Source organism: Tiliqua scincoides, chromosome 3 (genome assembly GCF_035046505.1).
Source record: "Tiliqua scincoides isolate rTilSci1 chromosome 3, rTilSci1.hap2, whole genome shotgun sequence".
Lineage (NCBI taxonomy): Eukaryota > Metazoa > Chordata > Lepidosauria > Squamata > Scincidae > Tiliqua > Tiliqua scincoides.
The window spans coordinates 148684045-148907212 of NC_089823.1; the positions used below are offsets into that span (position 1 = coordinate 148684045).

The 223168-nt window shown below is 42.6% G+C and overlaps 2 protein-coding genes across 3 annotated transcripts in view; one reads left to right on the forward strand and one right to left on the reverse strand.

Moving 5' to 3' along the window:
- Positions 1 to 8413, forward strand: part of NRBF2 (nuclear receptor binding factor 2) — a 12542-nt gene extending 4129 nt beyond the window's left edge. The window contains exons 2-4 of the mRNA XM_066621594.1: positions 2266 to 2350; positions 4200 to 4240; positions 6170 to 8413. Coding sequence (XP_066477691.1) covers positions 2266 to 2350; positions 4200 to 4240; positions 6170 to 6889 — 846 coding nt within the window. The 3' untranslated portion in view covers positions 6890 to 8413. The remainder of the gene's footprint in view (positions 1 to 2265; positions 2351 to 4199; positions 4241 to 6169) is intronic.
- A 10552-nt stretch (positions 8414 to 18965) lies between these two features.
- On the reverse strand, positions 18966 to 198248 carry JMJD1C (jumonji domain containing 1C). 2 transcript variants are annotated; one of them, XM_066619792.1, is made up of 26 exons: positions 198012 to 198248; positions 149446 to 149610; positions 95752 to 95865; positions 55653 to 55758; positions 53999 to 54123; positions 52524 to 52667; positions 52247 to 52433; positions 50490 to 52171; positions 48192 to 48364; positions 45727 to 47906; positions 42625 to 42826; positions 40013 to 40227; positions 37107 to 37259; positions 36712 to 36801; positions 34599 to 34726; positions 34163 to 34376; positions 33324 to 33535; positions 30146 to 30424; positions 28483 to 28651; positions 26529 to 26619; positions 26196 to 26326; positions 25231 to 25353; positions 23141 to 23280; positions 21890 to 22066; positions 20230 to 20361; positions 18966 to 19707 (listed from the first exon to the last, which is right to left on the reverse strand). In XM_066619792.1, the coding sequence occupies exons 1-26, from the start codon at positions 198168 to 198170 to the stop codon at positions 19618 to 19620; spliced, it is 7581 nt and encodes a 2526-aa protein (XP_066475889.1). In that variant the 5' UTR covers positions 198171 to 198248; the 3' UTR covers positions 18966 to 19617. The 2 variants fall into 2 exon arrangements, with proteins under 2 accessions (XP_066475889.1, XP_066475890.1); XM_066619793.1 differs by lacking the exons at positions 52524 to 52667; positions 53999 to 54123; positions 55653 to 55758; ... (1 more) ...; positions 149446 to 149610; positions 198012 to 198248 and having other exon boundaries at positions 50490 to 52169; positions 52247 to 52377.
- Between the last annotated feature and the right edge of the window lie 24920 nt (positions 198249 to 223168).

The window sequence follows — 223168 nt, forward strand, 5'->3', positions numbered from 1 at the left end:
AAGTTTGTGGCTTTCCATTAAGGATAGGGAGTGTATTCCAGAAGAAATCAGTAGATAATTACTGATGTTCTTTATTTCTGCATCCATTTGTAGAGTTAGGGCCCAATCCTATCCAACTTTCCAACTCCGGTGTAGCCACAGTGCAATCTCATGGTAACAGAACACATGTCCCTGTACCTTGAGAAGGTCCCAGTGACTGCCCCTCCACCCCAGGATACAGGACACACTCCACTGACACAACACACCAACACAGGAAAATTGGATAAGATTGGGCCCTTAGTGAGTAGGAAATTCTTCTACTATATGAGTGGATGCTTTCTTCCAACACTTCAAGAGTGTTTGGTGAAACACTTGAATTGTACCACTTCCTAGCAGAAAACTATATTGGCATGAGATATACTGGACTGCTGGCATTTTTCAGGACACTGGAGTAGGGAAGGTGTTGGAGCCTAGGTATTTCTGAGTATGAACATTTGAACTTTACTTATGTAGCTGTCGAGGTTGGTGGTTTTTAGAAAGAAGTAATTATCTCCTTATTTAAGGCTAAGAATGGTAATGGATATTTAATCTCAAATGAACCCTGTATGTTGTCAGTGCACTCAACCAAGCGATATGCCCATGGTCTTTTAGTTGTGGGCATTTACTATCTGCATTTGCTTACTGCTGCTCAGCAGTGTCCAGTATGTCAGATTCAATCTCTCTGTCTGTATCAGCTTCTTCTGTGCACCACCACCAACTTCAAATCATTTAATTCTATGCAGTTCTTAACAAATACTTAATTTTAGAATCAATCTTTGACATTTACTTCTTATAACATACATGTGGTTACGCTAATAGTCTCTCTGTTAGCTCCTTTTGTTCCTGTTGTAGAACAGCTGTCAGTCTGTGTGTTTTCACTGGGATGGCTGGCTCAGCATTGGTAAGGCAGTTACTTTCTGCTCCTGGAATCTGCCAACAGCTAAGTCCTGTGTTCTCTGCCAGGAATTCCCAAATACCATGTGTTGCAAGGAGGAGAACAAAACAGGTGCACAAGTTTGAGCCAGGGCTTGTCTCTCCAGTGACACTTAAGAGAGACTCCCCTGCCTCTCTTCCTTCCAACAAAAGTTAAATTATGATCTTAACTGCTGCTCTTGTAATTGTCTATCTTGGGAGTCAAACTGATCTCTAGTGACTCTGGAATGAGGGAGGGAATAGCTAGTTGCAAAATGTCTTTGCATCAACCCATGTACAAAGCTGCCCAACTGTCTTGCATAATTTAATCCAACAGAACGATGATAGTGAAACACTGTAGAAACATGGTAGTTTTCTACAATCAAGCTGTGTACGTGTTTGGAAAAAGTACACGTTTTGTTTCTCTCCGGTCAGCATGGATGAAAACAATTTTAATAGTAAACCCACAAGTAGGAACAACTTGAAGAAATGTATTTCATGAACAAGTAGCTCACTACAAGTGCTTGTGAATTAATTGATTACATACTGTTGTCATTGACTGTTAGGAAGCCCCCCCTCTCCAGCACAGATGAAGTGTGAGATTTTTGACTGACAGTGACCAGAAGAGGAATGTTTTCTGTAATTCTCACAGGCAAGAAAGGATAGAGTGAGCAAATCTAACTTTGATTGGCTGTTGAAGATGCCAGTGGAAGGCACCTTTTCCCCCTTATTACTGCCCCATTTGCTGGTGGTGGTCAGAAAGCTGCATGCCTTATGGTTGGGCAAAGCACCTCTCCTTCCAGGGAATGTAGCCTCTTTGTTACCTGCTTCTTATCTCAAAACGCATTGATTCTTAGCTTGGACTGTGAAAAGAGGAAGAATCAAATGGAGGAAGAACAAACTGCAGCATCAGCTGGTTGCAGATAATCACTTCAGGACTGGAATTGCATATGGCAGTAGAATCCTAAATGGAACTGATCACAAAGCAGTTACTTCAGCTATCGGAAGCAAAAGGGACCCCATATTGTCATTTTAAAAAAAACAAAAACCCTTGACTTCAAAGTGTTTCTGTGTCTGCATGTTTTTGCAACACTGGGGCCCCGAGTTGCTGAATTATGAATATTCAAGTTACAGGTGGCAGCAATAGTGGTTTTGTGTCGGCCATCTGATATGCTGCTTTTGTGCAGGCTCAATAGCACTGAGCCACAGTGTGAGCTTGGAGGAAGCAGCAGTTCAGTTCCCATACTTTTTCATGTTGGTGTTACGAAAAGTTTGAAATAAGCTGAGATGTTTACAGTGACAAACCATTCCATTAATCAAAGTTTTTCTCTGAAGGCTCATCAGCAGAGCAGAAAAGCAGACCGCTTGTTGACCGCAGGAAAATACGAAGAAGCAATTTCTTGTCACAAGAAGGCAGCAGGTGAGTAGAAAACAGCCAGGCTAGCTATGATATGTGGAACATTGCCCTGACAGTATTCCTGAGAAGTCATCATTGGAGTTGTCCATAGTAGGCGCAGATGAGGTTTGTTAACTAGGCATCAGCACTGAACTTGGCAACTCAGAAGTTGGGTGATGACATGATGACATCATTGTGGAACGCCTGGAGGTGGTGTTGCAACGCCATGCAGCTGCTAAAGTGCTCCACACGTTTATATGGATCCATTACAGGGAACATTGCTGGGCATGTGGTATTTGTACCTGAAGCAAATGCCTATCATCCTGGGACCTGATATAAGGTATTTAGGAGAAAGAAGTCACAGTCTATATGGGGAAGTAAACTAGAAAGGCTGTCACTAAGGATAAACTCCTTGGTGAGCATATAGGCTAATGGGGTCTGAGCTGTCTGAGACAGATCAGATCTTGGGGTCCTTGTGGACAGCTCGATGAAAGCGTTGACCCAATGTGCGGCGGCAGTGAAGAGGGCTAATTCCATGCTTGGGATCATTAGGAAAGGCATTGAGAATAAGACAGCTAATATTGTAATGCTGTTGTACAAATTGATGGTAAGGCCACACCTGGAGTATTGAGTCCAGTTCTGGTCACCACATCTCAAAAAGGATATAGTGGAGATGGAAAAGGTGCGAAAGAGAGAAGTCAAAATGATTACTGGGCTGGGACACCTTCCCTATGAGGAAAGGCTGCAGTGTTTGGGCCTCTTTGGTCTAGAAAAGAGGCGCCTGAGGGGGGACATGATTGAGACATACAAAATCATGCAGGATATGGACAGAGTGGATAGAGAGACACTCTTTTCCCTCTCGCATAACACCAGATCCAGGGGACATCCACAGAAGTTTAGTGTTGGGAGTGTGACAGACAGAAGAAAATATTTATTTACCCAGCGTGTAATTAGTTTGTGGAACTCTTTGCCACAGGAAGTAGTGATGGCATCTTGCCTGGATGCCTTTAAGAGAAGATTGGACAAATTTCTGGAGGAAAAGTTCATTACGGGTTACAAGTCACAGTAGGTATGTGCAGGCTCTTGGTTTTAGAGGCAGGCTGCCTCTGATTGCCAGATGCGGGGGAGGGCACCGGGACGCAGATTGTGTCTGTTGTCTTGTGTGCTTCCTGGGCATTTGGTGGGCCACTGTGAGATACAGGAAGCTAGACTAGATGGGCCTTTGGCCTGATCCAGCAGGGCTCTTCTTATGTTCTTATATGTTGTGTGAGGCTATTATGTGGCGAATGTTACCTCTTGTGCTAGTAAGAGTAGTTTGTACGAGTGGAAGATGTTGCACAACTTGTAGTACATGGTTAATGCTCAACATTATGCAGAAAAGTTCCTGACTCGGCAACGTTGCGGAGCACGGTCACCTCTAAAACCCGTCCTGCGACCATCACTGTGGATGCCCATCATGGTCAAGCTGGCTGTAGTTACTCCAGATTCAAGGACCTAATGAAGTTAGTTCCCTTAAGACCATGCTTCAGAGCAAGAAGGCCCATTTACAAAGGTGGCTCAGTGAACCTTGGTTGCAGCATTTCAGCTTCAGAAGTTGTTATATAAGAAAGGTTTTTTAAGTCAGTTGGCAGCAATTGATGAGAAAAACTGCTGCCCCTTCCCCAAAAGTGGACAAAAGTCCTGTCTTGACTTTATGGCTATTTGTGTTCTTCTTTAGTATAGTTACAGGCTTCCAATTAGATGCACTTGTAGTGGGATTACATATGTGTATTGGGTCTTTGGATTTATCATTGTACAGATGAAGCTGCAACCAGACTTTTATTAGGATTCTCTATGACCGTCCTAAACATTTTCAATTTTGCATTTTACACAGCGTATCTTTCGGAGGCCATGAAGCTGACAGAATCTGATCAGGTGAAATTTTGCTGTTTAAATTGCAGTGATATTGCCTCTAGGAGTGAGTCAATACAACCATAACAGTCAACTAGGAACTCTGCCTGCAGGCTTACATTCTGAAAAGGCAAAACATTGTAGAAGAAGGATAAGCAAGGATATTAACGTGGCATATGATAGGATGGAGATATAGCTGTACTTACATAACCCTAACCAGCCTGAGTTCTAGAGTCTAGATCTGTTATAGGTGGCAATTGTTATCAGGTTGTAATAGTGTAGCATTCAATAAATATGCTGTACATAATGGGAAAATACAAGTTACTAAACGAACAGTATTTCGTTTAGTAAACTAAACGACTATTTTCAAAAGCCAGGTTCAGTGGAGTATCATAATAAACAGCCTTGTTCTGCCTGTGAGACTCTGTAGAACCTTGCCTTTGCAAGGACTGCACAAAATTTACCACCTCCTTCCTTTTAATCCATGTAGTGATTGGGTCAACAGAGGAAAGTAATCATGCACCAAAGCCTCCTTTACTTCCACAATGGAAGATCATGGGTGCATGCAAGTGCACTTGTGACATCAAAGGGACTTTTGCTGGAAGAGATAAGTAACTCCTTCCCTCACAGATAGCTTTTCTGAGCCTGGTCAGTGCCACTCACTCCTGCGTTGTCTGGGCAACTGCTGTTGTGTAAGTGCTGAAAGGCACTTCGCCGGTCGCAACACAGGGCAGATGGAGAGAGCAGCGCAGACAGAGAGGCCAGCGCCAGTTGGCACTAGGCCTCCATGCCACCTGGACGCTCAAGAGGAGCATGGAGTGGTAAGATTTTCCCACTGGGCAGAGGGAGACTTTATGGAGCAGGGGGAAGGCAGGGAGCAGGTACAACGGGACAGAAGGAGTATGGAACAAGGGGAGGATCAGGATGGAGCGGGGATGACAGCAGAGGCTATCGCTGCATCCTATACCCCCCTCCCAAGCCATTCTGCCCACACAGGTTTCCTCAGTTCTGCACCTGCTAAATAGTGCCCACTAAATAGTAGGCGCAGATCCAAGTAGATCCATTGGGGCCTTCAGGGCTTGACATGGGGTAAGGGAACATCTGTTCCCTTGCCCTGAGAAGACCTTGGGCTGCTTTTGTGGCCCCACAGGATACAGCGGTGGCCATTTTGGTGCCACTGCTCCTCTGGGCACTGGGGAAGCTTAGGGTTGGACCCTGAAGTATTACCAGCATTGTGTAAAACTAAGGTATAGTTTAGAATACTTTGCCAAAAACGTTAGACTTTCTATAGAATATCCAGGCATTTCTATTAAAATCCTTTGGGAAAGTATATCTAGTAAGACTGAAACAAGCTTGTTTTGTACATTGCCCGATACATGCTAGACATTGTATAGAATACTTGGGCATGCTATTAAAATCCCTAGGTAAAGTATATAAGGTCAGAACAAAATAAACTTATTTCATACTTTGCCAAAACACGGTAGGCATTCTATACAATACCCTAGTTTCACACAATGCTGACAACATGTATACAGCTTCCTTAAATGAGTCGAAGGCTTATTTTTAGGCAAGATTCAAACTTGGAAAACATCAGTCCAAAGAGAACTATAATGGTTTTGCTTCCTTAGCATCAAAGCCTAATTTCTGTTCGATATCTGTTACATAAGCAACACAAACGGCAATGGTAACAGTAGATTCAGTTTAAATTTCCAACATGCTGATTGTGGCAAAACGAAACTCAAGTACTGATGTTTTTCTTCTGTGTTTGTTTGGTTTTGTGCAAAACTAGAATCAGACGTGGTTGGGTGTGGTGAGAAGAATACTTGAAAGTATAACAGTGATAATTTTCCCATTTAGTCTAACAGACATTTTGCATCTAAGGCTTATAAACAGTACCTTTCAGGATTTGAACCATCGAAGAGGAGTTGAACCTCTATTTTCTTCTTTGCACAGGCCCAGTTATCATTAGCATTGCAGAGGGAGAGTCATCTGAAACAGCTACTACTGATACAAGAGCGATGGAAAAGAGCAAAGAGAGAAGAGAGGCTAAAAACCCATCAGGCTATGGACAAGGAGGGTGCTACACACCTGCAGGTTTCCTCCAAACCATTAGCTGAGGAATCTGATGACCAAAATCTGGCAGCTCCTGCTAGTCTGAGGTATAATCCCTCCCCAGAGAAGGACACGCAGGTAATCCATGGTGTCTTGGATCGGGACCCAGATACCTTACTGTTTCTGCTTCAGAAAAAAAAGGAACCACTACAAGCACGTGTTGGAAGCAAAACTCCAAAGGATGACAAAACAATAATGGAGGAGCAAGCCACCAAAATTGATGATTTAGAGCGACATGTAGAAGTTCTTTTAGCTGAAAATGAGAGATTGAGGCAAGAGAACAAACAACTAAAAGCTGAAAGGGCCAGACTCCTGAAGTCTCCTCTCGAAAAGGAGCTGGATGCAGACGCTGACTTTGTGGAGAAGTCAGAGTTGTGGGGCCTACCGCAGCATTCAGAAGCTGCTGCTTCATCTGCCTCAACTTGGCAGAAATTTACAACAAATGCAGGGAAGGCAAAGGACATTCCAATACCCAACCTTCCTCCACTGGACATTCCATCCCCTGAACTCCCTCTCTTGGAGCTCTCAGAAGATATACTGAAGGGACTCATGAACAGCTAAGTGGATACCACAATGTATGGTCTTCTGTAGTCCAACAAAATTGAAAAAGGGAAAGCCACCAGTACAGCTGTGGTTCAAGGGCAACAGCATCAACTACAATCCTAGTAAGGGAGAGCATCTTACTTCGTAATTGTGAAATATGCGCATGATATTGGATTGGTTGAACAGAGCTTAAATTTACCATCGTTGGTAAAGCTATGCTCTTGTGTCCTAATTTTTTTCCAAGCCAAATGACTGATGGGAAACTTTCAAGTAACACAATCTTACAGGGCTCTTAAGTATGCTATGTGTAATAAGTCTCTTTAATGCCATAAAATAATGCAAATCCTAAGTGGTAAGGATCTTAGGGTGATGATTTTGGCACTAGAGGACACTTTCTACCATGCATTAAACTGGTATTTAATTCTGCACAAAACCTCAATAGATGGATGTTGCCTCTTTTCCTCTGCAGGTTGAATCTATGTGCCACACTTCTGCACTCCTGACTTAAAATGTAATGTCAGCCAATCTGGAGAAACAGTAAATGTCCATATATTGGAAGGAACCAACTTAGTTAATTTTTTTATTTGTTTACATAATCAGGGTGCTTCATAATGTGTTTTTATCTATAAGAAACTACTAGACATCCTTTAAACAAATACACAAGGTTGAAAAATCCTTGGTGCATGAATGGAAGTAATGGTAGTTGCCAGAACTTGATTGAAAATAAAATGTTTCAGGTCTATTTTGAATCTTTTTACTTGTTCACTTGAACATATGAAGCTGCCCTCTGCTGTCAGATCATTGGTCCACTAACCCAGGGCTTTTCAAACTGGGGCGTCACAATGCCCCAGCCTGAGGGCCCTGGCCTCTGCCCCCTTAAGGGGTGGGGGCAGGGAGGAGGCAGCAGCACGATCCCCAGGAAAGTGATCCACTTTCACTTCTTAAGCTTCAGGAAGCCCTGCAGACAGTTGCGCAGGGCTCTCCGCACCCCCAGGAGGCTCTGGTAAGTACAGCCAAGCCCCTGCCAGCCCCCTGATGACACAATCCTGGGGATTGCATCACTGTCTCCCCCCCCCCGCTCCCACATGGACTTAGAGCAGCTCAAACTCTCCCAGAGAGTTTGAAAAATGCTACACTAATCTGCCTCAGTCTACTCTGACTGGGAGTGGTGCTTTGAGTCCCAAGGCAATGGTTTCTTTTAAGCCTGCTGTTAGAAAACCTTTTAATTGGAGATACAAGAGATTGAAGCTGGGATGCATACCTGTACACACACTAAACTGTGCCCCCAGAATAGTTCTGTCACCCCACTAAATACTTTGGGGGAAGTATTAAGTAGTGAGGTGACAGAACTATTCTGATTTCTAGCTAGTAACCATTACTGAATAAAGGAGGGGAGAGGGGGTATTGCTCTCACTCTTAAAGGTTTGGCATACTTAAGCAATATGACGTATTCAATATCAACCTACTTAAATGAGAACATAATTCTGCTACTCACCCAGAGAAAGTTCTTTCAGTTCAAGTATTAATGCCAAAGCAATGTGTTAAATTGCTCTTTTTTTGTTCAATAAATATCTCTGGTCTTGTCAGCTTCAGTAACTATGGTATAGTTCTCAGGCTGGTGATATTTTGGCCCAGTTGGTCAGTGAATGTGTACCCTTCCTGTGATGAAATATGAGAGGCTGTGTGATGGCCCAATGTGCATGATCTTGTCTTTTCTCCTTCTTACTTTTTTTTTGGAGGAGATAATCACTATACATAGCAGAGGCTTACATTTACCTCCAGTTGTGAGATGGAGGTAAGGGGTGCATACCTGCTTCTTCACCCCATAAATTTTACTACTACTCAAGTGTCTGCACCTAAGGAGGAAAGTGCAACTGTATGTAGGGCTTTATCTATACAGCTGCTTACATACAAACATAATTTTGTCGGTGCTGTTTTTATTAATTCTATCTCAATTGGCTGACTAAAGGTTTGGACCTACACACTATTCCCTTCTCTCAATAATTCTATTTTGTATGTGGGGGGGTGTCACTGGAATTCCTTGCTTTTTTTTGCGTGTAGATACCCTCTTTTCCCCCCTTCCACATGCAGACATGTCATTTTACTAATGATAAGCTAGCCTAGGCATGGTACAGAAGACTGAGGATAAGATTCTGGTATAGGTAGGTATTTGTATTCCATGCTGGAGGCCCTGAATTTGATACTGGTGGTTAATTAAGCCTTGTCAGTATACATCATTTATGTAGAAAGAGTGCCATCTGGTGGAAGACAAACATCTAGAACACATGGCTGTGCAGCAGCGATTTTAAACTGAAAATCACAATTTGCCATTTTGACACATTACAGGCATATAACATTATGTTCCCTGGATATACAGAAAAACATCAAGGAACATTACATCTATAATAGCCCACTATTATCTCTTTCATTGAATCTAAGTGTTCTGCCTGCATTAAGCCTTCAGTTTAACTGGAGGCAAGCCGTATTGTTGCTAAGGTTACAGTGTATAACAGGAGCAATTTACCTTAATGCAGTGGTCTTCAACTTACCAAGAGCTGAGATCCACCTCAGACTCCAACTTGCAATGAGGGCAACAGTACAAGTGGGAAGCCATGCTGCCACAGTTGTTTTCCCACCTGGTAGCAGCCAGTTAGTGTTGCTGTGTCATTCTGCCCCTCCTTTTCTTCCACGCCAACTGAAAGGAGAAGAGGGGCATAGCAACAGCATGTACTTGATTTTGAAAGGGAGAGGGAGAGGAAGGGAGATGGGACAAATTGGGGAGAACAGCTAGGTGCACGGGAGATCCAGAGGGCCTGCTGAAGAATGGGGAGCATGGGTCCACCAAAATCTTCCATGGAATTTACCTCATTTGGGAGCCCTCGCCATTGGTCTAACTGTGCCAACCTGAACCAAAAAACAAAACTGGTGGCAACACTCTTGCAACCCACCTGACCTCAGGTTGCTACCTACTTCTCTTTCTTGCCTCACCTGTGGAAGACTTTTCTGTATTAATGGACGTACCAGCTTGGTGCATGACTAAATAAAGCAAAGGACCGCCTTGCACTGCTATGAGTTGCCCCTTTACCCATGGAGTCAATTAAATGTTAGCTGAGTTCCCATTCTGGTTCATTGGTATTTTGCTGCTCCCCTTCAAACACTGTTAAAAATGGTGCTTAAATCTAGTAAAATAGCAACATTAATGTCAGGTATTTGCATATCTCCTTCCTCCACCTACCCTCAGGGTCTGTGTTGGCATGCGCTCTCCCTGGGGCCCTCTTTTCTCATTCTCTTTCCTACGTAAATGGCTTTGTAAACTTCTTGTTGAAAACTGGTACAGTAAAAGCTCCTTTTGCCAGCATTTTGTGAAGTAGAATCTCTACTCATCTGAGGCAGCAGACCTGTTTCCAGCTTAATGGTTTACTGAGCTGCCTGCTTACATGCTAGTCCCCTTACCAGGTGGGGGGCACCCTCTGCAGTGCTGCTCAGCCCACCTTCCTTCCTCCGTTTTCACAGAATACAGACATCTGCTTCCTAAACAGGGCCTTCATGAGGAAGGAAGTGGAAAATCTCCATTCCTAGAGGGCCTTGAGAGGAAGCTCACTGAAGCAGAAGCCTTGTCTGGTAAGGAGGGAGGGGGCTAGGATCCGAATGGTAGCTAGAGGAGGCAGGCTTGTAACTGCTCTGCTAACTGGCATATTTGGGTGACTGTCAACCCCCATTCCACATGGGTGCTGGTTAACAAAGCATTTACTGCCATCAGTAAATATTGATATTTGAAGCTATCTAGTCTGGGGGGAAAAGACTCCTTGACTAGTGGCCAGAGGGCAGAAGATGGAGGCCCAGCCACCCAGGGAGGCAAAATAAAGTGATTTTATTCAAGTCAAAACATATTCTCAAATGGAGCTTCCTTTTCCCTCTTGTTTTATGCCCCCTTCTTTCCCCTTTTCATATAATCTCCACCCACCCCCAAGCCCCCAGGGCTAGGATTGCTTTCTGCCTGTAGTCTCCAGGAATCTACATCAAGCTCCAAGAAAGTTGCTTTCTGTAGGTTCTAATAGAGCCTCCAGAGATTTGCAATATCACATTATGTTGAAAACAACAATCTTCAGGAATAGCTTCAGCTAGAGGTGGCAATACTACTCCAGGTTCTGACTTTGCTTTAAAAAAAGCCTTGCCGTGGTTAGCAAAACAGAAAAATGGCTTACCTTGTTCAGGACAAATAGCAAGGAGGATCTGAAGTGCCAAAAACATCAGAAGACATTTTATATCCCTGTTCAAGAAACTTCCGTGCTGAGGCCTAGTTGCTGGGCAACAGCATATGGGTGGGCAAGCCTCTACTTTTCAGATGGTTCACTATTCAGAAATAGAATTTCTCCAAATATTGCTGAAGCACACTGTAACCTCAACTTTCTGAACTGGTTTGTGGTTTGGGTCTCTGCCTTTACCAATAGTCCAGGTCCATAGGTTTCAAACTTTCTACCTTTCCATAGCAACATCTGCTGAGGGATCTCTGAATACCTGCCTTGGGCACCTCTGTTACAACATGGGGCTGCCCAGGGTAACAGAGGAACCACTGTCTCTCATGCCTCAATTACATAGGTAGAGGAGTGATTTTTTTTTGGTGATAAAACACATGATCACTTTCTGCACTTCCCATTTTTGTAAAAACACACCCACACCCCAAATTGTGTGGAAAAAATTAACTGGGAAACCTGTGAAAAAAGATAAATAATGGGCTGGGCTGGAGGGGTACCTAGGTAATGACTGGGGCTGCATCTATGAACACTATACCATCTATATCGCCTACCTAGTATATTTTTAAAGTGGTTATAATTTATAATAATTTATAAAAATGTCACCCCTGGGGGCTGGGGATAAGAATAGGCCCTCGGTTTGGCTGTACTTGTCGTAAGAGGCGACTAAACAGCTTCCGGGTAGATGGGACTCGTCAGCCTGGGAAGGCAGCTCATCTGAGAGAAGGAAAACTCTAATCCCAAACCTCCACTGCCTTGTGGCTACATCCAGTTATGGAAAAGGCTTCAGGAGTCAACCTCGAGGCAAAATCCGGAGCCGGAGTCCCTGAGGCAGTTCATGGCTGAACACAGTCACGTTCTGGCAACTCCTGCGACGCCGCTAGAACCAACCGTATTGGCCTCTGCCTTTCCATTGGACCATTTCAGCGACCTGGAGAGGGGGGATTTGCTGCATGGGTAACAGCCTATCCTCCATACCTACTTTACCCAGGCTTCGCGCTCTGGAGAGGACACTCTGTTCCAGAGCCACCATTCAGAACATGACACCATAGTCTTTCGAGACTGAAGGATCCCAACAACATAAAAATTCACCCTTGGAATAAAAATATGCTGCTTTCTGTACTTTTGTTGCTTTGGTAAAAAAAATCTGCAAAAAAATTAAAACATCTAAGAACACTTATAATCATAGGGCACTAACCAGACCTCTCATTCACCCTTGCATGAATGGAGCCAGGATCTCTAGAGTGCACCTATAGATGAACAAAGGCATTGGCCTTATTTTAGTAGCTAGTGAGCAAGCTGCCTTTCATGGAACCTGCTTAACTGAGGACCGAATCCTATCCAACTTTCCAGTGCCAATGCAGCCCCAAAGTATGGGAACAAATGTCCCCTTACTTTGAGGAGGCCTCCATGACTGCCCCACCATGACAGGATACAGCATGTGCCCCATTGGTGCCGATGCAACTGTATTGGATAGGATTAGGCCCTGAGTTAGTCAGTGGGTTGCTTCTGAGAAGCTTCAAAGGAACGTCAGAAAAGCACTACTCAAATCAGATCAAGTTCTTACCTGTTTCAGAAAACTTCAAAAACATGCATACTCAAACCAGGTGTAGTGTGGTGTGGCTATACTCTTCTTCTCAAATGTAAGATTCCCCACAGCCAAGACTTCTCATGTGGTTAACAATAAAATGCTGATACATTTTCAATGCAAGCCCAGGAATGTGTACTCAGAAGTAAGCTTGGTTGAATTCAATGGAACTTACTTCCTGGTAAATATGTATAGGATTAGAACAGCCTTTGTTGGTTTGTAACAAATCAATTGATAAAGTGAAAACAGTTGCAACAGCCACTAAAGCAGGGTGGACAATCTTTCAACTTTAGGGCTCCTGGACCTTTAATAGTGTAGAAGAGGGAATCTCAGCAGGTGGAGCTTGTCAACTGTGAGATGTTGAGCTGCACCTGCTGAAATTCCCTCTTCTACACTACTGTTAAAGGTCTAGGAGCCCTGAAGTTGAGTGGTTGGTCACTTCTGCACAAAAGTCTCCAGGTAGCAGGAAATTACCAGCTCTCCAGAGTAAAGCTATTTTTACCACTCTCCTGAAAATGTAAAGAAGTCTGGCTTACTGAAATTAAGTAAAAAAAATTAAATCAAATTATTTTATTTTTTGTGCACGGGCATGTACCAAGTACTGGCTACAATGGCTGAGAAGCTAGTATTAATATGCTAGAGAATTAAGTGGCAGCAAATCAATTTAGGCTGCAAGAGTGTTAAACAGGTTAAATGAGGGGTAAATACTGTTGAAACAATTTTGAGCTGTATATGTATGTGGAGGACTGTTGTATGAAAAGTGAAAGTCCCATTGACTCTAATGGGACTTACTTCTGAGTAGACATGCCTAGGATTGGGCTCTACCATATTAAAACATGGGATCAGACATTTATTTATCTTCTGAGCATTTGCTTACCACTTGTCTTGGAAAACAGAAGTAATTTCCCTGAATATAGCACTTTGCCAAAATATGAGTCATGCTACCGGAGGAGACAAGGAGCAACTGATGATATTTACTTCTTTGGGAATTGAACACACTCATCCAACCTTTTCATGGGAAGATGACAGTTCTGAATTTAATCTAATACAACAGAAGCCATGTGTCTATTTCTGTGTTATTCCAGAAGATGGTTAACCCATTTTTGCCCAGCCCACAGGTGTACACATTTTGTTGAGCATATGCACCGTTGAGCAGAAGTAGCTTAAGAGAGACATGCAGTATTTGGAAAGATAGATCCAAGTCTGATCTTTAAAGCTGAGAGGGTTATTGTTATTCAAGGATGGAGAAGAAAGAAGAAATCTCTTTGGCATGTCTTTATTGATGGGCTTGAAGCAGCAGATGCCTGGTATTATCCCTTGGTATTTCTTAGGTAAGGTTTTTTGCCACGTTTTGTTGTTTGTACTATTTTTATTTTCAATATTATAAATCACACTTTACTTGAAACCACTGAGAGACCAGCCAAAGATCTGAAGCTCTGCATCACCAACTGACCTGCAAGAAGAAGCCAGCAAGCCAAAGAACGATCTTTGCCACCTCTGCTTACTGGTATCCCTCTCTGCTCACAGTAGCCACATAAACACCAATTCCCTTGGGTGGGGTTGAAGACGGTGATTTTGATGTTTTTATCATTGTGTCATATACAGTACTTTATCTGGTGCAAGTTGCCTTAGGAGCCTCTTTGGAGGCCAAAAGGCAAGACATCTTTGGCATAAATAACCATGCACATGTAACTGAGCTTTCTGGTGCCAGAGAAACTGGTGAACCAGTGCCTGGAGGCAGTGAAGGTCTAGAAATGTGTGCCAATAAATTGAACTGAAGCTTACTCCAGAAAGGTCAGGCACTTCTGGTCAATAAAGACCTTGATGAAGGAATAGGGGTTGAACCTGGGTTGGGTGGGGTTACACCTCCTTTGAAAATCCAAGTATGCAGTTTGAGGGGGCTCCTCAACCTGATATCCCTCAGGTGATGGGTATCTCAGGTTACGATACTCAGGTGATAGCTGTGTGCAGTTGGCAGTGACATCACCCAGCATAGGGTGATCTGCCAACTGCACCCATCCCTTGAGAGAGCAGATCTGGCCAAGCTCTTGCCAGCTCAAGACTGGGACTACTAGTACATGCCCCCCAACTGTGGGGCTATAAAAACCATCCAGAAGCTGCAGCTTGACTGACACTGAATGCAGTAGTATATCTACTGAGGAGAGCTGGTCCCTTGGATCATATAACACCAATATTGGTCCAGCTACACTGACTGCCTATATATCAGGCCCAGTTCAAGGTTCTGGCTATGATCTTTAAAATTCAAAACTACATAGGTCTAAAGGACCATCTCCCCCCTCCCATATGAGTCTTCCTTATCTGTAAGATAATTTGTGAAGGCCATCTGGCATTTCCTGTCACCCTCTGAAGAGTGGTGGGCATGTACGTGGGAAAAGCCCTTATCCATGGCTGCACGCAGACTGTGGAACTCCCTATCTCAAGAGGCCCATTTTGCCCTCTGTACTTGTTTTCCATTGAAGACTGACTGTTGATCTTAAATTAGCCTTTAAACTTGAATCTGTTTTTGAACTCTCTCTGCGTTGGATAGTATTTTAATATTTTTTCAGACTTGTTATGTTTAATTGATTTGAGACTATGTGCCACTTTGTACAAGGAGGAAAAGCAAGATGGCTAAAAAAAAATGACAAAGCAGTTTATTACTAGGTCCTGCTCAGAAACCATCTGAACATGATGCAAGAGAACAGCACATCTCTCTTCTGCTGTGTAGGATACATCAAACAGAATAATGGCTGATTTATTCAGTCCTCCACCAATTTAGCAGGGAGAGAATATCGTATGTCTGCATGGTGCACCTACCGACTCCAGAAGAAGATTGCGGCCACTGGGTGACTGAAGTGGGCCTTAAAACAGATTTGGGATTTAATCCTGTATGTCTTTTTTAACCTACTAATATTGGTTGCTAACATGGTAACTTCTTAGGGCTGCAAATACATATGCAAAACCACAAATAAAGCTGCCACATCCCAGACTAATGAGGGAAAAAAGCTTTCTAGTACCTGATTTTATCATCTACAGTACTGTATTTGCTCTTCCAGATGAAATGCATTAGTTACTATGGAAACAATGTTACCATTGTTATAGGGCAAGCTTAGTGACATGCCTAATGCTTTGCTAAACCATTTTATGTAAGAACATGTAAAAGACATGAACTTGCCATAATCTCTCCATGTAGGTATAGTGATTCGAGTGCAGCATTCCAATAATTGTAACCATTGTACCCATTTTACAAAACATTCTGTAGTCCATTATTATACAAAGAACTTCTGCATGTAGCAAGAAAATACATTCCCAGTATCTTTAATAAGGTTTTATTCTGTCTGCTCACTCCATGGTGGGCATCTCTCCCCCATTAGTAAATTTGCTTCCTGTGTGTGGATATACTAGATATCGGTGCAGCAGGAGAGAAGGGGCTATAGATGATCCCCACTATTCAGAGTGATTCCTCACCTGCCCAGGAAAAATTGTGTGTGTGGGGGGGGGGGGGGAGGGAATGACTTCTGCCTACCCAAGCTGGCTGACCAGCAGGAGAATGACATATGCTTATTTGGCATCAGCCTCTGGAGAATATTCTCAGAAGAGTGCAGCACCATAACATCCCCTACTAAATGCAATTAACACGCCCAAAATTTAAAAAGTTTCAGCTTGTTTCCCCACATACTTATGAGTGAAGAGCAAGGAAGGATTCCATGGCAAGTGCCACCTTCCTTCCAAAAAGGAACCCAAGCCAGTCTAGTATTTATTGTGGACTGAAAAAGACACAGTGCTCAAAGAAGTGGACGGAACCTCCAGGATTAAGGGGCTGATCCAGAACAGTGAGTGCTGGCTCACCACTGGCATGCACTGTTGCAAATGTGCTGTAAGGCACATTTGCAGACATTCGCGCCAGCCCAGTGTTGGAGCTGGCCCAGCACAAGACCGTGCTGAGATAGTGGCTGTCAGAAGCTGGCAGTCTGCCGCCTGGTGCTCACTTGTAGTGCTGGGTGGCGGAGAGGTAAGTCGAGGTAGGGGGAGGCAGGAGAGGTGTTCTGGGGCAGACAGAGGGTAGAGGAAGATGCGGTGGGGGAGGGAGTGGGGTGGGAGGGGTCATGACTGGCAGAGCTCGGCTCCATTGGATCCGAAGCCTAACACGAGGTATCCTTACTCTGCGCCGGCTAAATAGCTGACGCAGAGTCAAGAAGCCCCATTGTGAAACTGCTTCCCTTACTCGAGGGAAGAGGATGAATGTCCCCTTCCTCTGAGGATCTCCCACTGGCTGCCCTGTTGTGCTCAGGATGCCACAGCAGTCCCGCTAGCTGGATTAGGCTGTAAGCCAGTCCCCCTCCACACACAGTCCAGAAACAACCTCCCTGCTTTGATTCAGTTCCAAGGAGAGTCAAATAACCTCATCCCCATGCTCCTAATGCTGATTGTCTTCCCCAGATACAATTTAATTTTTTAAAAGAACAAAAAACGCAGGGCCAAAGATCATGAACACAAGGTGTAGTTTTGCCAACACAATCTCCCTGATCTTTCCTTTCACTCTCACCCAGATGGATGCTCCCCCCTTCTGCTCTCCATGAGCCTCCAACATATTCTTAAGAGTCTGAAGTGATGTAAGGAGGGGGTAGAAGGTTCCTTCTTGACTCCCATCGTCCACACATCTAAAGATTACAATCTTCCCACATCCTTTAAAGGCTTGCAATGTGAAGTCAAGATTTTGCAAGGTAACGCGCAGAGCTATCCAGAGAGACCATGAAAATCCAGCTCAGTAACAGTAGCCTCACTAGTAATTGTCTGAATAAGTCGGTCATGTCATGATCATCTTACCAAACTCCACACTTTAATATACATCTTTATGAAAACTTTAGACTCACGGTGGCAGTTCTGGAGCCTTTAGCTGTTGATAGGCAGCCTAATCCTAACCAGAGTTGGAACAGGCAGACCAAGTATCCAGCAGTGGTTGGGAGGTGGCTGCTGTCCAACTTGGAATAAGGGGATATTTATCCCTTTACTCTGTGTCACGTCAGCCATCCTAGTGGTGCTACTCAGATCTGTGGTAGTGAAATTCCTGATGCAAATCCAAGCAGCCCAGTGTAATGCTGGGTTGGCTGGGAGGGGGCTTAGGATCCGGCCTAAGGTGCTGAAGGCTGGTTGCAACCCCCTCCGAGGCCGCCCAAGATTTGACCTCCAAGAGCCAGTGCATGTCCATATGCTGGCTCAGACTGCTCTAAAAGAGGCACAAATGTGCTTTACGGCACATTTGTGACACTCCTGGGCCCATCTCTCTCTGGACTGCACCCTAAATAACTGGTGCAGTTAAGTCAACTGATACCAGCATCTGAACATTAGGAAACATCTCTATCAGATAAATATAAAATGTAGCCAAAAATGTAATCAATTAAATGTAGGGTTGAGATTAAAGCACAATATCTTAAAGCAAGTATCTCAGTATATTAACATAGATCAGAATTATGATACATACATATTTTGTGTATAATTGGAATAAGGCCATTATTATTGATCTCCATATGCTACAGTATTATGAACCTTGTTTTAGAAAAATTCCATACAAGCCAAACCAACCAAACAGTTTGGACTTACCAGCTAAGAGGAAAAATGAAGTGAAAAATTAAGCTCTTATTTGTTTGTAATGTGTACTTCTACATAACTAATTTTTATGAAACTGTTAGAGGTCTACTGTTGTAATTTTTGAGCATCCACCCAAATGCAGTGTTCCTTTCTGAACGCTATATAGTAGTCAAGGTTTCTACATTCTATAGCTCATGTATTTAAAGAACTGTAAATTAAAGACAGTACATAGCAAGACAGGATTTAATTATTTTTATTCTTCATTAGATAAACTTTCTTTGGCTCAGCCAGTCGAACTGTGCTCTGGCACATGTGAGCAGTTTCGTATGAAACCTGGAGAGGGCAGAACGATCAGCACTAATTAAACACACAACAATCTAGTCTTTTACAATAGTCAACATTACAGAGACATCTGCAACCACTGTGAATGAATGAATGACTCAGACAAGTGCATCTTTAACAAAATGTGCCACAAACACGAAAAACACACACAATGAGACAACATTTGATAAAATCCTTTTAATGGAAAATGTAAAACCCCTTTCAACTTTCAATGTACAAAGCATGTGTAACACTTTCACTTTTAACAAATTAAAGCAAGCCAATGTTTTAAAAAAATACATCATTGAATGTATATATGTATATATTTACATAGCATATTAAGTTTAATATTAAGCTTTAAAAGTTCACATAAATTTTACCAAAATGAGACAAATTTTAAATAAATTACACCTTTTTGAAAATGTTTCATTGTACACTGAATAGCTTCAATAAAATACTGAAGTGTCTGTAATATCTATTTTATATACTTTATATTGTACAAAGTTTACAGTTATTTGGCAGTAATTTTCAAATCATGACATGACTGCTGTGCGGATTCAGCAATATCCCAAATGCAGGCAATAGCTGGTGTTTGTGTCCTACTCTCACAGTTAACTGTCTCAAATGTAGTGAAAAATATCCAAGTTATTTTAACCAAACTGTACAAATCACATTTACATTTGATCAACAATAGAGCATAGAATTCTTTTTTTTTTCCAAAAATAAATACATCTTATATCTTTGACATTTTGCAAATTTCCTTTACATTATAATACACAGCAGCAGAGAGCTGCTAAGGGTTTTCTAAAACCCTACAAGTTCAAATCACAACGGCTGTGATAAGAAGCTTTTCTGTTGTAGTGTCAGTAGCAAGTAAATACAATGAACATATTTTCTTGGCACTGATGGTTCGTGCAGCTTATATTAGTGAGCAGACTCTTCATTGTAGAAAAAAAATAATCTTTTAACCCCAAAAGAGGGGAGAGTGTATACAATTAGTTTTCTTCTATATCTTCTATTTCATGTTCATGTATCTTCAAGGCTCTCACCATTTCCTTAGCTGCATGATACAAGATATTTTTAATCTGTAAAAATAAATTTATTGAAATGAGTGACAACCACAGCACTTTGCAAAGTAGCAAAAGGCATATAGGGTGGTGGGGGTGGATAATGAAAGAAAAGACACTGGTCTGGTTCACATGAGCGTGTTTGTACTGTGCATGAAAGCCATACAGTTTTTCGGCTCATACATGCTGTTTAGAGAGAACAAGCACAATATTGGCTCTCTTGATACCCAGATTGAAAGAGGAAAAGCAGTTCAGCAGGAGACTCTACTGGGCTGGCTTATATGATGCTTACATTCTGGAAAGAGTGGCAATGGAAAAGGAGGGGAAAGCAGGGAGAACAACCAGAAGCCCAAGACATATCTATTTCTTACACTGGGTACAGAAATGCTCTGAACAAGTTGGTCACAGTGAAACTATCACACCTGAAATTCTTACTGGCACATATTCATTGAACACTCATTCCAACTCATTCCAACAATCACATAGGAACAAAATGCAGTTTAATAACGAATGGAATTATGACAAGGACTGATTTGTTACCTGCAGCTTATCATCATAATTTATTTCTTCCTTTGACAACCTCAATTCTTGTGTTAAGTGAAATGACTGCACAAGGTGCTCTGGGGACACGAAGTCTTCAGTTACTTGAACACAGCTATGAAAATTTTGTACCTGTGTATAAAAAAAGACACACATTCTGAATTCTTGACAGACAAGAAATGATGTACAACTTCCAGATCAATGAGAGTTTTCAGGTTACTGACACCTCCTGTTTACATGTAGCCAAGAGCCTGCAGAATGGCCTACAGCAGTGGTTCTCAAACTTTTAGAACCAGGACCCACTTTTTAGAATGAGAATCTGTCAGGACCTGCCAGAAGTGATGTCATCACTAGAAGTGACAACAACAAGCAGGAAATTTTTTAACAATCCTAGACTGCAATCCTACCCACACTTACACAGGATTATGTCCCATTTACTATCATTATTAAAAGCATTTACATAAGTAGCCTGTTAAAAATACAGATCTGTAACAATTTCCTCAGATGCAGACACATTCCATGGCAGCATCAAAGTCTAAGAGATTAAAAATAAAGTACTGAAATGAAGGGGGGCCCACCTGAAATTGGCTTGCAACCAATTGTATGTAGTGGGTTCTGACCCACAGTTTGAGAAACACTGGCCTACAGATTCTTACCATAAATGGTAAGGCAAATCTTGATGGGCAAGAACTAAATGTACTGTGATTATAAATTTCAAAATAGGAACCTTTTTATTGTACCAAGATTTTACTGTATTAATACCACATATTTTTTGGCTATGAAACCATTGTGAATCCATGTTATCCGCAGGTTCGGCATTTGTGAATGCAAGGTTCCCCTTTTAAAAAACAATTTTTAAAGTAAAAATCAGTAGCAAGAGATAGGCCAGTGCAAGCCCCTTGTTCCTGTAGGACACTCTGGGTCATGTGATGCAAGCAAGGGCCAAGGGAGTGAGGTTGCATAACCTGGAAATGGCTTACAGGAGTGCAGAAGACTGCCCAGCAGCTGGCACGATTTCACAGTGCAAAGACAGGGAAGGTTATTTTCTTTATTTTTTATTTTTTGAAAGGGACTCCAGTATCTGCTGATATTGGCATCCATGGGGGGGAATCAACCCCCCAACGGATACGAAAGGACTACTGTATGTAACTAGATGTATGTAACTTCTAGATCTAACACATTGAGAACGATGAGACGTCACCTTGGCAAACAGGAAGATAATATGTTTCCTAGCAATTTTAATCTTCTAGGACAGTATTTCTCAAGTTGTGGGTTGAGACCCACTAGATGGGTCGCGAGCCAATTTCAGGTGGGTCCCCATTCATTTCAATATTTTATTTTTAATATATTAGACTTGATGCTCCCATGGTATGTGACTGCATTTGGGGAAATGTTACACATATGTACTTTTAACAGACTACTATGTATATGCTTTTAACAATGATAGTAAATGGGACTTACTCCTAAGTAATTGTGGGTAGGAGTGCAGTCTAGGATTGTTAAAAATTTTCCTGCTTGAAGATGTCACTTTTGGCCATGACATCACTTCCATTGGGTCCTGACTGATTCTCATTCTAAAAAGTGGGTCCGGGTGCTAAAAGTGTGAGGACCACTGTTTTAGGGAGCTTAGAAAAGGGGTATCAAAAAGAAGCTTTTATACCTGGTGAAGTGCTCCAGCTGGTAAAACAATAGCATCGCCAAGGAACTGAATGAGAGTACAGGTTTTCACTCCATATTCTTCAAAAAGCCTTTGACGAAGTATTTTGTTCACATACCAGCTCTGGTCACGTATTGGATCATGCTCTGGTAAAACATCCAAGCCTTGTTCCTTTGCTATCTGTAATACAATCACAATAGTATTTTATATTCAAAAAGGAACCATGTATAGGTACCTTTATAGAAAGACATTGGTCGCCCTTTAAAATACTTTACTACTATAATTTAAAATTTACTACATACGAGTTCTAAAATTTAATGGTACTTGTATATTTCAAAACCTTTGGAAAAGTAATAAAAATACTTAATAGTGAGCTTATTTTGTGGAGTCAGACTGCTCTCAAAGGCACTTTATATCTTATTCACAATCATTTAAAATACATAGACAAAAAAAATTAAACCAAAAAGGCAAAAGCCACCTTGATAGTCCCTTCAAAGAGATGGGAATACTAAATATTTTTTATTACAATCAAATATATCAAGCAAACAAATAGAGCCAGAAAAATAGCCAAATAAGCTCCAGAGGTAACATGCCAATGTAAAAGAAATCTATAAAACTCAGCAGGAGTTCAAGTCAACCTAAAGACAGCTTCCTTTGCATACTGTTGAAACGTATCACTAGCAAGCAATTTTTTGATAAAATTTTGAAAATTTAGACTTAAATAGACTTAAATATATATTTTCTCCCCTGCGAGTTAAATTTTTTTTAAAAAATGCATTTCTTCAAAAACTACATAGGATCATTAAGTTTTATCAAAAATCTAAGAAAGTGAGGTAGAAAAATATTAAGTATGATAATTTGACATGGAATGACCCCACTCAATCTAAAAACAATGGAACTTTCTATAAACAAACCTGAAAACATTGAGGGCTGCTTCATATACGACTAGTTTCCAAACTGTATTTTCTGTATGTACAGCATCACATTTATCTCAGAGTATGAAAATGTTACATGAACCCACCATCCACTTGGTTTCTAGCCATATCTATCTGCACATATATCTTTTGCTGCAATGGTTCTATGTAGCAGGGTACAAGCTAATTTTTTTAACCAATTAAACCAATATTCACAGCTTCATTATATTTGAATTGGAGAGATTCACCTGGATCTTGTGCTCTGAGGTAAGGCACAACAGACATTAATTTTGAAAGTTCAATTCTACATAATTAATATACATCCAATTTTATAGCTAACCTTCCGGAGAAATTCTTTTATCTTGTCAGCATCCTTGTCAGAATAGATGTGCCACAAAGCACCAGGTAATTCACTTGAGTCTTTCAGTCTTTTTCTTAGAAGATCATCCAAATCCTCTTCTTCAAACTTCTTTAATACCCCTGAGAATTTACAAATATAATCATATTCCATAGCTGGAGAAGACATGATTTACATCGGGCACTGTGTTTCTCTGGCATAGCTCAGATTATTCAAAGCAAGCCACTGTCTTGATGGATCATAAAACAGGACTATGAATACCCCCTCCTTCCCTTAGGGGTCAGCTGCATTAGAAACAAGAAACTGTGGACAATAAAGCAGGAAGTGACATCCAAACTGGGACAATGTGAGATAAGCAATCCCAACACACCAGGCTATCAAGACACATCTTGGTCTTGGTATGCAGAGATTGCTAAAACAATGGATATTGTGGGAAACTGTATGTTAGGGGAGAGGAAAGGTGAGGTAGGCACATGCAGGCTTGTCAGCTTGTTTACAACCAACAAGACTATGATTGTTGGAATGTCCAAACCAGGCCTCCCTCACCTTAGGTATATCAGTTCTATCTGACAACAAAAGGGAGGGTTGGATGAGGGCGAGCAAATGTGTTTTCATTTGTTAAGATAATAAAACAGAGAGAACTGTTATAAATGTTACTTAAAATAAGTGTCAGTATTCCTGGCTCAAAACTAGTAAACATAAATATTAACTGTACCAAATTATGAAGCTTATCACACCAAAAATTGTCAAGTGAAACAGATATTACAGATAACCCTGGGAAAGGCAGCCCAGTCCTATCCTCCCTGGAGCCACCGGGTGCAGCAGCGGTGTGAAAATGGCTACCACTGAATCCAGCAGCCCCATGGAGGCCGCTGGAAGTCTTCTCGGGTGAAGGGGATATTCATCGTCTTCTCCAGATAAGGGCGCAGGCCCTGGAATGGGGCTACTCAAGTCTGCGCCAGCTATTTTGCCAGTGCAAACCTGAGAACCTTCGTGTTGGGCTTTTCAGCTCAACACAGAGGATAGGCTCTGGCAGAGGAGGCCTCTGTCGGTCCCACCCCATACCTGCCTCGGCCCCTCCCCCCACTCCAAAACAGCCACATCGCTGGCTGGCGGTGCCACTTACTGCCAGCTGGTTTCATTCCAGCACTGGCCTGGCGCCCCTCCTCCTGCGGTGCCATAAACATTCTTTACGACACCTAGCACTGGAGTTCAGTGCCGGTGCTACGGGCCCATAGGATTGGGCCCTAACATAGATTTATGGAATTGTGGATTCCTACATGAACCTATTCTTTATCATTGCTGTCCTGCATAACAGTCACCACCTACTAGGCTATGTAGTTACAATCACAATTATCCATGCAGAAAAACACCCTAGTTTGATGCTGATAGTTTAAATTAGCATTTCTCAGCATTTGTCCCCTGCTGCACTACTTCGCATGGTCCACATATTGGAAGTACCACCAGAAGTATTTGGCAATAATGTCATTGCTAATTACTTCTGGATTGGGAGGCCACACGCAACAAATACCAGTAAGAGGCTCAGCGCAGATGGGAGGACTTTTTTGAGTCCTATTGCTGCTTGTCATGTCGCATTGCTGGTCTCACTGCCAAGCGGCAGGAGTCTGGGAGTACTGCGAGTACCACTGGACACCATCTCAAGTATCACTGGTGGAGTACCACTGGTTGTGAGCACCACTGGTTTAGATATCAAAAGGCAAAACATAATTCATTATTTGTTTATAGTGAACACTCTAACATGAACATAATGAATATGTTCCAGTTCAAACACATGAGAGGTGAGGCAAGAGCCTTGGGCTTGCTCATTCAGACAGAATGAGGAACCGTGGTTTGTGGAAGACCTCAAATGGAAGCCTTAAAACTTTTCTTCCTCCTGAGGAGCAGAGAAGGGATGAGGAATACATAAACCCAAAGCTCATTGTAAGATGCTCTTATCATCAGAAGTAATTGGATGTTGTCTCATCTGAACCAGAACTGCACTGTGCTAGTTTTAAATGCACACAGTCTTACTTCTGGTTCAATTTCCCGTTTAATAAAGTTTTCTGATTTACCTGATTTTGAGAGAACTCCATTCCCTTTTGCTATGCCAACACTGACAAGGATGTTCACAACGTCAGACACTTCAATATGAAGATTTGTAGTTCCTATGTCATGGTCTCTAGCAGCAGCTACACCTTTTTCAAAATTAATATATAAAGTTTTTTGTTGTTGTTGAAAAGCAGTATGTGAATTCTGTGTGGCATCCAGTTAGCACTTCTGCTGTTCCATCTGCAAAGAGAAGCTTCCTCCATGAACGGGATGCTCTTATACATGGAGGAAGCCCCTGTTTGTGAAAGGAGTTCCTGTGTGCTAGTGCTAGTTTGAATGCCACCCATTTTTAACAATAATCATATTGAAAGACATTTAATGGCTTCATAAACAGATCTGTAAACTGTTTTCTTATGAATTCTTACTTGATTTAGATTAAAAGTTAGATTTAAAACATTAGATTAACGGGGGAAAAAGATTGAATTGGTCAATGAAAGTACAGACATCTACAATTAGATAAGATTTTTTAAAAACTGAATGTAAGAAAAATCCTGACACACACAGTCCTGCTGATTTGGCCAGATGTCAGCAAAAAGTGTAGATACTAGAGTATTATAAACAGGATCAATTTGTTTTCAGAATTAAACTGCAACTTAGAAACTAATGAAAAACCTGCCCTGTGAGATAATTGGTCTTTGCTGTTAAATCTACTTATGCAGTAATAACTGAGATAAAAAACTGAACTTCCAAGAGCACTGGTCTGATAAAATTCAAATTCAAGTACAGTACTTATTCAGGTATTTGGATATTTTGGTCACATGCTGGTCTTCCTTTGACATTATCCCATCTTTTTATTCTTCTTAATGCTTAACCTAACTTTTGTCTTAGGCAGTGGCTATCACAATTACTTAACAAAGGCTAAATAATGTTCTCTAACAAGGACATAATCCCCTAACCCGACACAAACATTACTGATTATTTCACTTACCATATGCACTGCATAATCTTGGCCCTAGATCTGGACGTACAAAAAAGCCTGGCAAGTATGAAGCCAAATTAAGTTTTCCATCTGGGTTACAATACTCAGGCAATGGTAAACTTTTTAGTAAATCTTCGTATCTGAGAAAATAAAGATTATAGTAGCAATGCAAATAATACTTGAGGGAACACACACACATCTGAGAAAATAAAGTTTTATAGTAGCAATGTAAATAATACTTGAGGGAACACACACACACACACACACACACACACACACACACACACACACACACACACACACACACACAAAAAGCCGAGGCAAAGAACGAAATAAAAATACCTGGCAGGCATCATGGTCTTGAAATCTTCACCTGAAGGCAAATCTTTCAACTTAAGTACTATTGTTTCCCCATTTTTAACTTTTTGTCTCTCTGCAAACACACAAATGAGTATATCTGCTAAGTAATTCATGTCAAAGGAAGAAAAATAGGTGCTTTGAACAACTACATATAGAGATACACCATCTTTTTGATCCTTCAAATACACAGGTTGCTATTTACAAAGCACCAGTAAAAAGTTAGTTACCTCACATTTATGGCTTTAACATTTTGTTTCAGTACTGTTCAATCAATTCATATTGCACTTAAATTTAAATTAGTTTCCTATTCAAATTGTCAGCCACAGAAACAGATTAAACTTTTTAGACTTATGTAAAAACCACAAAATGGAACAGAAAGGTTAATACATCTAGTTTAATTCTGGACTCTCAACATCTGAATGTCTGGTAATATCATTTTTTTCCCCTCTACAGGGGAAAAAAGTACAGGGGGGCCCCATATCCGCAGTTTCAGTTAACCACGGATTGGATCTGTGGGCCCTCCAGCGCACCACCTCTGCAGGTGAGGGGAGTTGTGCTTCCCTCACCTCTGCTGGGTCTTCTGAGCTCCGCAGAGGTCACGTGTGTCCACTCATAGTCTATGTGGGCCTCCGAATGACTGTTAGATTGATATTACCTTCGGTTTTAACATAACACCCACACCTTGACATGAACCTGTGTACATCTGTCTCAACAATGTGTGAACAAACATTTTAAAAAGTAACAATTGAAGTCAATGATGATTTCTGCTGAAAGCATAGGTGTTGAATCAAGTAATAGTAGTCTGAATTTTGCTATTAACACAAAATTCAGGCATGACCCCATATCCGCAGGGGTTCCGTTCTAGAACCACCACCCCCCCACAGCTGAATCTGCGGATACGGGGAACTATTTAAAACGCAATAAAACATCACTTCTGGTTTTACGAAACTTGAAGTAACGGTTTTTCAATCTAACTAACATTCTGAGATCCATTGAGGCTGTGGTCGGATGTGCACAGCCTCTGCGGGGCTCAGAAGACCCTACAAAGTCAAGGGAAGCTGCACCCCCCTTGCCTCCAGAAGGTGGGAGGGTGTCTCCCCCATATCCATGAATTCAGCTATTCACAGGGGGTTCTGTTCCAGAATGGAACCCTCTGTGGATGGGGGGCATACTTGTATCTTGTGATATTGCAAAATTCTGACTACTATTACTGATTCAGCACCCATGCTTTCAGCAGAATTCATCAGTGACTCCAATTGTTATTTATTTTTCAAAACGTTTGTTCATATGTTGAGACAAATGCACACGAGTGCAGTCAAGATACGAGTACGCGTCAATTTCAACATAAAGGAGTTCATACTGTTACAAAATTATTACTGGGTCATAGCCTAAGAACATCTTCCATTCTTGCAAGGGGAGGCATGATTCCATTTGCTGTTCCCCTCTTGCCTCTGCAGCTCTCTCTGCAATCTGTGCTGCGGAGGTAGAGGATTGAAGGGGGAGATTGACAAAAACAGCCTCCCTTTGAAGAAATGGAAAAAGTTCTTAGGATACAACCTACTGCCCTGAACACTAATTGAGGCCTATTTGCTTGATAGCACAACCTTATAGATATTTACTCAGAAGTCACCCCAATTATGTTCAATGGAGCTTACTCTCACATAAATGTGCTTAGGTTTGCAGCCTTATTATCTTATTTAGGGGCACAAATCAGTCCCCCAAAAAACATTTTAAGTCAAACAACTTTTAGTGGAATAGAATTAAGCACATACAAGTGTCCCACAGTGGCCTGCCCAAAATCAGATTTTCCAGGAAAGCTGCTAACTATAGCAAAATGCATGAAATATGAAGTCTATACACCACCTGATGGTTGTCTAATTTTCAGTTTGCAGCATATAGTTCAAACAGCTGAAATCTTATACAAGCTATGACCTACTTGAAACTTCTTCAAAACCATCCCAGAATTCCTTGATACTGCCGCTTGAAGTAATGCTGTCTTTGCAATTCAACAGATCAGCTTTGAGGTCACCAAAATCTGAACTAATAAAATCTGCCTTCCACAAACTGGAATTCAGTTTCTTGTGCATTCCAGATACTAATACAGGCTGCAAAGTAAAACAAAAAAGTGGCAATAAGCAAAAACACCACATTAGTTTTATGCTTCATTTCTATTATTTACTTTAATAAATATTATGCAAATTTAAATGTCTCCTGTACCCTTGCTTGGAAATGAGAAATAACTTTTAAAAAAAGAACTATACATAATTTTTACAGTTTAAACGGATTTTTGAACTAGAGGTGTTTGTTTCTGGTAAGATAGGATTACAGCCTACAACTTACTTATCACAATGGGCTTACGTCTGAGTAAAACACCACCATTTTCAAACACCTCTACTTATATAACTTGTTTGATTTCACAAGCACTCTCATATTGCTTATGATGTCATTCAAATGAGACAAATTTGAAAATAGTTATTTGGCCAAAACATCTGTAATAAGATGATCTCTCTGATTTCTAAAACATTCAAACTCACTCTCTAAACCACTAAGGAAAACAAAATGGGACATCTCTTAGTCTTCTAACTAAGAACTAAGGATTTTATTGACAAGCATTATCTGCATAATCAAAACTCACATAATAATTTACTATATTTTGGAAGCATAAATTGACTTCAACTAACATTAAGAACCAGTGCTCTCTCAAACTAGTAGCTCAAAAGTAAACTTACATAAATCTTGGCACGTTTTTGTTGAAAGGGTAACATTTGTTTTTTGCCATAAGTCATTGTGGTATATAAACATTCATAACAATAACAACAATAGCTTAACAAAGTATCTGAACAGCAATCATTTAACTTACCGATACCCCTGTTTATTCAACATTAAGTGCAGACCTATTAAAATGTTTATCAGTGTGCTTATCTCAAGCTCAAATCATATTTAAGATTTTATTAATAAAGTTGATTTGATCTTCTGCATCACCCTTTATTAATACACAGCATCTTAAAATGTAGCAATGGGTGGTCAATACTATCAATACAGAACAAGAGTCCTTCAATGGTTATTGTCTTGTGTGCTCCCTGGGGCATTTGGTCAGCCACTGTGAGATACAGGAAGCTGGACTAGATGGGTCTATGGCCTGATCCAGAGGCGCTGTTCTTATGTTCTAATGGTACTATCCAAGTGGAGGAGAAAGGAAGAGAAAGATTCTTCTCCCCACTTTCATCATAACTGCTACAAAGCTAAACAATATGAAGACTATTCCATGAAAAAGATCAATACACTGAGAGCAACTCCCCACTATTTGGGTTGCAGTGTATAATCTTGATCTTCCTTCCTCTCCCCTCACTTCACCTGAAATAGCTTTCATGCCAGTATAAGACTTTTAGGTTCCTTCCAAGGCATATGTTGTGATGTTGGAGAACTCTCAATTGTGTGTCAGGTAGTGGCAAGTCTCAGGCCAAACTGACCCATGGGATCCTGGATTGCTACCCACTAGAACACTGATTAAACTAATTTTATATCTTTCAAAACAGGAGATCTGAAATTTAAGTATATCAGATTTCCAACCTTTTTCTGAAGTGTGGTTAGATACATACCTTCCCTTGTTTCCAACAGTCTTTGAAAAGTTTCCAGTTGTTGCTGTTTTTATTATCTCTAAGCCACAAAACATGCTTATCACAGATCCAAGAATGTGGAACATCACTATACAATGTACTGCAATCATCTGTAATTGTTTTCCTATCATCCTTTGATTCATCCTTAACTTCAAGTTTTGTATTTATCTTAGATGTTCTGTTTGGTGGAATCTTGTTTTCTACAACTGAAGCAATTATGTCATCAAGAATGTTTGGCATAGTCCTTCCACCTTTGCTGCTCTATTGGAAAAATAAAATTAGGACTTAAGCAATCTTTTCAAGAGGAAACATTTCATTAACAGAAAAGGCATTACATTAGCAAACAGTGCAATCAAATAACACTGCACCTTCAATGCGGGAATATCCAGTTTTATTACCGTATTTTTCGCTCCATAAGACGCACTTTTTCCGCCACAAAAAGTGGGGGGAAAAGTGTGTGCGTCTTATGGAGCGAATACTGCAAAAAAACCAAACCAAACAAACAAACAAAAACTCCGCCCCGGCCCTGGCCCCGCCCCCTGCCCACTCGCTCTGCTCTGCTCTGCTCAGCTTCCCCGGGCAGTCAGAGGCTGAGCTGGCTGGGGGGCTCCTGTGTTCCCTCAGCGCCCGCGCAGACTGTGGCAGCGCTGGAGGGAGCCCAAGCCTACTCAGAAGTAAGTCTCAGAATCAGTGGGGCTCACTCCCAGGAAAGCGTGGGTGGGGTGGCAGTCTTGCTGCGCAAGCCCACGTTTCTACTCAGAAGTAAGAGTCACTGGGGCTCACTCCCAGGAAAGCGTGGGTGGTGTGGCAGTCTCGCTGCCCAATCCTGTGCATGCCTACTCTGAAGTAAGTCCCATTAGAGTCAGGGGGCTTACTCTCAGGAAAGCCTCTCTCCCCCCCCCCAAGCCTGGAGCATCACAGCTTCTCTCTTCTGCCCCACAAACCTGGAGCATCACAGCCTCTCTCTCCCCCCCCCCCCAAGCCTGGAGCATCACAGCTTCTCTCTTCCCCCCCCAACCCTGGAGCATCACAGACTCTTGCTCCCCCCCCAAGCCTAGAGCATCACAGACTCTTCTCCCCCCCAAGCCTGGAGCATCACAGCTTCTCTCTTCCCCCCCCCAGCCTGGAGCATCACAACTTCTCTGCAACACAAACACTTTCCCCCCTCTCTCACACACACAGGCTGCCCCCTTCTCTTACACACACAGATGCTCTGCCCCCCCCACACTCACACAGCAGGGGAGGGGCAGTTTCACTCACCTCATCCAGCATCTGAATGTAAGCCCCCCCCCCCCCAATCACAAAGGAAAAACTGTCTCCTTGGTCAGAATGCCAGTGTTTGCTTATTGCACAAGCCCCAGGTAAATCACCATAAATCCACAGGTTTGTTGTGTCTTGAGAATTCAAGTTGTGGTTGGACTTTCCACTTGTTCATTTGTATTGGAATCATGGAAGAACTAGCGAGGAGGTAGATGTGGTGTCAGCAGTGGCCCCTTTAAGGGTAAGGCCTGGGCATCCAGCAGAGTGTGCTGCACAGCTGCAGCCACTGGAAGGCAATAGGGCCCTCAGGGATATAAGGAGTACCTGAGGCAGAAAGGGTTTGTGGGTTTTGAAGGAGTGCAGGTTGGAGGTAGGAGAGGAGACTGACTGGGTTTATTGAATTTGGAATCTGACTGTGGATTGTGACTGGACTTGGATACCCTGACAGATTTGACTAACCTACCTGGAACCTGACCTTGGACTGTAATTTGGCTTACTGGCTCTGGACTCTGATTTGGCAACTCTGATTGATGGGACTGATTTACTTGGCATCTGTGGACTAGAACTGGACTCACTTTTGCTTGCTGCACTGGTGAGTTGCACAAGGGGGACTGATCAGCCTTAAGCAGGCACGAGGCCCAGTGGATTGTTATTTGGCAGAACATCATTGTAGCAGAAAGATAATGTGAGCCCCTATTTGTGTGCACCTGCTTTTGTGAGCTTCATAAATTCTGACTCTAGCGATGTTTTCTTGAGGTTTCCAGAAAACTAGAGTACTCAAACCTTTAAGTCTCTCCATTTGTTAATGACAGTGATAAAGGTTCTTAATGCCACTGTTGACTGCTGTTCACTTTACATGGTCCAAATGTTATTCTGTTATAATTTATTAAATATTTTATTACACTATTTGGTTCAGAATATTTTTTTCCTGTTTTCCTCCTCTAAAAACTGGGTGCATCTTATGGTCAGGTGCGTCTTATGGAGCGAAAAATACGGTAATTCAAAAAACAGTTATTCACTGATAACCTAGGGCACCTCCAGATGGATCTCTTTGTCATGTCAGGCAGTCATTACTTTAATGCTTACTGTGACATATAAAATTGCAACATTCCTTCTACACAGCAGTAGATCTGCTGCATTTTTGTGACACAGAAGACTGACACCACCCCCTTTAACTCTTCCTGTTACATGCACATACTCAGAATAGTAGTACTGTACTAACAATCACCTGCAGTTATAGCACTGCTTCTTTCATTAACATAATTCCCCTTAAATAAATGTGGGGATTTAACCACAGGGTAAATTCAGAAGGATGTCAGATGAACAAATAGCACATGAACAATGTGTGATAATCCTTTAAGACACACACTGAAAGATTTTTAACCTATTTCTGCCCAGCCACAGATGTACACATTTGATCCCTGTTGCATATATGCAACATTGGGCAGAAATGGCTTGAAGCAGCATAATCCTACTGAATTTGATACGTGCAACAACACTGAGATTACAATGGTGCAACACTTCAGTGAATTGCCCAGGAATGTTTTATTTACACACCCACACAGCTTCTCAAAATTCAATTAGATAGCTACTGTTCAAACTTATTAAACTAGTTAACTTCTTCCAGGAAAATGCATACAGTTCCCTGCTCCATATGTTTACATGTAGCCATGGACAGATGCTTCGAAAACAGAAACAGATAGCAAACATTTTCTAAAGCTAGAAGTTTTGAAACTAAGGGAGTTTCAAAACAGTTTATGATATGGCATGCCCAAGGTACATTTTAGGATTCTGGCCTGCGAAAATGTCAACCTGTGAATGCTGTTGCATTAAATTGCTAAGTAATGGAGCCTCTATCATTCAAGCACATTCAAAGCAAGACATCTGGTAACAAACTCACTGCAGTTCCTGAAGAATAAACTGGAGCAAAAGCAATGCCAGCATCTGTAGAGCCAAGGCGTAGTTTGCCAGCAGTAGTGGTCAGCAAGTCTCGTAATGTTGAACCCTGCTCATTATTTTGAGACAAAGTTGACATCTTGTAATTAAGAGATTCTGAACGGTCTTGGTCTTGCTCTTCCTTTGCATGCTTTCCAACAGGAGAGTCTTTGTTTTCTAAAACAAAATGGATTCATCTCCTTAACTGTGTCATGATACAAAAACACGAAGAAAACTGGCAGACTACATACCATATTGGTAGCAATACAGCACTGGTCTGCCTCAATAGACACCAAAGAATGAAATAGAGTGGGTGGTTTGTGCTCTGCAGCCATGTTCAGTAATTTGAGCCTGGGCAGCTAAAAGGGCACTCACTCAATCTCTGAAAAGCAGAGTAGAGCCTACTAGCACTTTACTTTCCTCCTTCCAAGTAAAACCGCTAGCCCTTGCTACAAGGGAAGACCAATGCATCTTATTATCCTGGAAGGACTCTCTGCTCCTTGCGGCTCATTGCTGCCAATGCCATACACACAGGAAGAATTGTTTATATTGGGAAGTCTGCATCATTATACATTTTTCTTCGATATTAATGATAAACATGGTCATTAGCCAGACACAAAGCAGATCTTGAGATTTACCGGCAAGGGAAGAAAGCTCTGATATTTCATGCTGGTTTCCTAAATGTTAAAAATTAACACTAAACATTACCACAATATGCAAACATTAACTGAGCTGGACATTTCTCATCACAGATAAACCTATACACAAAATCTACTTTTTAAATGGACATATCCCATTATTTACCTTTTTTTTCTTCTCTGGCCTTTTGTTCTGCTAGATCTGCCAACCAATGCAATGGTGACTGGGATTCAGGTGGAGTTAACTTGCTGTCCATGCTGACATCACTCCCTGGACTTGTACTGCCATTTGTCTCAGATTTCTGAGATGTTTTCTGTTGTTGGGACTCAGATATGCACAAGGAAATTTTATTACTGTGATTAAGAACATTCTGTAAAATCTGTAGGGAAAGAACAATTCAAATTAACCACTTCATATATTTTAAACAGTGATTATTCTGAAGGCACCAATATAGTGCTAGTGCACTATGTTTCAAACAGCACACTCAAGCACCACTTCAGTAGGGCATAAGCACACAGTTGTGGATTAGACTGTGCCTTGGAAAACTATGCAAACATTAACAAAGGTATATCTGAACACTAAGCTCCATAATTGGCCTTACCTGAGACACCCCATTCATTGAAGAAAATTTGCCAACTTGTAAATTTTGTTTGCTGACACATTGGCAATGAGATTTAATCTCATGCTTCTCTCTAAGAATATGCATTGCTTCAAGAAGTTCCATTAGAACTATAAGATATGAATAAAGAAAATAATGAATTGTTCTTCCATGTACAATGGAAACATACTGTATCTTGATGTGGATAACCTGAAATTAAATCCATTTTCATAAACTAAAGAAAACGGACAACTTTTTGAGACTGGGCTTGGGGAACAAGTTTACCTATATCAACACATATCTATAATACAGGGTTAAAAAAGATCTGTCTTCTCAGGACAAGGCGGCTGGATACAAATTTATAAATAAAATCCTGAAATGAGCTGTGCTTATTGTGAATTTATCAGATAATGATGTCAGTTTTCACTGACATTGTCTTCCACCAATATTCTACACAACTTCAATATTTGAGAACCTTATACATCAGCAGACCTTTTAATGGGGAAGGATGGAGAAGAGCAGGACATACTAACTGAGAGAAGGCATAAAGAATGCCTACTGGCAAAAAAAGTTTGTTCTACACTGCATCCAACATTTCAAAGCCATGGTGACCTGCTGCTTCATGTTTTCTCAGTACTCCTTTATCATTGCAATCCTATGCACACTTTCCCAAGAGTAAGTTCCATTAAATACAATGGGACTTCTGAATAAAATGCATAGGTCTGTGCTGTAGAAGGCATAGATATTGTGACAATGACAGCTGCATTTATGCAGCAAATATGACTGTATATAATCGATCGCCACTTAACAGGAATGTGGACTGGCATCCCTGTCATCAAGCGGGGTTTTACACTATGCGAAGCCTCCAAAGGCGAGGGGAGCTCTCCTCTCCTCGCCTCCAGAGGCTTTTGTGAACCTTTAGCAAGGCCTCAGAATGCCCAAATTGTGCAAGGGATGGAACTTCCAGTTTCCTCCAGGAAACTGGAAATCACGTTTCTCGTCCTATTGGGGCATTCTGAGCCTTGCAGAGGCTCAGAAAAGCTTCCAGTGACAAGGGGAGCAGTGCTCCCCTCAACTTAAGAGGCTTGGGGGTGTGTGACCTCTTGACCAGTGGTGGCCTTTGCATATGCGACCAGCTGCTGGCAGGAAGGTCGATAAGGGGTGCACATCTGTATTCACTTTCCCACAATGCACATGTAAATGTAAATCACACACGCTCACGTGTTTTAAAATATAAATACAGTATTTATTCTGTTTCTCCCACTTTTCAGCCAATGGGCTCCCAAAGAGGCTTATATGAACAATCCAATTCATATATAACAAAAATGTTATTAAAATACTACAAAATCAAACCATCACTTAATTTTAAAAATGTAGTCAAACACTTGAAGTTAAAATCATTAAAAACAGGAGTAGTCTAAGGGCCCAATCCTATCCAGTTTTCCAGTGCAGCCATGCCAGTGGGGCATGCACTGCATCCTGTGGTGGGCAGGCAGTCACAGAGGCCTCCTCAAGGTATGGGAGCTTACCTTTGGGCTGCATTGCAGTCACACCGGTGCTGAAAAGTTGGATAGGATTGGGCCCTAAGTCTAGACCAGCAGTTCCCAAAATTACTGTGTTCCTGGTGCTTTATTTTATAGCAGCCTCTTCTTCCCGGCAGTCCTGGGCACCACTATCTCATGAGAATTGAGAGAGATCCCACACAATCCAAGATGGTAGTGCCTGGGAGAGCTGAGAAGAAGAGGCTGCCAGGGACATTCCGTGACTCCCCTGTGAGTTAGCTGCGATGCTTTTAGGAAATGTGGAGCACAGTTTGGGATTTTAAGCAAATCACTCACACTCTACATATTTGCTATAGGAAACACTGAAGTATTATCTGCAGTAATAATTTTCCGTGGACAGTTGTGAAATACCTTGTTGTGAATACCTGGAGACATCACTGTCTCCAAACTTTGTCTATAGTTCTAGCTATGAATCCCCTAGTGTCAATTCTAAATTGATAATACCCTTGATGCAAAACTTAAAAAATGATGATCAAGCAAACCTCTATGGTGAGTTTTACACACAGAGGGAAAAGCTAAGTAAATTCCACCTTTGATGTTTCTTGTGATCTTACCAGATCCAGGAATAATCTGAGTTGGCATTAAATGTTTGTGATCATGTGGCTGTCCTTTCACACATTTCATCCAAGCATATAGTTCTTTATCTGTAAGGATGTTAATGGTTCAAATCACTCACAGTTTTATACATTTATACTATCACCGTTCTAAAAGTACAGCTTATAGACATACTTTTGAGGTTTTTGTTATTTAAGACACACTGTACAACATTTTCATAACAAAGAAAAACAAAATGGGTAATGAAGTTTGCTTAACGAGACAAAGATGAATAAACTTCAATGACAATTCAACTTTGCATGCTATTTCAACGGAATAGAAACCAAGCTAAAGCTTGAAACAAGCAATTCTAAAATTTCTAAGCATGCCTTCATTCTTACAACAGTACACTAACCTCTAGAGCTTTTTCTTTCCTTAGCTTTGTAGCAATCTAAGCAGACCACAAATCCACATTTTTGGCAGACCCAATGAATGTTAAACAGAGTTGCTTCACATGCATCACACATTTCTCGAACTCCTCTGACTGCTCTCTTCCAAGCAATTTTGGCTGAAATACAGAGTAAACAGAAAACCAAGTACTGAAATTTAAAGGCAAGCATCTGTAAAGTTATAGCACAAAAATGAAATTTCAGCCAAACAGGCCAGTCATTATTTCCTTTAAAGTAACTGGGAAAATTTTTTGACAACAAACATAAGCGTTTTTGGAGGGAATTGATGGATTGGGGAGGGGTTCTTAAATTGTCCAAATTTATAATCATCAAGTACCCAGGAAACACTCTGAAACCAGTCGGTGGTCACAAACAATCTTATTTCTAGGATTTACAATATCTCACTTTACTATACAATTGAACAAAAAACAAGTTTTATGCTTTTATGGAAGCTATTCTTGGTTCCAAGCTAATGGAAAGGGTATAAGATGTATTGAACTCTTGTTTTGAAAATATTTCTTTGTGAGCTATTCATAAAACCTTTATTTTCCAGTAATTGTCTCATAACAAGGAAATACAGGCATATAAAAAGGAGGAAAACAGATTATCGGCTAGATTGAGAACTTTAGGATAGATAGATTCATGGCTAGATTTCCCCTTGGTTGAGGATGTCTAGGGGCCCAATCCTATCCAAGTTTTTAGTGCTGATGCAATGCAGCTTCAAGGTAAAGGACCAAACCTCCCCTTAATTTGAGGGGGCCTGCATAACTGCTCCCCCACCACAGGATGCAGTGCACGCCATGTTGGCATAGCTGCACCAGCGCTAGAAAATTGGATACGATTGGGCCCTGAGTAGAGGTTTTTAATGTGATCAAACATATAACTGGCTTTACTTAGGAAAAAAAAGCTTTCTTCCAATCCTATTAGACAAGATGACTTCATCCAATAAAGAAAATACCCCTAGTATTGCCTAGTGACTGCAATATTAAATACTGCATCAAAATATTGAAGACTTCATGGACAAAACTTCTGAAGGAAGTAAGTGAGGAAGCATCCCGGTCATTTCATGCCAAAACACAATTTTGTCACATTGGTGTTGTATTTTAGTAATAGATTAAAACCATTACACAACAATATTAATTACACATGTTGAAATCTAACTATAGCCGCATCTCTACAAAAATTTAGTATCCCATTTCCCATAAAACAGTTTTGTATTTTATTTATTTAAATGACATATCTTCTCTTTCTCTCCAAAATAAATGGAGTGCTAAAGGCAATGTACAAAATGGAGAAAACACAATAAAATGGCAAATAGGAACAAAACATCAAGTGCAATAATCATAAAAATAAACATTAAAACAAAATGCAACCGCAAAACCCCGAAGCAACCAATTATGAAAGAAACGTCATGCAGAAAAGAGCCTTCAGCCTGTGTCAAAAGGCTAACAGGGAGAGGATAGATCTTAATCCTGTTGGGAGTGAGTTTCATAATAAAGGCATCACCATAAAGAAGATCCTGCTTCTTGTGGCTTTCCACCTAGCCTCCACCAGAGGCAGCATACATAAGTACATAAAGGAGAAGGCAATTCCCTAAATATCCTGGCCCTGGACTGTATAGGGCTTTAAAGGTTAAAACCAGCACCCTGAATTGGACCAAAAACAGATTAGCAGCCAATACAGAACAGCAGCCTAAACTGGGTAAACAACCCACAGCCACTGCTGCCACCTGAACATCAAAGAGCAGTGGAGAGTCTAGGATGACCAAATCTTCCCCCCCACAACTGCAGATCTGCTCCTGCAGAGGGAGTGCAACAGGCCAGTAATCCAATATTTGCATCATAGATTTCCAAATTAGGAGGACCTCTGTTCTGCTCGGATTTAATCTCAGATTGTTAGCTCACATCCAGAACCTCACTGTCTTGAGACAGTGCTCCAGGGTTTCAACCATCTCCCCAGCATTAGATGACAAAAATAGAGCTGGATATTCTTCACATATTGATGATACCACCTCCAATCCTCAGATGATTCCCCCAGCTGTTTCAAAAAGATATTAAAAAAATAAGATGGAACCCTGTGGTGCCCCAGGTGCCAAATGCCAGTGTTGTTCAGCACTGCCAGTGAGTCCGTCCCCTAGGAAACATTTTCTGGGACCCGTTGACCAGGAAGGAACGGAACCACTGCAAAACAGTGTCCCTTAGGAACAGCACAGCCAAAGAAGGACACCATGATTGATGATGTCAAATGCTGCTAAGATGTCAAACAAGACTTACAGGGACACAATCTCCTGCTGAGTCCCCAATGAATATAATCTATCAGAACAGTTTCAGTCCTGGAGCCAGATTGAAAAGGAGTCAGAGAATCTCAGAAATGAAAGGTTTGAGACTGACCTATAATTCCCCAACAGGATGAAATCCAGGGAGGTTGTTTGGAAGCTTTCTGTGCCATGGTCATTTCCTCATTCTAGAAGTTGACCAGAGCTTCAAATGAGTCACTTCAGATGAGTCATTTTAGTAGGAGGAAAATCCTCCAAAGCCCTCAGAAAACCTGTCAGGAAACTTTCCTGCCCTCAGTCCCCACAGTAGTCCCCCTAAATAAGTTGCATCTGAAAGCAGGAGGACTTATAAATGGAGATACAGCACGGAGAGTTACAAGTGAAAGGGGAATTGCCAAAAATCAAACAGAGACACCATCCACAAATGGATCTGCTTTCAACTTGAACAAGGTCTGGATCCAACTCAGTGAGATAATATTTCAGGACAAATTGGGGAGTTCAAGGAAGAACATGAAATTTGGACCATATAAAAAACTGAGTATACTAATATGTGAATGCAGTTGCAATATTCGCATAGAAAAAGCTGGATAGACTTACCATCTTTTTTGACCCAGGACATTGCTGTTTTCTCAGATGTCACTAACTGACAAAATTTGTCACCTATGTGCTCTAAAATATATTTACAAGTCTCCAAGTCAATTTCTTCATCATCATAATTTTCATGTGTCCATAAACTCATTGCTTCATCATCATATTGATCAGGAGAAGAGAAGCCATCAATCCTAACCACTCCATTCTTACTAAAAGAAAGCCTATAAAAAATAAACAAGTTTCTTAGATAAGGTCCACAATAATGAACAATTTAGCTACATGCCGGAGTCAAGCATGCCTCAAATATGTACCCATTGTTGTGGCTGTCTAATGTTCCAAATGCACACATTTGTTCACCTCATCCCCCACCTCCTGAATCACTCTCTTAAGTAAAAGAGGTACTACTGGAAACTAAGAGTGAAGAGTAGTCATATGACTATTTTCGGGGAATCCTTCATCTTTAACCAATTGAAATTTAGCACATATGCTGAGTTCATGTGACAGAGAAGGGTGCATACACTAAGGTTGTAATCCTGCCCTTGACTTGGCCGGCGCAAGTCCCTTGAGCTGGCCCAGGAGGGTTGCAAATGTGCTGTAAGGCACCTCCTCAGGAGGAAGCCTGCCTGCAGAGGCTGACGTAAGTCTCTGCGCTGGCTTCCTCTGCGTGGGTTATGTCGGCCTGGCTGGACGGACGCAAGGAGGAAAGGTAGGCGGGGGAGGTGGGAGGTAAGTGGGGCTGGGATCTGGCAGTTATGCCAGATCCCAACTCCTGTTCCCAGACAGAACGAAGCAACTTCAAGCCGCTCCGCTCTCCTTGAACTTCGCTCCGCTCCTTTAACTCCTCCGCTCTCCTTGAGCACCTCAAGAGGTGGCGCAAGTCTGAGGAGACCCATAGGGGCTAGGGGCCAGCGGCCCTTACCCGGAGGTAAGGGGAAATGTTTCCCCTTGGCTCTGGTTGAGCCGCTTATGGTTGCTATCTTGTGCTGGATACAGCGCAAGCTTCTTGGCTTGCCTGTTCCAGTGCAGGATAGGATTGCACCATAAGTATTCTTTCATGATGTAATGTTCTGGAGCAATCTGAGTCCTCATAATCAAAGTGGAATGATTGGTAAAAAGAGCACAAAGAAAACCTATTCAAACATACTAAGGCTTTCATGACTGGTTGAGTTTAAAACATAATTGTTTTAACATTAACAATGTTGCTTGAGTCTTTAAGCCACAGACTAAAACACATTATAGGACCTAGTCCAAATGTTTCACTTTCAACTGTGGAAAGCATCTTCAAATTTAGAATATATTTATTTGATAAATTTTTTCAGATACTTTCCCCAGAAGGTGCCTAAAATAAGAATATTTAATATACCACTTCTTAACCAAAAAAGAGTTCACAAAGCAGCTTTCATACAAAAAAAGAAAAATGATGGAGACTCATTCTAGAAAAAAACACAAGGGACATACTAGCAACAGCAACTGGAAAAGACACAATGCTTGGAAAAACAGAAACAGTTGCTGTCCTCTTGCTAAATATAAAAGAAACACACCACTTTAAAAAGTGCTTGTTCAGTTGGCAGGGAAAATTTCTACTATTTTTACTATGTAGGAGCTGACATACTCCTAACGCAAGACCAATCCTAGAATACTCCCAGTGAGATACCACTCAAAGCAGAATGTTCATGGAAGCATGGTCAGAGTTGGTTACAGCCCTTCCCAGTTGAATTAGGCCCACTTTGCTTTTCCTATTTTTCATTCCTTGGGACCCTTGTCTCTGACCACTACACTTCTTCTTCACGTTTACCTCAAATTGCTGCTTTTCTCATGACAGATGGGGAGAGTTTGTGAAATCAAGAGCAATCATAAACCTTACCCATACCTTGGATCCTTATGCTTTTTTCTTAGACATGCAATTTGCTGGACAAGCACAACTGATCAGGAAATTGGTATAATGGTTGCTAATGTCACAAAGATAAAGCAAGTTGCATTCCCCCCCCCCCCGGTAGTTTCTAGGGGGAAAGAGTAATTTGTTAAGTCTTCCCTGAAAGGCAGTAATAATTCCCCACAATCTATTATCTCCACTGGCAAAACTGTTCAGCACGGCAAGGAGATGCACAGAGTTACATACACATGAAGCATTATTATGCAGAGCATGGTATAGAACATTTTTATTAAAAATAAACCTCTGACAAATGAAGCTCCTTGAAGTTCAAGTAACAAACCAGTTAAGAAATTGAATTTAGCCCTGTTTAGCCCCAATGATCATCTCTGGGATTTCACTAAAATAAAAATTACTGCCTCCATCATAAATTTTCATATTTGTATGAGGGAAATTCCAAACTGGGTTAACATGAATTGGCTTTCATATAAAAGGGAAATCTGTACACAAATGTGCCAAAGTGCCAAAGGCGATGGTCTGAAAAAGTAACAGCTCTCCAACCTAATCAAAGTCTTAATCAAATTAGGGGGGAAACTGTCCCTAATTTCAAACACATTCCTAGGTTTTACACAGCTCCATTATAGTGGTGAACTGCTAACACAAATTGCATCTCTTTAAAAATAAGGGTGTCACTTGGAGAAAGGGTCAGGGATAAATCTGGGCACTTCATTCCCCCCACCCCACTTACCGGCGAAAATAGTAGAATCTACAAAATACTGGTGAATGAGCAGATTCTTCACCTTTCTTATTTCTAACGAGTCTACATTCTCTGCATTTTTGCAAGTTGGGCCCTATTTCATAGCAGGCATCATCCTGCAAAAAGGATTCTCCAGTTTGCTTCAACTTCTTTACTTTACGCCAGTCCTTTAATACTGAACGAGGTATGCCAGCTGAAAGAATGACAACTTTTTAGCAAAAGCAAAGGACATATCAACTCAGAGTATTTAGACCACAAGAGTCCATCATTTAGAAAGTCAACCCATTAATAATGTAAACATCTGAAAAACCAGGGAGGAATTCTCCATTTTGAATTTTCTAATAATTTTCATACTGCAGTCAATGTGCCCTATAAATTACAAGCTATAATGTGTGCCTGTAAGAAAGGATGATAACATTGGCAAAATGTACTAGGTTAACACTGAACTGAAAAAACTGAGCATTACTCTAAATATAATTTCAAGAACATCCTTCCCATGAGTCTGCATAAGGTCAACTGAAACAATTATATCATGTACCTGTAATGAGATAAATATACCAAGTATACACAGGAATATGGCTTGCTTTCAGATACTCAAAAAAGTGAATGCATTCCCAAAACAAGTTCAAAATAAAATTACTGATGATTCCTTTTTCGAAAACCTTCAACACAAAAGAAGCACATGCATTAAATGTGATTAAATGTCTCAACATATTACATGACCGTATTTCCTATAGGTTGCATGAGAACAGTAATGCACAATTCAAATGAAATAGTTAGTCCCTTGGAAAAGCACCCACAAAAGAATGCCACTTAACCATCCATTAAAATCACAAGGTCATGAACAGCCTGGCAGCAAGTACATTTTGAAGGATCCTGAGAAATAATTTACATTACATTAATTTACAGAAGAAGCACACACCTGTTCATCTCCTAACTCCTAACCAAATATGTGCTGAAAAAACCTCTCTAACACCTAGGCAGAAACATTCTGGACCATATTACACACCAAATTCTAGATCAGTGGTCTCCAAAGTGGAGACAGTTGCGTGTCTGCAAAGGCTTCCCAGGCATGGACAGAGCTTACAGTTCTGTGGGAGAGCCTTGATGAAGCACCTCCGTTCACCCCCAATCATCACTGCGTCCAGCCACTTCTGGTCTCCAATGCCCCAGCAGATTTTGTGCCTGGATTCCTGGGCAGAAGTGGCTAGACATGACAATGACTGGGGGTGAATGAAGGCACTTTGTCAAGGCTCCCCTGCGGAATGGTAAGCGCCGGTCATGCAGGGGAGGGTTTTCGAAGGGTACTGGATCTGACCCACAAGCTGTGGTCTAGAGGACCTAGATTCTTATGGATTCTGAAACTGACGATCAGTGTATAGGGTGCACAAGTCCACAAAGTTGCTCATGTTACTTCTGCCTGAAGGAAAATACATAGAACAATAGAAGGGACTTTAGCCGGGGAAGCAGCTGGTGGAAAAAGGGATTCAGGAAGGATAGTGAGGGTTATTAGCTATTGAAAGGGCATTATTGGGTATATGGAGACAGAAAGTGGATTCTAGGATTGGAATAGTGCCACTTACTATAGCAGAAACTGATCAGCCAAAAAAAGAATGCAAACATTTTATTAGAACAAATAAAAGCCTGGGATAATGTATGACAACAGATAATGAAAATCTGCATGGTCTGCTTGAAAGAAATGTCCAGTTATGACATTCAATAGATGACCAAGATTAGTAAACAAAAGGAAGATCAAATACAGCTGTAAAGCAATGCAGAAGCACACAAAAAACTAAAAGGTTGGTGTTCCCAACACATTTCAATGGTAGAGTCAAGAGAAATTGCATGCTTCATAAACCAACTCCTTCATAAACCAACATGATGCAGCTTTAGGTTGCCTGAGGTTACTGTAGCACTCAATTCTGTTGAGCAGGTTTATGAAGTAGTTACGTGTATAATTTCCCTTGATAAATGTGCCATAAAAGTATATGTGTGTTCAGAACACCAATCTTTGTCTAAGATCTCTGTGCACACAGGAAGAACAGCTGTAAACTAACACATCCTTTTCAAAAATAAAAAAACCCATTTGTACCATCTAATCGGTTGTGAATTACTGACCTCAATATTATTACTAGTGAATTAGGTGTAAGAGTACATCCTTCCATACTAAATCACAATTAAAATGGTAGGTCCAGACATAAATGTCAAACTATGGTACTACATCAAAAGCCTTTTGCTTAGACACCCCCTCCCCCCACATGCTCAGATTTCTTTCCTTCTGGCTTAGTGGCAAACCACAGTCTGCTATTATATCCAAACCTGGCCCGTTATCATTTATCTGAAACTGTTGTTTGCAATTCTAGTTTGCATAAACCATAGTCTGCCCAGTTCAGATGAAACAGTAGCTATGATTTGCCACTAACCCAGAAGGCAGGAAAGAGCAAGAGGGAGGAAGAAACACATGAACACAAAACATGTTTACAGCATCAGACCATGCTTAGGTGTTACATCTGAACCAAGCCTATGTCTTCCATGTTTTGTGCAGACACAGTCAAAAAAATGGTTTTACAGAATCTTCAATAAAGTTCAATCTTAAACTGTCAATCTTCTATTTAAAGCTGTTGGTTTTGATTGTGCCAAGACTATCAACAGCAAGCCAACTTTGAAACTACTCATTTCAAGCATAATATTTTCAGATACTAAAGAAACTACTAATAAAGAGGATATATTATCTTATTCCACAACTGTGCTATGCAAGAGCAGATCCAGCATACTGAAAAACTCTACTCTAATTTTTTTCAAAGGCAAGTTTCCATTCCTTGAGGCTGAAACAACAGGAAGGAAGGTTTGGTGGACACTCAAGTATCTGGCAGCAGTGAAGCTTTGGTGCTGTGCACAGCATCTTGTTCATCCCTATGACTAGCAGAAGCTGAATTGTGCACTACATATGCATATTTATGCCGGGTACAGAATTCAGGGTTTTTCTGCACAAAGTTTTGCAAGGTGTTTAAGGCACAGAATGCATGCAACCCTGACCATAATAAAACAACTATTTTCTTATCGGTTCCAATCTGTAACTCTGTATATACTTACTATTATTACTGTTGCTCTGTAACTTTAGTTTGCTCTTTTCTTTGGCACTCCTACTGAGAACACCATTTGGTTTTATTTCTTCTTCTGCATCCCCCTTTTTCTTTTGCAAGTCATTCTGTTTCTTTTTGTACGTTGGCTTAGGTTGCCGTTTAGTCCTTTGCTCCAACTTGCTCTCACTTTCATCAGAATCTCCACTGTCAGAGCCAGATTCATAAGCCCTTTTTGTTTTTCTCCTTGTGTGTTTCTCCTCTTTCACAAGCTTCTCCACCAGAATTTTACCATCTACATTATTTTGCAAATCATTTGAAGTTGAAGCTATTAAGTTAACAGTACATGGCTTAATAATTTCCGATACACTGTTCCCTGAATTCTCTTTTTTATTAGTGTTTTTATCTTCTTCCGAATGTCTTGTGAGCCAAGCTTTTTTCAGTTTTGTGTGATAGTTTGCTTGACTTTTCTGGGAAACCTGCCCATTGCCTACAGTATTAGCTTTGTTTATTGTACTAGAGATGACAGTACTGTCTAGGGAAACAGAGGCTGGATATATTGGATTTTTCACAGCATTAGATTCTGTATCGCTGGCACTACTACTTTTAAACTGAGCCGCAGCCAATGCTGCCTTGTGCTTTTTCAAGTGAATAAAATCAGATGGTCCAGAAAATCCAGAGTTGGCCTGAAGAGTATTTTCTGTTTTGCTGCAGGGTAGTGTAAGTGAGGCTGTGGTGCTGACACAGCATTCTTGTAAGTGTGCAACTTCCTGGTTTATGGTTCGAGAGACAGAACTCTCTACTGGTGTGCAGGTCACTGTTGCATTTGACAGACAGTAAGTCACTTCTGAACTGCCCATGCTCGGAATACCAGTAGCGGCCACAGATGTGATTCCATCTGTTTTGGTACTGCAGAGTATAGCTGTAGTAGTAGTTGTGACAGAACTGAGAGAACCGCCTTGGGAAGCAGCTGGAAAGTTCTTTTCATACTGGGCATGAATTACATCCGAGCTAATATTTGGCAAAATAATCCTTCCAGTCTCTCTGACTTCCAGAGGTTTCAGACAATCTGTTTGGTTAGTCCCCGATAGTGATCTTTCAGTAATCCGTTCTTTGGAAGCTGACTGCACTACAGACACAGTATCATACTTTGCACTTGAAGGTGGACGTACAATAACAGAAGCTGTGGCAGAAGGTGATTTTCTACTACTTCTCTCAACGTGCCATTCCATTTTATCATTTGAAATATTATTACATTTCCATATATCTGAAAATTTTTGCTCCAAAGCACTTTTGTAGATATTTTGTGCTTCCTTGGGCTCAGGTACTAACGTTGGTGGCTTTTGTAATTCATGGATTTTTCCACCAGAATTAACTGGCTGTACCGGAGTTAGGGTAGGTGGAGAAAGACTGTTGTAACTTCCTTCCTTTCTCTCCAGCCTATGATGAACTGGAGGATGAAACACTGGTGCTCTGTGTAACGCAGGCATGGTTCGGAGTGTATTCGAGGATGAAACTGATAATTGAGTAGGACTTCTGGAGTCATTTCTAAAAGAATTTACTGAATGAGAGGATACCTGCTGTGAAAGTTGTTCTGTTATCTTGCTTACTGAACTTTCACTCTCTGGCTGGTGCTTAATCAAAGGTGGTGGTTTTGAAAGAGATGAAGTGAAAGAAGTGTGTGACTGAGCAGTAGCTGTTGTTGAAGGACAACTACTCTGTTTATCAGCACCCATACCTGAAACTTCTTTGGATGAGTACGTTCTTGGTGGTTCATTCACTACACTGTTGGACAAGGTGGTAAAATAGTTACTTTGAGGCAAGCTCTGTGGCACTGAATGCTTCATTTTATAGAGTTCTGAATCTTTGTCATGTTTTACTCCATGGCTTTTTGGACTAGAAGAGGATAATGGCATTATTCTGGAATAAGTTTCCCTTTCACTCTCAAGTGCCTTGATTTTAGCTGTAAAAGGAGCAACCTCAATACTTTCCTGAAGTATCCGTCTGTGTTCTTCTTTATATTTGCTTAGCCTCTCCCCTGTCTCTTGAAGCGACCTTTGCAATGGGTCCCCAAAGTGTCTCTGCAAATGGCCCTCTTTTGCAGGCTGTGTTCTGTTGTGTTCTACATCAGACTTCGATGGAGTAGTTGCAACCGAAAGTAAAGGTTCAAATATTCCTTTCCTTTCCATCTCACTGTACAAAATATACAAAACAGCACTCAGTTAATTCTGTTTTGAATTTGTGAATTGCATACTAAACACAATTTAAAAGATCTTTCCTTCAGATGTTAAATGCAAAATATACAATGCCAGTATTTTCCTCATTAGTATACTTTTCAGTTTATTGCTCGTCACATTTTGTTGTAATGGGATGCATAACTAAAATTGATGAAGCAAAACAGGATACTTAGTTTCACATCCTTACACCTTCAGCATTTCCTTACCTTTGTGTTTACAGATTTAAACAATGCAAACTTACTCTTTATGATGATCCACTATACTTTTTGACAATGGAGGGCTAGAGTGTGTCGTCAATTTGAGTGGTCGATGTGGCTCTGCACTGGATGGTCTTACAGGTATGTGACTCAGTAACCCAAGACTGTCAGCTGAGGTCACAGGGGTGGGTTGGTGTAACCAAGGACTAGGAGTATTCTGTTAATAGTAACAAAATCAGACTTCATAGTTATGACTGGTACCCAAGCAACATCAACACGCCATTTTACTAAAAACCCTGAATAGCAAACAGAAAGTATGTTCTGTTTTAACAATGGCTGAGATGTAACTAATAGAATAAAGATTTTTAACGTAATTTTGAAATGCCACAGAATACAATTTATTGAAAGACAAAGTTTATTTTACAAGTGACTAGGAGAAAAAAAAACAACACTGCGCAGGCATCCCCCCGTATCCACCGGGGAAATGTTTCAGGTCCTTCTCCCCCACAGGAAACTGGAGATACAGGGGAACCCTGTCTTCACACCCATTACCTTCATTTTTCTTCTTACTGGTAGCATCAAGAATGAATGTGTCTTGCTTTTACAGGACACTATAAGCATAAGTTTATAGATGGCAAGCAGGCTGGCAGCCTGGACACTAGAGAGGATGACTCAGTGAACAGGAAGCTTGTAAGCTTCATGCTTATAGCATCCTGTAAAAGCAAGAAACACTCATTCTTGGTGCTACTGGTAAGAATAAAAATGAAGGTAATGGGCACAGATAAATCAAACCAAGGCTACCAGATCAGCGGATACTGGGGGATACCTCTATATGACTTTTTAAAAAGTAACCTGACATTTCAGCCTTGGCTAATACTACCCATCTGGCACATGAAAAAGAAATCTTGTGTGATTCACATTATAACACAAAATATGAGCTAGCATCAGAAATAATATATTCTTTGATAGGTTGGTTAAGCAGCCAATCAGGCTTGGTGCAAATGTAAAGGAAGCTATATCATGACCAATGTTAGGATAACGGGGATTTACTACATGCTTTCCACTAATCCCAACCCCTCCATCCCTTACCCTGGATAACTATGGTGCAGTCTGTGCTGGTGCTAGCCAGGAGGTTCAATAGAGTTAATCCTGGTTGAAAAGTCAACAGATAGCAGCACTAGTGCAGATTTAACACTGACCTTAGTAAACACTAAGTAAGGAAGGAGGGATGTTCCATAGGGAGATGCTGGTATTTTCAGGGCTGTGGAGTAGGTACAAGATCTCTGATGCTGACCCCACCCAAATTGCTTCCAATTCCATAGCCTTGAACAGGCTGTGGAGTCAGAGTTGGAAAATTTTTTTGGGTGGGGTAGGTTTCAGGGGTATTGTGTACCAAATTCACACCCCTGGCATTCTTTCATTTACTAACCATGGTAAGCATCAGTGGCGCCACTAGGGTTTGCGTCACCTAGTGCCAGCATGCCACCCTCATGATGGACCTCTTCCCATGCAGTGGGAGGTGGGCAGTGTGCGTGGTGATGAACCACTGTCTGTCCTGCCCCTGCTGGTCTTTTGGCTATAACTTTTGACAGAATAGAGATATTTCCAAGTGGTTTGTTTCATTCAATTCTGTGTGAAATTACACATTGAATGATAGAAAACATGATGGTATTATTTGAAAACACCAAGATTTACAAATTTTGGCCAGTAGTGGTATCACCCATTTGCACGTCACCCAGTGCGGCCCGTGTCTCTCTAGACATGCCACTGGTAAGCATGTTGCTAATATCGCATCTGCACTGGGTATCCACCACCCTAAAAATATTGCATTCTACTGCTACAAAACATCCGTAAAAGATGGAAAACCTCTTTCATAAAGTAAACTTTATGTCTGAACTTTGAAATTAAAAAATGTCTCAGCATATTATAAACTTTTATAACAATGGCAGAGCTAAAATTTCTGCATTAAAAAGTGAACACCCTACTCTTCACTGTTTTATTAAGAACCGATACATGTGCACACCCAAAGAACTGATTAAAAAAACTAAATCAAGGGCTCCCAAGCTGCCACCTTTAAAGCAAATTTAAATACTTAAAAATATATTGTATTTTTACATCAAAGCCATACCACTAGTAAATGTATAGAAAATACAACACTATTACATGCTATCAGCTTATCTCCAAAGCTTGATTAAATAGCAGCAATTATTTAGACTGCATCATCATGCATGAAAGTAATTTGCAGTTACAATGTATATAAGCACTATGAACTAATAATATAATAAGCTAATAATATAACATGATCTCTCTGTGTAATAATTTGAGAATTCATCATGACTTACTCTTCTCAGAGGAGTTTCAGTACTAACAGAGGGTTCAGGATGGACCCATTTAGATGACGGTATTCCAAGTCCTGAATAAGCATGTGTTCCATTTGGATACTGCCAAATAATTGGATAAAGTCCAAGATGATTATACGAAGCAGAGGGGTGAGCTTGCCCAAGAAGATGTGGTGACTGGTGCTGAAGCATCTGTTGCTGTTGCTGGTGTGCTAATGCCAAATGGCTTAAGCTGCTAGCATGAGCAGTCTCTAGTCGTGGATGGCCTCCCAACAAAGAGGCTGTAGGCACTCCAGGTAACACTGCAGGAAGTAGATGTGGATGATGAACAGAATGGTGAGATGCACCACTAAGAGGATGAGTATTAATAGCAGATAAAGGAGCTTGGTTTGAGGATCCAGCTAATAAATGGGATGCACCAGTTAATGCAGGATGATGAGTGTTTGGATTTAAACAAGTTCTATGGGAAGTGGAATGAGGAGGATAGTTATGCTGATGTATATATGGTGATATATGGTTAGTTCCCGTTTCTTGTCCAATAAGAGCGGGATCTCTGTAAACTGTGAAATGTTCATTCTTGTCAATGATAAGAGGACTTTTAGTAGCTTCTAACGAACTAACTCTAGCTGGAACTGGATGGAAGCTAGACCTAGGCAAATCATGCTCAGTTTTAATTGCTGACCTTGTTACTCCAGTAACATGATTGTTCTGGTTAAGAACCTTAGACTTCACAGTATCAGGAGACAGGGTGTGTTTATATTTAACTTCAGGAGAGGAATTTGACTTGACTTTAGGATTGTCAATCAAAGGAACATGTTTTGACTTCATCGCATCAGGGACTGGACTTTGTTTCTGCACCCTAACCTCTTCGGCTACTGAAATGACAGTTAAAGATGACACCGAGCCATACTGAACTTTTTCTTTTTCAGAGTTTAGATGTTCACTCGGTGATGCATTTTTCATAAGTTTTTGTTGCATCGAATCCATTTTGCTGACATTAGTAGTCCAGTTCTCATCAGGTTCCAATTTTTTTACTTCTAGAAAGTTTGTACTTGTAAACAGATGTTTTGTATCACTGCTATGAGGTTCCATTTTCTGACAGGTTTGCAAACTAAAAGCATTTAATATGTTTTCCTGGATTTCATTAGTTGAATTGTTTTCAATGTTTATATCCATACAACGTTTTGGTGTAGGGCAGTTGGGCACAAACTGTTCAACTGGCAGGAGCTCCCTGGGGTGTTGCTTTTCTATACTGCTCTCTTGAATGCGCACATCATTGGCATTTCGATCATAAATTGCCAGCTGTTCAGCTTGATGGAGTGAGATTTCCTGCAGCTCCAAGTCTGTTGACTCTGGTCTTTCTACCTCTTGATTTTTTTCTTCTTCCTGGATTTCATGCCAGGGAGGGTGGCTGTCTATTAACGTTTGTTCCTCTACCACACCACTGTTATGGGATTTTCCTTCTTTCCCATTTATCTTTGAAGTATTCTTGCTTTTCAATTCGTTCTCTGAATTTTGCTCTGACGAAGAGTCTGTCAATCTTTTATTTGAATTTTCTGAGTCACTGCTCTCAGAGTAGTCAGAGGTGTTGTCGGTACGCTGTCTCTTTAAACTCAGTTTCTTTTCATCGTCTTCGGGTTTTCTTCTTTTGGAAAGAAAGAGTCTGTTCTTATTCTTGGGATTCTCTGTAGAGAAAAAAAATTAGTTATGTACAGTTCTGAGAAACAATAATTTTCCTATCATCATCAAAAAGCTTTTACCTCCTTGAACCATGCAGTCATATTTTTCCTCTTTAGTCTTCTCTTCATCAGGCACACTACTATCAGAGCCTTTTCTTTTGTTTGGACGAGTGTTCCGTTGCTGATGGTGTGAATTTTGTTTCGGTGCTGCACTCTGGGAATTCATTGCTGGCCTGGGACTGTTTGCTTGTGCCCGGGTATAATGACCCTAGATGAAAACATTTAAATATTTCTCACTGTCTAATTAAACACAGATAAACAGTAGAAGTAATATAGTTTAAAATTAAAATGTATCTACATGGGCTGTGTTGCTGTTCTGGTTGGAACGAGACCTGCGCCGCGATGTAATGCCAGTATTTTCGCCTTTCAACAAAGAGTGAACGACATCATCTAGAAAGGTCATCTGAACCATAGAAGGATCAACATTTTGTGGTTCTAAGACCTGATTAATTAGGAAAAAAAAACTGCAATGAATTCCCATTCCATATTTTTCATATGAATGCAAGTCGTAAACAGAGAATGTATGTTCTAGTGCAGGGGTGTCAAACATAAGGCCCGGGGGCTAGATGCACCCCGCAGAAGCTTTTTATCCAGCCCTCAGGCTCTCAGTTGCTGAGCAGTGCTGAGGTGTTACTGCTACAAGGACAGCCCATGTGAAAATTGGGCTCTCCCATATCTTGAAATATGATCAAGATTTGTGTATTTTCTCTTCTGTCATTTGCAGCTAATGAGTTCCTAAGTGAGAAAAAGTGCTTTTATTTTTGGTTATGACCTGTTTAATGACATTTCCTGCCTAATGACATCACTCTGGCCTTCAGCAGGCACTATGAATGTTGTTCGGCCCTTGGTATGAAACGAGTTTGACACCCCTGTTCTAGTGTCTGAAAGGGCAGTTGAATACAGTGTGTAGAGAGTTACACAAGGAATGCAGAAGCAGCATTCTTTTCTTTTATGTTCAGTTTTTACCAGAACAGGGCTGATGTTCCCACTCCTTATTCTAAATTAAAAATCCTTGAATTCCTTAAAATTAAAAAAAATAACATAAGAATTAACTGTAAAGATAGAAGAGGGAGGTTATTTCAATCAGGGAGGAAAAAATGGATAAGAAAGTGATTCATGAAGTCTATAAACCAGTGTTTAATGGAAATAAGGATAAAAGGTTAGGTTGGCCTTCACTTCCATAGCAACATGTGATTTATTAGACTGGGGGTGGGGAAGTTGCTTCAGAAAAAAATAGATCTCAATACTGAGAAAGCAAACTGAAAATGTTGCTGCATTCTGTTCTTCATTATTGCCATGAGAACACCAAGACCGCTGTAATATGCATACAAGTTCTCTTTGCTCAAAAGAAGGCATTTATAACCACTTACAATAATCACTTGATGTGATTATACCTTAGTTAATCAGTAGCATGCTAAGAAAAACACAGAAAAAGATTATTCCAAATACACAGAATTTCTTGTGTTTTATCTCACTTGTCAATGACGGAAGAAGAAATTAAGTTTTTAAAATTGGAAGTTTAAATATATTATGCAGCCATTTAGCCACAAAAACTATAAGGAATAATAAAAAATAAGGAAAAATATATATTTTAAAAAAATATATATTTTATATATTTTAAAATATATATATATTCCTTGTTTCTTTTACAATGATATTTAACTCATTTGGTTAATAATTTATAGTGTTTAAGGCTAAGGGCTACAAGCCTCAGCACATAAGTCTCTTTAGAAAGACAAATACTGTATTTTCAGTAATGGAAGAAGCAGTTACCTGATCATTCATAACAATCATAGTGCGAGTAAATAGATCATGGTGAGTAATTATACCAGTGAACCACTGGGTGGCAGAGTCCTGTCTGTACACTCTCACCCTATAGCCATTTAAGGAATATGGACCTTGAAAAAGAAAATAAAAAGACAAAAGTGTTTTTGAGAATTATTGCATTAAAAATACAATTCCAGATTTTGTTAAGCAGTACAGGAAACACCTTTAAAGCTACAGCACATTATATTTTGAATTCACAGAGGCATTTTTATGAATGTCAATGTAAGAGTTAATAGACTGATACATTTATAAGTATCATCTTTTCAACAGACATTTCTTAATTTTGCAGCCTATAATGGCAAAGGGTTAGAAGATTCCAAATGCTACACTGAAGAGCAAGCCTTATTCATTGCATAGAAGTTGTACAGCAACTGTTTCCATGCCCAGATGTCTTTGCTGTAGGAACAATTTTGTTATTGAAGTTCTGGCTTTCACAGCTGTGCAGACTTCGCAAAAGTAACCATGGAACTTTTGCTTCCTCTGCAGTAGTTCCAGAAAATCAAAGTGGCTCAGCAGTCTTTTCTCCTTCTTATGGCTACTGTGTTGTTTAGAAAACACGCATTTGTTAAAAAAAAAAAAAAGCTGATAAAATTGTAAATCTGATATTGACCAGAAGCAAACAACTTCTAAAGGCTATTTCAAAAACAGGAAATATCAAAGTATTCAGAACAGTTAATTTGGTCTAGAAACAGACTTAAATTCATGCACTACATTAAAGGGTACAACGACTGGGCTATAGTCTACTAGTTTCACTTTTTTGTCATCCATAAGAGTTTGTTTCAATAGGATTTGCCTGTGTGAAACTGTATCAGACCAAATTATTCTTTAGGCTTTTTTTTTTTAAGCTTAAATGCTTCATATATAAATGGGTTACGAGAGTGAATGTGATGCACTGGTTTTTATGCTATCATATCTGCGGAAATTTTTTTCTCTTCTGTACTTTGTTTTACACAGGTGAGCAAGCTATCTCTGGTATGCCACTATCCATGAGGGCTTACAGATAATTTGCTGTTTTCAGTAACTGTAGTTACTTAGCCTAGGGTGCTGGGCTAGATGGGTCTTTGGTCTGTATCCAGGAAAGCTTTCATTCTCTTATTATGGAAAAGTGAATCTACTGAAAAAGCATTATCAACCCTTCCAAAATGCGCTACACCAACACACTCTGTTAACTTAGAAGTGTCTCATCTATAATATATAAAGCTATATTTCATTTACAGCATAAACTTGATCAGCAATTCAGAGAAAGTTTAGTACTCATGCATACTTGGTGTTTTTTTTGCAGCACATCAGCTCCCAGTGCTGGACTGCAGGTTACTTTTTAACACACAGTATACACAAAGAGAAAAAGAATTTCATGATTCTCATGACAGGGAATGATTTACATAATTACATCTGAAATTTATGTTTCTCCATTATAAACTGCAGAATTAATATATCAGATTGAATGGAAATTGCTGAACTGTTCTCTAAAACTAAAGATTCAAAAATATGAACATACACCAATGGAGTAAATTTAGAAAATGAAACATCTCTCTTTGCAATATACATTTTAATTAAAACATTTTAAATAATATAAATTTTAAATTTTTCTCAAAGTTACCTTGCATAAAAATCTCTTGCACCTTTTGTTCCTTCACCCAGATTTTAACTTCCTCCTGAAGCTGTGGGTTGTCCCTGAGAACTGGGTTTAAACTGTCTACATCATCCTAAAGCAGAAATTAAGAAGAATACATTGAACATTTTATGGAAAACAATTCTGAAATCCAATGATCTGATGAAAATACTGCATTTTGGGGGAAAAACAGTTTCAGTCAAGTTACATCTTCAAGTTGCCGTAACTATTTGGATTCCTTCTTCCTCCCAACCCCTCGGTCACCTCAGCAGGTTCTATGCCTGGATTTTTAGGCAAAAGAAGCTGGTTGAAGCGCTTTTCTGTGATGATTGGAGGGGAAGATAAGCAGCACTAGTGTGGAATGATAAGCGCTGCATGAAACAGGGAATGGTTTTTCTGAATGCAGTGGTCCTTCGGTTTGGAGACCACTGTTTGAATAAATTTACATAAATGAATATATTAGAGATGGAACTTGTATGAATGAAAGAAGGTCTTACAATAGCGCAAGGCCTATAAAAGGCCTTGCACAAGGCTGGCCTTTCCTTCGCTGCCGCATCACAGATGTGAAACAGCTAGTAGTGGAGGGAGCCCTCATCCCACAGCTCACGTGAGAGATCAAACAGTTGCCCTCGCAATGAGAGCGGTTGCGTCAGGCCAGCATGGGCTCCAGCAAGTATCCGGAGGGCCAGAGGCTCACTGGAAACTGGGGGCTCCATGAGGACCAGATTGGGAGTCCCCGAGCACCGCAAGTGGCTCCCTGGCCAGGGTTTGGGTACCCCTGGTCTAGATGAAAAGAAGGAACCCTCCCTAACTTTACTTTGTAGCAGCTAGCTGCATTGAACTAAAATGAAGGGTTTGCTCTCTTCCTCCATGTACTCTTTTTCACATAAAGAACAGATTCATGCTTTATATGTGAATGGGGTTGCCAAAGGTTGCCCGGTCACACACCCGGTCCTCTTCATCATTGTGATTTTTCAGGTGTAAAAATGCACACATGGGAAAAGCAATTTTGCCCTCCAGTGCATCCCAGTTCTGACCAGAATTGTCACCCTGCATGGTTGTTCTAAAAGCAAAAGTGCTGCTTCCATTTGGAAAATCAACTCTGAAGCATATTTCCATGCTTATGTAGTTTGTCACTTAATTTCGTTTGAGGTGGTTCTTCAATTCTGAACACAGTTACCATTCTCTCACTCCCTGTTACTCTCTGTTCAGCACTGAAACTATGCATGTGGATGTACATCTGAACTCATCACAGAAAGCAAATGGGATTATCTTGTTCTTTCAGAAATAGAGACTGCCGAAGCATTATAATATTAAAAGCAAAGTAATATTAAACAAATGCAAAAAAAGTGTTGAAAAATTATGCATGGGAGGAGGGAAGCAACATTTTTAATGGGACTACCTTCTGTTTTGAAAGTGAGTAACATTACCAGATGTGCTCTAGAACACATGTAGCAACACACACACTGAGGGAAAAACACACACATAGGCAGGGATGATATCCAAAAGCTAATTGCATACCATACCTGCATGGCGCTTGGCATTTATCAACAATGAGAGAGATGGAAAGAGATGGAGATATGGTGCACATACAGTAGTATTTATTGAGTGGATAAATGTATAGGGAAAATCAAGAGTAAAATGCCATAAAATAAATGAGCAGCCACTGAAATCGACTAATTTTCTCTCTCTCTCTCTCACTCACTCACTAACTCACTCACAAACACCCCAAGCAGCATTAGTTGCTAGGGAGAAACAGTGTAAGGAGAAACTTAACTTTCTAAAGGGGAATGGAAGAAGACGCTAATGAATGAAGAGAAAGAAAACAGGGGGAAAGAGTTGCTCTTAGTGAAAAATAGACGCGTGCACGCACACACAGAGAAGTAGCATAGACTCTAGAAATATGTAAGGCAGTGTTTCTCAAACTGTGGGTTGGGACCTACTACGTGGATCACGAGCCAATTTCAGGTGGGTCTCCATTTCAATATTATATTTTTAAGATATTAGACTTGATGTTACCCTGATATGTGACTGCATTTGTGGAAAGTTACAGACCTGTACTTTTAACAAGCTTCTATATATATCCTTCTAACAATGACAGTAATGGAACTTACTCCTGGGTAACTGTGGGTAGGCTTGCAGCCTAGAATTGTAAAAATTTTCCTGCTTGATGATGTCACTTCTGGTCATGACATCACTTCTGGCGGGTCCTGGACAGATTCTCATTCTAAAAAGTGGGTCCTGGTGCTAAACGTGAGGGAACCACTGGTGTAAGAAATTTAGCTAGGGCAGTGATTTTCAAACTTTTACCACTGGGACCCACTTTTTAGAATGAAAATCTGTCAGTACCCACTAGAAGTGATGTCATGGCAGGAAGTGACATTATCAAGCTGGAAAATTTTTAACAATTCTAGACTGCAATCCTACCCACACTTACACAGGAGAAGTCCCATTTACTATCATTGTTAAAAGCATATACAGAGTAGCCTGTTAAAAGTACAGATGTGTAACATTTCCCCAAATGTAGTCCCATATCATGGGAGCATCAAATCTATTAAAAATAAAATATTGAAAGGAATGGGGACCCAGTTGAAACTGGCTCGTGACCCACCTAGTGGGTCCCAACCCACAGTTGAGAGAAAGTATATGAGGGAGCAGGTGGGAAAAAGAAGCAAGGAAGACTGGTGGCATATTAGTATATGACCAAGTTCTGCACATAAATGGAAAGGACCTTTGACCAGAGTCAGAAGCCCAAACAGATGGTTTTCCTTAAGGGTATGATACTTCTAAGTTATACCCATATCCTATAAGGATAAATGACAGTGAACAATGTGCAGTTGGTTTTAAGAAAATGCCCAGAGCCCTTTTTCCAAGAATGGGATATGGAGGGGGACTAAATGGGAAAAAAGTTGTAATTTTGAATTCAGTTTGAAGTTGCACAGCTCATCCTATCCAGTGCTGGTGCAGCAGCGTCGCTGGGTTCATACTGAATCCAGTGATAAAGCAGATTGGAGGTCTTTGTTTGGTGCCTAGCCTGCTTAATGGGGCTACTTGAATGTGAACAAACTATTTAGCTGGTGTAGAATTGAGCATCCCCATATAATGGCGGCAGGCCTGGGATAGGGGTTTAGATGTGGCAGAAGCCTGCTCCGTCACCCTGCCTCCTCCTGGGCCTGAACCGCCCCCTCTGTGCCCTCCCCCATTCCAAACACACCCTCCCCACCTCCAGAATACCCTCCCACCACCCTTCCCTTGCCACTGGCCAGACGTTGGATGTGATGCAGCACCTGCAGGATACTGCAGGCCTTCCAATTGGTGTCGCTTATCTGGGTGTTGGAAAACACCTTACAGCACTTTTACAACACTCCACGCCAGTGCTGCAGCCGTAGCACCAGTGCTGCCTGACAACAGGATCTAAGTCTCTCAAACTTTGATCAGGAAGCGTATCGCATGGCACTTGATCTGTAATCCAGAATAATGCATCTGGATCCAAAATAATGGAGTGCCTGAGTCTGTCCTCAGCAAGACCTGTTAGAAGGTCTCTACAAAATGGGTGAAGTGTCAAGGAATAAGAGGCTTCATAATAATCCCAAATGATCCATAATAACTTTGTTGCCTTCACCGAGAATGAGAAACTGACCAATTCAAATTAGAGTGCAATCCTACCCTGCACTGAACCAGGCAAGCCAAGAGGCTAGCGCTGTATCCAGCGCAGGACAGGGGCCCAAAGCGGCTCAGCCAGAGGTAAGGCGTCATTGCCCCTATGGGTCTTCTCAGACTTGTGCAACCTCTTGAGGTGGCACAACTCCAAGGAAAGTTGAGCATCTTGAAGCCACTTTGAACTTCCCGAGAACGGGGGTTGGGATCCAGCATAACTGCAAGATCCCAGCCCTGCCTCCCACTCCCCACCCGCCCACCCACCTGCCCCCAGGGCTGCCCATGACGTGCCCTTCCCCCCTGCCCAAGAACGCCTCCCTGCCCACCCTAGAGCCTTGCATCAGCCCAGCTGGGCCAAAGCCGCCACGGAGGCTGGATTCAGTGACTTACTCCTGAGAAGGTGCAAAAGTGCTTTATGGCACGTTTGTGACCTTCCTGGGCTGGTGCAAGGGACTTGAGGCAGCCCAAATCCTCCTCTGGATTGTGCACTTCAGCACTTTGTCAGGTTCTGGGTGTGTTATCTGGGATGCAAGGCCAACACTTACTGATTCTAAGTTACAAAATACCATTCCTTGCTCAAGTTTTTAAGTAAAATACAAAAAAAAAATTTGTAGACAGATCCTGACATGGGGACCAGATAAAATATTCATGATTTGCTTAAGGTAAGCAGCATGCTGAGCATTTTTCTGTCTGGAAAGCAAATTACCATGCTATGTAAAGGTTCAAACAGAGGGACATATGTTTGCATTAATGAAGAGAAAGCTGGGATACATACAAAACGAAAGCTTAAGTTTGTGCCATAAAATACACCAAATGGCAGGAAACCATTTAAGGCTGTTAATGGCTAACTGAAGGTGCCATCTTAAACGGGGAAGTGGGAGGGAAATTAGTTTAAGTGATAAAATGCATGCTGAAAGCTACGTTTAAGAGAAATACCTCCAAATTTTAAAGCATCCCAGAGAGGGTAGAAGAGAAGAATTCTCCCCTTTTCAGCTTTAACAAAGTTTTAAAAGCTTTAACAAAAATGTTGGGAGATCAGATCACAGATCACTTGGTCATATGTAGCTTGACCTTCAATCTGCATGTTTTTGAAAGTTTGATACAGCTTCGCCAGTGCTGTTACCTGAAGTCAATTCTCCCCCCCCCCCCGGCTCCTGTTTTTAAGCTTTAAAAAATTTCTTTATAATCTTCCAAATTGCATGTAGTTTGGTCCCAACAAACCATTGCCCATTTCTTAATATATCAATGGTATGTGAGTAACTAAGGCTATGAAAATACTCCTCCTACATGCTCAAAAAACTCCCAGGACTAAAAAAACAGTGAAACTAATTCTTTGAACCTAAGGCGGCTTTAGATGTGTTTCTTGAACAGGCTCTCATACCACAGCCAAACTGCTTTTGAAACTAGGAGAATTTCAAAAGCAGTTTATGACACAAAAAGGGGATCAGCTTTCCAAAAACATCAACAAATTCACTGGGTTAATCAAGACCTGTGCATGAATACAAATGGTTTTTTGAATCCCAGTCAACATTGCTTTTGTAAAGTTTGCTCCTAAGTGGGTTAACAGTAATAGTATTCTTCAACTGATTTAATTCCTACAGAAATACTTGAGCATATGATTACACTCACCAAGGAGATGCTATGCCAGCAAAGAACTTAAAGCTTAGAATATGGGGCTCATTGTCCAAGAGCTTAAAATTCATATAAAGTTGTACAAATTATGAATGAATCACTGTAGACACATCACATTATCTTCCCTGATGGCCAATTAAATTCATTCATGTAAGACCTACTGAAAGACAAGTATTAAACTGATACGGTTATAATGGTCCCCTGAGCTCCATAAGATTGAGAAAGCAAAACAAGTTGTTCTTCAGTGAAGTTCTACACTACCTCCTAGTAAGTCATTTATTTCCAATATTTATACCCATCTTTCTAAATGAATAATTCAAAGTGGCTAACAAAACCAGATGATTAATATAACAGCAAAAGAATAAAAATAATATCAATAAAGTAATTTAAAAACAATAAATAACAGAAACCAGAAAAAGAAACAGTAAGATCATATTTAAAGACACAATCTGGAAAAAGATGACTGAAAGAAGACTGCCTTTGCTGATTGTCAAAAAGTAAGCAGTGTTTGAACTGGACATGGATGTTCTACGACCTCTTGACGTCTGAGGCTGCATGCCAAATGCTGGCACCCTAACCTGTTGATGTGCCAGCTGCTGTGACTTCCACTCCCCAATATTCTCACTCAGCACTCTCTTCCTCAAACTTTCCTCCTTTTTGTCCCCCTCTTCCTTTTCTAATCCAGGAGCGGAAGGAGAAGGAGGAGCACTGGAAACAAGGAAGTGGACAAAGATAGGTACCCTCACCCACCAATCTGGTGTCTGAGGCAACCACTTCAATTGGGCTGGCCCTGGAAGCAGGCAAACCTCCTCTAACATGTCACTCTATATCCTGAGTGCCACCACAAAAAAATCCTGTCTGTTGTGCCTACCTGCTATATGTCTAGTTACTGGGGGGCGGCAGCAGAGTGACTGTGAGAAGAGTTTCAGAATGTATCATAGTTCTTGGGCACGTACATATGGGAAGAGGTCATTCTTCATACATTCAGGTTCCAAGATCTTAAAAGTCATATTCCCCCACACTTTGAATTAATCCCAGAAACAAACTGTGTACATGGTAGGGGGTCAGAGTAATACAATTCAGCCTCCTGGCTCCAATCAAAACACTTGCAGCTTTATTTTGAACCAACTCCTGCTTCCGGGTTGTTTTCAAAAAGACTTACTAAGCTTTACATTGTAGAGAAGACATTAGCTGTTTTTATTGTTGTTTCTTTAAACTAGCGGAAAGGTATGAAAAAACCCAAACTGCAGCAGGAGGCATGGGGGTTTTAGCTATTAACCCTTGTTGAGGTTCCAACTCTGATCGTACACTCCCCTGCAGTGGTCATATTATTTTTAAAAACATTCCACTGGCTTTCAATTTAAGCTGCCTAAAAACTATAAAAAGCATTTGCATGTGCAAACAGGGTCAGAACTACAGAAAACTCTAAGTGGCTAATGCTCATGGTTTTAGGCTGTTTCAACCCTCACCCAATCAGTTTAAGGAAACAAAAATAAAAAATAGGAACAAGTTCATGCATATTCATGCATGCATGTTCATGCAGGAACAAGTTCATGCATAACATGGAGATTTGGTAGACTCTCCCTTTCAAGCAGCAATCTTCTGTGGCCTCCCAAAAAGTCCTCCAGCATCAGGGCATGTTCTGTTCTGGACTGTTTTGCAGCCCCATTTGTGCTGAGTATACAGAAAAATACACTTCCCCCTTTATAAGTGCTCTTGGTTTAAGGTTTTCACTTATACATACTGCACATATTAAGAACATTCCTCTTTATCCATACCAAGATTTTTGACAGAAGGTCCAGGAATCATGGGGGGGGGGGGGAGGACCAATTCTCTAGTGTCTACCTCCCATTTTACCCAATGGGTACACACCTCTATACCACTGTGAGCTCCAAAGACAGAAAGGGGACGAATTTGCCGCCCATGCCCAAAAAGGCACACCAGGAGGTCACATCGAATTTTGGATTTCTCTCCCTGGCAGGACAGAGGCCTAGAAGGGTCCCCTTTCTTGTGTGTGCTCCCGCAAGCTTCATGAGAAGCATTCTTCAGGGCCCTAAGCATGACTGGGGAAGAGGTGCCATCCATGTGAAATGCACTGCCTAATAGGTAGTACATCCTCACACTTTCAAGTCATGTGCAGTGCACACTCCATTTTATAGTGTCTCTGTTTTTGTGCTGTATTTCTACAAATTACTACAAATACAGGTCCTAATAAAACAGAAGATGAAAAAAGCATGGGAAAAGTGAAAAAAACAGGTGAAACGTAAGAGAGGTACTCATAGCTCACTACTAAATCTTGAGATGCTAAACTTTATTATATACGCTAGAACTTCTGAAATTTTCATCTTTGACTTTTTACATTTTATTGTTATGGTACAATTATGTTATTTACTCTATTTCAGGGGTGTCCAAACTTTTTGGCATGAGGGCCACATCATCTCTCTGACACTGTGTCGGGGGCCGGGGAAAAAAGAATTAATTTACATTTCAAATTTGAATAAATGTACATAAATGAATATATTAGAGATGGAACATAGGATTAAATAAAGGACTTGCAATAACTCAAGGCCTATGAAAGGCCTTGCACAAAGTAAGGTCAGCCTTTCCTTTGCTGCTGCATCGCAGACGTGAAACAACAAGCAGTGGCGGGAGCCCTCGTCCCATAGCTCATGCAAGAGGTTGAACAGTTGACCGTTACGGTGAGAGTAGTTGCATCAGGCCAGCGCAGGCTCCAGCAAGTCTCTGGAGGGCCAGAATCTCACTGGAGACTGCAGGCTTCCCGTGGGCCGGACTGGGAGTCCTTGAGGGCCACAAGTGGCTCCAGGGCCGAGATTTGGGCACCCCTGCTCTATTTCATCATGATACTCAATTTTTTCCTTATGGTATTACGCATTTATGCTGATTTTGGGGTGAACTTAAATAGCTTTGGAATGAGTTGAATTTTTCCCATTGAAATTTTTCCCATTACTCATTCAATTTCACTATAAGGGCTATTTTCAGGAAAAGATCAGGTATGCATGAAGAAGGAAAGGTGAATAATACTGTACAAGGGACAAATTCATGCAATGTTTATAACTTATACTTTGGCCTTCAAAGGTACCTGCATGCAAGCAGAGCTGCTACATATACTGATTGAGATAATAAAGAACCCCAAACACAAAATATTTAACACTATGAGATACAGCAACAGTTCAGTTTCACATTCATCAGTTATATTTACCTTTGTAAAAAAAGAATAGACATCACAAAGCTGTTATATCTCAATTTTTCTTGCCACAGATATATATGGGGTCATATCCTAACTTTCCACAGAACCTTCACCATCCTCGGCTCCTCTCAGGCATGGAAGACGTGTTGTGCTCATGCAAGTACCACATGGTGTGGGTACAACTCATTATATATTACATACACACTTTCAAGTTAGTGCTGCAATTCAACAAAGTAAAGAAATGGGAAATGTACAGTGAAACCCACTTGTAACCTACTAAGAGGAATAGCAGCACTGTTTGATAATACTTTACTGCTGCCCCAAAGAATTTAACAAGGGGACTATGGTATTACAAAACTGGTTGTGTGCAAGCTCAATGTATTAGCACCAGATCTAGAATCTGTCCTAAGAATCTCAGCTCTCTGATTAAACACACACATACAAACTTCCTGTTCTGAAGGTTGTGAGTGTAAAACTTTAAGGAACAGGGAGCGCTGAGAAATCAGTTTGGGGTTGGGTGAGTCTGCATTGTCTTTCAAAACAAACTATCTCTTGTTCAGTCTGTTCACTATACACTTTATATGACATATAATTTCATTCCCCTTCCCATTCTTTCTACCTCTGCTATTATCTTTGCACCATTCTCCTTGCTTCTAGCATTTAAATCCTTACCAATACATCCACTGTAAACTTAAATCCTGGAAGTAGAATTATGAACAAATAAATGAAAATTCAACTGGCATATTTTAGCACAGAATGTTGGTTTGTTCATTTTGTGCAGTGTGGTATGCAGCCCTTTCCTGAAATTCACTAACATAAAACAGAACCAAGATTTGGAATCCAAATAAAACATTAAAAATTTCAGAGTTACAGACCTGTCACAGATCTCTAATATACTTCATAAATCACCACCATTATCTGTAGGTCTTTGGTTACAGCTGTATTATTGCCTTTCATGCATATAGGAAATGCAGTTTTAAGCATTTATTTCAGCTGCAATCTTGCAAAAATACAACCCAAGAAGATTTTCCAGTCCTCGTGGAAGTCAGAGAAATATGTCCCTGCCATCTGTGCTTTAACCAACTACAGCTCCCACTAGCTGTTTAGAGATGGATAATTTAAGACAAGTAATGAAATGGGAATGAATACAAAACATGAAGAATTCCTTAAATGGTCTGACACAGAACAGCAATCAAATATACATCTTAATAGAGAATAGAGAATGTTTGTTGTATGGAAACTATCTGTAAATTTAGCAATTCAATCAGGATTTTAAAGGCAATATGTCAGATCATTTAAACCAGAGATGGTTTTGTGCCACTTAAGGTAACAGATCAGAAGTCTATCAAATACTATGCAATCAGATTTGTCTCCTTAGGTCATTGGAAAAGGACCTTGAGTGCCACTGCCCAGGGAGGTGTGAGAGACAGAATTAGAGGACAGGTCCTCTCATGGATTGAGAACTGGTTGGAGGCCAGGAAGCAGAGAGTGGGTGTCAATGGGCAATTTTCACAATGGAGAGAGGTGAAAAGCAGTGTGCCCCAAGGATCTGTCCTGGGACCGGTGCTTTTCAACCTCTTCATAAATGACCTGGAGACAGGGTTGAGCAGTGAAGTGGCTAAGTTTGCAGACGACACCAAACTTTTCCGAGTGGTGAAGACCAGAAGTGATTGTGAGGAGCTCCAGAAGGATCTCTCCAGACTGGCAGAATGGGCAGCAAAATGGCAGATGCGCTTCAATGTCAGTAAGTGTAAAGTCATGCACATTGGGGCAAAAAATCAAGACTTTAGATATAGGCTGATGGGTTCTGAGCTGTCTGTGACAGATCAGGAGAAAGATCTTGGGGTGGTGGTGGACAGCTCAATGAAAGTGTTGACCCAATGTGCGGCGGCAGTGAAGAAGGCCAATTCTATGCTTGGGATCATTAGGAAGGGTATTGAGAACAAAACGGCTAGTATTATAATGCCGTTGTACAAATCGATGGTAAGGCCACACCTGGAGTATTGTGTCCAGTTCTGGTCGCCGCATCTCAAAAAAGACATAGTGGAAATGGAAAAGGTGCAAAAGAGAGCGACTAAGATGATTTCGGGGTTGGGGCACCTTCCTTATGAGGAAAGGCTACGGCGTTTGGGCCTCTTCAGCCTAGAAAAGAGACGCCTGAGGGGGGACATGATTGAGACATACAAAATTATGCAGGGGATGGACAGAGTGGATAGGGAGATGCTCTTTACACTCTCACATAATACCAGAACCAGGGAACATCCACTAAAATTGAGTGTTGGGCGGGTTAGGACAGACAAAAGAAAATATTTCTTTACTCAGCATGTGGTCGGTCTGTGGAACTCCTTGCCACAGGATGTGGTGCTGGCATCTAGCCTAGACGCCTTTAAAAGGGGATTGGACAAGTTTCTGGAGGAAAAATCCATTATGGGGTACAAGCCATGATGTGTATGTGCAACCTCCTGATTTTAGAAATGGGTTATGTCAGAATGCCAGATGCAAGGAAGGGCACCAGGATGAGGTCTCTTGTTATCTGGTGTGCTCCCTGGGGCATTTGGTGGGCCGCTGTGAGATACAGGAAGCTGGACTAGATGGGCCTATGGCCTGATCCAGTGGGGTTGTTCTTATGTTCTTATGACGGCAGCAAGAAACTGGGCCTTCTAAGTAGTGGCCCCAACTATAGAATTCCCTCTCTTTTGATTTATGAACTGCTCCCTCCTTAGAGACTTTCTGGCGAGACCTGGGAACATTCCTTTTCAGATAAGACTTCTGAGCTCTTGGCCTTTTTAATGATAACTGACTTTTTACAGGTTTGGTGTTTTTTATAAGTTGGCGGCTGCTGCTATTATGCATTATTATATTAATTGTTTTATTTATGATGTTCTTAATTGTTACGAGTTCTAATGTATTCTGTGTTTTAATTGTAGTTTTATGCTCTTGTATTTTTACACTGAATTTCGTAAGCTGCCTTGAGTCCCTTTGGGGGGACAAGTGGAATAAAAATACTGTAAACAAACAAAACAACTTTTAGAACGCCAAGCTGCAGCCCGCAAACTATGGGATCTACAGTCATTATTGAAAAATTCCAGAGAAACCTACTGCAAAGTACTTTCACATAGCAGCATTATTTTCTACATAATCTTCTCAAGATTCTCTCTACATAATGTAATAAACATCTGATATTAGTACAACTAATCTCGCAAAAGTACACCCATCTTTCTTTTCTGCATCCCTAACTGAGGTGACTATGTTGACGTGAAATCTACGGATACAGTTTCCAAGCAAAAGTGTTCAGGATTATTCTTTTTTTGTTCATTTACAGCACAATCCTATGCATGTCTACTAAGAAGTAAGTCCCATTGTTTCCAATGGGCACAGCCCCAGGAAAGACTGCAGCCTTATTTCCTTTCTAAACACAATGGTTAATGGCTATGTCACAAATTTTGTTGGGAAAAAGAAAGGATGGAAGAGGAAAGGCCACACCAGCTTTATATTGTGCACAAGAATAAAGAATTGCTGCAATTCACCAGTTCTTGAGCAAGACTCTATGACAAATAAGTTTAAAAACAAAAAAGCACAAGCCAAAGCAGAAACTCCTGTGGAAATTAGATCAAGCAGTGGTAACGGAACACAAACATAACCAACTTCAATGTATTCAGAGAACTGGCAAGCTTTATCAGCCTCATTATAGCTATTCATATGGGGCAAGTAATTCTTTTGGAGAGAACTTCTCAAAAGCTTTTTTTCCCAAATCATTGCAACACAAATGGTTTATATTTCCAGTGGCGGTTGACGGTATCTCTTCTGCATCTCTTTTTAGATTGTGAACACTTCAGGACACGGAACCAATTACTGATTTATTTTGCTTTGTAAACTACTTTTTGTTGAAAAGTAGTATATAAATATTTGGGCCGTTTAGATTATAGTGGGTTACAAAACAGACACATGCAGGCAAGCAGGCTGACTACTAAAAACACCACCACAAACACACCTATCATTTTGACATCTTACTACTATACGCAGTATAGTCTCCCAACTCTCCTGGGGGCTGGGGATAAGAATAGGCCCTCAGTTTGGCTGTACTTGTTGTAAGAGGCAACTGAACAGCCACCAGGTAGATGGGACTCGTCAGCCTGGGAAGGCAGCTCATCTGAGAGAAGGAAAACTCTGATCCCAAACCTCCACTGCCTTGTGGCTACATCCAGTTATGGAAAAGGCTTCAGGAGACAACCTCGAGGCAAAATCCGGAGCTGGAGTCCCTGAGGCAGTTCATGGCTGAACACAGCCATGTTCTGGCAATTCCTGTGACGCCACTGGAACCAACCATATTGGCCTCTGCCTTTCCATTGGACCATTTCAGCGACGTGGAGAGGGGGGATTTGCTGCATGGGTAACAGTCTATCCTCCATACCTACTTTACCCAGGCTTTGCGCACTGGAGAGGACACTCTGTTCCAGAACCACCATTCAGAGCGTAACACCATAGTCTTCCGAGACTGAAGGATGCCAACACACAGTCTGCCAATAAATATTGTGGCAAACATATATTGCCACTATATGGTTTTTAATCTACCTATTTGTTTTCTAACACATCATATAGTTCAGAACAGTGTTTCTCAACCTGTGGGTTGGGGCTCACTAGGTGGGTTGCAAACCAATTTCAGGTGGATCCCAAATCATTTCAATATTTTATTTTTAATATATTTGACATGATGCTACCATAGTATGTGACTGTATTTGGGGAAATGTTACAGACCTGTACTTTTACTTTTTAAGTTACTATGTATATATTTTTAACAATGACAGTAAATGGGTCTTACTCCTGGGTAAGTGTGGATAGGATTGCAGCCTAAGATTGTTAAAAATTTTCCTGCTTGATGGTGTCACTTCTGGTCATGACATCACTTCTGGTGGGTCCTGACAGATTCTCATTCTAAAAAGTGGGTCTTGGTGCTAAATGTGTAGAACCACTGGTTAAGAAGAAAAGTGAAGTTCCCCCTGAATCTAAATTTTTTAGGACTTCTTGTACATGGGATTGCCACGGCAAGTTATCACCTGAATCCAACCCCAAATTTTGCTACCCACTGCCCTATCAGCCCCAGTGCACTATCAAAACCTTTCCACGTGTCCTATTTAACATCCCTACTGGTGGGTTCCATGGGAGGTGATAGTGGTGACAGATTGTCATGTAAATATACAAAGTTTACACACTCGCTACCATTTTCCATATACACATAACTGTTTGGTTTCTACTTCAACAACAACAAAAAGTTCTCTCAGAGTCTCAAAAATGCATTGGAAATTACTGTTGTAGCCTACCATTTTCCAACAGAAAAGAGGAATAGGGATCATAATAGAAAACAAGATGAGATTATCAGAAGAAGGAACAATTCTTCAAATAGTATCAAGCAACTCCATAAAGAGTGGAATAAACAGCAGTCATTTTGGAGAGAGGCAGGGCTATATGCATTTGCCATGTTATTTTATAACAATTTTGGAAAGAAATGTTTTGCTGTAAAAGAATAATCCAACAGAAATTCTGCACAACTCCTTGGAAAAGTGGCCATGGACCCACTGTAAACAATTTCTTTAGCTTTTAAGATAATGAATAAAAACGTTTGCCACCATATGCGAACCATATGCATTCTACTTGCACACTTTGTTCAGTTTTTCAAGTTACCTTCAAAACAAAAAAGAGAAAGGTTGAAGATCTCATGGACTTTGTGTTCCCTATACCCTTCTGGGACCCATTATATCTGGACCACACAATGTGATAATGATGATTATCATAGGGTTGGATGATGATGGTGATGATGATGGAATTAATATTTATACAGCATTTTCAGAGTTGCAAAGCTCTAACATATCTTGGAAATATAATCAAAATTTGCATATTTTCTTTTCTGTGTGTTTTTTAATGTGTTTTTATCTGTTTGTGAAATTATGTTTTAATCTGTTTTATATGTTGTTAGTCGCCCTAGGTCCCTTTGGGGAGAAGGGCGGGATAGAAATAAAGTTTTTATTATTTATTATTATTTATTTTATATTTTCTTTTCTGTCATTTGTAGCTAATGAGCTCCTACTTGAGAAAAAAGTGCTTATTTTTGCCCGTCATTTGCATAATGATGTCACTTCCTACTCAATGATGTCAAGTCTGCACTCAGCAGACACCATGAATGCTATCTGGCCTGCTGTATGAAACAGGTTTGGCACCCCTGTGCTAGAACAATCATCCAAATAAGTTTGAATATTTTTCACATTTAAGCGGGCATCAGCTCTATAAGTAGTAACTTAGTAGGATGATCAAAGTACAGTTGTGTGTTGCTTTGCAACAGGGATATGAACTGGCACCCCCATTGCCAAGCGAGGCTTGACGCTATACAAAGCCTCCGAAAGGCAAGGGAAGTTGGGCTCCCCTCACCTCCAGAGGCTTTTCTGAGCTTGGAAGGCGCAGAATGCCCACTTCAGGCAAAAAGACGTGACTTTCGGTTTCCCAGGAAACTGGAAATCATGTGTTTTTGGTTGAAATGGCCAATCTGAGCCTTGGAGAGGCAACACGCGGGTGCACACTGCCTCTGTGAGGCTCAGAAAAGCCTCCGGAGGTGAGGGGAGCCCGGCTTCCCTCACCTTTCAGAGGCTTTGTATAGCGTCAAGCCTCACTTGGCAATGGGGGTGCTGGTCTGTATCCCCTCGGCTTCAGAGGCTGGGGGGCTGGACCAGCAGCAGCCATCGCATATGCATGCCATCACTGGCCAAAGTGTCGCTAAGCGATGCTCACCTGTACAAACAAAAGAGTAAGATACTTATGCATCTCTTTGCAAGGTGTAGATAATGAAATCCTTTACAGTCTGTACACTAGCAGGGCCTCTGCAAATGACAGAAGCATTTAAATAAGATAATACTTTATATAGTGCTTTAGAGCAGTGGTTCTCAAAATGTTTTAGCACCCAGACCCACTTTCTACAATGACAATCTGTTGGGATTCACCAGAAGTGCCGTCCAGAAGTGACATCATCCATTTAGGAGTCAAACCTAAGGCACAACCAGCCGAAGGTTCCATTAGACAGCACATTCATGCTGTTATTTTGCATAGCTTGGAATTGTAACACTTCACTTTGGACGTCAAAACAGAATGCAAACTTGGATCCCTCTCCAATCACACAGCCCCCCTCCCCTTTCTAGAGTCCCATATTCCTACCTATTTGGGGCAAAGCACCATGCCTCTCTCCTGGCTTGCCCAGCAGCTCTGTACCCTGTATTTTCAGTTCTGTATTTTCAATGGTGGCTAAGTTAGGTGCTATGCAACCCGCATGAAATTGGCTCATGACTAACCTATTGGTCCCGACCCACAGTTTGCGAAATGCCACTTTAGAGTGTTGAACACACTATGCACATTCTCGGTAACTAACAGCCACCTTCTAAGACAGATCCCTCTGTCTTATTCCCCCTAATTGCAATGTTTGGGGTGAGAGTACTGAATGAGATTGGCTTAAGAAAGCTGCTTCCTGAGTTAATGACTAAGACAAGGTTTGAACTAGGAAACTCCTGGATCCTAGCCCACATTCTTAGTTACTATGCCACACCAGCTCATTAGCAATCTCTGCCAAGCTAAGCAGAAACTCTCCTCCTTTGCTTAAGGCAAAAGAACTGGGTTCTAATAGAAATTATACAATTCATAGCCCAACCTTTCAGGATTTTCGCCCTTACTAAATAAAGGATAGCACTAACAGCAGAGTGGGAGACCTAAGCTTTGGTAAGTCAATTTGACCCTCCAATCATGATGCATTTTTATATATCTCTGTAGCTGAAAAGTTGGCCATCCTGTTCTGAAGAGGCACCTTCCAATAGATTTTTCCATAATTGTAAATTACTCAGAATCTTAAAAAAAAAAAGCCTCACAAACGTACCTACATGGATCTCTGAAATTAGAATCTTATACTTATAATCTTATACTTATGAGAATACTTATAGAACAACATAATTCAGAAACTTCATTATTTTGTTAAGAAATTCCCAATACAAGTATTAAAGCTAAAGAAAAAGAACAGGCATGTACCGACCCTCCAGTCAAACTTTCTTCTCCTTCTCACTTTGCCACACATCCATAATGCAACTGTAAATGAATGCGGCAATTATATTATATAACTCTGAACGCCTGTTTTATTATGAGAAATTGTTTAATTCAGAACTACATACTCTACAGTCACGCTTATTTTGTCATATAAAACACATACAGTATTAAAGAATGTTAATCTCAGAGGGTACAGGAACATCTTGAGGACTCAGAAATTCAGTAAAAATTATGAAGGGGATTTGTTCTTAACCCCACCTACTCAACAGTCCTGCCTCCCTACTCTGACTTTATTACCTTAAAGGTATGTTATTTCAGGAAAAACAGATCTATAGTTTTGTCATGATTTTCTACTTTTATTACCACCATTCATTAACTCTACATAAGTATAAATGAAGATATGTAACACTATTAGGAATCAAGAGTGTTCAGCTGCTTATGCAACTTACTGTCATTTAAGATAGAAGTTCTCAAAGTATGGGTCATGACCCCACCAGAAGGGCCATGACCAGCTTGGTTACAAAGCTATGAAGAATCCATCTCTGGATTCTTTGGGTAGGGCTAGGGAAGAACCCATGCCTTAAACCTTGGAAAACTGCTGCCAGTGAAAATAGGCAATACTAAGCTAGATGGATCATCATCTTATCTTCAAGGGTTCTCAAAGCAAGGGGTGTTTCTGTTTCTGGAACTCCCACGGATGCCGAAACCCACAGATAACCGAATTCATGAGTCGGGGCCCTCATCTGACCTCCAGATGAGACTGGAAGCATGCGAAGGTGTGAGGCCCAGAGAGGCGTGCATGGCCTCTTCAGGTCTTGGAAACTCTCATGGAGGTGTCAGAAAGGCACTTCTGGTTTTTGAAAAAACTGGAAATGCCTTTTCTAACACCTCTGGAGGACTTTCTGAGGTCCGAGGAGGCCTCATAACACTTCCCAGATGCAGCTGGAAGGCACTTCCGGTCACATCTTGGAGGTCAGGTGGGGCCCTCCAGCCCACGGTGAGATTTGACCTATGATCAGTCAAATCTGTGGGTTCCAAACCTGTGGATAAAAAGGACCCACCTGTACATACTGTGGCTAATAGAGTATAATAGTATCCAGGATATGTCTATATCAGGGGTCTCCAAACCGCAGCCCAAGGGCTAGATCCGGCCCGCAGCCAGTCTCTGATTCCCTGAGAGCCTTTGGCCCAGTTGACCAAACACAACCAGAGTTGTGCTTGTGGTGTGAGGGAATGGGGGTCCATTTAAGTGTGTGTTTTATTTTTTGGGCTGTGTTGGTGCTTGGAGAAGTCCTGGACATTTGAGCCCATTCATTTATTCATTCATCTAAGTACCATCTCTAATGTATTTATTTAAATAATAAATAATTAACTAGGTATTTATATACCGCCTTTCTGGTCATCGGATTAGTATTGGCAACCTTCAGTCTCGAAAGACTATGGTATCGCGCTCTGAAAGGTGGTTCTGGAACAGCATCTAATGTGGCTGAAAAGGCCAATCCGGGAGTGACAATCCCTTCCACACCAGGAGCAATTGCAGTCTGTCCCTGGTCTGTCTCCCTGGCTATGGGCCTTCCTTCTTTGCCTCTTAGCCTCAGACTGTTGGCCAAGTGTCTCTTCAAACTGGGAAAGGCCATGCTGCACAGCCTGCCTCCAAGCGGGCTGCTCAGAGGCCAAGGTTTCCCACTTGTTGAGGTCCACTCCTAAGGCCTTCAGATCCCTCTTGCAGATGTCCTTGTACTGCAGCTGTGGTCTACCTGTAGGGCGCTTTCCTTGCACGAGTTCTCCATAGAGGAGATCCTTTGGGATCCGGCCATCATCCATTCTCACAACATGACCGAGCCAACGCAGGCGTCTCTGTTTCAGCAGTGCATACATGCTAGGGATTCCAGCACATTCCAGGACTGTGTTGTTAGGAACTTTGTCCTGCCAGGTGATGCCGAGAATGCGCCGGAGGCAGCGCATGTGGAAAGCGTTCAGCTTCCTCTCCTGTTACGAGCGGAGAGTCCATGACTCGCTGCAGTACAGAAGTGTACTCAGGACGCAAGCTCTGTAGAGCTGGATCTTGGTATGTTCCGTCAGCTTCTTGTTGGACCAGACTCTCTTTGTGAGTCTGGAAAACGTGGTAGCTGCTTTACCAACGCGTTTGTTTAGCTCAGTATCGAGAGAAAGAGTGTCGGAGATTGTTGAGCCAAGGTACACAAAGTCATGGACAACCTCCAGTTCATGCACAGAGATTGTAATGCTGGGAGCTGAGTCCACATCCTGAACCATGACCTGTGTTTTCTTTAGGCTGATCGTCAGTCCAAAATCTTGGCAGGCCTTGCTAAAACGATCCATGAGCTGCTGGAGATCTTTGGCAGAGTGGGTAGTGATAGCTGCATCGTCAGCAAAGAGGAAGTCACGCAGACATTTCAGCTGGACTTTGGACTTTGCTCTCAGTCTGGAGAGGTTGAAGAGCTTTCCGTCTGATCTGGTCCAGAGATAGATGCCTTCTGTTGCAGTTCCAAAGGCATGCTTCAGCATGACAGCGAAGAAAATCCCAAACAAGGTTGGTGCAAGAACACAGCCCTGCTTCACGCCACTTCGGATCTCAAAGGGCTCTGATGTGGAGCCATCGAAGACAACAGTGCCCTTCATGTCCTTGTGGAAGGGTCTGATGATGCTGAGGAGCCTGGGTGGACATCCAATCTTGGGGAGAATCTTGAAGAGGCCATCCCTGCTGACCAGGTCAAAAGCCTTCGTGAGATCTATGAAGGCTATAAAGAGTGGCTGTCGTTGTTTCCTGGATTTCTCCTGCGGTTGTCTAAGGGAGAATACCATATCAGTGGTGGACCTGTTGGCTCGCAATCCGCACTGCGATTCTGGATAGACGCTCTCTGCAAGTACCTGGAGTCTCTTTAGTGCAACTTGGGCAAACAACTTTCCTACAACGCTAAGGAGAGAGATGCCATGGTAGTTGTTGCAGTCACCCCTGTCACCTTTGTTCTTGTACAGCGTGATGATGTTTGCATCCCTCATGTCTTGAAGTACTCCACCTTCTCTCCAGCAGAGACAGAGGATTTCATTCAGCTCAGTGACGATGATCTCTTTGCAGCACTTTAGGACTTCAGTCATCGGATTACTCTCCTGACTTTATTCAAGGTAGTTTACATAGGCAGGCATTTCTAAATCCCTCAGGGGGATTTTTACAATCATAAAGGTTCTTTCTTTCAAGAACCAACAACATTTCAGAATGGATCTTCCTGGATCTTTAAAACCTTTAAATTTTATATTTAAATTTTTTTTCTGGTCCTTGACACTGTGCCAGATATTTGATGCGGCCCTTCAGCTGAAAAGTTTAGAGACCCCTGGTCTAGATGATTATTTGTTGCCTCTTCTGATTTTTACTATAAAATAAAAAAGAGTAACTTCACTTAGTACTATAAGAGTATTTAATACTGATATACTACTTTTAAACAAATAGGTATCAAAATGTAAGAAGGGAATAAAAGAATTCCCTGTCCCTAAAAGGATTGCAATCTAAAATTTACCTGAAAATTCCCATGTTCCCTTCGTACTAAGACTGAATGTGGAATAATATTCTTATAGTGCTCTAGCACAATGATTACAGGAAAAAATCCTATATGTTTAAGGGCACAAATATACATTGTTCCTCCTTCTGGCCTTAGATGTTAATAGAATGCTGTCCTTACTTTTATCACTCAAATTATTAAAAATGAGGTCCAAACATGCATTTCAATTTCAAGTTTGATTTTTTTTTTTAATTCTTTGGCTGCCATCTCATTGCTAACACCACAATGAAAGGCAATTGAAAGGCAATTCAGTTTTGTATAACCATGTGGGCATGATTCATCCAGTGTTAAGAATGTTAATGTCCTATTAAATTTCAAGGGTAGAGTTATGCACATGTCAGTTTCATGCACTGAAATCCAGGGCAGTTGAACAAGTTCAGCTTTGAAAGGACTGTGTGTGTCACCTTTCTACAGCCAATGTTTCCTGAATTTTTTACAGGGAATTCACAGAGCCTGCACAAAGCTGCACAATGACGATGTTATTGTCAAGCTCTGGAGCACTGTGACAAAAGCTATGCAGGTCAAAATACGCAACTTAGAAGAAACATTTTCTACAGCCCCAAATTATTTTTCCCAACTACTGTTCCATAAATAGTGGGGAAATGCAATATTGTTCCATGCCATATTAGAATAAGAAATGATATTTAAATAAATCGCAAGTACAATGAAATGTGCAGCCATACTCCTAAAAAGGTGCTAACACAGTCCTTGTTAAGAGAAATCTGATAACACTACAGTGATTACTGATGATGCAGAACTCAAATTCAAGGGAATATACAGCTGAAAAATCTTAGTCAAGATTTACCCCTGCTAACTGGATAAGAGGCACTTTTTCAAGTGGGTGCTCCTCTTTTATTTAGCAGGGGGAGAGTAACTGGCCCACCTCACCCCAGCACTGTCTTTTTCTAGTGGCTGTCTACTTGTCTTCTTTTGCATCCTTTGATTGTGAGCCCTTTTGGGGCAGGGAGCCATTAGTTATTTGATTTTTCTTTGTAAACCGCTTTTGTGAACTTTTGGCTGAAAAGCAGTATATAAACACTGTTGTTGTTGTTGTTGTTGTTGTTGTTGCTGTTGATAAGTAAAAGCAGACTGGGATCAGAAACCGGCATGCCAGAAGAAAATGACATAATATATATAATGCAAACCATCATATTTGGTTAGATTACTGGTCCTCTGTAACAGGCAGTAGTCTTTAGCAAGCCAATGAGCAGAACAGTATCTTCTGGTGAACATGAGGTTGCACAGACTTGTCAATATACATCTTTATTTGTTTAAAATATTTATATCCCATCTCTCAATTGCAAGGATTCTTGAGGTGGCTAACAGTATCATAAAAACCAGTAATGCAAGATAAAAAGGTAAAAGCCGTTGACAAATCTACTTCAAATCAAACTTCATTAAAAACGGAGACAAAAAAGCAACTTTTTAAACATAAAAGTCTTGTTACTAGTCTTCCTAAGAGCTCTTAGTAAAATGCTTTACATGTATGCTTTAAATCTTCCACTTTGCAGTTTTTGTTACATGCAATTTATTTAAAAAACCGATACCCCACCTTTCCACCCAAGGTCTCCAAGGCAGATGACTAAAACATACAAATTTGTATGCACACTAAGGTTAAAAGCGAAACAATAGTCTTAGAGAAAGAAACATGAATAGTATAGTAATTGTATTCTTCAAAAAGCATGGACAAATAGAAGTTATTTTCACCTTAGAAGTTATTTTCACCTGATGTCTAAAAGTTAGCATAATTGTTTCCATATGAATAGGTTTGGGGACAGTACTTTATAATTGGGGCATAACAACAAATAAGACCTGCCAGTAGTAAACATCCCTGAAACCACAAAGGTAGGAGTACTCAGAGCAAGGACTCAGTTGATGCTCTCAGTACTTAAACAGGTTCATACAGGAGAGTGGAAAGTGGCCCTTAAAGACACCCTGGTCCCAGGCTGTTCACAATTTTATAGATCAAAACCCAGGATTTGGAACAGTACCAGAAACCAACAGGAAGCCATCGCTGCTCTTTCAACACCAGTGAAATATGAAAAACACAACAAGTTTCTGAACACTTTTTATAAGCAGCCCTGTACACACACTGCAGTAATCTAAGGTCAATGCAATCAAGGCATGGGTTACTGTGGAAAGGTAACATTTTATAGGAACTATAGTGTCTCAGTGCTTCTCTACGTTCCCCCAGGTAGTATAAGCAATGTTATATGTTGCACAAGTTTAGCTGAAAAGAGGCTTAATAAACATTCAAATTACTGAGTTGGAGAGGTCACAGCTCTAGAGTCAATCCTGATGCAAACCTTCCAGTTAAAACAAGCAGAAATTGCTACACAACTTTTAAACTATGCAATGTAATAAAGAAAATTACCATGCTTGCCCATCCTCTCCCAACTACTTTAGACAGTGGAAATAGCATCACTATCATGAGTTAACATGAGTTAACTGCAGAGATGACAGTGGAGTTATAACTGGTGGTGTACTTCTCTGGTTAGTGCCTAGTTTTGCCAGAGAGTCGTTTTGAAAAAGGGGCAGCTAAGACTACCACCATCCCTCAATGAGGGTTGCAAGCAAATCCCATAGCCTTGCATTCTTTCCAAACTCTCTTTTAACCAACTACCTTGGGAGGACGAGGCGAAGCAGAATGACTATGATTCTATAACAAACAAGACCTTCTTTGAGATTACACATTCTTAAACTTTAAAACAAGGAAAACATCATGGGCAGTTTATTAGTATGTTTGTTTCAGAAGCCAGTACAGGCCAGGTTGCTGCAAGGAAAATATAACACAGAATAGGACGAAAGGACCCAACTTGCAAGGCTTGTTGGGGAGGGGGGCAAGCAGTGATCCAAAGAGCCAAAACTAAATATTATGCTAAATGTATGGTCCTGGATGCTTGTTTTTCTAATCAAAATAGCCATAGAAGAAACAAAGCAATCAGAATCAAGACTGTGGTGAAGGAACTGTAATGGTTTCCTTTGAAGTGGTCCTGATCTAGATATCTCCATGCAACTGCTATTTATCCTAAGAGAGCAATTCCCACTGGTCCAAATGCAAACTTCCCTTGTAGGGAAAAGAGCAGCTGGCAGGAGGCAATTCAGACCAGGTCCAAACTGAGGGAGGGTTAAATGCTCTTTCATGCCACAATCCCAATCCTGATGCCCCCAACAGCTATTTAAGTTCATTTGTTTTTTGTAATGTAGGACTATTGTGTGACTCTATTTGGGAAAATGTGCACCCCTTGAATAAACAGATGGAGTCAGTGCCAGAGAACAGTCAAAAAATTGCAGTGTTTCTGATTTGGCAATATAAAAAGACCCAGAATAAAACCTTCAAAAAGCTTCAGCTAAAACAGGGCCCTAGGGGAACCAGGTAAAGAAGAGAACATGCTGTGGATCACATCCCTTGTAATGCCTGCCCTTTACAGCCATTCAGGTGTTTCATAATAAACTGTAGATGTACCAATGACTATAGACAACGCTAAGTTCTTGTGAGACAAAGAAATAAGGGATTTCAGACACAAACTTATAATCAATATTTAGAAGTTTCACTTCCCTAATATTCCTATCATGCTCATTAACATGAATCAGAATAGCTTAGGTCAGTGTTTCTCAAACTGTGGGTTGGGATCCACTAGGGGGGTCGTGAGCCAATTTCAGGTGGATCCCCATTCATTTCAATATATCAGACTTGATGCTCCTATGGAATGTGAATGCATTTGAAGAAGTGTTACAGATCTATACTTTTACTAGGCCACTATGTTCTGTATATGTTTTGAACAATGATAGTAAATGGGAGTTATTCCTGGGTAAGTGTGGGTAGGATTGCAGCCTAGAATTGTTAAAACTCTTCTAGTCTGATGATGTAACTTCTAGTCATTATATCACTTCCAGTGGGTTCTGACAGATTCTCATTCTAAAAAATAGATCCAAGTGCTAAACGTTTGAGAACCACTGGCTTAGGTGAAAGGCTATTCCCCATTATCATCCCAGTTCTTTTACAAAACTGTTCACTACCAACTTAAATTCTAAATTTAAAAATCTAACAAATTTAAGCTATTGTGTTTTTGCCAAAAGTGCTGGAAAGCACTTGGAATGGTAGCAAAAGGGAGCTTCATGGCATGCAGCAGCTTGATAGCACTTTTAGAATGGGAAGGATTAAGCATCCCATTTCCCTCCACTACTTTTCTGCTCCCAGTCCACCCCCCCCATAAGAAACAGAATATTTCTATTCTAAGCAGGCCGCTGAGCTACTGTTACATGCATTGGAGCCGAAAGCTTCCATTTGCACATAAGAAAAAAGAACCAAACTAGCCCTTAAATTCTTAAAACTGAATTTATACCACACACCGCAATTTAACCCATTTTTGCCCAGCCCACAGGTGTACACATTTGGTCCCTGTTGAGTATATGAAACATTAGGCAGAAATGGCTTAAGCATGTATCAACTCTTCTTGAATCAATACTGCAATATTGGCTAAATACATTTGGCCCAATCACAAAAAATTATTAATGTATTACTAACCTATTTTAAATTATATGTGCTTGAAAAGCCAAGGAATCCTACCTCTCTCCATTAAAACTTTGCTAGCAGGCCTGGACTTCTGACATGGAATTGTCAGGTCAATCATTTATCTGGAATGTCCTTTTGTATGGCAATTACGTGTTTAAGCAAATCAAAGGTATCGCCAGGAAGGAAGCCAACAAGTATTGGCTTTTGCTGACAGACCTATGTCCTCAAGTATCTGCACATACTGTAGTTTAAAGAAGACTTCAGTTTTAAAACATAGCTGCAAATATCAGCTTGAACACACCTGGATAATGCTAGGGTTAGTAGAGTTTCTAGAAGGTTTTCACACAGCTCGTGACCACCAGAAACAGAATTATTCAAAAACAGGTCATAAAATCAGATGGCAAAATCCAGGGTATTTTTTTTTTAAAAACCACCAAAATTTTTTTGAAAGCATGCACAGGTGCACACGCACACACACACACTTCTTTACATATTTATCTGTTTTGTGTTCTGCAAATCTCTTAACTCAGTGTTATTCAAACTGTGCAGCGCGGCTCTTTAGGGAGGTGCCAGGAACTCAAAGGTGAGGCGTGGGATGTCCTCTCGCAGCGATACAGTCACACCCCTGCGCAGAATACGAGCCCATCTTCTGCCCATCGCCTGTGCTTTTTTTTAAAGCAGAAGAAACGGGAGTTGCTCAGCTGCAAGAGTGGCTGCTGCCGCCCCACCCTCTTCTCCCTCCTCTCCGAGGCTGCCGCCTTCTGTGTTCGCTGCATGTTGTTTCCAAAGCTCTTCAACTCCAACCCCCATCTGGCAAGTACCGAGCATGCTCAGCTTGCAGTCCTTAATCCTCGATGATCCTTGTCTGGTTGGTTCCTAGTTCGAAGCCTGGGATCGCTTCTCATCAAAGTGAAATCTCTCTTTTCAACCCCCTCCCTCTTCCACTCCCCCCTTTCAATCTCCAAACCTTCCCACTTTCCTCCCCCTCCCCAAATAAAACGCTTCCTATTTTACCAGTCATCAGGACTCTTAAAGTTGCTTCCATGCAGTTGGCAAAGGGGAGGGGAGAGACAACCACACACTTTACTTGGCCAGGAGCAGAAAAAGGGTACTGTTTTTAAAGTGATTTATTAATCTTGTTGTTTGACTGAAGAGGAAAGGCTGTATTTTTAAAGTGATGACTCTTGCTATTTGAAGGGAATACTTATTAGCCATTGATGAAGTGATTGCCAGCCCAATCCTATCCACACTTTCCTGGGAGTAAGTCCCTAATGGGACTTACTTCTGAGTAGACATGCATAGGCTTGAGCTGTGCATCTCCTAGTATAGGAGACAAATCAGCTTCCTAACCAAACCCTTATCAGCTCTGATTTATTTTCATGGTCTATTTGTTTTCCCCACCAGCTGCTGGAAAAATTTAATTTCATTAAATTAATAAAGGGCGCAATCCTATCATAAGAACATAAGAACAGCCCCACTGGATCAGACCATAGGCTCATCTAGTCCAGCTTCCTGTATCTCACAGTGACCCACCAAATGCCGCAGGGAGCACACCAGATAAACGAGAGACCTGCATCCTGGTGCCCTCCTTTGCATTGGCATTCTGACATAGCCCATTTCTAAAATCAGGAGGTTGCACATACACATCATGGCTTGTAACCCATAATGGATTTTTCCTCCAGAAACTTGTCCAATCCCCTTTTAAAGGCATCCAGGCCAGATGCCATCACCACATCCTGCGGCAAGGAGTTCCACAGACCGACCACATGCTGAGTAAAGCAATATTTTCTTTTGTCTGTCTTTGTCTATCCAAGGAGAATGGGAGAAATGACTAGTTGGATTGGGGTACACAGGGGTGTGTGTGTGTAATGTTGGTCAGGCTGGTTGTTCACAAAGTTCATTTGATTAAAAAATTATATTGGTATGCTTAAAAAGTTTTTAAAAATGTGTCCTCCTGGACCACACAAAATCTACCTACTCCAGCGTCCTGTCTCCAACAGTGATCAGCAGCTGATCATTTATAAAGCATGTATATTGCTGTATATTAATAATATATTTTTAAGATCTGCATTTAATTAATGATATGATTAATATAGTTAATATTAATATAAATATATATGTAATATTTAATATTATAATAAATATAATATTATATTATATCTAATATAGTTCATATTTCTGGCCACTTCCTGTTTAATGATGTCACTTCCAGCCCTCAGGAACATGATGGGGAGTCATGGCCAACAGCCACGGGGGTCAAGGGAGCCACTGGCTGCAAAAGTTTGAGTACCACTGTCTTAACAGTAGCTCTTGCCAACAGTACACTGCTCTTTCTGACCAACAGAAAGAATTCTAGGCACTGCTTTCGAGAGCTCTCTTTTTCTGTATTAACTCTCTCAAAAAAATATAACTCACAATGCACATCAGCTAGTTCTTTCACACAGAACACTTTCCACTACAATACATAATGGAAAATACGAATTTAAAAAACATCAAGAAAGCAGAAGCAGAAGTTTAAACTCAGCTTTCCTTTTCCCCATCTTATTGCCAGAGGACATTCCTGATAAATATAGTGATCAACAGTAAGTGCACCTTTAAGATTAGGAAAACTGACATATCAAAAAGCATGGAAGCACATGGTAGCTCTAGCTATCAGTATCCCTGTTTTAGGGACCTAGTGGACTAAATTATCTGCTGGAACATTTCAAACTCTATGGTTAAAATTACGCAAACACATTTCCTGAAACCACAGAGTTAAAAAAAATTCTGCTTGCACGTTATCGGTTTTGAGTGCAGGTTCAAGCCTTTTCACATGCAGTAACAATAATGCCTCCATTTAGATGGCCTTGTTTTTCAAATTTGCAGCAACAGTCTCTGTTAATGTCTTTCTACCAATTTCTACTTTTAGGTGAGGTTACAATCACAAACAACTGGAAAACAAACAAGCAAATCTTTAAAACTTCTCACAGTAAGTCCTGGAGCAGAGTTAAGTTGTTGCTTCCTCTTTGACAGATGATGTTTTACATGAAATCCCCAAAAGAAAAAATGGTTGGGTTCAGACATAATGTGAAAACATGGTTATAGCTTCCAGACGCACAACAAGTTTAGGGCTGCTTGTCTAATTTTGTTTCCCACCTGCTCAGATCTCAGCTTCATACAATCAATTGTTTCCAAGGGGAAGCAGTATTGAGGCCTCAGAGTGACTTGAAAAACAAGCTTCAAACAGTGGTTTCAAATCCTTGTTTGTCAATCTCCAAAACTAGTCATGGATGGGGGGGGGGGGAGCTTCAGGTGCAATGTGAAACCTGGGGCTAGCTGAACAAGCCACAGTATTATTAAGAATTATATACAGCTTTTCCAAAAAATGTTCACAAAGTAGTTTACATAGCAAGCTAAATAAATAAGCAGTCCCCTGACCCAAAAGAACACACAGTCTAAAAAGATGCAAAAGCAGGCAGCCAGTGCAAATACTCCTGCTAAATGTAAGATAAACACCCCTTTTTGTCCAGTTAGCAAGGATATCTGAACTCAGCAATATGTTCAACCTTACGACCGATGAAGGCCTTTTAGAATATATTTTTTATCTTCTTCAGCTATCCGGGCCCTCAGAATACCACAAAAAAACTATTTAGAATAAAATAATTTCAGAGATCAACTGGTCATTAATCCACACTACTCTATCCTTCAGGTGCACACAGGTGAGATTCAATTGACAAAGTAATTACCTCTGGTCTTTTTAAAATGATAACTGTATTAAAAGCAACATTCAAATTACTGCAGACACTCGTCTATAAGTTGATCCCACAGATAAGTCGAGGGCAGGTTTTGAGCCAACAATCATGGAATTTTCTGACCCTCGGATTAGTCCAGGGTTAAACTTAGGGGGGTGTCTGACTATGGTTTTGTCTGATTTTACTCGAGGCCAGATCCTGAAAAATAACCCACCACTAATTGTTACCTAAGAACTGTAGTCTCTAATTTATTAAAAACATAGTAAAGATCATAAGATATAGTTATTCTTTTTAAATTCTGGGCTTCATCACCTTTTTGTAAGCACTATCAGAGTAAGTGCACTGTAAACAACATACCAGTAAAACAGTGGTTCCCAACCTGGTATTCATGTACTCCCAGAGACACTCAACAGGACCTTTAGGGGTACTTGAAAAAGAATGGAATAATGGTAGAAAAAGGCAGGTCATGCTCCAGAATGCCTTGCAAGACAGGAACGCCTTGCAAGGACCAGCAAGGCAGGAAGGGAGGTAGCTAGTTGGCTGTGAAAGCCTCACCAATAGATAGTTTTTGGTCATCAATTCATGTTTGAAACAGTGATTGAAAACCAGCACAGTAAAAAAGCTGAAACATAATATGGAAAGTTATCAATCACTCAGAATTTCTCAGCACACTTCTGGTGCAAAACAGTGCAAAGGCAGAGTCTTCTGTTAAGAACATAAGAACAGCCCCACTGGATCAGGCCATAGGCCCATCTAGTCCAGCTTTCTGTATCTCACAACGGCCCACCAATTGCCCTAGGGAGCACACCAGATAACCTCATTCTGGTGCCCTCCTTTGCATCTGGCATTCTGACGTAGCCCATTTATAAAATCAGGAGGTTGTACATGCAAATCATGGCTTGTAACCCGTAATGGATTTTTCCTCCAGAAACTTGCCCAATCCCCTTTTAAAGGCCAGACCAGACGCCATCACCACATCCTGTGGCAAGGAGTTCCACAGACCAACCACATGCTGAGTAAAGAAATATTTTCTTTTGTCTGTCCTAACTCTCACAACACTCAATTTTAGTGGATGTTCCCTGGTTCTGGTGTTATGTGAGAGTGTAAAGAGCATCTCTCTATCCACTCTGTCCATCCCCTGCATAATTTTGTATATCTCAATCATGTCCCCCCTCAGGCGCCTCTTTTCTAGGCTGAAGAGGCCCAAACACTAGCCTTTCCTCATAAGGAAGGTGCCCCAGCCCCAAATCATCTTAGTCGCTCTCTTTTGCACCTTTCCATTTGCACTATGTCTTTTTTGAGATGTGGCAACCAGAACTGGACACAATACTCCAGGTGTGGCCTTACCATCGATTTGTACAACGGCAACAGATAAAAAGAGAAAACACTGTGATAATACATGAAGTCTGGGTTTTCATATAGAGGAGACGAGGGCTTGTATAATTACAAACATTTTGCTAATATGAAGGGTACAATTTATGGAAATGGGCTGCCAAGGGATATGCAAGTGAAAAGGTTGGGAACCACTGCAGGAGATCCAGGAATCAAATCCACCTTTAAGGTGTCTGGTGTGTTAAGCCAGAAGCTCTGTGTACAACATACAACGCATATAACATAACTGAGAGTGTGCAATTCAATTCACAGCAGAGAGATGCAGCTGCATATATTTGCAACCCTTTTTACTCAGAATTAGACCCACTGCTTTCCATGAGTGTTATTCTTAAGTAAGGGTGCATTGAATTGTAGCCTGCTTCAAATGGAAAGGAGGATTCCCATCCTGGTGTTTCAAAAAACAGACCTGCTTTGCAAGCATTTGCCAAGCAGAACCAGGCTGCAGCAGAAGGAAGGAGAATGAAATGTTAACAAATTGCTTCTAAGGAGCTGCCTGCTGCTTGAGAAACTTGGCGCCAGCGCTTGAGAAGCTTTTCAGTGTTGAAAGGCTTTGCCCTCTGATTGACCCAGAGATTAGGCGAAGTGAGAATTTGAGCTTGATTACTTGGCAAAAATTTCACGTACTATAGGCGAGTATCTACGGTATAACCTATCACATTCCAAATAGAATTGAAAAGCTTTTTCTGGTCATCAGAAACTTGAATTCTTTCCATCAGTATTTTTTGCAGTACGACTGTGCTACTGAACAGCAAGTTTTGGCACGCAAGGAGAACCAATCTGAGGGCAGAGAGAAGTGCAATCAATGAGCATTTTTCCTTAGTACTGTACAGTTCTCAGTTCACCAGCATCACTCACTGGCATATAAGGCACCATCTCTCTCCCAACTCTCTCATCTATGTACAATACTTTTGTAGAGGAGATGTGGTTTTATAGATTACCCAGCCTCTGCCCTGACCTTGCATGTTCTCAAGACAAGGAAGTTAGTTAGAAATAAATATTCTACTATGCTCTGAAATTATGAAATTTAACATAAAGGAACATAAAGGAGTAGTTTTATGCACAGTAATTCCTGGTCAACTTATGAAATAGTGTCATTAACTAATTACAAGGATGATTCCAGCAAAATTTGTAATGCAACATCATGAAGACAAAAAATAGCTACCTATCCTAGGTCCTTGGGAAAGACTCGATAGGTGGATACAAACAGAATCCAGTAAAAACAACATGACTGTGCGGAAATATAACAATAATAATGAGATGGAGAAAGAAGGAGAAATGATACAGTTGCAAAATTAATCCACTGGTCATTATGAAAAGTATAATTTGTCAGCATCAAAAACTGTCTGGGAACATCACGTTGAGAAGGTATTGGAGAATGAACAAGTCAAGATCCTGCGGGACTTTAAAATTCAAACAGACCGATACCTCGAACATAATACATATAACAATAGAAAATTGATACTGAATTCTGAATTGAATAGAATTGAAACATCTGGCTAGTTGACACTGCAATTCCTGGAGATGCTAGAGTCAATGAAAAAGAACTAGGAAAAAAGGCAAAATACTGAGACCTGGCCATTGAAATCACACGACTATGAACACACCAAAGTGATGTCATCAGGGGACTTGGAACTACCTGGAAAAGTTTTAAACAACTGCAGCTTACTGAAATAACACCATCAGATCTGCAAAAAGTGGCGCTTTGGGGAACATCATACATACTGAGTGATACCCAGTTGATACTTAGGTCTCAGGTTGACACTTGTATCAATTGCTCAACACCAGTTAACAACTGTGTCTCACGTAGTTTGGAATGACAATGACGATGGTTTATACCTTTTGTAGATTTGAATTCACATATATTAATTCCCTTCATGCTTTAGCAAATCTATTCTAACCTAATCACCACTATTTCAGGGGTCAGAGGCAACCTCTTTTTAATGCAAAAGAAGGAACATCATGGATTTCCAATGCAAAGGACTTTCCCCAAGTTTGTTTTCCTTTGCACCAGAATTTCACATTGTTTTCTGCATTGGAATAATAAAGTGCAACATAACATTTATAAAGCCAGGAATTTGTATGACAGGGACAGATCTTCATGCGCTACCACACTACTAGTTTACTTCCTCAAACTAAACCCCCCAAGTTTTCTTTAGGACAAGCAACTATCTTGGCAACAGTTCATGATACTGAGGAAACCAAACACATATGCAAGTGTCTGCCAAGGAAACTGCTGACAGATTGTTGCATAAAATACCATTTCCCTCACATTTCTGATTTCTAAAAACATTTTGCTCATATTTTTCTCTAAGAATGCAAATCGGCTAAGCAACAAGAAACTTATCTTCCTATGGAAAGATAAACGTTCAGATGGATATGGAACTGGAATGGCATGCATCTCACACAAAGCTTAAAATCTAGTTTGCATAAGCAAGTAACCATGACTGCTTGCCTGCAATATAGTTATGTGAAGGATATATCAGGTGGCAATTGGATATGCCATTTTACCATAATTACAAACCTATAAAAAGTTACAGTTTACACATACATAGTGAAAAATGCTAGAAATATGAGCAAAGTCACTTCATTTGAATGATATGCCATGTACAGCAACTCAATTAAGGGCACAATCCTAACCCCTTAAGTCAGTACTTTCCAGTACTGGCATACTTTCCCCAGCCAATGGGACGTGTGCTGCATCCTGCAGTTAGGTGTCACTCACAGAGGCCTGCTCAAAGTAAGGGAATGTTTGTTCCCTTACCTCAGAGCTGCATTGCCCTTATGCCAGTGTTGGAAAGCACTGACATAAGGGGTTAGGATTGTTCCTTAAGTTGCATTTCAACTGGTGAATTGTGTGACAACTAGCATATCTGAACCTGCCTCACGTGCTATAGGAATAAGCCACTTTAATTTTATTCTCTAATCTAAAACTCTAACTCTAACGGTGGTTGCAAGATATGCATGCGCTAATACATGCAAAAGTTTTGGAGGGCACAGTGGAATATGCAAGCTATTTTAGGTGCCAATGTCGCTTAGTTTGGGCCAAGACACAGTGCATGATCAAGGCTGATAAAGCTGGCCACACTGCAACTCTGCAGAACACCAGCAATGGAACACGTCTCAGGTTCATGGTAGAAAATGAAACCCTAACATTAACTCCAAGTTTCACAGATCAGAACACACTCTTTTCTTTCCTTTGCTCATATCTAGTTCATACTAGAGAGCAGGACTGGCATGACCAGTGGTTCACAAACTTTTTCGGGTCATCACTCCCATAAAATCATCCCCAGTGCTCCCTACTTTATATAAAACGCATTACAGGTGGCCCACCATTACCCATAAATATGGAACCTGTGGATTTGATTATCCGCAGGTTTCGAACCTGTGGGATGCATCCAACTGGGGAGGCCACACTGCGATTTTGGCATCCGCAGGGTTTCTCAAACGCTTGCAGATACTGAGGGCCCACCTATATTCAGAATAGCAGTTTACACAATCCACTTAGGAAGATAACAAAAAAAAATTCAAAACAGTTACAACTGCACATTTATTCAAAATCCAATTTTTTTAGTTTAATTTACTCAACAAAATTGGTGAACTTGATCCAGTGATACCTGATTTTCAAATTCTGATTGTCATCTAGGATTGTCATCAGTGTTAAACTGTAGGAAGAACCTCAGACATCACATATAGTAACTATTTTATTTTTCAGTAAATTCTTAATCTGATTGATGGGTTTGATGAAGTGACATCAGTTTCCCCATGTCTGGTTTTGAAGTCACTTCGCAGGAATCACAATGTTTAGTTATCTGGAGACAATTTCTTTGTTTGGAGATGTTAGATGACCACATTAAACCCACATTTCACCAAATATGATGTTGGATGTGCAACAAGGAGCTTCTTAACCACTGTCTGTGGTGATCAGAAATTTCCTTCTGTAACCAAAACTCTTGGTTGAACTTGTTAAACTTTGGCTTCAGTTCAATGCATTTTGTAGTTCAATTAGTTCTTCCTCCACTACTTCAACTTCCTCAGTATCTGAAGATAAATTTATCACTCAATCTGGAACTTCCATCAAAAGAAGATCCTCAAATATCTCAGACCTATCTTCATACAGAATACCCAAACAGTAACAAACAAAAAAAATAATTATCATTATCAAGAAATCACTGTAGATCATTCTCTTGTATCCCATCTTTCTCTTCCAGCTCAGACAGGATCAGAAATTGGTACAACTCAAGTCAGCCTATATTGTACTTGAATAGAAACAGACAACAGATTTAGCCTTAATAAGACTCAACTCATTTCCTTACAAATTCATTTCACTGAACTTTGCAAATAGTTCTGTTAAATAAGCATGTATGATCTCTTTGAGTTCATCACTGAGTAAAGCATTTGTATCTTTAAAAAAAACTCCACAAAAGTGCCAAAAGGGTCCTACAAGTGTATCATGCTGTTTCCTTTTGATAGCCAATGAACAGTATGAAGTAACAAAGTTTCAAAATAATTATTCTCAACACAGAGTTCCTGGAATAGTCTAGCACTGAGAGCATACACTTTAATTTTATTCACTGCGGTAATGATAGCATGTAATGACTTGTGCAAGTGATCACTGAGGTCTTTTGCAAGACATGGTGATGAAAGGACTCAGTGAATGGTTAAGACATTCGGCACTGCTTTTTTCAAGTAAGCAGCACAACTATGGTAGCAATCAGACATTGATAGTGCTCCATCAGTTACACAAGTAGGTATGTTAGTAAGCAGAATTCCCTCGTCTTTTATGAACTGCTCAACAACAACACAGTGACTACCCTTTAGTATCTTTTTTAGTTGCCTTGCAAATAACTCTGGAGCCAAACTTTCATCTTTTATAAAACACACACAAGTGAGAAACAAAGATTCATTGCCTGGCATGACTCATCCAGCTGTATTGCAACCTCCTTTGTCCTCAGTATGCTGCACAACGTGTCTTCCACATTTTCAGCCATTTCATCTGCATGTCTTTGCACTGAATGGTTGCTGAGAGGAACAGTCTTAATTATATCATGTGGTGAGTGATGCAAAACAGTATTTTTTACCTCAATAACTGCTGGTAGGATGAGTTCGTCACCTGTTGTATGTGGTTTTTCAGACTTAGCAATCAACAATGAAATGTTGCATGATGCACACTAACCATTAGTGTTTTTTCATGAAGCACACACTCAACAGTGAGCCCACTCCTGGGCTCAGCACCACGCTTCATGCCACCATGCACTGCTGCAAACAAGCCATAAGGCACATTTGCGAGCCTCACTGCTGGGATACCACCCGTGCTAGCCCAGCCTCCGCCACTTGGCGGTCTCACGGACCACCGAGCCGCAGCATGTTAAGTGGGGGTGGGGAGGGGGCGGGGAGGAGGCATTCCAGGGATACAATACTTCAGATATTCCAAACTATATTGTCTACATTTTTTCTTTGATTTTTCTGCTTCTGCCATTTCTATTCAATGACAAAGAGACAAAAACGCACACGGAGAGTTTCCCAAAATGCAGTATACTGGTCTGACTAGAACTCTGGTGTCATATTTACTAAAAATTCCAATAGTTTCCTCCAGAGTTCAGCACTAAGAATAGAAAACGTGGAGTGCCACTTGCCAGCAAAGTTCCATAATCCCAATGCCTCCAGTGCAACCCTTTGCATCTTAGCACCTACAGGTAATCCCCACCCCCTAGGGGTGGTATCACCCACTTTGGGAACCACTGTACATAGCTTCTGCCTCATGAACTCAGAACCTTAGGAAAGCCAACATGGTGTATGTTTAATTTAAGCAACCCAAGCTGGAGTCAAATGCATTTCAGCAAATTCAGAAGTATATCATATCATAAGACCTGAGGGAAAGTAACCCTGTCAGAAATAATGGTACACTTGCTGACAAGGGCCACAGGCCATAGGAGCAGTCCTATCCTTGAGGCCAAGTGCAACATGAGATCCATGCACACTTTTGCTGAACACTTCAGGATTGACAACCTGGAACCACTGGAGAATGGGAAAATTTTGTCTTATTTGTGAATTCTCCTTTGTAGAGGTTCCAGGGTAGCCCAGTCTACCCAACCTGGTCAATCCAAAGTGTGCATGATTTTTTTTGGGGGGGGGGGTGAGAACTGGAATTGGGAGAACCCACTACTTTGGCTACAGGTTTATGTACTAAGAGTATGGTGCGTCGTCCTCATTGGTGTATATTGGTGTATACACCAAGTTCCTAGTTATGCTGCTATGTGAAGAGGTTCCAGATGCTCAGTTCAGTCTGGGGATTGGGGAAGCCCCTTCCCTTGGCATTCTTCAAATCATGTGACCCTGCCTGCTACCAAGATGAGAGTCTTCTTACATGCAAAGACTGAGCTACCCTGGAATAATTGAGAAGTGGAATTCAGGTAAGACTAAAATTCCCCTTTCTCACTCTGAAGCTTGGTTTTGAAAAAATGTAGACAATGTCAAGACTGGACAGCTATGGAAAACTGAGACCATCTTAGTTAAAAAGATGGTGTCCAGTCTCAACAGCACTTTGTCTAAACGAAATCGGATGAATGGAGGGTTTGAACAAGCAAACAGATCACTAGCTCTCCAAGACAAGGTAATGGTTATAAAAAACACCGTCTTGATCTAGAGGAAGTATAGAAATATCTAGGTATAGATAAAGACATGCCCATCAATTGCAACAAGACCCAAGATAAACTCCATTACTGAATCCAAGGTTTAATCAGTGAATACAAGTTAAACAGAACTTCAAAGAACCTTATGATAAGGAGAAAACAGGTGCATTGTCTACTTACTGCTGGAAGACACAGTGGAAAAAATGAACTCTAAATAGAAGAGTTTGTCAGGTTCATAGATGTGGAGAGATTCTGTATTATACAATGTCCTGAACATATCCCTTAGCTGAAAGTAGCTAGTAAGCACTGAGGCATCTCCATTTTGCTGAACAAGTCTTATAGCTTGAAGATTTCCTCAAGTGGGCTAAGGTGCTAAGATTTTCTTTAGCGAGTTGTCAATGACAACTATGGCTGGATTCTTCACACTGTTACATTGTCAATATTTCTGTTTGACACAAGGCGTGCAGGAGGCACACGTTTAAACACGGTTAACCTTTGTGTTGGGCACCTGCCTGGAGAGCAAAGAGCCAGATTGATACTGTGACTTTTAGAAGAACTGTTTGCAAGAAGCCAGACGCTTTTTGATCTTAAATTGAACCAGGTAGTAAGCTTTGTTCCAGAGTTGGTTGGAGTTTCGTTATTAGTTGTGCGTCACTTGGCAACGTTCCAAACAGCGACAGCCCATATATGCAATGGCTGCCACTGGTCCCTGTTCACCCCCACCCCAAGCCTCCGAAGTGGAGGGCAGCTGTGCTCTCCTCACCTCTGGAGGCTTTTCTGAGCCTTGCAGAAGCAGCACACATCCACACACTGCCTCTCCTAGGCTCAGACTGACAATTTCAGCCAAAAACGCATGACTTTCAGTTTCCTGGGAAAGTGGAAATTACATTTTTTCACCCAGAGCAGGCATTCTGAGCCTTGTAGAGGCAGCACGCAGGTGCACACTGCCTCTGCAAGGCTCAGAAAAACCTCTGGAGGCAAGGTGAGTGTGGCTCCCCTTGCCTTTTGGAGGCTTTGCATAACATCCAGCCTTGCTTGACGATAGGGTGCTGGTCCACATCCTTGTCATTAAGCAACATATGACTGTATTTAAATGTTAATATGGTTTTCAGACATCCAAAATGGAAACTAAGCTTTCTAATTTTGCTGCAACAGCAGATCTGACAGTTTATGACCCTTAACCACTTGCTCTAACTCCCAGGCCCTCTAGAACAGGAGAAAGCCCTGTCTTCCTTGCTGTTGGTCTGTGGAACAATGACCCACTAGTGCTGTAACAAGTCATGCCCCATTCTAGCCTCTATCCAAGAACCACCATGCCAGACAGAACTCAGATGCTAAAACCCTGCATCCGCTCCTTTCCTGGCTTTTCTTTGCCTTTTTCCATGACTACTGCTGAACTGCTGAGGTCAGTGCAGGCTGGTTATTAAACCACCTCTTTCTCTCAGGAATTAAGGAAGCTTGACTCTCTTCAAGGCTACTGTCTCCCTTGCATATGAAGGGTTTGCATATGAAGGCAGAGAGGCAGCTATGGGACCCCTCTTGGTCTAGACCAGGGGTGTCCAAACTTTTTGGCAGGAGGGCCACATCATCTCTCTGACGCTGTGTCAGGAGCCAGGAAAAAAAAAAGAATCAATTTACATTTCAAATTTGAATAAATTTACATAAATGAATATATTAGAGATGGAACTTATATGAATTAATGAAGGTCTTGCAAGAGCGCAAGGCCTATAAAAGGCCTTGCACAAAGCAAAGCCAGTCTTTCCTTTTCTGCCACTGCTGCATCACAGATGTGAAACAGCAAGCAATGGAGGGAGCCCTTATCCCACAGCTCACTCGAGAGATCAAACAGTTGGCTGTCATGCTGAGAGCAATTGCATCAGGCCAGCACAGGCTTCAGCAAGTCTCCAGAGGGCCAGAGGCTCACTGGGGGCTCCCTGAGGGCCGGATTGGGAGTCCTTGAGGGCCATGAGTGGCCCCAAGGCCGGGGTTTGGGCACCCCTGGTCTAGACAGATTCATGTGGTTGCCTCCTTGCCACCACAGCCTCTGATAAGCCACACTCTCAGGCTTCACAGAACAGCTACCTTAGTTCATTGTGCAGCCTTGTGAAGGACCCACCAAATCCCAACTGTCTTTTCTTGTCTTTATCTTATGTGAAGACAGGTTAGGCTTCTGCTGCCAAAAATCCTGTTCTATGTCCCAATTGATCACTGTACTGTAGTAATTAATGCACCTAGAAGGACCACAGCTCTGTAACAGAGCACATGCTTCATAAATTCAACCCCTGGCATCACCAATGTAGGACTGGGAAATTATCAACTTAACACCCGAAGAGCCACTGCCAATCACTGTATTAGATACTGACCTAGAATGACCAAAGGTCTGACTCAGTTTAGACAGCTGCACCTATGCATTTCAAGTTCATATGGAATAATTCATATGTCCCAAAACCACAATTATTGGTTAAAACCTACAAGCCACCTCTTGCGAGGTATCTCTGTTGATCATAAATAGAATAAATGGTTTCCAGGTCTACTTTTAATTTCCTCCAAAGAATTGTATTTACATAGGTTCTCAAATTATCATAGCTGGAGGCAACAGCACTCATAGTTAAAATCTCTGGGTATGAAGGCCATAATAATCCAAAACAACAAGTTTTGTTTAATGAATTAAAAGCAACATTTTGCCCTACAATTGCTGTAGACATCATCAGGCATCCAAAGGCAAAACACCACCATTCACAGGTTAGGTTCACTGGTAAGGTTAAAGCAGATAGATAAGTCAGCCATTGCAGAGCATGTGGGAAAAGCAGGACATAATGTGAAGTTTGACTCCACAATTTTATTGAGAAATGCATCACATTAACTAGAGGCAATTGAGATATTTAAGCACAAAAATAACAGGAATGAAAAGGAGGAAACCTTACTTCTGAAATGTATTTGGATGCCAATTTTGGAGCACGCTGGGTCAGATCTGCTACCCAGAAGATAAAATCTCATGTCATCAAAGAAACTGATTATCTTTTAATATGATTGGAAGTGTTTAGTAAACTTGATAGTAAGAACTAAATTAAAGGAAACTGTCACCTTAAGTATTTCTTACAATTACATTAAGATGAAGTCCTATGTGAACTGTATGCCTCTAATTAACTCAATTTGGGTTTGGGAAGACCTTTGCTGCTAAATAGTGAACTGGAAGTTGACATACCTTGGAATGATGGAGTTTTGCCTTTGGATGCCTGATCTACAACGATGTCTACAGTGATTGTAGACGAAACGATGCTTTTAATTCATCAAGCAAAACTTGATTGGAATTTTATGGCCGGTATACCCATACATTTTAACTATGAGCGCAATTGTATTTACATTTGTAAAGTCAAATATATTTATAAAATTAAGTCTCAGTGACTAAAGATTAGCTTTAGAATGCTAAACTATAAATTATTTAAAATACATGTGCCCTTACAGCTGAATCCTTTATAGCACATCTCTGCTGTTCTCCCCGAACATCAGCTTCTAAGGGAAGATTCTAAGGGTAATTCTCACTGAATTACCATAAATTGGTGCTCAGCATCAATTAAGAATAAAAGAAATTGAATACTATCTTAAATAAAAACTATAAGCATTTCATTGTTAGAGTCAGATTCATTGTTAGAGTTAGCAACAACTGTATTTCTTACCTGATAGGGCTGAAAGGCACTATCTTCAGTTACAAAATTCAGCTGTTTGTCCACAAGAAATTCAACTGCAGTGATAGAATTATACACACTTTTCCCAACCAAAGGTTTGAAGGTCTGAGGACAAAATAGAACAAAAGATTTTAAAGATCAAATGTGAAATAAGCACACTATGACATCCTAGCATAGTATTTTTTAAAAAAAAAATATGTTCAATCATAGAGTAAAATTACTACTTACTACATCATATCATCCTCAGAGACACAGCAGTTTAACCACTGAAAAAAGCCATAAGTTTAAATAATATTTGGTTTATGTGGATCAATTAGCCCCATTAGAAAAAGCAATATACATCATAGATACTTAAAAGGAGCTCCATCTCGACTGACTAATACACTGCTACTGACATGCAAGAGGTATCGCTGAAGACAATTTTGATCTGCATATTTGATAATTTCCCTCCATATAATCTCTCCTCTTTTCCCTGCCACCAATTTGTTCTTCTATCATCTTCCCCACCCTGGCATATAATGCACAATATGTCTTCACTGCACCAACCAAGTGCAAGGTCTGATAGCTTCTGAGTTTTCAACACAAAGGAAACTGTAAAAAGGGAACACACATGCACCAGGGTGAAAATGTGACAATAGGCTTGCCCCACCATAAATTTCTTCATCTACTCTCAACAGCTGGGACAGGAACAATAATAAAATCAGTTCAAATAAGCAGGAAGTGATCATTCTAATTTCTAAACAATAAAACAGGAAGTATGTGGGGTCTCCTGATCTGAAGGGTATGGAAAGACAGCATGAACAACCAACAATTTTCACCAGGGATGGGCCACAACTCGGACTTGAGTCGTGAAAACACACATTTTTCATGACGCGTATAGACTTGAATCATGCATGTCAAAAACTTGGGCGCTGACTTAGGGGTTTTACCCTAAAAATGAAAAGACTCAAATAGACTAAAGTCAAGATTTGCTTTTGTGTGCGCTTGTGACTCTGTTTTGTATGTGTGTTTGCTTGCTTTTTTCTTTTCACCACTTCTGCAACTCAACTTATTTCTTGAAAAGACTCTGATTCAAGTCAAAATGACTTGAAAAGTGGATGCCATTATGTCTCGTGGGCAACTCAAATCAAGGGGCAGAGACTCAAAACTCAACTTGGGACTCAGGGGTATGACTTCGGCACATCCCTGATTTTCACTGACAGATATAAGAAATCTAAGACCTAGGCAACAGCTCTCTCAATACCTCCAAGGCTCCTCCCTTTAGCTTCCTGTCTTCTGGCTGTAAGTCAGATTTCTAATCAACATGATCTGCTGAGATAATTCTCCTAGGATGGCACATTGTGATAGCAGGGCCTTGGGAGCTGCTGCTCCTACAGAAAGCAAGCAAGCAGACCTTTTCCGTGGTGGTTTTATCTGTCTGAGGGGAAAAAATAGACAATTCCAGGGCTACATATGCATTTTCTTTTAGGTTCAAAAGGAATGGGAAAGGTATGATTCTGAAGACACTAACATATATAGCTCACAAACTTATTTTTAAAAAACAAAACAAGCCTCCAACCTCATGGATAAACTGCAACATGAAAATGTGATGTCAAAATATACAAAAATCAGAAACAAAATTAGCAAAAGTCATAACAAGACTAGAACAAGGGGATTAGGAGTTCTATCACATGGAAGGTAGTTAGATACAAATTATGCTAATTACATCCAACAAGAATATATAATTAGCTTCTGGCTCATGAAAGTGCAAATCTATCTACACTATTTACACCTCAATGCTGCCTACACTAGTGAACATTTTTATAATGTTAGAGAACCTTCTGTCCTAGAAAGAAGGGGGGGGGGCAGACAGCAACAGCTGGATGGTGGTGAAGAAAAAAAGGCAGAGACATAAGTGTAAGGGTCAAGTTAACAAGAAAAGTGAAATTAACCCAGGTTTGAGCAGCATCTTTGCTCCATCAGTCTACTTTCCAGACTTCTTACTCCAGTGTACAGAAACACCACACCAGAATTTGCATATGTTAAGAAACCTAAATGCAAGAATCTCTTGAAGGACAGGGGCTAAAAACATGACTGGACAAGGCACATGCAGCATGGCAGCAGTATATTGTGATTCCCAGACTAACAGTCCTTCAGCACTTTGTGTGTGCATCATGATAGCACTGGTCAATCCATGCACATGTCCATGAAGCGGACACAATTTATAAGACTGGTTTCTTCACATAAGTGTAACTTAGTAGCTGCTAATTTGCTTTCCCTAAACCCTTTAATTGGCAATCCCCTAGCAGACTCTTAAGGTCTGAACAAATAGAATACATTTTCTAACAAAGAAAGGATCTGAGCTTTGTCAATTTCTTAGCTGGCTGAGTGTACCCATTTGGGGATTCCACAATGAAAACAAGTAACTTTTAAAAACACAACTCTTATATAATCAACGAGGTACCAATTTAAGACAATTTAAGGACTGCTGGCTAGCAAATGAATTGTCAAAGAAGAGTAACTAGTGGTGCCAGCCTGGCAGGTAAAGAAAGAGGCTCCAAGGTTTGGTTTTTCAGCTCAGACTACACCCAGCTTCAGAGACACAGGATGAGTACAAAGAGTAACAATTTTGAACTGTTACCATGGAAACTCCACAAGGACACAAATCTGCAGGCAGCAAGCCAAATAAACTCCTTACACTGCTTTTGGTAAGGAGATTCTGTTCTCAGTAGACAGCCAAATAAAAAGTCAGACAACCTGATGAAAACACAGCAAGGAAGAACCAAAATCTCCAACTAAGAATTCCATGATACAATATTAAATAGTAGCTCACCCCAGCTGTTCCATTTGCTATTCTTAACATCCCAATTTGCCAAAACATTTAATTCTTTCCATAATTACAAATCTACACTTTTCTTTAACTGTTCTGATGAACAGGTATCCAAAACAGGAAAGAGAAGAATGCTGATGGAAAATAAAATTGGTATCATTAGCTATTATATTTTTTAACCCAGCACATTTTGTTGGGCAAAAATGCACACCAGATAGAGATTTTCTCCCCAAACTATAAACTCATATTTTGGGGGTATTCAAAAATTTGCAACTTTTAAATGTCAGATACAGTTTCCATTGGAAATAATCTCAGGACACACTGGTGCTGCACTGTATAAATAAAATCTATACTACCACTATTTTATCTTTCTTAAGTACACATTGAACTCAACTGCCTGAAGCCGATTTCATTTCAAATATATTGTCCTGATATGGTGTACTTGCTTTATTCATATGCTCTTTTGCCTGGAATAACTTGGCAATCATAATAAAAGAATTTTGTTAATGGAAAGCTTGTGTGCCAATTAAAGAACAACTAGAGAACTGTGACTAAAGAACTGACTGGTTTAATTCAACTCAGTACTGTATGTGAAACTCAAGCCACCTCCCATGACTGCAATTCTCACTGGCCTCTCTCCCTATTAATTCTATGGTTCATTGTCCCACAGTCTCTACAATCCTTCACCTGTCCATTCCCTTTCTGCCAATATCAGTCCTTCCTGTCTCAAGAGCTTCTGCAAGGTTCTCCTCGGGACTAAATTGCCTGCACAGAGTTACACTTTTTGAATATTCTATTCCTTTCCCCTCGGTCAGACTAAATCTTCATGGATATTCCATGACATCAAAATTGCTCAGCCAATCATGGAATGTGTATGTCAAGTAGGAGGAGTGTGATAATTTTCAAACTCCATTATTGGGTTAAAATTTAAACATGTACTTTCATCTGCTGTTTCCTAAAAAGAAAAGATATATAGTTTTCTAAGATGTTGAAATTCTTTTTTGATACAATTTAAAACATATTTCAGGTAAACTGCATCAACTATACCCACAAATACAATATTCTAGGACACCTAAGGTCAAATCCTATCAAATTTTCCTGTGCCAATGCAGCTGTGCCAATGAAGTGTGCACTGCATCCTGTGGTGAGGAGGCAGTCACAGAGGCCTCCTCAAGGAGGAACATTTGTTCCCTTATCTCGGGGCTCCATTGTGGCTGCACTATTGATGGAAAGTTGATTGGGCCCTTAACCATTAAACTTGGACACAGTTATTTCTTTTGAGAGATGTGTGCTGGGAATAGGGAATGGACAAGAAATAAATTTTTGAAAAGTAAACTTGTTCCTTTCATTTTAATATAACTATTCGAGAACTGAATCTGGTGATTTGCTATTTCCATGAGTTAAGCCATTTTCTAATGTGAAAAACACATCCTCTAAAAGACATGACCTCCTTCACCCTTTTTTCTCTGCAAAGGTCAAAGGGTTCTGAGAGTAATGTTAAACAACTGGTAGTACTGGTTAAAGCAGAATTTAAAGTTACTGGATTTTTAGACACAGTTAAGCAAGATCATTTGCCAAACATGCTCCCTGTTGCCTCAGTTTCCTTTTAGGTGTTCTCATAAATTATTTTTAACTGTAAGAATGAGCTACCAATGATCAGATTGTTAAATTATCATTATATAACTATCTACACTTGGGCAACTGTAGACTGGTTTAAATTCTAAATAAGAAAAAGTAACAAATTGTGCTTTAAGTTGAAAGCAGAGTGCTTATTAAAACATTTTAAAATACATAAACATAATTCATAGCACCAAATTATGCAATAGCGGCACCTCAGCAAACAAATATTCTACAATTTAAACATAACCATGAACTACATCAGAAATCAATGGTTTCAAGCAGCACTCTACATGTTCACTTTTCATTTACAGTGAATACTACACTAAGTGTAACAGACCCACTTCAATGCAAAACAAATTACGACATATTTTTCTTTGCACTGAGCAAGGCCTCCATCTCAGTACATTCCGCTAGATTTTCCTGGCCTTGGGAAATTCCAAAAAAGTATATCAATATACAGACACACAAATGAGGTTAAAAATCTTCAAGGTACTTCCACAGTCCCAGGAAATCATTTTCAAAGTCACTGGGCACCATGACTCTGATTACAATCTATTTTCAGCACTACTGTAAATAAGTCACTGTACAGCATTTTATTGCTGTAAATGCTGTGTTAAAACAAAAGAAAAGCAGACACAATTCCGGCTCAAACTTCTCTACAAAAGAGGGAATGTTACTGCATACAAATCATAGGATAAAATAAACTGCTGGTAGTATATGATGATGTCTACATTACTATTATGGCCTTCTTTTTATACCAAGACAAGCTCAGAACAACTGTGTCTTGTTTGGGTCTCCATGCAGCACTAAATTCCATTCACATGAGAAAAAACAGACCAGATGATCTTTCCCTGAAACGCATTTTTAAAATAAATCAGCCACAGTTCTTAACACAGAGTTCAGCTGCTCAATCCCTCTTCCCACTCCCAACCCCCACTAGCAACACACACACAGAATGCCAGTTGTACACCATTTCAATTTCCTGTCTATAACAGGAAATATACTTTATTGTGGAAAACACTCTATTATTCTGAATTGTATGACCCAATCATTACAGAAATATCCTTAGAATGTCACACTAATTTTATTATATACATTTGTAAGTCTCAGAAAAGATTCAGCTATTTACATTTTATAAATTGTTTTATTACTCAAAGCAAATTAAAATTCAAAACAAGCCTCACTAAGAACATGAGAAACAAGCAGAATGGAATTAAGAAATTACCCTAACAAACAAAAACAACGACAACCTTAATAAAAAGCACCAGTCAGCACAGTTATATCCAAGCAAAGGGGATAAGGGTTTGGCCTAATTTTGCTATATTCTATTTCAAATGTCTAATCAAAGGTATTTAAACAAAACTGAATCCATAGTGCTACATTAATTATAGGAGCTCCAAAATGGGGTTTTAAAAATGAAAGCTTTAGAAATACAACAAAAGAACAAACCTTATTTTACTTCAAAGTTCTTTCAGTCATTTTTAAATGTTTGCAAGTCACTAGTAACACAGACAGTAGACTTCCAGTCTTATTTTCTCCTGGTTCTCCTCTGTAGTTTTCAATCCACAGCATCAAATTCAAATAAATTCCCAAACAGTAAGATACGTTCAGAGAAAATGAAGTCCAGCCTGTAAGCTCACAATTACACAAATGAGAACCTTCCCCCTCAACCCAAGCTCGGCTGAGCAGATTACAACTCTCTTTGTCATCAGCAGTATGTGTTAAGGACGAAGAAATCCTGCAACTGAAGCACTTACAGCGTTCCCAGATCTGGGTCATGATATTTCTGCCAAGGTCGCTTACATAACAAAGCAGTCTTCAAACGCACAAAGAAGCCATCGGCCAGCAATCCATAGGAGAGAAAATGTCTGGAAGGATACTTTTTGCCTGCATACACACTGACTTACATACAGTGGAGCAGACACTGAAACGAGAAGCTAGCCCTCTGCTTACGACATGTTGAAAGAAGGGAAGAGGCGGTGCTCTGCGAACTGTAACTAATCCCCCGTCACAGGTGGTGATGGAGTCACTTCCAGCACGAGTCTCATTACTGATTACTCATTTGGCTGGGCTAGCCAGAGAGCATGGGTCATAATTTTAACTACAGACAAAGTCAGACTAGAGGAGAGACAGACAGCTCAAATTTAATACCCCTGTACAGAAAATGCCAATATCAGGTTTCCACTTTCCTGAATTACTTACAGATGATTCTATGAATCCTACACACGTTTACTCAAAAGTAAGTAAGGCTTGTTGATTTCAGGGAGCCTTACTCCTAGACAATCCTTTACAATAAGTTACAGTTTCCTTCCTCCTCCCAAATGAAAACAGAAACTTACATTAAAAGAAAACAAAACAACATAAACATTATTACAATATAATTTAGAGTTTCTACTACAGTCTCATTTTCTAAACTGTGCAATTACTTAAATCCTTCAAATTTCGTTTTGAACAGCAATATAATTTGGGGGTAGTCAGACTGTATTTTAAACTGAACTGCAGTCAAATAATACTCCAGGAAGGAACTCCTGGACCAGAACACTATTTATTTACTTGAGGAATATGGTTTATTGATTTGGGGCATTTTACACCATCTTTCTAATCAGGAATGAAATCAGGGGTTGGCCAGGTCAGTTACTTGATAAGGCTCCATGCCCAAAAGAGGGTCTATCTGGCCAAACCAAACCCCAATTTCTAAGTACTGTTCTGGTGATAGTGCCCAATGAGCCATAAGGAGTGGGCAGCCAGCACATGACACTGAATTGTTTTTATTCAGAGAAAGCTCAAGGTGGCTTACTTGAAAAAGATAACACACAATAATAAATTCAAATTAATCAGATTGGCAACTTTAAAATATTAGATAATAGTTATAAAAGCAACAAATCAGTTCACACACACACACCACCACGGAGAGCCTACAAATAACATCCAAAAACAGCTAATTAAAGAACTTACAAACATTCACAGAAGGGAGACACAACTATTCTGCCTTGGAACTGGAAACAAATCAGCTATGTATTGGTTTAATATAGCTTAGAACTATGGTTCCCAAACTGGTGGGTCATGACCCATCAGTCTGGGAAGCACTAAACAATGCCCTTTTAAGGGATGGGGACGTGAAAGGCAGCAACACCAACCCCAGGATCACGCTGCTGCTGGGTGGGGGAGAGAGTTTCTTACATTAGCCAGTGCTGCAGTCCTGTAGGGTCCCGAGGAGCCCTCCGCAGGGCTCCCCATACCTGCAAAACTGTGAAAAGAGGGCACTTCCAATTTTCACAGCGAAACTGGAAGTGCCCTTTCCTTTTTTTTTACAGTTTTGCAGGCACAGGGAGCCCTGTGGAGGGCTCCCCACATCCCCAAGGACTGCAGCACTATTTGCAGGTAAATAGAAAACCCCTCTCCTGTTCCAGGCAGCAGAACAATCCTGGGGATCATGTTGCTGCCTTCCCTCCTTCCTTGCAACAACTTACAGTGCTCCCTACTCCCTTGTAGGAGTTTGGGAAGCACTCACTTAGAAATTACTAGGTGGCACTGGAAAACAGAGGATGAGAAAAAACATTATTCAGCTTTGGGGTGAAGTCTTAAATGATACAAATCAAATTTAAAAGTAAGTCCTTTTAAATACAGCAATTTTTCTCTCTCTTATATTGCACACTGATACTGCAGGAGAAAATGTATAAGATTTAGCTGAGTTGCCAAATATGTTCCAAAGTTTTTTAAATTTATTATGCTTTAAATGAAGCAGTAAGGCAATCTTTGCCCCATGAAACAAAGTCTGTAGTGAGGTACTGATTCTGCATTATTTCCATGACAAGTGCTGGCTGTGCAGTCACCACATGGCTCCAAAGTACACGTGGAATAAAGTGCATTAGTACTACTCCAAATGCTGAGAACCAACATTATAAAAATAACATTTTTGTATGCTGGTTCTTATCTAACATGGCTTTTTAAAAATATATTGGGTTATTGTTACTCTCCTTTTTTATAACTGTGAATAAAATTTTGCGCTATATGCAGCTGCACGCGGCTATTATTAGAGCACAGGACTTTTAAAGTACTGTAATTAGTTTTTTGTATACAAAGACAAAAGGGGTATATAGTAACAAACAGGGCTAACTGGCTCTCTTGGCACACATTGTGGATTATATTTTAACTGGTAATACTGAGGCCTACTGGTAAGATGCACACAAATGGAACACATGCATCTAGAAAGATGCAGACTGCTCAGAACGAACAGGAAACAAGGGGGAAACAGAGGAGGTCCTCCCGGCTCCGTATATCAAAGGAATTTCCTTGTGCTTCAAAGCTAGGAAACATGAGAGAGATGCTTCTGTTGAATGTATTTGGGTACAGACTAAATAAATAGAAGAAAATTGAATAGTGGTTCTGTACCATTAACCTCCAATGGGAACAAGATAAGAAAGAAGATATATTAATAAAACCTTACTTCATCAACCTGAGGAAGCGCCCACAGAAAATTTGGTGGTTCTTCAAGTATTTCTTCTGAAAGCAATATGGCTTGTCACAAACCCTCTGGCACATTCTTAGAATGTCTTGGTGACCATTTGTGGAATCAAAATATAGCAAATAACTGGAAAGGACACAATTTTGGATGTGGTTCTCAAACAACAAAGAATTGACAATGTAAAAATGTAGCGTAGTACAGTACGCTACTCCCAATATTACAAAATAAACACACTCCCATGCATGTGCTGTATTATATTGTACCTAGACAACTCATCCATAATTTGCAGAGTCAGCAGGGTTAAATTTTGCTACAGCAATCTGGAAAGCAATGTAAAACAAAGAAACCATGCTCAGAGAACAAGATGGATGTTTAGAGTGGAAACATTGATGATCACTTAAGCAATCATTCCTTTTGTTACTTGAATCATTCTTCAAGTTTTGGGGTCAGTTTCAGTCCTGCCAATTTTATTTTGTTAGAAATGTGATTTCATGTGCCTTTAACACACACAAAATAGGAGCTTATAGCAGAGTGATTAGAAGCATGGCTTCTTATAAATGAAAAGTTCCAAGCTCAACCTCAATCTCACTGAGTGACTCTTGGCAAGTCACACTCTTGGTTCAGCCCCTTATCCATAATTCAGAAATTGTAATATTGACTTAATTTACAGGGCTAACTTGTTGGTTTTGGGGGGGAGGGGCAGGGATTCATTATTGAACTCATTTTTCTTTTACTGTGTTTTTTGAGTCACCTTAGTGCCTCCCTTAGAGAAGAGGGAAAGTAGGACACAAATATTTTAAATAAAATGTGCAAAGTACTTTGAGTGCTTAAGTACCATATAAGGAATAATATTTTAAAACAATCCTAATGCTTTTACTAGATATTTTGACTTATTTCCTTCTCCATCAACTCTCAAATAGCATCACTAATGCAGCATTTTTTAATCACCACTACAATGAGGTACAATAATAATTTTGCAATAGCATGTCAACTTCATTGTTGCACAAAACACCTGTTATATATTGGCAACCTTCAGTCTCGAAAGACTATGGTATCGCGCTCTGAAAGGTGGTTCTGGCACAGCGTCTAGTGTGGCTGAAAAGGCCAATCCGGGAGTGACAATCCCTTCCACACCAGGAGCAAGTGCAGTCTGTCCCTGGTCTGTCTCCCTGGCTATGGGCCTTCCTTCTTTGCCTCTTTGCCTCAGACTGTTGGCAAAGTGTCTCTTCAAACTGGGAACGGCCATGCTGCACAGCCTGCCTCCAAGCGGGCCGCTCAGAGGCCAAGGTTTCCCACTTGTTGAGGTCCATTCCTAAGGCCTTCAGATCCCTCTTGCAGATGTCCTTGTATCGCAGCTGTGGTCTACCTGTAGGGCGCTTTCCTTGCACGAGTTCTCCATAGAGGAGATCCTTTGGGATCCGGCCATCATCCATTCTCACAACATGACCGAGCCAACGCAGGCGTCTCTGTTTCAGCAGTGCATACATGCTAGAGATTCCAGCACGTTCCAGGACTGTGTTGTTAGGAACTTTGTCCTGCCAGGTGATGCCGAGAATGCGTCGGACGCAGCGCATGTGGAAAGCGTTCAGTTTCCTCTCCTGTTGTGAGCGGAGAGTCCATGACTCGCTGCAGTACAGAAGTGTACTCAGGACGCAAGCTCTGTAGACCTGGATCTTGGTATGTTCCGTCAGCTTCTTGTTGGACCAGACTCTCTTTGTGAGTCTGGAAAACGTGGTAGCTGCTTTACCAATGCGTTTGTTTAGCTCGGTATCGAGAGAAAGACTGTCGGAGATTGTTGAGCCAAGGTACACAAAGTCATGGACAACCTCCAGTTCAAGCGCAGAGATTGTAATGCTGGGAGCTGAGTCCACATCCTGAAAAATGACCTGTGTTTTCTTTAAGCTGATCGTCAGTCCAAAATCTTGGCAGGCCTTGCTAAAACGATCCATGAGCTGCTGGAGATCTTTGGCAGAGTGGGCAGTGACAGCTGCATCGTCGGCAAAGAGGAAGTCACGCAGACATTTCAGCTGGACTTTGGATTTTGCTCTCAGTCTGGAGAGGTTGAAGAGCTTTCCGTCTGATCTGGTCCAGAGATAGATGCCTTCTGTTGCAGTTCCAAAGGCATGCTTCAGCATGACAGCGAAGAAAATCCCAAACAAGGTTGGTGCAAGAACACAGCCCTGCTTCACGCCACTTCAGATGTCAAAGGGGTCTGATGTGGAGCCATCGAAGACAACAGTGCCCTTCATGTCCTTGTGGAAGGATCTGATGACGCTGAGGAGCCTGGGTGGACATCCAATCTTGGGGAGAATCTTGAAGAGGCCGTCCCTGCTGACCAGGTCAAAAGCCTTCGTGAGATCTATGAAGGCTATAAAGAGTGGCTGTCGTTGTTCCCTGGATTTTTCCAGCAGTTGTCTAAGGGAGAATACCATATCAGTGGTGGACCTGTTGGCTCGCAATCCGCACTACGATTCTGGATAGACGCTCTCTGCAAGTACCTGGAGCCTCTTTAGTGCAACTCGGGCAAACAACTTTCCTACAACGCTAAGGAGAGAGATGCCACGGTAGTTGTTGCAGTCACCCCTGTCACCTTTGTTCTTGTACAGCGTGATGATGTTTGCATCCCTCATGTCTTGAGGTACTCCACCTTCTCTCCAGCAGAGACAGAGGATTTTATGCAGCTCAGTGACGATGATCTCTTTGCAGCACTTTAGGACTTCAGCAGGGATGCTGTCTTTCCCAGGTGCCTTGCCAAAGGCAAGGGAGTCCAGGGCCACGTGAAGTTCTTCTAGGGTTGGTTCACTGTCAAGCTCCTCCAACACAGGCAGACACTCAATGTTGTTCAGCGCTTCTTCGGTGACTACATTATCTCTGGAATATAGCTCAGAGTAGTGCTGCACCCAGCGTTCCATCTGCTGCGCCCGATCCTGGATGACCTCGCCTGTTGCAGACTTCATAGGGGCAATTTTCTTCTGTGTTGGACCTAGGGCCTGCTTGATACCATCATACATCCCCTTGATGTTGTCCGTGTCAGCTGCTATCTGTATCTCGGAACAGAGCTGGAGCCAGTAGTCGTTAGCACATCTCCTGGCAGCCTGCTGGACTTTGCTGTGAGCAGCTCGGAGGACCTGCAGGTTTCACTCACTGGGACAGGCCTTGTATCCTGCTTGAGCTCTCCTCTTTTCCTCAATGACTGGTGTCAACTCCTCAGAGTGGGCTTCAAACCAGTCTGCCGTCTTGTTGGTCCTCTTGCCAAATATGGTCAAGGCGGTGTTGTAAATGGTATTCTTGAAATGTTCCCATCTGTTGGATGCGTTTGCATCGGCCGGGCCTGGAAAAGATTCCTCAGGTGCTTGTGCAAATTCCTCCACTTTTCTCTGATCCCGGATCTTGCTGGTATCAATGCAAGGTCTTCCTTCCTTTTTCGTGTGGTACAGTCGCTTTGCTTGCAGTTTCACTCTGCTGCACACCAGGAAGTGGTCAGTGACGCAGGCATTGGGATCAGAGTTTTCCTTCTCTCAGATGAGCTGCCTTCCCAGTCTGACCAGTCCCATCTATCCGGTGGCTGTTTAGTCTCCTCTTACGGCACGTACAGCCAAACTGAGGACCTGTTTTTATCCCCAGCCCCTGGGGGATGACGCAGGAGTGGAGGGGCAGAAAGGAAGATTGTGGAAGCAGGGATGGGGCTAATGGAGGATTGCAGAGAGAGAGGAAGCAGGGGTGGGGCTAATGGAGGATTGCAGAGAGAGAGGAAGCAGGGGTGGGGCTAATGGAGGATTGCAGAGAGAGAGGAAGCAGGGGTGGGGCTAATGGAGGACTGCAGAGAGAGAGGAAGCGGGGTGGGCCTAATGGAGGACTGCAGAGAGAGAGGAAGCAGAGGTGGGGCTAATGGAGGACTGCAGAGAGAGAGGAAGCAGAGGTGGGGCTAATGGAGGACTGCAGAGAGAGAGGAAGCAGGGGTGGGCCTAATGGAGGACTGCAGAGAGAGAGGAAGCAGAGGTGGGGCTAATGGAGAACTGCAGAGAGAGAGGAAGCAGGGGTGGGCCTAATGGAGGACTGCAGAGAGAGAGGAAGCAGAGGTGGGGCTGATGGAGGATTGCAGAGAGAGAGGAAGCAGGGGTGGGCCTAATGGACAATTGCAGAGAGAGGGAGCAGGGGTGGGGCTAATGGAGGATTGCAGAGAGAGAGGAAGCAGGGGTGGGGCTAATGGACAATTGCAGAGAGAGGGAGCAGGGGTGGGGCTAATGGAGGATTGCAGAGAGAGAGGAAGCAGGGGTGGGGTTAATGGAGGATTGCAGAGAGAGAGGAAGCAGGGGTGGGCCTAATGGACAATTGCAGAGAGAGGGAGCAGGGGTGGGGCTAATGGAGGATTGCAGAGAGAGAGGAAGCAGGGGTGGGGCTAATGGAGGATTGCAGAGAGAGAGGAAGCAGGGGTGGGGCTGATGGAGGATTGCAGAGAGAGGGAGGAGGGGTGGGGCTAATGGAGGATTGCAGAGAGAGAGGAAGCAGGGGTGGGGCTAATGGAGAATTGCAGAGAGAGAGGAAGCAGGGGTGGGGCTGATGGAGGATTGCAGAGAGAGAGGAAGCAGGGGTGGGGCTGATGGAGGACTGCAGAGAGAGAGGAAGCAGGGGTGGGCCTAATGGAGGACTGCAGAGAGAGAGGAAGCAGGGGTGGGCCTAATGGAGGACTGCAGAGAGAGAGGAAGCAGAGGTGGGGCTAATGGAGAACTGCAGAGAGAGAGGAAGCAGGGGTGGGCCTAATGGAGGACTGCAGAGAGAGAGGAAGCAGAGGTGGGGCTGATGGAGGATTGCAGAGAGAGAGGAAGCAGGGGTGGGCCTAATGGACAATTGCAGAGAGAGGGAGCAGGGGTGGGGCTAATGGAGGATTGCAGAGAGAGAGGAAGCAGGGGTGGGGCTAATGGACAATTGCAGAGAGAGGGAGCAGGGGTGGGGCTAATGGAGGATTGCAGAGAGAGAGGAAGCAGGGGTGGGGTTAATGGAGGATTGCAGAGAGAGAGGAAGCAGGGGTGGGCCTAATGGACAATTGCAGAGAGAGGGAGCAGGGGTGGGGCTAATGGAGGATTGCAGAGAGAGAGGAAGCAGGGGTGGGGCTAATGGAGGATTGCAGAGAGAGAGGAAGCAGGGGTGGGGCTGATGGAGGATTGCAGAGAGAGGGAGGAGGGGTGGGGCTAATGGAGGATTGCAGAGAGAGAGGAAGCAGGGGTGGGGCTAATGGAGAATTGCAGAGAGAGAGGAAGCAGGGGTGGGGCTAATGGAGGATTGCAGAGAGAGGGAGGAGGGGTGGGGCTAATGGAGGATTGCAGAGAGAGAGGAAGCAGGGGTGGGGCTAATGGAGGATTGCAGAGAGAGAGGAAGCAGGGGTGGGGCTGATGGAGGATTGCAGAGAGAGAGGAAGCAGAGGTGGGGCTGATGGAGGATTGCAGAAAGAGAGGAAGCAGAGGTGGGGCTGATGGAGGATTGTAGAGAGAGAGGAAGCAGGGGTGGGGCTGATGGAGGATTGCAGAGAGAGAGGAAGCAGGGGTGGGGCTGATGGAGGATTGCAGAAAGAGAGGAAGCAGAGGTGGGGCTGATGGAGGATTGCAGAGAGAGAGGAAGCAGGGGTGGGGCTGATGGAGGATTGCAGAGAGAGAGGAAGCAGGGGTGGGGCTGATCGAGGATTGCAGAGAGAGAGGAAGCAGGGGTGGGGCTGATGGAGGATTGCAGAGAGAGAGGAAGCAGGGGTGGGGCTAATGGAGGATTGCAGAGAGAGAGGAAGCAGAGGTGGGGCTGATGGAGGATTGCAGAGAGAGGGAGCAGGGTGGGTCTAATGGAGGATTGCAGAGAGAGAGGAAGCAGGGGTGGGGCTGATGGAGGATTGCAGAGAGAGGAAGCAGGGGTGGGGCTAATGGAGGATTGCAGAGAGAGAGAGGAAGCAGAGGTGGGGCTGATGGAGGATTGCAGAGAGAGAGGAAGCAGAGGTGGGGCTGATGGAGGATTGCAGAGAGAGAGGAAGCAGGGGTGGGGCTGATGGAGGATTGCAGAGAGAGAGGAAGCAGGGGTGGGGCTGATGGAGGATTGCCATCTGTTACATGGCAAACACCTGTTACATGGCAGTAAATTTCTCTATAATTCCAGACAAACACGTGTGCAAAACTAAATCAGCAAGACTGACCAGAGAGCAGGCAATGTCCTCACATCCAGACAACTCTATAAACAGTATTCAGCACAGAATATCAGTATCTGCTGTAATATTACTACTGATTGGTTTTGTTTGAAGTTCCAATGACTTTTTCATAATATCAGAGCTTCTGAGTCAGGGTTTTCTTCTGAATCAACCACCCAAATTTTATACAGCAGGAAATTCCAGGATGTTGTAGGCACACTCCCTTTCTCACTGTCAGAACAATTTCAACACTGTCTGCTAGAGTCAACTCTGAATTCTATCCACAGGCCCATGCCAGAATATTCCTATATTCAGAGAAAAAGCAGCAATGGTGAAGAACCCCTCATTATTCACAGTCTTCAGTTCCTTTCCATTTATTTTAGTTACTAATTAACTGCTTCATGCATAAATTGCAGAAATTTAAGGGGTTATAAGCAGAGTATCTAAATATAATCTATGGAGACCAAAGTATGTATCAGAAGGTTAAGCAGCAAATAATCTTCCAAGAGGACAATCCTATCAATGTTTACTCAGAAGTCCCATTCTGTTCTATCGAGCTTCTTGACCTAAGGCTCTAATCCTTTATGCACTTATCTGGGAGTAAATTCCAATAAACTCAATGGAGCTTTTCTGAGTAGATATATGTTGGATTGCACTGCCAGTATTTTAACTGTTTTGTCAGAGACAAGCTAGTCATGTGGCCAGTGCAGATGCAACACTGCCCACATGTTAACCAAACCTAGGAGATTGGGAAAAGGCCCCTGGATGATGCTCTCCCTCTCAGCTCTTCCCTTCTTGTGTACAAATTCCCAAGGGTTAAAGATTTGCAGCAGCACAAACCAGGATTTGAAACCAAGTTTATTTTTGCAAATCCTGGCTGTAAGTAAAATCTGGTTTGCATCAACAATTGTTAACAGTGGCATATACTTTATCAATGTTTAAGAGCCGGTAATGGACATGCTGAGAGAAGATTGTGCATTTAAGGAGAGGGAGCCAAGCCCTTAGCAGGAAGGATTACACCTGCACTGGCCAACACCAATGCCAGATCTGCACTGATATAAATATAAAGCTAGCTATGCTATTTTAAACCCATCAACATATGCGACCCAAACATAGAGTTGGGTTACGGCAATTCTATTCCAATAACTTACAGCAGTAGTTTTACAATAATCAACTGATTAAAGAAAGAAAATCTGAGCAAAACACTCTATTCTCTAGTAGAATAGAGAATGAGAGAAACACCAGTGATTTATTTCTGGAACCAACATTGCAACCCAAGTGCTAAGGCATACAAACTTTCACAATTGACAAACTTCATTTACAGTTACAGAATTCCGCTATGCTATTTCATTAAGCCACCATTTGCTTCATCTCACAGTCAGGCATTAACTGTCAAGCAATCCATACTATAACCTTTAAAAAAAAATAGAAACAGAGCTCTCTTTGTTTCTTGGCATTGCCTGTCCCCCTATGGACCAAAACAGCACAGAGAACTGCACTTAGCAAACAATCCATGACCTTCAATTACCGTCTTGGCTTCCTGCCACAGAACTGGTGTATTGCTGCTAACAGTGTGCCCTATTTTACAGAAAAGTTTTTCAATGCAGCTCAACACAAATAAAAAAATCCGGGTTTTCCTTTTTTTTAAAAAAATACTGGTCTTAATTTCAACTACTACTAAACATCTCTTGTTCATGTTCAGATTCTTCCATTTGGGAATGAACAGTAATGGTCACAGTTCTTTAAGAACAAGTTTAAAGCACAAAGCAAAACAATGAAATGCAGATTTAATTTGGTAGCTTTAATTGTTGCAAAGATTAAAGAAGGGCTGAGCCAGACAGAAACAATCTCTTCCTTTTCACGTTACTCTTTTGAACTTCTCTCAAAAAATGCTACTCGTATATTCTATCATTCATTTGTTCACCTCTACAGAAACTGTGAAAAAATATTTATATATAACTCTACTAGGGGAGCCGCTCTGTACTGCCACATCAATGCTTCACTGCAGCTCCTCTGCTGAAGTGTACAGCAAGAAAGATAGCCAGCTGGAGGGCTTTTATCTGCAAGCTGGCTGACAGCCAGCATTGAAAATGTGAGTCACTTCTGGAAGGCTAATAGCACAACGGGCCCAGAGAACATCAGGAGAAAAGGAAAATTGAAAATGCACACTGGTTTCCAAAACTTCTAGTTCAAGATGATTTTTAATATAGGATAACAATGTCTATCTATACACATTAAACCTTAGGCAAAATTTAGTCAACATTTGCTATAATGGAGGACTACAATATTAAAATGCTGCTAAATATGGTCACAGTTTAAGGTAATTTTACATAACATAACAGAGAAACAAACAAATGCAGTCTGGTAAGTTGGTCTTACGTGTAATTTGTTCACACAGTTACCATTACTAAGTGCAATCATTTATAGCAATTGAGATCAACCATTCTACAAGAAAAGGGAATTCTCTTCATGAATCAACACAACATACATGAATAGACAAGTTGTCTTAGGAAGCTACTAAGAAGCAGAACATACTACTGTAAAGTTCATTTGATTTAAGAAGTCTCTGCACATTTTTGCAGTAGACTGGAAATCTCTAGAAGCTAGTCACCATCTTTAAGAGTACCAGCAACTTGAATTCTAAAACAAATCCTCTTGGGTACCCAAGTTGCAGATGTCCAAGAATGGACCGCTGTACCAGCATTGTCGTGCAGGCACAGTTTGTACACTGGTTGTGCTTTCCATGCAGGTGCAAAAGTGCTAGGCCGGCAAAAACTAGCTATTTCAATTTATGTATGTTTGAACTTTTAGATGAACTGGTACATATTTGGGGACTTGATACTCTATCAATAATATTCTTCACTGCGTTAAGCTAGACATCTCACTGCAATATAATAATTGAACAGGTGGCCATGAGATTGGAAAATTAATTCTCAGTTCTGGCCAATTCATCTTGTTGGAGATATAACAGCCATTAGTGATATAGTCAACCCTTTTTATCCATGGGGGATCCATTCCAGGACCACCATCCCCTCGAATATGCAAATCTGTGACCACTTCTGGTTTGACAAAGCCTCCACAGGCCTCAGAAGGCCTCCTGGAAGTCTAAGAAAGCCACTTTCGATTTGGCAAGCAAACCAGCTTTCCCCTGGTATCCATGGCATCCACGGAAGCTGGGGAAACGGGGAGATTTGTACTTACCGTGAATCCCCCTTCTCAGTGGTCTCCATGTCTGTCTTAGTCCTAACAAGTGGGTAGCTCCTCCCTCTCAGGTAGGCAGGCCAGTGTCTTTTGTTCCTCCTGAGGGGAGGGGCTGCCTGGACTCCCCAGACTGTCCAAGCTTGCAGAGCCCCGCCCCCGACGCCAGGTGTCTCGTGTCCCTCTGGATGCACTGTAGTGGCGGTCGTCTGATGTCACATGCTGCATTGCGTGTTAGCTCAGGGGATGAGTGCAGAATGGGCCTAGGTGACGTGAGGCCTTACCCTAATTCTATTGCTACTCTGTGCTGTACTGCGCTCCCCTGACCTTACGGTTCTGGTGTTCAATATATATCTACTTCTCCTCTGTTTCTTTTCTCTCTCTCTTTTTTTTTTACGGCTGCAAGGGCAGGTGGACTAATCCGGACATGGAGACCACTGAGAAGGGGGATTCACGATAAGGACAAATCTCCCCGTTCTCCAGTGGGATCTCCATGTCCTTCTTAGTCCTAACAAGTGGGATGTGCCCAAGCAGTGCTCCTTAAGGGTGGGAGCTGCCATAAGCCTATAGTGCCACGCTCTGGAGGACACGCCTTGCGAAGGCTGCATCCCCAGAGGCGAAGGCGTAGATATTGTAGCACTTGATGAAGGTGTTAGGCGAGCTCCAGGTAGCTGCCCTGCACACTGCCCCCAGGGAGGGGTGAACCCTGAATGCAGCTGAGGTGGCGGCCCCCCTGAGGGAGTGGGCCACTATACCCCTAGGGAGGTCCTTGCCAGATGCCCTGTAGGCCTCGGCTATGGCCTCTCTAACCCATCTAGAAATGGTGGAGGGAGACACCTTCCTGCCTTGGTCACTGGGTCGGAATGAAATGAACAATGCCTCCGAACGCCGGAAGGCTGAGGTCCTGGAGAGACAGAAGCTCACCACCTGATGCACGTTGAACACATGCCATTCCCGCTCTCTGGGATGAGAAGGGTTGGGGCAGAAGGTGGGTAGCATCACCTCCTGCGAGAGGTGAAACAGGGAGTTCACCTTGGGTAGGAAGGTAGGGTCTGTGCGGAGGACGATCCTGTCCTCCTGGATCTGGCAAAGTTCCTTGGCTACAGAGAGAACTGCCAGCTCTGACACCCTTCTGGTGGAAATCACGCCCAACAGGAAGGCGGTCTTCATTGACAGTAGCTTTAGCGAGCACATGCCATCGGTTCAAAAGGAGGCCTCGTCAACGTCCTCAGTACCAGTGTCAGGTCCCACGTGGGAGCCCTGGTCACGGGTGGCGGGTTGAGGAGACTCACTCCCTTGAGGAATTTTCTAACGTGCAGGTGTGACGCGAGGGCCCTTCCCTTGGGGGACTCCAGAATGGAGGCAACTGCTGAAACCTGCCTCTTAAGGGTGGCCATGCTGAGTCTCTTGTCGAGGCCTGCCTGGAGGAAGCTCAGAAAATCCTTGACCCTGATCCTCTCTGGGTCAAGATTTAGGGATTGGCACCAATCGGTTAGGACCCTCCAGGTTCCGTTGTAGACCCGGTTGGTGGATCCTATCCGGTAGGAGAGGAGAGTAGCCAGTACGGCGGGGGAGTAGCCTGACCTGGCTAGTCTCTTCCGCTCAATTTCCAGGCAGCTAGATGGAGTTTGGCTATCTGTGGGTGAAGAACTGGGCCCTGTGACAGAAGGTCCGGACACTGGGGAAGGGGAATGGGTAGTGAGAAGGCCAACTCCCACAGCTCCGGGTACCAGGGCCGGCGGGCAAGTCTGGTGCTATGAGGAGGACCTCAGCCTGCTCTAGCCTGACCTTCATGAGGACCCTCTGAAGGAGCTTTGTGGGGGGGGGGGAAGGCATACATTACCCATCGGGGCCACCGTTGGTGGAGTGCATCCATCCTCTCTGCCTCCGGACAGTGTCCTCGGAAGAAGAACCTCAGCAGCAGGTGGCTGTGGCTGCTGGCGAACAGATCTATGGTCATCGGACTGAACTGACTGTTGATCCAAGCAAAGACCTACGGATGGAGCTTCCATTCGGAATGGTCAATGTCCTGGCAACTCAGCCAGTCCGCTGCTGTGTTTTCCAGTCCGGTGATGTCCTCGGCTCTGATGGAGTTGAGGTTCTTTTCCATCCGCAGCATCAGCCTGCGTGCCTCCATCTGCAGGGCGGCTGACCTGGTGCCCCCTTGCCAGTTTTCGTAGGCACTTGCTACGATGTTGTCAGTGTACACTAGAACGTCCTGACCTCTGAGTTGGGGGAGGGCCAGCAGTGCTAGTCGAATGATCTTCAGCTCTAGCAGTTTGATGGGATCCATCCTCTCGCTTGGGGACCAGTGACCCTGGACTACCTACTTGGGAATGTGGGCCCCCCATCCCTGGAGACTCGCGTCTGTGAAAAGGACGGCTCTGTGGTGTATCTGGATGGACGAGCCCTGGTCCAACCTGTGTCCACCATCAAAGGTCCTTGAGAGTGAGGGGGTCCAGTCTGACACGCTTGCTCCTTTGAGAGACGATGAAGTCCTACAAGGGCAGCAGCAGCTGCTGGAGGGACCGTGCCCTGTACCTGGCCCATGGGACGATGTCCTGACAGGTCAGCATGTCCAGGAGGCGGGCCAACATCAGTACATCCAGTCTGGGGGATCGAGGACAGCGTTGATCAGGTCTGCGGTCTTGGTCCGCCGCTCTGGGGACAAGAACACTTTGAACTGGGAGGTGTCAATGATTGCCCCTAGGTGTTCTATAGACTGTGAGGGAGTCAGGTGACTTTTCTCCAAGTTGATGAGGAACCCATGGTTCCGGAGGCATTGGATGGTCTGGTACAGATGTAGGGCGCCCTCTTCTGGTGTGGCTGATCTCAGGACATTGTCCAGGTACGGAAACGCGGCCACGCCCCTTGTGCGCAGGTGCGCAATCAGCACAATAAGGATCTTGGTGAAGACTCTTGGCGTTGAAGATAAGCCGAAAGGGAGTGCCTTGAATTGATGGTGCTGGTTCTGGCAGCAGAACCTGAGGTAGCTGCGGTGGGCGGGCAATATGGGTAAGTACAGGTACGCCTCCTGGAGGTCCAGCGAGGTCATGTAGCTGCACCTTCTGATGGACGTCAGGATGGAGCGTAGGGTCTCCATCTTGAATTTCTGATGTTGCATCCATCTGTTGAGCCACTTGAAGTCGAGGATGGCTCTGGTGCCGCTGGATGTCTTGGGCACAGTGAAGAGGTGGGAGTACACCCTGGACCCCCATTGCTCCCTTGGAACCGGCTCGATGGACCCAACCTGTAGGAGGTGTTGGATTGCCTGGAGCATCTTGCTGTGTTTTAGTGGGCATTTGGGTCTGTGGACCCGAAGGAACCTGTTGGGGGGAGACACACGGAGTTCCAAGGAATACCCCCAGCGGATGGTGTCCCACACCCACTGGTCAGTGGTCACCTCGTCCCACCTGTCTGCGAAGTGTTGCAGCCTTCCGCCGATGATGTGGGACGAGGATGGCAGGTCGTCATTGTGACTTTGGGCCCTTTGCGCCGAAGTGCTGGGGCTGCTGTCTTCTGGGCTTGTGGGCTGGCCGTCTAGGTGCCAGACGGGTCTTTGGCTTCTGAAAGGGGCCGGAGAGGTTGAGGTGCCAGGCTGAGAGCTTCTTGGGTAACGAAAGGGCAGGTGTTCGGGCCACTGGGCAGGCCTTGGGTTCCGCTCTCTGGTGGGTAGGACCCTCTTCTTGGCCCTGGATTCCACAAGGAGTGGATCCAGGGCATCCCCGAACAACTTGGCTCCCTAGAAGGGGAGGCTGGAGACCCTGGCGTGTGATGCTGCGTCCACATCCCAGTGGTTCAGCCAGGTGCTGCGGCGCATGGCGACTCTGGCGGCCCTGTCCTTGGCCGAGAACTGTATGGCATCTTTCTGATATCCAATCGGGCCCTGGCAAGTAGCTTGTGGGTCTTGCTGAACTGCTGAAGCCACAGTACCAATGCCCTGGGACAGAGGGAGGCGGAGGCTCGCAGAGCATTAGAGGAAGCCTCGAATTCCCTCCTGGTGGCCAGCTCGATCTTCTTGTCTGTGGCGTCCCTTGGTAGGCCGTCGCTGTCCGTGGGGTGGATGGCTGGGAATCCCATTGCTGCTACTGGAGCATCCACCAGGGGTGACTTGAGGTGGGCCATGACCTCTGGGGGCAGGTTATAGAACCTGGTGGAGGGTTTGCTGGAGTCCCTGGCCTTGGCCAGATTGTTCCACTCCTTGTCCACCAGTTGTTGGAAGAAGGGAGGGAAGGGAAACCATTGGGGGGGTTGCCTGATGGTTAGGGAAGACTGACGGGGACCCCCACTTGGTCTTGGGTGCCATGTCCTCAGGGCGCTCGGCCTGCAGGTCTAGCACCTGAACCACCCCTGAGAGCAGTTTGTTGAACTGTTCAGCGTAGAAGAGGTGGGGCTTGTGGGTCTCAACCTTGTTCTCCTGTATTTCCCCCTCCTCTGCAGACGAGGCATGGGAGCTGCCCTCGTCCTGGTCCTGATCCTGGAGATGGGTGTGTTCGGGGGTGGCAATGCCCGTGGAGGGTGTCCGGTGCCTCTTGGGGCAGGTGGGGGTCCTCCTCATATTCAACCTCCCCTGTCTCCTCTGGGGTGGGAGCTGGGAGCCCCATTGGGTGCTCTACGGTGCCCCCCTATGGCTGCTGGTTGGCCTCCATGGGGGCGGATACGCTGGCATGGACCATGTCCTGGATGGCCCTTGAGAGCTCCCCCCAGTTGAAGGCGCTGAGATCCATGCGGGGGTGGGCGCTTCGGGGGCCTTAACTGAGGTGGCCATGGGTGAAGGGCGGGCTTCCAACAGTTCTGGGGGCTCACTGCTACTCCAAGGATCGATTCGGACTCGGTCTGGTGCATGGCCAAGATGGCGCTGCGCACGTGGTCCTGTGCTCCGCTGCCTTCCTGCTGCTAATAGAGGCGGCATGAGTGGCTGGGCAGCCCTACTGCTGCTGCAAGCCTGCCTCTGTTGCCCCTGCCCCGCTGGGGGGGCTAGTCTTTGCACTCTTCAGGCGCTAGTCCAAGATGGTGTCCGCCGCGTGGCGCTCCGGATGAAGGAGGGGAGAGGAGCTCCGCGCCCCCGCAGCGGTTGGCAGAAAGTTGCTCTGGAGGCTGGCTGCGACTGGAGCGCTTGCAGGCAAGCCTGTTTTGCCCCTGCCAAGTGTGGGGGGGGGCGAGTGGCTGGAGGTGCAGCAGCGCTCCACTTGGCTGTGCGGCTGCCACCGCTAGAAGAGATCTGCCCTGGGTCAGGCAAGGCTCCACTTGCGGCGCGGCGCATGCGGAGGAGGGGCTGCCCTGGGGTTGGCTGAGGGCAGCCCGGTTGCGTGGGCTCTCCGCTGAGGAGGGCTGCCCTGGGGTCAGCTGAGGGCAGCCCTGGAGCCCGGGCTGCTAGGTGCGCATGGGCAGGCCCAGCAAGCTGGGCTCAGGCGCAGAAGGGCGCCAAATTTAAATCTAGATGTGGCTGCTCTGCTCTAAAGCAGGCAGCCACATGGGAGTCTCCGTGCAGGCAGTAGCATGCTGTAGGAACAGGTGAGGCAGGAAACAGCAGGCAAGATAGTCTGCTGAAACTGGGAGAGGGGGGAAGGGGGGAAAAGTAAGAAAAGGTCCTTCCCTGAGTTCTCCAATGGGGGGGTTCAACAGAGCTGAACAGACTCTGTTCTGCTTGGCCGAAAGGCTACGCCAGTCTGGGGAGTCCAGACAGCCCCTCCCCTCAGGAGGAACAAAAGACTCTGGCCTGCCTACCTGAGAGGGAGGAGCTACCCACTTGTTAGAACTAAGACGGACATGGAGATCCCACTGGAGAACACTATACTTGGGTTTTTTCCAAATGGCCTGCTATCCCCACCACAGATCAGTGTACTGGGAACAAAAAAGCTATCCATTTTGAAGGCCTCAGTTGCTTTGCTTCAAATTACATTCAAAAGAATGTTGTCTGATCAAGTATGAGGTCCTCTCCCTTTAAATGTTTGCACAATGCACAGGTACAAATGGGAACAGGACCATTCTAATCAGCCACTGCTAGTGGGTGGTCCTCTTATAATGTTTTGACATGAATATTTTCTCAAGTGAGTGGACCGTCACTTAAAGAAAAAAAAACAGATCCAGATGCAGCTCAAGCCTCTTTATGAACTCAATGATCAGTCTCATAAAATGTTCTTCAACTTTTGGAAAAATATTACGCAGATAAACAGTGAATTTTTTTTAAAATGTTTACAACTGCCCTATTAATTATAACAAACATTATCTACAGGCAGCTCTCCATTTACACAGTGGTAATTTCCTGGAAAATCAGAGGTATATCAAAAATGCATAAATGTAGGAGTCCCATAGGAAATAATGAGATTGGCATGGGTTAGAAGAACACTCTGAGAATACTCACTTTGATGAATGACAATTATGAAGAGAGGATACTGGGAGTCAGTGAGGCTGTTGATGGCTCACTATTCTAGGCAATCACGTTTAGTGCTGCGGGGGGTTGTGTACATTTTTAAACATAAAGAATGAGTCCCCCTCTCAATTCCTCCTCCCTCCATACCTCCTCAAACCTGTAAAGCCTCCCATGCTCCTACTTGAATCCTGGAGGGACTTGACTCAGCTCTTGGGATCTCTGGCTGTTAAGGCTGCAGCTGCATCTTCTCATTCTGCCTTTTTTGAGGCCCCCTCACTGCATCTTGTCTGGCCAGCTGGCTGGAATGGACTCTACCTGCTTGCAAATGTCTAGCCAATGTGATCCATTATAGCAGCAGTTCTCAAACTCCCTGGGAGAGTTTGAGCCGCAGTTAAGTCCTTGCAGGGGCGGGGGGAGGTAGCAACACAAGCCACAGGATCGTGTTGCTAAGGGGGCTGCAGGGACTGGCATTTACTTACCAGTCCCTGCAGCAGCCTCCTGGGGGTGCGGGGAGCCCTGCACGACCATCCGCAGGGCTCCCCGAAGCTTAGAAAGTGAAAGTGGAGCAATCACACTCCACCTCAGCAAAACTGGAAGTGAAGCACAATTGCTTCGCTTTCATTTTTTACACTTCAGGGAGCCCTGCAGAGAGTTGCACAGGGCTCCCCACACTCCCGGGAGGCTGCTGCAGGGACTGGTAAGTATGTGCCAGTCCCTGCACCACCCCATAGTGACATGCTCCTGGGGATTGTGTAGCTGCCTCCCCCTGCCCCCACCCTTTAAGGAGGCAGAGGCCAGAGCCTTCAGGCTGGGGCATCATAACGTCCTAGTTTGAGAAGCCCTGCATTACAGGCAGAGTTTTTCTTTCCGGTTTTGTCTGGCTGGGAAGCAGGCAGCAATGGACTCTGCCTGGAATGGATGACATCAGCCAGAAATCTGCAGGCAGACAGAGTCCATTCCATATTCCATTCCAGCCTATCTGCCACACAAACAAGTCTAGAAAGAAAAGGCTTTGCCTGGAATGGACTGTGTTGGTCAAAAGTTCACCTCTACTCTCTAACGCACTTTAAAGCATCTCTCCTTTGCACCTCAAGGCAAGTAACAGTTAAATCATCAAGCCATTTGCCATGATTCACAGGAAGCTGTTTATGTGATCCTTAAACTAATCCTAACCAAGCTTCAGACATTCCCCCCCCCCAACTGCAGGGGATCTGTTCCCGTCCCCCCCGCAGATACGGAAACCTGGGACCTAAATACAATAACCTGGGACGTAAATACAATACGCCATGCTCCCCCATGCCCATTATGTGCTGTTTTCATCACTAACAACCAGACAGCCTGTAAGCTACAGACACGCAAAATGTTATATTTAAACATTGGTAGTCTGATGATTCATGTGGTAGTCATGATCTGTCTTATTGGTACCATTTAATATTTTAGTAGGTTTACCATTAACAACACATACCGTAGATACTCACATATAGTACATGAAATTTTTGCCAAGTAATCAAGCTCCAGTTATCACTTTGCCTTATCTCCGGGTCAATCAGAGGGCAGAGACTTTCAACTCTGAAAAGTTTTGTTTCTCAAGCCGGCAAACAGACAGGCACAAAGTTTCTCAGGCACCAGGCAGGCAGGGTAGAGATCGTTTCTACGGCAACTGGGAAATTCCAGCCAAAGTTACCTTATATTCTCCTTCCTTCTGCTGCAGCCTGGTTCTCCTTTGCAAATGATTGGTAAATACTAATTGAAAGAATTCAAGTTTCTGATGGCCAGAGAAAGTCTTTCAATTCTATTTGGAATGTGATAGGTTATACCGTAGATACTCGCCTATAGTACGTGAAATTTTTGCCAAGTAATCAAGCTCAAATTCTCATTTCGCCTAATCTCTGGGTCAATCAGAGGGCAAAGCCTTTCAACACTGAAAAGTTTCTCAAGCGGCAGACAGGCACCAAGTTTCTCAAGCAGCAGGCAGCTCCTTAGAAGCAATTTGTTAACCTTTTATTCTCCTTCCTTCTGCTGCAGCCTGGTTCTGCTTGGCAAATGCTTGCAAAGCAGGTCTGTTTTTTGAAACACCAGGATGGGAATCCTCCTTTCCATTTGAAGCAGGCTACAATTCAATGCACCCTTACTTAAGAATAACACCCATGGAAAGCAGTGGGTCTACTTCTGAGTAAAAAGGGTTGCAAGCAGCTGCATCTCTCTGCTGTGAATTGAATTGCACACTCCCAGTTATGTATTATGGGTTGTATGTTGTATGTAGAGCTTCTGGCTTAACACACCAGATGCCTTAAAGGTGGATTTGATTCCTGGATCTCCTGCAGTGGTTCCCAAACTTTTTCACTTGCATATCCCTTGGCAGTCCATTTCCAAAAATTGTACCCTTCATATTAGCAAAATGTTTGTAATTAATAATACAAGCCCTCATCTCCTCTACATGAAAGCCCAGACTTCATGTATTATCACAGTGTTTTCTCTTTTTATCTGTTTGAAGAACAGAAGACTCTGCCTTTGCACTGTTTTGCACCAGAAGTGTGCTGAGAAATTCTGGGTGATTTATCACTTTCCATATTATGTTTCAGCTTTTTTACTGTGCTGGTTTTCAATCACTGGTTCATACATGAATTGATGACCAAAAACTAGCTATTGGTGGGCATTCACAGCCAACTAGCTACCTCCCTTCCAGGCCGCGCATTCTGGAGCATGGCCTGCCTTTTTCTGCCAATATTCCATTCTTTTCCAAATACCCCTAAAGATCCTGTTGAGTGTCCCTGGAAGTACATAAATACCAGGTTGGGAACCACTGGCATGTTGTTTAGAATGCACTTACTCTGATAGTGTTTATAAAAAGGTGGTGAAGACCAGAATTTAAAAAAGAATAAAAATGTATCTTATGATCGTTTACTGTGTTTTTAATAAATTACACTATAGTTCTTAGGTAACAATTAGTGGTAGGTTATTTTTCAGGATCTGGCCTCAGGTAAAATCAGACAAAACTGTAGTCAGACACCCCCCTAAGTTTAACCCCCGACTTATCCGAGGGTCATAGAAAATTCTGGTTGTTGGCTCAAAACTTGCTCATGGCTTATCTGTGGGGTTGACTTATAGATGGGCGTCTGCAGTATTTAGCTTTTCTGAAGAAGTTGGGAACTGGGATTTTCAAAACTGAGGAGTCAGAGCTGGATGTCTTGTGTACCAACTCCACAGCCCTGGTGGATCCATTCTACTGTTCAAATTAGGCACTTTTATCTGAGTCTCTTACTTGGAAAAATGCTCCCAGGTTTCCCTGATGCATAATCACCCAGAAGCAAGCCCTGAATCCTGCAATGAGGCACCAGCTCCCTCAAGGCAAGACCCAAGACATTGGACCTTTGTGTTTCAGGCAACTGTTTGAGTACGGTATGTAATACAGACAGTGAAGGCAGCAATACTGGCAGTATGATGGATAGTTGTCCCAGCTAGGCTAGAGTCAGTGGCGTAGCTAAGGGGGTGCAGGGGAGAGCAGTCACACCAGGCAACAAGCTTTAGGGGTGCAACAAGCTGAGCTTGACACCAGTGGCAAAAATTGTGAAAAAATTTATATGTACAAATAATACCATCATGTTATATATCATTGGAAAGGTAATTTAAAGTAGAATGCAATGAAACAAACCCCATTTGAATATCTGTATTCTACCAAAACCTATGGCCAATTAACCAGAAAACAAGAACGCAACTGCCTTATGGAACAAAAAGTGGATTTTCTTAACTCAAAACTGACCCATGAGACTGATTGTTCTTAGAGCCAATGAGATGTTGTTATGATACAGCATGGAACCAATAAGGAGTTAATATGTGTTGGCTCTCATTTCCATGTATCATAGCACAGCTATTCCTGCTAACTGGTAAAAAGGCACTTTTTCAAGTGGTGCTCCTCTTATATTTAGCAGGGGGAGAATAACCATCCATCTTCACCCCAGCACAGTGTCTCTAACCAATAAGGGGCACACTTTGTATTTATTTACTTAATTAAATTTGATTTTGTCATGGAGGGGGGCTACAAAATCTTATTTGATCCCAGGTAGCATATAGATGTTTCAGCTATGGCACTGGCTGGGCAGAGGTGGCAGATCAAGTGTGTGGTGAACTGCTCGGGCGAGGAGGCAGGTTTTCCCCCAATTTGCACTTTTTAAAAAGCCCAAAGTGTGATGTTACTTCTGGTTGTGACATCACTTTCAGGGCATCATTTTGAGCTCTGCACCAGGCTACATGTTCATTAGCTATGCCACTGGTTAGAGTATATGGCACCAGCATGGGGTGTGAGTGCATACGTGAGTATGTGCATACGTGTGCACTGCTTCTCCTCTTTACCTGTTCCCATGGTTCGAATAGTTTTTACACACAGAGCATATGGACATATTTGTTGTGAGAGACCTCACAGTACCACCAATAATCCCTCTAAGGCAGGTGCCAGCAACCTTCTGTTGCACAGGGGGCAGAGGTCATGATACCAGTTCCTGAGCTTGGAGGTGCACAGCTGTGTGGAGGGAACAGTGAGTGATCAGGCTAAGTGCACACACTGCACTCAGCACAGTGCCAAAAAGTCCACGAGGCTGCTGCCACTTCCTCCCACCTCACAATGCAATCAACTCATTACTCCCACCTAATTTGCTGCATACCTGCAAACCTCACAGAGTCCCAGTGCTGATGTCACTTCCTGGGGAAAAATACCACCCATCGCTCTGCAATGGAAAATCATGGCAGAAGATTGCAGGCTGGATTACTTCAAGTGGCTGGCTGGATCCGGCTTGCAGGCCATAGGTTGCCGACCTCTGCTCTAAGGGGTCCTTGCTGGTGCTGTGGACCCCTTCAGCTGCCACACCAGAGCCCTGCACTGTTTACAGTTGCACAGTGATGACATCATATATCACTGCTTAACTTCTTGGAATGCTGAGCTGCTCAGAGCTTGGCTTCCTAGGAGTTTGAGCTGCGCAGCCATTCAGGTTAAGGGAAACACTAAGTACCACCAAACAGAGGTAACAATCACCAATTCTCTGACCCTCACTCTGTGGCTGTAATTCAAGCTGCTACAAATGCCACTGTAATGGATGCTACTTATTAGAAGAAAGAGAAAAACCCACTTGAGATGGTCATTCTTTATGTTTGCTTTTTGTGACCATCATGACTGTCCACTGTCTCCTTTCAGAGACAGAGGAGGGGGAGAGAGAGAACACTGCACTGAGCACTCTCTCTCTCTCACTCCTTTTTTTAAAAAGGAACACATGTGACAAGCATTTTATTCTCCTCATAGTGACACCCTGGGCACCCAGCCAATAGTTGTCTCATATTCACAAAGTCACAGTCCATACTGCATTTATAATTCCTACCCGTGGCAGCTTTCTTGGGGAATGGGGGAATCTTGTTTTCCTGCAACTAAAGCATATCTTTTGAAAATATAGTGATTCTCCTGCAACTCAATATCCCAAATGCAATAGGAAAAACACACACATACATCTTTAGTAAGATCTTCATAGTTCATTGTTGAAAACTAGATATTCCATTCTAAAGACAACTGATTAGCTAGATATTTCATAACTAAAATGTAGGAAACTAGACTTGTAGTATTGAGCATTTTATGGAAATTGTAAAGTTCCTGAGGTATACAGCATTATACGTATATCATCATATCTGATAAATTTCTCATTTCATAGCCAATTTTTGTCTCCTTTCCTACTTTTCACAATGGTGAAACAGTAAATAGGATGTTAGCTTTAGAGTTCATTTGACAACCCTCTATCTCATTTGAGTTCCCCTAGATCTCAGTGTTTGCATGCTCCCTGACTACAAAATGACAGACTTCCAAGAGTTCTTAAAATCACAGTTTCTTCCTATTCTTCGCATTTTAAATCTTTAAAAATGTTTACAATTATCATACAAAAATATCTTTATTCCTTTCCCTCAGTTTTCATTACACAATAAACACTAACAAGGAGAAATGGACAACACTAACTAAATTCTGGCCTCCAGATGGATTTTAATGAAAAGCGGTCACAGGTTTTGCAAATGAATGTAAAGTGGGAACCTGCTGCTGTCCTGGCTCCTCTTAGTTGGGGGTCAGAATCAATACCTAGCAGGAGCTTGTTTGACATTTTCACAGTTCCTAGGATGAGTGCCTAGGGTGCTAAAAACCAAGTGGACTGTAACATGGTAGATGGTAGATCTCATCCACCTACCATCAAATGGTAGATAAGTATTTTAAACAGCTTTGGGGTAGACTAAATTGTAAAGAATGATAAAAATAGGCAACAATTTAGGACATAAATGTTTACGATAATTATTTACCTGCATTGAACCCTTAACAATTCTGTTTTGATCATTCACTACATTGTTAAGAGTGACCTAAAACAAGCTGCATACTTTTCCACAGTTTAACATTTATCTTTAATGGCTATTTTAATTACAGGTATTACATTTTTATATACCTTTTCTCCATAGAACTTAGAGTGGCATACTAGGTTATCTCCTCTCTCCATTTTGTCCTAATAATTCGAAGAGGCACATTATGTTGATCATCAGTGAACGGCCCAAGGCCACCCAATAGTGAGTTCCACTATTGAGCAGGGATTTGAACCTAGGACTCTTGTGTCTTAAACCGACAAATCTCTGTGCCACATTAGCCTAGAGTCTCCAGTAACCAGTGGTGGTCCTGGGCTTGTCTCCTCCTGGGGCCGTCTCCCAGTTTGCCGCTCCCCCACCCCGACCCAGAAGTGATTGTGGTGACATGGTGGCTGCCACTCCTGGTGCAATACTGTGCTGGGCTGCATCTTTCATCTCCTCCCAGACGAAAGTCCAAATCAGTGCAGAATTGTGCTGAAAGCGGCTGCCACTCTGGGCACTATGATGCTCTGGGCTGCTACAGGGCCACTCTGAAGCCTGCAGAGGCTGTGGGTGGATGCAGCTACTGGGGGCTTCAGAAAGCGCTCCAAAGGTGGCCAGAGCACAGCATTAACAACATACATATCACACATTTCGATCTACCAGGATCCATAAGGGAGTAAGATAAAAAATATATTTTTAGATTTATTTTAATCATACCTTTCCCTTTGCATTCAATTTAATGCTTACAATTTAATATTACAGTCAACACAAACAATGAAACTGACAACATAAAAACTACAATAAAGTAACAGCACAAAACCAACAATAAAGAATTAAGCAACAACTCAAGGGAGAAGGTATGGCAAAACAAAAAAGCCTTTAACCTCTGCTAGGTTAACAAGGAGGGTATAGTTTTTAACTTGAGTTGAGGGAGTCCCAAAGCTGCAGTACTGCAAACAGAGAAGGCCACCTCCCTCCTTGCCACCAAATTCACCTCAGTTAACAGGAGAGCCCTCCTATTGCCCTCAGAGACCAAACTATATCATACAGGAGGAGGAGATCCCTCAGATAACCCCGTCCCTAAGCTGTAACAGGGTTTTAAGGTAAATACCAACCAGCATCTAGAATTGCATCTGGAAACAAATCGAATCCAGAACAGTTGCAGGAACAGAAGCCTATTAGAGCCAAATCACTGTGCCCTCGTGACAACATGGATCACCATGTTCTGAACCAATTGCAGTTTTCAGATTGTCTTCAAGGGTAGCCCTGTGTACAGCATGATGTAGTAACAAGGATTTGATGTCACCACTGTGTGGACCACGTGGCCTAGTCAGGCTGACTCAGGAAAAGTGACAGTTAATGCACAAATCTAAGCTAGCTAGGCAAAAGCCTCCCTGAACACCACCACTACGTGATTATCCAAGAGTACTAAGGAATCCAGAAGATCTCCCAAACTACAAAACTGCTCCTGCAGAGGGAATACAACCTCATTCAGAACAGGTTGATTGTCCAACACCATAGCCTGTAGGACAAAGAGGACCTATGTTTTGTCTTGGCTGAAATTCAGCTTGTTGACTCTAATCCTGACAGTTCCAGTTCCTGACCCAGTCAATACTCTGGGCATAGGTTTTCAAACATAAGGCCCCAGGACAAATACAGTCCATGGAGGCTCTTCACCTGGCCCATGTGATCATTAAGCTTTTTCAGTAGCACCACTTTGGGAGGGAGAGACGGAAGGAGTCCTCAGAAGGCAAGGAATGCTATGGAGCAGGGGTCTCCAAACCCCGGCCCGGGGACCAGATGTGGCCCGTGGCAAGCCTCTATCCAGCCCACAGCCAGCCTCTTGTCCCCTGAAAGCCCCTGGCCCACTTTTCCAGACATGACTGAAACTATTTCTGGTTGCATATGGAGGGTGATCTAAGGGCCAGAAAGGTTGACTGAATGAGCCCATTCATTCATTTATTCACACATCTAAGTTCCATCTCTAATTTATTTATATAAATTTTATATTTAAATTTTTTTCTGGCCCTCAAAACCGTGCCAGACATTTGATGTGGCCCTCTGGCCAAAAAGTTTGGAGACCCCTGCTATGGAGGAAGGGGCAGACCAAGAGGGGTGAGAGATGCTGAGACGCTGCCAAGCCCCTGTGAGAGAACAATTATCATGCAGGTTGCCCTTTCAGCAGCATTGCTTTGCTGAGCTACAAAGTGACCCTTTGGTAAAAGTGGTGCTGCTGAAAGAGTGGCCCACATGATAACTAGGCTCTCCCAGCTTGATAATTGGACTCTCCAGTATCTTGAAAATGTGAAGATTTGCATATTTTCTCTTATGTCATTAGTAGCTCATGAGTCCCCTATGTGAGAACAAAGTGCTTATTTCAGGACTTCATCTGATTAATGACATCACTTCTGGCCCTTAGCAGGTGCCACAAATGCTATTTGGCCTACTCTATAAAACGGATTTGACACCCCTGCTCTAGGCTGTCCACAGCCTCCCAGCATTAGATCGAACAGAGAGAGCTGGACGTTATCCTCATAGCAGTGACACCTAAATTCAAAATTCCAGATTCTCTCTCCAACTGGTTTTAGGAAGATGTTAAACAACATAGGAGACAAAGATACAGAGAGAGCATAGACCAGCACAATTAATGTGGCAATCAAATAATGACAAACACAAGCAATTTTATCTGCAAACTGCCTAACAAACTGGTCACAGCGAGACATCAACCTGTTCTTATCCTCTCCCTGGGGAGCCAAATGAAGCAGGACCTGAACAATCTAGAATAGCTCAATTGGACAACTGGCAGAGGAAATGGTGGCAGACAAAAAAGCTCTCTTTGCTGCTGTCACCATTATGGAACAGGATGCAAAATGGGCTCTATCCTGTGTTCAGTTGGACTCATTATGAGTTTTCCGCCACCATCATTCTAAACTTCTGGCCAGTCATTTCTTTGCATTCAGTTACTCGGAAAAATAAAGAGCTGCTTTTGTTTTATGAGAAAGCAAAGGTCGTTTAGGACCTCACTTGCCTAGGACCTCACTCACAACCATGGCCATTTCCCTTTTCCAAAGGTCAACACTATGGCATCAGATGAGTTGCCAGCCCCGGCAGTACAAAATTCCCACAGAGTCGTCCAGAATCCTAATGGAACTATATTTGAACACTGAAGTCGTCCAAAACCAATATCAAGGGACATACCAACACCACACCACAGATTATCCCAGGCTGGGAGACTTCTGGACATCAAGGCAGGTAGTACACCAACAGACTTCCCAATCCTGACTCACTTGTTCAGCAGATATCAAATAAAATAAAACAAACATATATGAGTCCACAGCAGACAACAAAATTATCAAGGGCAATAACTGAAACAATCTAAAACTCAATTGCATATTAACTCATCAAGTGAAGCCAAATCAGTCAAAGGCCAAAAAAGCCCTACCCAGAAGTTCTACAGTCCGTGCCACTATCTAGAAAGTGCTGGGTTGCTTAGCCACTTTCTCATTCAGAAAGGCAGTCAGCACCTCTCCCCACAGGCACAACAACTGTCGCATAGGTGGAGTGTCACATGAAAAACAAGCCACAGCTCTGGCCACTGACAACTACATCTACACTCCAATGAGCTATTATCACATTTTATCAATGTAGCTGCAGGAAACTATCACACTTGTAGATCCCTTAAACCACGCAGAAGAGAAATATCACTTCTTCCAAGTGTGCCTTATCCTAACTTAATTAGCAATGTTTAACATTTAGCATTCGAAACATTATTGGACTTCTACTAATCATCTAGTTTTCAACAGGTGGGTCACGACTCTGGATCCAAGCAATCTAAAATAGGTTACAGCAGCGGCGCTGCCCTGATTTTAAAATAGAGTCCAAATGCAAATGGAAAGACTCATTTACTGTTAAGAGGGAAATTCAGCAGGACTTCTCATCACTGACCAACAAGCTACGTCTGCCAAAAGTCACCTTTTCTGTACAACTATTAAGGTAAAGCAATCTGCCATTATTTCCAGCTCTTAAAAATTAGAATACGTAGTAAAAAAAACCAAAAATAGGTTCCATATTGTAGGCTGGGTTCAAAAGTATTGAAGACTATTGTACTAATCAGCTAACATAGTCAATTACTTTTAAGGATACAGGTGAGCCCCGGTATCTACAGGGGATGCATTGCTCCCCCTCCACCACAGATACCAGAAACCATAGATATAGGGGGATGCTATATAAATAGCGACTCCCTGCAGCCCCCTCCCCCACAATCATTAAATTACCTAAGTTGTACATCAGAAGCACTTGCACAAATGTTCTTGTTTAATATTCTTCCTGAACTAAAGAGCTGAAAGTGCAGGTAAGTAGCCTGCACACTGCAGAGAGGCTAACAGGAAAGAAGGACTCCTGTTTCCTGTTAGTCACCCTCTAGTGTGCAGGCTGATTGCCTGCACTTTTGGCTATTTAGTTCAGCAATAATGTTATGCAAGATCACTTGTGCTGCAAGCACTTCTGATTTACAACTAAGGAAATTTAATGGGCACAGGGGGCAATCCATGGATAACTAAATCAGCAGACATGGAATCCGCAGATATGGGGGCCCACCTGTATTTCTCCTAGTCAGTTTGCAAATATTACACAGTATTTTATGTACTAAAAAGTGAAAACTCAGAGTCACAGCACCCTTATTTTACCTTCAATGTGTGCTACCACAATAGAGAGAGATCACAGAACACACAGGTTGTTTCTTCAAGTGTGTGAAGAACCTCACCCCATTTCTAGGAAGCAATATTTCTTTTGTATTATTGTATCTAGAACAAACCAAAGGAATATTCAGATCCAGATAAATCCTGTGTCTTATTTCTTGGCTACCAAAATCAAACAATTCTGTTTACAGAAACTTTATGTTCCACAGCACTGAAAATGATTTTCAGTGTTTCATTTACTTCCATAAATTGTGTTCTTTATGAAACGTGTAGCACAAGAACATTTGTCGACCATATGTTTCAAAGCAATTTTCAGATATCAAGATCAAATACTCTTGATATGGCAGTAAATATTTGGGTTTCTTTGTGGCACTGTATTTCACAAAAAACCTATAAAATTCAGGTATTTATTTTGTCCTTAAAGGAAAACAGGACAGCTACAGTATACCAATTCTAAAAGGAATGGTTAATACTTTGTAAGCTCTCTGACAGTAAAGCAATAATGCAATCTCAGTTTTGTTAATAAATTGAGTAACAGCACATACAGTACATTCATTTGATTATTACAACAGCAAACAGTGACACAGCACAGACTTAAAGCTCATGTTGACATGTTGTTAAGACGGTTGAATTCAGACAGTAAGGGTGCAATCCTGAGGTGCCCTTGAGCCAGCACAAGTTCCTTGCCCTGGAGGGTTGCAAACATGCCATAAGGCACATTTGCACCTCCTTGTGAGTCGGTTAGGCTGGTGTGCAGAGGCGCGCCAGCCTACAGAGGCTGAATTCAGCTAGGCCAACACAAGGCTCTGGGATGGGCAGGGAGGAGGCGGGAGGGAAGTGTTCCGAGGCGGGGGGATGGCGGGTGGTGGGACTGGGACCCAGCAGTTATGCTGGATCCCAACCCTATACTCTGAGCCACGCAGAGCGGCTTCAAGTTGCTCCGCTCTCCTTGGACTTGTGCTGCCTCCTGCCAAAATGTTTGGACACCCCTGCTTTAAAGGAAAAGGGCAGAATGACACAGGTCTTTTTAAGGGAAAGACCCTAAATGAAAATCATTTGCTCCTTTTATTACAGGAAACCAGAGATATCTGTCAAGATTAGGCAGTCAGATCAACAGGATGCTCCTTTTCGGAAGCTTAACTTTAAAAACACAACTTTGTTCTATTCAGAATACAAATACTCAATCTACACTTACTACAGTATTTTAACATTTTAACATATTACAAGATGGAGTTAAACATTCTGTAATAGGTATGGATAGGCTTCCTAACTCATACCAATGGGACAGAACACACCCCTTCAAGATTGCATTTCCAACCATTGCTACTTGAAACCCCACCCAAAGCAGCAATCTTCTTCATAACAGCAAACACCCACACCTTTTATTGCAGCTTAGTACAGTGGTTCTCAAACTGATGGATCACGACTGACTAGTTCGTGTTAATGCTTCTCCCATCCCTTTAAGAGGCTGGGGAAGGGGAGGGAGGCAGTGAAGTAATCCCCAGGATCATGTCGCTAAGGGGGGCAAAGGGAGTGCTTTGCACTTGCACTTTGAACCATGTAGAGCTGCAGCAGGCTGTAGGAGGTGAGGGGAGCCCTACACAGCCCTTCGCAGTGCTCCCCGAAGCTTGGAACGTTCACTAAAAGTGAGCACAAAGCACTTCTGTTTTGCAGGAGGTGCTTTGCACTCTCTTTTAGTGAACATTCCAAGCCTTGGGGAGTGCTACTGAGGGCTGCGCAAGGCTCCCCACACCTCCTGCAGCTGCACCCCCCTCGCCCCCCCTTAGTGACATGATCCTGGGGATCATGTCACTGCCCTAGTCCCTCCCTCGCAAGAACTTACTGAGGGAGTAAAGCTCCCTCAAAGTTTGAGAAACACATCTGCTTGATATGTAGAAGATCTCGTGTTCAATTCCAAGCATCTCAAGATAGGGTAGAGAAAAATTTCTGCCTGAAAACTTAGAGTCAGTGCCAGTCAGTGTCAACAATACTATGGTACATGGATCAATGGTCTGACTCGGTATACACTGCTGAATCACTTCTTCCATTTCTGAGACCCAAGACTGCTAGAGATGTCAGTTTCTCCTCTTCCCCTCATTTCTAGCCCACAACTAGGAACAAAAAAGATCCATGCATCCAAGAAGCTTTTAAAAAATTCTTTTTAAAAAAATTTTATCCACTTTTTCAAAATGCCTAGCAATTATAACTGAATTGCAACAGCAGTACTGATATAGGCAATGCATCACTACATGTCTATAAAGAAATATGTTTTTCATATTTGAAAAATCTTGCACGCATTAAGCAGAAAACAGTTCAGGGAGCAATAAAAAGTTAGCAATATGAATCTGAACATATATTATCATAAGACAGGGCACGGCAAGAAAATGCTAACAAAACAGCTCTAATTAAATCAAAGTTCTAGCAGTTTCCACCTGAGATCAAATTCTGACTGACTGTGAGAGAAAATTAGACACCACAGATCATAAAGAAAGTGAAAAAAATTTAATAGCCAATATCCATTGTCCTCATTTATCTTCTGATTTGTGAATACAGTCACATTCCAGCCTGAACTGAGAGAAAAATAATGTACTTTAAGTCCAAACTACACACACAACATATGACTTTTAAGAATAAGATGTAGTTTAACTTTGAAATTGCATTCTATGACAACCTTTGCTATCTTGACATGCCTCAGAAGCAAGTGTTCCCACTGCTATTCCAGTAATGAGCTCTCTGTGCAATCTTAGGCCCTCAGCTTCAGTTTTCTTCTTTATGCAGGAGGATTATTAGCAAACTGCCTCACAAGGTTATTGTAATAACGAATGAGCCAATTACTGGAAACCATTCTGCACACTAACATGTGCATGAAAAAAGATATGTATGCAAATGCATGCCACTGGATTTTGTGTCCATGTTTTCAATGCACACATTCTTGCAATTTAACATTTTTCTAAATATGTAATATTTTATTATCTCTTCATCAAAAAGAAGTGTCTGTTGGCTTTGAAATATTTCTTTCAGCAATTCTATAGCTTGAAAAGAAGAAAAATATCAGGCTATATACTAGGGTAGTACATGCAACACTATACTGAATCCAGTATGTTATGCAAAACAGTTCATATTTAGGTAACTAGAAAAGAATTATGCTTGATAATGTATGGGTCTGACCTATTACACAAACCACTAAGGCCAACACTGTGAGTTTCTTCACTTCCAAAGTATAAGCTATATTCATTACGTTGCAAATCCTGCAAATTCATTGCAGTGCCAGCTGGTGAGATTTGGAGTTGGTGGCCAGTGTATCTTTTGCTCATGGACAGTGTGTGCATCATTGCAACAGCTGTAGTGGTTCATTGTACATACAGTGCACATGTACCATTTTCTTATGTGTATGTATTCTTTTGAATAAGCACTGTATGCCAAACAAAAGCCCTTAATATCCCCCGGAATATATTTTTCAAAAACATTAATCTGCCACTCTAGCCAATAACAACTGACATCACTTCTTGCAGTATGAATCTGCAAGATCAAATATTAATTCTTTGTGCATTTACATTTCTGTAAATTAAGTTAGGCTCCCTGATGTTAATGAAGTCATACCAGTGAGTGAAATACTTTGAGTACATAAAAACATTATATAATAATTATTATTCTTGGTACTCAATACCAATTTCATTAAATTCATAGATGGCCTTTCTTGCAAAATAAATATATGAACATACAGACACATTGAATAATCTCCTGGAGATTAATACTAATTCCTGGAGACATTCAGACCAATCCTGGAAGGGTGGCAACTATAGAACCCAACTGCACAAATCTATACTTTAATTCTTTAGTAACAGATAAAAACAGATTAAGAACATTAATAAAAAGATTAAGAACATTAATGTGTTTTTATCTGAAACACACAGAACATTTCAGATGTAGTTAGATCATGTAGGCCAGTCACTTAGACAAATTTGAACATAAAAGCTGACTAGGCCAGACCTACCGTTATACACCAACTTCATTCGTCAGACTCCCTTTTGCATAGTGGGGGGGAGGAATCTGTTCTTTAGAATTGTGCCTTCTGGTAACTGATTTCTATGTTGTTTGTTGGCAACCTTCAGTCTCGAAAGACTATGGTATTGCGCTCTGAATGGTGATTCTGGCACAGTGTCTAATGTGGCTGAAAAGGCCGATTCGGGAGAGACAATCCCTTCCACACTGGGAGCAAGTGTACTGTGTCCCTGGTCTGTCTCCCTGGCTATAGGCCTTCCTTCTTTGCCTCTTTGCCTCAGACTGTTGGCAAAGTGTCTCTTCAAACTGGGAAAGGCCATGCTGCACAGCCTGCCTCCAAGCAGGCTGCTCACAGGCCAAGGTTTCCCATCTATTGAGGTTCATTCCTAAGGCTTTCAGATCCCTCTTGCAGATATCCTTGTAGCGCAGCTGTGGTCTACCCGTAGGGCGCTTTCCCTGCACAAGTTCTCCACAGAGGAGATCCTTTGGTATCCAAGTGGTATCTTGAGTAGGGTTGGCCTTACTCAACCCTACTTGTTATGTTCCCCAATAATAGGCTCACTGGATTTATGTGATTGGTTAAAAATTGCCTCAAAACTTCTGGAAGCTTCATCAGCAATTGGCTAAAAGTTTTGAAAAGGAATTATCAAAACATTCAGTCAATTATAGCTGAGAATAACCAAAACAATTGGAACAAGTAAATTGGCCTATCCAACACTGAGAAGACTGTCATCAAGGAATCTTGTCATGTGCATTTGTAGTCTACAGGCCTCTCTCTCTCTTGCCCCAAAAGCCTCAGAGACCTGAATAAAATCCAGCTTGAAGCTAGTCTCAGACACAAGAGAGAACCAATAGGATTGGACAACCAAAAGAAAACCAGGATTAATTAGCCAGTGACTTAGCAGAGATCACACAGAAATCTTTAATTGATTAATTAATGCAATTAAGGATGCAATCCTAACCCCTTATGTCAGTGCTTTCCAGCACTGACATAAGGGGTTAGGATTGCATCCTTAATTGCATTAATTAATCAATTAAAGATTTCCAGCACTGGCATAAGGGCAATGCAGCTCTGAGGTAAGCAAACAAATATTCCCTTACTTTGACACCCAACTGTAGGATGCAGCACATGTCCCACTGGCACCGCTATGCCAATGCTGGAAATTACTGACATAAAGGGTTAGGATTGCGCCCTAAGTCTAAATGCATTTTTTCTTTCCTTTCCTCTTGGAGGGGCTAAGCCCTATTTGCTCCTATGAAGGCACCCTCACTGATTCACTGCATGCTTGTTAAATGCAAGGAATGTGCTTCCAAACCACAGGAATACAAACTGCTGTATTAATTATTTTGTCTAAGATCCTAAAATACATTCTTTCCCAAAGTTACCAACACTCCCACTCAAAGTTACAAAGTAACTGATTACTTTAACCCTATGTTTAAACATGAAACCAGTTTTCTGTAGAATACCTACCAATATTATAGGCCAGGGGTGCCCAAACCCTGGCCCAGGGGCCATTTGCGGGCCTCAGAGACACCCAATCTGGCTCACAGGGAGCTCCCAGTCTTCAATGAGCCTCTGGCCCTCCAGAAGACTTGCTGGAGCCTGAGCTGGCTGACGCAACTACTCTCAGAGAGAGGGCCAACTGTTTGAACTCTCGCATGAGCTGTGGGTTGAGGGCTCCCTCGCTACTTGCTGTTTCATGTATGTGAAGCAATAGCAGTAGCAAAGGAAAGGCCAGTGTTGCTTTGCACAAGGTCTTTCATAGGCCTTGAGCTATCACAAGACCTTCATTCATTCATATAAGTTCCATCTCTAATATAGCCATTCATGTAAACTTATGTAAATTTATTCAAATTTTAAATGTAAATTAATTTTTTCCCCAGCCCCCAATAGTGTGTCAGAGAGATGATGTGGCCCTCTTGCCAAAAAGTTTTGACACCTCTATTATAGGCTAACATCTCATATTTTGAGGGCTTTAAAGCTATCATATAAAAGACTCACACCTGCTTAGAATTTTATGATGTTTATAAGCACTTGTAAAATCACTATATTCCCAACTCAGAATCCAGCTTCCTTTTCACTTTAATAAGTGGAATAGCTAACAAATAACACAGGCCAACAGGCATTTTGCTTCCTTAAACGTTACACCAATTCCTGGGTATATTTGGGGGTGCCGATTCCAAAAATGGCATCCATTTTGCCCTATCACATCTAGTTTTGGAGACATGGCATAGTCCAGGGGTGTCAAATATAAAGCCTGGGGGCCAGATGCGGCCCGTGGAAGCTTTTTATCTAGCCCTCAGGCTCTCAGCTGCAAAACAGTGCTGAGGTATTACTGCTGAAAGGGCAGCCCACATGAAAAATGGGCTTTCCCATATCTTGAAATATGATCAAGATTTGTGTATTTTTTCTTCTGTCATTTGTAGCTAATGAGTTCCTAAGTGAGAAAAAGTGCTTATTTTTGGTTATGACCTGTTTAATGACATCACTTCCTGCCGAATGACATCACTTCCGGCCCTCAGCAGGCATCATGAATGCTGTTCAGCCCTTGGTATGAAACAAGTTTGACACCCCTGGCATAGCCTCTTTAGTGAATGGTTCAAGCAGCTTCCTCATGAGGAAGCCTACACCATGGCTTCCTCATAAGGAAGTTGCTTGAACCATTCACTGAAGGGGCTATACTATATCTCCAAAACAAGATGTGATAGGGCAAAACGGATACCATTTTTGGAATCGGCACCCCAAATTCATATCAAACCACCATAAAGTTCACGGAAAACATTTCCGACCCTCAGTTTTATAGGCCTGTGTAATTTGTCCTGATAAATTCACCTGCAAAAATACTAGCAGTCATCTAAAACTAAGGAATTTGCAGAAAGATTCTAAATCATTTCAAAAGATCGTTCTCTGGTGTTATCTAAACGAACTAAACTACAGTTGCTTCAGCAAAATCTGGAAGAAAACATGCCAACTCACAGTATAAATCACCATTTTGCTCTAGAAGAAATATAATGCCTTCAATATAATATAAACAAACTGTGTAAAGAAGGAAGTATCTTTGTATTGACCCCCTTCTAGACAGATAACTTTACCTGCAGAAGGGCACTGCCTGAGAAGTTTCAATGGCTTGTTCACTGTGCTGGGGACTGTGCTAGTGGTTTCAGTTGTTGGACTGGGAAAAATTGCACTGCACCAAACAGATGGTTGGCACTGTCAATTCTTAGAAAGTCTACCACCTGTTGAGGGAGAGGAGAGAAAATTCTGCATGCACTCCCCTTTCACCATAACATGCGACAAACCATCAAACAAAACTGACAGCACCAACCATCTGCTAAGTGGGTGTATGGACACAGATCTTCACGTGTAACAGTATTCGGGATCTTTAGACTGGGAGTGAGTTCTATAACCCAGAATAAAACTGAAGTTTTGTTTCTTTCCAATGAGGCAGAAAATGCATTTAAAAACAAATACTGTATGTATCAATATAAGCTGTGAACAAGCACACAATTTTCTGACTAGGTCAATGAATTCTAATGTCAAGCGGAATCAGTCTTATCCAATGAATAACTTCTATTTTGAAGCAAAGATTGACTTAATAGATAGTACCTAAGAAAAGTTAGTCTGAATACAATTCAGGGTGTTACCTGTTACTTGAGAAGCCCCATTAAAACCAATAGGATAGTTCAAAATTTGCAGGTTGTAGATTGTAATCTTACTCCTTGTACTTATATAGAGCCCCATGGCTACTCTATTTTATTTATTTTTCACATTTTTATACCACCCTTCCTCCAAGGAAGCTCAGGGCAATATACATGGCTCCTCCCCTCCTTTTGTCCTCACAACAAATCCAAGTACTAACCAGGCCTAACCCTGCTTAACTTCAAGATAAGGCAAGATTAAGCGTATCCAGGGCAGAATGGCCATAGACGCTTAAGTTGCCTTTTCCTTGTATGCTTGCATGTTTGTCTCATCATTGGTTTTCTCTATTTTGTTTGTTAACACCTAACAAAGCTTTTTAAAATTGAAATTTAACCCTGTGAAGTAGGTGAAGCTGAGAGACAGTGATTGCCCCAAGGTCACCCAGGAAGCTTCAACTGGGGATTTGAGTCTGGATCTTCCAGCTCTAAGCCCAACTCCTGAACCACCATATCAATCAATGTGTAATTTCATGCAGAGTGCAGTGAAACAAACCACACTGAAATATCTGTGTTCTAGCAAAAGGTACTGCCAAAAAACCAGGGGGAGCGGGGCAATGGTACATCACCACACCCACCACCTGGGGTGTTGCCCCGCCTACTTCATGGGGTGACGCGCAGGCCTAGTAACGCCATTGAACTGCCCCTCTACTGCAGAATGCAGCATACAACCCATTGACATGGCTGCATTAGTGCTGAAAAGTTGGATAGAATTGTGCCCTGAGTATCTGCTCAAGATGCGGCTCTCTGAGAAGGCTGCTGGCCTTCAATTGACTGTTGCTGTTCTAGTGAGATTCTACCTTATGTTACTCTCTCCTGGTTTTCTTTCTTTTTTTTCGCAGATTTGGCTGCTATCATGAAAGTTATTTTCATGGAAGGGGCATAAGCATACAGAGATGATAAAAACTGTCATTGTGACACAAAACATAATGTGGGCATCAATATGGACTGAAGGATCTTTACTAATGTGATAGCAGGTAAGTAACTAGATGTTGGGTGAGGTAGCCACAGCAGGAAAAAGTTAGTACGGGGGAATTTCCCAAGGAATGTCATGGCAGCAAACAGGGATGTGTCATTTGCCTGCTTGCCCAAGAAGCATCAGCAATTACTTCCAAAATTACAGAAAAAGTGCCATGATTCTTACAGTGATATTTCCAGCTGGGGAAAAAAAATACTACAGAAGTAGCAGTGGTGTGAAAAAATGTAGAAAAAAGAAATGAGAAAATGTGGCTGACAGGCAAGCAATACGTGAGCATAAGGGTAGTTTATCAGTATTTAAAAGTCTAGGTTAGTATATTTGTTTATACAATTTTTTAAAATATCAAAATACAAATATATAACATTAATTCTTACAAAAACATTCATATTAATATTGGCATAAGTAGCCATATAATTAATGCAGGGGATCCTTCATCATCTGCAGGGGTTCTGTTCCAGGACCCCCTGCAGATAAGGAAACCTAAGGATAATGAAATCCACAGATTTTGGGGGCCCTGTAATCCTCCGGAAGCAGAGGGAGATGCACTCCAGTCGCCTCTAGAGGGTGTTCTGAGTGCCATCCCAGAGGCCTTAGAACAGTGATTTTCAACCTTTTTCATCTCGCGGCACACTGGCAAGGCACTAAAATGGTCAAGGCACACCATTAGCTTTTTGACAATTGACAAGGCACACTGTGCTGTCTATGGGGGCTCACATCCCCTAATGGTCCTATTGATAAATGACCCTCTCCCAAATTCCCGTGGCACACCTGGGGACCATTTGCGGCACACCATTGTGCCATGGCACAGTGGTTGAAAATGGCTGCCTTAGAAGGCCACTCCCTGTTTTTCGGAAAAATCAGAAGTGACATTTTAAGGCCTTAAAAGGCCTTCAGAGGGACAGGGATGGTTTTTCCAAGAAACAAGAAGTGACCATTTAAGGCTTCTGGGAGGCCTTAGAAGATGTTCCAAGGGCCTGGGAATTCACACGCATGCCCCTGGTGCTTAGAACACCCTTCATAGGTGACCAGAGCACAGGTTCGGGGAACACAGGTTCGGGCACCTGCGGATAATGAAATCCACGGATACAATAGGCCCAATGTATATGAATGCCAATTTCCCCAAAAGTTCTCAACCTTCTGTACTCATCTTAAGAACATATGTTCAGTGAGTTTGGTAAATTTTACAAGCAACCACATTTTATTGCACCATTATCTGACCATTCATCCAATTTGTATGTTCTTTTAAGGACAGGGGGCACTCTCATTGGAAGAATCCTGCCCTCCTATAATCATTCTAGTGGTGTCAAAAACGGTGACCTTATTAGACCTTATTACATAAACCTATATAGATAAACCTACTCAACAGGCACATGTTGTAGTCGGACAGGACTCCTTTCTGCATAGGAGATAAGCAGATACAATCTAAAAAAAAAACCAGTCATACAACTTTTTTCTGTAATTCAAACCCCTCATTTTGGATTGATGTTATCACAAAACCTGTTCAATAGCTTTTCTGTATGTGCATTCCAGTGTCATCATCAAGTCCTGAAGGGTCCTTGGACAAAGCCCTGCAGTGGGGTCCCCATGGTTCGCTGTGCCCTGAGTGTGTATGCACAAATACACAACTGAAAAGAGAGGATGCCTTCTTTTTTTCAGTGCTGTTGAGGAGTACAATCGTTCCTTCAACTACAACTGTCAAGGAAGAGAACAGATGAATGGATGATGCCTTTCCTTTGTAGCGCTAAGGAAAAAAGTCTTCTTTCTTTCAAACAGGACAGAGACGTACGTTGCACATCCACCCACTTCCCCAGAGAGATGATGACCAAATGACCTGTTCTCCTGTCATCTCCTTCTCCTGGCATTCACATTTGCGAACAGATTTCCTAGAAGTCCCTGCATCCTCACAGAGACCTCTGAGGGAGCCTGTTTGCTGAAGGTCAGGAGAAGGCAGTGATGAAGCTATATACTCAGCCATGAATGTAGCTCTATCACTGTCCTGCGTAATGGTGAGTTCTGGTGGGGCTTCAGGAGCTCATGGATCCCACTGCAGGTGCCTGGACTGGCAGACATCTGACACCACCTGCTATGCCTTCCTTTGCAGACTGTTTGGATGCATCATTCCTTTTCCTTGCAAAAGCAGAAAGTATTCTCCTGTTCTTATGATCAGTTATGTTATTTTTCTTCCCATGATGTAAGAGACAAAGTATTCAATAAAAACAAATTTAAATTAAGAAAAAAAATTCTAGACTTTCAACAAAACAACCGTTCAGCCTGCTACCCATTGCTGAGGCTGCGAAAGCAAGGGACCATCAGGTCTGCATATTCAGATCTAGCTGTATTCTATTTTCACCAAGATGGAGAATTTGTGGTAGTTTGGGACTGAAGCTAAGAGGTCAAGCAAACAATGTAGTGCTAAGAGAAAGGATATGCAAATGCGTGAGTTAACCCTGCTCTACAAATACACATAATCTGCTGACAAAAATTCACAAGACTTTTACAGCATGACATACATACACCAGTTCTTGTGTTCCATCTTCTAATGTGACCAAGAAAAGGAATTCAAGAACAGATGCTATATAGACAGGCAAATTTAATTCGCAATGTATTCTACAAATTTCTACAGAACACAATAAAATCTGGGAGACAAAACCTATCCTTTGGCCCCATACACCAAGTTACCAGTGTATAGGACCTTGGAAAGAATACTCCCTTACTACTCACTCCTATAAAGTGACATAAAGCATTGTACTTATTGATTTCATCTTGGTGCAGGGGCAAAACCTGCCCTCTGTCCTGAGCGGCCTTGCCTCCGCTAATATGGAACGTAATGGGACAAATACTATTACTATTTTTTTCCCCGATGTTATAACATTACGTTCAATCAAGAACTAGCAGGCTGTACCCTGAAGAACACATGTGGAATAAAGCTCACGCCAGTGAACTTCCCTGGGGCCTCCTCAGCGCAGCAACTCTCTATGCTCATCACAATTCTGCTCCACAATGTGCTCTTTAAAAGACATAAAGGCAAACATTACGCTTGTGAGAAGCACTTTCCATTCACTGAAGAATCCATTCATGCATTGCATTTGTAGAAGTCCAAACTTTTACAAATAGTGGAACACAAGATCCCACTGAATCCTGCTCAGGGGGGATTTGATCCTAGGTCTTTGCAGTCTAAGTTCAACACACTGACCACTACATCACATTGATTCTCACGTTAAAACCGTTTTTGAAAAAGTATCCTGTATTGATGTTTTTTAAAAAATCCTTGAAACCTGAAAATGGTTCCTTTTCTTTTTCTCTAAATTCTCATCATATTATAGGGGGAAAAGTACGACTATTTTCAAATATTGTTGGTATGCTTTATTACCCCAGAGAATTACTAATTGTAGCACCAAGGGGAAATGTCATTTATCAATACTTGTAATAAATGTTGTTTGTGCTGAGTCTCCAATTGAACAATCTGCAAAATATTCATTATTTACATGGGCAGAAAACGTATTTGAGGTCAAACATGTTTCTCTTGTGAAGCATTAAACAATAGTAAGGAAGAAGTGTGTTTTCCAAATGCAAGAACTGAATTTGTGTTCTGGTAAAGAACACACTAATTCAGATTAAATATGCAGCACAGTCAGCAGAATTTGACTTTAAGGTGTTCCTATTTTGTTCTCCACTTTATGAATGAACTGTTTGTACAAAAACATAATCACATTTCTATTTCCTTAAAGTTTTACTCCTTTTAAAAAGTGTTTTTTTAATCCTTTAAAAAAGTGTTTATAAATGTTCTGTGCAGAATCTGACCTCTATGTACAGATCAATGATTGTACACTAAACCAAACCAATGGTGCTTAACAGAGAAGCATGTTAGGGCTCAGGAGGCTCCAACAGACCCTCACCAGATCTCTTACCAGGTCAGATGGGAAGAGATGCTAAATGACCAGATAGATACTCTGGACCCCCTAGATCCAGTTGGCTCCTCCTGCCTCTAGACAAGCACAGAGGGCCTAATAAGAATCATAGCCAAACAGGTTGCTGATGTGGCACAACCTGCCACATCAGGTTGACCTCTTCTAGCTCACTGCCACAATTTGCAGGCTCCACCTGCATGTTACCTGAAAAGCCTGAAATCTGTCACTACACAATCCAGCTAGTAAAACTATGAAAGTCCCAAGTGTCTTTGGAGATTTGCACTCTAACCCATGAGAACTTGGGAGATTCTAGTTCCAACTAGTCAGAACATGAAAGCATGGGGTGGCTCAACACAGCACACAAATCAGAATGCAATCAGAACGCAAATCTCCAAAAAATATTTAGAGCAGGGGTGCTGAATAGGTGGATCGTGATCTACCGGTAGATCGCGAGGCAAAATGAGTAGATCGCGGAGCCCTGTCTCTCCAAACTGTTAATATGTCAGTTTCGTCTAGTGACTAGACGAAACTGACATATTTAGCTGACACTAAACTGACACTGAAACTGACACTTTAGCTGCTCTTCAGGCATGCAGCAACAAAACTGACGAAACTGACTAGACTCCAGCAGGGGCTCCATACATTAAAGGGGGTGTCTGTCAGACGATTCCTTCCCCCCTGGTAGATCTCCGGGCCTTGCTGGGTTTCAAAGTAGCTCTCGAGACAAAAAAGTGTGAGCACCCCGATTTAGAGCTTTGCATTTGGACTAGGTGGAACCAGAAATTCCCCAAATGCTTGGGAATTTCACGTTTTTACTAGCTGAAACTACTTCTGATGAATTTTGCGTTTTTGCTGCAACACAGGCACATGCCTTAAGGACTGGCTGTAGGTGACACATGTATCTAGGCCCCAATATTCATTCATGTAGATTTTCTGTGCACAGAATCAGTGAGTGGGATTGTGATCATAGACAGAAAGGGGCTCACATATCCACAGTTACACTTATTTGTGGATTGGGTCTGAGGGCCCTCACCCGCACATGCCCAGGCCCTCCAAATGCCTTTTAAAGGCATAAAAACATCACTTCTGGTTTTCAGTCAAAAACTGGAAGTTGAGTTTTTCATCCTCTGAGCCTGGCAGAGGCCACAGGCATATGTATCTGCGGTTTCACTTAACCACGGGGCGGTTCCTGAACAGAACGCCAGCAGATACAGGGGAACGCCTATAATTTACATGTAACTCACAAATACATACAAAACAACAAAAAGTATTCTAGATAAGATTTCCAGTTCAGAAACCAATGGTTTTCAACTGCTGTGACATGGCACACTGGTGTGCCGCAAGGCTGCCTCAGGTGTGCCGCAGGATCAGAGGAGGCAGGCAGCAGCTGCATGCCTGCGTGCAGGGGAAGCGGCTGCTTTGAGCCTCCTGTGGCAGGAAGCATAAGCAAGGGAGCAGCCAGGGAAGGGGCTGGTCGTGCCCGCTTTGCATCCCACGCAGCAGCTGAAGACTCAGCTTGGAGCTTGCTCCTGCTACTGAGCATGACTCAGGCTGCAACCTGATCCTTACTTTCCTGGGAGTAAGCCCCGTTGGCTACTATGGGGCTTACTTCGGAGTAGACATGCATAGGGTTGGGCACGAAGGAGGTTGTTGCCTGCCTGCATGCTGATTGGCCAACAAGAGAAGCCTGGAGGAGCCAGGAGGTGAGAGCTGTGGAGTGAGTGAGAAGAGATAGCCAGAAGCAGGCAAGCAGGTACATAGCGAGTGAGTCTGGCCCCCAACCTAAGGTTCCAGGGTTCCTGAAAGTCCCTTTTCCTTGCCAGTTTGCCTGCAACTCCCCAAAGCAACCCTCCCTGCACTTTGGGGCTTTTAGAGGAAGGGCGCTGGGCCACAATCCTATCCACACCTTCCTGGGAGTAAGCCCCATTCACTATAATGGGGCTTTCTTCTGAACAGGCCTGCATAGGATTGGGCTCTGGAGATGCTATCCCATCCACACTTTCCTGGAAGTAAGCCCCATTGACTATAATGGGGCTTACTTCTGAGCAGGCATGCATAGGATTGGGCTTTTGGTTGCACTCTTTTTTCTCAAATACACAAGCAGGCAATTGGCACTTCTCTCTCCTCTTCTCCCCCACCCCACCTCATTCCCCAGGAATATCTCCCCCCACCCAATCTCACAATCATAGTTAGCAACTCTCTTACTGTCCCTCCCCTCACTTGTCAGCACCTTCCAAAGATACAGAATCACTGCCTCACATTCTCTCTCTCTCTCCCCCACCCCCACTTGTTTCAATCATGTCTCCTCACTGCCCCTCACCCACATTCTGCACTATGTGATCAATCTGCCCTGTCTTTGCCAACACTTTCTGGCACTTTTGATAAGAACTTGAACACAGAATTTTTCCTCCTTTTCAGAAACTACATATACTTCCCACTCCATGCTTCTTGTCAATTTTTTTGTCATGTAATGATTCAATTGTATTAATTTTATTAATTCAAGATTAACTGTAATGTAGTAATTTAAAGTAAGTAAAAAACTGGTAGTGTGCCTTGACAATTTTAGTGCCTTGACAGTGTGCCGCGAGCTGAAAAAAGTTGAAAATGGCTGTCCTAAGCTTTTTCATATTGCTAGTAACAACGAAAAGCCCAATCCTGAGCTTGGCGCTCCAGCTTTATGCTGGATTGTACTGTCACAAACGTGTCGTAAGGCACGTCTGCGAGGTTTACTGCTGGGCCAGCGCTCGTGCTAGCCCAGTACTGGCCAGCACTGGGCTAGCACCAGGTGGGCACCCATCCTCCGCTGCTTGGCGGTCTCATGGACTGCCGAGTCGCGGAACGGTAAGCGGGGGTGGGGAGGGGGCGTTCTGGGGAGGGGGGAGGCAGGTGGAGGGTGGAGAGAGGGCAGGGAGGAGGGGTGATGGGGAGGCGGGAGGCAGAGAAAGGGCAGGCCGGGGTGAGGTGAGTCCCATGGAGCTCGGCCCCACCGGATCCAAGGTGTTTGTGTGGGGCTCGGTGCCCTACATGAACGGCTTTACCTTACTGCCGACCTTTTGGTCGGCGGTAAAGTGAGTAGCCCCATCACGGGGCTGCTTCCCTTACCTGGGAGAAGGGGATAAAAGTCCCCTCCTCCTGAGGCGCTGCCTGCAGCAGGCTGAGGTGTGCAGGATGCAGTGGGAGCCATTCTCAGCACAGCTGCAGTCACGTACCCCAGGGAGCTCAGGATTGCACTGCTTGTCCAGAAACTAAATTGTTAGCTCATTTCACATGCAACTTCAAAATGTGATTTTGCCATCCTCAGGTTCACATGCACTTTTTTCACCTCTCCCCTCCCCATTTCCAATTCTCTCCCTGATTTGCTCATGCAATTGTTTGCCATTTTGTCCAAATCAGCAAATAATGGTCTTGTCCTCCATAACAAAATTAGAAACCCACTTCAAATCAACATGTCCAGTTATGGGTTGCAGGGAAAATGAATACTGTACCATAATTTACCTATTTAAACAAAAAAGCAAACAATGATTTGCCTGAACCAGCAAGGCATGAAGAGAATCAGACTAAGCAAGAGAGCATGCAAGACTGAGATCAGCCAAACTATGGGTTGAAGATACATGCAAACCACCCTCCTGGAGTTTTAAGCACATTTATTAAGTGCACAAACTGCAAGTAAAAGGGATACAATAAGACCTGGCAGTATTCAGGAGAGAGAAACTGGATAAATGAGGATCTGGAAGTATAACTGAGATGATTTTTGAGAATTTGGAGGGGACATTTTTAAAACTGGAAAAGGCACAACAATATTATTTAGTTAAAAGGACAGTCTTTTATAAGAGAGACATCATACTCTGAAATATATGGGAAAGTGCTAGGTATTTTGAGTGGATGAATAAGAAATATTTAGTCTCTCTGCAACAGTAAAATGCTTCTTGCATAAAAGGATATAGGATTTAAAACAAGAGAATCTCATGAAACATTCTAAATCTCTGCGAGAAACAATCTGCCAACAGAATCTTATGGCAACTTATCCTCTTTTGGGATTGGAATCAGAACAGCTGCTAATCTAGAAAATGCTTTTCCTTTCAAAGTATGAAAGCAGCATTATTAAACATTCCAAAAATACATATGGTTTAATATTCTATTCTAATTCACCATTCACACTTTTCCACTAAAATCCTGCAAAGTACTTAGACCAGGGGTGTCAAACTCATTTCACACAGTGGGCCAAATAGATTGATGATGACAGCTGAGGGTCAGAAGTGATGTCACTAAGCAGGTGATGACCAGAAATAAGCACTTTTTTCTCACTTAGGAACTCATTAGCTGCATATGACAGAAGAGAAAATATGCAAATCGTGATCATGTTTTCAAGACCTGGGAGAGCCCAACTACCATGCAGACTACCCTTTCAGTACTGACACCTCAGCACACTTAAGATGCTTCTGATAACCCTGGGGGACACTTCAAATAGCAACAAAATAAAACATATTCTGTATACAGTATACAGCCACTCCATCTGCAGAGGAAGTACTGACCCCAGTTGCCAATACTAATTTACCACAAGATGCTGGCAAAATTGAAAGGTGAAAAGGTGACAGCCAGTTTTCAAGTACTATGACTCTGGACTACTTTAAGCCCTGTTTTTAGCACCTAACAATGCCAACAAAATTCTTGTGCTGTGCTGCCTACCATGCAGGCCAATACAGGTAGCTCTTGATTAACATGGCCTTAATTTACACATTTTCCAAATAGCAGCTAATTAGCAGCTATTAACTTGCAAATTGCGATATCAAGTAACCCCATTAGACTAGCAGGTTCCTGTGGGAGGGCGTTCTCTAAAGGTAAAAGATAAAAAAGAGAGGGAAAGAAAATACATTCACAGAGCTGCCACTTACCACTGTTTCCTTACTGGCATATTAATTTTCAGCATTGCTTTTCAGCATAATTAGCCACTCCCACTCTCAACAGCCTCCCTCCTCAACACCTCCCCCTTACCATCTTGGGCAAGCAAAAGTCACCAATGGTCAGCATGAGTGTTCAATTACTTTTCCCCTAACCCACACTATTTACACTGGTACCAAAGGGAAGAGTAGTTTTAATTTATGTTTTCAATATACACATATTTATGAGAACGCAACCCCCTCATAAAACAAGAGCTGCCTATATTAATTTTATAACTGAAGAGGAAAAGAAGGGAAGCTAGCTGCATACCATTTCTAACAAGTGAATCAAAACTACTACAATTATAGAGCCTCTAATTTAAACTTATTCCATTGCCAGAAGAATGAAACAAGAATGAGAACACACAAACTATAAGATGTAAAACTGTACAACTTACTTAAACTGTAAGTTGTAAAATCACATTATTCCACTTCCTGGAATTTTTTAATGGTATTCATAAAAGGAAATTACATATCTTACCAATGCAGGCCACTGAATATGCTTAATCTTTGATCCCTGAGTCTGGCTAGGATCCTTTCTCTTTGCCCAGACCAGCTGGTACTCCACCAAAAAGGCTGCAAAATCTTCATATACTTTAAGCCATTCACGTTTTTCCCATTCCAGGTCATCAAATTCCACATATACCTGGGGGAATAAATTAGTTGAGACATATTATTATGGTGATGCATAGAACAGAGACAGAAGTACACTATATCAGCAGAGAAAAAAGTACACTATATTTCCTTGATTTGATCCTCAAACTTTATCTTTCTATATTTACATATTCTTGCAAACTGCAGGCGCGGAGCTCTTTGCATGGTAATAAGCAGCTATGGTCTCTGATTTTTCAGTAGCTCAGGGCTTGAGACAATTATTTATCTGATCTTTCTATCACCCTTTGATGACCCAGGAAAAACCAGTGGTTTGCAACCCACCAGTAGTTCACAACCCACAGTTTGGGAACTACTGCCTTAGACTGAGACCCCTAAGGTAATGATAATTCCTTTGAAGACAATAATAGTATGTGTCTGGAGAACAGCATTATCTCAAACCATCACATATGTGATTTTTCCTTCTTTTTAATGAGCTACGAGTATATTTAAGACGCCAGCAAAGACATTTTTCTTGTTGCTCTCTGTGATGTGGTTTATCTAGTTTTTAAAGTTTTATTTATTTATGGTATTGTGATTTTTGTTTTTATTTTTTACTTTTACTATTCTGTGTGGTAAGTCCTCTGGATGGCCCCTTTGGAGTGAAAGAATGAGTTATAAGCATTTGAATAAAATAAATAAAAATATCAGCGGGGCGGGGGGGGAGAGAAAAGGAACTGGCAAAATCTGCAACTGAGTGGGTAGATTACAGTCAAAATTGGCAAATAAGAGTGAGGCATGTTTTTGGGAAACACAGAAGATTGGCAAATTCCCCCAACCCATTTCACAAACACTTTGTCCAGCATCAGATTGTTTCATCTAAGGATTTCAATGTTTCAGAACTAATGAATATATCTATAGTGGCTAGAACTAGAGAGCAGAGTTTCAGTTCACAGTTTTCATGCACCCAAACAGAAATAAACATGTCACTCAGCAGCATGGATCAGGTCAAAACCCATTCCCATGGACAGTATATTCTACAACTGATTCCATAAAACACCAACACAGAGAGAACTTAAATATGACTATTTAAGTGCAAGGATTTCAAAGGCAGGGAGCTCTACAGGAATTCTGAAGGGTGGTCAAATCTTGTGTAATCAGAACCTATGTAAAAAAGTACCAAGGTGTATTCTAAGGTCAAAAAATTTAAAAAAAAATCAGTAATCTTTTATTAACCAGTTAAACAAATACAAGAACAATTTGTACATTATCAAAATACAAATCGACATTGAAATATTCAAATGTTACAACTCACAATTTTAACAAAAGTTATCAGGGGATAAAAGTCTCTTTACAGAACTGTCTTTTAAATTCCCCACTATACTAATATACCATAACCAAAATAACCGTTAAAAAAACCAAGTGCAAAAACTATAAGCCTCATCAATCAAGTACTACTAACTGATTACATCAGGAATCGACAATCAGTTTTGGATCTAGGCGTTAGTCCAAAAATTTAGGAGCCAGATGAATTTTTCAGATTTCAGTATTTTATAACACTGCCCCCCCTCCCAGATCTCACATGCCACTACTGACTGGTAAATTAGATTTTCCATATAAACAAGCCTTAAAAAGGACACTTCCAACTCCTGTGGTGATAGAATGATCCAAAAATAAAGTTACATCAAGAAACCTTTTTAACTTCCAATGTAAAGACACCAAGGCAGCAACCCCACACACTTACCTGGGAGTTAAACCAACTGAATTAATGGATTTATGTCTGCGTAGATGTGCTCTACAACAATTTCTCCCTCTCTTTTTTTCCCTACTCCTCTTTGTTCCTCTCCTCTTTCTGGGCTGATGCAGGGACTGCAGCAGCAAAGGTGCAGAGAAAGAGAGGGCTGCACACAGCCCCGGAGAAAAAGCCTTTCTACATAAAAGAAGTCCAAGTCCCCCCCTCCCTCCTCCTCCCTATTCTTCTGGGTACAGCTCCTCTAGCTGCTCCCACTGCTACTGCTGCAGCTAGTCTTCCCCTTCAGGCACTCAGGCATGGAGGACAAACTACTCCCACAACTGAGATAGTGGGTACTGGGCTTTACAACAAGGCTGCCTCAGGCTTGCTGCCATTCTTAGGTGCCATGAAGCAATTTTGAGTTTCCATGGTGTTCTTTAGCTTGAATTTGTGGAGGCCTGGATTATACTACCAAGTATCATATCATAACTAGGTATGTGAAAATGAAACCACTACACAATCTTCCCCAATTCACTTTCCTTATTTTCCACTGTTGTCTCTTGTGTGTCAATTTTGGACTGCAAGCCCAGTGAGAGAGGGACCCACGTTCTTATTTCTAAAATGTCATATATGAGAATGGCACTAATATTATTTATAAATTTACCTGTAACTACTAAAGTTGATCCTTCCCTCAGCCCCAAAACTAGCAAGCTAAGAAAAACACTGAAAGAGGTCCGTTTCCCACCTGAGCCCAGAATCAGAATGATGTTTGCTCAAAACTTATAATTCCCCCAAAAGAAAAAGAGAACTGAGTTGACAGGAACAAGGAACAGCAATATGTATTAGGAGTTACTAATTCCTCCATTCTCGTTTTTATTCCTTCCCTATGACAAACTACAACCCCACTGTAGAAGTCTTATCTATTTCTTCACCCTTGCAATCCCAGAATCACTGGAAAACTATATTAAAATGACGGTCAGGCTTTAACTGTATTATGATTACCCCCTTAATACAGTATAAATCAGTAGTTGCCACCAAGTACAAATTCTTTTGTATCAGAGTCAAGGGGCCTCGAACTAGTTAGAAAAGTGATTTTCAACCTTTTTCATTTCACGGAACACTGAGAAGGCATTACAGCTGACAAGACACACTGTGCTGCCAGTTCAGGGCTCACATCCCCAAATGCCCCTACTAATAAAGGACCTTCCCCCAAACTCCCATGGCACACCTGCAGACCTTTTGCAGCACACCAATGCGCCACAGCAGTGGTTGAAAATCACTGAATTAGAGTAACAGACCTTTCTCCACCAGCTTTCAAATGATTCAATTAGAGTTGGCTTTTGGTAACCTGGACAAAACATTATAAGACACAAAAGTGTGATGAATTAACTGTTTCTTAAATCAGGCTCAGTTGATTATGAGTTCAGAAATCAGTTTCCTCTCTGCCTTCTTGGTTCAAGATGCAGCTTGGTCATAATGACTTCTACTTCCTGTTCCAATGTACAGGAGATTGTAGGCAAATATATTCATTTTTTTCTTCATAGAAAAGCTGAATTCAAAGTGATACAATCAAGTTAAAGAAGCTTGGAAAACCAAGACAGTACTCCCTGTGGTAAATGGTGTCTTTGGGTTACAATAAAGGTTAAAGTTTCCCCCAATCATAATCAGAGCCCCCTCAAATTTACAAATGATTCAAGAATTGTGTTCTGGCAAAGACACATTCCTAGACTTGTTCCAGCAGAGACATAGCACCTTGTAGTTGATTCACAGAAGCATTGAGATTGAAGACCAAATGGATTTTCCTTTGAAGTTTAATGACAGGAAATGGCAGTTAGGAGCAAAAAGTAGTTGTGTGTCACCTGGCCTCCTAAGGGAGTCAGTCAAGTTAGCAAGGGTCAGTTTAAGAAAAGTTTACATGATCCACATTAACACTTAAAGCTTCCTTTCCCATTTGCCTCTTTGAAGCCCACTCTGCTTTACTTCAGAATTTTTTGAAGTAGTAAAAAAAGTGTAGTACAATGTTTTGTGCACACTGGATATCTGTGATCAAAACACTATTCTTGTAAATCCATCTCAGTGCTAACCATTTTAAAATGTTAAATTCAGTACACTCAAAAGCACTGCTAAAGAACTTAGGCTACAGCACCTGCAAAATAATATCCAGCTTGGGAGCTGGTGATCTCACATTTTCCTGAAGCCTAACTGGTAGAATTCAAAATGAACAGTAGAAGCTCTGTTTTCTTAAACTTCCACAACTAAGCAGTTGAGTCTTCCCCTCAAAATGCTGCTAGAAAAGCAGCCCTTACAGAAAAATTCATGCAACATCCAGTTCTTAGCAAATAGTTCCAGATGGGCTGTTTCACTTTGTGTAACCCTCCTACACAAGCACACAGACCATCACCCACCCCCCAGGAAAAGAAGTTCATTTTTTCTGCTCCTTCTCCAAAATATAATTAATAACTTGTGCTAAAAAGTATATTTGGGACACATGCCTGCTTTGATACAAGTGTTACAACTTCTAAAAGCACATGAGAACTAAGCACCTTGTACTGTACTAGAAGCATTTTATAAAACCTTTAAAATTGCTGTGCTAAGTCACTAAATACAATGTTGGTTTCTCTGCCAACAAGAGGGAAAAAATGTCTAGTCTACTGCTCACATTGAGCGCTGGCAATTTCCCAAACATCTGCTAAAGGTCAGGTTTCATCTGCATGGAACCAATCAATGGAACTACACAACTGTTAGCACTGTAAGCAGCTCCAAAGAAAGATAGCTTTTTAAAATAACAACCTACATCACTGCATATTAAAACCACTGCTACAGGACATCTACATATTCGGCTATTTATTTCAGCTTCATTTTTATTGTGTTTCATTTTTGTTACAGGTGGTCAAACACAGCTTTAGTAGCTATTATCTGACTCAATTATAATACATTTAAAATTTATACTTGAGATTCTTTACTAACGGTAAATGTAAACTTGTATTAAAGATCGCAACATAAAAACAACCAATAATACATTCTATAAAACTTTAAAAATGTCCAACAGCAACAAACACTACAAATACTTCCTTAGCATGAAAAAAAAACAGGCAAAAATCAAAATCATATTAACGGTAACCAATGAATAGCAACATTATAGTCAAAGAGTTACCAGAATCAAGTTAGCCAGTCTTTTTGAGAAAGCCATGTTTTAGACCAGGGGTGTCCAAACCCCGGCCCGGGGGCCACTTGCGGCCCTCAAGGCCTCTCAATGCGGCCCTCAGGGAGTCCCCAGTCTCCAATGAGCCTCTGGCCCTCCAAAGATTTGTTGGAGCTCACACTGGCCCGATGCAACCACTCTCACTGTGAGGGTGACTGTTTGACCTCTTGCATGAGCTGTGGGATGAGGGCTCCCTCCACTGCTTGTTGTTTCACATCTGTGATGCAGTAGCAGCAGCAAAAGAAAGGCCAGCCTTGCTTTGTGCAAGGCCTTTTATAGGCCTTGAGCTATTGCAAGACCTTCATTCATTCATATAAGTTCATCTTTAATATATTTATTTATGTAAACTTATGTAAATTTACTCAAATTTTAAATGTAAATTAATTATTTTCTTCCCCAGCCCCTGACACAGTGTCAGAGAGACGATGTGGCCCTCCTGCCAAAAACTTTGGACACCCCTGTTTTAGACTAATGTCTAGAAGAGGGCAGTGTCTGACCCGACATACATCTCTGGGGAAAACATTTCATAATATAGGCAGTCTTACTGCTAGTCGCCACCTGCCAAGTTTCATTCAGCGACAGTACCAGGTCACAGATGCTGAATGACAATACATGGTAGAAGACATCCGAGTCCCAAGTCATTCAGACATTTGCCTTAAGTTAAATATGAAAACTAACAGCCAGTTCAAATCAAAAACATTTGTAATGATATGCTTTAATCAGTCAGCTCTAGCCCAGCCATGATGTCAGTAGAAAACCCAGTTAGCAGGCTGGGCCAGGTGGCAAACTTGGTGGGGGGTGCCCTCTCTCCCACACCTCCCAGACACTTTGCTGGTCTGTTTGTCTATCTGGCAGCTGGCCCCATCCTCTGCTAGTATGAGAAAGGAGAATGGGAGGATGGCTTACCAGTGATGACATTCAGCTCCATCTCTGCTTCTTCAAGCAGTCAACAAAGAGAATACAGGGCACATCCACTCCATGCATTCTCTCTACTAGCTAACTCTTCACTAGGCTAGATGCAGCAGTGGTAGCGCTGGACACTGGAGGAGGTAGTAAACACTCCTCATCCTGCTTGAACATAAGAGGATGAGGCTGCCAGGCAGACAGGTGGGCTATCCGGGATGCCAGGAAAGCTACCATTGATAGCACACGTGAACCTCTCCCAAGCATGCACCAACAGGGATAGCAGGATAGGCAGCAGAACTGAAGGTGGGTTCAGGTGGCAGCTTGATGTGGATCACACCAGCTACTACTCTGGTGGAAGTATTTTGCATTGCTGAAATTTCCAAACACACTTTAAGGACAAAACTACATAAAGTGCATTCTTGTATTCTAACCTCAGGCAATAATAGTGCATAAATCAGGAGTGCCCAATCCCCAGCCCGGGGGCCACTTGCTGCCCTCAAGAACTCCTAATCCGGCCTGCAGGGAGCCCTCAGTCTCAAATGAGATTCTGGCCCTCCAGAGACTTGCTGGAGCCCACGCTGGCCCCCAGTGTGAAGGTGACTGTTCAACCTTTCGCATGAGCTATGGGACGAGGGCTCCCTCCTCTGCTTGTTGTTTCATGTCTGTGATGCTGCAACAGTGAAGAAAAGGTTGGCCTTGCTATGTGCAAGGCCTTTTATAGGCCTTGAGCTATTGTAAAACCATTCATATGTTCCATCTCTAATGTATTCATTTGTGTAAATTTATGTAAATTTATTCACATTTGAAATGTAAATTAATTCTTTTTTTCCCTGGGCCCCGACACAGTGTCAGAGAGATAATGTGGCCCTCCTGCCAAAAAGTTTGGACACCCCTGGCATAAATGACTGCATTGAAGTCTGATTGGTAAAAAGCACTCTATTATTACCATCCACGCCTCCAAAAGCAGCACTGCATCCAGGAACACAAGTTACAAACCTGAATCTTTAGGGAGAATGCAATCCTGTCTAGAATAGATTATACTCCTACAGCTGATTTTAAAAGATACATCCACTGAGTACTTCCACCTTGTCTGAACTAAAATTTCAGTTTTTGTCTACCATCCAGCTCTGCTCAGTCAACAAGTATTGTTTTAGAGCAGGGGTGTCCAAACTTTTTGGCAGGAGGGCCACATCATCTCTCTGACACTGTGTCGGAGGCCAGGATAAAAAAGAATTCATTTACATTTCAAATTTGAATAAATTTACATAAATGAATATATTAGAGATGGAACTTGTATGAATGAATGAAGGTCTTGCAATTGCTCAAGGACTATAAAAGGCCTTGCACAAAGCAAGGCTGGCCACTCCAGCAAGCAGTGGAGGGAGCTCCCACCTACAGAGTCCTATCCTGCCGAAATCAGTGAAGTGTCTTCTACCCCCATCACCACAAGGAATCACATGATGACTGAAGGAATTTCATGACACTGAGGGGCTCATGGGAATCAATAGCATTGCATTCTTCCTGGCTATGTCCTGGTGCATGACATCTACTAAGGCAGTGGTTTCCAAACTTTTCAGTACCCACATTTAAAACAACATTCTAACAGGAACCACCTAGGTTTATGAGACTTAAAAAAGGAGACATAGACAGAAATAAAATTTATTTTACAAGTAATCAGTGCTTTTTTTGTAAAAAAAAAAAAAAAAAAAAAAAAAAAGTGCAGGAACTCACAACTTGTTAATCTTTTATTTATTTATTTATAAGCCATTTTTTATTAGAGAAATAAAATATTTTTATGTGCTTCCCCCTTAAAGATGAACTTACTTCTGAGTAGACATACATAGGATTGGACTGTCAATCTCCACATCCCCTTCCCCCTAGCTACTTTTTCTACACATGGGGAAAAATACTGTACAGGTGCTGTACAGGTGCACTTGCAGCGTGTAGCATGTAGTGTGGCACTACTTTGAGGCGAGGAAGCAGTGAATTGATTCCAAAAAATGGCTTACAGGAGTTCCATGTAGTAAAATTACTCTAAGCAACTGTGGGAGTAAGAACAAAAAAGGAATTCTTACAAGAGAGGGGTCCTTAGGTGCACATAGAAACAGCTAATTTGCAAACAAGCGATTAAATATGGTTTAATTCAGGTATCAGAATACTCTGTGGCTTTGGGAAGGTGCTTGGCATGCAATTGTATGTTCTCTGCTGCCCTGAGCAGCTGCTGTGCATTGCTGGAGAGGAGCTGCAAATGCTGGCTGGCGGAGGGCATGCTTGTGGGGGAAGGATGAGGAGGATCTCTGGCAAGGCTGGACAGCATGTTGTACACACGTAGAATCCCTTTTCACCTGCCCTTAGCAGCATATCTCTGCCAGGATTAAGAGCCCAATCCTAGGTATGTCTACCCTGAAGTAAGTCTCGTTCTAGTCAATGGAGCTTACTCCCAGGCAAGTGCCTAGGATTGCAGCCTAAGAGCCCAATCCTATGCATGTCTACTCAGAAGTCCACTTTAGTGAATGGGGCTTACTGTGGATAGGATGGCAGCCTTAGAGTCCAATCCTGTGCCTGTCTACCCAGAAGTAAGTTCCATTATAGTGAATGGGGCTTACTGTGGATAGGATGGCAGCCTCAGGGCCCAATCCTGTGCCTGTCTACTCAGAAGTCAGTCCCATTAGAGGCAGTGGGGCTTCCTCCCAGGAAGGTGTGGAGAGGACTGCAGCCTCAGAGCCCCTCCTCTGCCTGTCTCCTCAGAAGTCAGTCCCAGTAGAGGCAGTGGGGCCCTCTCCCAGGAAGGTGTGGAGAGGACTGCAGCCTCAGAGCCCCTCCTCTGCCTGTCTCCTCAGAAGACAGTCCCAGTAGAGGCAGTGGGGCCCTCTCCCAGGAAGGTGTGGAGAGGACTGCAGCCTCAGAGCCCCTCCTCTGCCTGTCTCCTCAGAAGACAGTCCCAGTAGAGGCAGTGGGGCTTCCTCCCAGGAAGGTGTGGAGAGGACTGCAGCCTCAGAGCCCCTCCTCAGCCTTTCTACTCAGGCTGCAAGGCTATGACACTTTCCCAGGAGTAAGCCCCATTGAACACAATGGAACTTACTTCTGAGTAGACATGCATAGGCTTGGGCTTTCAGGCTGCAAGGCTATGCACCCTTTCCCAGGAGCAAGCCCCATTGAGCACAATGAGACTTACTTCTGAGTAGACACGGCTAGGCTCGTGCTGCAGATTGGCACGAGGGCTGCACCAGCCAGCTTCCTTCCCCTCCTCCTCTGCCAAGCCAGTACCTGGGCATTCTGTGGGTGCCGCAGCCCGTTTCCCTGGCTGGCTGTCCGTCCTCCTCCTCGGCGTCCCCACGCCCTCCACCGGCTTGGAAGCTGTGCGGGGAAGCAGAGTGCGGGGGGGAGGGGAGGTGGGCTGGGCTCAGGCGAGAGCTTGGAGATGGGGGCAGGAGGGGGTTGTTGTGCGGTCAGGCAGGGGCCAGGTGCCCGCCCACCCTGCACCCCCCAGCACCCACCCAGCGAATGCTTCTGTTTTGCTCCCCCCTCCTGGAATGCCTCTGAAGGGGAGGGGCCCCTGCAAAAAGGTGCCGGAACTCCGTCCCCCCATTTTTTTTCCATTAGAAAAAAAGCCCTACAAGTAATAATATTGTATGTATGTCTTTACAAAAAACTCAAACCATTTCTCGTAATAAGGTAGCCCCAATGAACTTTAATGAATGCTCTCCTTCCTTTCCCATTTCTCCCCAGAAAAATAAAAAACATAGTGGCCTCTGGGACTACCACCAAACAACTGGTTGTACATCAGAAAAAATGAGAATGATTTTATATTATGCTTTGCATACTCATCTTAGTAGACTTCCAAGTGCTGAAGTCAAGTGAGTCACTGATGCAATGGTAATAAAAAACTAAAATCGTACTGCTTCCACCATGGCCAGAGAGTAGGACCTAAAATGCCTTCTATCTAGTCTACATTCAATTTTACTTTTTAATTGCAGCTTTCAATTGTAGTATATTGGTTTTACAATTCAATTGTAGTTTTCCTCTACCATCACTCAAGTTGTCTTCCACTGGAAAACCAAGAAGCCCAAAGCACTCTGCTGGGGGAGAGGAAGACAGCACTTAAGAGCGATTACGCCATCCACTCAAGATCATCTCTGTAATTCAGACCAAGACATTGACAGAATCAGTAGGATAATCCCCCCAAAGCCATAAGAAAATGAACCATAGGTCCACTACCACTGCAGAGCTGGGTAATCATCAATATTCTTCTAAATTTAAGCAGGTAGCTATCTGTGATGAGAAAAGTGTATCAATTCCTCCATTTCCTTGATCAGTGGTTCTCAATTTTTTTAGCACCAGGACCCACTTTATAGAATGACAATCTGTCAGGATCCACCAAAGTGATGTAATTAACCTGGAAGTGATGCCATGGCTGGAAGTGACATAATCAATTTAGAGTACAATCCTAACCAGGTCTATATAGAAGTAAGTCCTATTTTGTTCAATGGGGCTTACTCTCAGGAAAGTGTGGTTAAGATTGCGGCCTAAGGCTTCAAACCTAAGACACAATAAGCCAAAGGACCCATTACAATGCAAGTCTGCTCATGCTGTTATTTTGCATAGCTCAGAATTCAAACTTTCCAGCATCTCATCTTCCCACCTATTCAGGGAAGCACCATATCTCTTTACCACTGGGACCCTGCCTAGCTCAGCAACTCTGTACCCTGTAATTTCAGCTCTGTATTTTCAGTGATAACTGAGCTAGGTACTATGTAACCCACCTAAAATTGGCACGCAACCAACCTAGTGGGTCGTGACCCACAGTTTGAGAAACACTGCACTAGATCACTTTCAACCCCTCCAGCGCAAAGCACAAAACTATGCTATTTTGTGGGGCAGGAGGTCTGGTCTAGAGGGTTGAGCCTCCATTTGCCTGAAGATGACATCCGAAGGTCGTCAGTTCGAGTCCACCGGCACCATGCAACCTTGAAGCAGCTGACAAGCTGAGCCGAGCTATTCCATCTGCTCTGAGCGTGGGAGGATGGAGGCCAGAATGTGAGACCAGATCAAGAAACACCTGAATGTTGTGGTTTCTTGAAAGATAGAAACCTTCTTTCAAATTGTAAAAATCCCTACGGGGATTTAAATTTGCCTGCCTATGTAAACCGCCTTGAATAAAGTCTAAGGAGAAATCTGAGGACCAAGAAAGGCAGTATAGAAATACCTGTACTAGTACTGTACTATTATTTGCTTGGACCAGAGATAGAATCATAGAGTTGGAAAGGACCCACAAGGTAATCTAATCCAACCCCCTACCTGTAGCAGGAAATCCTCCCAGAGTATCTCCAGCAGGTGCCTGTCGATCCTCTGCTTGACGATCTCCAGTGAGGGGAAATCCACCACCTCCCTTGGCAATCTGTTCTACTGCTGAACAGCCGTAACCATCATGAATTTCTGATATTCAACTGGAATCTCTTGCAGTTTGTACCCACTTGATCTAGTTCTACTCTCAGAGGCAGCCGTGAACAAGTTTGTTCCTTCTCCCATATGATAGCCCTTCAGGTATTTAAAGAATGTTATCAAATCATATCCCCTCTCAGCCTTCTCTTCTCCAAGCTGAACGTACCAAGTTCCCTCAACCTTTCCTAGGGCTTGTTCTCCAGTCATCCTCACTGCTCTTCAATGAACCCGCCCAAGTTTGGCTGCATCTTTCCTACAGCGAGGTCACCAGAATTGGACACAGTATCCCTACTGAGGTCTGACTGGTGCAAAGTGGACCACTACTTCTTGAAACTTGGAAGCTACGGTTCCAAGCTAATGCAGGCTAATGCTTTGTTAGCCTTCTTTGCAGTTGCATATTAATTATGATAGGCCCATGGCTGATATGAGACAATTGAAATCCTGAGATGCACCTGACAAGAGCTCTAAAACACCTGCCAAAACACCTGAGTTTAGGCAGGGATACTGTAGATAGTGGTGTTGGGTAACACAATATTTGTTCTGAACTCCCACAGCTAGGTACAGACACTCAAATATGGAGGATTGCTGGACAGAACATCTGGAAAGGCCAATGGAATCACAATAGATTACTATGGTAACCTCACCCACTGGCTCTATGATGCAGCACCACTGAGAAACATGACATAACTGTGGAAAGCAGATGACACTACACTCATCTACTCAGGCCTCAGTCATACAAGCCAAGTCAGCATGTTCATCCAAGACCAAGTTGGCCAACAGACAAAACAAATTCTTAACAGTAAGGCTTTGGTGGATGATTCAGTGTCAAATCATCACAATATTTCTCTAGGTACTTAGATTTTGATAAAACTTGTCATACTTAATGATCCTATGCAGTTATTGAAGAAATACTTTTTAATTTTTAAATTCACAGAGGAAAAAATTATATTTAAGTCTAAATTTTCAAAATTTTATTTTAAAAATGTCATGCTAGTGATACTTTAGCTATAACTCAGACATTGGGTGGGAGTTATATTGCTGGGAGTAGTCTAATTTTAAAGCTCATTTAATAAGCTTTAATAATTAAACAACACAATGAATTTTTTTTAATGTTTTTAAATTCAATTTAAAATTTCAAAATTTGAGAAATAGGACCTTCTCAGCAGTGGCACCAACTCTTTGGAATTCCCTACCTCTTGAGCTACAAACTGCTCCCTCCTTGCATACCTTCCGGCAAGGCCTGAAGACTTTTTTATTCAGGCAAGCCTTCTGAGTCTTGGCCTTTTAAATTAATATTTGGTTTCTACAAGCTTGTCTTTTTATGTATTGCTGTTGCTCTGTAGATGTAAATTATGTTTTATGGTTGCTTTTAATGTGTTTTCATGTTTTAAAGTTTGATGGATTTTTATGGCAGAGTATGACTGTTTTAACAACGCCTTACTTTTTTGTACCTGCCTTTTTGTAAGCCGTCTTGAGTCCCCTTGGATAAAAAGGTGAGACATAAATGCTGTAAATAAATTTTCTCCAAAATGTACATTTTTTTAAATTTTGAAAAAATCTCTAAATTGGTTTATACTTGCTTGTAACTATCCACAAAAAATATTTTTGGGATGTTGATGGGATCATAAAATATGAGAAGTAACACATACTTATGATCAAGATAAATGTCACCCAGATTTGCTGTTCTGTGCTGCCACTTTTTCCTTTGTATTCACATTGCTTAGCTTTTCAATTTTGGTTTTTGGTTTCTCATATTATCCATAGGTAGTGAGCCTGGGAATCTCTTAATTTTAAAAAAATTAAGAAAATAAACCTGAATTCAGTGTCAGTTGCTATATGATGCTTAGGATTTTGTGGATGAATTTCTCCAGTGTTAGGCATTCTTCTCAATCTTTGCACTTTGTCTTCAGTTTCCTTAGAACAGTGGTGTGACTTTTCTTCCCTTGCAATCAAAGCAAGTCTGACTTGAACCTGGGTTTTCTGAAACACTTGCATTTAGCTTGGTGAAAGGAATAGCTTAACTGATGGCATAGCCTTTTTTCATAGCCCTTCACTGTAATGTGCTATATGGTTTTCAAGAATCATGTTATGAGTATGGTACAGCAGGTACGTGGGCAATGCCAACCATCTGAAACAGCAGCTCTGTGGCATGTGCTAGTCTTGCATTTATATCCCATTCCCCTACCATATGGGTCCACAGCAGCAGCTCCCATCATAGCTAACCAGCTGCTTTGACAAAAGGACACCTACCAATCCCACTTCTAAGCAGCACAAATGCCAAGGGGCGGTCAGTAGCTCCAGCAGGAGGGTGTTATATCTCTGTTTTTTTCTGTGGAGCTGCCCTTGACGTGCACCTCAACTTGTTTCTTGTAATGACTCACAACCCAAGTCAAAGTGACTCTATAAGTGGCTAAAGTTGAGTCAGCCACCTGTTATGACTCGTGAGTCGAGTCAGGGGGCCGGCAACTTGTGACTCAATTTGCAACTCGGGTGCGGAGACACCAGCATATCCCTTTAGTTAATTTTTTTTTGATAGACCACTTTAGAAATACTCTGCATTAGGTCAGCATTACATGTAGTCCCTGACTTAAGGACATCCCACTTACAGACATCCCAATGCAAGAATAGCAGCATCATGCTTTTGCACAGATGCAGTCTACCTGCTCCAACGTTTTCATTCAGGCACTATAGTGTGGGTTTGTGAGAAGGAGAGAGACATTGTATTTTTGAGATGCAGAAGTTGTGGGTAAAGGAGAGCCAATACAGTGCTTAAAAAAACTGTACTTGTGTTCTTCTCCAGCTAATACAAATGCATATGGTAACTTGTTGTTAACTGTAAGTTGCAAAATGCAACTAATGCAAATGCAGCCTCCACCTAAGCTGCTCTAAGACCCATTTTATACATTACACAACAACAACAACAACAACAACAACAACAACAACAACAAAAAGCATGGTTACCACATTCCAAAGAGATAATTACTGTATTTTATCGATTTATAGAAATATTTCTATGCTGTTTTTCAACCGCAACAAAAAGTAGTTCAGTTTTCTTTACATTGCATAAATAAAGTTGATCCTTACTATACCGGGTGTCCAATATAACTTGAGTACACTTCTGTACTGCAGCGAGTCATGGACTCTTCGCACACAACAGGAGAAGAAGTTCAACGCTTTCCACATGCACTGCCTCCGACGCATCCTCGGTATCTCCTGGCAGGACAAAGTTCCTAACAACACAGTCCTGGAACGAGCTGGAATCCCCAGCGTGTGTACACTGCTGAAACAGAGACGCCTGCGTTGGCTTGGTCATGTCGTGAGAACGGACGATGGTCAGATTCCAAAGGATCTCCTCTATGGAGAACTTGTGCAGGGAAAGCGCCCTACAGGTAGACCACAGCTGCGCTACAAGGATACCTGCAAGAGGGATCTGAAAGCCTTAGAACCTCAATAGATGGGAAACCTTGGCCTCTGAGCAGCCTGCTTGGAGGCAGGCTGTGCAGCATGGCCTTTCCCAGTTTGAAGAGACACTTTGCCAACAGTCTGAGGCAAAGAGGCAAAGAAGGAAGGCCCATAGCCATGGAGACAGACCAGGGACACAGTACACTTGCTCCCAATGTGGAAGGGATTGTCTCTCCCCAATCGGCCTTTTCAGCCACACTAGACACTGTGCCAGAATCACCATTCAGAGCGCAATACCATAGTCTTTCGAGACTGAAGGTTGCCAACAACAATACACCTATGTAATTTAGCTGCAACCCTGTGCAGTTGCAGCTAGGAGAGGTGATCTGAGGGTTGGAGCTGGGTGTCATCAATATGTGGACGACACTCAGCTCTCCCTCCTTTTACTATTTAATGTTGGAGGGTGTGTTGAAATCCTGGAGCACTGTCTGAAGATGGTGAGGGTCTGGATTTGGCTTAACAAGCTGAAATTAAATCCAGACAAACAGAAGTCCTCTTTGTTCAGAAATTCATGACAGCTGCTGGATCATCAACCTGATCTGAATGGAGTTGCACTCCCTCTGCAAAAAGCAGTCTTGCAGCCTGGAGGTCCTTTTGGATTTTTTGTTGCACCTGGATTGCCAGGTGGCAAGGGGGGTAGGGGGACCTTTGCCCAGTTTAGGCTTTTAAGCCAGTTGGAACCCTACTTGAGTCGATTGGACCTAACCTCGGTGGCCTATGCTTTGGCAGCATTAAGACATGATTACTGTAACACATGCTACATGTGGGTGACCCTGAAGACTGTCTGGAAATTGCAATTAGTGCAGATGGTGGAGACATGTGTGGTCTAGTGAGCTTGGTGGTTTGACTGAGTCTCACTGTTTCTGCAGCTACATGAGCTGCCTGTTTATTTCCAAGCACAATTCAAAATTCAAAGTGTTGCTTTAGATCTTTAAAGTACTAAAAGGTTTAGAACCAGGGATTTTGAGGGACTGTGCATGTGCCCCTCCTGGCAGAAGCAAGACTGGTGAGATGAGAAACAGGACCTTCACCATGATGGTGGCATTGTAGTGAACTCCCTCCTGATAAAATTAAGAACTATACCCTCCCTGTTAGTTTTCCGGTAAGGCCTCAAAACATTTCTTTTTCATTGGTCTTCTCCCTTTTGAATATTTATTTATTTAAAGGATTTTTATGCTGCTTTTCTAGAAACCTAAAGCAGTGTGCTACAAATTCATCAACATCAAAACATCAGAATAAAATATTAAAATAAAAACCATTACAACCATAAAAACAATTTTAAAAATTACAATAAAAGAGCAGATAGCAGATAAAATAATGTATAGCAGCATAAAAGTCAAGGGGTCCCTAGAGAGCACCCCCTTCCCCAAAAGCCAGGTGAAACAGATGGGTCTTCAAACCCCACCAGAAACCATATACCAGAAAAGTTGCTCTCAGATCTTCTGGCAGCTGGTTCCAGAGACATAGGCCCAAATCCTAACCCACTTTCCAGCACTGGCATAGCTGTGCCAATGGGATGTGTGCTGCATCCTGCAGTTGGGAGACACTCACAGAGGCCTCCTCAAAGTAAGGGAATGTTTGTTTCCTTACCTAGGAACTGCATTGCCCTTATGTCAGTGCTGGAAAATGTGTTAGGATTGTCCCCATAGTGCCACAACTGGGAAGGCCCTATACCTTACCACTGTCCCCTTGGCTTCAGATGGCAGCAGTATCCTGAAAAGAATGATGATCATCTCTGATGACCACAGGGGACACACAAGAATACATGGGGGAAGGCGGTCCTAGAGAAATCCATGTCCTATGCCATATAGGGCTTTAAAGGTAATTACCAACAACTTGGACTTGGAAAGGAATGGGCAACCAGTGTAGCTGCTGGAGCAAAGTAGATCTGCCACGCTCCAGTGACATAAGAACATAAGAAGAACCCCGTTGGATCAGGCCAAAGGCCCATCTAGCCCAGCTTCCTGTATCTCACAGTGGCCCACCAAATGCTTCAGGGAACACAGTAGACAACAGACACAACCTCTGTCTTGGTGCCCTCCCCTGCATCTGGCAATCAGAGGCAGCCTACCTCTGACCAACTGAGCTGCTGCATTCTGCACTAACTGCAACTTCCAAAGCGTTTTCAGGGGTAGCCCCATGTAGAGTCCAGGAGGATTCCTAGGCTGCGAACCTGCTCCTTCAGAGGGAGTGCTACTCCATCCAGAGCAGGTTGTGGGTCTAATACCTGCATATCTGCTTTCCAGATCAGAAGGACCTCTGTCTTATCCAGATTTAATTTCAGTTTATTAGCCCTCATCCAGGTCCTTACTTCCAGACAGTGCCTCAGAACTTCAAAAGCCCCCTTGGAACATGGTGGAAAAAAGAGATGGAGCTGCGTGTCATCTACATATTGGTGACACCCAAGTCCCCAGGTGACCTTTCCCAGAGGCTTCATGTAGATGTTAAACAACATGAGGGACAAGATAGATCTCTGAGGCACCCCACAAGTCAATGGCCAGGGATCCGAACAGATGTCCCCCAGTCTCACCATCTGGGTCTGATATGTCAGAAAGGAGCAGAACCACTGCAAGAAACTGCATTCAATCCCCAACTCAGCCAGTTGGTCCAGAAAGACACCATGGTCGATGGTGCCGAAGGCTGCTGAGAGGTCCAGCAGGACCAACAGGGACACACGTCCCCTGTCTGGTTCACAGAGCAGGTCATCAACCAAGGCTGTCTCCATTCCGTAGCCCAGCCTGAAACCAAACTGAAAGGGGTTCAGATAATCAGCTTCTTCCAGAATTCCCTGGAGCTGAAATGCCTCCACCTGCTAAATCACCTTACCCAAAAATCGGAGGTTGGATACAGGTCAAAAATTGTCCAAGATCACTGGGTCTAGGGAGGATTTTTCTTCAGAAGAGAGTGAACCACCACTGCCTTTAAGGTTTTTAGCAGCACTCCTTCCTTGAGAGATGAATTTACTATTCTCCCCTCCCAGTCTAACAAAACCACCCCAGGCAGAACATATTAACCATTATGGGCAAGGGTTAAGAGGACAAGCAGCACACTCCACAGAATCCTGTCCACATCCTCTGGCTGTATAAACTGAAAAGAATCCCAAATAACTGGACCAGACAATTGCCCGAGAGACATCTATAGACTCTGTCGAAATGAAGTTCAACTTGAGTCAAATCTCAGAGACCTTATTGGCAAAATGCTTTGCAAAAGCATCATAGCAGGTCTGAGGAGAATCTTCCCAATTCTCCTGTTGTGTTACATGTAACACAATATTTTGCCATAGCAATGACAGTAGAGAAGAAATCCCTCTTAGCTGCCATCACTGCTGCAGAATAGGCATTGTTGTAATTTTGCCTGGGTTCGGTCAGCTTCATCCAGAGTCTTCCTACAGATCTGCTCTAGACGTCTGTTGAACTATCTCATCACCCTAAACTCCTCAGTAAACCAAGGAGCCGACCAGGCTGTACAACCCAGCCCAGGTCCACTGGCCATTTCCTCATTCCAGAGGTCAACCCAAGCAGTGGATAAATTACTGGCCCTAGTAGCAGGGAAATCCCCCAAAGCCATCAGGAAACCATCCGGATCATCATTTTTGAGGGGCGGATCATACCACTTAGTCCTCCGACCTTACAAAGGTCAGGTTCCACATTAAGTCTATATTTTACTAGGTAATGATCCATTCAGGACAGGGGCAAAACCCTCATTTCCTCCACCACTAGGTCACCCTCCCAGGTAAATATGCATTGTATTGCAGCCTTAGAATTCTGCACATGAGACACTGGGGTCTATATGAGTAGAATAAATTTCTTGCAGGGGATTTGTCATGGCTATGTGGCATGCAAAGCCTACAGACAATTGTAGTGCAGCGAACTGCTGGCACCCAAAGTGATCCAAGATAGCTCGGAGAAGGAATGAAAACACAAGCCAGGCAGATGTCCACCACCAAGCTGTATTCACATATGATACAAATAGTCAGTCTCACCAGCAGCGAAATAGTAAGCACTGTTTTTCAGTAACACCGATTCACACTCTTCCAAAACTCCTCACCATGACCCACGAGGGTAGGCTCTAGCAGCCTTCCTTTTTTACCTCCTCTGACCAAGCGGGTAAGGGATGACCTCATCCCCATTACCTCACCTTCTCATGACTTCGTTGCATCATCCTCCCAAGATGCACCAGCCCCTCTCCCATAGACTTGTATTGGGGCTGCATAGTCACTGTGACTCAGCATTTTTATATAGTTGCCATTGCTCAGTCCAGGGTGACATGGTACACTTGCCTTTAGCCTTACTCTGGCCTTGGGCTTACATCCAGATACAGGCCCCAGGCTTTCAGGCCTTGCCATGCTCAGGCAGCAAATTTCCTCTGGTTGTACGAAGATATCCTGACAGAATTGAGACAGAGCTACAAGGCCAAAAAGAACGCACAGTACAAGAGAAATGCTGCAGGAGATAACACTATACTTGGCTCATGGCACAGTGGAGAAAAACTATGCAATGGAAAACTGGAGATGGGGGATCAAGTTCCATACTTAGACGGTATAAATATTGTCTCCACAAGGAAAAGACTATCTTCTAGGTAGGTGCCAACAATGATTTTGCATTGAAAATGGCAAGGCAATGGAACTAGATCTCAGCCCTTCAGCACACAGTACCTTTAATCACAGGAGTAGACATCGAAATGCATGTTGTGGGACCTTCTACAGGTTCTCAGCAGCTTAGCCTCTCCCCAGTCACATGCATAGGATCCAGGGCATCCTCACTAAAAGGAGTAGTATGTAAAGTCACAGCCCCATGAAACAGTACAGACTTTGCAGTAAAGTCTCAGATTTTATTTCTGGCTACAGAATCCAGAAGAAAAGGTTAGAATGAATGAAACAAATGTGCAATCAATTAGTCCGATTGATAGATAATTGTCAGAATCACTTGTGCTCTACATATCTTGTTATGTTCAGCATTCCATTTAGCAACACCTTCCTCATGTTAATTTGCTTGATTAAAAAGGAGGTCTGATGGGGGGGGAGAACAGTGCTGTTCTTCCAAGACAGGGGTGTCCAAAGTTTTGGCAGGAGGGCCACATCAGCTCTCTGACACTGTGTCGGGGGCCGGGGAAAAAAAAGAATTAATTTACATTTAAAATTTGAATAAATTTACATATGTTTACATAAATGAATATATTAAAGATGAACTTATATAAATGAATGAAGGTCTTGCAATAGCTCAAGGCCTATAAAAGGCCTTGCACAAAGCAAAGCTGGCCTTTCCTTTGCTGCTGCTACTGCATCACAGACGTGAAACAATAAGCAGTGGAGGGAGCCCTCATGCCACAGCTCACGCGAGTGGTCAAACAGTCACCCTCACGCTGAGAGCAGTTGGGCTCCAACAAATCTCTGGAGGGCCAGAGACTCATTGGAGACTGGGGGTTCCCTGGGGGCCGCATTGAGAGGCCTCAAGGGCCACAAGTGGCCCCAAGGCCGGGGTTTGGGCACCCCTGTTCCAAGATATCTGAGATGAGTTACTGGGGAATGAATGAATTTTCTAGTAATCAAACTCACAACACATACACATATGTAGACAATTGCAAACTAAGCTCTAAAACAGTGGTTCTCAACCAAAGGATGCTATGCCCTTAAGGAGGGTAGTGCCCCAACCAGGGACCCATAGGCACCATTACTAAGGCACTTCTGGATTTCGCCGCCGCCGCCGCCGCCACCACCAAATTATGAGTAAAAAAACAATTTTTACTCACATATTAACAGTGCCTACAGGTCCCCGGTTGGGTTACAACCCTCCTTAGGGGGGTAGCATCCCAACCAAAAACATGCACGCTTGCCCCAGGGGGGTTGCAGTCGCCAGGCTGGGAAACACTGCTCTAAGCGTATCACAGAGAAATGAAGGTTCCCATCTTTTTTATCTTGTGGAGTCCTTATGCCTTTGAAAGCTGCCTGACAGATAGCAACACATGCAATTCTCCCTTTCATTACATGTCTATGCTGGATAAAGCTGCACCTGTTATATTTCCATCTGTAAAGTAACTGCCGAAGACAGTCTTGCAAGGAAAATGGTGGCAATCCCAAAAACAAAACAAACAACAACTGGTCTCCCACTGGTCACTGCTGTAGCTATAGGTCTTGTTTGTAGAATGTGTGCCATGGTGTTGGGAAACATTCTTACATCTGTGCCTGGACGATGATTGCCCAGTTGCCTATGGAGACACATGGAGATTGTGAAGCATAATGAGTAGCAGCTGCTCCAGAAGTAGCTCCACTCCAGGTGGAGGTTTCTAATGGTATTTGAATCTAGAGTCCTATAACAAAGCATCTATAAGCAACATGCTTTTTTCCTACATTTGTTATTAGGATTGACTGCCTGTTTTTGGTGAAAAAATGGGCACAATTCCCTATCATTACTGTGCGCTCACAGTTCTATAAATCCAGGGGTAAAATGATTTAGCCCTATGCTGTGCATTTTTACATCTGAGCTATGCTTCTGTGCTGGACCTTATACATTCCCAATGGTTTCCCATGATTGGCTGCTGAGTTAGTCACAACTTTACCCTTCAATATGTCCGAGGGTGAGCAGGGGTCAGTTATGTAAGGTTTTTGATTCCAATAGATTGCTTTTACTTATGTTACCTCTTTTGCAGGTGTAACATTATGCCATCATTAAGGCAGAACTGACTTCTATCAACCATAGGATACCAAATTACATCTAATCCTTCCCTGTCATGACTCTAGCTCTACACATTTTCACCCCTTATGTTGGTGATATCCCACCAATGCAATAGTATTATTACACAAGTGTAGCTTAAGGACATGATTATGCTGTATGAACACAAACCTATAAAAAGGTAATAACTTCCAACGTCAAGGATGAATGATAGGACTACACATTGTCTTTCATCTCAGAGCCTGGTAGTTCCAGCTCCCTTTCATTCATTTTCCCAATTGTGTGTCACAGCTTGAGCCAATATTGTGCTTTGTAATCTAACTGCTGACTCCAAAACAAAAGGTTACAGAAGATAATTTACCATTTAAATTTCTGCTTTAATAAACCACTTTCTATACAAAGCTCTACTATAAGGTCAAAATGCTCAGTGCCCATAAGCCACTTAAATGTTTGTCAGTTTGCATTCACTCTGTCCTCATTTTGAAGAAGCACCATAGCATTTAAGCTGAATTTGCACATTCTGTATTTCAACTCATTTTACAGAGCCTCCCCAACCATTTCCATCTCTGTCAAATAATTTCTGACCCACCTCTTTCCATCTCACTTCTAACAACAGCACAAATTCATCAAGTTATCAAATGCAAGAAGCAAGTCATAAACTCTCTGATACTTTAAAAATGCTTTTGTTTAAGAACAGATAGAAAGCCTTTGAGACATCATTCAAAATGTATCATCAGAATGAATACATTTCTGAAATTCAGCACAGTCATTTAACTACATCAAAAAACAACCTAATGCTCTTAGCTAGGGGTGTAAAACATAAGGCCCATGGGGCCGAATTAGAAGGTTTATCCAGTCCACGTGATAATTTGCTGGATCAAGAAAATTGGGCCAGTTTTTCCACCTAACATGATGCAATGTCATGGAGCCAATTAGGCTCTGCTAATAACTCCAGAATTGTTTTCAGTAGTCTCATAAAGAATGACGACTATTCCTGGCAATTCCAGGCCAATCTTGGAGGATAGGCGAACCTATTTGTATAGATATTGCATTTTAGTGTTATGTATACATAACAAGCACACATGCTATGATCGAGGCACATCTACTCAGACAATTCTAGAGACACAAGGGAAGGAACTGAAATATGAATTATAACTCTAGAGCAGTGTTTCTCAAACTGTGGGTCAGAACCCACTAGGTGGGTCGCAAGCCCATTTCAGGTGGGTCCCCATTCATTTCAATATTTTATTTTTAATATATTAGACTGCTATGTGACTGCATTTAGGGAAATGTTACAGATCTGTACTTTTAACAGGTTACTATGTATATACTTTTAACAATGACAGTCACTCTTGGATAAGTGTGGGTAGGATTCCAGCCTAGGATTGTTAAAAATTTTCCTGCTCGATGATGTCACTTCTGGTCATGACATCACTTATGGTGGGTCCTGACAGATTCTCATTCTAAAAAGTGGGTCCCAACACTAAATGCTTGAGAACCACTGCAATAGAGCATTATTTTTTTTATTGTATTGGCAACCTTCAGTCTCGAAAGACTATGGTATTGCGCTCTGAAAGGTGGTTCTGGCACAGCGTCTAGTGTGGCTGAAAAGGCCAATCCGGGAGTGACAATCCCTTCCAAACCGGGAGCAAGTGCAACCCTGGTCTGTCTCCCTGGCTATGGGCCTTCCTTCTTTGCCTCTTTGCCTCAGACTGTTGGCAAAGTGTCTCTTCAAACTGGAAAAGGCCATGCTGCACAGCCTGCCTCCAAGCGGGCCACTCAGAGGCCAAGGTTTCCCACTTGTTGAGGTCCATCCCTAAGGCCTTCAGATCCCTCTTGCAGATGTCCTTGTATCGCAGCTGTGGTCTACCTGTAGGGCGCTTTCCTTGCACGAGTTCTCCATAGAGGAGATCCTTTGGGATCCGGCCATCATCCATTCTCACAACATGACCGAGCCAACGCAGGCGTCTCTGTTTCAGCAGTGCATATATGCTAGGGATTCCAGCACGTTCCAGGACTGTGTTGTTAGGAACTTTGTCCTGCCAGGTGATGCCGAGAATGCGCCGGAGGCAGTGCATGTGGAAAGCGTTCAGTTTCCTCTCCTGTTGTGAGCGGAGAGTCCATGACTCGCTGCAGTACAGAAGTGTACTCAGGACGCAAGCTCTGTAGACCTGGGTCTTGGTATGTTCTGTCAGCTTCTTGTTGGACCAGACTCTCTTTGTGAGTCTGGAAAACGTGGTAGCTGCTTTACCGATTCGTTTGTTTGAACCCCTGCTAACTGGTTAAGAGGCACTTTTTCAAGTGGGTGCTCCTCTTTTATTTAGCAGGGGGAGAGTAACTGGCCCACCTCACCCCAGCAGTGTCTTTTCTAGTGGCTGTCTGCTGGTGTTGCATCTCTTTAGATTGTGAGCCCTTTTGGGACAGGGAGCCATTAGATATTTGATTTTCTCTGTAAACCGCTTTGTGAACTTTTTGTTGAAAAGCGGTATATAAATACTGTTGTTGTTGTTGTTGTTAGCTCAGTATCGAGAGAAAGAGTGTCGGAGATCATTGAGCCAAGGTACACAAAGTCATGGACAACCTCCAGTTCATGCGCAGAGATTGTAATGCAGGGAGGTGAGTCCACATCCTGAACCATGACCTGTGTCATGATTATTTTTATATGTCATAATTAATTTTAGTAGCCATATTTTTATGACACTAACATGTCATACTTCGTGTCATACACATAACATGTGGCACTACTACCACCTAGTAAATACACATCCAAACTGCACATGTCTTTGCTCAAAGGTAAGAAAATCCCACGCGCACCTGCAAAATTCTTCACAGTGTGCAAAGTGTGAGTTATTTTCTGACTACATGGTTGTACTTGGGAAACCAAAACCATTCATAGTTCCCAACATACCCAAAACAGATACACTGAGAGAGAGAGAGAGAGAGAGAGAGAGAGAGAGAGAGAGAGAGCTCTTTTACATTACGGAGAACACCACTGGTACATGGGATATGCACACAATATTCAGGATTGATATGAAGCAAGCCTCAAAACTGTCATCATTTAAATATTCATAGCCATTCTGAAGCTACCTACGTAATATTGACTGAATCAGGTAAGAATCATGTATTCCAGGATAGTCTAAACACACCATACAAAAATAAATGCCTCAGGGCACCCTACTAGACAAAGGAGCAGTCTAAGGCAATTGCTATTCTTGAGTGAAAGTGGGGAGGCTACTACCACATGTGTCAATCTACCTCTATGAAACTTGTGGAGAAGGTTAGAGTGCAAATAACCTGTGAGTCTACCCTCACGAAGGTGATGATCACCCCTTCCCCCCAAAAAATGTCTGACCATCTTTAGTGTCAAATGCCAACTGCAGGACACTATCAGCAGTATACATGGTAGGCGTGTCCACAACATCCTCTACCTTTGCAGAAGTTCTGTGCACCACCACAGATACTCTGCTGGGGTTTGATTTCAGACTCAGTGACACACAATTAGTCATTGAAGGGTTTCACACCAAAGGCTTTGTGAACTGCATAGGTGCACTGAACAGAAACCACATTCCAATCCTGTGTCTGAGAGATGGATGACAGTTACCTCAGCTACAAGACATACCAATCCATAGTCAGAAGTGGGAGAAAATTGTTTTATTTTTTCACAGATTTTTTTCCCTAAAATTAGAAGTGCAGAAAATGGTGTTTTGCATTTTTATTCAAAATTTACATTGTAATTATAAAATCTAATAATTATAGTATTATATAATTATATAAAATATATTATATATTATCATTATATATTATAATTACTATAACTATAAATTATAATTGCTTTAAAGCTGTACTAGGTAGTGATATAGATGGTAAAGTGTTCACAGATGCACCACATGCACACACACCCAGTCTAGCTATTACTTTTTTTCCCCACAAATTTTGAAGGTTTTACAAAAATGAGAAGGGCAAGCGGTATTGTATGTTTTTATTTTGTTACTACAGTTTTCTCCCACCTCTATCCATAGTGTTTCAGGTGGTGGTTGATCACAGGACAATGTTCCTGGACATTTTTGCAGGGGTGCTCGGCAGATGCCATAGATCCAGGATTCTGTGGAGTCCCCTGTGTTCAAGAGAATGGAGGAGAGTGCTTGGATACCAATGTGGCAGAGGAGATCAGTGGTATCAACATCCCTCCCTGATCACTGGGGATGTCACAAACAAGCTGCAACCCGTGGCAGATTAAGCCCTTCCCATCATCCCCCATCCTAGAGTGGGAGTTGCTTCAACAACATTCTCAGCCAACAGAGGATGTTGGAGAAAGCCTTTGGTCAATTGAAGAGACAGAAGGATTCTTTTGAAACAAGTGGTCTGTGACTAATGGCTGCTTCTGGTGATGCAACACCTGCACAATATCTGCACAATTTCTGCCTCTCACTAGGCAAGGTTCTGTTGGACTAGGAACCATCCATAGTGGACAGGGACAACAATATATTTCTGCCCCTGCTCAGATGCTCAAGGTAGAGAGTGTAAGAGGAGGCTGCCATAAAGATCACTCTCTGTGGCTACTTCAGTAGTCAGGAATTAGAGTAGCTGGTGGTTCAAATAGAGACAAGGAGTTTTTTGGAACAAGCAAAACTTTATTTTTACAACAATGTAGTGCCTTGTAACCTGTCAATAAATAAGCATTCAGAAAACAGTCCAAAACATTGTGGTTTCTGCATCCCACACCAGCAACAAGTTATATACACGCATAAAACAGTTACTTACACACACACACAGAAGGAGGGGGGTTGCATAGCCCTTCAGTAATGCAATCTCCTTGGTTTTCTCCTCCCGCTTGGCTTGTGAAGGAGAGGCAGGCCTCCCTCATAGCAGCCTGACTCCCCATGAAGGCACTTGCCATCCACTGAGTATCCTCAGTGGCCCCAACCAGCATCCTAATGTCCTCAAATCTTTGCTGCACCAAAGCCTCAACCCTGGTGGTCATATGGTTGAGAGTCGCTCCTGGCTGACTGGTCTCTCCAAGCACATACTCCATTCCTAGGGCTTTCTGTCCTGGGACACCCTGGTTTAGGGAGTCAGTGAGCTTCTCACTCATTTCCTAGCTCAACTACAAGGGCTTCCAGGAAACCTGCTGCTCCTGTTAGTTCCTTAGATGTCACATCCTTTCCAATACAACCATCCAAGTTCTGTAGCTTGACTTCTGTGAAGGAGAACCCCTGTCCGAAGCGTTGGTTATATGTGGCATTCTTCCAATGTCCATCCATTCCTCACAGGTCTCCCCACTCCCGTTAATTCCCTTTCACTGTCCACAGTGTTGGCTTTAAGTGGCAGTTGCCAGATACCAAACTAGTGCTCCCCCCCACCCACAGTGCTGTCCCTGCTCTTGCCAACTGGCCATCTTTCTCATCTGCCCAAATTGTTTCCACAAAGGATAGAGAGCAATTACCTGTATCCTTGGACACATGTTGCAAAAGATCAACAAGGAGCTAAGGGCTGCAACACCCAGGGATTGGTAAAACAAAGCTGAGTGTTTTGGCTGAGGAGAGGAAGGCTCCTCTTCATTGACAGGAATGAGATTGAGCACCACCTCTCCCTCACTGTCTGCTCTTTCCCTATGTCCTTCAGTGTGGCAGCATACATCCTCTGCTGCACCATCCCAGAACCACTGAGGGCCCAATTGTATCCAATTTTCCAGTGCCGATGCAGCTGTGCCAATGGGGTGTGCACTGCATTCTGTGGTGAGGAGGCAGTCACAGAGGCCTCCTCAAGGTATGGGAACATTTGTTCCCTTACCCCAGGGCTGCATTGTGGCTGCGCTGGTGCTGGAAAGTTTGGACAGGATTGAGCCCTCAGGGAGGAAGCAACCACCCCATGGTCAACACAAAAGAACAAGTCGAGGACTTTTAAGAAGGGCATGGTTGTCCTAGAGCACCCAGGACAACAACTGCCCTCCTTGACCAGCTTGTAGTTCCTCCAAATCTTATTTGTTTTGCTCCTGCACACCACTAGGTTCCTGTAAGTAGCCCACGTTTTTCCGTTTCTGTGAAATGTAGCAGAACTGCTCCACATTTTTGTAATTTTTGGCAAGAGCTGCCTGAACTGCTTATTCCTGCCAAATGTTGATGAAGGCCACCAACTCCTCTCTCTCCGTGAAGGACTCCTCAGGCAGCAAGAAAGCACTCCGCTGCTGAAAGGAGTTGCTCGAGCCACAGGAATACTGACTCTCTACATCATGAGCCAAGGCAAGGTAGAGATTTTCAGAGCACAGTTCAAACAGATACAACATTTATGCTTTTCTCTCCTTCTCACCACAACTGAGGGGGAGAAGATGCCTCTTAAAGCCAAACACAAGCAGAGGAGTTGTGGCAAAGAAGGGCTCACCAGAGGAACAATCTGGGATGTTACCTACCAAACTCACATACGAAAAACCACATATGTTTTGCAACCAAATATTCAAAAACCCAGGTGGAAGACTACAAACCCACAGATTAAAACAGCATTTCTCAAACTGTGGGTTGGGACCCACTAGGTGGTTTGTGAGCCAATTTCAGGTGAGTCACGTAGCACATAGCTCAGACGCCATTGAAAATACAGGCCTGAAAATACAGGGTGCAAATCTTTGCCCTGAATAGGTGCAAAAAGGGGGGTGTTGCAAAGGGGGGGGCTGGGAAGTTAGCGAAGGATCCAACCTCGACTTCCCAGCTAGAATGTTTGAAATTCAAGCTATGCAAAATAAAAGCACATGCACAATGTGTAATGGGTAGGGGTTTTTTGTTGTTGTTAAAAACACATAAAAACACAAAACATTGCCTTTTTGGTGTTAAAATATCCAAATAAAGACACAAAACACCACATTTTGGTTTTTAAAATGTTTTCCAGAAATTAAAATTGATTATTTTTCCAGTTAGAAGTAATACTGCAGCTACATCTGCCAACACTATATCACCTATATCACATACCTAGTACATTTTTGTAGTAATTATAATTTATAGTAGTAGTAATTATAATTTAGTATAGTAATTTATAATTATAATTGTAGTAATTATAATTTATTAAAATGCAGTCTTGGAATAAAAACATATAACACCACAATTTGCTATTTTAATCTAATTTTGGGAAAATACTACCAAAAAAACCACCTAGTACAGTTTGTGCTTAGTCATCCACTGATTTGGCATCCACTGATTTGACTCACCACTGATACCAGTGTCTACCTTTAAATGTCTTGTAACAAGAAAAAAAGAGTGCCCAAATCCATTTTCCTACCTTCATGCTGTTAAACCGCACAGGTTGCAAGCTTCTCTGGGTTAAAGATAGCTTTAGAGACTCACTTTGGGGTTTCTTACTCCTCCACTGTCATCCCAGAATGCATCAGTATAGACCCTATACCTCTTTTAGCCACTAGATGGGGTGAATAATGGAATCTAATGGAATAATTCCATAATTTCATTCCATTAGATTCAATTATTCACCCCAACTAATGGATGAATGTGGTATAGTGTCTATACCAATGCATTCTGGAGCAACAAGAGGAGCAAGAAACCTGGAAGTGGGTCTTAAAAGTCATTTTTCCACAATTTGGTTTTGATTTGATTTTTTTTTAATACACAGAGAGTGCTGGATCAGAACCACAGTGGATAATGAGGCGCAACCTGTAATGGGACCTTGGGCTGACTGTGGCTTAGGTTTGAAGCCTAAATTGATGATGTCACTTCCAGTCATGATGTCACTTCCAGTGGGTCCTGATAAGATTGCAATTCTAAAAAGTGGGTCCTGGTGCTAAAAAGTTTGAGAATTACTGGGCTAAGAGATGAAAAAATGGGAAAGTGGTACCTGGATATTCCATGGCAAAAAACTCATGGGTGTCTCAGGGATAAAAAAAACACATCTGGGTTTGCATCCAAATGTGAACTTATTCCACGGAAAATACCCATTTTCAAATAGGTTTTTGCACATTTAGTATGAGCCTGAAGTTCAATTGCATGTTTAAACTGACCAAGGAGGTAAAGTTGTGCCAGTTTTAGGAGCTGAACCAGAGCCTGTGTGCGCCAGCTTACCGTTGGCACACATTGCCGTAGTGGGGAGGGAGTGGGGCAGGAGGAGAGCAGGACCAGTGGAGCTCAGCTGTACCAGATCCTGAGCCCCATTTCGGACCGCGCAGTCCTACAAAGGACTCTCTGATTCTATGCAAGTTCCTTTCCCCCGAGGAGGTGGTGGCGGCTGCCCAGGGTGTGCTGGGTGCCGTGGCAGCCTCACACACTGGGCAGCTCAGGATTGGGCTGCCTGATGGGATCACACTTCCATTTAAGAAACAGGTTTGCAGCCTGAAAGTGCTACTAGACCCCAAAGTGCTACTAGACCCAGTCTTCCCAAGTGGTTTCTATGGCACAAAACCTTGTATGAACTTTAATTGGTTTTCCATGTATGATCCTTCTAAGTAAAGATGATTTAGTTGAAGTTATCCATGGTTTAAAGACCATGTAAGAAAAGCACTGCTGGAACAGATCAAGGCATCCAGTAACCTGTTTCCTACTTTGACCTACCAGTTGTCTCTTGGTAGCCCATAAACTAGAGATGACAGCATACTACTCTCTTGTTACTGCTACCCTGCACCTAGGATTCAGAAGCACAATGCCTTTGATTCTGTAGATAGCATGACTAGTAACCAGAGACAGACTTGACTTCCGTCGACACATTCATTCTCTTTTAAAACCCTTCAAAGCTCAAGACTAACACTGCACACTGAGGTAGTGAATTTCACTCTAAGCTCAAGACTAACACTGCACGTTGAGGTAGTGAATTTCACAGATTAATAATGTGCTGTGTGAAGTACTTCCTTTTGTTTGTCTGGAATCTCTCACCAATCAGTTTCATTGGATGACCCCTGGTTACAGTGATGTGAGCAAGGGAGGAGAACCTCTCTTCATTTACTCTTTCCATACTATATCCAACCTTGACACTCTTTATTTCACAGATTAATAATGTGCTGTGTGAAGTACTTCCTTTTGTTTGTCTGGAATCTCTTTACAGGTGTCTTTTTTCTAAGCCAAAAAAAGCCCCAAACACTGATTTCTTTCCTCAAAGGGAAAGTGCTCCAGTACTGTGATTAATTTGATTGCCCTCTTTTGCCCTCTTTTGTGCTTTTTCTGGCTCTACAATATTCTTCTAAAGGTGTAGCAATCAGGTCCAGACACAGTATTCCAAACACAGCCTCATCACAGATTTGTGTAAGAGCAATATTACCAGTTTTATTTTCATTGCCTTTCTTAATGACCCACAGCTTAGAATTTTGCCTTTTTCACAGCTGTCACATGCTGGATTGTTTTCATTGAGTTATCCACCACAACACCAAGTTCTCCTTCCTAGTTTGCTCAGCCCCCCTCAGTGTATAAGTTGGAGATTTTTTTGCCCGAATATATATACTTATTGACACTGAATCATAATTGCCAGTTTGTTGTGCCCAATCACTCAGTCTATAGGGAACTATCCCATTTCACCTCACCATGGTATCTGCTCGAGTTGCTGTTGCCTCTTTGGTATCTCTTTTTAGTTTGTGAGCTCTTTGGGAACAAGGAACCATTAATTTATTTGCTGAGTTATGTAAACCACATCATGAACTACTTTTTTTTTTTAAGTGGTATATAAATATTCTTAATAATAATATTCACCATTTTGATTATTTTATCAATCAGTTTAAAGCAGATTTTAAAAAAAATCAATTTTTCAACCATTTTGACACTTTTCCTTAGGTCTTTCCCTGGGCAGCTGGCCTAAAAGCTTTTCCTTCTAGTCAAGAAGTTTTTCCTCCCAAAATCAAATTACATATTACTTGCATGATCCGTTATTAGGCTTGCAGTTTCATGATGCAGAAGCTGTTTGCTTTGCATACTGCATATACTGTAGTTCACAGTTCCTCCTTAATATCTTCCTTCAAAAGAATTACCACAATGGCACACTGCTGGCCTTCCAAGACTGACAAACTGGCCTTCTATGTCTTGGCCCTCCATTAGGGTACACCCCTACAGATTTACTTCAGGGTAACAACTGAGGGTGGAAGCTGCTACTGTTATTCTGCTGTGGCAGCCACAATGATGAAAACAGTACTACTCAGTACTGACACAGCTGGAGGTTCCATTTTAAGTCCCTCACAATGTCCAAAACCTTGATATAGCACTGCTTGCAGGCCCACCACTGTCAATACCTGTACTACTACTGGGTTCCCCTAAATTGTTCCTAGCGACGCTATGCTGGTGAAACCAAAATGCCACCCCCACATGTACCAATGCCAAGAGGAGTATTGCTCCTCATTATCACTGTTGCTGCCCCCACCATCTAGCAAGCCCACCAGGGCCCACTACATGGGGGGAGGGGGTCCTCTGCTAGTTACCAGGCATTGATGGAACTCCTCTCAGTACCAGCATGCCTGGAAGCATCATTTTAATTCACCCACAACATTTTGGCTCCTAACATAGTATCACTAGGATAGCATCATAGGACCCAATAGCAGGGCAGGCGTCAGAAATAGCAGGCTCTCCCAGCAGCAGAGATCCCAGTATTTGCCCAAGGGTGCCATATGATGAAGTTAGCCCCAAGTAGCATAAGAACAGCAACATTAATTTCAGTTACCTGAAACTTCAATTAGTTACCAAACATAAAGTTAGGTAGTATCTGAACGTACAGATAGAAAACTGAAAAACCTGATTTGGAACTGAACCCAAATATTTAATGGTGTGACCTGCAGAAACCTCTATTCATATTTTACATCATGACTTTGGTTCATATTATAGTCACACTGGCTGGAATACAATATAAGTAATACTTTCTGTTGGCAAAGGAAGAACTGATGCTATACTTTTTATTTAGCTGGCAAATTCAAGTGGGAGAGGGGAGCTGTTGCTTTAAGTTTAACATGCACCACCACGGAAATACCTGCAAGTGTCAGGAAGCCACACCATCTCTCAGCAATATATTCCAATAGTCCAGTGTTTCTCAAACTGTGGGTTGGGACCCACTAGGTGGGTCACAAGACAATTTCAGGTGAGTCCCCATTCAAGCCAATATTTTATTTTTAATATATTAGACTTGATGCTACCATGATATGTGACTGCATTTGGGGAAATGTTATAGACCTGTACTTTTAGCAAACTACTATGTATATCCTTTTAACAATGGTAGTAAAGGAAACTTACTCCTGGGTAAGTGTGGGTAGGATTACAGCCTAGGATAGTTAAAAATTTTCCTGCTTGATGATGTCACTTGCGGTCATGACATCACTTCTGGTGGGTCCTGACAGATTCTCATTCTGTCCTGGTGGGTCCTGGTGCTAAATGTGTGAGAACCACTGTAATAGTTAATAATCTTGTAAAAATGAATACCTTAGTACAAACTCTGGGAGAGTTTGAGAGCCACTAAGTTCTTGCATGGGTGGGTGGGGGAAGGCAGCAGGGGCGGGGGAAGGCAGTGGTGCGATCCCTGGGATCGTGCCGCTCAGTGGGGCTGCAGGGGCTTGGGTACACATACCCAAGCCCTTGCAGCCTCCCAGGGGTGCGGGGAGCCCGGCACGACCTGCAGCAGGGCTCCCCGCAGCAGTGAAAGTGAAAGTAGATGCAGTGAAAGTAGATGCGGATCTTAAGGGGGCAGGGTCCAGGGCCCACAAGCTGGGGCGTCACGATGCCCCAGTTTGAAAAGCCCTGCCTTAGTACAATGGTTCTCAAATTCCCCCGTCCCTTTAAGGGATGGGGGAAGGGAAGGGAGGCAGCAACATGATCATGGGGACATGATCCTAAGGTGGGCAAGGGGGAGTGCTTTGAACTTACTGTGAAAGTTGTAGGGGTGCAGCAGGCTGCAGGAGGTGTGGGGAGCCCTGCGCAGCCCTCCATAGCACTCCCCAACTCTTGGAATCTGCAATAAAAGTGGGCGCAAAGCACCTCCAGCAAAATGGAAGTGCTTTGCGCCTGCTTTTACTGAAGATTCCAAGAGTCGGGGAGCGCTGCGGAGGACTGCAAAGCACTCCCCCACCTCTCACAGCCTGCTGAAGCCCTACATCATTCACAGTAAGTCCGAAGCACCCCCCTTAGTGATGCGATCCTGGGGATTGTGTCACTGCCCTAGCCCCTCCCTCGCAAGAACTTACTGAAGGAGTAAAACTCCCTCAAAGTCTGAGAAACACTGCCTTAGTAAACAATAAATATAAATAAAACAATGTTTGAATGTCACTGACTTGCTAGTAGAGACAATGAAATACAGACACGCTGTGGTATCCATGGAGGTTCTGTTCCAGAACCCCCCACAGTTAAGTGAAACTTTGCATACCAGGAAACGCCCCGAACCCTCTGGAGGTGAGGGGAACTCTGCTCCTCTTGCCTCTGAAGGGTCTTCTGAGCCCAGGATATGGTGCACACCTCAGCCTGCGGCCGCTACCAAAATCAGATTAACTCCTAGAACGAAAAAAGCGACTTTTGGAAACGGGACGTGACGTTTTTAATGCCTTATAAGGGGCCTCCAGAGGGGAAGTGCAGGAGAGGGACACGGACCCGATCCACAGGTAAGTGAATCCGCAGATACGGGGGGGGGGGTCCTGTAGATTGTTTTCTGACAAGCTACAACCTTGAAATTCAATATACAAATGGCCCAAGGCACACCATTTACAGAAAGAGTCTGAACAGGGGTAGGGGTACTTGTATCTATCTTTTCAAAACACAAGAAGCAATTATTGCTAAATTTCAGATTTACTAGTTATTTTAAAAAATTTCACTCTCCTTAACAGTAAGTCAAAGCAGCTTTCAAAAAGCATCAAACACAAATACACACAAAATCAAAGGTAATAGAAACAGTCAATACAATAGAGAACTACACAGAAAGTAAAATTATAAAAACCATCTATGAAGCCCTGACAAAAACCAGGCCTTCAACCAGCAGTGAAAATAAATGAGGATCCCACCCTCACTTCCAGGGGAACGGAATTTCATAGTGCAGGTGCCACCACTCACAAAGTCATCCCACAAGCTGATGCTGTTGCTTATGACCTCTCCAACCCTTAGAATGCCTTCAGGGGGAGGCAAGGAGCATGAGTGGCTCTCAACGTGGCACCGCTGGGGTGGTGATATCGCCAAATCGCCTGGGGTCATGAGGACCCTTGGACCCTCCAAGGTATGCCACTGCCCAGAACAAGTCTTCACAGGGCACAAAGGGTTGCAGCATTAAAAGGAGATGGGCACAAATACTCCCCCCTTTCACAAACAGAATTGCCTTTTGTTTGTGAAGAGAATCTTTACAAACTTCTGGACACAAGTCATATAGGCAAACACAGCCCCAAATATTTTAAGGCACTTCCAGACCACATCTGGCACACATATTTAGACAGAAAAGTTTGAAAGTAAATTGGTAGGTTGCCCCGTAGAAATAAGGGATCAGAACTTAAGACAAGAAGTTCTGATAAAAAAGGCAAGCATGCCTGAAAAGAGCAAGCCAATCCAAGCCACATGGGATGGAATGTTGGATGGCCACATTTTTGAATTTGAGAAATGGGGCACTTCCATTATGTGGAGCTATGTTACAGAATGCAATCTCTCCATGGCATATAAACAAAACCTTTCTTTGCCTTAAAGTTACACTGGACAATTAAGTGGTTAGCAACTGTCAGTCATAGTGACAGTGCTTTTTACATTTCTACATCCTAAACAACAGGAAAAAGGACAATTCTTATCTGCACTGGACAATATAGATGGTTTATTTTAAAGAAGACCTATTTAGACTGCTCCAGACCAAAGGGGTTATAGTCTATAGTCACATGCATATACAATTCTCAAGCAAGAATGCACAATGTGATGTAAAAATTTAAGTATCAATATGAAATTGGGTTCTCCTTGTACCTTCTTCAATGCTCCTTTTCAAAAATAATCTTAATAGATTTTCAGTAATGTCACACCACTAAAACAAAACAAACACAGTTTAAAATAGTGTTTCTCAACCAGTGGTACAGGTACCACCAGTAGTACTTGAGGTTGTGTCTAGAGCAAGGGTGCCCAAACCCCAGCCCTGGGGCCACATGCGGCCCTCGAGGCCTCTCAATGCGGCCCTCAGGAAGCCCCCAGTCTCCAATGAGCCTCTGGCATGCCAGAGCTTTGTTGGAGCCCGCACTGGCCCAACGCAATGCAGCATGAGGGTGACTGTTTGACCTCTCACATGAGCTGTGGCATGAGGGCTCCCTCCACTTCTTTCTGTTTCACGTCTGTGATGCAGTAGCGGCAGCAAAGGAAAGGCCAGCCTTGCTTTGTGCAAGGCCTTTTATAGACCTTGAGCTATTGCAAGACCTTCATTCATTCATATAAGTTCGTCTTTAATATATTCATTTATGTAAACTTATGTAAATTTATTCAAATTTTAAATGTAAATTAATTCTTTTTCCCCCTGGCCCCTGACACAGTGTCAGAGAGCTGATGTGGCCCTCCTGCCAAAAACTTTGGACACCCCTGGTCTAGAGGTATTCACAGGACCCCTGGACACCTGCCGCCCAGCAGTAGACCAGGAACACAATGCAAAAAGAGGCTTGGCTTGGCAGGCAGAGCACCAAAGCACACATTTCCATGCTCGAAAAAGCCCTCCCATGCACCCTGAGCCTCTTACAGGTGTTTGTCACATCGCATCTTGCCTTCCAACCCAGAAGTAACGAATGATAATGTCACTGTCAGTTACATCCAGTTGTACTTTGAATAGGTGGACTATCTGAAGTGGTAGGACAGCGGACAAATTTTGAGAAACACTGGTTTAGAACTTCTAACTAAGGTTCTTTTCTAGATACAGTTGAGCACCTAATTGTTATTACTAGAAATGTTCTTAAATATTTTTAATTTTTTGCAGATTTCATTTTTCCCAAGAAGGAAAGTGCAGAAGGTGGTATTATGCATTTTATTCCAAGGGTACATGTTTATAAATTGATAAATTATAATTGCTTTAAAAGTATACTGGATAGGTGATATAGGTGGTATAGTGCCAGCAGATGCAGCCGCAGTCATTACCAATGCAACCCCAGTCCAGCCCATTATTTACTGTTTCAGTAGATTTGGGTTTTTTTTTTCTTAACAAAAATGAGAAATGCAGAATATGGTGTTATACGTTTTTATTTCATTATCACTGAAAAATCACATCTCTCATTATTACCTCTTCAGCACTCCTACCTAGTTATCCAACCCCCAAAGTTCTTTTGCTTGTCAATAGTATATAGCCCCTTCTATTCTTAAGATCTCTCTCTTGTCCTCCTCTCTCTTCGGCCTTCATTTTTCAGTTTGATGCTCTCCCCACTTGTCTTCCACTCAGGAATCTCCTTCCAGCATGCTTCTGTTTCTTAGGGCACAATCCCAACCCCTGACATAAGCACTGGCAATGAAGCTCCAAAGCAAGGGAACAAACATTCCCTTACTTTGAGGAGGCCTCCATGAGTGACACCCAACTGCAGGATGCAGCATGTGTCTCATTGGTACCGCTATGCCAGTGCTGGAAAGCACTGACATACGGGGTTAGGATTGCGCCCTTAGAGTCGCTTCAGATGTACAATCCCAATATGTCTACATACTATATATGCATTACATTCCCTGTAATGCCTTGAATAGCACATACACAAAATAAAGGCTAAAGACCAATTATGGCTCTCTATAACATGTATGTATATTAAACCTTCAGTCTCCCTGTCTGTACATAGTCACACATCCAGATTAAGTGCATATATTGTGCCCTGTGTGATCTTTTCACCCATCTCCCATCAGTTCCTCCTCAGATCTCCCTCCCCTAACTTCTTTCCCTCAGGCCTTTGTCATGTCCGTTTGGTTTATCGTCAAGAATATTCCATCTTCTGTATTTATACCTATCTGTTTTATAGATAAAATGATATGATCTGTTACCTATGTGAAACTGTAATGAGCAGACTCTCTAGGGTACCACAACTATCTTAAAATGCTATCTTTAATATAGAAGTTACAAACTCTACAAACACATCTTTTCACGAAAGCTTTGCTATAGGATAGACAGACTACTAAATCTGGCCTGTACCATTTCAAACCAGCAGGTTCCAACTCTTAAAGATGCAATTGTGAGCAACTATTCTAGAATCTCTGAGGTAACAGTAGTTGCTAGGGTTTCCTACCAAAAGCAGGAACAGTAGTAGTAGATTATAAATGTTTAACAATATGTTAGTTACATGCAATGGTACACTTTACTATCAAGAAGAGAAAAATTTTAAGAATTGTCTAGTTTTTGCACATTTATTGTGTTTGAAATTTGTTCCTCAATACTGACTCATAATATATTCCATAATGGAAGTTGCAATAATCAATTCAACAGCCAAATTGGGTAGCGGAAAGGTGTTTGGTTTACACACAGTTAGATGAAAGCAACCAGTCAGCCACCACCTGCTCCACTTTTAATACACACACAAGAATCTAGCTGTAGCCAAGAATCAATTTTTCCCCTCATCAACTTTATAATGAAACTACTTAAAACAAAAAGTAAGTGAGGACTTGCTGTACAATCAGCCCTCAGTATCTGCCGGGGTTTGGTTCTCTCTCCCTCCACAGATACTAAGATCTGCAGATACAGGGGTCTACTTTAAAAAGTGTTTTTAAAAAGCCAAAGAAAGTCAGAAAATAGCCTTTCCTAACATAGTGCTGCAAAACCATGTTATTTGCAGGGCTGCAGGGCACTCAATGGTGCTCCAGAAGCAATTTCTAGACCAGTGTCTTTTTCAGTGGCTGTTGTTGGTGTCTCTTCTGCATCTCCATTTTGATTGCAGGCCCTTTGGGGCAGGGAACCATTTCTGAATTTATTTTGCTGTATCATCCACTTTGAAAACTACTTTTGGTTGAAACATGTAGATAAATACTCTTAATACTGTAATAACAATAATTTCTGGTTCATATGACCTTCTCCCTTGGTGCCAGTTCACCCCAGTGCAAGTGGGGTGGAAGTGACTTCCATGGAAGACACAGAACGTCACTGAAAGTGGCTTCCATGGCACCATCGATTGCCCTGCAAATAGCACAGTTTTCCAGTACTATGGTAGAAAGGGCTATTTTCTGACTTATTTTGATTTTTAACACACTTTTAAAAGCAAACCCCAGCATCCACAGATGAGGTGGATCCACTGTATTAAGGCCATGGGAAAAAAAGTCATAATGAGACATAAAGGTACCATAGTATGAAGTAAAAATGAAAGGAAAAATGTGCTGCTAAAAATAGCAAACTTTCTCTACATCTGGTTTCTCCAGATGGGGACAGAAAATGTACAGAGATTAACTCTTTTCTACAGCCTGATCCACAGGGCCAAATCCACCTCTTTTTGAAATAAAACATATACAGGCAGGCCCCCTCTGTTCCATATCCACAGATCCAGTATCCATGGTTTAGAATACCTGCGAATCCAGGAGCCCCCATGCCCATTAATGTTATTTAAATGCTTACCGAAACAAAAATGTTCTTGCTTTACAGGTTGCTATAAGCATACAAGTTTATAGTGATCCATGCTGCTTCCTGGCAGCCTGAGCACTTGAAAAAGCTACATCAAGGTTAATAGGAAGCAGTTAACTTCCACTTCATGTTAACCTCGATCTAAGCTTTTTAAGAATTCAGGCTGCCAGCAAGCACTATAAGCTTGTGTGCTGATAGCAACCTGTAAAACAGGAACATTTTCAGTTTGATAAGCATTTAAATAAGTTTAATGGGAATTTGGGGGCCACAGAGACAGGGTTCCCTGTACTACGATTTCCATATCTGCAGAAGGATCCCTGCAATGGATCCCGCTGTAGATATGGGGGCACGTACAAAGAGCCCATGCCTATGCATGTTTACACAGAAGTAAATCCAATTATAGTCAATGGGGCTTACTCTCAGGTAAGTGTGGATAGGATTGCAGACACTGAAAGAAAAGTACAGCCTGGAAAATGGGAGGCCAGGTGAGGAGCTAACATTTGCCTCTTCACCTCACGAAAAGAGAAGGTAAGGAGAGAAATTATACCAGTGCAAGAGGTGGGGCATATCTGCCCCAATAGGCCAGTTCAGATATAGTTACAGACACCAGCCAACTCACACACAAGGGAATTAGATAAGGATTCCTTTCATAGTTGGTAACCAACTGTCATTTCCTATTTAATCTGAACTTGGGAAAGCGTGGTGAGTGGGCTCAAACCAAAGTTAGTTAAGCCAGGATCAGTTCCAGACCAAACCAAAAACAGAAGCTTCTAATCTCCGCTCTTTGTGCATGAAGGACATAAGAAGAGCCCTGCTGGATCAAATCAAACCCATCTTGTCCAGCTTCCTGTATCTCATAGTGAGCCACCAGATACCTCAGGGAGCGCACAAGACAACATGATACCTGTTGAAAGTTCTTGCATCTGGCCATTAGATAGGCTACCTCTAAAACCCTTTTCACTAAGGTTGCACAAAGTCATTAGAGCTTATAACCTATGATGAATGTTTCCCTCACAAAACTGTCCAACTCTCTTTTAAATACATCAAGGCCAGGTGCCATTTCAACATCCTGAGGCAAGGAGTTCCACAGATTAGTTATGCAATGAGTAACACTGCATAACTGATCTTTTGTCTAATCAAATTTTTCAGCCAGTCAATTTTAGTGGATGACCCCTGGTTCTGATACTGTGCAAGAGGGAAAAAGAACTTCCCTCTATCTACTTTATCCATCCTATGCACAATTTTATACATCTCATTCATGCCTCCCCCCCCAGGAGCCTTCTTTCTAGACTGAACAGCCCCAAATGCTGTAGCATTTCCCTGAAAAGGAGGAACTGCCCCAGTCCATTCATCATTTTGGTTGCTCTCTTCTGCATCTTCACCAGTTCCATTTATCCTTTTTGAGATATGGCAACCACAAGTGGAAATAATACTCCAGATGTGGCCACACCACTGATTTATATAACAGCATAATAATATGGGTCATTTTATTCTCAATACTTTTTTAAATTATCCTGAGGTGGTTTTCTTCATAGCCACTGCACACTGTGTTGGCACATCCATCAAGTTGTCCACCAGATCTCTCTCCTGATTCATCTCAGACAGCTCAGAACTTAACAGCATATATGTGAAATTATGATTTCTTGCTTCAGTATGCATCACCTTACAACAGCTGTTCCCAAACAATTTTGACTGGCAGCTCCCTTGACCTACTGGGCCATGGCTATGGCTCCCCATTAGGGCTACAATCCTATACACTGTATAAGATGGTGCATTATTTGCAAGGATTCCACTGCTCCTCAGGAAGCCACGGCTCACAATTTTGGGAACCACTCCCTTACACTTACTTCCATTGAAGTACATCTGCCATTTAGTTATTTGATTTTTCTCTGTAAACCACTTTGTGAACTTTTAGTTGAAAAGCGGTATATAAATACTGTTAATAATAATAATTTTGTTGGAAGACTGCCATTTTGTTGCCATTCCCCCAATTTGGAGAGATCCTTCAATAGCTCTTAACAATCCATTTTAGATTTCACCATCTGGAAAAGCTTGGTGTCATTCGCAGCCTTGGCTACCTTGTTGCTTATCCCATCTCCAAATTGTCTGAACAAGATGAAAAGCACCGGTTCAAAAATTGATCCCCTGGGGCTCACCATCTCTCTCCACTGGAAAAATTGCCCATGTACTCCCATTCTCTGCTTCTTGTTCTTCAATCAGTTTCTAACCTTAAGAGGACCTGCCTTCTTATTCCCTGACTGTTGAGTTTAGCAGGAGCCTTCAGTGAGGGACTGCACCAAACACCTTCGGAAAGTCGAGATATACCATATCAACAGGTTCACCCACATCCACAGCTCAAAGAACTCTAAAAGATTTGTGAGGCAAGACTTACCCCTACAGAAGACATGCTGATTCTCTCTCAACAAGGCTATACATTCCAAGATTTTATCTTTGATTATGCTTTCCACCATCTTATCTGGAACAGATGTTAGGCTAACTTACTTGTAGACTGTCCACATACCTCCTCCCTCCTTCTAAAAAGACTGGCGTTACAGACACTATCCTCCAGTCCTCTGGTATATTGACTGTTTTAAGCAACAAATTGCATATTGCAGTCAGGAGAGCAGTACAGGTATGTGGTAGTTAATGTTCCAAGCAGTGATGGACCGCATATACAATCATCCCTGGGTGGTCTGCCCGAGAGTGAGGGCACCCCAAAAAGCCCAATAACAGCACTCTAAAACTACCCCGCCACTGCTCACACAGCTAAAAGTATTGGCTGCTCTAGCAACCAGATATCACCCCAACAGGCATTGCACAGTGCCAGCTGATGGCCAGCATTCTGGTTTGTTCCTGGACCATCAGTTGGCCCCACAAGGTACTTGTTCATATATTGACAGTCCACTGGTTAATGACAGGCTTCAGGGAATGTATGTGCACTAAGATCCATGCTAAGGTAAGGTAAGATAAGATCCATACTAAGCAGTGTGGGGGTAGAATGGGGTGGGGGGGAGGGCAGGGAGCTAGAGGAAGAAATATCAAAATAGTCTCTACAAAAGAAATGAAATGAGGACAGCAAATCAAACTGAAACAACATATATGGGACAAGATGACCAATGGCAGTAATCTACAAGGTTTAATTTCTAGTGCTGATTTTGTTCTATGCATGCCAACAATTACCCCTAAGGATAGTTTGGGGTAAGGATATAGTTGTCCCTAACCAATGTAGTTTCCAGCTAGGGGAAAAGTTAGGGGGAAATCAATCAGTGGCCAAATTAACAAACAGGTGGAGAGGGAGGAAAACACTGAATGTGTATCAAAATACACATTCAAGTTCATATGCCTATCAGTACTGCTTTACTCTTGAGAGATGCATATTCCCATCCAAAACTAGCCACCTTGAGAGGAACTGAAGTACTGTATAGGCTTTGCCCATATAATGCACTATATAAATAAGTGAAACTTCTTGTACCTGGAACTGACACTGTGCAGAGCAGTTTGCATACACAAGCTTTTCTTTTTACACCTCCTGAAACTACATATATACTACTACATACATGTTTGCACATCTAGTTAAGGCTGCAAAATGGAATGGCAACTGTGGAACCACCAGTAATATTATACATTTGCACACATCAGCATGTACTCCAGTGCTATATAGTGTGTATCAGTTTACATAATTCTGTTTTGGGGGGCTCGAATCTTACATGAACCCAAATTGCACAGAAAAGCAAAGATATCCAAGCCATTTTCCAAGGACATATCCAAAATCATGGGGAAGCAAAATAAAAATTCTGCAGAAACGGGCCTTATAAACCCCTAAGCAAGATGGAATTGGCAAGAATAACAAGAAAGCAAGAGACACTACTCAGTAAAACAGCATATAACATCTGTAAACAGAAGGACTGAGTTCATCTAATCAAGCCTCTTGCATCAAACCATGATTTCTCTCATCCATTTGAGTAAATCATGATGTAACAATATAAATGGAAAGAGGCGTGGTACAGTTTTGTATTGCCTAATCTTTGACCCAGATCCAATGCTATCAGCCCAAGTGATATACAATACAGAACAACATGCATTACACCTCTCAAGTTCTCAGCCCATTCTCAATTGCTACTACCTTCAAGGAGCATTCTAAAAACTTAGGTTCTACCATACTATTTTCTGTCCTATTCCCTGGTCACCTGGCAAACCAGCCGGCCTACTCAGAAGAACGCAAAGCAGCCTCTTGAAAATTGCGAGACTCTCCCAAATTCATAAAAACTCTGCATTTAAATTTTATGTCAAGCAACACATACAATGGGAGCAATTTCAGAATGTATTGAGAAGAGCCTAGCAGTGCCAGATTTGTGAGAAACAGTTTCCATTATTGTTGAGAAGAGATGAAAGGTTAGACATTTCTTCACATGCTACCATATTGGCCAGCTAAATTTATCAGTGTATCACATTCCGCCATCACCATAAATATTCCAGATTGCCCTTATTCTAATTTCCTTTTGATAGTGAATACCAGATACACTCAAAAAATGGTTTCTTCTGATTATAGGGTAGCAAAAATTCACTGATTACCTGAACTGGTTAACAGGCTTTGGGTGTCCTCAGATATTCTTTTGATGAAAGCCAGAAGCAGATGATACCCACTTAGCACCACTTCAGACTCATTTTATCAATGTATATACAGTATTTAAAAAATCTGGATGCACATCATACGTGAAAAATTGTACATATGTCTGTTACTGCACATACACACTTTTGGAAGACTGGAAGCTGGTTCCCAAAGTTAGTGCACATGTTATCATGTACAATCTCCATATGACACTAAATATGGTTTTGGTTGCGTACGAGATGGACCCCCAAAGAGCTAAATATCAAATTCTTCACAAACTGCATTTGCAGCTATTGAGAAGCCAGTTAAGTGATGCAAAATTATTTCAGAGTTTTCTCAGACAAAACTATAAAGTTCATTACTAAAAGAATTATGTTTACTTGAAAGTTCTGACAGCTATCACATGCGTGTTTTAAGCAGAAACCTCTTGCCCCTAAAGCATATTATCTGGAGCCTAGCCCCTCTCTATAAGTAACAAAGGAGTTAAACAGGAATCACTCATTTGTTGACACTTGTGATGCTAATGTAATGTTCAGAGTTCAGATGCTAATGTATTAGTTCAGCACATTATGCAACGCATTTTGCTTAAGAAAAATCAAAATTTCATTTCTTGCATTGATATAACTAAAGGTATTCCTAGAGTTTGTCTAACATTAACAGCCTTCCCTTAAAACAATTTCGTAACTATAGGTAACACAAAAGATAACCCTGCAGAATTTTCATTTCCACCCCCCCCCTCCCAATTCCAAAGCAAACATGAATTTTCATTCTTCCCCCAGTCCCAATTCCAAAGCAAATGTACACCCTGACCAGATGTATGCCATATTAGTCCAGGCTTGTGAAAAGTCATTCACCTGTGACAGGGAAAGAAACACACAGAACAAGTCATTAGCTCTTAATCTGGGAAGGAGAAAGAACAGACACCATTTGCATGGCATAAGAAACTGGGTGTCCACTGTTTGTATTTGCAACAAGGTATTATGCTACAGTTTACACCAAGATAAACACTAGACAAGACGAGCCCTGCAAACTGCATATGGCCCACCAAGATTTATCCCTTGGTATGCTCTTCCATAATTCCAGTTTCTAGGCTCCAAGAGGGACCAGGGAGGACAAGAGGAAAATATTAAGTTAATCTGAAAGGCTCTGAATTGAACTTCTGGCACAAATTCCTCCTGTACTATGCCCTCCTGAAGCTCAAAGAGTACAGTATGTCTGGATTTAGCTAACTATCCATTATACATGCATACTATACTTTAATTGCAAAAAAATTTCAGGACAATTTATAATACAAACTGAACTACTACTACTTCAGTAATACTACTGAAGTACTACTACTTTAGTAATACTACTGAAGCTGACCAAAGCTTCCAAATCAGAGAAAGCTGTATGCAACGCAAAGACAACACACTCATTTTTCAGACAGCAGATGCCAGCAACAGAATAATTACTGCCAGCTGGTTTGGTCATCCACTTCAGAGTCCCACTGACACATACCAGAAAATGGAGGAAGTGAAAATCTTTCATTTTTCAGAGGGAATACTAACACTCAAACTCTAGATTGACAATGTTCCACAATACATTTGAAACGGTGTTTTGAAACTATAACACAGAAAATGTGGTGACCTATAAAGCAAATCAGAAGAATGGTCCACAGTAAATGCTTTAGAATAACTGTCCCAGATGGTTTTCATTATTTTGATTTGCTAGTAGCTTCAATGGAATAGAGTGAAATTGACAAGTTGAGACAGTTTCTCAACCGCTATCCATCTCCTACATAAAGGAACTACCAGTAAATATATACATATATATTTATTTGCAATAAAAAACTAATTTCACTCAACAGATTACCCACAGACGTTGAAACTATTCATAGAAACAACCTAAGAATGGAAGCCTAGAAGGATTATCAAAAATTCTCCACCCACAACAGCAGTCAGTAGAGAAGCCAACAATGACCAAGAAACTCCCTTCTACATTCCAGAAACTGAAATAGAGCTCTTTCAAGAACATTAACTGTGTCTACAAGATTCTTAACAGTAATCGCTGTTCCAATTACTTGGAAATGTAAAATCTAATCATTTTTCAGCCAGTTTACTCTTACTAAACTGCAGAACTTTGAATTATCTGCTTTTTTTAAACCTTGCACTTTATTGATTTGTGAACAGTCCCAATTTGGGCAGACAGGTCCTATGCATGTTTACTCAGAAACAAGTCCCGAAGGGTGTTTATTCCCAGATGAGCATACATAGAATTCCAACATTACAAGTATTTCCAGAGGGTACTTTTCCAAACAAATTAAGTTATTTGCTTGCTGCAAAGCAGCTAGACTGTTCCCCTCATGGTAATGCCATCTGTTACAAGGATATCGCATTTTCCAAACACATGAACTCCAGTATTTGTTTCCAAGAAAATAGGATTTTTTCCCCAGTTTAGCACATCCACTACAACCATAACTAATGTGAGGAATTTGACTGCATGAGTGTTATCAGTACCTATTCAACAGTATTTATAGTACACCATGCCTGTACGACTGTGTGCCTTTTATGGGTTATTTTTTCACATTTTTTTTTAAAGAGAGAGCACTTCCCCCAGCCCACATGGTACAAGTGTGGGAACACTCAAGTTTAACAGACTGAGGGCACAATCCTAACCTACATTCCAGCACTGACATAAGGGTAATGCAACTTTGAGGTAAGGGAACAAATACTGCCATACCTTGAGGAGGCCTCCGTGACTGCCCCCCAACTGCAGGATGCAGCACATGCCCCACTGGCACAGCTATGTCAGTGCAGAAAAGTTGGTTAGGATTGCGCCCTTAGGGCACAATCCTAACCCCTTATGTCAGTGCTTTCCAGCACTGGCATATCAATGCCAATGGGACATGTGCTGCATCCTGCAGTTGGGTGTCACTCACAGAGGCCTCCTCAAAGTAAGGGAATGTTTGTTCCCTTACCTCAGAGCTGCACTGCCCTTATGTCAGTGCTGGAAAGCACTGACATAAGGGGTTAGGATTGTGCCCTTAAATGATGAACAGCAGCAAAGTCCCATTTCCACAGCAACAGTCCAAGGTTTTAACTTTTTGCTTTTTATTTTTTTATTTCATTCTTTAAAGGTGGAGTTCTCAGCATTTCCAATACACACTACCTCAATTTTTGTTTTAAAATACTGCATTTGCAAATACATATTCCCTTACAACAAGCCTAACCTTCATCCATCCATCCCACAGGGAAAAGAGATTGTACTACTGAGAGACTGGAGCTATATGAGTTTACACTAAGAACAATACCTTCTAGAAGGAGCCTTGTAAAATTATGATAAAATCTCTGTCATCTATTTTTATTATATTTGTCCCCTGGACTTCAACTGCTGGATTAAGGGTTTGTAAATGTGGGGGGGGGGGGAGGGGAATAATTTTTTCCCCAGATCAATATGCTACTTTCTAATTAAAATAATTTATAAACATATATTACACACTTCTGCACTAAAGTGTAAATATTCTGCAGAATCTGAAGCCAACATGGAAAGGGAAAACATTACGATCTCATATGAAAGCATATACTTTTTTAAAGACAAAGAGGCACACATCATTAGGGCTGCAAAATCAAGAACTGAAGCAAATATGTAAAAGTCACTGTCAGTTTCTTTCTTTTTTAATTTAATTTGTTAAGGGGAAAAAATTGAACAGTTTGTCCCTAACAGTGCCTACGGCCTACACAGATCTATCAGAAAGTCAATTTAGAGACCATTGGATGGACTAAGAACAAGTTTCTATAAACACTGCAGTCCACAATGCAGATTGTACTAATAGTAACATAACCCACATAATTAGATTCTGAAAGGAATATTTAAAATAACAAAGGGGAGTAAAGTATTTAAGACACTAAAATGCCATTTAGAGATTATGTATTCATAACCAATGAAATCCAGGTCAGTATTTCCTGCTCTTCCCCCACCACAGAATATATTCTCTCTCTCTCTCTCTCTCTCTCTCTCTCTCTCCATGTACATTCCTACACCCATAAGGAAAACACTGGCAGCCAGACACAAGTTTTACAGAGAGCAATGACTTCAGAAATCATTTGCAAAAAAATTCCACAAGAGAAGACATATTGTAAATGTTCAACCTAGGACAAAAAAAAAAAAGCAAAGCACTGCCATCAGATTTGCCAGATGACAGCGCCTGTTTTACAATGGGGGAAAGGGGGGCCAAAAACAACCAACTCCTATTTCACAAGAGGAAAATGAATCGGTGTGTCAACGCCTTGTAGCCGCTTTCCTTATCACATATGCGAGGCACATACACAATTCCCCACATTAATATGAAGGGAGGCGAGTCAGCAGCAGTGGCTGGTGTGTGTCTGTGCTACAAACACACACACCTTTCCGCAAAACTCCCCTTCTGCAGATCGCCAACAGTTGGCGGTGGCTGTTGCTGTGCTGAGGATGGTTTTTACGTTCAGTGATCCACGTCGACCTGATTCCACACCAGACATTCCCTCCACCCCGTGTGTGTGTGTATCACTCTGTGTGTCTCTATTTGTGTGTGTCTCTATTTGTGTGTCTCTGTGTGTGTGTGTAAGTAACATGGAGAAAAAGGGACGGGAAATCAGCGCTTCCTTCTCCGCGAATGCGAACGGGTGAGAAGGAGAGAAAGAGAGAGATTTCCTCCCGCCGCTGCCCACCGTCAGCCCCTTGCGCGCTCTCCGGGGCCTCGAGAGGGGGAAATGGAGCGGATGTGTCATGTTCAGACTCCCCCACCGCCTTCCCCCTACCAGGAGCGGAGGGGGGAGTGTCCTGCTCCCACCTCCAGCCCTCCCGCCGTCTCCCCCACACAGCGAGCAGTCCCGCAGAGGGAGGGGGACGCCCGGTCCGGGCCCCCGGGAGCCGCATCCACTCCCCCGAGGGAGCTTCCCCTGCTGCCCACCGCGGGGCGCCCGGTCCCTCTCGCCGCCCAGGGAACGGCCTCAGCCCCTCTTACCGACAGCTCCGGGCTGCGCGAGTCCCGGTGGGAGACGGTGCGGATCACGCCGGCTCGCCAACGTCCGTTCTCCGGCGGCTCCTCGCCTCCCGCGCCCACCACGCACAGGAACCGCTTGCCCACCAGCTCCGGCCGCGACTCCACCGCCACCAGCGCCATGGCGGGCGCCGAGACACGCACCGACCCTCCGCCGCAGCAGCCGCGCCTCTCTACGGGTCGCCCATGCCCGGAGACCGGAGCCGGCGACGGCTGGGCGCCTCCCGTCTCTCCGCGCGGCTGAGGCGGTGAGCGCGAGGCTGCCTGTGCCTGGTCCTCCCCTCGCCCGCGCTCCGAGCCGGGCGCCCCGGGCAGCCGCCGCCGCCGCGCGACCAGCCTGACACAAACACACGGGAGGGAGGGGGAGGGGAGGGAGCGAGGGGCGGGGGAGGCGCTCGCGCTCCCTCAGAGCGAGCCGCGCCGCGCCGCAGCCCCGACCACTCCGCCCACACGAGCCCACTGCCATGGAGACCGGCACAACGCGCCGTCTCCCTCCGCCAGACCAGGCGCGCTGGGCGGGAGGGGCGCGGGGGGCTGCCTGGCCGGGGAAAGAGTCCGCAGCCCCCCCACAGGCCGCCGCCTGCGTGCGAGGGGGCTGGGAGATCTCAGCTGCCAGCATCGCGGCCGCGAGCCCGGCCTGCTCCCGCCCCAGCGCCGGGGGTCTGCAGGGGGAGCAGCGAGGAGGAGGAGGGAGCCCCTTATTTGTCTCTGGGAAGCAACAGAGTAGCGCTGGCGGTGGAGAGGCCGGCTGGGGGCTGCCGGTCACGACACCCCCGCCCTGCCTCTGGCTGCTGTGGCCGAGACCCCCTCTGCCCCTCCCCTTCCCCGCACGCCTTGAGCCCTCCTGGCGCCACTGGAAGCCGGCAGCTGGAATACCAGCGATCTGATATTCCAGGGTGCGGGGGCATTTACAGGGGGAACCCCCCCAAAGCAACCAATGACGATGTGTGCATTCACACGGTGGGTGGGTGGATAGAGCAGAAGCCATTCCGGAGCAGCAGCCTGTGCTTGTCTACTCAGAAGTAAGCCCCTTTGTCTCCCATGGAGCTTACCCTCAGGAAAGTGTGCCTGGGACTGCAGCCCCAGCAAACAGGCTATTCCTGAGCAAGGGCTCAGCAACAGTTCAGTGTGGTGATTGGTTGGGGGAAAGTTTATTCTCTCTTTTTGTGGGGTTTTGATTTGGGACTTGGGTTTTGTTGCAGCCTCTTAGGCTTTTGGGGATGGAGTAGCTCCCCCCCCACACTGCTGCCCATCTGCTGTCCCTCCCCTGGTTGCCATTCCAGACTCTGCCTGTTCCTCTGTTATCCGTAGAGGTCTGGGATTTTGTTTTGTCTTCAGTGCTTTCCCCCTCATCTCTGCAGGATGACTCACAGCGGCTGAGGTCACCCGTCTCTCTTGCTGAATGAAACACCCACCCAGGGAAAATTCTACCTATCCAGAGTAATGTTTTTGCACTGAGCAGAGTCTTCCCATGGTTACTGCACTGTGGTGATGCTGCTGTGTCTGCTTATCCTGCTGCAGTCAGAAGGACTGCATCAGCCTGGGGCAGGCACAGAGATGAACTGAGCTTTATCGTTCTGTTTTGGAAAGAACTGTGAGGCACAAATATTTCCTCCTGCCCTGACAGGTGATACTTTCTTTTCCAGGTACAGTGCAGTTCCCCTTTGCTAAATCTTAGCAACAAATCCATTGCTGGGGACACAGACAATCACTACTAGCACACTGTGTATGCAAAATGCCTCTTAATTAGCACTGGATGAGAGCTGTGCTATTACATTGTAAGCCTCAAAGTCCCAGCTTAGTCTGAAAAAGGAACAAATATTCCATACAGCTATCACTAAACAACCTGTGTGGGCTGGCAAGCCGAGTACTTGACAGGGCCTTTCCGGATGATCAAACAATGAGTGCTATACAGTACATTCTCCTTTGTATGTAAGCAGGATACTCTCACAGACTCCGTTCCAATTTGGTTAATGACATGGTAGGGTCAGGGTTGCCAGGTTGCAACCTGGAGATTTGCTCTATTCCTTTAAAGCTGGTGATTAAGCAGGAGATGCTGCAGCCACATCACCCATTGGTTCTTTCATAGATGCTTTTGTCTACCCTCTATCAGCTGCAGTAGTGAGCAGAACTCCACGTGTGCTGCACAGCAGGTAGGAGAAAGGAACAGAACACACAGAAGAAGCCATGCCTGTTGTCCTTCCCACTTTATCAAAAGATTTCAAGAAGCAGAACAAATCACTTATATGATCTCACCCATCTATGATCATTCCAGTAATGGATTTTACCATTCTGCGTAGACAGAGACCTTGGTGCATTTTGTTGATTTCAGAAACAGAAATGCACAATGGTGTAGGACACTGGGCAGGTAGAAGCCCTGCAACTTGTCACTTATGTCACATACCATATCTAATAAGCACAAAACTGAATTCCAAATGGCAATCATAATAGCAATGAATGGACTAATAAGGTAAAGCATTGCATTTTTCCAGGTGCAAAGTATTGCAATTTGAGTATTGGGAGGAAATGTGATAACCCTACAACAATGATGCAGTCTTGAGAGAAGACATGTGCAGTGTATGTTACAATAACGCACATACATATATTTCACACAGAAAAAAATGTGGAGAAGAAATGCTGAATATCTAGCAGACAGATTCAAAAATTCGGTTTAGCCCTAGATTTAATTAGGCAGTCTTGGACAAATCACTAAGCCATATTTGCGTATAATAACAAAGAAAATAATAATCTGCACTACAAGATTATTAGGAGAATGAAGGGAGATATAATTCAGTAAATTAATTGTGTTTGTAATTCCATCCTAGAATCTATTCAGTAGCGAATAGACAGACAGCTAGCAGACAGTTAAAACGATAAATTGATATATAATAATGTATAAAGTGATATATAATAACATATTATTTCTTCAGTGGCTGGTCTTATGACCGTAATAAAGTTCTACTACTACTATTTCTTCAGTGCCTAAGGACAGCAAGGTGTGGTAAAGTCTTAAAAACTGAATTAATAAGAACCAAAATCCTGCCTTCAGTCTTGCAGTCTAAATCTGTACACTGATGCTGCAAGTCTGTCCACATTTACTTGGGAGTAAGCCCCATTTAACACAATGAGACTTATTTCTGAGTAGATATGAAGAGGATTGGGCTGTAAAGTTGCAATCCTATGCACACTTTCCTGGGAGCAAGCCCCATAATGGGACTTACTTTCGAATAGACCCGCTTGTGATTGGGCAGTAAGTCCCCTACCTATGTACTGGTTCAATTGGTGCATAGCTCAAAACATTCAGCTCTTACCAGTCTAGCAGTATCATGTCTGTGAAACCACCACCAAAGGATGTACTGTACCTGCCTGAAAACTCTAATACAGCTGTCTGTAACTTGGACATTCGTAATGTGGGGAGCCAATGTATATCACTGTATGCTGAACTTGCACCAATGTTGCTACTAAACCTAAGCCCATCCAACACGAAGAGGAAGGGAGATACAAGAGCCCAAACAACTCCATGCTGGTGCAATCTTCCAAGTAACTCTGCCAGTGTCCATGGAAACCCAAGTCACTCTCTTAGTGTCCATGGAAGCCCACCAATCATAGGGTAGTCGCCTGATGTCAGACCAATGGTGGCCCAGCATTGGTTTGACAACATGCAGAGAACCAATCACTATGATCTATCCAGCTCCAATGCTAGTGGCCTAAGAAGCAACGCCAGGGTGAACCAAGCAGGGGGCGGGTCAGGCACAGTTCAATGAGCAATTGCTGCTGAGACAACACCCCTTCCCCCCAGCATGGCCCAGGAATGAATAAAAGGGCAACAGCTACCTCTGTCAATCATGGGGAGATGCCCTAGGACACAAGTATGTCACTGCACACCCCTCCTGCAGGAGCTACTGTAGCACAAACTGCAAGGAGGTAAAAGCAGAGAATTGCTAGGAATCCCAGCACGCAGAATTCAAGTCCTTTATGCCTCTTACACGAACACATGCTACCAAGAAATACCTTTTCAACTACAAGACATTAAGCCTGGAAAGACACTTCTCTTGGGAGAGGATATGAATCTCAGTGAGGGAGTTTACCAGCTGGAAGGAACTCTTTTTGCCAGGACTAGGTCACAAGGGGAGCCTCAGTAGCACTCAAACAAAGCAGGTGCTGATATCCTACTGCCCAGAGACCCAGCCTGGGAACTCAGAAAAGCAAGTTTGAACCCAGCCAAGGGGTTTACCATAACCAGAAGCATAGTCACCTTTGGCATGGTCAGCCAGAAATTCCCATGGCAGGGACAAGAGAGGTCTTGAACCCACAATGGCCAGTCCATGAAACTACATTACTTTCTAAGCACTTACAGTGCAATCTTATACATGTCTACTCAGAAGTAAGTCCCATTGAGTTCAATGAGGCTTACTCCCAGGAAAGTGTGCATAGGATTGCAGCCTTAGCCACAGTAAGAGACATGCAAAAAAAGACTTTCATGGAACAAGTAGAATCCCACAGCAACAAAAGCAGGTACACCTGGCTGGGAGACTATAGACATGCACCAGTCAGAGGGAGCACAGTATGGACCTGTCATTAGGCTTGCATGCAGCCTGCCCATTTTGCCACACATGCACCCTGTGCCCTTTACATCATTGCTGGCATCTACCACACAGTAGTCCGGACATAGCTGTCATCGTGCTGCCCTCCATCTTCCCCCCCCCCCCACTATCTGCCATATACAACATGACAGCAGAGAACAGGAGGCTTATGATCAACATTGTGTTTCTCCCTGACATGGTCCATCACTGAAATTGAAGCTACAATGGCAGAACTGTAGTTGGGCTGATATAGCTGGCATTGTGCTGGCATCCTAAGGTATTTGCATATCCTATGCTGCTCAGACTGATGTTTCAGAAGTATAGCATTGTACCAACAATGCTATACCAATTGTGCTATTCCCAAACCAAAAAAAATGCTTCTTGTGGTGAGGTTGAGAGTGGGATTTTATTTTAAAACCTCTTTTTATAATGATTCCATATCTTCCACATCTTCCCCTGGGGGCTGGGGATAAGAATAGGCCCTCCGTTTGGCTATACTTGTCGTAAGAGGCGACTAAACAGCCACCGGGTAGATGGGACTCGTTAGCCTGGGAAGGCAGCTTATCTGAGAGAAGGAAAACTCTGATCCCAAACCTCCACTGCCTTGTGGCTACATCCAGTTATGGAAAAGGCTTCAGGAGTCAATCTTGAGGCAAAATCTGGAGCCGGAGTCCCTGAGGCAGTTTATGGCTGAACACAGTCATGTTCTGGCAACTCCTGCGACGCCGCTGGAACCAACCGTATTGGCTTCTGCCTTTCCATTGGACCATTTCAGCGAGGGGGGATTTGCTGCATGGGAAACTGTCTATCCTCCATATCTACTTGACCCAGGCTTCGCGCACTGGAGAGGACACTGTTCCAGAACCACCATTCAGAGCGCGATACCATAGTCTTCCGACACTGAAGGATGCCAACAACATCTTCCACAGTGCATATCTAACATAATGACTCTTAATTCACTTTCAACTTATCATACCAAAGATATCCGTGCCAACCAAATCTTAAAACATATCATTCTATCTTCAACAATTTTTTATTTCGCAGCAATAGCCATTCTTTAAGTCACAGAAAACAACATGATGCATAATTGGTTGCATCATGCATACCCCTGCTAATTGGGTAAGAGGCACTTTTTCAAGTGGGTGCTCCTTTTTTTAGCAGGGGGAGAGTAAGTGGCCCACCTCACCCCAGCACTGTCTGTTCTAGTGACTGTCTGCTGGTATTCATTTGCATTTTTTAGATTGTGAGCCCTTTTGGGACAGGGAGCCATTTAGTTATTTGATTTTTCTTTGTAAACCACTTTGTGAACTTTTAGTTGAAAAGCGGTATATAAATACTGTTGTTAATAATAATAATAATAAGTCTACAGGTCTAGCAGTCCTAAACCTCCTCTTTCTTTTGCATCTTGCAAAATCCTAAATTTCACTCTCGGTTTTTTCTCTTGCCATATAAAACCTGTCACATCTTTCTGCCATTCTTTAAAATGTTTACCAGAGAGTAATACTGGTATATTATAGAAAAGAAAAAGTATTTTCAGTAATACATTCATTTTGATTACGGATATTCTTTCCAAAAAAGATAATTTCAACCTTTCCCATCTTGCAAAACCTTTTTTAATTTCACACCAAACTTTAACATAATTATTTTGAAATAACATACAATTCATATTTGTCAAAATAATACCTAAGTACTTAATCTTTTTTTCCACTTTGAACCCAGTTTTATTCATCAACTTCGATTGGTCTTGTATGGTCATATTTTTGGATAAAATTTTAGTTTTCTGTTTATCTTAAATCCTGCTAATAATTCAAATTTCTTCAACTTAACTATCAACAACTCAATGTCTTTTAAAGGTCTTTCTAAGATCAAAACCATATCATCTGCAAACGCTCTTAATTTAAAGCATTCATTTTTAATCTTTGCACCTTGTCTTTCATCTTGTCTGATATCTCTACACGACACTTCTAAGGCAAGTATAAATAAAAGTGGTGACAGTGGACATCCTTGTCGTGTTCCCTTTTGGATCTCAAACACTGTTGATAGTTCTCCATTTACCACTACCTGCACAGTTTGTGATGTGTAGCTTGATTTTATCCATTAAGAACATAAGAACAGCCCCACTGGATCAGGCCATTGGCCCATCTAGTCCAGCTTCCTGTATCTCACAGCGGCCCACCAAATGCCCCAGGGAGCACACCAGATAACAAGAGACCTCATCCTGGTGCCCTCCCTTGCATCTGGCATTCTGACATAACCCATTTCTAAAATCAGGAGGTTGCGCATACACATCATGGCTTGTACCCCATAATGGATTTTTCCTTCAGAAACTCGTCCAATCCCCTTTTAAAGGCATCTAGGCTAGACGCCAGCACCACATCCTGTGGCAAGGAGTTCCACAGACCACCACATGCTGAGTAAAGAAATATTTTCTTTTGTCTGTCCTAACCCGCCCAACACTAAATTTTAGTGGATGTCCCCTGGTTCTGGTGTTATGTGAGAGTGTAAAGAGCATCTCCCTATCCACTCTGTCCATCCCCTGCATAATTTTGTATGTCTCAATCATGTCCCCCCTCAGGCGTCTCTTTTCTAGGCTGAAGAGGCCCAAACGCCGTAGCCTTTCCTCATAAGGAAGGTGCCCCAGCCCCGTAATCATCTTAGTCGCTCTCTTTTGCACCTTTTACATTTCCACTATGTCTTTTTTGAGATGTGGCGACCGGAACTGGACACAATACTCCAGGTGTGGCCTTACCATAGATTTGTACAACGGCATTATAATATTAGCCGTTTTGTTCTCAATACCCTTCCTAATGATCCCAAGCATAGAATTGGCCTTCTTCACTGCCGCCGCACATTGGGTCGACACTTTCATCGACCTGTCCACCACCACCCCAAGATCTCTCTCCTGATCTGTCACAGACAGCTCAGAACCCATCAGCCTATATCTAAAGTTTTGATTTTTTGCCCCAATGTGCATGACGTTACACTTACGGACATTGAAGCGCATCTGCCATTTTGCTGCTCATTCTGGAGAGATCTTTCTGGAGCTCCTCACAATCACTTCTGGTCTTCACCACTCGGAAAAGTTTGGTGTCATCTGCAAACTTAGCCACCTCACTGCTCAACCCTGTCTCCAGGTCATTTATGAAGAGGTTGAAAAGCACCGGTCCCAGGACAGATCCTTGGGGCACACCGCTTTTCACCTCTCTCCATTGTGAGAATTGCCCATTGACACCCCCTCTCTGCTTCCTGGCCTCCAACCAGTTCTCAATCCACGAGAGGACCTGTCCTCTAATTCCCTGACTGTGGAGATTTTTCAGTAGCCTTTGGTGAGGGACCGTGTCAAATGCCTTCTGAAAGTCCAGATATATAATGTCCACGGGTTCTCCCACATCCACATGCCTGTTGACCTTTTCAAAGAATTCTATAAGGTTTGTGAGGCAAGACTTACCCTTACAGAAGCCATGCTGACTCTCCCTCAGCAAGGCCTGTTCGTCTATGTGTTTTGAGATTCTATCTTTGATGAGGCATTCCACCATCTCACGGTATGGATGTTAGGCTGACCGGTTTGAATAAAATTCCCTCTAAAATTCATCTTCTCTAAGACGGTAATCAAGAAAGTCCAGCTCAAATTGTCAAACGCCTTCTCAAAGTCTAAAAAAATCAATGCTAATTGTTTCTCTATTCTTTTATCATAGTACTCCAACAAATCCAATACTATTCTGATATTATCACTCATGTGTCTTTTCGGTAAAAAATCATATTGATCTTCATGAATAAGATTTTGTAATATCTTCTTCATTCTAGTTGGTAAAATTGCTGTAAATATTTAACAATCATTATTCAACAAGGAAATAGGTCTGTAATTTTTTATGTCCATCATATCCTGTCCTTCTTTAGGAATCAAAGTTATATTTGCCCCTTTGCATGAATCTGGCATTTTCCCAGTCTGCAAAATATCATTCATCGTGTTAAGCAATGGTAGACTTACTTATTCTTCTAAACATTTATAAAATCTACCTGTTAGGCCATTTGGACCCGGAGCTTTATCTGTATTAATCTTCTTTATTGCCTCTAGAACTTTACATGGAGTTATTATATTATTTAGAATTTTTCTTTGTCCTTCAGACGTTTTTGGTAAATTTTGTTTATCCAAATAGCTCTGTACTTCTACTTGATCTATTTTCTGACTTTTGTATAAATTAGCATAATAATTTGTGATTATTTTATTTATATCCTCCTGATCAGTATAAATTTTTCCTGCCTCCTGCAATTTTAAAATTACTCTTTTTTCTCTCTCCTTCCTCAATTTGTAAGCCAACCATTTTCCTGGTTTGTTAGCATGCTCAAAATATCTTTGTTTGACAAACTTTAATTTAATTTCCATTTGATTCACTGTCATCAAAGATAGTTGATGCTGTAAATCTTTTATTTGCTGTACTATTTTTTTTTTATCTCCTGGGACTTCTATTAGCTCATATTCTTTTTAATTTCCTCTTCCATTTTCTGAAACTTACTTTGTCTCTCTTTTTTCCATTCTATGCTTTTCTGAATATCCTCTCATAAAGGCTTTACTAGCGTCCCAAACTGTCCTCATTTCTGTTCCCTTATTTAAATTCAGATAAAAAATTCCCTTAATTTCTGCTTGGCATCCTTTATTATGATCTCTTTTTGTAACAACAATTCATTCAATCTCGATCTATATGTTGTAGGTTTCTTCGTAATAGTCATAGTTATTGGACTGTGATCTGAAAAAGTCTTGCATTGATGTCTTGATGTGTGCGAACGGACTGTTTTATAATTTATAATTTTTATAATTATACACTTGTGGCTTGACTCACTTTTCGGAAAGACGAACTAGAATCAAAATGACTCTAAAAATGCCTCAGGACAAGTTGCAACAGCCACCTGTTATGACTCATTTGCAACTCAAGTCCAGGGGGCGGAGACTCGGGACTCAACTCGGGACTCAGCAGTGTGGCTCCGGCACCTCTCTGTGAGCTGTTCCACTTCCTCTTTGTCACCAGACAAAAACATGCCATCCTTATTAAGCCTGATCCCACCATTTCATTCTTTTCCTTTGAACATATCTTAAAAAGCCCTTTTCATTGCTCTTTGCATCTGTGGTCAACCTCAGCTCAGTAGTCTTAGCTTTAGCATTCCTGACACATTCCCTAGAAACCTGGGCTACTTGTCTTTATTGTCCGTTCCACTGCTGCAAAGTGCTCCAGCTGGCAGCCCAATCCTGCATAGGATTGAAATGCCTATCTTTCAGCTGATAGCAGAATAGCTGAAATCTCCCATTAGTACTGACACGTGTTTCCTTACACCATCTGTAAGTTGTTTCAGGAATGCATCATCCACATCCTCTCCTTGGTTTGGCTGCCTGTAGTAGACTCTGACCACAATGTTGTTTTTATTTCTTTTTCCACTAACTTTTACCCAAATGCTCGCCACAGGATTACCCTGTCTATTCTGTTGAATTTCTGTGCAGGTGTATACATTTTTGACATACAGGTATAACCTAATTATCCACGGATTTTTCACCTGCGGTTTTATCTCAACAAAATGAGAAGGGCCCTTTAAATTAATGGAAAAAGGCATTTAACAATAACCTTGTTAACACAAAAGAGGGCTGCCGGCTGACAATCCATCAGTCATTCTCTCTCCAGGCACTTCTAACAGCTTCACTCCAAGGCAAACAATTCCTCCCTTCCCCTGAGCATGTGAAAGAATGCTAAATAGCAGTGGTTATCTCCACCTCCATTCTCCCTCCCCCCCACACACAGCCCCACTGTGGCTGCTGGTGAAGGGAGGGATTGCTACCTCCAAGTGAAGCTTTCCTAAGTGCCTGGAGAGAGACTGATTGTATGCTTGATGCATTACAAAGGTCAGCAATGCTGTTTTTAAATCACTGAGCAAAGGGGCATTGTTTTTGAAATGAATTTGCTTTAATGTGATTTTTGGCATCCACATGAGTTCTGGGAATGGAACCCTTGAGAATAAGGAGGCTCAACCAGCATAATTCTGTCCCCTCCTCTTTTATCACATCTGTTCTTTCTGAACATATGACAGCCTTCCATTCATACATTCCAAACATGAGAGTCATGCCACCAGATTTCAGTTATACCTATCAAGTTGAGCTTACCTTCATATAAATGTTTAAGCTTGTCGTGTTTGATTCTCATACTCATATACAGATTATATATACTGTACCATGTAAGCCCTGAAAATTATGATCTAATGTCCCTCCTGTTGTTTGGGAATTGCTGGACACCTCTCACACAACTCAAAGTGGTGTTATTTTGTGAAATGTGTGGTTTTTCGTGTTTTGATCTTAATATTGTTTTATATCACAATTTGAGCAGAAATTCTCGTTATTCCATGTTCTGTTGGTCACTGAAAAAAAACCACTCCTAGTAATGTCCCCTATCTTTAGCAAAGCCTGCTGGGAGATATGCAGATAAGCTGCTCCTCCCCCAGGTGCCTCTGCCTTTTCATTCTGTGTGAACTTCCATGGGAGTAAGTCCTATGGAAGTCAATATGATTTACTTCTGACTACACATGCATAGGATAGCATGGTCCCATTGAAAGCTGTATTTCAAAAAGAACCAAGCATACATTCTCCTTTCCCCCTATAATACAGTATTTATGTTTTAGTGTTGAAAATACTTTATGTGTATCACCTCAATGATCCTTGTAACAATTCTGTCAGTATTCTTATCCCCCCATTGCAGAGCCTGAGAAAATAGTGGCTTGTCTCAAAGGTGTTCCTGCAGTTGTCTCATATGACAAGTGGCAGCGGTGAGGTATGACCCAAGGACTTCCTGGTTCACTGCTTAGTCTTTCAGGGACTATGATACACTGTGGGTCCAATCCTATCCAACTTTCCAGAGCTGATGCAGCCATGTCAATAGGGAATGCACAGCATCCTGCTGTTGAGGGGGCAGTCATGGAGGCTTCCTCAGAGTAAGGGAACATTTGTTCCCTTACCTTGGGGCCGCATTGTCACTGGACAGTTGGATAGGACTGGTCCCTAAATCGCCTGTGTGAGGTTTCTTCCCACAAACTACAAGATTGTTCTGATTCAACCCCCAAGCCCACTTTTCCATTCAATATAGCAAGGTTAGGATTGCACCCTTAGTTGCCCAGTGCTTCTGGCACTGAATTCCTTTCCTCCACATTAATACCACACCAACCCCATAGCATTCTGTCCCAGCCATATCTGCTACCTACAGATATTGTTTAACTGGAGTGATGTGGAAAAGGGCAAAATACGTCCCCAATGAAAAACAATTGGTTTGCTGAGTTTCTGCTATAGGGAGCCCATTTCTTCTCCATTGCAAGGTCTACTGCCCTTGAAGCTTCCTTTGAGTTAGGGAAGAAACAACTCAAAGAAGAAAACATTCATTTTTTCTACAGCAACCGCTGTAGGGAATTATTGAGAAAACAGTGAGTGGTCATTAGGCTCTCACCAGAAAAAGACTGTTCTCTACCTTCAAAACTTACTTAATAATTGTGCATTAAGATCTTTTGTATATTGTGGCACTTGACAGATAGCTTTTGATGTCTGTACTTTCATACAAAAATTAAATGGATTATCATAGTTAACTTTTGTGCTCCTCATAAACTACTGTGCTTTGCATGAAGTCACATGGAATGGTGATATTGACCCTGTTCATATGTCCACACGTATGAAGATCATAATAGGATTGTAAGATCCTGAAGGGCAGGAGGTGTAGTCTGGAAGTTGAACTGTTACCCTGCCTGAAGATGCTAAGCAAGATCAGCCTTGGATTGGCCTTGGATGGAAGACCTGTAGTAGCTGACAGAGCTTGTCGAGGAATGTGTGGAATGTGGTGGAGTCAGCTGACTGACCAAGGTGTGAACTGCTGCTTCCTGTGAAGGCTCAGAAGGTGTCAGAGTGCAGTCAGGTTGATGACTACACATTGAAAGTGAGACATTTGAGGATTCTATGAACTGTATACTGAAAAATAATTGTATACTGTATACTGAAAAATAATTGTACAAAAAAAATTGGGTTTATGAGCAGCCTGCCAATTTGTAAACCGCCTTGTATCTTGAGAAATCCAGTATAAAAATCCCTTAAATAAATATCAAGAAATGATATGCATCTCAGCCATGTTGCCTTTCAGTAGAAGCTGTCCACACATTTAGTTGTGTGTTTATCAAGTGTTGAGCAATAAAATAATTAAAGATACACTACTTACTTGCCTGCTACCACATATTGGGACACGCTGGCATGACTTTGGGACTTGGCATCTCTGGAAAAGTGAGATGGGATAGGTAGATTTGGAGCAATGATTCCCTAGCTGTGAACCAGAGCTCCCCCAGGAGCCAAGGAAACCAGGCAGGGTAGATGCTGAATACAGGGTAGATGCAAAAAACCCACCACCCTATACAGTTTATAGCAGGGGTGTCAAACTTAAGGCCCGGGGCTGGATGTGGCCCATGGAAGCTTTTTATCTGGCCCTCAGCCTCTCATCTGCTGAGCAGTGCTGAGATATTACCGCTGAAAGGGCAGCTCACGTGAAAGTTGAGCTCTCCCATATCTTGAAATATGATCAAGATTTGCATATTTTCTCTTCTGTCATTTGCAGCTAATGAGTTCATAAGTGAGAAAAAGTGCTTATTTTTGGTTATGACCTGTTTAATGACATCACTTCCGGCCCTTCTGGCCCTCAGCAGGTATCACAAATGCTATTTGGCCCTCGGTATGAAACAAGTTTGACACCCCTGGTGTATAGGATTGTAGCGCTAAGGGAGAGCCGTTGAAAAAGCTTGGGAACAATTGGAATAGGCTACATACTGCTCATCACTTCTACTTCCCACACCCAAACATTGCATACGTGAATGTTATGTTCTATAATAATGCAGTTTAATAGGAATAGATGGACTTTATTTTGCAAGTCTCTAGAAATTTAGCACATTCAAAACCTTTTTCTTTCTCTATAAATCCCATAACTTAGGCAATGCTGATTAAAAGCATTCCTTATAGAGCAAGAAGCATCTAGGTTTCATCTTCGGTGTGTTAAGAAAGTCCCTGTGGATAAGGGTTGAACTGAACAGACAGCATTTCTGGATCCTTGCAACGTATTTTGATCAAAACAATTTATTTTAGAGTCTAGCAACTCTGCACAAAATTGTCTCAAGCTTTTCAGGGATCATGGAAGTCATAATATCATTAACAGAGCACTCCTATACATTTCTATTCACATGTAAGTCTCATTACTCAATAGGGTTTATTATTAGGAAAGTATGTTTAAGATTGCAGCCATAGTCCTCTGCACATTTATCTGGGAGTATACCCCATCCAATATACTGGGACTTAGTAAACATTGCCATCTAAACCTGAAATCTACCTAGAAGTTTATCAAACTTCAATTGCAACCTCTATGATCCTAACGACGTTTAGTTGGAAGGAAATCCTATTCTTTTAAGGGCACAATCCAAAGGTTGTGACGCTAGGGTTGTGACACAAAGTCCCTTGTGCCAGCCCAGGAGGGTTACAAATGTGCTGTAAGGCATGTTTGCGCCTCCTTGAGAGAAAGCTGGGCCGGTGCTCTGAGAAGCACTGGCCTGTGGAGGCTGACGCAAGCCTCCATGCCGGCTTCCTCTCTCTGACTTGCGTTGGCCCAGCTGAGCTGGTGCAAGAAGAAAAGGGAGGCAGGGGGAGGCGGGAGAGAGATGTTCCTTGGCAGGTAGTGGGCGGTCCCGGGGGTGGGCGGGTGGGGAGTGGAAGACGGGGCTGGGATCTGGCAGTTATGGGATCTGGCACCTTGAGAGGTGGCGCAAGTCTGAGGAGACCCATAGAGGCCAACAGCCCTTACCAGGAGGTAAGGGGAAATGTTTCCCTTTGCCTCTGGCTGAGCTGCTTATGGCCATAATCCTGCGTTGGATACAGTGCAAGCCTCCTGGCTTGCCTGTTCCAGCGCAGGATAGGATTGCACCCTAAGGCCAAAATCCTAACCTACTTTCCAGCACTGGCACAGCTGCGCCAATGGGACAATGTGCAGCATCCTGCAGTTGGGGGGGGCACTCACAGACGCCTCCTCAAAGTAAGGGAATGTTTGTTTCCTTACCTAGGAGCTGCATTACCCTTATGTTGGTGCTGGAAAGTGGGTTAGGATTGCGCCTGAAGTCTTTTAATTGTCTTTAGGACAATTTCCATGTAATTGTCCTAAAGGTCATAGCATTAATTAAAGAAGAAGCTGGTCATGGCAGACCACTGAATAAGATTATACAAAGCTCTTCTTTCCTCAGGAATGGAGCCAGGGATGTGTCATACATTTAATAATAATTGTTATTACTATAGTACCATTCATACACATGGCACATAACATGGAAAGAAAAGTCAGATCCCTACACCTAGGGGTTTTCAGTATTGACATGGAGAGGAATAAGGCAGGAGTGAAGAGGGAATAGATTTCAGTTACATGTGCTTAAGTTTAGTGAGACTCAGAAAGGGACTTCAGTGCAAGCCTGTGGGTGTCTACTCAGAAGTAAGTCCCATGAGTTTAATTGAGCTTACTCTTAGGTAAGTGTACCGGATTGCATCCTAAAGCATTTAGCATGTGATGAGACACTTTCAGGATCAGATCTTCTGTTTATTTATTTTTTATATTTGCATTCTACCCATCCCCAAGGAGTTCAGAGCAATATTGTGTAGCCCAATCTGATATGGTGTGCATAACTGTATTTTGAGTACAGTATTCACAGTATCTGTGAATTATAGGGAGGGGCTGAGGCTCATTGAAGAGCATGATCTTTGCAAGCAAAAGGTTTTGGGTCCATTCCTTGACATCTCCAGATAAGGAAGAGAAAAATTCCTGTCTAAAACCCTAGAGCATCACTGCCAGGTGGCTTCCCATGAGTCTGATAGTGGAGTGTTCAAGGTTATTTGATATGTTTCATAAGTAAGTAGGGATTTGAACATGCAGTTTCCCCATCCAAGCCAAATCTGGTGCACCCTGTGGGTTATCTATGTCCAATAAACTAGCCATTCATTGTCACCTGCAAAGTAATATGGACAACACATAATGCCAGAACCATATCCATTCTGCCATTTCTATGTGTAGCTAAGGAATTTAGTTTGCATTCATTACAATGCAATGCAATTACCTTGAGGTGCGGGGTGCCGCAGGGTTCAATTCTGTCCCCCATGCTATTTAATATCTACATGAAACCGCTGGGAGAGGTCATCCGGGGTTTGCAGTGAGGTGTCATCAATATGCTGATGACACCCAGCTCTATCTCTCCTTTCCTCCAGACTCCAGGGTGGCAGTTGAGGGCCTGGAGCGCTGTCTGGAAGCAGTGAGGATCTGGATGGGGGCTAACAAGCTGAAATTAAATCCGGATAAGACAGAGGCTCTCCTGGTTCGGAAATCCTCGATGCAGGTGCTGGATTATCGGCTTGCTCTGAATGGGGTTGCACTCCCTCTGAAGGAGCAGGTTTGCAGCTTGGGGATCCACCTGGACTTGCAGCTGCTCCTGGATTCCCAGGTGGCGGCTGTGGCTAGGGGGGCCTTTGCTCAGCTTCGGCTGGTGCGCCAGCTGCGTCCGTACTTGGATCGTGCAGACCTGGCCACGGTGATCCATGCCACGGTGACATCAAGGTTAGATTACTGTAACATGCTCTATGTGGGGCTGCCCCTGAAGACAGTTCGGAAACTACAATTAGTACAGAATGCGGCGGTCCGTGTGGTCACTGGAGCCAGGCGGTTTGACTCTGTCAGTCCGCTTCTCCGGGGGCTACATTGGCTGCCCATTCGTTTCCGGGCCCAATTCAAGGTGCTGGTTTTGACCTTTAAAGCCCTATACTGCTCTGGGCCAGGATATCTTAGAGACCGTCTACTCCCGTACAATCCGGCTCGCCCTCTCAGGTCATCAGAGAAGGCCTTTTTGCAAGTGCTGCCACCCAAGGAGGTCCAGGGGGCGGCTGCAAGAAATAGGGCCTTCTCGGTAGTGGCACCAACATTATGGAACTCCCTTCCCCTTGATTTGAGAATGGCTCCCTCTCTTGAGAGTTTTCGGCAAGGCCTGAAAACACTGTTGTTTAAACAAGCCTTCTGATTTCTGGCCTTCTTAACATTTTTATACATCTTTTAGTTTTTTACAGGCTTGATTCCTCGGTGACTTGCTCTTTTATTCTGTCTTTTAATCTGACTACTGTTTTTATGGCCTCTGTAATGTGTTTTTAAATGTTTTTATCTGCTATGTAGTAATGTTTTTAAAATCTGTTTTTTTTATATATGTTGTTAGCTGCCCTGGGTCCCGTTAGGGAGAAGGGCGGGATAAAAATAAAGTTTTATTATTATTATTATTATTATTATTATTACAATGAGGCTATTTAATTCCTTTCCTTCCCTTCACAAAATCTGATTCTTCAGTTAATGACCTTGGAACTTTCCTCATCAGCCCTTGCCTTCTTGCCATGAGGAGATCCTTGTGTGGTGCTGGGGGGATGGCAAGGGAGAAAAATGGGTAACTTAGCACATTCCCAAATCATAAAACCTTTGCTTTGAGCAGAGAAAAAGGCCCTAACAAAGCAGTAATCTTAACAGGCTGTCAACACAGAGAAGTGTTTCCTCTTTCTATAGTCCCCATTCATAGGGGTTACATTTTTTAAGGCTCCAATAACACCAAATGGAAGCAATAAACCAGTATAGCCATAAGACTCTGCTGCCATAGCTACAGTCCTGAAACTGAGCCATGCTGAACTCTCCCCTTCCTTTCTGGATCATGTTTCCTTTAGAAAAAGGAACTCAGGAAGCCTTTTCTTCCAGCTCTGCTTAGAAAAGGGAAAAGGTACTTAACTCCCTCACCACCTTAGTATGTTGAAAACCTTTCAAATTAAATAAGGAGAGTAATACATAGCTGGGGACTCAGGCATAAGTATAGCAACTAACAGCCCAATCCTATGCATGTCTACTCAGAAGGAAGTCCCATCAGAGTCAATGGGGCTTACTCCCAGGAAAGTGTGGATAAGATTGGGCTGTGAGTTAACAAAACTGATTAATAATACAGCATTTTTGAATTCTTAAAAAATGTTTGCTGGAATAATACATTGTTTTTTTCTTGGGTAATATGATCAAACTTTTCTATGGGGTTCAAAAATAGCTCTTTGCATTTCACTGTGGTGCAATCAAAGTAGTCTAATCTGGGGTTAATGAAAATATTTCAGTCCAAAACTGCAATTCCAGATGGTTACGCCTGTTATTGCTACTTTGAGGTTCTTTTAGCAAAAATGCTTCTTAAAAAAATAAAAAGACAGAGAAAAGATGTTAACCCAAAACACTGCAGACTGAAAAAGTTGGGTTTCTTTTGCTTTCTCTGACACCATATTCTGGACAGATTCTGAACAAGTTATCTGAAATTAATAAAATGAACTCATAGGTGTTCTTAGTTATCCACTTAAGAGACAGGACAATAGCAAAGCTATTAAAAGAGTGGTAGTAGGAGACATTGGAAGAGCTAGAGCCCAAATGAACTGTAGCTGATTCATATGACCTCTTCAGTTCATGTTGACTTCCAGTCACTGCATGCTTTGCCAAGTCAATTAGATATTTCTACTACAGTAGGCTGAATTCAGCTGATATCCCACTCTTAGTATAACATGCTAAGCACATATTGAGCACAATCCCATGCATGTCTACTCAATAAAAGTATCATTGAACTCAATGGGGTTTACTTCATTGCAGCCTTAGAGGGAATAAACTTCTGAGGAATAAACTAGAATTTGGGGCTAAACAACAGGGGATGACTATTGCCTTTATTTCCCGCTTGTGGACTTTTTGGAGACATTAGGAAGGCAGAATGTTGGGCTTGATGAGCTTTAGGTCTTATCCAGCAGGAGGGCTTGTCTTATATTCTTATGCAAGAACTAAATCTGAGGTGGATTTTAGCTCTTGGTGATGCTTGCAGAACTTCATTTCTGCTTGTGAGAACTGGCTGGAAATTAACATGGGCTGACTTTTTTTCCTGACAGTTCTACAGATGTAACTGTGTTGAACTGATCCTTAGCCTCCTGTTTAAAATGTTACTTATGTTGATCTTGTATCATATCTACAGTTCTTTCAACCATCCAACATCAACAAAATAAACTATTTTTTCTTCAACAGATGTATTGCCAAATTTAACATCAAAAAGTGATTCAACAGTTTTTGTTCTGGAGAGGGAGCTACTTCTGCATGATTGGGTCTATGCCATACCAGTAATCTTTTAATCCAAAAATCTGATGGGATGGGCAGTTTCTGTGTTACCTTCCCATGCTAGCACCATCAGCATAACACAAAGCAAGGTACTTACAGCCCAGTCCTGAGTTGCCCTGAGTGCTGGGCTGCCACTGTGCCAAAAAAGGCTGCCGCGGTATCCTGTGCACCCCGGGAACAAGGGCAGTTTCCGTATCTCCTCAGGAGAAGGGGACTTTTTCCCCTTCCCGTGAATAAGGGAAGTAGCTCTATAATGGGGTTACTCGATTCTGTGTTGGTTCTTGAGCCGTTGTAGAATCGAAGAGTCTCATTTTGGGCTGTGCGGCCCAACATGGGGCCCAGGATCCAGTGGAACCGAGCTCTGCTGATCCTGTCCCCTTCTCGCCCCCTCCCTCCTGCCATGCCTCCTCACTACCCTTCCTCCCCCCCCCCAGAATGTCTCCTCCTGCCTCCCCATTCACCTCTCTGCCACCTGAGCGGAACGTGTGTCCAGTGCTGGAGCTGGCCCAGCACTGGCTCACGCTGGGCTAGCTCTGGTACTGGGCCTGTGGTAAGGACACACAAACATACCTTACGGCATGTTCGCGACAGTACACATTGGTGGTAAGTCAGCGTGCAGGGTCAGGCCCTCAGGCTATGGGGGGTTAAATTGAGAGCTTTTCAATAAAGACAGTTGCTTCCACAAAAAAGTTCATCATTGTGAAATGTATGGTAGACACAGAGACAAACTATCTCAAGCCACATTTCTGCTACACATGTTTTCTGCTAATGCCCTCCCTCCTCCCCCCCCAGCCCTGGGAGCATGTCATGGTGTATGCCCTCTAGTCTGAGAAACACAAAAATAATGTGCTGTGGAAAAGAGCTAAAAGAGAATTTAGTGGAAGATAATTTCAGATTGGAAATGGCTTAATTTTTTACATTTATTACAATTCATTTTCAAAATAAGAAATTCCAAATTTGTCTGGGAAATCCCAAATTTGTCTGGGAAATACACTAATTAATGTGTAATTTATTCACATTCCATTTTTCAAGTTGATTATTTGCTAGCTGAATTATTAATTTCTGTGTTTTAATTCCTCTATAAACGTATTGGCTTTTGCTGCACTAAAGCTCAAATTCAATGAAATATTATAGGGATCTTAGTATTAAAAATGGCACCTAACTGCCATTTGTGTTTACTTTTACAAATGTCATTTTATATGCAAATACAGCTTTCCACTAAGACTCTGTTTCCACAAGATGAACACAATGGCGAAATCTTTGTAGAAGGTTATTTTCTTCTCACTAAGGGCAGTCCTTTTGTATTATTTTCTCTATCAAAAACTGTCAGTGTGCAAAATGTAATGTATATAACCGATGGACAGCATGAATACACTTACATTACTTTTCTTTTTTAACAGGGAGAGAGTAACTGGCCCACCTCACCCCAGCACTGTCTGTTCTAGTGGCTGTCTGCTGGTATTCATTTGCATCTTTTTAGATTGTGAGCCCTTTTGAGACATGGAGCCATTTAGTTATTTGATTTTTCTCTGTAAACCGCTTTGTGAACTTTTAGTTGAAAAGCGGTATATAAATACTGTTAATAATTAATAATAATTACTCCAAAAGTCCAACCACTTAAAACTTGTTTGGGAAGGACATAATTGTGGGGTTTCTTACACCTGTTCTTGGAGCAATAGGAAATTCAGGCAGCCCAATCCTAAACTCCCCTGCACTGCTGGGTGCAGCAGTGTCAAAATGGCTACTGCTGTATCCACCTGAGTGGTGAAGACCAGAAGTGATTGTGAGGAGCTCCAGAAGGATCTCTCAGACTGGCAGAATGGGCAGCAAAATGGCAGATGCGCTTCAATGTAAGTAAGTGTAAAGTCATGCACATTGGGGCAAAAAATCAAAACTTTAGATATAGGCTGATGGGTTCTGAGCTGTCTGTGACAGATCAGGAGAGAGATCTTGGGGTGGTGGTGGACAGGTCGATGAAAGTGTCGACCCAATGTGCGGCGGCAGTGAAGAAGGCCAATTCTATGCTTGGGATCATTAGGAAGGGTATTGAGAACAAAACGGCTAATATTATAATGCCGTTGTACAACTCTATGGTAAGGCCACACCTGGAGTATTGTGTCCAGTTCTGGTCGCCACATCTCAAAAAAGACATAGTGGAAATGTAAAAGGTGCAAAAGAGAGCGACTAAGATGATTACGGGGCTGGGGCACCTTCCTTATGAGGAAAGACTACGGCGTTTGGGCCTCTTCAGCCTAGAAAAGAGACGCCTGAGGGGGGACATGATTGAGACATACAAAATTATGCAGGGGATGGACAGAGTGGATAGGGAGATGCTCTTTACACTCTCACATAATACCAGAACCAGGGGACATCCACTAAAATTGAGTGTTGGGCGGGTTAGGACAAACAAAAGAAAATATTTCTTTACTCAGCGTGTGGTCGGTCTGTGGAACTCCTTGCCACAGGATGTGGTGATGGCGTCTAGCCTGGATGCCTTTAAAAGGGGATTGGACAAGTTTCTGGAGGAAAAATCCATTACGGGGTACAAGCCATGATGTGTATGCGCAACTTCCTGATTTTAGAAATGGGTTATGTCAGAATGCCAGATGCAAGGGAGGGCACCAGGATGAGGTCTCTTGTTATCTGGTGTGCTCCCTGGGGCATTTGGTGGGCCGCTGTGAGATACAGGAAGCTGGACTAGATGGGCCTATGGCCTGATCCAGTGGGGCTGTTCTTATGTTCCTAGGGTTTGCTGTGAAGGCTAAGCAGACCCTGTTTGGGCAAAAGATCCACCACTGCTGATGCAAGGAAAGTCCTCCTCTCTGGGGTCCATCAGTGTGGACCTCTCTGTGGTATAATCAGTATACTACTATTTTGGCACTAAAGCTCCTATGCAAGAAAACCTCACAAAAGTCTGTTGAAAAGAAAGCCAATGATCAATGCAATTTGCCAGCCCCAGTAAGATGCTAGAGGAGGTGAGCCATTGGAGGGAAAAGGGAGGGAAGGGGGAGTTTCAGGGTGGATTGGGGGGTGGCAGATCCCATTGGCATTAGTATTCACTAGGTTCCTATCCCCATCCCTCCTCCTTTTTCCTCCTTGGATTTACACCAACTCTATAGCTAGGGGTGGCAGGGAAGATACTAGAGGGGGAGGCACAGTAGGGGGAAAGGGAAGAGGAGATAGCCCAGGAGGGGCAGATTGAAAGGGACAGCATGTGAGAGAAAGAGAAAATGAGGAGACTGGAAAAAGTGGTCAGAAGGAAAGAGATGAGAACACTAGAAAGGAAGGGTAGACTGGAAAAGGATTGAGAAAGGGGACAGAAGCCCAAGACTGAGAAGGGGGAAACTAGGGGAAAGCAGCCCCTTATTCCCAGGACTGTAAGCCTTTCCTCTGGCAGGGGAATGGTTGCCCCCCAGAAGGAAGTGTTGGAGGAATCTTTAAAAAGTGGTTTCCTCTTTGGGGGGGGAAGCAGAGTAGCTTCAGCAGCAGACCCCCCCCCCCTTTTGCTGGATATCAACCCAGGGAAGCTCCCTCTTGACTGCTAATCAAGAAAGACAAACGACAATGGCTGGTTGAAGTTGCAAAAGAAAGTCATTTACTCACGGTTTCATAGAAGCATGTTTACAGCATCTGATTATGATCAGAGGTTCACTAAACTTGAGATAGCAAGGCCCTAAAGCTGCCTTGCCCTGCGTGCCATGTGGTCAAGATGGCGGTGCCAGCAGAGCCCTGCTGGGTGCCATCTCAACAGGTCAGTGATCAGTGTGGAAGAGAGGCAAGAGAGGGCGTGCTTGGAGCAGAAGGAAGGTTATAGGGTCTGGGCCACACCCCCACATAGGTCACCAAAAGGGGACAGGTAAAGTGTAGGGTCACTGGGCCATGGCTTAACCCTTTCAGGACAGTTTCCTGCCACCTCTGGACAGCAGACGGAGTTGCTCCAAACTCCAACAGGAAGATGAGCTCATAAAGATTAGGGACTGTCCTGCTGTCTGAGAGCTGAGAGAGGAGAAGGTCTTTTTCCAGCAGTGAGCAGGGGAGGCAGGTCCTGATGGGGCTCTCCCTCCTATTCCAAGATCCACCTGACTGACAGCAGAACTGAGTGGCATAACAGCAGGATCTAGAGCAGTGATTTTCAGCCTTCTTCATCTCACAGTACACTGACAAGGCACTAGAATTGTCAAGGCACACCACTAGTCTGTTAATAAATGAAATTATTTAATAAATAAATTTGCCAAACTTGCACAGCACACCTGTGGACCACTCACAGCACACCAGTGAGTGGCATACTAGTGGCACACTGATTGAAAATAGCTGATCAAGAGGATATTAAACGACATAGGAGGAAAGAAGCAATCCTACAAGCAGTATAATCCTCAGACTCAGATGGTATAATGGAATGTAAGCAGGCAGGCAATTTGCTGAATCATTGAAGCAACAAACTGTAACACTGTAAATAGTGACTTTGCAATTTATGTAGGTATTACATACAGATACACACTTTTGCCTCAAAGGATTGACAATTCAAATTAGCCTGTCACAGAAAACCAATGGAATATTTAAACTAATCTAGTCTACCATAGATACAAGAGATGCTTGGGGTTGACTTACTATAGGAAGGGTGGCAAGTTTGTTAGGATACTCGCCCACAAGCTGGAAATCTAAAACTTGGTTCATGGGTACTCCAAGACACTTTGATTGCTAGAAACGTCTGCAGCTGGTACTGTTGTACATGTCTCAGTCCAAAGGGGGACATACACTAGGATTGTGAAGGTATTACAATCGGAGCTAGATGATGGAGGTCTTAACAGACAGGGCTCAACAATCCTGGGCAGCAGGTCACCATGGTGCCTACAAATTTAACTGAGGTACTGTACATAGTGTTTTGCCAATAAGAAATCCCCTAGGCAGCTCCTTGCCTTCCTCACCTGCCCACTTTTTCCAGTCTCAAGCAGTTTCCTTCCTTAATTCTGTTGATCTCTAGAATCATGTGGTTGGCAGCTGCACCAAGAATTCACACATTGCCTAGGAAACAGCATTCCATTCCCTGTTTGCTTTACCATCCTGCCCTGGGATTTGTTGATGTTGACCTCCAATGACACCTGCTGCCCTGAAGACAAGATGGGGGGGGGGGGCTTCCTGCATGCTGTGTCATTGTGGGAGATGGAGTCTGCTGCCAGCATCTTCAAGGAGGAGGGTGAGCTTGCTTCCTTGGACAAAATGTAAATACTGTATTTTGCTAAAACATAATACCCTGAAAGATGAAAAATTCACCTGGCTCCTAAACTTTGGGGCTGGCCCCTAGATACAAAGCAAACTTGTCAAGCCTACTATAGGTGTTTATGAGGTAGTGCTCATAATGTATTTTCATATTAGGAAGATGGTTGAAACTTCATAATACGAGTTAGTTAACAGCACATGCAGGTTTACCTTACAGAGCACAAAGTAGGTCAAATCACATAGTGGATGGCCTTTGGGAATTCCATTGGCCTTTTAACCTCCTTGAGTTAGGATTGGGGGAGGAAGCAGGGGTTATTTCCAGTAACTATGAAAGTTAGCTTCTAATATGTAAACTGAATTTTCTAGCATATTTATAAACCTCCAAGAACTTCAGTTCCTGTGCTGCAGGTTCAAGCTTTAATTACACACACTTTCTTCTAGTATTCCAAATGCAGGGCGGTAAAAGGCCTATTTCACATTAACAGAAACTTTACATGAACTCTCATTATAAATGAGACATGATCTTGACCTTGGGAGAGAAGAAGAAAGGTTGGGCAGGAATATTTTGTACAGTATTGTGTGATGTAACTATAGTATCTAATCAGAAACATGCAGCAGCAAATAAGCAAATAAGTTTTCCCAGGGAAAAATCAGCCAGCTCTGTGGGCAGGAAAACCACAAGGAGGGGCTTTGAATGACGTTTTTTCCCATCCTTACACATGGATTCTGTGCAGAATAGGTGCATCCAAACCAGGGATGTGTGGTGGGTGAGGAGGCAGGTGAGGCAGAGCCTCCCCACCGGAGTCCTTCGAAAAGCGCTGCTGCCACTGTGTGAGGTGCCCAAGCACCCACAACCCATGCGCAGAGCCCCCCCTCCAGTTGGGAAGCAGAGTGCATGGGTGGTGGGTGCTCTGGTGCCTCCCATGGTGCAGCACTCTTCGAAGGACTCCAGTGGGGAGGCTCTGCCTCACCTGCCTCCCCATCCACCTCCCTGGGCCAAACCCTGCGGAAGGAATGAGCCACCTTGAGTGCAGGGCCAAACAAATGAACCAGGAAGCAAACCAATAGCAACACTGTGCCCTAAGCCTCCTTC

Coding starts and splice junctions, on each gene's coding strand:
- JMJD1C (XM_066619792.1), bottom strand. CDS start 198,170: ATGGCGCTGGTGGCGGTGGAGTCGCGGCCGGAGCTGGTGGGCAAGCGG. Junction 149,611..198,011: donor CGCGCAGCCCGGAGCTGTCG/GTAAGAGGGGCT, acceptor TTATTCCCCCAG/GTATATGTGGAATTTGATGA. Junction 54,124..55,652: donor GCAAGAGATTTTTATGCAAG/GTAACTTTGAGA, acceptor TTCTTTTTCAAG/GTCCATATTCCTTAAATGGC.